This window comes from Heterodontus francisci, chromosome 31 (assembly GCF_036365525.1).
Source record: "Heterodontus francisci isolate sHetFra1 chromosome 31, sHetFra1.hap1, whole genome shotgun sequence".
In the NCBI taxonomy this organism is placed as follows: domain Eukaryota; kingdom Metazoa; phylum Chordata; class Chondrichthyes; order Heterodontiformes; family Heterodontidae; genus Heterodontus; species Heterodontus francisci.
Window position 1 is genome coordinate 51,864,190 of NC_090401.1, and position 267,241 is coordinate 52,131,430.

General features: G+C 41.3%; 2 protein-coding genes across 11 annotated transcripts; one reads left to right on the forward strand and one right to left on the reverse strand.

Moving 5' to 3' along the window:
• The first annotated feature begins 21,609 nt into the window (after window positions 1–21,609).
• epb41a (erythrocyte membrane protein band 4.1a) lies at window positions 21,610–207,040 on the forward strand. Of its 7 annotated transcripts, none has more exons than XM_068011576.1 (22): window positions 21,610–21,952; window positions 105,386–105,863; window positions 108,590–108,805; window positions 110,488–110,592; window positions 115,234–115,276; window positions 119,930–120,005; window positions 130,937–131,155; window positions 133,649–133,736; window positions 147,744–147,896; window positions 155,353–155,447; window positions 158,606–158,778; window positions 160,504–160,593; window positions 168,515–168,729; window positions 169,862–169,921; window positions 170,030–170,077; window positions 170,381–170,443; window positions 173,364–173,543; window positions 196,957–197,376; window positions 199,275–199,400; window positions 205,345–205,446; window positions 206,111–206,191; window positions 206,933–207,040. In XM_068011576.1, the coding sequence occupies exons 1-22, from the start codon at window positions 21,930–21,932 to the stop codon at window positions 207,032–207,034; spliced, it is 3,156 nt and encodes a 1,051-aa protein (XP_067867677.1). In that variant the 5' UTR covers window positions 21,610–21,929; the 3' UTR covers window positions 207,035–207,040. The 7 variants fall into 7 exon arrangements, with proteins under 7 accessions (XP_067867677.1, XP_067867676.1, XP_067867681.1 ...); XM_068011575.1 differs by having other exon boundaries at window positions 21,612–21,952; window positions 169,859–169,921; XM_068011579.1 differs by lacking the exon at window positions 21,610–21,952 and adding an exon at window positions 47,409–47,538 and having other exon boundaries at window positions 169,859–169,921.
• A 38,913-nt stretch (window positions 207,041–245,953) lies between these two features.
• On the reverse strand, window positions 245,954–262,965 carry LOC137347002 (transmembrane protein 200A-like). Of its 4 annotated transcripts, none has more exons than XM_068010995.1 (3): window positions 262,501–262,965; window positions 249,919–250,009; window positions 245,954–248,777 (listed from the first exon to the last, which is right to left on the reverse strand). In XM_068010995.1, the coding sequence occupies exon 3, from the start codon at window positions 248,756–248,758 to the stop codon at window positions 247,418–247,420; it is 1,341 nt and encodes a 446-aa protein (XP_067867096.1). In that variant the 5' UTR covers window positions 248,759–248,777; window positions 249,919–250,009; window positions 262,501–262,965; the 3' UTR covers window positions 245,954–247,417. The 4 variants fall into 4 exon arrangements, with proteins under 4 accessions (XP_067867096.1, XP_067867093.1, XP_067867094.1 ...); XM_068010992.1 differs by lacking the exon at window positions 249,919–250,009 and adding an exon at window positions 250,861–250,999; XM_068010993.1 differs by lacking the exon at window positions 249,919–250,009.
• Window positions 262,966–267,241: the final 4,276 nt, after the last annotated feature.

Consider the following 267,241-nt stretch of genomic DNA (forward strand, 5'->3'; position numbering starts at 1 on the left):
CTGGTGCCTCGATGTCCGATTAAAAATGACACCAAGATCCCCGGCTCGCCTCTTCTCCAGAAGGCCCACTGAATCTAATGTCAATCAGGTGGACAGCAGCAGGCCTTCCACAGGATCAAGGACCCCCATTGCCACATGTCCCGACCTTGGCGAGCTGCTGGCCAATCAGAGGCAGTAAGGGCAGGGGGGTGGCTCTCAGTGGGCCCCACCCCCCCACTGCCCAAGGCCGGATCCCTCATTCAGGCACTAAGTGCCTTTGAGCGAGGGCCCTTCCCCCGCAGAGCCAGGAAGCAGCCCACAAGGTTGTCCATGCTGTGCTTCCTGGGCAACAGGGCCACCCGCCACATGGCTAATTGCGGCTGCGGCGGGAAGAGGCCCTCAATTGGGGGTTCATTGACCAGTTAAGGGCCTCAATTGGCAGTGGGGCGGGAAGACTGCTCACAGGCCTTCCCAACCCAGACTAAATGTTGGCAGAGGTGGGATGGTGGCGGGACCACCATCCCCCTCCCACCCCCCCACCCTGGCCACCAGCCCACCCAATTCTATGCTCTCCCCGCCTCCAACCTCATCGCGGGGAAGAGCATAAAATTCCTTCCACAGTTTTGAATTCCCTCCCTAAGCTGCTGACATTTTCTGAAGCCGGTTCCATGCATCCTGGCTGATACCCTGGCCCCTGTGTAAATCAGTGTGAGTGATGTCAACTTGCCATTTGACAGTAATGAGATCACAACAGACCCCAATCCTATTCTCACTGACATCTACATAAGTTCATTTTTCAAGAAGTGTGACTGGACAGTGTTTATGGGCAGGAATGCAATCTGATTTTTGCCCTCTTCCAACCCTGAGGTCAATCGCTGCATCCCAAATGTGGCATTTGCTGAGGTTTTGTTTATGTGATATTATCATGCCTGATATTACTATCTTTATAAAAAAAAGTATTATAGAATCATACAGCACAGAAGAAGGCCACCTAGCACATCATGCATGTGCCAGCACTTTGGTAGAGCTGCCCAATTAATCCCACTCCCCTGCTCTTTCCCCATAGTCCTGCAAATTTTTCCCTTCAAGTATGTATCCAATTTTGTTTTGAATGTTCCTATTGAATCTGCTTCCACTAGCCTTTCAGATGGTGCATTCCAGATCACACAACTCGCTGTGTTAAAAAGATGTCTCTAGTTTTTTTGCCAAATACTTTAAATCTCTGTCCTCTGTCTCTGTCCCTTCTCCCGGGGGAAACAGTTTCTCCTTATTTACTCTATCAAAACCACTGAAAAGTTGGTGGCGAACCCGCCTCTGCCTGGCCTGGGAATCCGGCCCGCATTTTACGGTCCCCAGGCATTTAATTGGTCTGAGGCAGAACTCCACCTCATTGAGGCAGGAAGTCCCGCCTAATGGAGTTGCCGGCCAATCAGCGGGCCGGCAGCTCTCTGTCCCAGCAGCGCCACCGGGAGCGGTGGCCACTGCTGGGACTGCAAGCCAGCCATCAGAAGGACGAAGGACGGCCCTGGGAAAAGGTACATTTTTGGGCCCTCGCCGGGGGTGATCAGCCAGGCCCGGCGAGGCAAGGGTGGTCGATTGGGGGTACGAGGGAGCCTGCTGGGTGTTGGGGGTGGTTGGGGCATCGGGGACGGCTCTCCGTTGGGCACAAGGTGCCTGATCATGAGTGCCCCACCCCCACTCCCACTCCCCAAGCAATCAGAAAGCCACCTGCTTTAGTCAGGCGGCTTTTCTCGGGCCTGGGCTGCCCAACCGGCCAAGGGTAAAATCCCCGTGGCGGCGGGCGGTGGCCCCTAAGTGGCCGTTAACTGGCCACTTAAGGGTCTTGATTAGCCTGGGGTGGGCCGTTTTTCGCCACAGCTGCCCTGTGTAAAGTGGCGGCAGAGGTGGGAGTGGGTCGGGAATGGCCCACCGAGCCTCCCATCCCATTTTCCCCCACCCCCCACCCCACCCTGCCATCTCCCTCTCTTTGGGGGGCGGTGGAATTCGGCCCTACGAATTTGTTTTTGCTGATGTTAATTTACATCTTTCCTACAGTGCATTTAATAGTTCCAAGCTATTTCCACCACTAATGTCATCACAAATCACTGTTTTAGGCAAAGATATTCAAAATATGAACAAAAATATAACAAAGGATGTTAAATTCTTTTCAACTGTTTGGCTTTCAGAAGAGGAACTGATGGCGCAAGTGTTTCTTTAATTTGGAAATCAAGACATACATGGTGGGTTAGTGGATTTGTGTCCTGGCATGAAGTAGCATTTGCAGGGAGCACTGGCTGGGTAACTGCAAGACTGCAGGGCTTGATTTTCGATCCATTAATTTCCCTGGTCAGCGCTCCCTACGAATGTTACTTGCACTGGGAGGAACCAAAACACAATCAGTCCTTTAGCTCCTAAATTAAAAATGATATTATTTCAAAAATTAAGGCCTTTAAGTTGCAAGATGATTCTAAACTTCCCAATGTGAGGATGCGCCAGGCATTCTTCATCCTCCATTATTGATCATGTCTCAGTTCATCTACCCCATGAAAAATGCCATAAAAAGATGTCTCAACTCTCCAGTGCATAGTGCAGACAGAACAAATCACTGGGTGATGCCATGTGCCCTTTAACTATGGAGTTATTTTGGACACAATTGCATTAAATTCTACGAGATTTTTGTAAGGGCAACTTAACATTTTAATTTATAATTTAGATCTTTGGTACAAATTGAATTAAGCCCCTGACTGAGCCCAGACCCAGACTGATAAAGTTATGAGGGCAGAAGGGAGGGAGAGGTGGCCACTGATCATTAATTAGGCTATCAGTGCTCCTCTTGCCCTAATAATTACCACCACCCCAATTCTGGCATAACCTGGGGGCAGCAGGGAAATCGGCTTGTTCCCCGTCCCCTTCACCTGCCATCATTTAAAGTGGGTGGGGCAGTCAAGGGCTGGAGCACCTTAATCTCTGCTGGGAAAGGAGGAGAAAATGCGATGCGGCATTCTTAGGGCATGGATCTGGCAGTAGGTCTCTCCATCCATTTTCCCTGCTCTTATACCAATATCAGGCAGTATTGTGGATAGTCTAGCCCAATGGGTGCCATCTCCCTGTTCAGGTGGTTGTACAAGATCTGTAGCACTGATCTCCCAGTGTCCCGACCAACATTCATCCCTCAAACTGCACCACCAAAACAGATCACAGTGAGTGATGAGACAGGGAGAACTTTGCACCTTCACTAGAATCCTCTTTTTGCCCTGACAAATGGCTTATTAGAGTTAGTGTGCTTGGGCGGGTGACAGGAGGGGAGGTGCCAGGCTGTTGGGCCAGGATTAGGTCAGGTCCAAGAAATTAAATAAAGGTTTGCAGCATGTTCATTGTGATTGGCTTAAGCTAGGGAGAAACAACAATAATGTATTTATATAGCGTCTTTAACTGTTAGTGGGTTGTGTAGTCTTCTGCTCCTTAACATTCGTCAGTGCTAAAATATCAGTCACAGCATTGAATCACAATTGCAAGGTTATCCATTCCCACAAATTGCGTCATTCTATCATCAGCAATTTTTTTACACTTTATAACACAAACTTATATATGTTCATGTGAAGCCTGGAGGTGAATGCTGTATATTGTAGCAAATATTTATGTATTCACATTTTTGGGATATTTAAATTTTAATTTACATAGTGTGGTTTTCTTTCCTGTGCTGCACATGAAAGGAATGGAATGTACATGAGTTGTCTCTTTCATCCCATTTAATAGATTGGTTTTACAAAATCTTTTTTGTCTATTAAACATTAATGGCGCCAAATTGCCAACCATGCACAATTTTGAGACAAGTTGTACCGAATACCATAATGATGAGGGCATTAATGCACGCAGTGAATGGTTGCCTAAAGTATGCATAGCAAGCAGATCATGACATCAATCAGTGTGCGATGCCGATTTGATGTCAGCTGTACCATTTTTGAGCTTAATGCTCCAACTAACGCCCTCTCTCAGGTCTCGCGCGGCTAACAGATTGGCTGCTGGTTGATTTCTTTTGGCTGCTACTTTGATTCCACAAGTGTTCGGTGCTTTGTATTTTTTAAAGTAGCAAACGTGTACAGGGAGTGATGTGGTAGGTGCTCAAGGAGTTTTAACTGACTTCAAGGCTTCTGCACAAACCAGTTCCTCTCACACATGGGTGCACTAGGAGGCATTCCCCTTGGGATACGGCATGACTTGGAGAATGAACAGAGGCCACACAAAGCAGGAAAAGCTGCCGGAAGATGGAGCAGGAGAAGGAGGGGAATAAGGGCTCTCAGCAGGAGGCCAACTAAGCCTCAGTGAGGAAAAATTTGTAACACACTTGTGCTTCAGTAAGGATGTCCTCACTGAAATCTGCCAACTGTTGCAGCCACAACTCCAACCTCAGAGCAATGCTAGGATTGCATTGCTAGTGATTGTGAAGTTGACCCTGGTGATGAACTGTTATGCGCCTGGCTTCTTCCAGGCTGGAGTGGGAGATATTTTCAACATCCACTGTTGCGTAAGGGAGGTCACTGACACTCTCTATTCCTTGAGAGTTAACAACATTTCATTCTTTCTTGAGAGAGAGAGAAGCAGGTGGAGTGAACACAAGGCTTCACTAGGATTGCAGACTGTCACTGACTGCACACACATTGCTTTGTGGGCACCAGTTATCAGCTCTGTCCTATACTGGAAATGAAAGGGATTCCACTTCCTCAACATCCAGCTGGTGTGTGACCATAGGCAGAGAATCATTTAGGTCAATGCCCGGTTTCCTGGCAGTAGTCATGATGGCTTCATTTTGCGGCAGTCCGATGTGCCAGCTGCATTTGAGCCACCGCAGCAAACCAAAGGGTAGCTACTCGGCAACAAGGGCTATCTACTGACCACATGGTTGATGATTCCGACGTGTAACCCACGCGCATGCGTGCAGAATGCATATAATGAAAGCCATGTTGCCATATAAACTGTAATAGAGCTGACCATTGGTGGGCTGAAACAATGTGTCCACTGCCGGATCGCTCTGGAGGAACCCTGCAGTACTCGGCAGAACAGGTGTCAAGATTTGTGGTGGTCAGCTGTATGCTGCACAACCTCACCACCTTGAGGGGGCAGCTCCTGGCACCAGCTATACGGCAAGCAGCTCAGGAGCAGGAGCATGAGGAGGAAATGGAAGAGAGGAGGCAACCTGGACATCCCCCTTCTAGCTATCCATAAAGAACTCATCAAGTATGATACCAGCAATTGCAACCCCAATTTCCCACTCACCAACAGTTGTACACTTTACCGTTCCTCTGTCATTGACTATCACAGCATCCGTTTGGCCACAATGCAAAAATAAATGGCACCACAAAATAAATATTCCAAATCAAATTTATAAATGAAATCATTCCATTTACAAAAGGCAATGAATCAGCCTTGTGAATTCTCTTCGTGCCTGTCTTCCATGTACCATTGCCTGTCCAGGTGCTCCTAAACAGTACTACCACAGTGGCTGCTCATGGTCAGTGGAAGGCTGCTGACCTTCAGTGGAGGAGACTATAGATGGTCATGGAGAATGACTTTGAGCAGCTCTGGGCCTAGAAGGCCCGGTTGCCGACTGCACCATCTCGGTGTGGGGGGCAGCAATCTGGGCTGGCTAGTTGACAAGCAACAGCAAGGGCACTGGTGAACTGGCAGGGGTAGGAGGATGAATGCTGTCTTCCTGAGAGAGGACAGCAGGTTGATGCTTACTAGAGCCACTGTCATTCCCCTGGGGCAGTGCCTCAGCAATCCTACTAATCTGTTGGAGGACAGATTGCTGGACTGCTGTGACACCCTGCAAGTCCTTTGCACACTGTAATCCACAGACATGATGGCAGCAGGCTGGACTTGCATGGCAGCAGTCTAAGTTTCCACTGCAGCACTCAGGCTTGTGGTGCAAGCTGCTTGTGCTGCAATGGAAGTGGATAATTCAGCCATCAGATGCTACATCATGGTTGGCTGATGGAGTTGGCCACCACGTCTATGCTGGAAAGCATTGACCTCCACAGCTATCTGGTCCCACTGGCTTTTGAGCATGTGTTTGGAAGGCGTCCTAGCCCCCTACGGATACAGGACATCTCTCCTACTTCCCAACTTCTCCACCATGGCCTCCAGTGCAGTGTTTGAAAAGCTCTGAGCAAAGTCCTGTGCCAAGTTGGTGCTGGACTCTTCCATGCTCCTTGACATTGACAGCAGGCATTCTGGCAACCTTGCCAATTTACCAAGCACTTTGTTGTGCATAACCCAGCATTTTTCTTCTGAGTCCTCCGCAGCTGCCCTCTGATAAACTTATACTTGTGCTATCTTTGTCTCCTACCCTGGCTGCAGGCCACTTGTGCCTGGTATCTCACCATGTGTAGATTCCACCTCTATGTTATCCTCTAAATTACGTGCGGTATCAATATCTGAGCTGGTGCCTGCCAGTGTGAAATCAAGTGATGGTGCGTCCTCATCACTTTCCTCCACTGCCTGACCAGATTGCACTTCTTGGGTAGCTGAAAGGAGAAAGACACAAAGGTAAGATTGTAGTGGGGAAGGGGAGAATGTAAATGGTGCATACTGATACCATCTGCAGCTTGTAAATCAGAAAAGACTAAGGGATAAGTGGGAGAAGGAGGATTAGGCATGGGGATACTGTCATCTTTGATGTTTTCATTCCCTCCACTGGCCATGACCTCAGCAATGGACATTCCAATAATGGCCAGCACCATCTCCTCCATAGGGTTCAGGACATGCAGGCATGCCTGTCCCCCTCCAGTTTGCTCCTGGTTATAGGCCACCTTGTCCTGCAAGAGAGGGAAGCGTGTCAGTGAGTGTCGTGCAATCTGTTTGGCTGATGTGGCTGTCATTGTTGAATGGCTGGCCATGTGTGCAAGCTGTGAGATATGCGTGTGAGGCTTGCAACAGTGCTAAGTGTGTAAAGGTGCAGTGGAGTTTATGAATGTCAGCTATGAGTCCTGATTAATAGAGATTGTTGGTTGGTAAATGATGAGAGTGGGGTGAATTGAGGAGTGTCTGAGGCATTTGAAGATGCATTCACTGACCTTGATCATTTGTGTGAGATCATTGAACTTCTTGCAGCATTGCATCAAGTCCTCAGGGCTTGACTCCTGGCATTGAAGGATATCTGCTCCCACTGCCTTCATGTGTCTGGAGAGCATCCTGGCCCACTGTGGATACTCTCCTATTTTCCATCTCCTCCATCGAGGCCTCCAGTGCAGCATATGAAAACCTTGGAGCCTGCTCTTTCCCACGTCGTGCCATCATCCAATGTTTCCCAGGTTAGATTCACTTCTTTCACAACTTCCAGCACCTGCTGCAGCCACAATGCACCTCTCCTTTAAGCAGTGCAGGCTAGCATTAACTGGCGCTAGCCTCTCACGATATTGGCATCCGCTCAGGCATCCAACCAATCAACAGTGCGGTTAGCGCCGGCTGGATGTTGAAATAATTTAAAGCAGCAGGCAGCAGGAAGTTGGCATGCTGCCTACATTGCTGTCAATGGGCGCAGTTTAATCGCGCATCACTATCCCTGCGCCGTTTTGGGGCTAAAGAATTTAGTTCCTAAGCGTTTTAATTGTCTTCTACCCTCCCTCCAAGTGGTTTCTACTTTTGCAACAATATCAAGCCTACTTTAGAAAGGTGTTGTCATGCTGTTGTTCAGATGTGATATTAAATCGAGATCCCATCTCCTTAATCAACTGGATGTAAAAACTCCAATGACATTATTCTCGTGTGCATTGATTTAAGGGTTAAATTTCATAGCTGTGCATGGCTCACAAAACCCCACCATGTGCCCTGGTAGGCCAACTAGGAGACCACAGTTATAATCATGTCTGGAGGTGACAAAGACATATATGAGAATTTCAGCAGTGGCTTGGCTGAGGTGAGGGCTAAGGCAGATGATATTACTGAGACAGGAATCCCTTTTTGTAATGGACAGCAAATGAGGTCAGATGATAAGCTTGGGTTTGAACAGGATGTCAAGGTTGCAAACAGTCTGCTTCAACCTGAGGTAGTGGCAAAGCAGGGTTCGGAGTTTATGGCGAGTGTATAGAGCTTGTAGCAGGAAAACATGACTTTGACCTTCCCATGGTTTAGCTTGGTGATATTAAAACTCAACCAGAATAGAATGTTGACATTCTGACAGCACAGAGCCAGGGATTAAGAAAGTCTTTTTTGGCAAAGCCAACATTTATTGCCAATCCCTAGTTGCCCTTGAGAAGGTGGTGGTGAGCTACCTTCTTGACAACTGAGTTGCTTGCTAGGCCACTTTAGAGGGCAGTCAAGAGTCAACAACATTGCTCTGGGTCTGGAGTCATGCATAGGTCAGACAGGGTAAGAATGGCAGATTGTCAATCTTAAAGGGCATTAGTGAACCAAATGGGTTTTATTACAATCCAGTAGTTACATGGTTACCAATACTAGCTTTTTGTTCCAGACTTATTTAATTAACAGAATTTAAATTCCACAGCTACCGTGGTGAGGTTTGAACTTATGGCTCCCAATCATACGTCCAGGTCTCCAGATTACCAATCCAGTAAGAAACCACTATGCTACCATTGGTAAAATGTTGCAGTTGATGTCATACAAAAGACGCTGTCTATTTTCATAATGAGTTAGTTCTGATAACTGTTGAGAATAGTTTTAGTTATTTATATAGTGATGGCTCTGGTTCAAATCAAAGATACAGTAATAGTGAAATAAGTGAGTATTTTTACATATAGAAAGTTGGACTGTATACTCTTTGCATCAAATGTTCAAAGGATAACAAAAACTCATTACTTTCAGCTGTGGGATTTCAGTGCTATGAGCTATTTAGAGCTCTGTTATTTTCTTAATTTTGATTTTCTGCAGAATTAAATTGGCAGAATTTTTCTTGTCATTGTGCAGTGTTGCCTGCTTTGATCTTAAACTCAATTTTTTTTATTTACAAACAAGAAATTATGACCACAAATAAAACAACAGATTTAGGAAAACTAAAATCTACACATTTCTTATATTGTAGAAATTAGTTTTAAAGAGGTAGAAACATAGAAACATAGAAAATAGGAGCAGGAGTAAGCCATTCAGCCCTGCTCCACCATTCAAAAAAGATCATGGCTGATCGTCTAATTCAGTACCCTGTTCTCGCTTTCTCCCCATATCCCTTGATCCCTTTAGCATTAAGAAATATATCTATCTCCTTCTTGAATATATTTAATGACTTGGCCTCCACTGCCTTCTGCGGTAGAGAATTCCACAGGTTCACCACCCTCTGAGTGAATAAATTTCTCTTCATCTCGGTTCTAAATGGCATACCCTGTATCCTGAGACTATGACCCCTGGTTCTGGACATCGGGAAGATGCTGTGGTTGCCTCATCATTCCCTCTTCCTCTCAGTACTGCCTTTCAAGTAATTTTTATAATAAATATTGTGTAACTTAGTACAAATGTATTTCTTATCTTGATTTTGGATGGAGATTACAACAAGTAAGACATGTAGAAAGAGAACAGGATAGATAACATTGAGTTTCTAAAACAAATCTATAAAGTGTATGCTTCATTTGCATCTTGTAAATTGTTTTTATAATTGAAACTTAATTTAAAAAACATTTTGAATACAAATAAATCTATTCTTTTTCAATATCTTTACTTATAAAATGGGTTGGTTTTTCAAATGATTGATCCTATTTAGTTTTTGCTTGTATTTATTTGTACTTTATTAGTCTTACTCTCAGATGATGAATGAAGAAAACAAGTCAGGAACCGGTAATAACAAAATGCAGAATGGTTGGTTATATATTGAACAATACCAGGTAAGTATTGTATAATTAAACAGGCAAGCTGAAGTTAGTACAACACAGTAAAGCATGGAGAGGTTGAGATGATGTCATGAACCACAAGACCAAGTCTGAGTAGTTTGTTCAATGTCATCTCAACCCTCAGGCACTTTATTGCTTTGGAACACAGAACAACCTTTATTACTGTATATATAGTTGCAGTTTGCATGGCTGTGTTGGAGGGAGAGGTGTTATTGTTGACAGATGCAGGTATCATGTTACACAACAACCAGACAGCAGAGCTTTCCACTGCCCAAAGGTTTGAATTGAAGCTGCATTGCACTGTACAACAACAACTTGTATCTATATAGCAACTTTAACATAATAAAGCATCCCAAGGCGCTTCACAGGAGCATTGGAAAACCAAAAATGACACTGAATCAAATGAAATATTCGGTCAGATGACCATAAGCTTGGTCAAAGAGGTAGATTTTAAGGCGTATCTAAAAGGAGGAAAGCCTGGTAGAGAGTCAGAGAGGGGAATGGGACTTGGTGCGAGTTATGACACGGCAGCAGAGTTTTGGATAATCTCGAGTATGATTTGAAATGCACAGTGAAATCTTCTTCCTCTCGCTCTGTCCAAAACAACATCATTGCACTGCTGAAGACCCCCTGCTGTCGCTCAACCTAACTTCGGAGTCAATGACAGGGGAGGAGGGGGCGGGGTTACACTGGGGCGTTCCCTGAGGTTTGAGTGATGTAGGAGTTGACCCATAGCAGTGGCGATGTTGCCTGTCAATCAACCGCAGCTGTGGGCAGGCTGCCAATCAGCAGCGGGGGGAGGCGGGAGTTGTGTTGTTATCAGGGTTGGTTGTGAAGAGGCTGGTTAGGCCGGGAGAAGCGGGAGAGAGAAAAATAAATTAGTGCAGCATCCGACCGACTTCAGGTAAGACTTTTTCTTGCACCGGTCGACATCTTAGAGGCGCTCGGTAGTGTTGTCATGGCGATTTTACTGGGGTTTGAAGTGGTAACCAGGGGCCGGTATTGGTTGCCAGGACTTGTTTTCTCTGCCTACCTGCACCGGCCCAGGTGAGGAGGTAAGGGATGGGGATGAGGAGGCAGGGGATGGGGATGAGGAGGTATGGGATGGGGAAGGGGTATTATTTAATTCCCCCTTTATTTATAAATATTTTTCGACCTTCCACCATTTAATGGGAGCTTTTGAATCTGTCTGAGATGGAGAAGGGAATGAGATAAGGAAACAGCAGCAGCACTGCGGAATTTGCACCTCGGTCCCTCCTCCAGGCACAGGGAACGGGGTTGGGAAGATCCCAGCCATAATTCTGAGGAACACCAATTTCCTTCTGACAGTCAGCAATTCTGCATTTGTAATCCACCCCACCCATCCAGCCAACTATCTTTAAAAAGACAATATTATAAATCGGAAACTGCTGCAATGCCCATTAACTGTACTTGCAAAATTGACAAACCGGAAGGGATAAACTAGCAAGATTAGGTACAACGTTTTTGTGCTGAACAATTCCCCTCTCTTTTCGTAATTTTGCAAAAATCTAGCCTCCTCATTACTGCAGTGCTGACATGTTTGCCATATTTTAGATTTTTCTTGCTGTGGCAATTACCTCAAGAAACGAAAACATTTAATTCTGAAAGGACATTTCTGTAAGCGGAATCCTTTTACAAAAACAGCTGCTTCGTTCAGTTTTTCTTATAACTTGCATTGAACTCTGAATGCAAGCTCAGATGTTTACGTGTGTCTTCTTGGGAAGCACCTTTTAAACAACTGTAAAGGTTGAAAGCGTTGGTCAAATGTATAAGAGTAAAAGTGGTATTTGATTCTTATTGAACAAGTTAGCGTTAGATTTTTGTTCTTGTGCCAGCTAAATACATTTCTCCACAACATTTTTTGAGCAGCATTAGTGGAGTTCTAATACACTGCCGTCTGCTGTTCGGAGATAACTGGCTGTATTGATTTTGTGGTTTTACGCCTGAGATCTCCTAAATAAGTTTCGTCTTTTGGATGTTTTTAGTTTGAGTGGTTATGCTTTTTTGTTCAGTTATTGAAAGCGTTTTAATTTGACACAAATGCATACCAGCATTATTTAAATTGAGTTGTTGAGGCTTTATTGGTTTACAGTGCAACAGTGTGACGAAGTTTGTTGAACAAGGTTTTGGGAAAACCACCTTTGTTTTGTTCACATCCAGATGACACAATGACTTAACTCCTATAGTATACCATCACTCTGTTCACTTATGATGGCCATAACGTTTGCCCATTCTCCCTCCAGAAGTTGAAGCAAGATTGACCCAATCAATCACTTTCTTTTAGTGAGAATAATGTACATTGTTGAAATGATCATTGATATTAATTCAAATCTGAAGTGAATCTCTTAAGGCAGTTTCCTCCAATGTCTTCAGTACTTGAAGTGTTAATTTAAAACTGAGTTAGGAAAAAAATATGCAATTATTGCATGAAGTTGACCTAAAATGACTTAAAGACACCCCTTTTCATAAGCAAGGACCTTATTTGAAAAGATATAAAGGCAGAAGCCTAAACATTAGCAGTTAAAATTAAGCTTATTCTGAAAACTTTCAAATATAGTCTAGGGATAATTAAAAGATTAAAAAACATTAATCCCCTTTTGAAAATTGTTTTTCTGTCTGCTGTCTGCAGATAATATAGAGACTTAGCTCAAAAGCACACTATAAAGCAGAGAAACAAACTATTATTTAGTAAATAAAAGACCTTGAAGTTAATTCAAGATAGAACTATACTTGTGGTTCATGCTTGTGTACATTTTAATATATCTGAACTCTTGTGGGAATTATAGCTAGTGGTTATGTTACTGGACTAGTAATCTAGAGGTTTGGAATAATCCCGAGACATGAGTCCAAATCCTATGATGGCAGCTGGGGAATTTAAATTCAGATATTTAAATTAATCTGGAATAAAGAGCTAATATCAGTAGTGGTGACCATGTAACTACTGGATTGTCATAAAAACCCATCTGGGTCACTAATGCCCTTCAGGGAAGGAAATTTGCTGGCTAGTATGTGACTTCAGACCCACAGCAATGTGGTTGACTCTGAAATGACCTAATAAGCCACTCCGTTATCAAGAAGGTGGCTTACCACCATCTTCTCAAGGGTAATTTGGGATGGGCAATAAATGCCATCTTTGGCAGTCACACCTGCATCCTGTGAATGAATAAGGACTGTAGACTAGTTCTGTAAATTGGTCTATAATCTCTGTTAAAATTGAAGTGTCTATCAAATTGATAAAACTGCATTGCCAAATGCCAGATTTGGTCTTGATTCTCTTCAAAGTATTTCTCTCACATTTATTGTCTGCTAGTTTATACATTTAATATGGTAGCCAGGGCTATAATTATTTCACTGTAGTTGATAGAACATGGATCTGAATTGCCAGATTTTCTTTTAAAAAGTAAGGATACTGCACAATTCCTATACTAGTTGGCTCAATAAACATATTAAGTAGATAGTTTAAAATTGGCAGTACCTCTGAATGTTTTTGTATGTCTTTTTTAGATTATCATAGTTAATTGCATTATCCAAAGTTATAATTTAAAGACTTCAAGGTATTTTAATAAGTGATCCAAAATGTATGATAAACAGCATTTTCAAATTGGGAGTTAATGAAAAATTACAATTAAATACTAGTTTGTTTAACTTGCACTATTTGTTTCAAGTAACCAGTCAAGTGAAGTGTTTTAAGTATCCAACTTTCAGACTTTAGAAACATAAATGAACACAACCTTTGTTAATAACTGAATACAGTAATCTATTTAACTAGCCACTATAACTTTAATTGATAATCACTGCTATTTAAGTTGGATAGTTTGTCATTTTGAGACGATGAGCCAGCATAGTTTACTCTATTGCTTGTGTTTTGAGTAAGTGGTCAGTGCTGTGTCTAATAGCTATAGTAGAACAGATAAGCCTGCAACATACTTTTGAAATTTTGCTTGATATTTTAGGAAGTGGGGGAATATCACACTGGAATCCAGGGGGTTAAAATTATAGTTGGAGTCTGAATTGTTGACATAGGTGGTTGAGAAAGATTAAAGCTTGTAGCTGTCAAGATTCCACAGACTGAGCATTGAAGCCTTGTTTCTTTACCAACACTACAGTGCTTTGGAGCCTCATTACAATCTACAAATAGAATTGGTTTAAGCAAAAATACAATGGGATCTAATAATAGTGTGATCACCATAAATGGTGATCATTCTATTTGCAAACATTAATATTGATTTTGCAAAACGGCCCATTAAATAATATTGATTTGAATTGTTCTTGGTTATCACTTTGCCAGTACTTCCTCATTGCTAATGCTAGTTGCCTCAATTGTTAATATGCAAGAGTTAGCAAATGAATGGATCCTGTCAGTAATCCCGTGACCACATTGTTAGCGTATGAATGAGTAATATGTTATCCAGAACTTTCTGAAGGTGGCTCAATAATTGTCCAGCTGAGCAGTACTGAAGGGGGTCATTTGGTCCGTTGCACCAGTACTAGCTTTTCATCTGGAACTAGTTACTGTTTTCTGGGGCTAAACAGTTTCATCAGAAGTGTGGAGGATTGTGGTAAGGTTCAAAATTAGCACTAAAATAAAAACAGAAACTGCTTGAAATACTCAGCAGGCAGCTTCTGTGGAGAGTGAAACAGAGTTAATGTTTCAGGTTGTTGATCTTTCTGTTTTTATTTCAGATTTCCAGCATCTTCATTATTTTGCTTTTGCTTTTGCCAAAACTGGCACTGACCTTCCAGACTGAGACTTGTACAGCTCCACAGTGTACTGGTGGGAACACCCTCACACTCCATTTTCATAGTGCTTGGACACCTGGCAATTTTTTCTCATTGGTCCAGTAACTCAAACTTTTAGAGACAATGGTCTACTGGTGCCACCGAAATGGATCTCAATGATGTGAATCCTATGTTCCAAAGCTGTATAGCTAGTGGGCACCAAACTTCTAACATTTGTAATACTGATTTGGCTAGAATTTTTGCAGCAAATCAGTTCCTGGTACTGCGGACTTTAATTTCAAATACAGAATATATGGGACATCAAGTGACTATCAGTGAGATACAAGGAAGTGCCAGTAATTGAATCAAGGTGGTCTGCATGTATTTATTAGCAACTTTTATTTGCACTGCATACTAGATCTGGCTCCAAATTTCCGCTAGTGTAGTTTTAGTCCTTGGGAACTAAATACATAACTGCTGGGATAATGGATAACAACAGATGTAATTGTATAGTGTTTTCTGACTGGAAGCATAGACTTGTAGCATAGTAATTTTTTTTTAAAAGCAGAGTAATGAGGCAATAGTGTTACAGCACTGAACACTCAGATCTCTGCACAAATATAGAATGAAGGGTTAATATTCAGAGATAACTGGGTTGGTGGTATATCACATTGGGATGTGGTATAAACCAATGTGTGAAATGCTCTGAGGAGCAGTGTTGACTGGTTGTTGATCCCACGATCTACACCATCTATTATTTAGATTGAGATCAGAAAATGCTCAGATTATAATTTTATTATTTTGTTAAAGTTGTGAACATTATTTTGTGATCAAGATTAACTGACCACTTTTATGAAAAGTTAATTTAAACCAAAGAAGAATAGAAACAGAAAAAGGGCAATAAAAAATTTAACACAGTAGTTCAGACTTTAAACTAGTGGCTCTGTTGTAATGTTGCCCACAGAATGTCAGCACATTAAGATTTTTGCTCAAGTACATTAGTGATGATGTGATTACTGGTATGGTGACCTGCAGAGTTTGGGTTTATGAAGCTCAGTCTAGTGGTAGAAGTGTGAAACTGAAGGATGACTGTGGGACAGGTAACTTTATCTTGGAAAATCTTACCAAGTTGTCACCTACAAGCATAGTAGAGTTGTGATGTTCAAGTGTGGGTTGTGTGGATACAGAGGAAATTTATCACTCCTCCCCATCTCTGTACCGTCCTCTCGCCCTACAACCCCTTAAAAACTCTGTTTCTTCAACTTTAGCTGTTTATGCATCCCATGCTCATTTTGCCCCATCATTGGTCATGCATTCAGCTGTCTCGGCCCTGAATTTTTGAATTTCGCTCTTAAACGTCTCCATCTCTTTCCCTGTCACAGTTTGTAATGCTGTCTTTACCATTGCCAGACTAGTGCTGTACTCAAATCTGAGTATTTTGATTCTCTAGTATCTGATCATGCAGCTGCTACTTTGTTGCCAGGGGAATATCCAAGTGGATTTGTCTGGTTTCTACCACATGCTGCTACGCTAAACAGTTAACCAGTTTAAGCCCCTATACATGTAGAAAAATGCAATCTCCATGCTTTCTCTGCATGTGTAGAAAAACTGTTTTTAGCGTTTATATAAATTGTATGTAAATAATCACACTGGCCACCATTAGTAAATACAACTTATATAAACTGTGATGGGAATAGCAAAACTTTTTTTTGAGGAGATGTTCCTGGCTGTAAATAATCCCAATATCAGGTTGAAGATTATCGATGGAAGCTGTTGATTGTAATGCAAGATCAGGAGGAGCTCTTCTAAAAAGCAGGCTGGTCATGATATCACCAGAAGTCTGATTCCTAAATCATTAATGTGCCTATATTACTAAGATTTCTTGGCTTTACAAGAGCAACAAATATGTACAGTTTCAATAACCACAAGTATGATTTTACATTATCGATTTGAACTCTGATTGCAGTAAAAAATAAAGATGCTTCCTTTGTATGACTGATTTGGCAAAGCATCAGAACATCACTTTATATAATTAGTTGGCAATGAGATTCAATCTAGCTAGTATATTTCTTACTAAAACTAATTTTATGACTATGAAGAATCGAGCTCTTTCTCTCCATGTGCATTCTGCTTTGATGATCACTTTCTTGTAAACCGTTTTTATTTTAAAGGAACAATCTACAAAAAATAAGGCAACCTGTGAATTTACTGACTCCTTCCGATCTAAATTATTGTCCAGGATTGTGACTGTGTAAGTACTAAGATAATCTACACTAAGTGACACTGGTAATCTTGTTACTGTATAATATAAAGAAAAAGCCTTTTCCAATTTGCATTATGAATAAAATGTTTTTTTTTTATAAAGGTGAACAACAAAATAGTGAAACAAATATTCCACAGTATAAATGCATTAAATAACCCGACCAAGAAGTATAATAGCAGCACAAAGTGGCGCAGTGGTTAGCACTGCAGCCTCACAGCTCCAGCGACCCGGGTTCAATTCTGGGTACTGCCTGTGTGGAGTTTGCAAGTTCTCCCTGTGTCTGCGTGGGTTTCCTCCGGGTGCTCCGGTTTCCTCCCACATGCCAAAGATTTGCAGGTTGATAGGTAAATTGGCCATTATAAATTGTCCCTAGTATAGGTAGGTGGTAGGGAAATATAGGGACAGGTGGGGATGTGGTAGGAATATGGAATTAGTGTAGGATTAGTATAAATGGGTGGTTGATGGTCGGCACAGACTCGGTGGGCCGAAGGGCCTGTTTCAGTGCTGTATCTCTAAACTAAAAAGTGTGTTACAAATGTTCCAGTAAAACTCAGAAGCATATTATCTTTGAAGTAATGAGCAGTAAAGAAACATATCTTTTTCTAGTTCTAATATTAAGGATGATATTTAATCCATTGTCTTTGCCCTCTAGCAGTGTTACAGTGCAACATATGAATCCAGTGACTTGTCATTTTAATCGGATGCAAAAGGTTATGACTCATCCTGCAGTTTCTCCCCTCGGACTCCATATCATATGTATTTAGAAGGATTATCAGCTCTCTTGACCAAGAGCTATACATATTATATATTTATATTTAATTTTCTGAATTTCTATGGTAGAAGTGTTATTTCCATTTCAAATATTACAGTATTTTTGGAATTGATAGTTTTTTAAAAACATATTTAGGCCTCAATGATCAAGTAGCATATTTGCAGTGCATTGTATCATTGTCTTTGCCCTCTAGCAGTGTTATCTGAAGCTAAGCTTCAGGTTGAAATTAATGTCTGTTCAGTGTAGATTTTGATGCTGCTTGGTTGCTGGATTGCACATCTGAAGTAATGTTTTCCCTTTGTTTTCCATTAAACATTATGGATGAAAATTGGCAATGTATGGATGGTGCATTATGATGATCAACATTTTTGGTGAGTATGGAAGCTATTGTTTCAAAGGAAGAGTACAAAAACAGAGAAAATATTGTAACTAGAAATACTTTTTTTGTTTGTTTTTATATAATGTATTCCTGACTTGCACTGATGCTATGATAAAGATTGGTTGTAGGGCTTGAATCATTCAATTATGATTAGATCAATACTGCTAGATAATCTATTGAATGTTGGATCTGAGCATTTTTGCTCTGTTGCATTTCAGTAATCTTCAACCAGTATTTCACCTGGTCTTCATTTTTGATTTGTCACCTAGTTCCCAGCCCTCTTTTTTTGCTTTTTGGCGTTCCCAAACCCAATTTTCTTTGCCATCTATTTGGTTTTAATTTCAATGCAATGTTGTGATCCCAATTCAATATCAACCTAAAATTTCTTGGTTCCTGCCCTATAATCAAGCAAGTTTATTTGAGATTATGTTGTGTTTATCATACTGATAAGTATGCGCTTTTAAATCCATCTGTGTAATTTATCCCACAATAGTTGTCATCTTTTGCTATGTGCTCCTTTTATTTTTATGGTGTCTTGTTTGAACTATGACTTATAGCCAAGTAGACTCCAAATCTGTAAATCATCTAAAACTGTAGCCAAAAATTTCAGGAAAATGTTTCTTTTGGATTTTCTTTGCCATGGTTCAATGAGTAAAAGCATAGAGAAAAAAGTCTGTACATTTAAATTTAATTGATATCTTGCTATATTTACTAATGGTGGCCAGTGTGATTATTTGCATGCAATTTTTATATAAACTAGTTCTGCTTATGATTGGTCTTTAATCAAACAACAAATAAGCAGTTGTAAGTTGTCATTTATTTTTCCCCCCCAAAATTACTTTACAATTTAGATTTGTAATTTGAACACTTAAAAAGTTCTGAATATTTGCATTCAAATTTAGATGTTATTTTCCATGACCTTTTAAAGAACAACCTGTACTTTTCATTTTTGTTGCCTATACTGAATTTACAATATTGTACATTTTTGTCGTCTAAAGTTGTACCGTGGCCAGGTAATGAAAGAATATACATTTTATATGAAAATGTATTTGATATATCTAAAGTTTATTAGGGCTCTACATATTTCAATTATTAATGCAGTTTGCAAATTACACTGTCATCATTTATTCAGTGGCTAGTTTTGACTGTAGTGCCACTTTCCTCTTACTGGTTCAAGTGGATCTGTTCATCCAAATTATGAGCACAGACAATTGTGTGGACTTGGTTGATGTGGGTGATATAGAACAATCTGCAATATCACTGGAATTTTAAATTCTAATCATGCTGTACATCCTCATACTATAAATCATTAATAAAGCAAACACTAGGTTCTGCAGTTACTGTATTATGTGACCTTTCACTCAAACTGGACCATGGCAAAGAATGTACAATAGAAACTTTTTAATAACTATGATACTAGAAACCGTTGGATTCATAATTTTCTACATAATTATATTTTGAGGTGTAAGTGTTGTACAATTACATTCTCATTCTTGCAGAATTGTGTACTTTTAAATTTCTTGCCATAATTTTGTAGTGAATTGTTAGAAGGCTGCTTATCAGTTGCAGGAATATTGATTAATTCTCTTTTTTTGAAGTATTTTCTTCAGGGACGCCACCATTTTTTTCCAGGTAAACAGTTATAGTGTGTGAATAATGGAGCATTCATCCTCCCCAGTTCCCGTTAAAAATATTCCCCAGTTGTTCAACTGAACAAGAAAATCCAGTTGCTATGAGGTTTTTGCCTGTAATACAAAACAGCGTGAGAACATATCTAGTTTAAATTGAATTTATACTGTTGAAGTATGGCTTTACCACTGTTAACTATGGAAATGTAGATGTATATTGTGAATTCAGGGAGATTTGGAATTAGGATTTTTAACTTGGTTAATTAAACAGAGTGCTATGACCAGTGAAATCCTGTCTCTTATACTCATGGCCAATAAATATAAGATACTGGGTAAAGTTGCTGCTTGTGGTTTCAGCCAGGGAATTGTACGTGTAAGGGATTTTTAAAAATCTTTTGAAAGTCAATGCTTTGCTCATTCCATAAAATGAAGTGCCTGAAGCTATAGGGATCTACCATCTGACTTGATCGTGTGGCAGTTCATGTCCTCTTATTTATTTATTTTGTTAGTTGTCCTCGCCTTGATTATCCACAGACCTTTTATTGTTATTGGATATAATCCAAGCATGTATTGCAGAAACCTTGTCTGTAATACATATCTTGGTCTGTTTCTTAATAACCTTCGCGCTCACTGCCATTAAACTTGTGTGGTTAATCTTTTCCAACTGACAAATGTTTCCTTTTTTTTCCCAGGGATACTGTATCAATTCATGTTTCAGTTCCATGTAACTCTTACATTATGTTACTGTTGTATAAAAATGTTGCAATTTAATATTTCCAGTACTTAACATCTCCTGATCAGTAGCACTTTCTCCTATAAAAGATAGTGAAAACACAACCTAAATAACATTTCAGGTGCTTCAGGTGTTTACAGTCACAAATATAGATGTTTTTCTGATGGACTGGAGAGCATATTTGTGAAGTAGTTGGACACAAGTAGTTATTCCATAGAAAGTCCACAGACTTACCAACTTGATGGATCTTCAGCTTTCCCTGATGCATAGCCAGAGGTTGGGCAACACCACTTTGGGATGCAATAGGATGAGGATGAGCTCCTTATTGCACAGTGTGTCATGAATGCACTGTGGTTAGTGTTGAATTTTTCAATACAGACCAGGAAGGTTCCTGGCTGGATCTTCAGTCTGTGCTGAGATAGCTGAAATGAGGAGAAAAATAAGCCAGGTTTCCTCCTACTACTGCTGTGTCCCTACTAGGATTGTATGTCTGGTGTCTGAGTATTGGGTGATGACAAATTCAGCAAATAGCTTACAGTGCTCATTGTCTGAGGCCACGCATGAAGAGTGGCTACTTTGCTGATGTACCACTACATTACTAAACTATACCAAGTGGTTAGTTGGAGCATTGAGGAAGGGGTATAATGTACATGCAATGAAAGGTGGGGTGGGGGGCAGGAAATAGAGATTGTCAAACCTAAATTACCATCTACTGGTAGAGATTCACTCTTAAATTTTGTTCTTGGATGTGGGTAACATGGACAAGGTCATGTTTATTGTGTTTTCCTTGAATTACTGAAGTTCTTATCATGCTGGTCCCATAATTGTGTTAGGTAGGAAATTCCAGGACTTAGAATGAGTGTGGATGGAAAAAATGGCCTTTATATACCCAAGTCAGGAATGTCCTCTGATTTTAGGTGAAATGGGAGGTGATGGTGTTCCCATAACCTTGCTGTTCTTGTCCTTCTCTGTAATAGAAGTTCAGTGCTGTTAAAGTAAGATTGGTGAGTTGCTGCAGTATATCTTGATTATAGTATGTGCTGGAACCACGGTATTGGAAAGAAGTACATTGAATTCAAGGGGTGGGGTGTCATCAAGCAGCCTGCTGTGTCTGGATTGTGTTGAGCTTTTCAAATGTTGTTGCAGCTGCACCCATCTAGGCAGATGGTGAGTATTCCACCACACTCCTGACTTGAGCCTTGTATATAGTGGAGAGGCAATGAGGAGTTATAAGGTGAGCCAGCTGTTTCAGCGAACCCAGACTCTGCCATGTTCCTATGGCCATAGCATTGACCATTGGCCCAGCAAAGTTTCTTGTCAACAGTGACCCCTGTGGACTTGTTGAAGGTTGGCAGGAGGTAGTTGCCCATTTGTTTATAGAGATGGTTGTTTTCTACCATTTATTTGGTGCAAATGTTCCCCACCAGTTATCAGCCCAAGCCTGGATGTGATCCAGGTTCTGCTGTCGGCTGGCATAGTCTGCTTCATTATAGAGAAATTTTGAAAAGAGTTTTCAGGCCATTGGTGAAGCTGCTGAAGATGGTTGAGCTGTGGACATTGCCCTGATGATCTCTGGCCTGCAATGATTGGCCTCTGACAACTATGTTCACCATCCCATATGTCAGGTATGACTCGTGCTACTGAATGATTTTTCTATTTACTTGACTTTACGACCTTGGTGCCATTCTTGGTCAAAGGCTTACTTGCTGTTGAGGGCAGTGACTCCCATCTTTCCTCTGACATTTAGTTCTTGTGTCCATGTGCATGTCAAGGTCATGATGAAGGCTGGAGCTGAATGGTTCTAACAGAACCTGAACTGAGCATTGGTGAGTCGGTGTTGCTTGATGGCACTATTTATGACTTTTGATCATTTTACTGATAGGCTGGTAGTTGAGCAGAGATAACTTTCCACATTGTTGGGTAGATGCGGTGTTATAACTACACTGAAATAAGTTGTGATGCATTATTTCTACTTGAAGTGGCCTCTCGATAGGGCAATACATGGACATTATTTTGTTGTAACTGATGGGCAAATGTGAAAGAGAAATGAAAGGCTAAAGGGTTTATTTTTTTACTCTTTTCGGTGCACCATTCTGTAATTTCAGTTCAACCTGGATCAATTAACAAAAGAAAAACGAGCAGTTGGACATGCATGAAAATTCTGATGTCATATTTTTGAATCAATGGAATAGGCACCTAACTGGTGTGGATAGTTAATAATTTATTTATCCAGTATTAGACAAAAGTCAGCTGAAATGGTGCAGTGAAAGTTTTCATGAACCCTGTGTTGCTGACTGGGGCATAAAGTTTCAGAAGAGCTCTATTTGGTAAGAGAAAGCATTTGGTTAAATTCATTTTGTTAAAATGAATAGTCAGGTGTTACTTGAAAATTTATCTAATTTAGAATCCTGTATATATTGTATGTACAGTTAAATATATGTCTTAGCCACGAGATGGCAGTACAATGAAAACATTTACTATGCTGTGTGAAAGTACTGGATGTCAAAGATGAAGTATTCTCATTGTGTAGATGCCTTTTTTTATTCAGTTTTCTCTGAGCCCTCCATTTCATGTTGAATCTTTGGGACATGGTTTCACAGGTATATGTTTACCTCTGGGACCTGGCCAAGTAACTGGTGTTCATGTATGAATCTTGATAGTGAATGTTGGTAGACGGCAACTCTGCTGAACCAGATAGTGTAAGCAAGCCTGCATTTCTGACAGGGATTGCTGGATGGAATGAGGAGAATGAACCTTGGCTAATTTTGATTTTTATTTCCCCCCCCCCCCCACCCCCACCAAAAAAAAACTCAGGACTACAGAGACCATTTAAAGAGCCCCTACTACCATCCTTGAAATCTAAATTTCAACCAAACTGGTATTTGTCCAAAATCTAAAAATGATCACCAGAAGAATGCAGAGGTATGTTTGAAGAAAGAAGGCATTCACTATATTTATGCCAGGAATTGTGGCCTTCTCACAGAGGCAGATGAGGTTAAAGGAGATTTTTATAAGGGTTTTCAAACAGTGCCTTTATAGAGTTAAACTAAAGCAGCCATTTAATTTTATCTTGATTTCTAAGTAATCTATATTTTAACAAAAATACTTTCAGATCAGCACCCTACAATTCAGCTTAATTCTTTTGCATTAAATTTATGCTACACTGAAAATGCTTAATATTAGCATCAAACACAATTTATTAAAGCAAGTTTTCACTTGCATTCTTTTTAAAAACTGGGTACAATTTTACATGCATGTTTCTGTTGGTAACATTTCTTTTCAAAAGCTCTGTATTCTTGTCCTGAGTGCATTTTGCATCAGTTTTATTTGTAGTTTGGTAAAGAAACCTACAAAACAGCAGCAAACCAAAACCATAAATCGAAACTTGTAACTAAGTTATTGTGATGTTTTAGCATTGTTCAGTTCCAAAAAATTCTATGTGTAAATGATTTTAAAGGAAAACAGAACTGAGAAGGTTTCTTCAGAGTCCGAGGAAATACACTTTCTTTGCACCTAGGATTTCAATGTTGTGTGCAATTTATTGCTTTGTCAAAAATCTCACTTGCTAGTAATACTTTGGGTTTTAATTTATTTTCATAAGAGTGTGATTCTGTGAATAGTGCATTTCTAGAGTTTTAAGTGGATTTTGTTATGAAGGTGCTTATAAAAAAAATTTTTTTTTTTTGAGGATTCGTGTGTTATAATTGTGGAGATGGATTCATTGGAGAACTGAAGTAATTCCATAGATGTTGGACTTTGTTTTTTAAAAGAGGTCACCAGAAGGACACTTGAAGTCTTGTTTGAAAACAGCCTTTACTGGAAGTCCTGTGCCTCAAGTTCCATAAACAGAAATCTTGGTGACTTGGGGGAGATGTTTACAGAGAAGTGACGTGTCACGATTTATGAGGGTCAGGTGGTTCTGACTTGCTGTTTGGTTTCGCTTCTGAGATATTGTTTTGGTTCAGTTGAGGTGTGGACTGTTTTTTGAAAGCAGTTGGAGATCAACCTGCCAAAAGAGAAGCACCCAGCTTGCCTCCTTCCTCTTGTCTTTCTGAAATGCCGCGTTTCTCCTGAGGAGCTCCTGGAAAGTTGAATAGTTTATTTCTCGACGCCGCCTGAAAAGGACTGCTCCAGAAAAGATCCCAGTGACCTGTTTGTGTACTCGGATGCCAGACTGTGTGCCATTTTGGGACACAAGATATTTCATTTGTTTTCTCGAAGAATTAACAAGTATTTGGCCAATGTTTTTTTTTGTAAAAGAGCTTTGCAGAGAAAATCTCTTTCTTTTTTAGTTAGCCTTTGTGTGTGTGCGTGCGCGCGTGTGTGCGTGTGCACGCGCAGCTACGGTAAAGGAATGTTCATATTTCAATCTGTTAATGGATAAGCAGTTGTTTGGTAGTGCAGAACTTGAGCATTGCTGAAAACAAAGACATTTTGTTGAAGCTTTTCATCTTGCACTCATCAGGACAATCGCAAGAATACTAATGTAAGGGAAAGCAGCAAATATATACTCTGAGAAGAGTGTGCTGATTGGTTGGCAAGTGGACTCTGGTGGAGGTGTTGCCATGAAGCATGCACCAGTTTACGGTGACTGACAGTCAACTGCCAAGCTTTGTTTGAAATTTAAACCAGGCAGCTTGACTCTGGTCAAAGCATTGCCCTGAAGAATGAACCAGCGAATGGCTGTCAGTTATTTTGCTTAATTGAAAAAGACGCAATATGTATACATGTTCTTTCTGTCTGCAAAGAACAGGGCCCTGTGTATTAATATATGTAACTTCTAGTCCGTGCAAATGTGTCACACTGAGCCCGACTGACAATCTTAAATTGGTTGTCAGCATAATTCTTGGCACACTGAGGATTATTTAGCAAATGTTGTCTAATCATGGAATCACATCTAATGTTGGACACTACTTGAGTTTTGCAATCACAGGCTGGTTGGGTATGGACTGTACCTTGCTTGTTGCGAACAGTGGAAGTGACATGTTTGATACAATCCGCCAGTCTTTGGGATGTACGATCTATGCCTAGTATCACACCAGCATTGCAAGTCATATATCACATGACTCATTTGTGTGATGGGCAGAACAACTTTTTGGCTTGACTGCAGCATCCTGTCAGTGCGAACACCACACATGTTGCTATTGCATAGTAGCAGCATGAAACAGCAGGCTTCACCTGTTGCTCAAATTTTTGGGATACATTACCCTTCCAGGGCAAGCTTGATGCTAAAATAGGGTGAATCAAAGGCATCCTGCATAACAATGGCTACCCTGATCAGATCATTTCTTGCTGTATATCGCACAAACGTATGAACGGGCTTAAGCCCATCATTTTCGGTCCTGTAAAGTGCCCAGTGTACCTCAGAAGATGGGTGATTTAGATCAGTTACCGCTTTTTAAGATGAGATGGCTTGAGGTTAATAGAAATATTCATACTGATTTTTTTTTTGTTTCAAAGGAGATGGAGACAAAACGTAGTGTTCTTAAAGCAGGAATCAACAGGTGGTGTGGGGTGCCTATGATAGAGTATTCATACGTGGGCTATGAATGGGGTGGGCTGATGGGTTAAATGATCTTTTCTCACTCTAGATTGTCTTGCGTTCATTAAAATAGGATGCCAACCAAACACCTATTTGTCTGTGTTTATTGAAGTGGTGAGGTTTTTTTTGTTTAAAACTGGTCTTTTTCCATGGTCTTTGTTTCTTGTTTTCCCAGTATTTTCTACAGTTGAGGAACACCCATTATGTAAATACCAATGTTTAAATTGTAATCTGTGAAACCCTGTAACAATTTACTGTCTGAATGCCATTTGTAGTTTAAGTAGAACTTGGTACGGAAAGTTAACTGCAACTTGCAATGGTACTTCAGGTGGCCCCCATGATGGGAGTAAGCGAATTGTACAACTTAGTCTTGTCTTCGATTACTTTGCTATTCTTTGGGAATGTGTTAGATATGGAAATAAAAGCAGTTAGTTACAACTGTACCAATATGACTGTTCACCATGGACATAACAGGGCCAAGAGCCCTCCTGAAAGATAAGTATTTTAGAATTGATGTAAAATGATTGTATGAAACCTCATTTCCTATGACAAATTGCAGCTTTTTAAATTTCATTAGATCAGGGCCCAGTTGATTGAAGGTCACCTGACAGACATAATTAGAACTTCTATTGCAGCAAACACTGTACGGCATCATGCTGCATCTACACTAATTCAGTGAGTCAAAGTCCTTCAGTTTCCTTTCTCCATCTTCGGTATTGAGTCAGAAATTAAACTGAGTCATAACATAAGTTTTACTTGTACGTAAAAGAATTCTTGAGGGTGACTTCTGTAGCTGAACTAGAACAATGGAATAAAAACAGAAAACACCTAGAATGCACAGCAGGTCTGTTAGCATCAATACTGACAGGCAACTTCAGTCTTGAGAAAAGATACCTGAACTTCAAAGTGTAGTAATAGCATTTCACAATACTTGCAACTAAGCATTAAAGATTTTGACCTGAAATATGCTACAACACCTACTTTCTGTTTTCTCTCATTGTACGGGTCTCATTATCAAATAGCATTTATACAGTTTTTTTTATATAATGTCAATCTGATCCAATTAAGCCAAGATGAACATTCGAATCAGTTTATCACATAACCACATGTATAATCAGGCAGTTTGTGTGTCCTTGTTTTTGTAAGTTCTGAAGTACGCTACAGAATACACTTTTAAAAAAAAAATGATATACCTTTACATTGTGACATTGCAAGTGTATATATTTGTTAAATGGAAGTACTGAAACTGCAAATGTGGATTTTTATTTTTGTTCAGTAACTAGAGCAATGGAGTCTGAACTGATCAGCTATATATTAACTAAAATTTGTTACGTTTTTGAAGTTGGTGTTCAAAAACTTGTATTTTGGCCTTGCATTATTTTTATTTAAATGCCTTGGTGTAAACTTTGCACAGTAGGTGTTTTGATTTTGGCTAGTAAGTGGAGGCCCAGAATATAGATTTTTAAATTCAGTATATCTCTTTTGGTGCCCATGTGGAACAGTTGGTCATAAGAATATAAGAACTAGGAGCAGGAGTAGGCAATTCAGCCCCTCAAGCCAGCTCCGCCATTCAATACGATCATGGCTGATCTCATCTCTGCCTCAACTCCACTTTCCTGCCCATTCGCCATAACCCTTCAAACCATTACTAAGTAAAAATCTGTCTATCTCCTCAAATTTACTCAATGTCCCGGCATCCACCGCACTCTGGGTAGTGAATTCCACAGATTCACGACCCTTTGACAGAATTTCCCCTCATCTCTGTTTTAAATCTGCCACCCCTTATCCTAAGACTATGACTTCTCGCTCTAGATTACCCCACCAGAGGAAACATCCTCTACGTCTACTTTGTCAATCCCCTTAATCATCTTATGTACCTCAATTAGATCTCCTCTCATTCTTCTAAACTCTAGAGAGTAAAGGCCTAAACTGCTCAATCTGTCTTCATAAGACAAACCCTTCATCTCTGGAATCAATCAATTGAACCTCCTCTGAACTGCCTCCAATGCAACTACATCCCTCCTCAAGTAAGGGGACCAAAACTGTACATAATACACCAGGTGTGGTCTCATTAATGCCTTGTACAGTTGCAGCAACACTTCCCTACTTTTATACTCTATTCCTTTAGCAATAAATGCCAAAACTCCATTTGCCTTCCTTATTACCTGCTGCATCTGCATACTAGTTTTCTGCGATTCATGCACGAGGACACCCAGATCCCTCTGAAGTTTTTCTCCGTTTAGATAATTTGCCTTTCTATTCTTCTGACCAAAATGGATAGCCTCACACTTCTCCACATTAAACTCCATCTGCCAAATTTTGGCCCATTCACCTAACCTATCCATATCCATTTGTAAATTTCTTATTTCTTTATTGCAGCTTACTATTCCACTTATTTTAGTGTCATCTGCAAATTCGGCTATAGTACCTTCTATCCCTGCATGCAAGTCATTTAATATAGATTATAAATAGTGGGGGCCCAAGGATCAAACCCATTGGCACCCCACTAGTTACATCTTGGATTGCATTTTGACTTTCTAAAGATCCTGTTGTTACTTCCTTAATAATGGATTCTAACAATTACCCAATGACAGATGTTAAACTAACTGGTCTATGATTTCCTACTTTCTGCCTCCCTCCCTTTTTGAATAGGGGCATTATATTAGCATTTTTCCAATCCACTGGAACCTTCCCCACATTCAGGGAATTTTGGAATGTCATAACCAATGGATCCACTATCTCCACTGCCACTTCCTTTTAAGACCCTAGGATGTAGGCCATCAGGCCCTGGGGACTTGTCTGCCTTCAATCGCAATAGTTTGCACAGTACTTTTTCCTTAGTGGTGGTGATTGTTCTAAGTTACTCCCTTTCTATAACCTCTGCATTACCTGTTACTATTGGGATGGCACTGGTGTCCTCCACTGTGAAAACTAAGGCAAAATACTGATTTAGTGTCTCTGCCATTTCTGTGTTCCCCACTATTAACTCCCCAGTCACATCCTCCAAGGGACCAACGTTCACTTTAGCTACTCTCTTCCCTTTTATATACTTAAAGAAGCTTTTGCTATCCATTTTTATATCTTGTGCTAGTTTTCTTTCATAATTTACCTTTGCTCTTTTTATTACTTTTTTAGTAATCCTTTATTGATCTTTCAAAGTTGCCCAATCTTCCAGCCTGCCACTGGCCTTTGCAACATAGTATGCCTTAGTTTTTGTCTTTATGTTATCCATGGCTAAGCAAGGAAGTTAAGGATGTTTTTTCCCCCTCTTACAATCTTTCTTCCTCTCTGGAATATATTTTAGTTGGGAGGAATTGAATATCCCCTGAAACATCTGCCACTGTTCATCAGCTGTCCTACCTTTTAGTCTTCCTGCCCAGTCCACTAGGGCCAAATCTGTCCTCATGCCTATGTAATTACCTTTGTTTAACTCCAGAACGCTAATGTGGGACTTCAGTTTCTTGCCCTCAAACTGAATTTGAAATTCTAGCATGCTATGATCACTCTTCCCGAGAGGATCCTTAACTATGAGATCATTAATTAATCCCACCTCATTACATAATACCAAATCTAGAATAGCCTGCTCCCTGGTTGGTTCCACAACATGTTGCTCCAAAAAACAATCTCTAATACATTCAATGAACTCTCCCTCGAGGCTACCCTTGCCAATTTGATTAATCCAGTCTACTTGCATATTAAAATCACCCATAATTATTGCTGTACCTTTCTTACAAGCCCCCAGTATTTCCTGGTTTATACTGTGCCCCACTGTGGAACTACTGTTTGGGGACCTATAGATTACTCCCACCAGGGACTTCTTTCCCTTCATATTTCTTATTTTTACCCAGACTGATTCTACGTCTTGATATCCAGTGCCTATATCATTTCTCACTACAGCACTGATCTCTTCCTTTACTAACAAAGCTACAGCACCTCCTTTTCCTTCCTGCCTATCCTTCCGAACTACTGAGTACCCTTGGATATTCAATTCCCAAACCTGGTTTCCCTGCAACTACGTCTCAGTAATCAGCACCAAGTCATAGCCATTCATCTCTATTTGCGCTGTTAACTCTTTAATTTTATTCTGAATGCTTCGTGCATTCAGATACAAAGCCTTTAAGTTTGTTCTATTATCAAATTTCCCTACTCTTGTATGATTCCTTGGTGCAATATGACGTTCATACGTTCTGTCCCTACCTTTTATTTTCTGGTAACAATCAGCCTCATCACTAACCTGCATTCCTACCTTCTCCTTTTAACTTTGACTTCCTAACTTTCCATGCAACTGAACCCTCCACCCCCTCCCCCCCCCCCCCCCCCCCCCCAACTATTTAGTTTAAAGCCTAACTACAGCCCTTGTTATGCGATTCACCAGGAATCTGGTCCCAGCATGATTCAGGTAGAGCCCGTCCCATTGGAACAGCTCCCTCCTTCCCCAATACTGGTGCCAATGCCCCATGAATTTGAACCCATTTCTCCCACACCAATCTTTGAGCCACGCATTTATCTCTTTAATCTTTTTGACCCTGTGCCAATTAGCTCGTGGCTCAGGTAGTGATTCAGAGATTATTACCTTTTTGGTTCTGCTTTTTAATTTAGCCCCTAGCTGCTCATATTCCCTCAACAGAACCTATATCGTTGGTACCTAAGTGGACCACGATAACTGGGTCTTTCCCCTCCCATTCCAAGTTCCTCTGCAGCCCAGATGAGATATCCTGAACCCTGGCACCAGGTAGGCAACATAGCCTTCGAGACTCTCGATCCTGGCCACAGAGAACAGTGTCAATGCCCCTAACTATACTATCCCCGATTACGACTACATTTCTCTTTTCTCCCCCCACTTGAATGGCTCCCTGTATCATGGTGCTATGGTCAGTTTGCTCATCCTCCCTACAGTCCCTGCTCTCATCCATACAGGGAGCAAGAATCTCGAACCTGTTGGACAAGGGCAAGGGCTGAGGCTCCTGCAACACTACCTCCTGGATCCCTCTACCTGCCTCACTCATAGTCACACCTTCCTGTCGCTGACCACTGGCCGAATTCAAGGTAGTCAATCTAAGGGGTGTGACTGTGTCCTGAAATGCAGCATCCAGGTAACTCTCCCCCTCCCTGATGTGTCGCAGTGTCCGAAGCTCAGATTCCAGCTCGTCAACTCTGTGCCGGAGTTGAGCAAAGGCATTCTAAGTGCTTTTGCTGTGGAGTTTATTTGGGATGTATGCATCTGTATGTATATTGGTGGATTTATATTCATCTTGTAGTGCAGTTAGAATAACCTGTCCACTTGAGACTTGCAGTTGAGTGTGTTAGCTCATGCAGCTGTGTACCACTATATGCCAGTGGTGGGTGGCAAATGTCTGCCTTTTCAATTTAACGCTTGAGTGAATATCATTGACATTATTGTACCAAGTACAGGCCAGCTGCTTCCCACTGATATCCATAGCCAAATACCATGCTGCACAGCCTTAATTTGCAGAGGCCACATTCCTGATGCCCAACTTGTGGTCCTGGATGCTCAACGCACAGCTCCAGGCAGACACCAATCAGGGGCCCAGTTGCAAATGTGGTTAACACAAGGCCTTGAGCCTTCACCTCCAGCAATCTTTCGACCTATAGCTCCCACTGCATCCGCTGATTGAACAGGTGTTTTTCTTTATTATTGCCTGATAGCTCATTGCCCATCTATCTGCGCAGTGGGCGACACAGTGGCGCAGTGGCTAGCACCGCACCCTCACAGCTCCAGCAACCCAGGTTCAATTCTGGGTACTGCCTGTGTGGAGTTTGCAAGTTCTTCCTGTGTCTGCGTGGGTTTTTGCCGGGTACTCCGGTTTCCTCCCACCACCAAAAGACTTGCAGGTTGATAGGTAAATTGGCCATTATAAACTGCCCCTAGTGTAGGTAGGTGGTAGGAGAATATCGGGACCGGTGGGGATGTGGTAGAAATATGGGATTAGTGTAGGATTAGTATAAATGGGTGGTTGATGGTCGGCACAGACTCAGTGGGCCGAAGGACCTGTTTCAGTGCTGTATCTCTAAATAAATAAATCTGGAAGCCTGCTTACTGTTGTCCTGGAAGTGTGGGGTTTTTTTTCTGTTTAAGACAGTGTTCCTTTAAAAACTAAGGGGGCACAGTGTGCCAGCCGCACCTGTTTCCTAGGCCACAGCAGGAGAGAGAGAGAGAGGTCACCTGGTGTACTGTAACTTTTAACTGTGTAAACACTGGCTAAAACCAGTTTGAACTGAATACAAACGAAGTGTGCTGTACACTGAAAAGAAGCTGTCTATTTCTCAGCAGAGAAAATCTACATTGAGCTCAGACTGTTTTTGCCTAAAGAGGAATAAACCCCTGAAAAAGAACAATTTGCATTGTTGAAGGTAGTAAAATTCTATTTTACTTCGAAACTGTTACAGAAATGACTCTCCCTATTGCCTATTTGTGTTTGCTGGAATTCTCAGTAAAGTTTTTACCAAAAGACTGCCAATTTTAAAATCCAAGTAGACCTATTGCTGTGCTTCTTGTTGAAAGGACTGTGTGACGACTGCTGCAGCTGAAATGCTTTACCTATCTATTAAAGACTGTTTCGGCGAATTCACCTGGAGACTTCGAGTGGCATCTGATTATTCTGGGATACGTCATCAACCGGGAACATAACTCACCAGGACTTAAAACCCAGTTGCTTATTTTATTCCTAAGAAACACCATTTTTAAAACCAGTTAACCATTGTTGGTTTTTGAATGTATGTGTGTATGTGCATGGGGGTGCTTGGGTTAAATAAGAAGTTATTAGATCATTAGACACAAATTTATCTTAAGTGTTGAGATTTAGTTGATTAAGAAATAGTTAATTAGTTGTTGTCTAAAGATACCTGGTTTAGTGTATTTTATTGGGATTAATAAAGTGTTTAATTTGGCTGATTTCCGGTTAGGTGGGAAAACTTTAATAATATGCTGCGACCTGTGGAGTATTGGGACTGAATTGACAGTACATAGCTCCCACCTCAGTTGTAAAACTATATATTGGGTATTTTATTGTTGAAGTGCTGTGTGGAATTTATACAGTAGCTTAATTGATCCTTTGCTATTCCCCGCCCCTTTAGTGGCTATGGACAAGTAATCAAAGGCAGTTACAGAGCTGTAGTTTAATGACTAAGAACAGTATATTTCTTGTATCAGAAAAGTAGTGCTACTTAGGGTGGGGCCACCTCTATAATTCTCAATTAAGAATTAAGATATAATGGTGCATGCATTCCTTGCAGAGGTGATTTGATCAAAGTTTTCAAGATCGCAAGGGGAACAGATAGGGTAGATAGTGAGAAAGTATTTCTGCTGGTTGGGAAGTCTAGGACTAGAAGGCATATTCTAAAAATTAGAGTCAAACCTTTTAAGGAGTAAAATTAGGAAACACTCCACACACAAAGGGCTGAACTTCAGGCGTCCATTGGCAGGGAAGAGAGCCAGGGTAATAATTATTTCTGTATCAGATTTTGATGAGAAGTGGGCAATTATTTCTTGTATCATATTGATGCTGTCACTTTTTTTAAACTCTGTCCCGTTCTTCTATTTCCTTAAGCTGTAACCAGCACTGTCTGTAATGTTTACCACCCTGCACAGCCCCATCAAGTGACTCTGGAACTGGCGCAGTCTACAGTTTACCTCTGAGGGGAAAGACCCTTGTGTACGCTAGTAAACTGATGAGAGCCTGCACCTGTCTGTGTTTTCTCCTTTTCTCTGCTTGGTTTCAATGGAACAGTGTCAATGCATTAAAAGCATATCCCCGCTCAGGGGGTGGTGGGGGATGGGAGACGTTTCAGGAGCTTAGGCTTCACAATAAACCACCTGAACGGAGCTGAGACTCAAATCAATAGAAGTGAATGAAGATGAGCAAAAGAAGCTGGTGGCTGGCCATTGTAAATTGATTTAATTGAATAATGAAGAATTTTTAAAAAATCACAAATCAATTTTAAAAACAATTATCCTGAATATTCATTTTAAAATCACTCGGTTTTTGGGTTGGAATTATTGAGCTTTACTTGAAAGAAAAGATACGTTATGGGTAGAAATTGTCCATGATTTTCATTCATTTACAGTGTAAGCCCTTTATAACAAGTTTGTACATAGGTTATATGCTACTTATGAGCAACCGTCTGATAAATTGTCAGGAGGATGGTGAGTCGAACAGTAGACAAAACAGGCAAATTAATGTTTGCTTTACCTCATGGTTGGCGGTGCAAGTCTCCAATGTAACCCTAGTTATTACAGTAACCAGCTGATGCTACATTCCACACGTACTTTCCACACAGGAGGAGTCACTGAACAGTGATCAGAAAGCATGAACCTCATGGAAGCATATAACCATGTCCAACCTTATAATCAAGTTCTTCAACATGAGTACCATTTTTGTTGTAATGAAGTGCACTCCATGTTAAGTACCTTGCTCTTTTAACATGGGAGAAATTGTAAGCCAAGGTCCAGCAAAGTAAGCCTCGCTGAGGATAAAAATCATCTTCATGCTTGTGCAATCTTAAAAAAAAAAAATTATTTGGAAGAGATCATTATTTCACATATTCAGAGCTTTAATTTGGATGTTTACAGATAATAAAGGTACTGTCTGACTGAATCATGGGTAATTTTATTCCCCAAAACGGGTGGGTTTGGATGATGTGGGAAGTAAAATTGTTAAATTTTAAACATGAACCAAAACCACCTCGAACTCACCCACTTCCTGTTTTAATGGAGATGGAATGAAGGCTGGGCGACCAATCTGCTCTTGGCAGGCGGGGTGGTCATTGAAACCTTTTGTTAAAATGGAGGCACATAGCCTACTTAACAAGGTTTCTATTTTTTTAACCTTTTTTGTGGCCTGGTTTCCCTGGCCTTCAGGAACCTGGCAGTTAAAAGGAAGGGAGAAGAGCTGGAATCATGATAGATGCCTCTATAGCACTGCTTATGGACCAGGAGCAGGATTGCTTCTTCCATGTCCAACAAACTAACTCTAAACACCCTGATCTGTCAAACAGCACCTCCTCCCACACTCTCCCGCTCCCCACCCCATTACGAAACCTACTGGCGCAGCCTGGCGCAGGCAAACTGACACTTCAGGGTTTCCCAACCATAGTTCCTCTCCCAACCCCTGCTCCAGAAGTTTACCCCAGTAATTATCAGGGCCATAGAGACTAGATGATCCCAGTATCAGTTCTCAGTCTTTGCTATGTTAGTTAATGTTAGTCAGGGTGGTACATGGGGCTCTAAAATTAGCCACTAGGAAGCAACAACACTGCAGTTTTATTGCACCATCAAAGTAGTAAAACATGCTCCAGAGCTTGTGGAATGTAAGACTAACAATTGTCTGGGGTTCATGCTTTCTGATCACTGTTCAGTGACTCCTCCTGATAGAAAGTGTGGTTGTTGGCTGAAGACAAAATTGATGCCCCTCCCCACCTCCCCCCCCCCCCCCACCCCACCCCCAGCACCCCAAAGAAAATTTCACCTACATAGCCTGCCAGCACTTTGGAGGCTTGCAAATAAAGACTAGCAATTTGGATAAGATACAGGATATTGAAAGCTGAACTTTTTTTTTGAAAGAGAATCTTTTAAAGTAGCAGCTTGTTTCGTTTCCTATCTGAGCAGTTGCTGTGCCCTCAGGAACCATGTTGTTATCCTTCAGAAGTTTAACTTGGTCTTTTTAAAACTTTATTGAGAGAGCTCTGAAAAGCCTGCATTTTATTTGTAAAGTTGGATGTAAAACAACCTAATTAGTTTTAGAAAAAATGTTTTGGTTTCTCGGTCTTTTGCAAGTAGTGCTATAGAACTTGCATTTAATGGAGCCTTTGTTTACCATTCAGTATTTGATTAACCTTTGCTATTTGCAGTGAGAATTGCAAGCAAATGAGGATTAAAGAATAGAATGAAACACATTTTAACAATATAGTTTAAATGTTGCACTGGCAGACTTTCAGGCATGGAAGGGGAATACTTTTGCTGTCTAAACTTGCTCAACTTTTCCTCTTCTGTAAATGTGTAAATTATTTTTTTGAACCTGCACTGACTATTCAGTTAAACATAATGGCTTTGAATAGAGTATTTAAAAGTTAAACTTCCTAAACTGCCTCTGTAGTTTGGAGAAAGCTAACTTGTAGACTAAATGGGTAGCTGTACTAGCTAGTGTAAAATTGAACCAGACAGATTAGGGGCTGAATTTTCGGGTCCTACCGGGGCGGGAACAGAGGCGTGCCGGGGTTGAAAATACCAGCTCCCGGCATGGTGATTTCCCAATGCCGTTCCTAGCACCGGCAAGTTTCATCAGGGCAGGGGGAGGGTGGCCTTGAGATCCTGCCTGATCTATATAACCACAGTAATTAAGATTGTTAAAGAACTCATTGAGAGCCAATTAAAGAGTGTGTTCTGATTTTGACATGGGCTTCACGCACTGTCTGGGGCAGACCCGGAGAATGGAGGCTGACACACAGCAGGGAGCCAGTCATGGCCACCCCAGGGTATTAGGTGGGCCGCATGAAAGGATGAACGGCGCAGAGAGGGACTTGACAGCTGGCACAGCACTGGGTCAGCGCAGGTTGTGGGAGGAGTGGTCAGTAAGCACTCGGGCAGTGCAGGGAGTTGTCGCCCTTCTCGCACCGTGGGTCCATAAGAGGAGGGGAGGTAAGGCTTCCAAATACAATTGGGGGGCACCTGAGCACAAGGAAGTCAGCAGTTGACAATGGGGATATAACTCAGATTTTGGGTGCAGTGTTGATGAGGACCAACACCCTCCACAGGAAGGGCCAAAGACTTGCGGGTAGATAGGTAAATTGGCCATTGTAAAAATTGCCCCTAGTGTAGGTAGGTGGTAGGAGAATTGAGGGAAGGTGGGGATGTGAGAGGGAAAATGGGATTAAAGTAGGATTAGTATAAATGGGTGGTTGGTCGGTACGGACTTGTTGGGCCGAAGGGCCTGTTTCAGTGCTGTATCTCTCTGACTCTATAACTCTAAGGGCAGAGGAGAGGGATGAGGGGCAGGAAGGACACACAGGCCATACCCTCAGAATAGGATCTACCGGCGAAGATGAAGCTGCCTTGAGATGACAAAGAACCAGTGCCGCTGGAGACTGACTCTCCGGGCAGATAGTCAGACAGTCCTTGTCACTGAAGACCTCGCTCCTTGCAGCACTGCTGCCTGTGACCTGCCAGTAGCTATCAGTCACTGTGGCCTTGAACTACTTTGCTTTTAGCTCCTTCCAAGGATCAGCTGTGGACCTAGGCATCTCGCATACAACTGCACAGCATTGCTTCTCACAGGTCACTAATGCCCTATTTGTGAGAGCTGGACGCTACATTCAATTCCAGACAGATTCAGCTTTGCAGGCACAGAGGGCAGTGGGTTTCGCCTACACTGGATTTTTCCAGTTGCAGAGCATTATTGACTGCATCCATGAGGCCATCAAGGCACCTAGTGACTGGCCAATGAGATTCATCATTATGATGAGTTTCCATTCCCTCTACGTTCAACTGGTCTGTCGCCATCATAAGAGCATCCTCAATGTTCTGGCAGCTGCCATGACTCCTTCAGCCTCGGCCAGTCCAGGCTGCCATAGCTTTTCATACCACCACCCAAACTTCATGTATGGATCCCAGGCGACAAGGGATATTCCTTGATGGCTACTCACCCCTCTACAAGAACCCGAGACAGAGGCACTACAATGGAAGCCATCTGCTCACGAGGACAGCCATTGAGTACGCCATCGGGTTTCTGAAGATGTGGTTCTGGTGCCTGGACCTGTTTGGTGGTGCCCTGCAGTATACTCATGCAAGGGTCTCACTCATTGTGGTGGTCTGCTGTGCTGTCCATAATATGCCCCTCCGGAGAGGTGTGGCTCGTGAAGATGGTGAAGCACTGAATGGACACAGTTCATCAGAAGAAGAGGAGGAGGAAGATGCAGAGCACGGAGGTGCCCGGCTGCACAGGGACTGGGACCAGCACGGGGCTTGAGGGTCTTGTCAAGATGCCATTAATGTCAGGAAGAGAGATTGGGGAAACTGGGCCTGTATTCTCTAAAGTTTTGAAGAATGAGAGGTGATCTCATCTCATCTCATCTCATCGAAACCTACAAAATACTTAAAGGTATAGATAGGGTAGATGCAGGTAAGATGTTTGCCCTGGTTGGGGAGTCTAGAACCGGGGGACACCATTTCAAAATATGGGGGAAGCCACTTAGGACAGAGATGAGGAAAAATTTCTTCACTCAGAGGGCTGCGAATCTTTGAAATTCTCTCCCACAGAGGGCTGTGCAAGCTCAGTCATTGAGTATGTTTAAAGCAGAGATTAACAGGTTTCTAAATACCAATGACATAAAGGGATATCGTGATAGTGTGGGGAAAAGGCATTGAAGTGGATGATCAGCCATGATCGTATTGAATGGCAGAGCAGGCTTGATGGGCTGAATGGCCTACTCCTGCTCCTATGTTCCTCTGATCATCCGATTCAGGCTTGTTTCAGCTGAGTCTCTGACCCAGGAAAAATGGTATAGTACAGAACTCACTTTGAGCTGTCTGTGAGAATATTTTCATTGAAGATGCAGCCTGGAGCAGATCAACTCTTGTACCCCCAATGAAGGATGCATATCTGCCCAGAGGTTTCACCTGTCACCATTTCATCCCTCTTATGTTCTGCCAGTAAAAGGAGGCTCACATGTCTGACTTCTTGTTTCAATATTTACATGGTGATACAAAAGACAAAAAGCGAACATTTACAAATGAAAGAGACCCCAGTAACCAACTTGGTGCTTCGCCGTATGCAGTGACCTCCACTCTCGGCCACTTCAATGTGATGCTTCCCTTGTGGCCTCAGAAGAAGTTGAGACAACCTGTTCACATCTCAGCTGAAATGCATGTGGCGATTGTCCTCGCTGTGGAAGTTGCCGCACCGGTGTTATTGCAGGAGCAGCCTCCATCACAGGACCTTGCTGCACAGATGCTCCCTCAGGCAGAGGGGCCAAGGATGATGCCTCATCCTCCTCGATGACTGCCTAAGCCCTTGGCAGGCGCTCCAGACAGTTGGTGGGATGTCTTGTCACCTTTGGGATCTTTCAATGGCTTTACCACTTCTTTATTTTAACCTGTTTGCTTGTGAATATATTTATATAAATACTTCACATTTATTTTATTATTTCCTGCCTTGTTCTAATTTTCTAGGATTTAAATCTCTACCTTTTTATGAGCATTTAAAATGTTTTAAATGGTCTGAAGGAATGGAACGTTCCCTATTTTATGCACCCAGTTTCAACATCACGCTAGGGTTGCCAACTCTTAGACATATTCTTGGCGTGTTGATCATGTGACATCTGAACACGTGATACTTTCCAGCAGTTTGAAAATGTTATGCAAAGGTTGGGCCTCCTATAGTGTCTTTGCTTCTGGTTTTGTGTTAGCAGTTGTTATGTGAGAAGTTTTGAGAACTAGAAGGCTGTCCAAGAGCAGGTTAAGAAAGTTCACAAGTGCAAACCGTGGACTTGAAGCTCCAACGGAATGAGGTACTGGGAAAGAATTGAAGTTGGAAGTATGGAGACCAGGCTTGCTTTTAGAACTAGGAGGAAGAGCGCGTAGATGTATGTGTAATTCAGAACAAGAATGTTGACCTGACCATAACCATGCTGATTCAATTAGAAGACAGGAAACACAAATGGGAGGTTAATGATGAGACCGAGACCTTTCTGTTGGATCCAGTCTGTTAAAGGGCGCAGGTAGTATCGGGAACTGTTGAGAAAATAATTGTTTGGTATGAAGGGAGATGGCGAGTTCCAGTGGGGGGTGGGGAGGAGGCAGCTTCAGCAGATAACTTGAACGATGTGCAAGTGGTGGTTTGAGTTCTAGATCATTTAGAATTTGTCGTTGGGCAATGAGGGTGTTGGAGATGGTGTCTCCCCTGAATTTCAGTCAGAGAGATGTTTTGATCATGTTTTAACTGATCGTGTTCGGCCCACATCTGGTTGAATTCCCTCCAACTAGAGTTCCCTAGTCACAGACAAATTGAAAAGAAACAAATAGTGGTTATGGAGCTAGAGATAAGAATTCATAAAATCAGCGTAATTGCACACCCTCAGAATCCATCAGCCTGGAAATAGTGCCTTTTGAGTCAATGAGCAAATACTTTCAGCTGTGTATCGAACTGAAGGAGGATGTGGAGTTCCCTGCTTCCATGAATTTATACATTGTCACTGCTTATGAAAGTAGCCATTTTCTATGTTCCCTGTGCTTCTAAGATTGCAGCCAGAGCAAGCCAAACGGTCAACACTTTCTAGTACCAAAGACCGCAATGGTGGTGCCATACACTCACAATGCCTTGCACCACTGAACCCATTCTGTTCTGTGAGTAGAGTGACCACAGACACACACTCTGGCTATGAGAGTGGCTGTACTGCAGAAGGAACAAATTCTGGTCATTAAGCTAGCTTGGAATGTTTACTTCTGGGCTGCTCGCTGCAGAGCCTGGAGATCAATCCTCCATTCCAGGAGACTCTCCGACCTTCTAGCAGGGTAGGCAATCTTTCATCAAGGACTCTCGAATAGACAGTTATATGTGGAGAACAGCTCCCTCTGCTCTGTCCCAACCTGAAGAGAGCACCCACTACTGCACCAGTGTGACCTATTCCATTTCTTGTACCAACCAACTCTGGCCTCTGAGTGATTTAAGAATTTTGTGCTCCAAGTCCAATCCCCTTACAAATTGTGTTGGGACTGCCCAAACTTAGGTTTTATAGAACCTTTTACAGGCTGTAGACATGAGACTTCTGTTTCATCAGCTGGGCTGGGTTTTCAAGTGAAAGTTTAGTGTGTATTGCACTGCACCATTCAGTACCACCACCCCCCACCCCACCCTTCACCAGTTTCTCCATCTCCTTTGCCTTGTATTTATAAGCATGTTGGCCACCATGCTACTCATATCTTTATACATTAGAGAACAAATCCCTTTGCATGTATTCCCTGCATTATTTCAATAGATATCACATTGATTTTTTTTCTCCTGTTACTACTTCCTTCCTAGTTCTGTATTCTGAATAATATTTCGAAACATAATCCATTCTGTTTTTTCCCTTTGACAGTGCTATGTAGTCCAGTTTCCTGAGCTCTGCCTACATCCCCTCACAATCTTCCTATCTAAAGTTGAATGTTCCTATTGTATTCATTCTTTGTCATTAGCCTGGCCTTCAACTCCGTTATATTTTGGTCACTGTTGCCAACGTGTTCTCTGACTCTGATCTGCTCTAATATTTCCTGTCTTTTACTTAATATCAAATCCATTAGCACCCCTGCTCATGTGCGTTTCTTGACCAATTATTTCTTGTAATGATCCAATATTGTGCAAGGTTTATGTTATCACTCTATATGTCTTCTCTATCTATTTCCCAGTCTATCCCTGCTAAATTGAAATTAGCAATAGGAACTCTGTGTTCCTGTACACTCTTCCCTCGGATAACTACAAAGTTCTTGGTCAAGTCCAAAGATGAGCACTTGGCCAGTGGGGTGGTCTGCACCCCTGGTATCTAGCTACCACCTTGTGCTATGTTCCTGGGCCATGGGAGCCATCTCCACTTTGCCTATTTTCTATGCTTTGCTCCGCGTCTGCTAACAGTAGAATAGCATTCATACATCCACTGGACCCACATTTTGATTGTCCAGTTTCTCTTGTTATCGCCTTCTTTTGCCTTGCACCATCATTTGTTTCTGTTGTTTAATCACCTATTGCCCTCCACTCATAACAGACCACTCCTTTTGCGCTTGGAGGTCATCTGCCCTAATATCTCCTTACGTGGCTTGGTGTGAAGTTTTGCTTTATAAAGTTCCTGTGAAGCACATTGGGACATTTTATTGCATTGAAGTGCTTATATAAGTACTTGCTGGTCCTCCTCCTCCTCCTCCTCCTCCCGTAACTCCCCCCAACACCACCCGTTTCCTGCCTCTGTACCTGTTTATAATCTGCTCATCTGGAACATCTTCCAGTTCTGTTGAAACTTGTCAGGACTTGGTGGATGATGAGCTTGGGGAAGGGAGTGCAGATAGTCTCAGTCATCTCATAATCATAAAGGAGGAGGTGTTGGGTGTCTTGCAAAGCATTAAGGTAGATAAGTCCCCAGGGCCTGATGGGATCTACCCCAGAATACTGAGGGAGGCAAGGGAAGAAATTGCTGGGGCCTTGACAGAAATCTTTGCATCCTCATTGGCTACAGGTGAGGTCCCAGAGGACTGGAGAATAGCCAATGTTGTTCCTTTGTTTAAGAAGGGTAGCAAGGATAATCCAGGAAATTATAGGCTGGTGAACCTTACATCAGTGGTAGGGAAACTATTAGAGGATTATTCGGGACAGGATTTACTCCCATTTGAAAACAAATGAACTTATTAGCAAGAGACAGCATGGTTTTGTGAAGGGGAGGTCGTGTCTCACTAATTTGATTGAGTTTTTTGAGGAAGTGACGAAGATGATTGATTGAAGGAAGGGCAGTGGATGTTATCTATATGGACTTCAGTAAAGCCTTTGACAAGGTCCCTCATGGCAGACTGGTACAAAAGGTGAAGTCACACGGGATCAGAGGTGAGCTGGCAAGATGGATACAGAACTGGCTCACTCACAGAAGACAGAGGGTATCAGTGGATAGGTGTTTTTCTGAATGGAGGGATGTGACTAGTGGTGTTCCGCAGGGATCAGTGCTGGGACCTTTGCTCTTTGTAGTATATATAAATGATTTGGAGGAAAATGTAGCTGGTCTGATTAGTAAGTTTGCGGACGACACAAAGGTTGGTGGAGTTGCGGATAATGATGAGGATTGTCGGAGGATACAGCAGGATATAGATCGGTTGGAGACTTGGGCGGAGAACTGGCAGATGGAGTTTAATCCGGACAAATGTGAGGTAATGCATTTTGGAAGGTCTAATGCAGGTGGGAGGTATATAGTAAATGGCAGAACCCTTAGTAGTATTGACAGGCAGAGAGATCTGGGCGTACAGGTCCACAGGTCACTGAAAGTGGCAACGCAGGTGGATAAGGTAGTCAAGAAGGCATACGGCATGCTTGCCTTCATCGGTCGGGGCATAGAGTATAAAAATTGGCAAGTCATGTTGCAGCTGTACAGAACCTTAGTTAGGCCACACTTAGAATATTGCGTGCAATTCTGGTCACCACACTACCAGAAGGACGTGGAGGCTTTGGAGAGGGTCCAGAGGAGGTTTACCAGGATGTTGCCTGGTCTGGAGGGCATTAGCTATGAGGAGAGGTTGGGAAAACTCTGATTGTTTTCACTGGAACGACGGAGGTGGAGGGGCAATATGATAGAGGTTTACAAAGTTATGAGCGGCATGGACAGAGTGGATAGTCAGAAGCTTTTTCCCAGGGTGGAAGAGTCAGTTACTAGGGGACATAGATTTAAGGTGCGAAGGGCAAAGTTTAGAGGGGATGTGCGAGGCAAGTTTTTTACACAAAGGGTGGTGAGTGCCTGGAACTTGCTGCCAGGGGAGGTGGTGGAAGCAGATACGATAGCGACGTTTAAGAGACATCTTGACAGATCCATGAATAGGAAGGGAATAGAGGGATATGGGCCCCAGAAGTGCAGAAGGTTTTAGTTTAGGCAGGCATCAAGATCGGCGCAGGCTTGGAGGGCCGAATGGCCTGTTCCTGTGCTGTACTGTTCTTCTTGTTCTTTGAAAGGCCAATGACTGAAATGTTAACCCAATGCCGCCTGACCTGCTGAAATGTATCTGGCATTATTTTGTTTTTCTTCATGTTTTGGGGCCATGCTGCTGCAAGTGGCTAAATGTCCCACAAGAACCAAGCTCCAGTTATCAATGTGCTTACTGAATCCCATGAACGTGTAACTCCACCATTCTTCTTTCACTAATATATTCAGTATTTTAGTAAATCAATTAGCCATTAGTTCAAAGTAAGCAGGAACTTGCATTTTTGTTGCCACTTTCACAACTTTGGGACATTCCCAAAGTAATACTACTGAAGCGTAGTCACTTATTGTAATTTAGGGTAGAGCAAGGCTACCCAACCAGACCCGACGACAGGTGTTGGGGTCGGGTCAGGTCTCTCTTCCGGGTCCGGCATTCGGGCTCTGGTCGGGCCGGGCCGGGCCGGGTCAGACACAGCGCTGCCTTTTGGACAGGGAGGGGGAAAGCTTCAAAATTTGAACAGCCAGGACGTCAAGGTGGGAAACGTGCATCCAGGTTTCGCACTAGTCTGCAGTGAGCGATTTCATCCAAGGTAGAGCACAACCTCTTTGATATAATCAACTTCATTTCGGTAGTCGGGTCGAGTGTGGGGAAAAATCAAAGGACTTGGGCCGGGTCGGGCTCAGGTTGGACGTGGTTCTGTCGGGCTCGGGTCGGGTTTCAATTGCATCCCCGAGCAGGCCTTTAATTTAGGGAACTGCAGCAGTCAATTCTCACACAAGGTTCTGCAAACAACAGTGAGATAATGACCAGGTAACCTGCTAAGTGATATTGTTTGAGGGAAACTATTCATCAGGACACCTGGCACTAATCAAAGAGCGTCCAAGATTTTTTTAGGTCCACTTGCAAGGGCAGTTGGGACATCTGACAGAGTGCAGTGCTGCATTAAAATATTAAACCTAGATTTTGTGTCCAAGTCTCTGGAGTTGGACTTGAACGCTCAATCTTCAGACTCCGAAGCAGGAATGCTGCCAACTAAGGCAAGGCTGACACCATAGTGTGTTTTAGCATTTATGACTGAGTAATTAGTTAACACTCGAGACATGATCACTCATGCTGTATATTTGTGCCACTTCATTTGCATAAAATGTTCCATACTGGATCCTTTCCATGGCTCTAAATGAAATGTTGCTCTAGCATAGTACAATATTTCTATCAATAGTTGGCAGAGTATTCATTTTAAACATTTGAAATGAAAATTCGCATTTTGTTTTACTTGCAGAACTTTAGAATGAGGTCAGAGGGAAGGAGTCTGAAATAGATTGTTTTTAAGAAGGCAAATTGGAAGATTAAATACATGTTCTTTACTTTTGGGGAGCAATCTAATTCTTCTGCCTGTTGTTTAAACTATTCTTATGACTGGATAACTAAGGAAGGAAATTATGCATTCTTTGGAACATTGCATGTACACAGCAGAACACTGTGCTTAACCCCTTCCCTTCCAAGTATTTTGTTGGATTCTGTTGAAAAAAGCCAATTGGTGGTGGAAAGAAACAACCGTAGCATTTTGAGTGTTAAAGTTTGTGTCTGACTAATATATGTGTTTTAGACTGTTGAAAACTGCAGCTAATTCTGGCTGATGGTAAAAATTTTGTTGGGCACTTTAGATTCTTGTGGATCAACTTGAATGTCATTTTAATTTGATTGCTGTGAAAATCAAATATGTAGACTTTTGGCTAGACGTCAATAATGTCTTAAGACTTGTTAGTTTATGTATTTTGAGCCTCCAACTTGGCACAGGTATAGTAATATGGAGCTGCTTTTAGGTTTAGTAATGTACTGTCTTATTTTTCCCTTTATTGGTAGTGATCAATATCTGTTATAAACTTTTTCATAATCAGAAATTTTTCATCAATAGCCTAATTAATGAACAGCAAATTTTATTTGCAGTGCAGAACAAACTATTTGGATTATATCTTAGCAAACTACCCCACTCGGGAACTCCCTGAGAAACTGAATATTTGCATATTTTTTACATTTTACAGTTTCACTTGAATGCAAGGTTCAAGTGTTTAGCACCAAATTTTTTACTTACAGTTTTTGGTGACAGAATTTAAACTCTAAAGTCAGTGCCAGTTTAAAAAAAAAAGTAATTTAAACTATCATTATAGCTGAATAATTCATCTTGCAGTGGTAGGATTGTGAAAGTGGTGGCATCTCTCGTCCTTACAGGAATGCCGGTTTCACATTTCAATCCTGCCAGCTAGAGTTTTAAATGTGAATAACCTGCTTATAATGGAACCAATACTGTAGAGGTCTGAGCAATTTTTAGATTATTATACAAAATGCAAATTTTTTTTCCTCTCTGTCTCGTTTTGTCTGTTTTTCTTCCCTGCTCTTTTGAAGACACTGACCCATGCTGGAGTACATCTCCAAGGATGTAGTAGCCCTCTGGTAGCTCATACAAGACTTTATAGTGACTGTTAATAAACTATTTGACTGCTAGGGGCATCACAACTGAGCTAGAATCTATCTTCACCTGACATGAACATATGTTCTGTCCAGCAGAGGTCACTGGACAGCTCTAGCTGATTTATTTTTATATATACCCCTGTCCCTGTGCTCAAGGCTTCTAAGAATTATAACAACCCTATTGCTACCTTGTTTGAGGTCAGCTGACCACACAAACGAGAAAGCAAAAGAAAATTTAAACAGTGGTGGTACTGCTGTATCGAATATATAATCAAAATGTGATGATCTTTTCTCCAGTCTTTATGATTTTGTTATTATGAATACAGTCTTCACATCAGTTCTCAAGATTGGGGATTCATTTTATTGCCATCTTCGTTCTGCTGTGATCCTCATTGCTATGGTAACTGCTTGGTCTTCTAAAAGCAGATGCTATGTTTGCCTTTTCCTCTCCAGCCCTTGCTGCAGTATAACACAGCTGTTCAATTTTTGCATCATTGTCCTGCTGTCTCTTGCCCCTCCCCACTGGTTAACTCCATACACTCAAATTATTATTTTTTAAATGTTTTCTTTGGCTGAGAGCCATTTGTAAAGCCCTGGATATACTGGTATTTTAATCTGTTTCAATTTTTCATTGTTCTGCATTGGAGCTGATGTGAAACCGAGGTTGCATGCAATGTCCATTTCCAATATCTCGTTAAATATAGATATCCAAATATCAATAATGAACTAACCTGATCTATATAAGTACTTTGCATTTATATTAAGGGTGTGAGCCACTATGAGCCAAACCCCAAAATTAAAGCACATTGCATTTTTCATTGCTGCCTAAGTTTATTTGATTTTAAAAATGTGTGTTTGTGGAGGATGGGTGAAGATATTGATATGATCATCCCTGTTGTTGATTTGGCTTCCTGACGCTCATTCGCCAAGCTTAAACATAAAGAATCAGCATTTTTATGAGGTACTGGAGACTTACAGCGGTTGTTACCTTCAATACTGGAGGGGTAAGAAAGAAAAATATTAGTAAACGCGCGATTGTAGTAATATCTTCAATAAAAAAAATGTAGAGTTCCTTAATGTAAAACCTACTGTTTATGTTCAGGGTGGTTTTTAAAGGACGAACAAAAGGAGTAATTCAAACGTTGAGGTAACTATTTTGAGCCAAGCTTGGTAGGCATAGTGGAACCCGAGCAGTGACACCTGGTGTGGGAGATGCTGGAATATTATTGTCTACGTTTCTGAGCTGTTGGCAATGCTTTGATCCAGGCTGCTTGGGGTTGCACTGCTTGGTGTTGCTTTGGCATGCTCCACCGTGTTCGATATTTTGCTCAATGATTGGGTACAAGGTGAGTTAGCTTAATGTGATTGGTGCGTTTGAGTCACTAGCTCCTTGTTTTACATACTCTGACCCTCCCACAACAGAAACTGATACTTGCGATGAGTTTGGAGCTTACGTACGATATGTACATTGTATGAGTGAAACGTGATTTTTAGGATCGTTGGATGCTTTTCTTTTGAAACGGTGTTTCTTTCTGCAAATCAAGGTGAACTGCTATGAGTTTTGCTTTACATTCTGAGCATTTTTTCCTATTAATTCTGGTACTTTGTGATTTTTTTAAACAGACGCCATTTTGCACTGAGGTATTAATTGTGTAGAATTAGCCTTTAATGCAGCATCTTTTGAACATGTTCTGCTTAGTATAAGCTATTTATTAGATAGAATAATTTTTGTTTACAAAAAATTTCATTTGTGTGTTTTCTATTACAGAAGTATTGTATTAAGCCTTCCATGTTCTGGTGATTCACCTATGACTGCTGTAAACTTCTACCTGGTCTCTATAAATTTGTAATTTTAAACATTAATACGAAGGGACTTGTCACTATCAAATGCAGTAAGACCGCATACTGTCATTTAATGCTGTTCCATTGCATCTGTTACCCTTTGCTCTGGCTGTGAATCAGTATTTGTTTTTAACAATTGCATCCTTGGACAAACAATGAACTTTAGCTGTTGACATTGGGAAGGGCAAGGCGCTCTTCCTATGTACGTAAACTTTAAAAAAAATGTTTGTCTATTGTTTGGGAACGTGACGTGTCGGGGCTGGTCAGTGTGATCAGCACGGGGGTCCTCCTTTGTCTCGGTTCCTTTTGTGTTTGCAGCCTCTTGCTGTCTGCTGAGGAGGATGGGGGTGGGGTGGCTTAATTCTTAGGTGTTTGCCTTTTGAACTGCCGACTTAAACCACATCTTTCTTGTGGGATTTGTACTATTTTAATTTCCTGATTTCAGTAGTCTGTACTTGGAACGTCTGTCGGTGGTGCACTGTTATAATTTATCACTCTTCTAAAGTAAATTATCTTGAGGTTGATTTTCAAAGAGCAGTTGCATTGTGGCGAAGTCCGTCAATGGAGTATACATTTCCATTTAAAACATTTTTATGAACCTTTTACTGTATCTAAGAATAACAAGGTATTGAATTAATTTCACAGCCAAATTGAAGAAGTTTTCTAACTTTTGGGGTTTCCATTTATTGCAGCATGCATATTCTGCTCCCATCTGCACAAGAACCTTTTTTCTTTACCCAGCTACAACATTTTAATGTATGTTCATTTTACTGTATAAAATACTTCCAAATGTTGCTTAAAAATCTCGGGGGGGGGGGGAGGGGTGGTGAGGGGGGAGTTGTTTTGCCAGTAATATCAGTGCAATATGAGTGGAGTTGGCTGAACCAAAACAAAAGATTGGGGAATTTTAAGTGTAAGTGAGTTACACCCAAATTCAGTTATGGTTGTGTTTTCCACAATCTTTTACGCTGGTTCAAGATTCTGTTTGCCCAGTTAGGCCCCACCCACAATCCCATCACAATTGCTTAATTCCACCAATTGTACTGGTTTGGGAAGGGTCTTTTAAATTCATGCATTTTCTTAAGTGCACAGGCACTATAAAATGGAATCATAGAATGGTTACATAACAGAAGGAGGCCATTAGGTCCATCAAGTTTGTGCCAGTTTTTGCAAGAGCAGTCCAGTTAGTCCCATTCCCTGCCTTTTCCCCATAACCCTGCAAATGTTTCCCCTAAAGTATTTGCTTAATTCCCTATCGAAAGTCTCAATTGAAGTCTCCACCACCCTTTCAGGCAGTGCATTCCAGATCATAATCACTTGGGGTGTGTGTTTGTGTGTGTGTGTAAAACAAAAAAAAGTTTTTCCTTCCCTCGCCTTTTGGTTCTTTTGCCAATCACCTTAAATCTGTGCCCCAAGTTCTCTCCCCCAGAGCCAATGGGAATAGTTTCTCTCTATATCTGAGGGACGTGAGGGTGGAAATCGCAGAGGCACTGGCCGTAATTTTTCAGTCTTCCTTAGACTCGGGGGTGGTGCCAGAGGACTGGAAAATTGAAAATGTTTATTTATTTAGAGATACAGCACTGAAACAGGCCCTTCGGCCCACCGAGTCTGTGCCGACCAACAACCACCCATTTATACTAATCCTACATTAATTCCATATTCCCTCCCACCTTCCTACACTAGGGGCAATTTACAATGGCCAATTTACCTAACAACCTGCAAGTCTTTGGCTGTGGGAGGAAACCGGAGCACCCAGCGGAAACCCACGCGGTCACAGGGAGAACTTGCAAACTCCGCACAAGCAGTACCCAGAATCGAACCCGGGTCACTGGAGCTGTGAGGCTGCGGTGCTGACCACTGCGCCACTGTGCCGCCCTAAGGATGTTACATCCTTGTTCAAAAAGGGGTGTAAAGATCAGCACAGCAACTACAGGCTAGTCCGTTTACCTTCGGTGATGGGAAAACTTCCAGAAAAAACAATTAGTGACAAATCAATAGTCACATGGACAAATGTGAGTTAATTAAGGAAAGCCAACATGGATTTCTTAAGGGAAAGTCATGTTTAACTAACTTGCTGGAGATTTTTGAGGAGGTAACAGAGGGTTGATGAGGGCAATGCTGTTGATGTGGTGTTCATGGACTTTCCATAGACATTTGATACAGTGCCACACAACAGACCTGTGAGCAAACTTGTAGCTCATGGAATAAAAGGGACGGTAGCAAAATGGATACGAAATTAGCTGAGTGACAGGACACAAAGAGTAGTGGTTAATGGATGTTTTTTGGACTGGAGGAAGGTTTAGAGTCGTACAGCATAGAAACAGGCCCTTCGGCCCACCGCGTCCATGCTGACCATAATGCCTATCTATACTAATCCCACCTGCCTGCATTAATTCCATATCCCTCTATGCCTTGCTCATTCAAGTACCTGTCCTCTTAAATGTTGCTACTGTTCCTGCCTCCGCCACCTCCTCTGGCAGCTCATTCCAGATACCCACTATTCTTTGTGTGAAAAATTTACCCTTTTGATCCCCTTTAAACTTCCTCCCTCTCACCTTAAATCTATGCCCTCTAGTTTTAGTCACCCCTACCATGGGAAACAGACTCTGGCTATCTACCCTATCTATGCCTCTCATTATTTTATATACTTCTATCATGTCCCCTCTCAGCCTCCTTCGCTCCAGGGAAAAGAGACCCAGCCTATCCAATCTCTCTTTATAACTCAAGCCCTCCAAACCAGGCAACATCCTTGTGAATATTTTTTGCACCCTCTCTAGCTTAATCGCATCTTTCCTGTAGTGCGGCGACCAGAACTGCACACAGTACTCCGTGCGGCCTAACCAACGTTTGTAGTGAAGTTCCCCAGGGATCAGTGTTGGGACCTTTGCTTTCCTGATTATATATTAATGACCTAGACCTTGGTGTACTGGGCACAATTTCAAAGTTTGCAGATGATACCAGACTTGGAAGCATTGTGAATTGTAAAGAGGATAGTGTAGAACTTCTAAAGGACATAGACAAGTTGGTGGAGTGGGCAGACAGGTGGCAGATGAAATTCAATGCAGAGAAATGTGAAGTGATTGATTTTGGTAGGAAGAAGATGGGGAAACGATATAGAATAAAGAATACTATTATAAAGGCGGTGCAGGAGCAGAGGGACCTAGGTGTATATGTGCATAAGTTATTGAAGATGGCAGGACAAGTTGAGAGCTCAGTTAATAAAGCATGCAGTATCCCTGGGCTTTATTAACAGGGGCATAGAGTACAAGAGCAAGGAAGTTATTTTGAACTTGTATAAGATACTAGTTCGGCCTCAGCTGGAGTATTGTGTTCAATTCTGGGTGCCGCACTTGAGGAAAGATGTGAAGGCATTGGAGAGAGCACAGAAAAGATTCACGAGAATGGTTCCAGGGATGAGGAATTTCAGTTATGAAGATAACTCTGTTTTCCTTGGAGAAGAGAAGGCTGAGAGGTGATTTGATAGAGGTATTCAGAATCATAAGGGGTCTGGACAGAGTAGATAGAAACTGTTCCCACTTGTGAAAGGATCGAGAACGAGAGGGCACAGATTTAAAGTATTTGGTAAGAGAAGCAAAAGTGACATGAGGAAAAGCTTTTTCATGCAGCGAGTGGTTAAGGTTTGGAATGCATTGCCCGTGAAAATGGTGGAGGCAGGTTCATTCGAAGCATTCAAAAGGGAATTAGACAGTTATATGAAAAGGAAGAATGTGCAGGGTTATGGGGAGAAGGCAGGAGATTGGAACTGAGGGAGTTTCTCTTTTAGAAAGCCGGTGTGGACACGATGGGCTGAATGGCCTCCTGCTGCACTAACGATTCTGTGATCTACTCTGTCTAGACCATTCATGATTTTGAATACCTCTACCAAAAAAAACAATAGACCTGAGGATTGCGAGCAGTTGATAATTCAGCAAAAGAGGACCAAGGGATTGATTTAAGAAGAGGAAAATAGAGTACAAGAGCAAGCTTGTGGGGAACATAAAAACTGACTAAAAGTTTCTTTAGGTATGTGAAGAGAAAAAGATTGGTGAAGACAAATGTAGGTCCCTTACAGTCAGAAACAGGGGAATTTATTGTGGGGAACAAAGAAATGGCTGACCAACTAAATGTCTTCACAAAGGAAGACACAAATATCATACCAGAAATGTTGGGGAACATAGGGCTTAGTGAGAGAGGAACTGAAGGAAATCAGTATTAGTAGAGAAATGGTGTTGGGGAAATTGATCGGATTGAAGGCCAATAAATCCCCAGGGTTTGATGGTATGCATTCCCAGAGTACTTGAGGAAGTGGCCCTAGAAATGGAAGATGACCGCCAATGCATCCACTAAGATTCTATAGACTCTGGAACAGTTCCTACAGATTGGAGGGTAGCTAATGTCACCCCACTATTTAAAAAGGGAGGTAGAGCGAAAACAAGGAATTGTAGACCATTCAGCCTGACGGTGGGAACAATTCTACAGTCCCTTATCAAAGATTTTATAGCAGAGCACTTGGAGAACAGTGGTAGAATCGGGCAGAGTCAGCATGAATTTATGAAAGGAAAATCATGCTTGACAAATCTACTAGAATTCTTCGAGGTTGTAACTAGTAGAGTTGATGAGGGGGAGCCAGTGGATGTGGTTTATATGGACTTTCAGAAGGCTTTCGACAAAGTTCCACATAAGAGATTAGCGTGTAAAATTAAAGCACATGGGATTGGGGGTAGTGTATTGTGATGGATAGAAAATTGGTTGGCAGACAGGAAACAAAGAATAAGGATAAATGGGTCTTTTTCCGAATGGCAGGCAGTGACTAGTGGGGTACCGCAGGAATCGGTGCTAGGACCCCAGCTATTCACAATATATATTAATGATTTAGATGAGGGAACTAAATGTAATATCTCCAAGTTTGCAGAGGACACAAAACTAGGTGGGAGGACGAGTTGTGAGGAGGATGCAGAGAGGCGTCAGGGTGATTTGGATAAGTTGAGTGAGTGGGCTAATGCATGGCCGATGCAATATAATGTGGACAAATGTGAGGTTGTCCACTTTGGTAGCAAAAACAGAAAGGCAGATTATTATCTTAACGGCTATAAACTGAGAGATGGGAATATGCAACGAGACCTGGGTGTTTTCGTACACCAGTCGCTGAAGGTAAGCATGTAGGTGCAACAGGCGATTAAAAAAGGCAAATGGTATGTTCTCCTTCATAGTGAGAGGATTTGAGTACAGGAGCAGGGATGTCTTGCTGCAATTAGGGCCTTGGTGAGGCCACACCTGGAATATTGTGTGCAGTTTTAGTCTCCTTATCTGAGGAAGGATGCTCTTGCTATAGAGGGAGTGCAGTGAAGGTTTACCAGACTGATTCCTGGGATGGCGGGACTGACGTATGAGGAGAGATTGAGTCGGTTAGGATTATATTCGCTGGAGTTCCAGAAGAGTGAGGGGGGATCTCATAGAAACCTTTAAAAAACTAACAGGACTTGACAGGGTAGATGCAGGAAGGATGTTCCCGATGGTGGGGGAGTCCAGAACCGGGGTCATAGTCTCAGGATACGGGGTAAACCTTTCAGGACTGAGATGAGAAATTTCTTCACCCAGGGAGTGATGAGCCTGTGGAATTCCCTACCACACAAAGCAGTTGAGCACAAAACATTGTATGTTTCCAAGAAGGAGTTAGATATAGCTCATGGGTCTAAAGGGATCAAAGGGTATGGGGAGAAAGCGGGAATAGGTTACTGAGTTGGATGATCAGCCATGAACATAATGAATGGCGGAGCAGGCTGGAAGGGCCGAATGGCTTCCTCCTGCTCCTATTTTCTATGTTTCTATCAGATCTCCTCTCCACCTTCGCCGCTGTTTGGAGAAGCTGGGTTTGTTCTCCTATCTGTCCACATAACTGAAGTCTCTCATCCCTGGAGCCATACTAATAAATCTTTGTTTTGTACTCTCTCTCTTGGGCCTTCACGTCCTTCCTAAAGTGTGGTGCCCAGAATTGGACACAGTACTCCATCTGAAGCTGTGCTAGTGTCTTACAAAGGTTCATCATAACTTCCTTGCTTTTGTACTCTGCCCCTATTTATAAAGCCTAGGACCCTGTATAATTTTTTAACTGCTTTCTCAACTAGTAGAAATGTTTTAAGTTTTTCATGTCAGAAATTATTTAATTTACTAAGAAACCAGTAAAACTATTAAATTCACTTTTTATTTTTTTTACAAGCGAGGCGGGAGGAGTGCACTGTTTGTTCTAGTTTCACTTTTCTATGGGTCACAACATATATTTAATTTTTTCTCCCACTTCTCGATACGGTCAATCATTGACTCTACTTTTATCCCAGAATAAAACACACCAACCAGGTTACTTTTAATAAACAACAAAATTATCAGTTTGTTATAAAACAAGTCTTAACCAATAATGAAGTAAAGCATAAACACACAGATTGAAATATTAACTTTTCCCTTTTTTTTTTTTACCTCTCCTCCTACTCCTCCACACACACACAGTATACAACTGGAAAAATAAAGATTTTTTTTTTTTAGAGCTCTATCACAGCCAAAAAAAATCACTTGGGCTGAATACTTGCTCATGTTTGAAGAAATAGCAGATGAGATGTGTTATGTTCCCAAAACTGGCATACAGTCTGGCCTCCGAGTAAGCATAGACGGGTCACTGGGATCTTTTAGAACATTTCCTTTCAGGTGGTGTTGAGAATTAACTTAGCAGGCTTTTCTTCAAAGGCAGGACAAAAGACGATTTGACACAGTGGACTTCTCGGGGTCTTTTAGAGAGGTGCTGGAAAGCTGAGCTGGGTTGTGGTCTTCTCTCCTTGGACGTTCTCTTCCTTTTTATACAGTTCAACCTCGACTCCAAAACAATTCAAAAGCGAAACCGACAACAACCTTTTGACCTCCATCAGTCTTGACGTGTCATTTCTAAGTAAACAACTTCTCCAGGTGTCCAAAGTTCTCTGTTGAGCTAGAAGTCAGGTGGTTTCCCGGAAAGGCCTCTTGTTACTGGAAATCGGGTGGTTTCCTGGAAAGGCTTGTTTTCCTCACAAGACCTCTCTGTGCCTCTTTTTAAAACCATTTCCATGGACGGTTTTGCAAAGTCAAAGGACCTTTACATGACTCCTGTTTTGAAAACCCCAAATTTTAACATTTCTTCAATCTTTCAAAAATTGACCCTCAAAAAATACATTTAACAAAACACAGAGGTGCTTTCGTAACATTATTTTAAAGTAGGTTACTCTCCGGTGGAGAACTGGACACCCTTATTAAATATGCAGCAGGTTAACACTCTTGAAGACATCAAGGAACAGTTTCTAATGAAAAAAAAAGTTGTCCAATTGTGCTGGTTCATAGATGATTTGGCACTTTTTATAGCACAAATGAATTTTAAGTGGAAAGTTGAACCATAATCTATCCAGTGCAATTTCTCAATTATGCCCAAAGTAGAAATTCTACACCCTCTGATATTTTAGCATTTGGCAACTTTACATCTCATAAGCCTGTAATGCACCATATTGTTAATGTGTCTGTTGTACAGAAAGCAATATAGCTAAACTACATTCCCCTTAGATAATGCATGAAAACAGAGGATGCACTCAAGATTTGGTTTTCCTTTTCCCATACCATTTGTACTCCAGTGCTTATTTAGGGAGAAGTCACACTTCTGCCAGAATGTTTCAATATTGTTATTATACTCCTTCACAATTCTCTTCATTCATCACCTTGAATTCCTGTTACAATGTTGGCATTTATAATCTGTAATCATCAATACTTCATCCTAGTGTATAGAGCTCAAAGTAGAAGCATGAAAGCCTGGCTCGGGTATAAAGTTAAAACCCAACCTGAGCCCAACCCGACAACTGCCACCCCAAATCCAGCCCGGGCCCGAGTTCTTTAAATTTTTTTAAATGCCCGACCCAACCTGAACCCAACATGTAGTCAGGTTTGGTCGGGTAGCCAGGCATTACTGTCGAGTGTGGAGTCCGGACTGCACGTTTCCCGCCTTGACGTCCTGAATGTTCATTTGAAGATTACTTCCTGGAACAAGGTAGCACTGTCCAAGCCCAGCCCCACCCGACCCGAGCCCAAATGCTGGACCTGGAGGAGAGACCTGACCCGAACCCAACACATGTTGTCTGGTCTGGTCAGGTAGCCAGGCTTTAAGAAGCATTCCACGCAACTTCCTTTTCAGTAAAATCCTAGTGGCAGCACTGATTTAATGTATTCATCTTGTGCAGCAATAAAGATACCAAAAGAACCATGACATGTAATGGAGTTGATATACTATCGTTGTCTGTGTGTTTAAAGCCTAAGCACTGTTATATTAGCTATTTACAATATGCGAGAGATTGTCTCAAATAACTACTCGAACGGAAACAACATGTTTGCAATGTTGTCAAAAACACTTGATCTGGAAAATGTATATGTATTCATATTGGATTTGTTTCTATTAATGTACAAATCTGTGGTAACCTTCATGTTGATACCATATATGGGCAAAGCTTCTAGTTTTAAAATACAATTTTGAAGCTAACTGACTTAACTCAGAAGCTTTGAATACAGATGTCATTCCATTTCTTTTTAAAAATACAGTATATTTGTTAATCAGTTAGTCAATACAGATTTCGAAAGACATTTTGTGCTTGACCAGTCTTTGAGAACTCTGAAGAATTAACGAAAAGAAATGCAGTGGATTTTTTTTAATACAGATTTTCAATAAGTATTTGATATGGGAACACACAAAACATGGCAAAGATAATGATACATGGGGTAAAGGGCAATGTGGACAAATTATTAGAGATTTGGAGAATAGAATGTAAAATTCAGCTTCTTGAACTGGAAAGATGTGGTGAGCAGTGTTCTACAAGTGTCTAATGAAGCTGCTATTATTTACTATATAGCTAAATGATCTGGACTTGTGAATTAAGGGCAAATTATCTAATTTGCTGAAGGCACCAAATTGGGGTGTGGCATATTGTGAACACAAGAAATAGGAGTAGGAGTAGACCATATGGCCAATCGAGCCTGCTGCACCATTCAATACAATCATGGCTGATCTTAGGCTTCAATTCTGTCTGTCTATCCCAGACTTAAAAGTATTCTATGATGGAGTATTCACAATCCTCTGGGGTAGAGAATTCCTAAGATTCACAACCCTTTGAGTGAAGTAATTTCTCCATTTCAATCCTAAATGATTGGCCCCTTATCCGGAGGCTGTGCCCCCATGTTTTAGATTCCCCCCGACCAGTGGAAACAATCACTCAGTGTCTACCCTATCCAGCCCCTTCAGAATATTGCATGTTTCAATTAGACTGCTTCTCATTCTTCTTAACTCCAGAGAATATAGGCCAATTTACTCAGCCTCTTGTCATAGGACAACCCCCTCATCCCAGGGACCAATTTAGTGAACCTTTGCTGTACCGCCTCCAATGCAAGTATATCCTTTGTTAAAAGTGGATACCAAAACTACACACACTACACCAGAGGTGGTCTCCCCAAAACCCTGTACGATTGTATCAAGACTTCTTTATTCCTGTACTCCCAGTTCCCTTGCAGTAAAGGTCAACATGCCAGTTGCCTTCCTAATTGTTTGCTGTACCTGCATGCTAACTTTCTGCGTTCCTTGTAAAAGCACACCCAAGTCTCTTTGAATTGTGAATGACCGGAGGAGAACTTAAGCTACGTGGCTGGTGGAGTTGCATGGAGTGAAATGTGAAGCACTAGGGAAAGGAAATATATTTTTAAATGGAGTAGAGGCTGTGCAGATATACCAATGATTAAAGGTGGCAGCAAAGCAGATAAGGCTGTTTTTTTTTGTTAAATCCTTGGATTTGTGTCTAGATTTTTAAAAGTATTTGACTTCCTATTATAGGAAGCATTGGAAATGACGCAGTTCAGAGATAAGAGGTTACAGTTGTGAAGGGAACAATTGAGATTATTTTCATACGGGCTGAAGGATGTCTTGGTAGATGCCTTCAAGATTATTAAGTTATTATAAAGTGAGTATTGAAAGATTATTTCCCTTGGTGAGATGGTATTGAGGGCAGAAATTTAAGATAATCACAAAAGAATCTTTAGATATGCTGGTTAGAATGTGGTGTTCTGTCACAAATTCTTTGTCGAAGCAAAATTCTTGGGTTCTTTTAAGAGAATTCAATTACTTGCAAAAGAGAAATATTAAAATACATGGGAAGCAAGGAAGAGTGTGGGAATAGACTATGTGGCTCATTGAGGAAAAATAACAAATGGACTTTCTGTTGTGTAATATTCAGTGTTGCAATATATTTACTGTACTTGATGCATACTATTTAACTTTGATCTAATTTTTCATGTGCCTGTTCAGGAGAACATTGAAAATGATGCAGCAAAACTAAGATCTGTTAGTGCATTGAAACATAATTTCCAGAATTCAACTTCTAGTCTGAGGGGATATCTTGTACACAAAATAAATTAGCTCGTGGAACTTTTCTTCTTAAACAGGAGTCTGAAAATGCTTGATTTGTGTATTAATGCTACTGAGAGATTACAACGTAGATGTGCCCTTGGATCGCTTTACTTTATGGACTTTTTTCAGTAAATTTTATCTTCTGTATTAAATGGAGAGCCAAGGCCTTCTAGTATCTCGTGAGAGTTCAGATGGGAATCAGGTACCCAGTTACTGTCGTATTAATGATATATTAACACAAAAGTTAAATGGTTTTGCCACTTTCTCCCCTTTTCTGTGCCATTCACTGCCTGAGCATGTAGATAAACTTTCACCAGGCTTCTAGTCATGCCAGTATTTATACTTGCTGTTGAGACATGTGCTACAGGACCATGGAGTGATTTTTCTACTTGAAGTTCCCCCTTCTGTTATCTAGCCTTGGATTTGTGTTCCCTTGATATCCTGGCAACATTAACCACAGGGTTTATATGAACTTCAGACTTGTATGAATGTCAATGCAGTGTAGTAAAAAGATTTGGCCAACAAAGAGCTTTTACAAAGCAATTAACTAATTTTGTGATGGGATTGAGTATGAAGAGGTTCCACTTTGAAGTCAATTGTATAGTGTGTTTAAACCTCAAAGTACCAGTATGAAAATCACGCTGTGGCTCTGAACTTTGTAAAGTTATGAGAACGGTACGATGTAGTGTGAACAGCTGCCTCTTGTGCTACAGGAAATGTTTTGATTTCTGTGTCTGCAGGTAAGAAAGGATGACATTGTGGTAACTTGATATTGCAGTAGTGTCGCACTCCTGCATGCATTTCTTGAAAGTTGATGGCTAGTGACCGTGATTAATGGTTGTAAAATTTCCAAAGTAGGGCTAACAACTCTGAACTGCAGGTTGCTAACTTACAAGTAACTCTTAAGTATCCTTTACTAGGCAGAGAATTAGTTTTACAGAAATGTTAGTAAATTGTCCAAATACTATGCACTGATGCAGCCTAAATGCATCCGCTGTCAGTTCGTAATTGTAAGTACACTTGGCATAATGTAGGTTATAAATTTAGACATTCAGCAATCTGCTGAGATGCTCAGTCCTGACATGTGAAGGGCATTTTATCCTGCTACTGGTGAATTGGTATTTTCTGTGGGTCCATACCTTTTGGTAGAATTTAATCAACAACTAAAGGTTTTCTGTCTACTTCTGTTTTTGTAGGGTAATTAGCGAGCGCTCCTGCATCCTGTTTTTCAGTTCAATAGGATGGAAAGAATCTCAAACCTATAGCATCAGAGCAGAATTGTACCAAGGATGCATTTACACTACAACTGCAAAGTCTGCTCAGTGTGATTTCTCATTGTACTGGAACTGCAATTATAGTCTAAATGCAGCCTGTGTCTGGATTTGAGACCTGATCTGACACTCCAAGCATTCTACTTCATTTCTTTGGAGTCAGTTTGTGCCTTTATACCCAATTTACACTCCAGGATTAGTGCACTGAGAAATGGTTTTGATTGCACCAATGCTACACTTGTGGAGGGTGAATGCATTGATATGCACTTGTAACTGATTTATTATCACCTGAACATCAGAATAGAACTCAAATTTAGCTGCCTGTAATTTTGAAAACCTCTTATTGCTCATCCCCATACTATTGGATACAATTACTGTGTGCAAATGTCTGTGTATATGCCCATACTCACCAACATGTGGGATAGTAACAGGAAATGGAACACTATCCCATTTTGGTTATGTGATCAGAAAAGAGGAGCACAACCGTACCCCAACAATGTGCTTCAGAATCTCCTAATGCACTAATGTGATAGTTCCATGTCCTTGTAGTCTTTCTGGTTAGGATTTGCACTTGGTAAAGATTTAGGAATTCTTTTTGTGCTTTGGGTCACAGCAAGTAGGAATTCAGTTGAGAAGGAAAGGCTTTTTGTTACCATTGATTTGGGAAGGATTTTAAACCTTGATCTTGGAGCTCATTGCTCCAAATCCCTGCCACCATCCTTCCAATGTTCTAAATGCTGACACCTCTTGCATTGCTTGAGTACTGTGGTCCCTGCTCCCAGTGTTGCCAGACACCAGGACACCCTGACCAGACCTAGAACTGCATTCTTCATTCTTCCCAGAATTTTCACACTGCAAAGCCTCCAATCCAGACAGGCTGTTGCTCATGCTGCAACAGCCCAACACCCTGTTGGGACACTGGCATCATCTACAGTTCTGACATGCCCAAGGACCCCCTTTAGTGCTCTGGATCTCATCACCCTTTCCAGTACTGCACCTCCCTGGGACCCTTTGCCCTAATATTGAGTGCCCTATATTTCTTGGATCCACCATTGCACTGCTGCCAGACCCTGGAAGTCCCACTACCAGGAATTGTTCATTAAACTAAAGCCCACATTCAAACCACGATCCAATATTCTAGTCTCAAAAAGGAAATAGATAACAAATAAAAACATAAGTAAAATATAATCGAGACTAAAAGGTTTTCCAGTAAAAATGGACAGCATCATGGATTAATTATTTTAAAAGAAAATCACAGAATATATAACAAAAATGCCTCCTTAAGTCACCATAAATCAAGATTATAATCTATTGTGCATTACATGGCATAGAACATCTATAGCTATAGAACAGCTTATTCTTTGACTTCCTGTGAGGAAATTTAAATTAAATTTATGCAAATATAGATATGAAATCTAGGTTAAAGTGGTATTGATGCCATATATAGCCAATGCTTGTTGACAGTCAAAACTACTATCCCATTTTCCCTACTGCAATTAATCTCCAGTATCATTAAGATCAAGCAGATGTGCTGAAATGTACTTGATCTACCAGCAGCAGATTATTTCCGCAGCTTTGTTTTGATTGATCCACAACAGCTCAGTAAGACCTCTTTCACCCTTCTCCCAAGTAAAACGGTATTTATAGCCTGTGTTACTCTTTGAGCAGCTGTTATTTAGCTCGTGTAGAGAAATACATCTGCCAGCCCTTTGCTTTAGTAATTTTTCTAATAAACATAGGCTGTTTTTTATAAACACCCAATTGAGAGTGGTTGGCAGGTTTTCCATCTAAAATCAAGTACAGTAAATATTCTAAATTTCACCAGTTTCAAAATTAAATGGTTGAGTATGTTTTTGATGCACCAGGTGTTAAACTGTTATTGATAGTTCTGCGGTGTTACTACTTAGTGGCTAAGGCATTTTACTTGGGTTTCTGCAACTTTTTTAAAAGTTAAAACAAATGCTCAGGAGAACCCCATGGAAATTCACTTCAAAGCATCTTATATTTAATAACATTCATGGAATGCTTTACAAGCATAAGTATTCAAAATCCAAACCATAATTTGAATGATGAAAGCCTATTGAAAATTGGTTCATATGTCATTCAAAGTTTGACATATTTGTAAGCAAAGCAACCAGAATAAAGTGCTTGTTCATATGTTAAGTAGTTGCAGTTGATAAACTAAGCATTAGTTGTTGTTTGTTTCATTTTTAAAACTACATGTAGGTCCTACTCAAGTTGTAGGATACTAGCTGTGGATTTTATTGGATCACCTAGGTAATATAACCACCACCTCCTATAGATCCTTTTTTGGTGTGTTTAGACTAGATTTGTACAGTATTCATAACTATTTAAACCATTATGACCCACTGATACCGTGATTTAAATTCTGACTTTATTTCAGTTTATTTAGATTTGATGTATAATTATATTTTTGGTGACTCCTCAGTTTGAGGGACCACTGTGCAGTACCTTTCTGTTAGTGCCATTGGGGCAACCCAGCATCACTTCATCTATTGGTTTATTTAAAATAGGGTCACATGGTCATCCACCCTGCTGACACATCGGTGAGTTCACATGTGACCGCAGGAATTGGATTCTGATATTATTCCTATTAATCGCATCTAGGACTGAAACCATGTTCATTCTGGCACTTGGGGTTTATTTCTGCTGTTAATAACTCCTACAGCTGGGCTGGAGATTGATTTGATTTATTTGGCATATCAAAATATTAGTTTTATTTTAAAAAGAAGAAAGTGGCAATCTCAAAATATGACCAGTACATCAGCATTAGTTTTTCAGGCCTAAGTATCTTGCTTTGTTGGCAAAATTCCCATAATCTCAGTTGATCAATGTGAAAGTGTTGAAAATGAATAGTAGTTTTTTCTGAAGTTTGAGTGTTTGTTTTGTAGATATGTTTTATTTTTATTTAAGAATAAACTAAAATAGACAAATGTCATTAAGAAGGTACTTCCTCTTCCCCTGATGGGAGTACTTAAGACTGGAGTTTCTCATATCTTGAATGGGAATCTGCGTCTTCCATGGTATAGCATAGTAATAGCAACATCATATTGGTAACTGTTTTTTCCTATGTTTTTAGTGTTACTGTAGTGGAAGCTTTTAGACTTTTCTGTTTGGTACTCCCTTAAAACAAAAATCAGCACATACACAGGAGACCTAGTCCTAAATTCCAAAATTCAGTATCTGCTGCTCCGAGGAAAACAGCACTGTCATTGCAGAATTTAAAAAAAAAATTGTTGGTACACAGCAACAGACATAATTGTGCTAGTAAGTCAGTAAGTACAAAGCACAAACAAATCTGTTGACTGATGGGTAGAAATCTGAAGACCTCTACAGTCCTGTGGTCAGAACATTACACTGAATACCACATCTTGTTCTGGTTGCTGGGATAAAAGGGAGACAATGAAATGCTGCAAAAAGTGCAGCAAAGAGCCAGAAGGCTGATCCCCAGATTTAGAGATCTGGGTTAATAAAAACAAGAAATGCTGGAAATACTCAGCAGTTCTGGCAGCATCTGTCGAGAGAGAAGCAGAGTTAACATTTCAGGTCAGTGATCCTTCTTCAGAACTGACAAATATTAGAAATGTAAAAGATTTTAAGCAAGTAAAGCAGAGGGTGGGGCAAGAGATAATGAAAGAGGTGTTGATAGGACAAGGTCACAGAATAACTGACCTGAAGGTCATGGAACAAAGGCAAATGGTATGTTAATGGTGTGCTGAAACACAAAGCGTTAGTACAGAGAGGGTGTGAATAGAATGTAAAGCACTCCAAGCACAAACATAAAAAAATGTAAAAAAAACAAATGGTGGGTAGGCACAGTAGAAACAAACTAAACACACTAAAAAACCTAAAATAAAATAACCAAATAAAGAAAAAAAGAAAAAATAACTAAACATAAAAAGGGGGCCCCGTTATGCTCTGACATTATTGAATTCAATGTTCAGTCTGGCAGGCTATAGAGTGCCTAATCGGGTGCCAGATCTGCGTTAAAATTGGAATGATTGGAAAAACTTGCGCTCATCAACTTAGAAGGGAGTTGTCTGAGTATTGATCTTCTAGAGACATACAAGATAATTAAAGGTATGCAAAAAGTCAATACAGAATATTCTTTAAATAGCAAGTGTAGGACAAGGGGATACAGGTTTAAACAAGTACAAGGCAAATTTAGGACTGGCATCAGGAAATTATTCTTCACAGCAAGACTGATCATCAATGGCATAGACTCCCAGGTAAACTGGAGATGAAAATTCAGGAATTAATTAAGCAATTGGATACTACACTGGGAGAATGTTGGGTCCTGGATTGATGAATTAAGTTTGGACATAAAGCCTCCTGTATCTGTAATTATTTTCTGGAACTCCTGGTGCTTCACTCTTGTCTGGTGTGTATATTCCAAGTCAATCTTAAATCATAATTTTTCTCTTTTCAGAAGGCTAGAGGTATAGCTGCCAATGTTGTGGGGGAAAAGCATGCTTCAGGTTAATAGTACTGTAATGGTTGTTTTTGAGGTTCCAAGACAATCATCCTAAAATGAATGACTTCAATTTAAGATTTTCATTTTGTTTGAAAATATTCATTTACTAGATACAATAGTAATATTGTAGGAATTTGATTGATATAGGGGGTGGGTCACTTGTTTTTGTGGTCTCTGAATTCAGATTTATGGCATGAACGCCTTGTTTCTCTCTGGCACCTGTAAACTGGGCCAGCTCCTGAATTCTGTGATTTTACGGTCCCTTGACTTAGAGGGAGTTCTGGTGTCATGCTGTGTAAATCTTATCCCACCTCTGATTTGATTTTTTTCAATCTTGTTAAGTTGTTAGTTGCAGTTTGATCAATTTTTCAGGCCTATGGATTTTATGCTGCTCACTAATCACTTGTTATGGGTTTCTGGTTGCAGAGGACGCTGTATTTACTCAGTATAGGAGTGGGGAGTTCGAAAAGATTGTTGGAGGAAAAGGCAGCTGTTGGAGATCGTTGACGAAAGTGATACAATTGTAAAGTCTGTAGATCATTTTTAGTATCTAAAAACATCAGGAACAGCTGTTGAGTAATAGAGAAGGAGGAGTAACCAAGATAGAGAACAGTGCTGCAACAGATAGTAACCGAATCACAGGAGAGGTGCTGAAACTTCCTCTGTGTTGCAGGAAACACGGCTTTATGCTCTACTTTTCTGTTTTTGCAAATTTTAACTGAACTCCGCCCCAGGGAGAGTGACAAACACAGAAAAACCTAGAGAAATGGAAACCTAGAAAAAGGCACAACAGAAAACTAGTTGTTTCTATTGGCTTGTAAAATACAGAATTGTGGTACTGTCCCAACCATATTGTTGCCAGATCAATGGGTTAAGTTGTCCATGTTTGAATAGAATTAGGAACCCCTGACTTATCTGTTGTGTCAGACAGGCTGGAATGTTTTGCATAAATTTTTACATATTTAAAAGTGATATATCAACTTGGTGAATTCAGAATGATAGCCTCGTCCAATGCTTAACCAGCATAATCTTGTCTGGGCTGGGGGAGAGGGGCACAAAGTAACCGTTGCAGAAGGCTTTTGTGCCAGCCAGTATGCAAGAATTTTGAATGCAAGTTTTAGTGGTCTCAGGTTTATTTCTTAGAGGGCACGGGTCCACACCATAGAATTCAACATAGTGCACAGCAATTTACAAGTCATACTTGTAGATTTTGTAAAGATGACTTGTAGGAAATGGAAGCATTCATATTAGGAGTTCCTCTGTGTTCTCTGATCTTAGGGGAGACATTTTATTAATAAAGAATTGTTTCTGTGGAATTTGACTTGGTGAATAAATGTATAGCAACTCAAAGAAATTACAATGTAGACAAGCATAGGAAATGAAAAGTGAAGAAATTAGAGGTTGATCAATCGCATTGAATGGGGATAAGTATGTTTGTAAGTTCATTTTCTCTTTAGGAAGCCATGTGGAGAAGAGAGGAAAGGAAATATTTGAATTAATCTTGAAATGGGTTGAATTTTCACCTACAAAACCATATAGTACATTTAGCTTGTGACAAAAAATGCTTTGTATTTTGCTACCTCTAATAGAGATTGTGTATATGCACAAATATGGGCCTCATCAGTCATAGCAGCTGCTGTTAACTACACTGTGATATAAGTCTGTGGTTAATGGGAAGAATTTCTGTTGTACCTTTTTAACATCTCATTTAATTTACTGTGGGGTATCTGGTACTTGTAAGCCCATGCTGGTTTGTAATTAATTAGTGTTCTTTGACTCTTAAACCTAATTAAGTGTCATCTTCTACATGGGAGCAGTGAGCAGGTGGCATTGAAACATTTTATTTGAGAAGAATTGATGTAGTTTAATTGCTGCTTATCAGCTGCTCCCTCTATCCAAAGGAATTAGGGATGTTCAGTGACATCACCCTGTTCACTACCTTCTCCTCCCCCCATATCTAACACTAAAACCAAATGGTGACATTTTTATACATCAGTAATATCCTGTCACATGAAGCAACTATTCAACTGGAAGATAACCTAATACATGCAATGCCTTAACATGTGCAATATCAGATTGTGGTTACAAACCAGAGATAGAGATTTGGTTGAAAGGAATATTCTTGCAGCTTTTCAGGATTCTACTTAACTAACTGAGCTAGAGGTACAAAATGTTGTTCATGACCTGAGAGGGGGAGGTTTCTATGTGGAAAAAGTGGTGATTGCTACAGTTTGCCTTTCAACTAGGTTCTGTTTTTATTGTGAAAAATTAGTGGTTGTCTTTGAGATGTAGGACTGTATATGGGTGTCACAATATTGTGCTAATAGAGTCGTTTGCATGACCTCAAGATTAACTTGGCCCTTGGTGGCTGTTATCAGTCCTGGAATTTTTGCCCCCACCAAATCTGAAATATTTCTTTACGCCAGTAATTTCCTTGGCCAGGGAAGCCACCAAAGCCAGTTATCTATAAATTAATATTGTGGGAGAATTTCAAGTGGGACATTTTCAGACTGGACCTTTTTACTGAACAGTTTGAACATGTTGTGTTGGACGTTTTACTGTCTTCAAAGTGATCATCTGGGTAAGGTAGATGCATAGATATTTGAGATGCAGCTAAGTAGGTCTTGCAGACTTGGCACTTTTAATGTTAGAACAAAATGTTATTGCAGGATGTCATGTCATTTTTGGGGTCACTTTACTTTCAATAGTTCTCCCTCAAGCTTGTATAAAAATAAACATCTTTTAGATATCACTATAGCCAATCTCCTCAGCTTACTTACTGCCGCTATAATTTTATTTTTCTGAAGAGAATTTCAAATTTTGAGATCTGTAAGTGAATCCTTTTTTTTTTTTATTTGTTCGTGGATATCAGCGTCACTGGCAAGGCCAGTATTTGTTGCCATCCCTAAATGCCCTTGAGAAGGCAGTGATGAGCATTGAACTGCTACAGTTCATGTGCTGTAGGTATGTGGCTTGGAGGGCAACTTGGCAAATGGTGTCCCATGCGTCTGCTGCCCTTGGCCTTCTAGGTTGTGGGTTTGGAAGGTGCAGTTGTTGCAGTGCATCTTCTAGATGGTACACACTGCTGCCACTGCGTGCTTGTGGTGGAGGGAGTGAATGTTTAGGGTTGTGGATGGGGTGCCGATCAAGTGGTCTGACTTGTCCTGAATGGCGTCAAGCTTCTTGAGTGTTGGAGCTGCATTCGTCCAGGCAAGTGGAGAGTATTCCATCATGCTCCTGACTTGTGCCTTGTAGATGGTGAATATAAATAAGGAACAGGTGTAGATCATTTGGCCCCTCGAGCCTGCTCTGACGTTCCTTACAATCATAGCTGATCCACCTCCACTCCACTCTGCTTCTTGCTCCCCATATCTCTTGATTCCCTGAAAGATCTGTCATGCAGGCCCCCACCTGCCAAGCATGAGGCATATTAATTTCACCACATGGACATTAAATTGCAAACTCTTATTGAAGTGAAGAAAGGACTTGCTTTAAAAAATTGCCAGATCTTGTTTGGAAAGACATTTGCATATTAACACAGTGCCTGGAAAGAACAAAGGACCATTCCCTGACACATTCAACCCACAATGGACTTTTGATCACCAGACATTGAAGGTGGGGGAGCTCGTATTCCAGGTTGACTGCTAAGATGGCCGAATATACGAACTGACATGGTCAAACCAGCTAGTCACGTTCCGAAGAAGGGTCACTGACCCGAAACGTTAACTCTGCTTCTCTTTCCACAGATGCTGCCAGACCTGCTGAGTGAATCCGGCATTTCTTGTTTTTGTAGTCACATGACTAACCTGCTGAGCAACCTTTTTGAAGACAACCTGAATTTTTTGAATTTGTGCAAACAGTTTAGGCAGAAAGCAGAATGCTCCTGGCCTAAGAAGATCTCTCCTGGCTGGCTCGCCTCAGCCTCTCCTGTCTGCCTGTCTTTCTCACAGAACTCCAAATCCACTGAAGACATGTGAACCCCAAGGGAGAAAAGTCTCCTACAGCAAACAAGGTTTAAGAGTGATACTGAGCCCCAACGAAAAACAAGATCTACCTACAATAAAGGATACTACAGTGAGCTTGAAGAACCATAACACACAAAAACTCCTCAGATATTGCCTCAAACTTTCCACTTTTTCTTCTTTTCTATCTCTATTTGCATCTGTATCACGTATGCATGCTAGCGTGGGCGCGTCATGTATCCATAGGCGTCAACCAAATTAGAGTTCAAGTTTAATAAATTTCAACTTTTCTTCTTTAAACCTAAGAAAGCCTGTTTGTGCTGGTTTCTTTGCCTTCTAATTAGAAAGCGGCGAACAAGGAGGGGGAGCTAAAAACACTGTATGTTTAAAATTAAATCCTGTTATAGTAAGACCAGGTGAAGGCTGAAAAGGAACCTTAGACCTCTTTCTCACCTGGTCGTAACAGATCAAAAATCGATCGATCTTAGTCTTAAATATACATAACAATGGAGCATCCACAGCCCTCTGATGTAGACAATTCCAAAGATTCACAACCCTCTGAGTGAAGAAATCTTTCCTCATCTCTGTTCTAAATGATCAATCCCTTAACTTGAGGCTGTATCTCCATGTTCTAGATTCCCAAGCCAAGGAAAATGACTTCTGTGTCTATGCGGTCGAGCCCCTCCAGAATCCTGTATGCCTCAATGAGATCAACTCTCATTCTTCTAAACTCCAGAGAGTATAGGCCGAATTTACTCAGCCATTCATCATAGGATAGCCCTCTCATCCCAGGAACCAATCCCGAACCAGGCTTTGGAGAGTCAGGAGGTGAGTTACTCACCCCAGAACGGATGACGGATGCATCTACGACAGGTAGATTGGTGAGATTTCCAGCATCAGGAGAAAAGGTGCAACTGGGATTTCAAGTGGGCCTTTCAGGACGAATGTAGCATCAATTTCTCCATTTCTTACACTTGCATCTAAGAGCTTCTCAAAGACGTGGAAAAGTTGGCAGACTTTTTAAATAGCTGTAAAAGGCTGAGCTGGGGTGAATGCTCTCCTGGCTGGTTTTTAAAATTCCAGCTGACTGTCCAAAGCGAAAACAAATTCAATCTCAAGAGTCTCCTGACCCTTAGAAATCTTGACCTGTCACTTCTCTGTAAACATCTTCTCCAAGTCAAAAAGCCCCCTGCTGGGTATTTATCAGAAGATGGGTAACTTCCAGTACATGTTTGCAAACAAGAGCTCTCTGTCCTTTCAGTGACCCCAGTGAAAAAAAATCCATGGAATCTTTTTTAGTTTTCCTAAATAAAACGCAAGTCCTCAAAACTTAAGAAAAAAAGGAAGTACTTTCGTAACAACATTCTGTGCCCTCCATGCTTCTTACAAGTGGTCTTCATCGTGGAGGAGCACTGATGTATCTGCTGAGGCATGGTGGTAGGTAGTAGTCAGGAGATTTCCTTGTCTGTGTTCGACCTGATGCCATGAGACTTTATGGGGTCCGGAGTCAATGTTGAGGACTCCCAGGGCTGCTCCTTCCTGACTACACCATAACCAAGGATTGTGATGGAGGAGCCTGGGACATTGGCTGTAAGGCATGTTTAGGTGAGTATGACTGTCAGACTCTTGCTTGACTAGTCTGTGGGACAGCTCTTCCAATTTTGGCACAAGTCCCCAGATGTTAGTGAGGAGGGCTTTGCAGGGTGCCTGGGTTGTTGTTTCTGGTGCCTAGGTCAAGGCCAGGTGGTTTGTCCATTTTTAAAAATTCTTATTCAACTTTTCTGTAGCCAATTAATACAACTGAGTGGCTTGCTAGACCATTTCAGATGGCAGTTAAGAGTCAACCACATTGCTGTCAGTCTGGAGTCCTACGTAGGCCAGACCTGATAAGGATGGTAGATTTCCTTTCCTAAAGAACGTTAGTGAACGAAATGGGTTTTTATGACAAACTGGTAGTTTCATGGTCACTATTATTGAGACTAGCGTTTTATTCTGGATTTTTATTAATTAATTAAATTCCACCAGTTGCTGTGGTGGGATTTGAACTTGTGTCTTCAGAGCATTAGTCCAGGCCTGGATTGCTAGTCCAGTAACATAACCACTATGCTACCGTTCCCTTCCAGTTCTTTGGAAATTGCAATATAGTGGAACTGAATATACTGCTGTCCTGACTTCCTGAAACAACTCTGTAAGTTAGTACAATAATTATATAGCTTAAGTGCTAAGGAGCAAATCTCTTGATAAATTGAATGAAATGAGAGCTTAGAGAAAGAGTAAAATGCGTTGATCATGTTTCAGCTATTTGCATAACATTTTAAATATGTTAGTTGCCCTCTAAATATATGTTAGATGTTTGTGTTTGTATTAACTGCAGCATGGGTGTTGACAGTGAAGTAGAGAGCAATTAAACTTAATGGTGCTGGCAAAATTTGTCAATTCTGGTACAACTCAATGCTGACATCAGTGAAGATAAACTATGGATACATTGACAAATCTACACCAGCATAAATGTAACCGACTTCTCTGCTGAATGCGTATTAAAATAGTTTTACCTGAGGATTAAAAATATTGTTCAAACCTTTATAATAATTATGATAGAGCATTCACCTAGTCGCAGATTAGTCACAGATCACTGTTAATTCATTTATACATTGTTCATGATTGGGTAATTGATTTACAGTGACCCAAATGAGTTAAATTTTGTTTGTTACTACTTTTCGAAAGAATTTGTGATCCCATCTCCTTATGTTGGACCCATTAGATAATAGGGATTAGCTAAGTTAAATTCCATTTTATTACTCTTTTTGTTATGTTATTGGTTTGTAGGTGATGCTGATAAGTCCCTAAGAAGGTAATAAGTCTTCTTGAACATATTCAATCCCAGTGGTGATGGTGCTCCTCTGATGCTGTTGGGCGGAGAATTCCAAGATATTGATCCATGAATGACGAAGGGATTTATGAAGTTTCTGGCTTTGGGAATCATGATTGTACCTGTTATAAACAACAAATGGCAATTTTGGCATCAGTGTTGTAAAGTAAATGAGGTAGATTCATGTTTCTGGAGGTCCTGAAAGCCATGAAGCCTGCAGACTATAGCAAATGCAAACACTGGCACTGGTAGCTTGACCACCCACACAAGCAAAAGATTTAGTTTTTAAATTGCTAACCTTTACAAATTTTCTTAGCAATCAGAAAATATCTGATGGTCATAGACAAAGTTATGACTCACGACTTTGAAATACTAGTGCATGTAAAATTGTTTACTGTTGCTGCCATTCTTGTGGAGTCTATTGTGCAATCTAAATGGGCAGGTTCTGCACACCAATAGCCACTACATATTACAAAACTACTTTTACTTCAAGCAACAGTCTCACCAAGAAGATTTTTACAGGTAATAACTATTCATCTGCCCCTTTTTATGATAAACATTTACTCAGGTATAGTAGCTCAGCCAAGGTCAGCAATTCTGAATTACAATAGCTGGTACATGTTTTGTTTTGGTTAGATCTGTTGGTCGTTGGTGTTTTGGTGAAAAAATACAGTTTTGATGGTTTTTGCTTTGTGCAACAGACAGGTTAATTGCTGTTTAAAGATAAGCAGTCGAAATTGCTCTTGGCCATTAGGTCATAGGAAGTATGTTGAAAAAGGTGTGGTTATGATTTCCTAACATCAACTTGTGACAGCTGTGGCATAATTGTGTCATGCCTCCTCTTCAAAATATTGTGAATTCTAATCTTTACAGCAGAATGTTAGGGAGGCATATCATAGTAAACCTACGACAGTACATAAATGAAATATTTGCAGTGTGCCTTTGGAACAAATTTTAAGAACAAACTGCTACGATGAGTAGAAAGGAGAAATGCTCAGTTAATGTAGTTTTGCATTAATTAGTATTTTTAGTGTTCTGTTTGAAAGCTTAAATATATAAACTGTCTGACTGATCTGCGAAGATATCACTAGAGAATTGTCATATTTGGTAACCAAAAAGTTCAATATTGTTTCTTCAGAAAGAGGTAAAATTGTCCTCCTAGTTTGCTGCTTATACTGAACAGGAAAGGGTTCAAAAAAACTGGCTGTACTAGAGAGTATTTCATCATATTCTTATAAAACGACTTAACGGCTGTAGTTTTTAAAGGAAATTTTGAGCTCAGAATTTCCACACACCAATGATAGAATGGAAATATATCAGCCTTGAAAGGGACCCTGCTAAATTTGTGTGCTCTCCGTCAGCAGTCAGAGAAATAAATTTGTCTGCAGCTCTGAAAGATTTGAAGTATTGTAGTGACAGCAAGTATAATTGTCCCCATGTGTGCAAGATAATCTGCTACAAAGATTGTCAACTATTTTGTCATAATGCCCATGCAGAGTGAAATCTTGCTGGTTCATGTTATGTCACTGGTGAGCTTTGAAACTTAGCACCTGGGCTGCTGCTTCAATTACTCTTATGTGGAGATTTTTGAAAAGTCTTCTCAAATTTGCATCATTTAAATTTGTTTACAAATCATGTTTGCTTTTTTTTTTAAAAAAAAGTTCTGATTTCCTTTATAAATATAAAGTGCAATAATTTAATTCCCAGTCTCCTGCTCCCTGATTGTGTTCATGCAGCAACAGCAGCAAAGGGAATAGCCGGCCGACATTTAAATTCAAATTTTCCACTCTTTTGTTGGGTGGAGGGATGGCAGGGAAGAGGAGTTATGACCAGGTGAGAAAGTTATCTAGGGGTCTTTCTCAGCCTTCACCTGGACTTATTGTAACAGGGTTTTGTTTCAAACAGTGTTTTGAGCTCCCCCTTAGTGTTCACTGCTTTCCAATTATAAGGCAAAGAAATGAGCACAAACAGGCCGCCTTGGGTCTAAAGAAGAAAAGTGAAATTTATTAAAACTTAAACTCTAATTCGGTTAACGCCTACGGATACATGCTGTGCCCCAGGCTAGCATGCATATGCGATATGCGCATGCAAATAGAGACAGAACAGAGCAGAAGAAAAATAGTGGAAAGGTTTGAGGCAATCTCTGAAGAGGTTTTTTTTTACTGTGCTTCAAGCTCACTGTAGAGTCCTTTGATTGTAGGTAGTCTTGCTTTTCATTGGGGCCCAGTATTTTTTAATCATTCATGGGATGTGGGCGACGCTGTCTCGGCCAGCATTTATTGCCCATCCCTAATTGCCCTTGAGAAGGTGGTGGTGAGCTGCCTTCTTGAACCGCTGCAGTCCATTTGGGGTAGGTATACCCACAGTGCTGTTAGAAAGGGAGTTCCAGGATTTTGACCCAGCGACAGTGAAGGAACGGCGATATAGTTCCAAGTCAGGATGCTGTGTGACTTGGAGGGGAACTTGCAGGTGGTGGTGTTCCCATGTATTTGCTGCCCTTGTCCTTCTAGTTGGTAGAGGTCGTGGGTTTGGAAGGTGCTGTCTAAGGAGCCTTTGCATTGCTGCAGTGCATCTTGTAGATGGTACTGTGCTGCCACTGTGCGTCGGTGGTGGAGGGAGTGAATGTTTGTAGATGGGGTGCCAATCAAGCGGGCTGCTTTGTCCTGGATGGTGTCGAGCATCTTGAGTTGTTGGACCCATCCAGGCAAGTGGAGAGTATTCCATCACATTCCTGACTTGTGCCTTGTAGATGGCGGACAGGCATTTTAAAACTTAAACCTTGTTCACTGTAGGAGACTTTTCTCTCTTGGGGTTCATGTGTCTTCAGTGGTTTCCGAAGCTGGTGAGATCAGACAGGAGAGGGGTCTTTTCAGTCCAGGAGCAAACAGATTTCTGTCTCAGTTCAAAACTCTGTGGCCAGTTCAAATTCCTGCAACAGCCAGTTATGTGACTAAACTGGTCTGACCACATCTTCTGTGTATTGAGGGAGCAGGGTTCCAACATTGTCTGCTAGTATGCAAAAAATGTCTTTCCGGCAAGGGGCCTGGCAATGCCTTGTGCTGGCCCTCTTTTCTTCCCAGCAACTATTTTAAGTTTAATGCCCATGTGGTGAAATTACAGTGCCTCATGATTGGCAGGTGGGGGCCTGCATGACACTTTCAGATTCCTAAAAACCTGCTGTAAATTTTCAATTTTACATTTTTGTTTTTTTTCCCTTTATATAAAGCTATGGTGAAATCTCCCACAGTGGGTACAAGTGAAGGTGTAGTCACTGCTGAGGGTAATTGGATCTACCCTTCTCCTCCTTTTCTCTTTTTTATGCTGGTTCTTCGCTTGGTCTCAAAGGTGTCTGTAGCCCTCCTGGTGTAGCATCTTCAGGCATCACGATCTATGGCCTGCGCTTCCCGCTGGTGCGATGGTCAATGTGGTACACAGAGAGGGACATCTTCAAGGAATCCTTGAAACATTTGCATGGGGCCCCTCTGTTCCTTTTACCTGTGGTCAGCTCTCCATACAACACGATCTTGGGCAGGCGACAGTCGTCTATCCGGGCAACATGACCCGCCCAACGCAGTTGGCTTTGCAGGAGGATGGCCTTGATGCTGGTGATGTTGGCTGTTTCCAGGACTTCAGTGTTTGAGATGTGGTCCTGCCAGCAGATCTTGCGGAAGCAGCGCTGATGGAAGTACTCTAGAAGGCGTACATGACGGCGGTATAGGACCCATGACTTGGTGCCATATAGAAGGGTGGTGAGGACTATGGCTTTGTCCACTTTGAGTTTGGTCTGTGCTCTGAGGCTGTGGTTGCTCCACGCACCTTTTGTAGAGCCCGCTGAATGTACTCTTTGCTTTTGAGAGCCTATTGTCCACTTCCTTGTCTATGATGGCATCAAATGAGATGACGCTCCTCAAATAAGTAAATTGCTTGATGGCATTCAGCTCTGTTCCCTCGATGACTATGCTTGGTGGTCTATATTCTTCTTGGGGTGCAGGCTGATACAGGACTTCAGTTTTCTTTAAACTGATTTTTAGTCTGAAGAGTTGTGCCGCCTCAGAAAAATGTGTTATAAGTTGCAGGTCTGACTGACTGTGGGCCAGGAGAGCACAGTCATTGGCGAAAAGAAGTTCAAGGATGAGTTTTTCTTGTGTCTTTGTGTGAGCCTGAAGAAGCCTGAGGTTGAAAAGGCCTCCCTCAGTCGGGAAGCATACGTAAACTCCCTCCTTGAGGTCTTCTGTTGCCTGCTGCAGCATCATGGTGAATAGGGTCGGGGCCAGCACACATCCCTGCTTCACGCCATTGGAGATACGGCAGGGACTTGAGAGGTCGCTGTTTTGCTTGACTTGGTTCGTACTGATTTTGATGAAACTGCTTTACCATGGCCAGGAACCTGGGTGGGCATTAAAGTTTTTCAAGGATTTTCCAAAGTCCATCTCTGCTCACAGCATTGAATGCCTTGGTGAGGTCTACGAAAGTGACGTACAGGCCCTTGTTTTGCTCACAACGCTTTTCTTGCAATTGTCTGAGTGCAAGTACCATGTCTGTGGTGCCTCTGTTTGCTCTGAAACCACACTGGCTCTATGGGAGGTTTTCTTCCGCAATGGTAGGTACAAGCCTGTTCAGAAGTATTCCAGCCAGGATCTTCCCAGCAATAGAAAGAAGGGTGATCCCACAGTAGTTGGAGCAGTCTGATTTTTCTCCTTTGTTTTCGTACAAGGCGATGATAACGGCATCACGAAGATCCCGTGGAATCCTGCCCTGTTCCCAGCAGGCCGTGAAAAACTTAGAGCTTGGTGTATAGGGCAGGGCCACCATGCTTCAAGGCTTCGGGTGGAATTCCATCGGCTCTGGGGGCTTTGTTGTTCTTCATCTGGTTGATGGCGGTCACAGTTTGCTCCAGAGTTGGGCTCTCATTCAGTTCTTCTTTGACAGGCTGTTGTTGAATGCGATTGATGGCAGTGTCATGCACTGTGCATTGAAGAGAGTTTCAAAGCACTCCGACCAGCAATCCAGGACTGACTCCTAATTGGTGTGTCGGGTCTTGCCATCGGTGCTCCTCAAGGGGTTTTGGGTTTGATGTGCTGGTCCATAGACAGATTTTAGTGCTTCATAGAAACTTCTTATGTCGCCAGTATCAGCGTACAGTTGAGTTTTTTTTCTGCAAGTGCAATCCACCAGTCATTTTGGATGTTCCTCAGTTTACATTGAAGGGTGCTGCATGCTTGACGATAGGCTGTCTTTTTCTCTTGGCTGGCAGCTGAGCCAGGTGAACCTGATGAACTGACCTGTTTTATTTTTAGCAGAACTTGAATTTCCTTGTCATTTTCATCAAACCAATCCCTATTCTTCTTGGTGCTGGGTCCGCTGACCTTGTTGGAAGTATCCACTACTGCAGCTTTGATGTGTTCCCAGAGTTCTTCTGGAGTGGAATCAGCAGTGAGATCAGGATGTTCTAGTCTAGTCTGTAAGGTTGCTTGATATCTATCTCTGCAAGATGAGGTTTGCAAGTTGCTGACTCAAAATTTCTTTGATGTTCTTGGGCTTAGGCTTGAATTTTTTTTTCCAAAATATAGTTTATTCATAAAAATCCGTAAAAAGTACATTATAAAACAGTTCAAAACAGCACCAAGTCGACAATACAAAGAGTGCAGAGGAGATCAGTTTCCTTCAATGCAGGAGCGAGTTGCCTCACAATCCTTCCATTTCATTTTACATACCATGTACATTTTGCAGCAAACCCATGTTTTCTGGATACCGCCTGAGGGGTTTTCCATGGATCCAGCCTCTCAGTTCACCTTGCTGGGGGGACTTTACAGAGTGGTCTTTCCCCATTGAGCCTTTGCCGCGGCTGCCCCAAGCTTTAGTGCGTCTCTTAGCACGTAGTCCTGGACCTTGGAACGTGCCAGTCTGCAACACTCGATGGTGGACAACTCTTTGCGCTGGACGGCCAGCAAGTTTCGGGCAGACCAAAAAGCATCTTTCACTGAACTGATGGTCCTCCAGCAGCAGTTGATGTTTATCTCGGTGTGCGTCCCTGGGAACAGCCCGTAGAGCACAGACTCCTGTGTTACAGAGCTGCTTGGGATGAACCTTGACAAAAACCGCAGCATCTCTATCCACACCTGCTTTGCAAAGACACATGCCAGAAGGAAGTGGACAACAGTCTGTTCCCCACCAGAGCCACCTCGAGGGCATTGTGCGGAAGGGGGGTGAGACTCAGGGCGTGCAGGAAGGATCTGACTGGGAGAGCTCTTCTCGCCACCAGCCAAGCTACATCTTGCTGCTTGTTTGAAAGTTCTGGTGATGAGGCATTCCACCAAATGACTTTGGCAGTCAGCTCGGGGAACCATCCAACAGGATCCACAGTCTCCTTTTCCCGTAGGGCCTTGACATTCCGTGCAGACCACTGCCTGATGGATTGGTGGTCAAAGGTGTTTTTCCGCAGAAACTTACCACGAAGGATAGGTGTTACGGCACGGTCCAACTGGTTGGAGCGTTCCATGGCAATGTGACCAGGCCCATCCTTCACAACACCGGGGACAGGTAGGACCTCAGCACGTAGTGACACTTGGAGTTTGCGTACTGGGGCTCTACGCACCGCTTGATGCAGCCGCACACGAAGGTGGTCATCAGGATGAGGGTACATTTTTCCTGCCCTTATCCAGAGGTTTGAACACCATGTCCCTCCGGACTCGGTCCATTTTGGATCCCCAGATGAAGTGGAAAATGGCTCGGGAGACCGCCACGGCGCAGGAGTGGGGTATGGGCCAGACCTGCGCCACGTACAGCAACAACGTGAGTGCCTCGCACCTGATGACCAGGTTCTTATCCACAATGGAGAGAGAGCACTGCTCCCACATGCTCAGCTTATGGTATACCCTGGCTACTCACTCCCTTCAGGTTTTGGTGCACGCCCTAGCCCTTCCAAACCATATCCGCAGCACCTTCAGGTAGTCTGCCCTGACGATGAAGGGAACAAAGGATCGGTCAGCCCAGTTCCCAAAGAACATGGCCTCGCTCTTGCCGTGGTTAACTTTGGCTCCCAAGGCCAGTTCGAACTGGTTGCAGACACTCATCAGTCTGCGAATGGACAGCAGATCTGAGCAGAAGACTGTGACGTCTTCCATGCACAGGGAGGTTTTAACCTGATTGCCTCTGCTGCCTGGGATTGTCACCTCTCTTAAGCCCGCTTCCTTCCTAATAGACTCAGCAAAGGGTTCAATACAGCAAGCAAACAAACAAGACAGGGGAGAGAGGACAGCCCTGTCTGACTCCAGATTGGATCTGGAAACTTTGATTCCCACCCATTGATTGAGACTGCGCGACTGATTGTGTAGAGCAGTTTGATCCAATTGCAGATAAAGCACGTCCATCATGTAGGTGTGCGATATCCTGTCAAACGCCTTCTCTTGGTCCTGCCTGACGAGGCAGGTGTCCACCCTCCTGTCCCGTGCATAGGCGATCGTATCCCTGAGTAGCACGAGACTATCAGAGATCTTCCTGCCGGGTACACTGCAGGTCTGGTCAGGGTGAATCACCAACTCCAGAGCAGACTTGACTCTACTGGCGATGACTTTGGACAGAATCTTGTAGTCAACATTAAGCAGTGAGATGGGCCATCAATTTCTGATTTCTGCCCTCTTCCCCCTTCTGCTTGTAGATGAGGGCGATGATACCTTTCTTTGGGCTTAGGCTTAAAGTGGAAGTTCAGCTTTGAACGAACGAGCGGGTGGTCTGTATAACCATAAGCACTGGGCATGACTCTAGTATGCAGGATGTCCTTTAGGTCACAGTAGCGCACCAAGATGTAATCTATCAGGTGCCAGTGTTTAGAGCGGGGATGCATCCATGTGGTCTTGAAGCGATCTTTTTATTGAAAGAAGGTGTTGGTTATGGACAACTGCTTTTCTGCAGAGTTCCAAGAGTAAACGTCCATTTTCTTTACAGTTTCCAACTTCGTGGTTTCTGTTGGTTATGCTAAACGTATATAAAACACTAGTTCAGCCCCAGCTGGAGTATTGTATCCAATTCTGGGCACCATGTTTTAGGACGGATGTCGAAGGCTTTGCAGAGGGTACAGAAGAGATTTGCGAGAATGTTTCCAGGATGAGGGATTACAGTTGTGTGTATAGACTGGAGAAGCTGTGGTTGCTCTCTGCAGAGCGGAGAAGGCTAAGGGGAGATTTGTTGGAGGTGTTTAAAATTATGAAGGGTTTAGATAGGGAAACTGTTTTCAATGGCTGGAGGGTCAATAACCGGAGGGCACAGATTTAAGGTGATTGACAAAATAACCAGAAACAACATGAGGGAATTTTTTTTTTTTAAACATGTGTGTTTAGAATTTGGATTGCTCTGCCTGATAGGGTGATGGAAACAGATTCAGTAGTAGTTTTCAAAAGGAAATTGAATAAATATTTAAAGTAGAACCGATTTCAGGGATATGGGGAAAGAGTGGAGGAGTGGGACTAACTGGATTGCCCTTCAAAAGAGCAGGAGCAGACACCATGGGTCGACTGACCTCCCCTACTATATGATTCAATTGATTCTATTTGCAATTTGGCTCTGGCTGCTAAATTTGTAGAACGTCAAATTTTAAATGTTTTGTCGTTATTCCCTGTGGAATTGGTTGGTGCTCAGTGTAGTAGTTTTCTTTCAGTTTGTTCTGAATTTTAATACAGTCAATCTCGTTGAAGTGGCATTTAATCTTGTGCTTCATAAGACCCAAATAGAGCATGTTCAAATGAAATTCGTAGTGCTACTGCATGAAGCAATACTCTGTTGTTGTTGTTATTGACCATTGCTATAAATCCACAATTGGTGCACAATGTACTAATTGAAAATAGAGATTGGTGATTGTATTTGCTTTTTATTCTGACCTCAATGTAAATTGAGGATATAATAAATGTATTAAGAAGTGGTGATAAGAATCCATAAACTTTCTACATACAATAGTGTATGCACAAGCTCAATGATATACAAAATGGAGACATCATCAAACAAAAACAAGAAATGAGCAGTTGCATGACAGTAGTTATGTCTAAGTTATGAGTTATATAGCACAGAAGGAGGCTATTTGGCCCATTGTGCTGGCTCTGAAAGAGCTACCAATTCTTGGAAGAGCACTCCCCTGCTCTTTATCCAACCCTTGACCCCACCATCCTTGCAAACTGCTGCCCCTTCTTCAACTTTCCTTGCCTTTTGGGTCCATGCCAATCTTTTCCTGGAACTCGATGCTTAAAATCCCTCCAATCTGGTTTCGGTCCTTGTCACCGTACCAAAACAGCTCTGGTCAAAGTCTCCAAATGATACCCTATGTGACTACAACAAAAAGGTAAACTATGTCCTTCCTCACCCTTCTCGACCCATCTGCAGCCTCTGATACAGTTGACCTCATCATCCTCCTCCAATGCCTCTCCACTTTTGTCCAGCTGGGTGGAACTGCATTCACTTGGTTCTATTCTTGACTATCTCTAATTGTAACCTGAGGACCACCTGCCATGGCTTTTCTTCCCAATCCCGCACCGTTGCCTCTGTTGTCCTCCAAGGATCTGTCCTTGGTCGTCTCCTTTTTCTCATCTGCATACTCGGTGGCATCCTGGAAAACAAAGCATAATTTTTCACATACTCTGACAACATAACAGCTCCACCTCACCACCCACCACTCGTCTCCTCCAATGTCGCTAAATTATCAGACTTCTTGCTGACGTCCAGCACGGGATGAGCAGAGATTTCCTACAACTATATATTGGGAAGACTCAAGCCATTGTCTTCAGTCCTCACTACAAACTTAATTCCCTAGCCATAAACTCCATCTCTCTCTGCAACTGTCTGAGCCTGAACCAGACTTCACAGCCTTGGTGTCATATTTGACCTCGAGATGAGCTTCCAACCATATATCCACACAGTCACCAAGACTGCATATTTCCACCTCCATAAAATTGCTGACTGCGCCCCACCTCAGTTCATCATCTGCTATAACTTTCCTCCAGGCCTTTTAGTTTAGTTTAGAGATACAGCACTGAAACAGGCCCTTCGGCCCACCGAGTCTGTGCCGACCATCAACCATCCATTTATACTAATCCTACACTAATTCCATATTCCTACCATATCCCCACCTGTCCCTATATTCCCCTACCACCTACCTATACTAGGGGCAATTTATAATGGCCAATTTACCAATCAACCTGCAAGTTTTTGGCATGTGGGAGGAAACCGGAGCACCCGGAAGAAACCCACGCAGACACAGGGAGAACTTGCAAGCTCCACACAGGCAGTACCCAGAATTGAACCCGGGTCGCTGGAGCTGTGAGGCTGCGGTGCTAACCACTGCGCCACCGTGCCGCCCTTTGTTACCCCTTAACTTGACTATTACAATGCACTCCTGACTGACCTCCCACATTCTACCCTCTGTAAACATGAGGTCATCCAAAACTCTGCTGCCCATGTCCTTACTCGCACCAAGTCCTGTTCACCCATCATCCCTGTGTTTGCTGAATTACATTGTCTCCCGGTTAAGCAAAACCTCTGTTTTTTAAAAAAAAAAAAATTCTCATCCTGGTTTTCGAATCTCTCCATAGCCTCGCTTCTCCTGATCTGTCATCTCTTCCACCCAGAACCCTCCCTAGATATCTGCATTCTTTAAATTCTGGTCTCTTGAGCATCCCTGATTTTAATTGCTCCACCCTTGGTGGCTGTGCATTCAGCTGCCAAGGCCCTAAGCTCTGGAATATTCTTTTCCTTCCCGCCCCCCCACCAGCCGCTCACCACAATTAAACGTCTCTCTACTTCTATTTTTTTCCTCCTTTTTAAGACACTCCTTAAAACCAACCTCTTTCACCAAGCTTTCTTCCATCTGCCCTAATGCATACGAACATACGAATTAGGAGCAGGAGTAGGCGACTCGGCCCCTCAAGCCTGCTCCACCATTCAACAAGATCATGGCTGATCTAATTATAACCTCAACTCCACATTCCCACCATCCCCTACACCAATTGGATGAGCTTGACCCCGCTCTTTCTACCTCACCTCAGATCCCTGGATGGGGACTTGAAAGTGCGGGAGTGCTGGCCTCCGGCACCAATATCGCAGCGGAAAATAAGGCAGAGGCGGTAAGGTAAATTATTCGTTCATTTAAATTTATTTAAATATGTAAATTTTGATCCCATCACCAAGCAGCGTGGGGGCTGCCACGAGGCCTCACCTGCAATATCGGGCTGGGCATTCTCGGCATTGAGGCCTATGGTCAGCTTGTGGTCTCATCAGTGCCCTGTATAACTGAAGCATAATCTCCCTACTTTTGTATTCAATTCCCCTTGCAATCAATGATAACATTCCATTCTAATATCTCCTTGCATGCCTCAATGTTAAAGATTTTGTGTTAGAACGCTCTTTGAAACACTTTGGGATGTTTTATTATGTTAAAGGTGTTAAATTATTAGTAGTAGTTATTGTAGCAGTGCTGCATATATTTTCTTTTTCAAATATTTATCCAGTTCCCCTTTTTCAAAAGTTACCATTGAAAACTGCTTCTATCACCCGGTCAACAATGTATTCCAGATTATAGCAACAAAAATTGAATTCATTTTTTCAAACTGCCATGGTGTAATTTGAACTCACATTCTCCATTAATAGTCTAGGTCTATTACCAGTAAAATAACCACTATGCTACCATACCCTATAACTGAGCTATAGGATAGGACCCCCATTTATATAGTCAAGATACTTAAGTTTGGGTGTTGGAGCCATGCTGAGTGTCTTCAGGTATATTTAATGTGGAATGTATTCTCTGCCCACATTTTTATTTCCTTTCCTTTGCATGTTTCAGTCTTAATCCTTTTCTGTTGTTTTTGCTTTCAGTCGGCAGCTACTCATTATTCCGCCATTCTCACTTCCTCCGGATCCATCTTTTGTTTGTTTACCTGTCACATTAATACTCCTTTTTGGCTCTGCCCCACCAACTCTTTTTTGTCATTTAATGTCTCCCGTCTCCCGTCTCCTGCCCTATCACAGACCTTCCCTTTAGCATTTCCCCTCCCCATTTGACCTACTTAAAACCTATTACATTTCTAACTTTTTTCCCAATGCCGATGAAAGATCATCGTGCTGAAATGTTAACTCTGTTTATGTTTTAAAAAAACAGGTATAAGAATTGCTTCCATTAATGTGCGTAGCATTAAATCCACTACGCGATGTGTTTCAACCTTGGATTACCTCGCCAAGGTCAAAGCCGACCTACTGTTTCTGCAGCAGTGTGGAATACCACATCTCAGCACCTACAGGCAGTGGTCGCGATGGTGGTCCCACGGGCCATCGATCTGGTCAGGGGGTAATGATTCCCGTTCCTCCGGCCTGGGTATTCTGCTGCGGGGAGGTAACTTCACCATCTCCGAAGTTAAGGAGGTTGTGGGCGGTCGCCTCCTCGTAGCAGATGTAATGTACAACAACGCTCCGCTCCGGTTGATCAACTTGTATGCCCCGGTTCAATGCAGCGAGTGGCTGGCCGTCTTCCAGCAGCTCCCACTGCTACTGGCGACGTCCAGGCCGGTCATCCTAGGCGGTGCCTTCAACTGCATCATCAATGCAACTGCACGATCCGGCAGAGATGACAGCAAACTGGACGCTACGTCCAGATTCCTAATAGAAACAGTTAAAGATGCCAAACTCCACGACGTCTTCAGCAAACCTGCAGATGGAGCACAGCGTAGTACACATGGTCAAGATCGGACGGGTCTGCCCGTTCCAGGATTGACTTCCTGTTTGTGTCCCGCGCTGTCACGGTTGAATCCACCGACGTCAGGTGTTCTTCTCCAACCACTGCCTCTTACTGGCCGACTGTCACTTACAGGACGACCAGCGGGTTGGCAGGGGGACGTGGAAGCTCTGCTACACTGCTAACCCCAGAGAACGTTGAGGAACTCAAAAGGGATTACAAAGGTTGGAGGACCGTGAAACCCCTCTTTGAGTCTCCAGTTCACTGGTGGGAAGTGATCAAGGCGAACATCAAGAGGTTCTTCATCCTCAAAGGTGTTCAGAGGGCGAGAGAGAGACAGAGGGAAATGTCCCGACTCCAGAAAAGTATGCAAAATCTGCTCCGGCTAAAGTCAATGGGGGTCGAGGTCAAGGAGGACCTCCAAGAGGTGAAGAGCCAGCAGGCCTCGCTCTTTGCCATGGAGGCCTCCAAGATCATCTTCCGGTCCAGAGTCCGCTCCATTGAGCTGGATGAGACGTGCTCGCGTTACTTTTTCCAAAAGGTACACAGAGAGCTCTGTGATCAGCAGCCTGAAGGAAGAGGATGGCTCGGTAACGTCTTCGCAGTCCGACATACTAAGGATCAGCAAATCCTTTTATGCTGGGCTGTATGACGCGAAGAACACCGACAGCAGAGCCTTCCTGTCATCTATCACAGAGGTCTTAGATGACAGCACGAGGGAGAGACTAGACAAGCCACTAACTCTGGACGAGCTGACAAAGGCCGTCGAGTCCTTCGAGACGAGTAAAACTCCCAGAAGCGACGGCTTACCGGTTGAGTTGTACACGGCCCTGTGGGACTGGGTCGACCCGGACCTGCTGGAAGTGTACTAGAGTATGCTCCTGGCTGGCAGCATGTCAGAATCCATGAGGAAAGGCATCATCGCCCTCATCTACAAGCGGAAGGGGGAGAGGGCAGAAATCACAAATTGGCGGCCCATCTCACTGCTTAATGTTGACTACAAGATTCTGTCCAAAATCATAGCCAGTCGAGTCAAGTCTGCTCTGGAGTTGATGATCCACCCCGATTAGACCTGTACTGTACCCAGCAGGAAGATCTCCGATAGTCTCGCGCTACTCAGGGATACGATCGCCTATGTACGGGACAGGAGGGTGGGCTCCTGGGATGAAGGTATTGTCCTGTGAGGAGAGTTTGAGTAGACTAGACCTATATTTCCTGGAGTTTGGAAGAATGAGAAATGATCTCATTGAAACGTATAACATTCTTAAGGGGCTTACAGGATAGATGCTAGGAAGATGTTCCACTGGCTGGGGAGTCTAGAACTAGGGGTCACAGTTTCAAAATAAGGGATAGGGCATTTAGGACTGAGATGAGAAAATCCTTCATTCAGAAGATTTGGAATTTCCTACCGCAACAAGCAGTGGATGCTCGGTCATTGAGTATATTTAAATCAAATTTTTCAATGCTAAGGGAATCCAGGGATATGGGGATAGCACAGGAATGTGTAGCTGAGGTAGAAGATCAGCTGTGGTCTTATGAACGAATGGTGGAGCAGGCTCGAGGGGCTGAAAGACCTCCTGCATCTACTTCTTAAATTATGTTCTAGGGACTGAGATTTAGGAAAGAATTCCAGAGATTAGGGCCTAAATAGTTAAAGGCATAGCCAAAAGTGTTAGAGCAATTAAAATCCTGGAGAAGTGCAAAGATATCAGATGGTTGTAGGGGCCGAAGGAGGTTATAGATAAAGACAGGGCAAGGCCACGGTGTGATTTGAAAATTTTGTGGTGGCGCAGTGGTTAGTGGCGCAGTGGTTAGCACCGCAGCCTCACAGCTCCGGTGACCCGGGTTCGGTTCTGGGTACTGCCTGTGCGGAGTTTGCAAGTTCTCCCCGTCACTGCGTGGGTTTCCGCCGGGTGTTCCGGTTTCTTCCCACAGCCAAAGACTTGCAGGTTGATAGGTAAATTGGCCATTGTAAATTGCCCCTAGTGTAGGTAGGTGGGAGGAGAATGGTGGGGATGTGGTAGGGAATATGGGATTAATGTAGGATTAGTATAAATGGGTGGTTGTTGGTCGGCACAGACTCGGGCTGAAGGGCCTGTTTCAGTGCTGTATCTCTTTTAAAAAAAAAAAATGAGCACCAGCAACAAGTTCCACATTAAATAAGTAAAATAAAAATATACATGTTTAATTGTGTAACTAATCTTTATACAGAAAAATTACTGGTGTTGTGCTACATGGAATCTGTGGAAAAAGGTTGAGAACCCCTGCTACAGATGCAGTCATGGTACACATGTGCAGTGAGTGGATATTTAGGTTGGTAGTTGGGGTGCAGAGCAAGCAAACTGTTCTGTCCAGGTTGGTGGCAAAATTTGAGAGTTGTAGGAGCTGCATTCATTTGGGGATGGAGAGCATTCTGTCACACTCCTGATGTGCCTTGTGGGTGGTGGAGAGACTTTGCGGATTTGGGAAGTGTGGCATTAACGGTCGAATACCCAACTCTGACCGGCTTTAGTAGCCGCAGCATTTAATTAGCTAGTTCAGTGGCCATTCTGGTTAACTGTGTCTGTCAAGATGTTGATTGTGAGAGATTCAGCACAGTTACAATGTAATGAATGCCTCCTTCTGAGCTGTATCATTCTATGATCCTTTGATGACGAGGAGAAATGGTTAGGTCCTCACTTGTTGGAAATGGACATTGGCACTTGTGTGGAATATAGGAACAGGAGTAGACCATTCAGCCTCTCAAGCGCGTGCCATTCAAGTAGATCACGGCTGATCTTTGTCTTGATTACATTAACCCGCCTTAGTTCCATATCCCTCATTACCCTTGCCTGACAAAAGTCTATTGATCTCCATTTTGAAATTTCAAATTGACCCGTGTGATATGAATGTTACTGACCACTTACCAACCCAAACCTGAATGTTGTCCAAGTCTTGCTGTATGAAGAATTATGATTAGAACAGAATACTGTATTCTTCAGAAAACTACTCCAGTTCTGATCTTACGATGAAGAAAATGTTACTAACGCAGCTGAAGATAGTTGGGCCTAGGATGCTCGCTTGATATGCTCCTTCAGTGATATTCTGAGGCCGAGATGGTGCCAGGTATAGCTCCAGCCAATGGGGAACTTTCCATCTGATCCTCATTGACTCCAAATACTAGGGCTCCTTGGTGCCATGCTCAGCCCTGTGCCACGGTGTTAAGGGCGGTCACTCTCACCTGTCACTGGAACTCCAGTTTCCTGTCTGTGTTTGCTCAAGGCTGTAATGAGGTCTTGAGCTGAATTGGACTTGGGTGGAATCCAAACTGAGCATCGATGAGCAGGTTATTGGTGAGTAAGTGGTGCTTATAGCATTGTTTATCTATGCCATCACTTTGCTGATGATTGATTGGCCAAGGACTCAGTTGGATTTATCTTAGTTTTTGAGAGCAGGACATGGTTGGGCAAGTTTTCTCAATTGGGGTAGATACCAATATTGTAGCTGTATGGGCATATGGGCAAGACTCTGTTCTGGAATGCAAGTCTTAAGCACTATAACCAGGATGTTGGTACGACCCTTGGCCTTTACTGTGTACAGTGCACTCAGTTGCTTATTGATATCACATGGAGTAAATCAAATTAGCTGAAAACTAACATTTGTGTTGGTGGAGACCTAAGTAGGGGGCTGAGAGGGATCATCAACTCTGCACTTTTGATTTGGAGATGGTTGTGAACACTTCAGCCTTTCTTTTGCACTCACGTGTTGTGCTCTGTTCTCATTGAGGACAGGGATGTTCATGGAGCTGCCATAGTCTCTTCCTGTTCGTTGCTTAATTGACCACCATCATTCATGACAGGGTGTGGTAGGACTGCAGCATTTTGACCTGATCCATTGGTTATAGAATCGTTTAATTCTGTGAATGTCATGCTGCATTGTAGCTTCACTGGATGGGCATCATATTTTCAGGCATGCCTGGTGTTGGTCCCAGCTTTCTCTCCTGCATTCCTCATTAAACTAGGGTTGGTCATCTGGCTGAAGGAGGAATGGGAGATATGCTGAGCCATTAGGTTACAAATTGCGGTGAAATACAATTCTCTCCTGCTGATGGTATACAGTGCCTCATGGATGTCCAGTTTTGTTCTGTGTTCTTAACCTATCGCATTTAAGATGTTGGTTGTCCCACACTTGATTAATGTTCTCAGTGTGGACAGGCTGTGCAATAATCGCTCCTACTAATACTCTCATGGATAGTTTAATCTGAGAGGCAGTATTACAACAATCTAGGAGCTTTGTGGTTTCTTTTTATTGATATCAGCTCTTTATTGCAGACTTCTTTCTTTCAGAATTTTTAAATTTAAATTACTTTGAAGTTCTTTATTTAACTGAATTCGAATTCTCAAACAGCCATGGTGGATTTTGAACTCCTGCTCTCTGGCTTATTTGTTCAAGTCTCTGGCTTACTAGTCCAGTAACATAATCATTTCCCTACCATACCTAGCTGCTGCTCCACCACAGGACAATTGTAATCAGAAATTCACAGTGAAGAATTAAACTTCCATCACCTCATGTGAGTGTTGCTCATTTTCAGAACCTACAAAATGCTGAGAAATATTATGACCAGTTTTAAATTGCAGAGGTCCAGATAATCGTGGGTGACTGTTGAGTTTAATATGTGCAGTAGGAGCAAAAGTACCTATATAGAATCTTTACACTCAGATTCATTTTGTTGTCAGTAATTTCAAAACTAATTCACCCATTCTTAAAATGTTTGGCATTAAGTTGGTGCAAACTTTTGTGCATTTAGAAGTTTGTAAATGTTGGGGATATAATTTTTGTAAATACTCAAGATTAGCTTTTGCCAGTTGTAAACCATTGTGCATAAAACATGAATAGTCCAGAGGTCATACTTGTGAACTCATGTAGTGACGGCTTTGTTTTCCAAACTGAGCTTGATGTATTCAAGCGTGATACTTGTGAAGAATTAACTAACCTGACCTGACATTTTATAAAGTTGATTAATTTACTGTAATGATATGGTCAAAGTGTTTGAATTCTATTCCTGAACATTTTTAAAACTGCTAGAGAACAAAATGACTTTTGAATAAGGTACTTCTTTGAACAAAAATTCTTATTTTCCTGACCATTTCTGTTTCATAGAATAGTATGTTCTCAAGATTAAGAAGATGCAGGCATCTGATACTAATGGATGTTGTGAGTGAGGGAGGTTTTTTTAAAAAACTGTTGGCTGTCAGCCTCAACAGAGGTGGGTGGAGATTGTTGACAGTAGTGTGAATGCCACTCTTCTCTAGGATTTGGGGCTCCTCTTAAGTAGAATAAAAGCCTGAGTTGTGGTTCGTACCCACCAGCTTTGTGAATTTACTTTGAACTCAAAGATCCCTAGCATTTGTACACTGTAGAGTCGTAAAACAAATCTGGTGGGTGGTTTGTGCCCACTTGTTCTTGTGTGTAGAAAAGTGATGGTGAAGGCAGTGCTTAATTTATCCTGGGTGTCAGTGGGGTGAGGTGAATAAAATAATGTCTAGAAAGAGAAAAATTTAGGCTATCCAGCAATCATTTTTTATTTTTGCATTTTGAACCGTGTTTGACTAAATAGATTAGTGGCTGTAGTTCAGTTTCAAAGTAAACAATGGTAGCTACAGAGCTCGCAGAAAAGAGGATTTGGAATCTTTTCAGCTCATTGGGTATGGATGCTGACAGAGTAAGCCTTTGCTGTGTGTTATCAGTGGGCAGCTACAATTTGTAAAGAATTTGGCATCATGCAGATGTTGATGCATGCAGCAGTTTGTTTTAGCAGCTGAAAATAAGTCCAGTTTTTGCCAGAAAGAAGGGGGTTTGTCTTTTTTAATGGAGTGACAGTACTGCAATAGGCTTTGTTGTGTACAGTGCTAATTACTAAATGGTTTACAGTGTGTTTTGGAGTGCAGTAGAATAGTATAATAAAACAGTTCTGTAATTTTTTTGGCAGTGTTTCTATTGCACTTGGTATTTTGTTACATTTATAGGATACATGGTTTTGTATGAAAATTATAAAACTTTCAGGAAAGGTTTTTTTAAATATTATAAACTTATTCACTAGCTGTAACTTGGAACACATCTGCAAGAAAGTAGCTACTGTATATTTAAAACTGATTGCTTAGTGCATCATCCCATAGGCTAAAAACCAGTTTGAAAAAATATGAATTTGAATGTCATTGGTAAGCATTGGACTCGATGCTTCATTTTATTTTGGCATATAAAGTAATAAAGTACCAAATGTAATTTTCTCAAAATGCTAATCTTGTTAAAGTACTGATTACATTTGTTCTTATAACTGACTTTTGGGGCTTATAGAATCTATACTTTTTTTTGGTTAAATGTTCTTCTATTATGCATTGTCAGAGATTTGTCCTTCCATTTTTCCTTGAAGTCCAATTAGATCATAATCTAAAGTGATAAAATAATGTTGGAACAGCGAGCTAGAAATTGTAAACAGGCAGTTGTTCGCAGGAAATGTGGGATGTTGTGCTATTGTACTGAAAGGAAACTTGTTGCATTATAATACTAAAATACATGTTGAGACAGACCACTTGATGCATTAGAGTCTGATACATTTTCACGTGAATGTATTGGAAAAGGCACGTTAACCCTTGGTGGATCTTGGATATCCTAGATGTAGTTTGTTTATAGTGTGATTTTAAAAAAAATTAAGTTGCTTCTGTTTACTGAACTCTTTCTATTAGGAAATGCTCACAATTGGGATACTTTGAATAGGTTCATTTCAGGTAGTTAGTGTTCTTTATACTGGAATAATCCAACACTAACTTACATTTATACTGTACCTTTAACATAAAATTAAATCTCCAGACCCTTCACAGGGACATGGGGAAAACAAACATGGGAGCAACAGAGTTTAGGAGGAGTAACCAAAATTGCGGTCAAAGATCTCTATTTTAAAGTTCTTGGAGAGGCAGAGGAGTTTAGGGAGAGAATTCTAGAGAGTGAACCCAGGCAACTGAAGACACGGCCACCAGTGGTGAGATGAAGGGAGTTTGGATGCACGAGAGATTGGAGTCTCTTGATGGGCAACTATGGTAATGCAAGATACTATATATATTCTTGCACAATGCAATTATTTATGGATTTTTAAAGAAGTTTGTTACCACATTGAGGAGAAAAGATTTTTTTTTAGTTATATATAAACAGCTCAATGATTTTTCATGTAGATTAAGTTCCCTTGTATTTATTAAAGATGAGGAAAAGCTTGTCTGTTAACTTTGTAGTAATGAGATGTACTTCAGCTTTAGCCATTGACGATTCCCCACCATCTACCAACAAAAACTTTGCATCTTCGCAATAATGGCTTGTGTCAGCTGTGGCTCAGTTGGTAGCACTCTTGCCTCTGAATCAAAAGATTGTGGGTTCAAGTCCCACTCCAGGACTTCAGTACAAAAATCAAGTGCAGTACTGAGGGAGTGCTGCACTGTTGGAGGTGCCGTCTTTTGGATGTGATGTTAAATTGAGGCCTTGTCTAGCCTCTCAAGTAAACGTAAAAGATCCAATGGTGGAATTTTGAAGAAGAGCAGGAGAGTTAATTCCCGGTATCCTGGCCAACAGCTATTCCTCAATCAACATCACTAAAACAGATTATCTGATCATTACCGCTTGCTGTGTGCAAATTGGCTCCTGCATTTCCTATTACAACAGTGACTACACTTCAAAAGTACTCTGTTGGCTGTAAAGCACTTTGGGACATCCTATGGGGTGGAGAATTCCAAAAATTAACATCCCTGACTAAAGAAATTTCTCCTCATCTCGGTCCTACGTGGCAGCCCCCTTATTTTGAAATTGTTTTCCCCTGGTTCTAGACTCTCCAACCAGGGGAAACATCTTACCTGCGTCTACCCTGTCTATTCCTTTAAGTATTTTGTTGACTTCAATGAGATCCCCTCTCATTCTTCAAAACTCTAGAGAATACAGGCCCAGTTTCCCCAATCTCTCTTCATAGGGCAGTCCTGCCATCCTGGGAACAAGTCTGTTGAACCTTTGTTGCACTCCCTCTATGGCAATAATATCCTTCCTAAGGTAAGGGGACTAAAACTGCTCACAGTACTCCAGGTGTGGTTGAACCAAAGTTCTATACAATTGAAGCAAGACTTCGCTACTCCTGTACTCAAATCCTCTTGCGATAAAGGCTAACATACCATTAGCCTTCCTAATTGCTTGCTGCAACTGCATGTTAGCTTTCAGTGACTTATTGACGAGGACACCCAGGTCCCTTTGTACATCTCTTGCCATTGAAGAAATACTTTGCACATCTGTTCCTCCTATCAAAGTGGATAACCTCACATTTTTGCACATTTATATTCCATCTGCCATGTTCTTGCCCACTCGCTAAGTCTGTCCAAATCCCCTTGAAGCCGCTTTGTATCTTCCTCACAACACACATTCCCATTTAGTTTTGTGTCATCCGTGAACTTGGAAATATTACATTTGGTCCCCATGCCCAAATCATTGATATATATTGTGAACAGCTGGGGCCCAAGTACTGATCCTTGTGGTACCCCACTAAGTCACAGCCTGCCAACACAAGACTGACCTGTTTATTCCTACTCTCTGCTTTCTGCCTGTTAGCCAATCCTTAATCAATACCAGTATATTACCCCCTATCCCATGTGACTTAATTTTGCTAACCAACCTCCTGTGGGGGACTTTATCAAAAGCCTTCTGAAAATCCAAGTATACTATGTCCACTGACTCCCCTTTATCAATTCTGTTGGTAGCATCCTCAAAAAATCCAACAGGTTCGTCAAACATGATTTCCCATTCGTAAATCCATGTTGACTGTGCCCAATCAGATCATTATTATCCAAGTGTCCATTTATCACATCCTTTAGAATAGATTTTAGCCTTTTCCTTACTTCTGATGTAAGGCTAACAGGTCTGTAGTTCCCTGTTTTCTCTCTTCCTCCCTTCTTAAATAGTGGGGTGACATTTGCTACCTTCCAATCTGCAGGAACCACTCCAGACTCTATAGAATTTTGGAAGATGATCGCCAATGCACCCACTATCTGTAGCTACCTCTTTCAACACTCTGGGATGTAGGATATCAGGTCCTGGGGACTTATCAACCTTCAGCCTCAGTTCTCAACATATTGCCAATGAAAGACACCCTATCCACTTCTGGTCCCTATTTTTGTAACTAAATTTACATATTAAATTTAGGAAGTGCACAGAACCATGAAACCATTCCTAAATATAGTAGTCTCTGAAAATGAGGATTTTGTTCTATTCAAATTTTTTTGCAGTAAAAACGCATCAGTTCTCAGTGATGTGGTCTGTCACTTAAGAGGGAGTATTTATTCAATAGTGTGTAACAATATGATTATAAATAAGCCTGAAGTGCCCTCTCGCTGATTCTTGAACCACAGCATTGTGTTGCAGTAGGCTTAAAAAAACTGAGTTAATGTAGGGCATATAGGAGCAGTAGTAGGCCATTTAGCCACTTGAGTCTGTTCCACTATTCAGTGAGATCATGGGTGATCTGTGACCTAACTCTGTGTATATCTGCCTTTGCCCCATATCCCCTCATACCTTTGGATGATAAAACTATCAATCTCAAATTTAAAATTAACAGTGGATTTCAAAAGGAAATTGGATGGGCACATGAGGAAAATAAGCTTGCAGGGTTAGTGATAGAGCAGGGGAATGGGCCTGACTGGATTGCTCTACAAAGAGCTGGCATGGACTTGATGGTCCGAATGGCCGCCTTCTGCGCTATTATGACTCTGACTCTGAACCTACTGCTATTTGCAGAAGAGAGTTCTAAACTTCTACCACCCTTTGTGTGTAGAAGTGTTTCTTCTGATTGAAGGTAAATATGGTGATCATATGCGTCATATGTTTGTAATCTTTCACTTAGAGCAGTGTGGACATTACTGTGCAGGTACTTCCAATGGGACTTGACTGCTATCCATTTTGTTCTGGTTGGCTAGGTATCTGATACATAGAAATCCTTTGTCATGTTTGAGTCTCCTAGCCAAGCTACTGAATGCACATAATCTTGCTATATGGACATGCCCTCTTTGCTAGTATTGTATGAACTTGGGTGCAGGTTGGCAGATCCAAAAGTTCAAAATACTCAAGTATTTGCTGGGGGTGGGGGAATTACTGGAGTTTAACCAACAGTTTGCATTTAGATAGTGCCATTAATGTAGTAAAATGTCCCAGTGCATTTTGAGTGTCATCAATCAAAATTTGACACCAAGCCAGCCACTTAAGGAGATATTTGGCCAGATGATCAAAAGTGTGCTCAAAGAGAGAGGTTTTAAGGAGCATCTTAAAGGAAGAAAGTTTTATAGAGATTTAGTAATGGGATTCCAGAACTTAGAACCTTGGCAGCTGAAGTCATAAAGAAGGCTAATGGAATGCTATCTTTTATTATGAGAGGAATTGAAAATAAATTGAAAATAAAAGTAAGGATAGGATGTTTCAGTTATATAGGACATTGGTGAGACCACATCTCGAATACTGTGTGAAGTTTTGGTTTCCTTATTTAAGGAAGGATGTAAATGTGTTGGAGGTGGCTACCTGGAATGAGCGGGTTGTCTGATGAGGAAAGGTTGGACAGACTGGGCTTAGAAACATGAAAATAGGAGCAGGAGTAGGCCATTTGGCCCTTCGAGCCTGCTCCGCCATTCATTATGATCATGGCTGATCATCCAACTCAGTAACCTGTTCCCGCCTTCCCCCCTCATACCCTTTGATCAAGTTAGACCCAAGAGCTATATCTAACTCCTTCTTGAAAACATACAATGTTTTGGCCTCAACTGCTTTGTGTGGTAGCAAATTCCACAGGCTCACCACTCTCTGGGTGAAGAAATTTCTCCTCATCTCAGTCCTGAAAGGTTTACCCCATATCCTTAGACTATGACCCCTGGTTCTGGACTCCCCCACCATCGGGAACATCCTTCCTGCATCTACCCTGTCAAGTCCTGTTAGAATTTTAAAGGTTTCTATGAGATTCTCCCCTCACTCTTCTGAACTCCAGCGAATATAATCATAACCGACTCAATCTCTCCTCATACGTCAGTCCCGCCATCCCAGGAATCAGTCTGGTATATTTCGCTGCGCTCCCTCTATAGCAAGAACATCCTTCCTCAGATAAGGAGACCAAAACTGCGCACAATATTCCAGGTGTGGCCTCACCAAGGCCCTGCATAATTGCAGCAAGACATCCCTGCTCCTGTACTCTAATCCTCTCGCTATGAAGGACAACATACCATTTGCCTTTTTTACCATCTGCTGCACCTGCATGCTTACCTTCAGCGACTGGTGTACAAGAACACCCAGTTCTTGCTGCATATTCCCCTCTCAGTTTATAGCCATTCACATAATCTGCCTTCCTGTTTTTGCTACCAAAGTCAATAACCTCACATTTATCCACATTATACTGCATCTACCATGCATTAGCCTACTCATTCAACTTGTCCAAATCACCCTGAAGTGCATCCCCCTCACAACTCCCCCTCCCACCCAGTTTTGTGTCATCTGCAAATTTGGAGATATTTTCACTGGAGTTTAGAAGAGTGAGGGGAGACATGATTGAAGTATATAAGATCCTGAATGGTCTTGACAAGGTAGATGTGGAGAGGATGTTTCCTCTTGTGGATGAGTCTAGAACTAGGGGGCACTGTTTTAAAATTAGGGGTCACCCTTTTAGGACCGAGATGAGGAGAAATTTTTTTTGAGGGTTGTGCGACTTTGGAATTCTGTGCCTCAGAAGGTGGTGGAGACGGGGCCATTGAATTTTTTTAAGCCCAAGGTAGATAGATTCTTGTTGGGCAAGGGAATCAAAGGTTATCGAGGGTAGATGGGAGTGTGGAATTCGGGACACAAACAGATCAGCCATGATATTGAATGGTGGAGCAGGCTTGACTGGCCAAATGGCCTACTCCTAATTTGTATGTTTGTATCAGCATATGTGTGGAAACTGACGCTGTCTTTTCAGGTGATGTCGCTGAGGGGCAGCATGTAGATGAGAAATAGAAGGTGCCCAAGGATGGATACCTGGATACCAGAGTAACGGTGTGGGAATGGGGAAAAAACAGCTAAAACCATGAACATTATCAGCTCACCACAATAAGCATCCCAGTGCTTTTGTAGGCACAGCCACCTTACACATTAGGACATTGACTTGCAGAGTTAGTTGTAGCTAATTGGGAAGGATCACAGCCTCCAACAACATTCTACCCCTCTAGGTTCCATTAATGAGCTAAGTTGGCTGTTCAGTCATTAACAGTATCCTGTTGGGATTGGATTTTAGGCAATTGAATCTCTCACAGAATGTTGACTTTGTTCCGAACTTTGGTGACTTGGCATTTCAGCTGGGAACCACTTCAACCCTGTAGAGATTCCACTTTTTTCCCCTGCACAACTACCCTTGAAGATAGCCATTAATTAGTCATTAGATAGCTGATGCTGCAAGTTTGAATCCTTGCTACTCAGGCAACAGGTATCTGGAGCTCCTTTATAAACAGTGTCTAAATGCATTGCCATCACAATCTTATTACAGCATAGGCACGCCTTGTAGCACTGGATTTCAGGTCAGTGTAGATCAGCACCATCCCTCCCTTGTAACGGTTTTCCCTTTTTACCACAAATCCACGTAAAAGCCTTCTATACATTTTTCATTGGTCAGAACTCCTAGTCATGCAATGGAGAAATGTTAGGACACCTTTTATAATGCTATAAGCTTAATACACATTGGGATATTTTTTGTCATTGAAAGAAGTGAAGAAAGACAAAAGTACCTTTCACCCTCTTTAGCATGGTCCAAAAGGACTGTGTCCAGGTTGAAGTTGGCACCCACCAGAATTTCTAGCTTCCATTATGAAGCAGCAAGTGAGGCAGATGTTCTTCAATCAGATCCATTCTAGATCTGTGCAAAACCATAATGCTGCACTTTGAGACATTCACTACCATGTCCCACTATTCAGCCCAGTGTTCAAGGTGGGGATTAAAGCACACTAGGTTCCCAAGCTGAGTTTGTGAAGGCCATACCATCTTTGGAGGTATGTCCATAGGCATATTCCACCCACCCTGTTACCCTTCTGCTGTTAGACACAGTGTACAAATTAATATATTCTTGGGAAGGTCTTATGTTCCCTGAAAAAAAAAGTTGCTGCCTTTTAAGTTGGGATCAAAGATCAAATGATTTTTTTTTTTTAGGGGGTGGGGTACAGTGCAGGCAGATCATATTGCTACATGGGGAATATCCTGCTTTGTCATGTGAGCTTGCAGCAACATTAATTCTATGCCAAACAAAAACAAGAAATGCTGGAATCACTCAGCAGGTCTGGCAGCATCTGTGGAAAGAGAAGCAGAGTTAACGTTTCGGGTCAGTGACCCTTCTTCGGAACTGACAAATATTAGAAAAGTCACAGATTATAAGCAAGTGAGGTGGGGGTGGGGCCAGAGATAACAAAGGAGAAGGTGCAGATTGGACCAGGCCACATAGCTGACCAAAAGGTCACGGAGCAAAGGCAAACAATATGTTAATGGTGTGTTGAAAGACAAAGCATTAGTACAGATTAGGTGTGAATACACTGAATATTGAACAGCAACAAGTGCAAACCTGAAAAAAAACCTGAAAAAAACAGTGGGTAAGCAAACTGAACAAACTAAGATGAAATGAAATGCGCTATGGGTACCCGCATGGGTCCTAGTTATGCCTGTCTTTTTGTGGGATATGTCGAGCATTCTTTGTTCCAGTCCTACTCAGGCCCCCTCCCCCAAACTCTTTTTCCGGTACATTGATGACTGTATCGGTGCCGTTTCCTGCTCCCGCCCCGAACTAGAAAACTTTATCAACTTTGCTTCCAATTTCCACCCTTCTCTCACCTTTACTTGGTCCATCTCTGACACTTCCCTTCCCTTCCTCGACTTCTCTGTCTCCATCTCTGGGGATAGGTTGTCTACCAATATCCATTATAAGCCCACCGACTCCCACAGCTACCTCGACTACACTTCTTCACACCCTACCTCCTGTAAGGACTCCATTCCATTCTCCCAGTTTCCCCGTCTCCGACGCATCTGCTCTGATGATGCTACCTTCCATGACGGTGCTTCTGATATGACCTCCTTTTTCCTCAACCGAGGATTTCCCCCCACTGTGGTTGACAGGGCCCTCAACCGTGTCCGACCCATTCCCCGCACCTCTACCCTCACCCCTTCCCCGCCCTCCCAGAACCGTGACAGGGTTCCCCTTGTCCTCACTTTTCATCCCACCAGCCTCCATATCCAAAGGATCATCCTCCGCCATTTTCGCCACCTCCAGCGTGATGCCACTACCAGTCGCATCTTCCCCTCCCTTCCCCTGTCAGCATTCCGAAGGGATCGTTCCCTCCGCGACACCCTGGTCCACTCCTCCATTACCCCCACCACCTCGTCCCCGTCCCAGGGCACCTTCCCCTGCAATCGCAGTTGGTGTAATACTTGCCCATTTACCTCCTCTCTCCTCACTATCCCAGGCCCCAAACACTCCTTTCAGGTGAAGCAGCGATTTACTTGTACTTCTTTCAATGTAGTATACTGTATTCGCTGCTCACAGTGTGGTCTCCTCTACATTGGGGAGACCAAGCGTAGACTGGATGACCGCTTTGCGGAACATCTCCGCTCAGTCCGCAAGCAGGACCCTGAGCTTCCGGTTGCTTGCCATTTCAACACTCCCCCCTGCTCTCATGCTCACATCTCTGTCCTGGGATTGCTGCAGTGTTCCAGTGAACATCAACGCAAGCTCGAGGAACAGCATCTCATCTACCGATTAGGCACACTATAGCCTGCCGGACTGAACATTGAGTTCAATAATTTCAGAGCATGACAGCCCCCCATTTTACTTTCATTTTTAGTTATTTTTTCTTCCTTTTTTTAAACATTTTTTACAATCTTTTTTTGCATTTATTTCATTTCATCTTAGTTTGTTCAGTTTGCTTACCCACTGTTTTTTTCAGGTTTGCACTTGCTGCTGTTCAATATTCAGTGTATTCACACCTAATCTGTACTAATGCTTTGTCTTTCAACACACCATTAACATATTGTTTGCCTTTGCTCCGTGACCTTTTGGTCAGCTATGTGGCCTGGTCCAATCTGCACCTTCTCCTTTGTTATCTCTGGCCCCACCCCCACCTCACTTGCTTATAATCTGTGACTTTTCTAATATTTGTCAGTTCCGAAGAAGGGTCACTGACCCGAAACGTTAACTCTGCTTCTCTTTCCACAGATGCTGCCAGACCTGCTGAGTGATTCCAGCATTTCTTGTTTTTGTTTCAGATTTCCAGCATCCGCAGTATTTTGCTTTTATTAATTCTGTGCCACTTGGTCTGAAAGGCTGTTATAGAAATGAGATGGCCATGGTTGCTCCTTAGGGCAGTCCCTTTTAATCATGCTTTGTTTTGCCACATAGGCCAGATGTATTCACAAAATGTTCTGCAAGTGTTTGCAGTTTAATTCACGGTGAATTGGGAAATGAAGTTTATGCATCTTTTTTTTAACATTTTTTTTGTGCACTAAATGATCTCAACATATGCTGGTTAACGCCTGCATTACTCAGTGTTTCCCTTCTGGACCGGTCCTAACAAATCAAACTTGGCCAATTAAGTTTATACCATCTGTGTTCTTTTTAAATTAACACTTTCAGTAAGTACAGAAGATCACAATAAAACCAATATTGTACACCTGCTTGCAATGCCAAATTAACCTCTCGTACTAAAAAGGTTGTAGTAATGGGTATAAATCCTGTTTGTCAATAAACTGCTGCACTGTATCCCCCATTGATTGTGAAGTTCTGGCTATTGATGTCTATTGTATAATATAATTAAACATGATGACAAGTTTTGGTTGTGGAGAGCTGATTGAATGAGGTACCTGTTCTCTATAAGCTTGTGTCATCTGCCAGTGCCACGATCCAAAAGCAGAAAACACTTAGAACTGTGGTCTGCATCAGGCCTCTGACCACTTATAGCCAGTCTGGGTGGCTGAATAATGTTACTGATTATGACAGGAATATCTTTACTTTTTCCCTGAAAAATAGCACTCATTTGTCATTTTTGAGTCTATTCACTAAAGCTGGTTACCAAAGGGTAGCTGTCTCAGGTCCCAAAACTACAGAGGAATACTATTGATTCAGTAGCTCTTTTCTGGTTCTTTGGGTTGATGCGGCATACACATTGCATGCTTTGAAGTAAGTATCACTTCTTGACGTAATATTAGAGTTAAGCATGCGTTTTATTTCGAGAGCTTTTATATCTATTGTTTAGTTTAAGTTTAGAGATGCAGCACTGAAACAGGCCCTTCGGCCCACCGAGTCTGTGCCGACCATCAACCACCCATTTATACTAATCCTACAGTAATCCCATATCCCTACCACATCCCCACCTGTCCCTATATTTCCCTACCAATACTAGGGACAATTTATAATGGCCAATTAACCTAGCAACCTGCAAGTCTTTGGCATGTGGGAGGAAACCGAAGCACCCGGAGGAAACCCATGCAGACACAGGGAGAACTTGCAAACTCCACATAGGCAGTACCCAGAATTGAACCCGGGTCACTGGAGCTGTGAGGCTGCGGTGCTAGCCACTGTGCCGCCCCATTTTCCTAAGCACTTTGCTGCAAATTACTTTCACAAATGAACAAACAAGATAAAAATCCTGTTTCTTTTAAAGAGTATTTATTGTGTTTCTAAGCTGATCTGAATGTACATTTTTCATAACTTGCAAAAATCACCATCAGCATTGGCTCAGTGGTACCACTGGCCTGTGAGTCAGAAGCTCCTGGATTCAAGCCCCGTTCCAAAGAGCAAATAATCTAGGCTGATATTTCAATGCAATACTGAGGAAGTGCCATAGTGTCTAAGGTGCTGTCTTTCAGACTAGAAATTAAACTGAGGCCTATCTTTCCTTTTTGGTAGACATCCATGGCACTATTCAAATAAGAGTTGGGGAGTTCTCTGTGTCCTGGCTAATATTTATCCCCCAACCTAATCACAAGAACACAAGAGATAGGAGCAGAAGTAGACCATTGGGCCCAACAAGCCTGGTCTGCCATTCATTACGATCCTGGCTGATCTTGGGTTTCAATTCCACTTTCTTGCCCCCTCCCCATATCCCTTGATTCCCTGCGAGACCAAAAATCTATCCCAACCTTAAATGTATTCAACGATGGAGCATCCACAACCCTCTGGGGTAGAGAATTCCAAAGATTCACAACCCTTTGAGTGAAGTAATTTCTCCTCATCTCAGTCCTGAATGATCGGCCCCTTATCCTGAGACTCTGCCCCGTGTTCTAGATTCCCCGACCAACGGAAACAATCTGTCAGCTTCTACCCTTTCAAGACCTTTCAGAATCTTGTATGTCTCAATTAGTTTGCCTCTCATTCTTTTAGACTCCAGAGAGTATAAGCCCAATTTACTCAGCTAAATTACTGAGTAATCGGCTGACTTACTAAATTGATTATTTTTGTTTTTTTATTGCTTTGCTGTTTTTGGTTATATATCTCATTACTGTTTGTAGGGCCTTACTGTGCACATGTTGAGTCAGTCATTTACAGCATAGAAGTAGGCCATTCGGCCCATTGAGTCCATGCTGGCTCTCCGCAAAGCAATCCAGTCAGTCCCAATCCCCTGCTTGATTCCCGTAGCCCTGCATATTTATTTTCTTCAAGTGCTCATCCAATTTCCTTTGGAAATCATTGATTGTTTCCGCTTCCACCACCTTCATGGGTAGTGAGTTCCAGGCCATTACCGCTCACTGAATAAGAATGTTCATCCTCCCTTTTCCCCTGCATCTCTTGTCCAAAACCTTCAATTTGTGTCCCCTGGTCCTTGTACCATGAGTTAATGGAACAGTTTTTTTCCTTGTCTAACATATAACCTGTTATAATCTTGTACACCTCTATCAAATCTCCCCTTAATCTCCTTTGCTCCAGGGAGAACAACCCCAACTTTTCTAACCTAACCTTTTGCAACTAAAATCCCCCATCCGTGAAACCAGTCTGGTAAATCTCCTCTGCACCGTCTCAAGGACCCTCGCATCCTTCTTGAAGTGTGGTGAACAGAACTGGATGCAAAACTCCAGTTGGGGCCTAACCAGAGCTTTATAACGGTTCAGCATAACTTCCCTACTTTTATACTCTATGCCTCTATATATGAAGCCCAAGATCCCATTTGCTTTGCTAACAACTCTCTCAATATGTCCCAGCACCTTCAAAGATTGATGCACAAGCACCCCAGTTCCCTCTGTTCCTGCACACTCGTACAACTGCGTCTATATTGCCTTACCATCTCCCTTCTGCCAGAATGTATCACCTCACACCTGTCTGTGTTAATTTCCATCTGTCACTTTTCTGTGCATTCTGCTGGCCTATCTGTGTCCTGTTGCAGGCACTTCATATCATCCTTACTGTTAGCCACTCCTTCAAGTTTGGTAATTTTGAAATTCTGCTCTGTATTCCAAGTCATTTTATATATAGTTTTTTTAAAAAAAAAAGCAGTGGTCCCCTAGCACTGACCCTTGGGAACGCCACTGTCCAGTCTGAAAAACAACCATTTACCATGACTCGCTGTTTTCTATCCTTAAGCCAATTTTGTTTATCCAATTGGACACTGACCCTTCTATTCCATGAGCCTCAATTTTGTTAACCAGCCTTTTATGTGGTACTTTATCAAAGGCTTTCTTAAAATCTATATAGACAATATCCGCTACATTCCCTTCTGTTACTTCATCAAAAAATTCAATTAGATTACTTGAGCATTATCTTCCTTTTACAAATCCATGCTGGCTATCCTTAATTAACTCAAACCTTTCTAAGTGTCTGTTGATTTTTTTTTTTCTCCCCTGATTATTGTTTCTATCACTAACCCTTACTGATAACCTAACTGGCCTGTAGTTTCCAGGACTGTCCTTGCACCCTTTCTTGAATACGGGTGTCACATTTGCCACTCTCTAATCCTCTGGCACCTCTCGCATAACTAGGGAAGATTGGAAGATTATGGTAAGCCCTTCCACTATCTTCACCCCTACTTCCTTTAGCAACCTGGGATGCATCAAGACTGCCACGTTTCTCTATATTGCAACAATGTCTAGGTTCATTTGGCTTTGTGATATCCTGAGGTTGTGAAAGGTATAATATAAATGCAAGTAGTTTTTTCTTAGTGACCTACATAGTAATTAGAAAGGAACAGGCTAGATTGTACTCTTGTGAGGAGTGTGCAGGCCATTTTGCAGATTTAAACAAGATTGTAGAGTCTTGTAAGGCCCAGAGGAAACCATTTTCATTACTTACGGTGATTTGCATGAGGCTTTAAACTCCGTGCCTCATGCAACCCGATGGAGAAGCTGTGGGAGAAAATTGCTAAAGATCCAGAAAAAGGCACTTAACTTTTTTTTCCCACCAGTTTTCACAAGACTTTCAATCTGATACCCCATGTGGCCTGATGAAGGAAGCTATGGCAGAAAATGGCCAAATTCTGGTTCTTTATCTCAAACATGTACTCTAGTTCTTAAGATCTGTGTAAGACTATTTGGGATGCTCTGCGAAACTGTTCCTCTTAAGATTGAAGCAAGTTTGTCCACCATCAGCTATCTAAGTCCTCCTTCAATGTTGTGTTGTGAGACACTTTTTTTGAGGGGAGCCTTGAAGTCTCTTCTGGACAATGCATGAAAGTATTGTAGCACACCTTGCTGTATATGATGGTGGTGTTGGCCGATTCAGTTTTAGTGTGGGCTACATGATCGACCAAACCTTGCTGGAAGTATAACGGTGCACAGCATTATTAATGTGCAAATTGAGCATTAAGTTCAGGGGCTTAAAGCATGAGTTGCAAATCTCCAGAAGTTGATGGTCGACTTAACGCTGCTCCGCTGTTGCTTTGCACAAGCAGCATCTAGCCGTTAGCCACCCTGTACTTTTTAACTTGCTGGATTTGTAGATTAATTACCCATTAAACACATGGCAGACAGTTATGGTTGTTACTCAAGAGTATGAGTACCCTTTTAATGACTTGATTAGTCATTTGGTAGTATAGAACTTGAGTATTGCTGAAAATAGACACGTTGTCTAAGCTTTTCGTCTTGCACTCATCAGGACAATCCACAAGAATACTAATGTAAGGGGAAAAAACTTTATACTGTATGAGAAGAGAGTGCTGATTGGTTGGCAAGTGAGCAAACTACATAGGGTCGTCTTCTTTGCAGATAGGAAGAACATGTACAAACATTGCGTCTGTTTTAACTAAACAAAATAAGTGACAGCCATTCGCTGGTTCATTGGTTAAGGCATTGCCCTGAGTAATCAGTCAAGCTTCCTGGTTTAAATTTAAGCAAAGTTTGGCAGTTAACTGTCAGTCACCGTAAACTGGTGCATTCTCCATGGCAAGACCTCTACCAATCAGAGTCCACTTGCCAACCAATATGCACTCTCTTCTCATACAGTATAAAGTTGTTGGTTTTCCCTTACATTTGGTATTCTTGCAGATTGTCCTGATGAGTGCAAAACAAAAAGCTTCGACAACATGCCTCTATTTTCAGCAAGACCTGATAATTGTTAGTGCAGTGCCATTCAACCCCTCTGGCCCACACAGGGAACAAGTTAAGCTGTTTAGTCTCATTCCTACATGTAAGTTCCTATTACATTTTTTAAAAGAAAATTATTTCTTTTCCATCTTCCTCTTTTCTATCTGATATTTGACTCTCTCATTTTCTCTCTCTAAGGCTTAGCTCTAATTCACCCTCCTCTGCCATTCCTGTTTATTTCTCAATCCTTAAATTGTATTGGTCTGTTGGTCCAGTTGCTCTTGCCATGCCATTATCAGTAGGTACTTCTAGCAAGTTATGGCGCAAACAAATTTCAAGTTGAAAGTTGCAGGGAAAAGTCCAACTGTGTGCGTTGAGATGCCCCACTCCACAAGATTTGTCCCACTATGTTGAATAGTGGGCCAAATAGTGAGATGTGGTGCCCCCAAGTGGGGTAGTGTGGTTTTTGCATCACTCTCAAAACTATTGTTTCAACATTGCATGGGGGGAATTGTAGTTGTTGATTCATTGGTACTTGGGTAAATAATCCATAAAATATTTCTGAATTTATTGGAGTGCAATATACAAGTCAGTGACAGATGTACAATTATTTTTGACAGTTTGGGGAGGTCTTTCAAGGGAGTTCCCTTCTGTTGTGCAGAAGATGACTGACCAGATGTGGTCCCCTGTGGAAATGATGAGGTTTTGTTTGGTGCTGGTTTCCATAGAGTTGGGGTGTAACTACATTGGTTTAAAAGTGCGCATCTTAAAAGTTATTTTCTCTTGATTATGTCTCAGCTCTGTACTGCAAAAACAAAATTACAGTGGAATTCTTGGATAGTTTCTCTCAGCTTGGCCGCACATTTGTTTTTAACAAATACAAATTATACTTGTTGCTTTCCAATTAGTTTGTCAGACTTGCCTTTTGACTAATCCTCATCATACAATCACAAATTATTACTACAGCTTTGTAGTATGTGTAGTTCATTAGAAAAATATACTCACAACTGTATGTTTTGTTTTCTGGAGCAGTCATGTTACTTTGAATTATATACTATGTTGCTTGTGCTGAATCCATTCCTTTTTAAGTTCAGCAGCTCAAACAGTTCAGAGGATTATGCTAAAATAAATTTATCAGGAACTGCTGAATTGAGACTGAGAGCCATAATATGCTGTAATTTAACTGTAACCATTCAAAGCAAGGATTTGTATCTTATGGTGCTTTTTAACTTTTTTTAAAATGTAGATTCATCATGACCACAGAAATTAGCTTGAGCGCCGCAATAGGAAATCCCCATCAGCAGCAGCCAGCTTTTGAGCAACAAGAGCCTCCCAACTTTGACGAAGCAGAAACCCAGCCAAAGGAGAATCAGCAGTCATCAGAAGTGGTGGACAAGCAAATACCAACAACACCAGTCAACGGTGGTCCAGCTCACAAAGAGGAGGCAGAGAAGGAGCAGTCTTCAGGCAGCAAAGGATTGTCACGCTTCTTGCCTGGCTGGTTCAAGAGACCCAAGTCTCAGATTTCAGACGAAGAGAGTGGAAAGGAGATTGTGGTAGCTTCTGCAGAGGACAACACTGTACCACTGCAACAACCATTGAATTCAGTAGAGCAAATAGAAGAAAGGGAACAAGGGGCACCTATTGCTGATCAGGAGTTGGACGATAATATTGAAGAAGAAGCAACTTTAGATTTACATTCCCTAAGCAGCGCTGAGACGCAGGTAATTAATGTTTCTATTGTTGAACCTGTTGATGGGTAACCATTCAGATGGTGGAAAATGGTATTAGATTGTTTTAAGTTTGCTGTCATTTGCAATTGGCATCTTTTGTTGCCAAAAGCAGTTCTATGTCCTCCAAAAGTGTTAACCACTCTACAATAAATATATATAGCTGGGAAGAAATGTGCATTAATCTGAAGGGTGTTCCTAGGTCTGGAGGAAATCCTCTATTTGGGTTTTATAAATTTTTAGCTAAAGCTAATGCTGAAATAAACACCAGTGATATCAAAGTAGCTTTTATTGCATAATATTTATCCAAAACACTAACATAAGTACTTGAAATATAACTTTAAAAATTGGGCTGCACTGTTATCCCTTTCTGCTGTTCTTTTTTTCTCTCTGTTTGCTATTTAACTATTTTACTTTTTCTTCCCTAATTAATTTATCTACTGTACATAACTATAAAAAAATTCCACTGGTTTCTATCATCCAATTTGGAGGTGTGAGCAACTTTTACGAAGTTGGCTTTCAAGGCTTATTTTGACCCCCTCTATATCAGAAACCCGAAATGTAATGAAAAAAAAACACAAAATGCCGGAAGCTCTGCACATCAGGCAGCATCTGTGGAAAGAGGAGGGTAGGGTTAATGTTTCATGTCTTTTGACTCTTCATTAGAACCCTGTATTGCAAGGATTGCACTATTTATAATTGTGTGGCCAAGTCAACCTTTAATATATTTTTTAAGTGTCAAGCATTGCAAATGAGTTCACTTATTGGTGGGCGTTGGATCCCAACAAAGTTCAATATAAATAAATTCAGCCATGTAACAGGAAGGATTAATGCATAGGTTGCAATCAGCACATATTTGCTTTGATGACGTAGTATTTTACTTTTGCATTTTAAGAAAAGATACAGTAAAATATTTTTTTCCCCGGCCATTTCCCAGAATGTGATTGAGTTTGTATTTGTTTCTAAAATTTTATGCTGTGGATGAGTTTGAGTTTCACTGGTACATATAAGAAGTTGCCTGAAGTTTGGAAAACAGTCATCTTTTTAAAATAGTCATTATTGGACTTGCATTTGACCTGATTATAGCAAGGGTGTCCAGAATGTAGCCTTAGAGTCTTGGCAAATCAACCCCTGAAGCCCAAGACTCAATCTTACTTGTTTGAATTTTGTCAGCAGAGGTTAGGAAACAACTGTTGTGTTGCCTCACTGATGGTTAACTCTTAAATCCGAACACCATATGTTGGTGGTTGCTGTTTGAAATGTATTGACTTTTAAACTTTATTCTTAGCCAGCAAGGCTCCATAGTATGTGGCCATCTGGGCTGAAGAGTCCTGACATTTACACTGTAATTTTCAGCAGTGGTTTGTACTTTAGTACAGTGTTTAATCCATTTGGTAAACAGATGTCAGTACCATAAGAGTATAATTAAATCATAGTCCTACTAAAATTTATGTTAAAAGACCAAGTTGCATACAGGTGATCCTAAATCTCTCTCTCAGATGACTGAACATAATTGCAATATTAAGGACCTATCCATTAATTAGTTGGGAAATTGGCAAGTGAATTCGCGAAAATAATTCAATCTTAACACGTTTGCACTTGTAATCTGTTAGTGTTACACAAATGTTTGATAACTCAAATGAATACATTTCCCTTTTATATTTGCTATTAAAAAATGTTTTATTTGGCAGCAGTTCAATAAATCATTAGAGCAAGGTGCAGTATTGAGGGGCTTCCTTAGTATGCTGGATGCCAGTAGTGTAAATTTAAACCTACTATCTGAGAAAAGCAATTTCTATCAAATCTAGAATCTCAAGCTTGCTCACTCTCGCTACTCACATGAGAAGCAGGTGTTGGAGTTTTGCAGTAAGTAAATAACTGGTATATTGCCAAATCCTGTTGCTCCACAGCCTAAGATGGTGTATGAATGATACGAGACAGTTTAAACCACTCTTACTACATAACAAACAACTTTTGCAACCAGATAGATGCCGCAACAGTAAGATATTCTCTGGGATTTTAAAATTTGCTGCATGAAAGATTTAATTTTGTAAAATCTGCATTATATATCGTATTAAGTCTTTTAAGGGTATGTTGAGAGTAAAAGATGGATATTTGGTCATGTGTGTAATGACACAAATCAGTCTTAAGGTATCCAAATAAATTAACTAATTCAGTTTTATTGGGATAAGAACAGTGCTTATTCTATACATAGAATGTAATATGTTAAAAACAAATCAAATTATTGGATTATAATTTGGGCTTGGTTCAAAAAACTGACGGATCTATGTTCAACATAGTCACACGTATAAGTCACACAAAGTAATTTGAAGTCAATAAAATATACAGAATAAAGATTTAGCATAGGGCACATGCTTCCTGAACACAAACTTTGTTTCCCATTGCCAGAATTTTGGTGATGCTTTCTGTCAACATTTATCCTAATAATTCCTTATGTCATCAACATTTCCCATTCAATTTTTTAGGTAGTTGACAACAAAGTGACCCTGTGTAGTGAGGTTTTTGAAGTCTCTTTCCCAACTAGTTGCCACCTTGTTCATACAAGATACCTGTATATTCATCAATTAACCATGAGTGATGCCAGAAGCAATTTGTTTCAAAATACATTTGAATGCAAGGTTAGTTATGATGTCTTCAGCGTGAATCAGGAAAAGACATCTTTGCTGATTGGATATATGCATTTGATTTTGACATTGCAGCCAGCACAAGAAGAAAAAGAAGATCTTGTTCCAGAAAAGGATCCAGAGGTTAAGGATGAAGTAAAGCTAGAAACCCCCAAGGAGATACAAGGTGAAAGTAAAGAGCTAAAAGCCAGTAAGGATTTGAAACCACCTCCTAAAATTACCAAAAATTCCAAAACCATGCGCTGCAAGGTGACTCTGTTGGATGAAACTGAATTTCAGTGTGATGTTGAGGTAAGAATGATGCACTCTTACTGGCATTGCATATTTTCTGTGTAGCCTTCAACTGTTGACTAAGATTTTAGGAGTCAACTTAGCAGAGGAAACTCATTACAAGTTCTCAAAAACTTTAACCAAAAGATGCCTGCCCAGGAATTTGCAAGTCTATATGAAAATAAATCACTAAGCAATAATATTTTACTTTTTTTTAATCAATAATATATATATAAAAGTGTAAATCAAGTGTTTTGTGTTTTCCCGCCTCCTCTTTGGTCCTCATGCACCATTTCCTTACTGAGAGGATGGGAAGGGAACCTGCCTCCAGGTATTTGTCTGTTGCACCATTTAATCAGCCACTAGGTGTGCAAGAATGCTCTGGGGTGATCCCTTCTGACTTTTTCCCCTTTATCCTTTGCACAAAAAGCTTCTGAACTTTTGTTTGCCACTTCCCAGTGGTAATCTTAACAAATAGTAACTGACATAGGTGGGGTTGCAGTTGTGAGCTTCTCTCTCTGATGCAGTGCACTGGAAGTCCCAGTCTGGGACAGCAACCTGCTATGTCAGTAGCCCAACTAAATGCTTCTTATTGGGAAGCACAAGTGAACTGCAAGGTCCATACTGTAGAATACCACCAAAGTTTTTGTTTACAATTATGGGAGCGGACTAACTATAAAGACAGGAGTGATGAAGTAATTCCAAGCTTGAGTTTTAAAAGCCTATTGGTTGAAAGAGGAAGGGGAAACTGATTTTGGCAAGATTCTCTATAGCTTTGAGATCCTTAGAATGGGTTAAGTGTCGGATTAAGTAGTACAGTAATTTGTTTCAAAAATAATTTTGCAGTGTTACACACTTGTTTAGTATTTTGCACCAAATACAGGTAAGCACCTTTTAAAATCACCAGAATTAATTTGCAGTATGCAGGATAGAGTAATGTGGTTTATTAGATCATTATTAGTTTTGCTGTATTATATGGTTTCATGAATCTATCAGACTCCTGAAATTAAACTTCCTTTAGTTCCCGGTAGATGCAAGACCCCAGAGCTGAACTGCCCACACAGTGCAAAATAGATGCTTGAAGTGATCCTGGCATGGCCTAACAGTGGGTCCTATCTAACTGTTGATAGCCAGGAGGTGCATTGATTCTGCCAGTTGATGGGAGCCAGTGTTTATATGCAACTGCTTAATGTCAATGCAAAATAAAAATTCTGAAAAAACAAAATAAATTTCCACACTTAATGGGAAGATGTCTTCATTAGTAGTCTACATTTTTGTGAGAGATTAGCATCAATCAGTGCTGTCACTAGGTTTATTTGGTACTAATACATAGCATAGAAAAAAACTGTTAACTGATAAGGGCCTGTTTCTATGCTGTACGACTCTATGACTGATTACAGTACCTCTAAATACTCCATCAGGGCTTTACTCCAGTATTGTTTAACTCAAAATACTGCTGTTAAACATTTGAAAGGACAAAATCTGTGGCATTGAATAAAACATTTATTTTTTAAAAACTTATGCTTTACTGAATCCTAGTGACAACATTCATTATTATACTGTAGCAATGCATGTGCAGTACTTAGCGACATGGCTCTTGTGAGCTTTAATGTTGAGCAATAAAATTATTCAATAAGTCAAAACAGCATACCAAAAACCGACTATTTTAGAAAATAATATATCCATAATGTTGTTGATTACAGAGACATTCTAAGGGACATGAGCTATTTACCAAAGTATGTCAACACCTTAATCTTCTGGAGAAGGACTACTTTGGTCTGGCCATTTGGGATTCCACAAACCAGAGAGTAAGCTATTTTATTTTATTTGCAAATGTGAAATGAGGGGGAAAAAAATCACAGTTTATTTTTATAAGGTTATGGCCCTGCTATACTACATGCCCCAAAGTATTTAAAGACCTGGATCACACCTTTGTCGCAAGTTTAGCTCTGCAAATCTCACTACCAGCCATAGTACCTGGAATTGTGCTCATTGCTCTCTCAAACCTTTAGAGCATATTACCATCTATTCAAAGGTACAGTAGCCATTCAATTGCATTCAAAATCAAATTTTCCTTTTTCACTGCTTTCTCACTGGGGCATTCAGAATTTGATTAATGGTTCATCTTAATTAACATATATCATTAGTTTGTGCGCAGTATTCAGCTTTGAATTAAGATCTAGAGAACACCATGGAGCACTGGATTGTGGGAAATGAGTGTTGTGGGGCTACATCATTCTTGATTACAGATGTAAGGCAGGAGGTATGTTCAAGGTACCGGAAGTGACTATTTCTAGGAAACTATTCCTTCCCTACGTTTCACGGAATTATAGAACAGTACAGCACAGAAGAAAGCCTTTCGGTCCATTGTCCCTGTGCTGGCTTTTTTGAAAGACTTATCCAATCACCTGCTCTTTCCCCATAGTCCAGAAAATTTTTCCAATTCCCTTTTGAAAGCTATTATATCTGCTTCCATCACCCTTTCAGGTGATGCATTTCAGATCCTCATCATTTGCTGCATAAAAAAGAAATGAAAAATTCTTAACTCATCTCTGGTTCTTTTGCCAACTATCTTAAATCTGTGCCCTCTGATTACTGATCCTTCTCATGCTGGCAACGGTTTCTGCTTTATTTAATCCATCAAAACCCTTTGTGATTTTGAACATCTCTCTTAAAATCTCCTCTTAACCTGCTCTGCTCTAATCTGCTCGACTCGCTCCACATAATTGACGTTTTGCATCCTTGGTACCATTCTAGTAAATCTCCTCTGCATCCTCTCTTAGAGACCCTGATATCCTTCCTATAGTGTGGTGCCCAGAATTGAACACAATACTCCAGCTGGGGCCTGGCCAGTGATTTCTAAAGGTTTAGAATAATTGCCCTGCTTATTTCATATAATTACCTCAAACTCTGTTATAAATTGTTTGAAATAGAAGAATTATTGATCGTTTTAGCGTGAAACTGTTGGTGAAAAGCAAATGAAATATGAAGTACATCTCAAGAGGACTTGATTATAAGGACTTACAATGTCACAGCCAACAGAATTACAGAATTTAATCCTGAAAACACCAGTAAATTTTTATAATCCCAAGTGATGAAATGAAATTTAACTTGATTCAGTTGCCACAAAGCAGTAGTCAAAACAAGTCCTGCAACTTTGTATGGTTCACAGGTGAGACCACATTTGAAATGCTGTGTGCAGTTTTGGCTACTGTACCTTTGAATAGATGGTAATATGCTCTAAAGATTTTAGAGAGCAATAAGCACAATTCCGGGTACTATGGCTGGTAGTGAGATTTGCAGAGCTAAACTTGCGACAAAGGTGTGATCCAGGTCTTTAAATACTTTGGGGCATGTATAATGTAGGAACAAACAATCTATTTGACTTATAATATGAGTGCATAGCTAGATTGCACAAGTTTAAAATTATGTGAAACTTGAGATTAAAAGTAGAGACACAGGGGTACTATGCATATACTCATGCACACACACAAAAAAGCCAAAGTTAATTATCCAGCTCCTTTATTGAAGGGGTTAAATAATCTGTTTGGTAATAAAAGGCGTGAGTGATTTGAGATGATTAAATATTGTATTGGGCATGCGAGCTCCTGCGCTGATCGGGCAGAGAGGTAGCTGCCTGTGAAAAGCAGTGTTAAATAGTGGAGATGTTAAAGTGAGTGAATATTGTAGAGATTTACTTGATAACCTTTTGAGGGCAAAGTATTTATGGAGAACTTTCCTTAAGGAGAGTAAATAGGTGGAGTAGACTCCATGATATGTTAGGCTGTTTATCCTCAATGGAAGAAGTGGGATCATTGGTCCAGTTGTTTTTTTCCTCATTCAGTGCTTCTCTATAATTAAGGATTTATAAGTTTGGTTTTTTTTAGAACAAAAAGCTCAATTTTTCTGATGGTTTAAAGCGCTGTTTCTCAAGGTTCCATGATCAGTTTAATCTATTTTCTCTGTTCTATTGTCTTATGGGAAACCGTGTAAAGAGAAAGCTCCTTAAAGATCTAAAATACAGTCATTGGTGTCAGAGACCCATTAAACACTATTGGTCCTGTTAGGTGAGATAATGATATTGAATACACTTCAGGCAGAAATGTGTAAAGGGCAATATACTGATTGACTGGCGGCCTGATAAGTTTAATTTTTTTTTTGTTTCCACACCAGTTTTCTCACCCTCTTCCCCACTGGCCATTATTCATGGCTGATTCTTTACAGCGAGTATTGGCAGATTATTTTACTGGGCATGTATAGCAGCTGAGCCAACATACATATGTATGTGCACTCGCAGCAGGGTTCACTGAATAGCAATTGCATATAAATAGCAAAGGCAGATGGTACCTGGTTGTAAAACGGCCCTAAAAAAAACGTTGCATTTTTGTTTTAAATAGCAGTTATCACATTAGCTTTATGTAGTAGTCTTCAAAATGTAAAGGTAAACCTTACATTTGTTTCTCCTGAAACTTAACTGATAACTACTAAATGTTAACTTTAAAAAAGAAAATCACTTTCCAGCTAGTCTTTCTCCATTGTCACAAACAATATTTAGAAACTTGCATTTAGAGGCACACGTATTGCATACAAACATTCTGGTATCCTACCAGTATATTCACTCTACAGTTTCTTAATATTGTGATAGTGTTCCTAGATAAGTACTTGTATATGTTTGCAAAGCCATGCAAGCTACAGACTATAGTGGACTGATGATTGCATAGATTTGCAACTAAATGCTTTCGCATTATGCAGAGATCATAAATACTGAGCATATGGTGCGGAGATCATATTTGGGACTTTAAAATTTGCATACAGTTTTTTAAAAGGCTAATTTCTTTAAGGAGAATATTCACTTATAGATTGCCAAGAGTTTATATATCCAGTGTATCAGACTGTGTAGTATACTGTGTAGATTAGAAATCATTTGAAGTCTATAAACAAAATTAAACTTTGCATGGGTATAATTTCCTACTCTTTAAGTGGGTTTGTTGTGTTCAAAAATTGCTACTGAACAGACCTCAAATTCGTTCATCCAGCCTAGGTAGCAGGACCCCTTATTTTTCTGATATAGTTTAAAGGGCTTTCACTGAAAAGATTAAACTATGCTGTGCAGAGCCTTAATGTGCATTTTTCCCCACTGTACTGAAACACTGACTAAAACAAGAGTGAACAATTCAGAAGTGATTTAGTTTAGATTTCTGGTTACAACAGACTGAAAGGCTGAGTTGTGTCTTTGGTTCATTAGATGGGTAAGGGTAAAAGAGCAATTCATTACTAAACACTTCACATTGTTTCTAGGATTAGAGAGCAGAACGTGATCTGAATAGCTGAGCACATAATCAATCTTTAGTCAAGGCTGCCACAGGACATTGTCATAACTAAAATGTTACTGTTGATGAATGTTGTGTTACCTGATCTAACTTGTTCTATATTCATTAATTCCCTTTATTGAACAAAGCTTAAAAGAAACACTTTTCCATGATGGAAAATCAGGTGCTGTGTGTTCACAATATCCTCATCAAGTTCAGCTTCTCGCCAGAACTATCCAAATGGGGAATTGATCTAAAGGTTTATCCATACCTTAGAACATTCATCTGATATCCTGATAGGAAGGTGCAAGATTACAAACTAAAAGTAAACCATAATTAAGCCAAGTACTGTGCAGTCAAATCCACATACAGGCAGTCCTGATTTATAGGCAAATTTCTGGTGGCATGAATCTTTAAATTTTGATGTTGACATTTTGTATTGTCCTATTGTGAATATGCCTGATGGATAAAACATTTTTCTTTGTCCATACCAGCATATTTCACGTATAAGACAATTAAAGCAGTACGTATTTACAGAACCAAAAGGGCAAATATTTGTGAGGAAGGAAATTGCTTTATATTTGGAACAGAAATAGAAATGGATATACATTTTAAAAAGTATATTTCTTCTGTAAATAGGTTTTGGATTTTAATTTGCTTAACGAAAGACCTTGCAATTATGTAGTGTTTTTCACATTCTTGGGACATTATAAAGCTCTTCATAGCCAATGAATTACTTTTGAAGTTTAGTCACTGTTGTAGGTAAAGATGGCAATCAATTTATGCACAGTAAGGTTCCACAAACAACAATTGGATAAATAACCAGATAATCTGTTTTAGTGTTATTGATTGTGAATTCTAAGAGCAACCCTGTGCTTTTTTTTTTCAAATAATGCCTTGGGATCTTGAGGGCAGATGGGATTCTTAGTTTAAAACAATACTTTTAACCCTCAGTACTACTATTAAAGGAGAAAAATTGCTTTTGTGTGTTTTTGATGAGAATACTGAAGAGGTTTGCTTTGTGATTATTGTTGTGGACTTTCCACTAATATGTTTCTCTTCTGTTCAGAGGTTCATTCAGTATGATGTACATTTTTATTTTTGTTTGACAAGTATTTAATGTAACTTTTATTATTTCAGAGTTGGTTAGATCTCACCAAAGAGATTAAAAAGCAGTTACAAGGTAAGAATCTTTCTATGTGCAATAAATCTAATTCGTCCAATACTATGGAGTTAGATTACTCAACCGAGCAAAAACCCCCTACAGGATTCTTTTGTCTGATGTATTCTGAATTCAGAAAATTGTAAGTTTGTCTATGCAAAATGGATCTTGGATGTTGCGGTTTGACATAGTTTGGTACAAAAGTATTGCCTACAACTACTTGTTTACATACATTTCAGAGAAATAAGGTACCAAAATCCTACACAAGACAAAAGCTGACCATGTAAATAATGTAACATCAGCACATGAAGTAACTCCACATTTTGTATGCATTTAGTGCACTGAGGGATTTTCATGATGACTTCAGTTTCTATCTTGTTCTGTCTTTGGACGAATTCTTTCAGGATGTGTTGTCCCCTTTTCGTGTCCGATTTCTTAAAATGGGATGTTTCCTAACTGGAAACTTGTGTGCCCTTTAATTCCAACCCTATTTTGGCTGTTTGTATGTGGGGGTTCTCTTCATTCTGTCAATCACCACAAAGGATTACATCAGTTATCCACAATCAGTATATTTAATGGTTGGTGGTTAACATTAGAAGAACCCTAAATAATCTATAGAGAGAAACAATGAACTTGCATTTATACAGTCCAAAAATGGGATCTCCCCATCCCCTAACTTTGGGGAGTGGGAAAGAAGAAGAGTAGTCAATAGTAATAAAGTGAACAGAGGCATATGAACATTTATAGCATTCCTAACATGAAAATGCTTCCATAAGAGTGGTTTGAACAGAGGACAAAGTGCAGACTACAGAAACTGGATCCCCTTGCGCATTATTTTAGGCAAAAACAAATCTATCTTTCTGGTGAAAATCTTTACATTTCAGTGTTGTATTTGGTTTATAATAGATTCAGTGTCATCAACTGCTTAAAAAGAATTATAATAAAGAAAAAACTTACATTTATATGCCCTCTTTTATGTCCTCGGGTTGTCCCAAAGCACTTCACAGCCTGAAATACTATTGGTGTGTAGCTGCTGTTGTAATGTAGGGAAATGTAGTGCCATATCTGTGCGCAGCTAGGGTCCATAAACATCAGTGAGATAAATGACTAGATAACCTGTTTTGTTTTGGTGGTGTTTCAAGGTTAAATGTTTAGAAATCCCACCCAAGTCAGTCAGTAACTTTCAAGGCTACAGAGAAGTAGCAAATAAAAGTCTAGAAACTTTTTGGAGGAATAAAGGGAAATGTCTGAGGGGATCACCCCAGAGCATTCCTGCATGCCTTGTGGCATAGAACCTGCCTGTTCTTCAAATAATTATCAGTAACATCAATTTCAGCAACAGTGCAGAGATTTTAGTTTTACATTTTCAGAGTGCAATACAGGCTAAGAAGCATTCTTCATATGTGACTTTTTGTATTTCTTTTCCTCATTACAGTCTGTAATAGAATTGTTCTTGCAACACAGTCTCATTTAAAGGGAGAGGGGAATGAGTGAGGGAGAAGAGTTTTAGTAAACTTGGTACGGTGCACAACGTATCCAAACATTGCATAGCAGCGGTTTTTCAAAGCCAATGTGCAGCTAAATGTTATACCCAGAACAGTAAAGTACAAATCTGAGGAAATATTTAAACTGTACAATACTCTGGTCAGCCCACCTCTTGGATTACTGAGAGCAGTGTTTCTTCTAAGCTGCAGAGGTGCATTGAATGCGCAGCAATCAGGAATGTGCAGCAAAGGGAACAAATAGGCTGTGCACAAGTAACGTTCCATTTTAAGATGTGGAACAAATAGGCTGTGCATCAACCTTAAATGGACTGGGCAGTGCAACAAGCTGGCCGCATGCAGCAAGCAAAACATTGACTGCGACCCTCTGGAGATAATGTAGAGAAGATTGATAATAATGGCGTCAGAGGACTGCGTGAAGAGAAAAGACTGGAGAACCTTGGGATTATCAGTGTTGAAAGGAAGCGATTTTATCAAGATACAAACTTGCATTTATATAGTGCCTTATCACATCTGCAATGACTCATTTGATAGATGGCACTCCAACAATGTAGTAATTGGAGTGTTAACCTAAATGTGTTCAAATTCTAGAGTGGGCAATTGAACAAGGACAAAGTTACCAAAAAGGTTTATTAAAAATCTAACTGCCTTTTAGTATACAACAATTCGAATTTATATTGTCCCTTTAACAGAGGAAAACAATCCAAGATACGTCATAGAAGCGCAATTAGACAAAAATACAGTCAAAGAGGAAAAGAACTGTAAAATTTTACTTTCCTCATCAGGCGTTGGTTCAAACCACACGAGCATCAAGTAACCTTGCTTACACATCATTGCAGTATTAAGTGAGTGCTGCAATTTGTCAGAGATGGCATCTTTTGGATAAGACATTGGGCTGGATTTGGTGCTGGAGGCGGGGCTCCCGGCACTGGGCTGAAAAGGTGGGGGAAACCCCGCCTCTGTTTCTTCATGCACCCTCCCCGCCACCCCGGAGCAATTCTCCGGTATTTTTGATTCAGCGTTTAGGCGGGATCCCCATCCCTTTAAAGGGATGGGGATCCTGCCTCCAAGAGCTGCCAGCCAATCAGAGGGCTGGAAGCTCAGCAGTCTCAGCAGCGCCACCAGGAGCAGCGGCCACTGCCGGTACTGCAGAGGACTCCGATCAAGGCCCAGCGGTGGAACCCCGGAACAGAGGTCGGTGAGGCAGGATCACCTGGGCCAGTCCGGAAGGCCATGGCGAGGTGGGGTCAGTGTGGTGGTCGTTCAGTCCAGGGGAGGGGGACCCAGTGGGGGTCCTCTGTGGGCTCATGAAGGAGGGACCCACCCCCCCAGACCTCCACCATCGATAAGATCCCAACAGCGGCAGGAAGAGGCCCTCAATTGGCTATTAAAAGGCTATTTAAGAGCCTTTGGGCTGGAAGGCTGTCTGCCCTATTCCGCCCCCAGGAAGATTGCTGAGCAACCAAGAGGAGACTGGTCCCTCCACCACCCCCCGCCATCGCGTTGTGATACCCATTCCCCCCCTCCCCTGTCTCGGGGTGGGGTGGGCAGGGGCCATAAAATCCAGGCCATTAAGTCAGTGGTCCGCCTGCTCTGGTAGTGGGAAAAGGTCCTATGATATGATATGATATATGCTGGGGTGGTGCTCCTGCTATTCTTCAAATAGAGTCATTGACTGAATTTTACCAGCCCCTTGATGTCGGGGATCGTGGCGGAGGGAGCCTGTAAAATACTTGCGGGAGTGGCCCACCACGACCCCCAACCCCGCCGCATTTTACCAGCGGCGACAAGGCCTTGGTGTGGTCCCTTCATTTAAATATTAAAATTAATTAAGATATGATGCAAATCAACTTACCTTGTCCCAGCGGCTGTCCAATGCTGATTTTCCGGCCGCCAGCCACAACTCGTGCCTTCGGAACTCCATACAGAGTTCTGAGGCGAGATACTGGTGGGGAGGGGGGAGGACAGAAATTATCAGGGCAGGAGTGGGGGAAGCCTTTTTTATTGGCTGTGGGATGGTGGGAAGGGGTTGAAGGCCAAATGTGACTAGGTTGGTGCGGGGGGGGTGGAAGGTTCGGGTAGGCAATAAATAATAAATTCATTGTCATGTTGGCCTATAAAACAACCACGGGGGGCGGGTGGTTGGGAAAGGACCTCCAGCTTAGTTAATTTTTTTTGTTAAAAATTATCAAATCATTTCTGTTTAAAAATTCCAATTTTTGCTAAGGGCTTGAAGCCCTTTAAAAATGGTGCAGGCGCCTGTGCAGTGGTGCCAGATGCCATTGCCAGGGACGGAGCGGCCGCCCCCTCTACGTTATCAGGGATGGCCGCTCCGCCTGCTCCATTTAAATGAGCACCCGTGTGATATATCGTGGGGGCTGAGCAGCGGCACTTCCATTTCTGAAGGCCGCTGACTTCAAAGCGCGCCGCCGCGAAGTACGGCCACTAATAAAATTCAGTCCTATGACTTTATTCGAAGAATAGCAGGAGCGTTGCCCCAGTGTCCTGGCCTATTTGTATCCATCATTACCAAAAAAGTAACTTGTCATTTATCTCACTGCTGTTTGTGGCACCTTGCTGTGTATGATTTGGCTACTGATTTTTGCCTTCATGACAGTAACTTTGCTTCAGAAGTAATTATTTGGCTGTGAACAATTTGGGACATCCTGATGTTGTACAAATGCAAGTTTGTTCTTTTCTCCTTCTGAAGGTTGTTAATTCCTTGTGCCTTGATGGAATATAGCTCCATTCACACTTTTGTCTTCTGGATTTCATCCAAGTGGCAATTGATGTGTGAGCTTCAATTAGCTATTCCGCTACAGCAGATATCACAGCTAAACCCAATTCTGTTTTCGCTCAACAAATGCACAAAAAAGTCCCAAAAATCACTATAACAATCACAATCCGGTATTCTTGGTATTCCTTTGCCCCATCTCCCTCTATCAACCACCGCCCCCCATCCATTTCCCTGGGCCAAATGTTCTTTGTGCAATCATGCAAAGGCCACTTGACCCATCTAGCATGCCCTGGCCAGATTTATCAAATAAATGGTTGTTTTTAACCACAAATGTTGCTGTATTTTTTTTTTGCAAAAAAAGCCCATGATTTCGTTTTATCTTACAGCACAGTGAAAAGCATTTGGTGGAAGGTGTAATAATTATCTGTCTTTCAGGTGGACCTTGGGATTTTACGTTCAATGTAAAGTTTTACCCACCTGATCCTGCACAGCTGACCGAAGATATAACAAGGTAAAAGGGCGATTTCTATTAAAATTTTTAACAGGATCATGTTTAGTGGGAAACAAACCTCTAGCTAATGCATTATTTTTTGGCTGAAGTTGGAGGTACTTAGACTCAAGAAGCCAACAGATTACAGTACCACTGATTAACTGCATGAAAATAAACTATCAGTTGATTTGTCCCAAGTGAATAAGCTCTTATCTAAAATTCACATTTTGCTGTAACATGTGTAATTCACAACCATTCAAGAATTCTCCGAGCTCCTTCATAAAATAAAATGAATTGCTTAACCATATGTAGTGTAGAGCTCATTTTTAGGCACAGAATTCACCAAGACCTGAAAAAGTGCATATTCATTAGAGTTATTTTATATTACTGTTTGGCCGGGGAGGGAACATGACCTCCATATGGTGTTAACATAAGAAATAGGAGCAGGAGCAGACCACACAGCCCCTTGAGTCTGCTGTGCCATTCAATAAGATCATGGCTGATCATCTACGCCAACTGCACTTTGCTGCCCTATCTCCCCAGATTCTTTGATAAATTATTGTACTATGGGAATCAATCACAATTTGTAATATACTCATTGACTTAGCATCTGCAGCCCTCTGGCGTAGAAAATTCTAAAGATTCACTGGGAGTCATAATCTCAGGACATGGGGTTGGCCTGAAATGAGAAATTTCTTTGCACAATGGGTTGTGAATCTTTTGGAATTCTGTACCACAGATTTTATAGAATGGCAGAGATGGCTCAAACAGCCTGGTCCTGCTCCTATTTCTTATGTTAATACCGTAAGGAGGTCACACTCCAGATCCTACACACTCGAAGTATTTGGGATCCTGGACATTATAAGTGGAGGCATAGAGTAGAAAAGCCAGGAAGTTATACTAAGGCTAGGTAAAACACAAGTTCAACCCCAGCTGTCCAATTCTGGGCTACACACTTTAGGAAGGATATAAAGGCTTTGGAGAGAGTACAGAAGAGATTTACTTGAGTGGTACCAGAGATGAGTGACTTCAGTTACGTGGGTAGACTAGAGAAGTTGTGATTGTTCTGCTTAGAGCATAGAAGTCATAGAAAGTCACAGAAGTTGGCCATTTGGTACTGGTGAGGCCACACCTGGAGTACTGTGTGCAGTTTTGGTCTCCTTACTTGAGAAAGGATGTACTGGCACAGGAGAGGGTGCAGAGGAGGTTCACTAGGTTGATTCCGGAGTTGAGGGGGTTGGCTTATGAGGAGAGACTGAGTAGATTGGGATTATATTCATTGGAATTCAGAAGAATGAGGGGGGATCTTATAGAAACATATAAAATCATGAAGGGAATAGATAAGATACAAGTAGAGAGTATGTTTCACTGGCAGGTGAAGCTAGGACAAAAGGGCATAGCCTCAAGATTAGGGGGAGCAGATTTAGGACTGAATTAAGAAGGAACTTCTTCACCCAGAGGGTTGTTAATCTATGGAATTCCTTGCCCAGTGAAGTAGTTGACGCTTCTTCAGTAAACGTTTTTAAAGCTAAGGTAGATATCTTTTTGAATAATAAAGGAATTAAGGGATACGGTGAGAACGCGGGTAAGTGGATCTGAGTCCACGAAAAGATCAGCCATGATCTTATTGAATGGCGGAGCGGGCTCGAGGGGCCAGACGGCCTACTCCTGCTCCTACTTCTTTTTAAAAAAAAAAAAAAAAAAATTTGGCTCATCTTGCCTGTGCTGGTCAACGAAGAGCTCCCAGCCGAATCCCATCTTCCTGCGGTAGGTCTGTAGCCCTTCAGGCCTCAGCACTTCAAGTAGACATGCAAGTACTTTTTAAATGTGATGAGAGTTTCTGCCTGTACCACCCTTTCAGGCAGTGAGTTTCAGGTCCCTGTCACCCTCTGGATGAAAAATGTTTCCTCATCTCCCTTCTAATCCTTGTACGAATTACTTTAAATCTTTTGTCCTTGGTTTTTGACCCCTCTGCTAAGGTAAATAGGTCATCCCTATTTACTCTGTCTAGGGCCCTCATAATTTTATACATCTCAATTCAGTCACCCCTCAGTCTCCTCTGTTCAAAGGAAATAAACCCCAGCCTATCCAATTTTTTCTCATAGCTAAAATTTTCCAGTTCTGGCAAGATCCTTATAAATCTCCTCTTCTCCCTCTCCAGTTCAATCACCATCTTTTCCTGTAATGTGGTGACCAGAACTGTACGTAGTACTCAAACTTTGATCTAACTAGTGTTTTATACAGTTCTAGCATAACCGCCCTGCTATTCTGTGTCTCAGCTAATAAAGCAAAGCATGTCATTTGCCTTCTTGACCACCTTATCGATCTGTCCTGCTATCTTTAATGATCTGTGGACATACACTGGAAGGTCCCTCTGTTCCTCTACACTAATCAGTATCTTCCCATTTATTGTGTATTTCCTTGCCTTGTTGCACCTCCCAAAATGCATTACCTCACACTTCTCTGGATTGAATTCCATTTTCCAGTTTTCTGCCCAATTGACCAGAGCATCTATATCTTAAGCTTTCCTCCTCACTGTCAACCACATGACCAAATTTTGTATCATCTGCAAACTTCTTTATCATGTGCCCTACATTTGAATTTAAGTCATTAATATAAATGACAAAAAGCATGGGGCCAAGTACTCAGCCCTGCAGAAACCCATTGGTAACCGCATTTAAGTCGCAAAACACCTGTCAACCATTATCCTTTGCTTCCTGCCACTAAACCTATTTTGGATCCAATTTGCCACTCTCTCTCTCGAATCCCAAAGGCTTTTATGTTTCTTTTACCAGCCTGACAAGTGGAACCTTGTCAAAAACCTTGCTAAAATGGCTATAATTACTTGAATTCTCCCTTCCTCCCTTTTTAAGCAATGGTGCAAATTTGGGAGTCCTCTAATCCTCTAGCACCAATCCTTTAGCCAGGGAGGATAGAAGTATGATGGCCAGAGCCTACACAATTTTCTCCCTTGCTTCTTTTAACAACCTGGGATATATTTTATCTGGGTGTGGTGATTTATCTCCTTTCAAAGACGTCAAACCCTTTAATACTGCCTCTCTCAATGTTATTTTTATATTCGTTCATGGGATGTGGGTGTCACTGGCTAGGCCAGCATTTACTGTCAGTCCATAATTGTCCTTGAGAAGGTGGTGGTGAGCCGCCATCTTGAACCGCTGCAATCCATGTACACCCACAGTGCTGTTAGGAAGGGAGTTCCAGGATTTTGACCCAGCGATAGTGAAGGAACGGCGATATAGTTCCAAGTCAGGATAGTGTGTGGCTTGAAGCAGATCTTGCAGGTGTCGGTGTTCCCATGCATCTGCTGCCCTTGGCCTTCTAGGTGGTAGAGGTCGTGGGTTTGGAAGGTGTTGTCTAAGGAGCCTTGGTGTGTTGCTGCAGTGCATCTAGTAGATGGTATACGCTGCTGTCACTGTGTGCTAGTGGTGGAGGGAGTGAATGTTTGTGGATGGGTTGTCAATCAAGTGGGCTGCTTTGTCGTGGATAGTGTCGAGCTTCTTCAGTGTTGGAGCTGCACCCATCCAGGCAAGTGGAAAGTATTCTATCACAATTCTGACTTGTGCCTTGTAGATAGTAAACAAGCTTTGGGGAGTCAGGAGGTGAGTTACTCGCCGCAGGATTCCTAGCCTCTGACCTGCTCTTGTAGCCATGGTATTTATATGGCTACTCCACTTCAGTTTCTGGTCAGTGGTAAGCCCCAGAATGTTGATAGTGGGGGGTTCAGCAATGGTAATGCCATTGAATGTCATAGGGAGATGATTAAATTCTCTCTTGAGATGGTCATTGCCTGGCACGTGTGGCGCGAATGTTACTTGCCACTTCTCAGCCCAAGCCTGGATATTGTCCAGAACTTGTTGCATTTCTACACAGACTACTTCTGTATCTGAGGAGTCACAAATGGTGCTGAATAGGGTGCAACCATCAGCGAACATCCCCACTTGTGACCTAATGATTGAAGGAAGGTCATTGATGAAGCAGCTGAAGATGGTTGGGCCTAGGACACTACCCTGAGGAACTCCTGCGGTGATGTCCTGGAGCTGAGATGATTGACCTCCAATAACCGTAACCATCTTCCTTTGCGCTAGGTACGACTCCAACCAGCGGAGAGTTCTCCCATTGACTCCAGTTTTGCTTGGGCTTCTTGATGCCATACTTGGTCAAATGCTGCCTTGATGTCAAGGGCAATCACTCTCACCTCACCTCTTGAGTTCTGCTCTTTTATGCATGTTTGATCCAAGGCTGTAATAAGGTCAGGAGCTGAGTGGCCCTGGTGGAATCCAAACTGAGTGTCACTGAGCAGGTTATTGCTAAGCAAGTGCCGCTTGATAGTACTGTTGATGACCCCTTCCATCACTTTGCTGATGATTGAGAGTAGGCTGATGGGGCGGTAATTCGTCAGGTTGGATTTGTCCTGCTTTTTGTGTACAGAACATACCTGGGCAATTTTCCACATTGCTGAGTAGATGCCAGTGTTGTAGCTGTACAGGGACAGCTTGGCTAGGGGTGCGGCAAGTTCTGGTGCACAGGTCTTCAGTACTATTGCTGGAATGCTGTCAGTGCCTTCAGTCGTTTCTTGATATCAGGTGGAGTGAATCGAATTGGCTGACGACTGGCATCTGTGATGCTGGGGACTTCAGGAGGAGGCTGAGATGGATCATCCACTCGGCATTTCTGACTGATTGTTGCGAATGCTTCAGCCTTATCTTTTGCGCTGATGTGCCGGGCGCCCCCATCATTGAGGATGGGGATGTTTGTGGAGCCACCTCCTCCAGTTAGTTGATTCATTGTCCACCACCATTCATGACTAGATGTGACTGCAGAGCTTGGATCTGATCCGTTGCTTTTGGGATCGCTTAGCTGTTTCTATCGCATGCTGCTTACGCTGTTTGGCATGCAAGTAGTCCTGGGTTGTAGCTTCATCAGGTTGACACCTCATTTTTAGGTATGCCTGGTGCTGCTTTTGGCATGCCCACTTCATTGAACCAGGGTTGATCCCTCGGCTTGATGGTAATGGTAGAGTAGGGGATATGCCGGGCCATGAGGTTACAGATTGTGGTTGAATACAATTCTGCTGCTCCTGATGGCCCACAGTGCCTCATGGATGCCCAGTTTTGCACTGCTAACTCTGTTCGAAATCTATCCCATTTAGCACAGTGGTAGTACCACACAACACGATGGAGGGTAGCCACAAAGTGGAGACAGGACTTCGTCTCCACAAGGACTGTGCAGTGGTCACTCCTATCAATAGTATCATGTACAGATGCATCTGCGGCAGGCAGATTGGGGAGGACGAGGTCAAGTATGTTTTTCCCTCTTGTTGATTCCCTCACCACCTGCCGCAGATACAGTCTAGCAGCTGTGTCCTTTAGGATTCTGCCAGCTCGGTCAGTACGAACATACGAATTAGGAGCAGGAGTAGGCCACTCGGCCCTTCGAGCCTGCTCCACCATTCAATAAGTTCATGGCTGAACTGATTACTCCACAATCATGGCTGATCTGATTGTAACCTCAACTCCACATTACCACCTACCCCCGATAACCTTCCACCCCCTTGCTTATCAAGAATCTATCTACTGCCTTAAAAATATTCAAAGACTCTGCTTCCACTGCCTTTTGAGGAAGAGAATTCCAAAGACTGTCGACCCTCTGAGAATAAATTTCTCCTCATCTCTGTCTTAAATGGGCAACCCCTTATTTTTACACAGTGACCCTTATTTCTAGATTCTCCCACAAGGGGAAACATCCTTTCCACATCCACCCTGTTGAGACTCCTCAGAATCTTGTATATTTCAATCAAGTCGCCTCTTACTCTTCTAAATTCCAGCAGTTACAAGCCCAGCCTGTCCAATCTTTCCTTGTAAGACAGCCCGCCCATTCCAGGTATTAGTCTAATAAACCATCTCTATACTGCCTCCAAAACATTTACATCCTTCTTTAAATAAGGAGACCAGTACCCTACACACTACTCCAGATGTGGTCTCACTGATAGCCTGTGTAGCTGAAGCATAACCTTTTGTGTTCAATTCCTCTCACGATTAACAATAACATTCTATTAGCTTTCCTAATTACATGCTGTCCCTGCATTCTAACCTTTTGCAATTCATGCACTAGGACACCCACATCCCTCTAAAGCTCAGAGCTCTGCAATCTCTCACCATTTCTATCATATGCTTTTTTATTCTTCCTGCCAAAGTGGACAATTTCCCACTTTCCCACGTTATACTCTATTTGCTAGGTCTTTGCACACTCATTTAACCTATCTATATCCCTCTGTAGCCCCCTTATGTCCTCTTCACAAGTTACTTTACTGCCTATCATTGTGTCATCAGCAAATTTAGCAGCCATACCTTCTGTCCCTTCTTCCATGTCATTTATATAAATTGTAAAAAGTTGAGGCCCCAGCACAGATCCCTGTGGCACACCACTCATTACATCTTGCCAACCAGAAAATGACCCATTTATGCCTACTCTCTGTTTCCTGTTAGCTAGCCAGTCTTCTATCCATGCCGATATGTTACCATGAGCTTTTATTTTCTGCAGTAACCTTTGTTGTGGCACCTTATCAAATGCCTTTTGGAAATCTAAGTACAGTACATCCACCGGTTCCCCTCTGTCCACAGCACATGTAACTCCCTCAAAGAACTCCCAATAAATTGGTGAAACATGATTTCCCTTTCACAAAACCAAGTTGACTCTGCCTGATTACCTTTAATTTTTCTAAATGCCCTGCTATACCATTTTTAATAATAGCTTCTAACACTTTCCCTCAGACAGATGTTAAGCTAACTGACCTGTAGTTTCCTGCTTTCTGTCTCCCTCCCTTTTTGAATAAAAGAATTACATTTGCTATTTTCCAATCGAATGGAACCTTCCCCGATTCTAAGGAATTTTGGAAAATTAAAACCAGCGCATCAACTATCTCACTAGCCACTTCTTTTAACACCCTAGGATGAAGTCCATCAGGACCCGGGGACTTTTCAGCCTGCAGCTCCAACAATTTGTTTAGTCCCATTTCCCTGGTGATTGTAATTTTCTTGAGTTCCTCCCTCCCTTCCATTTCTTGACTTACAGCTAATACTGTGATGTTACTTGTATCCTCAGTAGTGAAAACGGATACAAAATATCTGTCCAATTCATCTGCCATCTCATTATCCATTATTAATTCCCCAGACTCACTTTCTATAGGACTAATGCTCACTCTGTTAACTCTTCTTTTTTAAATATCTATAGAAACTCTTACTATCTGTCTTTATATTTCTAGCTAGCTTTCTCTTGTACTCTAATTTTACCTTCCTTATCAATCTTTTAGTCATTCTTTGCTGTTTTTTATATTCTGTCCAATCTTCTGACCTGCCTCCCATCTTTGCACAATTATAGGCTTTTTCTTTAAGTTTGAAACTATCTTTAACTGTTTTAGTTAACCACGGATGGCGGGTCCCACCCTTGGAATTTTTCTTTCTCGTTGAAATGTATCTGTGTATTCTGAAATATCCCCTTAAGTGTCTGCCACTGCATTTCTATTGACCTATCCCATAACCTGATTTGCCAGTTCACTTTAGCTAGCTCTGCTTTCATGCCCTCATAATTGTCATAGTCATACAGCAGAGAAACAGACCCTTCGGCCCACCGTGTCCATGCCGACCATAATGCCGATCTATACTAATCCCATCTGCCTGCATTAATTACATATCCCTCTATGCCTTCCTCATTCAAGTACCTGTCCAGATGCCTCTTAAATGTCGCTACTGTTCTTGCCTCCGCCACCTCCTCAGGCAGCTCATTCCAGATACCCACTATTCTTTGTGTGAAAAATTTACCCCTTTGATCCCCTTTAAACCTCCTCCCTCTCACCTTAAATCCATGCCCTCTAGTTTTAGTCACCCCTACCATGGGAAACAGACTGTGGCTATCTACCCTATCTATGACTCTCATAATTTTATATACTTCTATCATGTCCCCTCTCAGCCTCGTTCACTCCAGGGAAAACCGACCCAGCCTATCCACTTGTCCTTGTTTAAGTTTAAAATACTAGCCTTGGGCCCTCTCTTCTCTCCCCCAAACTGAATGTAAAATTCATATGATTGCTGCTACCTAGGGGCGCCTTAACTATGTGGTTATTAATTAATATTTCATTGCCCAATACCAGGTCTTGTGTACCTGCTCTCTGGATGGCTCCAGAACGTATTGTTCCAAGAAATTATCCCGAAAACTTTCTATGTACTCCTCATCTAGGCTACCCCTGCCCATCTGATTTTTCCAGTCTATATGTAGGTTAAAATCTCCCATAATTATTGCTGTACCTTTCTGACAAGCTGCCATTATTTCTTCCTTTTATATCCCGTCCTACAGTGTGGTTAATGTTAGTAGTGGTGCTACCGAGCCACTCTTGGTGATGGACATTGAAGACCCCACCCAGAGTACATTCTGCACCTTTGCCACCCTCAGTGCTTCCCCTAAGTGGTGGTCTACATGGAGGAGTACTGTTTCATCAGCTGAGTGGTAGGTGGTAATCAGGAGGTTTCCTGATGCCATGAGACTTCATGGGGTCCGGAGTCGATGTTGACACCCACGGCAACTCCCTCCCGACTGTATACCACTATGCCACCACCTCTGCTGGGTCTGTCCTGCCGGTGGGACAGGACATACCTGGGGATGGTGATGGCGGTGTCTGGGACATTGTCTGTAAGGCATGATGGTGAGTATGACTATATCAGGCTATTGCTTGATTAGTCTATGGGACGGCTCTCCCAACCTTGGCCACAAGCCCCCAGATGTTAATAGGGAGGACTTTGCGGGGATGACGGGGTTAGGTTTGCCGTTGTCATTTCCAGTGCCTAGGTTGATGCCAGGTAGTCCGTCCCATTTCATTCCTTATTGACTTTGTAACTGTTTGGCACAACTGAGTGGCTTGCTAGGCCATTTCAGAGGGCAGTGCTGTGGGTCTGGAGTCGCATGTAGGCTAGACCAGGTAAGGACAGCAGATTTCCTTCCCTTAAGGACATTAGTGAACCAGATGGATTTTACGACAATCAACAATGGTTTCATGCCATCATTAGACTAGCTTTTAATTCCAGATTTATTAATTGAATTCAGATTCTACTTTCTGCTGTGGTGGGATTCAAACCCAGGACCCCAGAGCCATACCTTGGGTTACTAGTCCAGTGGTAATACCACTACCCCACCACCTCCCCTAAATGTTTATCCTACCAGTATTTTGCACTCTGTTACAATCCCATTGGGACTGTTAACCTTTTAGAAAAAGTGAAAGTCGAATTCCCAGTTATTATTGAAAGAATTATGCCATAAGATTTCACATTTTAACAAAAAAACTTTACAAGAGTTAAAGAAAGCAAAACATTACTAACAACGCTACCATTTGAAATCACTCACACTTCAAACTTAAAATCTTAACAAAACAGGAAGACGCATACTCTTAACTCTAAATCCCAACATAACACCCCTGTTTGACTTTTACTTCCACCCCAAAGGTTTCCCTATATGTTACAGGATCTTGGCAGTTTGTCTGTTTTTCTCTCTGTGACCAATCCAAAGTGTACCACAGCTCATAGGAATTCACTTCAATTTTCCCTAATCTCTCAGCTGTCTTCTGAGGTTTGAGATCTCCTGAGAATTCTCCCTCCAGCATCTGTTCAGCAATCCTCCACTTCTCTTCCACACCACCCGAATCTGGACTTCCCAGCTTGAGCACAGGCCTTACTCAAAATGGAAACATCCCTTGTTCCCCTTGATGTCTTGGCTGCTCCAAAACCCAACTGCTTTCTCTGTGACCAACAACCTGTCTGAAACCAACAGCTTTCCAAAAGCCAACTCTGTCTCTGTCAGAAAGCACCCAAATCAAAACACCAACAGATACCCCCTACATCGTCTATCTCCACAGCAATATGGTACATGTGGGATGTCAGAGATAGCAATTTAAGCTAATTACCTCCAACTCCAAAAATATCTCTGATTCCTTCTTGCTCTCATGAATAATTGATATTGCTAACAATGACTGAGCAAACTCTTCCAGACTTTCTGGTTCCAATGGCCCTACTAAATGAGCCCACCTGCTGTTTATGGCGCTCTCCTCTCTAAATCTGTGTCTGTAAGCATTCATGGAGAGATGTTTGAACTTTAAATCTTGGGTGGTCTGCAACCTTTTGAAATTCTTACAGCTACACATTTAATACCCCAAAACTAAAAGTGACCTCTTAAAAAATATTAATACAAACCATGAGCCAGGTGACCGTAGCATCTCTTCCTCCTTAACTATGATGTCATCATCGGCCCCCTCTTTTGTGGATAGCCACAAAGTATTCATTGAGAATCTTACCCACGTCCTCAGCCTCCACCCAAGGCTAAGAGCAGATTTGATAGAGGTGTTTAAAATCATGAAGTGGTTATATAGAGTAAATAACGAAAAGCTGTTTCCAGTGGCTGAAGGACCAATAATGAGAGGGTACAAATTTAAGGTGTTTGACAAAAGAAACAGAGGCAATATGAGGAAAAGTTATTTTACATAACGCGTGGTTAGGATTTGGAATGCTCTGTTTGATAGGGTGGTGGAAGCAGATTCAGTAGTAACCTTCCAAAGGGCATTGGATAAATGCTTGAAGGAGAAAAAATTGCAGGTATATGGCAAAGGAGTGGGACCAACTGGATTGCTCTTTGAAAAAGCTGGCGTGGATTTGAATGGCCAAATGGCTTCCTTCTGTGCTGTACCATTCTATGATTCATCACCAGTTGTTCTGCAAACTCTGTACCATAAACTGAGAGGATCCTGTTACTCTTTCACCCATTATATGGTTGATTAAAACTTTGAAGTCAAAGTATTGGTTATGAGGGATATGCTTGCTAGACTTTGTGTTTAAAGTTAGTGTTTCCAAGCACTTATTGATGTACAATTGGTTACAAATTTGTGTTCTTTCCAGGTACTACTTGTGTCTTCAGCTGCGTCAGGACATAATTACTGGATGTTTGCCATGTTCATTTGTTACCCTTGCCCTTTTGGGATCATACACTGTCCAGTCAGAGCTGGGTGAATATGATCCAGAGTTGCATGGAACAGATTATCTTAGTGAGTTCAAATTGGCCCCAAATCAAACAAAAGAACTGGAAGAGAAAATTATGGAGCTTCATAAAACTCACAGGTATGTTTAATTTTAAAAAAAAAAGTAACTTGAACATTATATCACTCGCATGTCAGAATGCTCAGGTATCAATAATTCCAGTTATTATGGAAAAGTAACCGCCCTATCCTATCTTGGAAACTAGTATTGTTTTCTAATGTAGGATTATATCTATTTATCAGTGTATATGTTCCATTTTGACAGTTAATCGTATCTGCAATATCAAATCTTGTAATATTAAAACAGTATCATTTTTCTTGTGCTAATGAGCCACCAATAGTGCATGCCATGTTTTTGTGTAATACTAGAATGTTGTAATGCATACTAGTAAGAAAGTGAAGGCAAATGTCTGAACTGGATTGAAAAATAATGAGTGAAGTTGCACTTAACCCGTATGATGCTTGGTTTATGTAATATGTAAAAGAAAAAGAAAGAACTTTCATTTATATAGTGTCTTTCAAGACCTCAGGACATCCCAAGGCACTTCACAGCTAATGAGGTACTTTAAAAAGGTAGTCACTGTTGTAATATAGGAAACACAGCAGCCAATTTGTGCACAACTAGATTCCATAGACAGCAATGAGATATTGACCAGATAACCTTTTTTCATAATGTTGATTAAGGGATCAATATTGGCAAAGACACCAACAGAACTCCCCTGCTCTTCTTCCTATCATTCCATAGGATCTATTATGTTCACCTGTAAAGGCAGATGGGAACTTGGTTTGTTACCTCGTCTGAAAGACGACACATTCTACAGTTCAGAACTTTCTCAGTACTGCATTGAAGTGTTGGCCTAGATTGTGGGCTCAAGTCTTTGAAGTGGCACTTGCATCCGAGTCCAATGGTTGTGAATTTGAGTATGCTACCACTGATGCTAACTTTTTCTCTTTGTTAGTGGCCATTATTTTAAAACCATGAATAATTTTTTCTAGTTTCCAAAAAAATTCAGATCAGCTATCCAGTCAGGAAATCATAGAATGGTGCACTTTAAAGAAATCTTTTACATTTTCTAAGACACACGACCTCTCCCTGGTACTGCATGTACATCTGATTTGGCCTGCATTCTGTTTTCAGTTTTTCTTCCCATGGTTCGCAGCATTTATAACTGCTAGTAACTAATTTTTTTTTTGTAGCTTGACCCAGTTCCTAGCCAATTTGACTTTAGCTTATTAAATGGTCAAATCTAAAATGGAGAGCTGCACACTTCATATGCAGATTCTGTGCTTATTGAATACATTTACATTATGAGCATTTGGTTTATTAACATTGTTTAAACTTTCTAGTTCTTTTATAGAAGAATGTAAAGCCTGTTTGTATAGGTGAAGTTTTGTTTGCCCCTAAACAGTGTCATGAATTTATTTCCTCATTTGCATTTAGAATTTTTCAGAATGCTTCCTCCCCAAAAGAACAGTTATGCTAATTCCCATCACTAATGATGATATGACTTAACGCACATCCCTCTCCCATTAGCTTCTTAACTCACGACAGTCAGATGCAGACTGCCACACATTATCGCATTCAGCTACAGCTTAACACTGTAATCACAGACGTGTTTTGATCCTTTGTGGTCAAAAGAAAAAGAAAGCGCTTAAATGCCTTGATATCATGCAGCTTTTTTCCCCCCTTTGTCTTTTCAGCAATTCTCTCCCTTATCATCTTGAATGTCCTCACTATTTGCTGATCACCTTCTGGTACTTCATCTGAGTGGCGATTCTTGATGTGCGAGCCTAGACTATCAGCATTGTTGTGAATGCACAGTTTCTGGACATTGACCAGGAGCCAGAACTGTGGTCAATCTTGTTTTCGCTAACACCAAGATCAATTGTAGCACCCCTACCATCACCCTTGCTGAGATCAACCAGCTTAGCACAGACCATGGGTGGTATTAGGTATCTTCCTGTTCTGTAGTTATTCACTGCTTAACCAAATCATCAGGGGAACTGATTATATAATATCCTTGCTACTCCTACTGGATAGTAATTGGAGGTGATTCTTCATTTTTTGCCATAATGTTGCTGTCAATACCTGTTTTAGCCAATTGTTTGAATTTAAAACTTCAAACACATTACTGTTCCGTATCCTCAGAGTACTTCACTTCAATGACTTCCCGCAGTGAGGGCGGCACAGTGGCACCACAGCCTCACAGTTCCAGTGACCCGGGTTCGATTCTGGGTACTGCCTGTGCGGGGTTTGCAAGTTCTCCCTGTGACCGCGTGGGTTTCCGCCGGGTGCTCCAGTTTCCTCCCACAGCCAAAGACTTGCAGGTTGATAGGTAAATTGGCCATTGTAAATTGCCCCTAGTGTAGGTAGGTGGTAGGAGAATGGTGGGGATGTGGTAGGGAATATGGGATTAATGTGGGATTGGTATAAATGGGTGGTTGTTGGTCGGCACAGACACGGTGGGCCGACGGGCCTGTTTCACTGCTGTATCTCTAAATACGAATGAATGTGAGAACAATGTGCGTTAAATCAGAGATTTTCAAAAGTTGCTTTAACAATATTTCTTCCCAGGGCTATGACTCCAGCACAAGCAGATCTGCAGTTCTTGGAGAATGCTAAGAAGCTTTCAATGTATGGTGTGGACTTCCATCCTGCTAAGGTACAAAGTCTGTTCCATTTTAATTTTTCAACCAATTGTTTAAAAAATAAATCACGCCTATTTTTGCAGAAAACTCTATCAGTCAAAATATTGGGATAAAACTTACTGTATAGCAACTAGTTTAAAATAGCTAGTTTCATAACATCTACCTTTGACTTTTTGCCTGCTGAATATAAATATATGGAGCTAGCTGCATAATTAATGTAAATCAGTCTTGTTAGGAGTTACTGTTTGTTTCAGCTCTCAACTTTATGCTGCTTCCTTCTTGAGACTTTAACTACAGTTATCAGAGAATACAGCTGACAGCAGGAATGCACTATTCAATGTTGGTGGATTTCACTAGTTTTTAAGCATATTGAGACTCAGAAACCTATATTACAATGTTCCAGTTGCAGATATTTAGTTTAACAACTGTGAAATGGTTAGTCTAGTAATCAAAATGTATTTTTATGTGCAACACAAAATATTTTCTCATGTCTGAGACTGTATAGAATGAATATTCAATTAGGATTTGTAAGTATCAGACTCTATTGAATCCTTTGAGGTCTGAGAGTGGACCTACATCTGCCATTTGGGTTTTCATTTAGAATTTGTAGATGTACACTATCAATAAAAAGATTTGTAATGTTTAACTATATTTGTTGTGGCCAATGGTTGCAGGATTTTTACCAGTTATGTGTATTGTTGTCACCTTACTCTGTACAGTTTTAATTATGGTGCAGTAATGATAAAAGACAGTTCAGGTAAAAAGAAATGACAGCACAACATGTACAAGCAAAATATTCTTACAAAAAAGGAATAAAAATTAAACCTGAAAATAACATATCAACACAGCAATTTACATATTCCACTCACTGATTTTGAGTCATAGTTCAAGAGATGCTCCTATCTGATTGACTAGAGTGTTTAGTGCACTGTTTCAGGAGGGAAAGACTGACTCACTTCCTCACCTTGGCCAAAAAGAACTCAGTTGGTGGGTTCTGAATGTTGTGACCCATGGCTACTTAAATTTGATTTGACTTCTAAAGACCTCATCTATTCTCCTAAGTGTTTAAAAATTGTATAACAAGATAAGATCAGTAAGACGCTTCCTTCTAAATGTGTTTATGTTTTAGAGGAAATTGGATTTTATTTAAGGAGCTTACTTGGAGTAGAGCCACATTTGCTCAAGGCGGAGGTGCTACACAAGATTTATTTTTAATCCAGCAGATGATGTTGATTCTTCTGTATTGGACTCCTGGCCAGTTCTCCTCTTAAAAAACAAAATCATTATCCACTTGTTTAAGTGCTTGTTTGTCTTTCCTGAGAGGGAGCTTTGTATGTCCAACTCACTAACCACTTCCCCTCCCCTTGCCTCATTATTGGTTACAGTGCAGTTTGCCACACTGGCCCTACTCTCTAGAACTCCCTCCCTAAATTCTTCCATCTCTCAATATCCATATACACTTTTTAAAAAGAAAACATTCATACCTAACTTTTTAGCCAAATTTTGAGTTACGCCTCCTAATCTCTTCCTCCATTGCTCCACTTCTATTTCTGCAACACCTTGGAATTTTTTTTTTCATTAAAGGTGCTTTATAAATGAGCTTTGGTCTTTCTCTGTAAATCTTGTCTATCCCATTTTTTTGTTGGAAATGAAAGGTGGCTGTTTAAGGGAAAACTTACATGCTGTAGCTGTTTTTGTTGTAGTATATCTTTAAGTGGGTATGTCCATAATCTGTATACATCAAACAGGATATGATGTCATCTGCCAAGTGACACAGTAGTTGGAATGTGTTAGTTGACCAAGCAAAACATACCAGTAAGAGCTTTCCAATATGTATATACTACTGTAATCTTCGAATAAAGAACTCCGTTTAGTTTACCAGTCCTACCTGAGTGATTGGTAAGTTTGTGTGTGAAGGATAGAAGGGAACACAATATGGTGGTAGCGAATGAGAGTTTGAAGATTTTGAGCTTTTAAGGCACATCAGGAGAGCATCAGATTCAGCTTGGGAACACCTCAGCAGTCTGTGAGGGAAACAGAAGCTACGAACAGAGCTCAGAGAGATGAAGCACTATCAGTAGGCAGTACTCCGTTGAGAACAGTGCATAACTGTACAAAGGGGCCGTGATTTGAATCGGACTGGTGCAGGTTGATTCAAAGGCAGGCTTGAACAAAAAAGGTTGGGGGAAAAAAGCCATCGCAGCCATCATAGTTATTTGGGACGTTGTGGTGCTGTTCATGCCAAAATCCGCTTCATGGGCGGGGCCTGAAAAAGCACTTGGAGGGGAGCAACAGCACCACAGACCTGCAGTGCCGTAGAGTTCAGAAACAGGGCGTGGCAAGTAAAAGTACTGCCGGCAGCTAGATCTGCAACACATTGAAGCCTTTCTGTGGAGGAAAGCAGGAAAGCTTCTTCTAGGAAATCACAGAAAATCCCGGGAATGTCAGCAAGATGTCAGTAAAATTCCCAGGTATGAATTGGAAAGCAGCGGATAGTCTTTCCAAATTCAAACTTTTCAAATGAATGGTAGAGCTGTGGTTTCTTGATTTTGCTGTATCAGAACCAATTAAACAAGCAGTCAAAACTAAGATAGCAATCAGAAACAGAGGGCTTCATAGGCTGAATACCTCAGGCATATTGGAAGATGATCAGAAAGACCCCAAGAAAATGTGGACCACACTAGAAGACCAACTACATATGAAAGTCAATTTCAGAATACATCTGTTGGAATCTATATCATACAGGCAGCAACCAAAAGAGTCAATCGACCAATCTGTTCAGTTGCTGCAGGGACAAAGGTAGGGACTGTGACTTTTCTGAAGCTGAGTTATCTGAAAGAATTGCAGAGCTGATAATGTCGACATCCATTGAAGCTTTTCAAAAGGACCTCCTAGAAAAGCTAAAGGTCTTGACATTGAAGCTTTATTAAAAGACGGGTGTAAACACGAAGCTGTTCTTGCAGGCTGACGGAGTTTGCAAGTACTAGATGTGGCTTCAACTATTTATATGGTAGCCAAGATGGCGAAACCGAACAAGCTGTGTGGAAAATGTGGACTTCTTCATCCACCAAGAACTTGTCCAGCATACCAGGATCATTGTAAGCATGTGGTGTTAAAGAGCATTGGGCATGCCAGTGTAAGAAACCCTGTTCAGAAGCTGTGGCAAGAGGTCACCCCAAGCCACAACCAAGTAGAAAACATATGCAGCACACTGGCAGCAAAACAGAGCATACCAGGCATGGAGGCGAGTGCATATATGAAGTCACCAGCACAGCAGACAGCATGGAAAACAACAATGTCTAAGTTCTTATAAAGGGGAGTGAGCAAGCGTTCCATGTTTCATCTATGGACCTGGTAATGTTGACTCACATCACTGGAAGCATTTTTAACCATTAATATTGTGTGTCCTAGGAAGATTGGAAAGTGCACACTGAGGGCCAAAATTGACACCGGGGTGAGCGCCAATATCCTTCCCCTAAGCATACTGAAGGATATGTACTTCCAACATTTGGAGAGTGATGATACAACCAACTACAGCTAATTTAACTGCATATAATGGATTGATGATTCATTGCATTGGTACAGTAACACTGAAGTGCAGCTACAATCAATTGGCATGGTCATCACAAATCTTTTATGCCATTGATACACAAAATCCAGCTATAGTAGGCCTACCAGCATCCAGATACCTTAAGCTCGTTATTACTCATAGGATCAACAAGGTACCAGTAGGGATATTGGATACCCAGAACAACCCCATTGAGTCAGTCCTCGACTTGACTTGAAATCTAAATACCCAGACCAATCCAATCAGTAGTTTTAAAGGGGATGCAGTCATACACCGACAAGAAGATGCAATTCTGTTAATAAACCCATCAAGAAAATGCAGATTTCATATCCAAGGAAAATTAGAAGTTGAACTGGATGAATTGGAGCAAGACAGTATTATCCGTAAAGTTCAACAGCACGCGGACTGGTGCAGTTTGATTACATGCGTGGTAAAGAAGGACGGAACCATTATGGTTTGTCTAGACTCGAGACATCTTAACCAGGCATTGAAAAGATGTCCATGCAAGATTTCAACGTTGGAAGAATTGAATCCAAAGTGTGCCCATGCGAAAATCTTCAAGTTGGATGCTAAAAGGTTACTGGTCTTTCCATCTAGCGGAAGGCTGACGAGAGTTGACAACATTTCGGACACTGTTCAGATGGTACTGTTTTCAAAGATTGCCTTTTGTTTATCAGTCAGCCAGGACTTGTTCCAATGGCACATGGACCGAATCACTGGAGAGGTGTCGGAATGCGTTTACATCGCCAATCATATTGATGTGGTTGGCAAGAGGAAGGATAAACACTATCTCAATTTATACCTTTTAACGGAGGCAGCACGTTGTGAAGGCCTTGTCTTCAATAGTTGAAAAAATGCAGGGTGAATGTGTGTCACATTACTACTTTTGATCTGTATCTTCAAGCGACTGCATCTGTCTGGATTTAAGCAAATTGGAGGACTTTGCACCATGCCTTCTCCACAGGGCAGGGAGGATCTACAGCATTGTCTGGAATTATTTAACTTCCTCACACCGTACATTCCTAGCTTTGCTCAGAAGGCATCATTGCTTATGGAGCTATTGAGGAAGTACCATTCATACGGCAGGAGGACCATCAGCACATGTTTGAGGCGTTAAAGTCACTCTCAGAAGAAATGGCTTCAATCCAGTTTTATGACCCCAGGAAAGAAACCACCTTGAAGCATTGCAGATGGGGCTTTGAGTTTGCATTCTGCAGGATGGAGAACCCAATGTGTTCAGATCAAAGATCTTGTCTCCCGCTCTGCATTTGAATAGTTCCCTTGTGTTGGAGATGCTTGCTCTAGTATTTGGCATAATATAGGAATATAGGAACAGGAGTAGGCCATTCAGCCCGTCGAGCCTGCTCCGCCATTCAATACAATCATGGCTGATCATCCACTTCAGTGCCTTTTTTCCCATATCCCTTTATGTCATTGGTATTTAGAAATCTGTTAGTCTCTACTTTAAACGTACTCAATGACTGAGCTTCCACAGCCCTCTGGAGTAGAGAATTCCAAAGATTCACAACCCTCTGAGTGGGTAAAGAAATTTCTCCTCATCTCGGTCCAAAGTGGCTTTCCCCCGTATTTTGAAATTATGTCCCCTGGTTTTAGACTCCCCAACCTGGGGAAACATCTTAGCTGCACCCTGTCTATCCCTTTAAGTATTTTGTTGACTTCAATGAGATCACCTCTCATTCTTTGAAACTCTAGAGAATATAGGCCCAGTTTCTCCAATCTCTCCATGGGACAGTCCCGCCGTCCCAGGTACAAGTTTGGTGAACTTTCGTTGCACTCCCTCTATGGAAATAATATCCTTCCTGAGGTAAGGGGACCAAAACTGCACACCGTACTCCAGGTGCGGTCTTAACCCAAGGTTCTATACAATTGAAGCAAGACTTCACTATTCCTGTACTCTCATCCTCTTGCAATAAAGGCTAACATACCATTGGCCTTCTTAATTGCTTGCTGCACCTGCATGTTAGCTTTCAGTGATTTATTGACGAGGACACCCAGGTCCCTTTGTACGTCTACACTTTCTAATCTCTTACCATTTAAGAAATGCTCTGCACATCTGTTCCTCCTACCAAAATGGATAACCTCACATTTTTTCACATATCCCATCTGCCATGTTCTTGCCCACTCACTAAGTCTGTCCAAATCCCCTTGAAGCCGCTTTGCATCTTCTTCACAACACACATTTCCACCTAGTTTTGTGTCACCTGTGAACTTGGAAATATTGTATTTGGTCCCCAGATCCAAATCATTGATATATATTGTGAACAGCTGGGTCCCAAGTACTGATCCTTGTGGTACCCCACTAGTCACAGCATGCCAATGCAACAAGCACCCGTTTATTCCTACTCTCGTAAATGATTTCATACGTATCTTTATGGAAGACATTGTCGAAAGGGGCCACAAACCCCTTGAAATGATATGGTGAAAACCTTTGACGATGCACTGCCTAGGTTGCAAGGATTGTTGATTAAAAATAAGCATACGATTGCGATGTTAACTACAAGCCAGGCAACATGATGGTTACGTCACATACCTTGAGAAAGTTGCCCACTCCGGTAAAGAATGCGGATGTTTCGTTGGATCTGCAGGTTGATTCACTAGACACAGAAGTTGAAGATGTGTTCCAGGTAGATTTGTTGAACTTTGGGCAACACAAATGTCAACAATTGCAAGAAGAGACATGCAAAGACCAAGTATTCCAGGCACTATGGAAACCATAATTGAAGGTTGACCTGATGCACTACAAGAAGTCCAGGAAACCTTAAGACCATTTTGGGCCTACCGAGATGAATTAGGAATATCAGGAGGTGTTATATTCAAGGATGGACAGGTTCTAATATATGAGTCGCTCCAGCCAGACATTCTAACACAATGACACTGTGTTTACATCGGTATTGAGCGCACTAGACGTCTGGCGAGAGAAACCATATACTGGCTAGGGATCAGCAGTGATCTAGAGAAGACTAAGAGTATATGTGAGGCATGTCAGGCACACCAGCCAAGCCAGCACATTGATACCTCCCGAGATTTCATCAAACTCGTGGACCAGGATTGCGACAGACCTATTTAGTGTTCATAGTGCCGATTTTCTTCTAGTGACAGACATTCCAAATTTCCGACAATTCAACAGTTGCACAATACATCGAGTGCAGCTGTTGCCAGTACACTGAGTGCCATTTTCAGTTTGTTTGGGACACCACAAGAAATTGTCTCAGACAACGGTCCTCAGTACATGGGCAAGCCATTTCGAGACACGTGGTGACAATGCAATGTGATCAATGCCCCACTTCTCACACATTATCCTCCATCAAATGGCCTGGTGCAGCGAGTGGTCTGTACTGTTAAGTCCTTGATTATTTAAATGCTGGGAAATGAAGCAGGATTTCCAGATCACAATGCTACATCTAAGTCAACACCATTGAGTGCACGTTTACCCTCACCTACTGAACTCCTGTTTAGGAGGTGTGTTCGAATGGCTCTCACGAGGCAAGTTTACAGTCGTACAAGACGAGTTACTGGAAAAACCGGGTGGATGAAAGATATGCATGACTGGCATGCAGGTAAAGAATTGTCAAATTTGACCATAGGACAAAAAATTTGATTCTACATTTGACAGAAGGAACTTGGTTTCCAGCTGAAATAGCTAAGGTTTGTCGAGAGCCAAGATCGTATGAAGCAGTGACACCAAATGGAGCGACATTACGCAGAAATTGATGTCAACTCTGGGAGACACCCAATTATGCAACACCCAGCAATCCTATCGCAAATAGAATCTTGAAATTGTGTACAGACTTGGTCATCTGTACATCTGCATAGGATGTGAGCCAAACAGGAAGGTTCTTCCATTTATGAAGATCCTGGTGCTAACTTTACCCACATTATGTATCTCTGGGATACATATCCAGGGCAGTTGCAAATGCTGGTATCCAGATTATACTGTGGGGCAGCTAATTGCTGTTCACTTAACTTATGTCATCATGTCATTGAAAAAAAATATCCAAACCAGCAGATTTCCACAGGGCAGAGTAAGGACTAAGAAACTGCTTTAAATGAACATTTTCTATTTGGTGATTTCTCTTACGTTTATGAATGTAGATGAATAACTACTTGATACTACAGATACTTCCACCATTTGTTAACATTTTAATAGGACCTTTAACATTTAGCAGTATAACCTCATAGTTGTTCACCAAGAAGCAGTTATAATTGTTACATTTTTTTTTTTTGTTTCTGTCAGTAGTGCTACACAATCTGCGTTTTAGCCCTGTTTTATTTAGAGGGAATCAATTGTACAATTCTTCTCCGTCCACCAGTGATGTATGCATCCAGTTACACATTTTCAGTTTAGGATCAAAGAATTCCGAAATTATGATGCACATTGTTTGCTGGTGTTGCAGTGTGACTGCTTGGAGCTTCAGGTAATTTATAGTGCCTGTAACCACATCGGAAGCTTTTATCCATTGAATCCCTGTGGCATTAATTTATAAATACATTGTTTTTCCATTCTGGAAATAAGTAATGTGCAGTTTTTTTTGTTGCATACTACCATTAATAGGATTGAAACCAGTCAAATTAATCAGAACAAGATAAATATGGCAAAGGTCAGCTGGAGAACTATTTATATCTTCTGGGAAATTTGTGTAATAGATGCTAATTGACCATATATTAGTGGACAGAGTTGTGTTTCACAGCTGAAATTTCTACATTGCCCCTAATTGTTTAGTGGCTTGTTACCCTTCAAATTTGTAACTTTTTTTCTCCCAACCCATTTAAAATGGGTTTACTGCTCATGTTCCACTCCAACGATAGAGATACAGCTCTCTGCTTTCAATGTCCTCAACATTGTCCTATCTTCCCCTCCCTCCCATCCCCACCCACCATAATAAAGTGCGCTGAGGTGTTTGGTCACTAGATTTAATAACAAGCTTCAATATGTGAAAATGTTTAAACAAATATATACTCTTTTTTTCTCAGTATTACTGATAGTTATTCAAATCAACTAGCTCTGTTAACTGAGCGACATTTAAATAATTTAATAGTTCAAATCATTGAGTTTGTTGGAACCTTCTGTGAAAGGTACATTGGACGAATTAGCTCCTGAAGTTAGAAACCGCCACAAAAAGATAACAGACTTCCTTATCTACATTAGAACTCAGCATATCAATTGTGACCTTGTGTATCTATTATATTGCTGTTTATCTTTTGCTCTGTAAAATTTTCTTGGTTCCAAATTAAATCTGATGATGTGAGGCACAGGATAGATCTAGTTGCTAAAGTAATTTACAAAAATATGGCTGTTTCTTTGTATTTTGGTATATATATTTTCCTGTATAAAACGTTTGTGACTTAAGCAATAAAACCATGTCATCATGTTTCATTGTTTCTAATCTGAGAATTATTTTCAAATTTTAAACCATATATATATATATATATATATATATATATATATATGTGAAAGTTTAAAAACTACTTTGTATGGCATGATGCGATGATATTAGTCACCATTTCCTAATTGAGAATGGCTATAAGCTTAGTTTCTGTGATTTGTCCATGAACACCAGCAGCTGTTTTGATCAAGTCTAGTTTTTCAAAGTTTTAAGTTTTTACTAAATTGATTTTTACTAAATGTATAAACATCCTTTTCCATTTCATAGAAAAAATGTATTTGCAAATTGCTCTTAAATAAAAGAAGCCAGTGCATAAACTCATTGACAGCAAACTTGTCATTACGCGCCACCACAATCAAAAATTGTTACAATCTTTAATCATTTTTAAAGCTCTGCAAAAATAGCAGCATGTTGTCACTAGGATTTTCACAAAATGGGTGTGTAGAATCTTCGTGTTAAGCCCACAACTACCATTAAAAACAATTATAGATTTTGTCCTCCCAACCTTGGAGTGTGTATATAAAGCATGTTTATAAGCAACAACAACTTGCATTTTGCATTTCTATAACACCTTTAACATAGTAAAATATCGCTAGGCATTTCACAGGAGCGTTTTCAAACAAAATTTGGCACTGAGCCATATAGAGAGATATTAGGACAGATGTCCAAAAGCTTGGTCAAAGAGGTAGATTTTAAGGAGCATCCTAAAGGAGGAGAGAGAGGCAGAGAGGTTTAGGGAGGAAATTCCAGAGCTTAGGGCCTAGATAGCTGAAGCCGGCAATGGTAGAACAATTAAAATCGGGGATGTGCAAGAGGTCGGAATTGGAGGAGTGCACAGATCTCTAAGGCTTGTACGGCTGGAGGGGGGTCACAGACATAGACAAGGCCATGGAGGGATCTGAAAACAAGGGTGAGAATTTTAAAATTGAGGTGTTGCCGGACTGGGAGCCAATGTAGGTCAGAGAGCACGACTAATGGATGAACAGGACTTGGTGCAAGTCAAGAGAAAGGCAACAGAGTTTAGATGAGCTCGAGTTTATGTAGGATAGAAGATGGGAATCCAGCCAGGAGACCATTAGAATAATCAAGTTTGGAGATAACAAAGGCATGGATGAGGGTTTCAGCAGCAGATAAGCTGAGGCAGGAGCAGAATCTGGCGATGTTACGGAGGTGGAAATAGGTGGTCTTGGTGATTGAGCCGATATGTGGTCAGAAGCTCATCTCTGGGTTAACCACAATACCCAAGGTTGAAAGGGAGAGGGATGGAGTCGGTGGTTAGGGAATGGAGTTTGTGGCGGGAATGAAGATAATGGCTTCACTCTTCCAAATATTTTATTGAAATTTCTGCTCATTGGTATTGGATGTCAGACAAGGAATTTTCAGTTCTAAAACACTGGGGTGAAGAACTGGTACATGACTGTTACTATCTGTGGTGAGAGCAACCCTGGGATGGTGCAAGATTTTTTTTATTCTTTCATGCGATGTGGATGTCGCTAACAAGGCCAGCATTTCTTGCCCACCCCATTTGTCCTTGCTGCCTCCCTGAACTGCTGCATCTGGTGAGGGTACACCCACAGTGCTGTTAGGGAGGGAATTCCAGGATTTTCAGCTGGCGACTGTGAAAGAATGGCAATATATTTCCAAGTCAGGGTGGTGTGGAACTTGCAGGTGGTGGTGTTCCCATGCATCTGCTGTCCTCCTCCTAGGTGGAGGAGGTTGTGGGTTTGGAAGGTGCTGTTGAAAGAGGCGTGGTGAGTTGTTGCAGTGTATCTTGTAGATGGTACACACTGCTGCCACTGTGCATCTGTGGTGGAGGGAGTGAATGTTTTTAAGATGGTGGATGGGGTGCCGATCAAGTGGGCTGCTTTGTCCTGGATGATGTCGAGCTTCCTGAGTGTTGTTGGAACTGCAGTCATCCAGGCAAGTGGACAGTATTCTGTCACACTCCTGAGTTGTGCCTTGTAGATGGTGGACAGGCTTTGGGGAGTCAGGAGGTGAGTTACTCGCTGCAGAATTCCCAGCCTCTGACCTGCACTTGTAGCCACGGTATTTATGGCTGGTCCAGTTCAGTTTCTGGTCAATGGTAACCCCCAGGATGTTGATAGTCAGGGACTCAGCGATGGTAATGCCACTAAATGTCAAGAGAGATGGTTAGATTGTATCTTATTGGAGATCGTCATGTCCTGGCATTTATGTGGCATGAATGTTACTGACCACTTATCAGCCCAAGCCTGGATGTTGTCCAGGTCTTGCTGCATATGGACACAGACTGCTTCTGTATCTGAAGAGTTGCAAATGGTACTAAACATCATAAAATCATAAGCGAACATCCCACTTCTGACCTTATAATGGAGGGAAGGTCATTGATGAAGCAGTTGAAGATGGTTGGGCCTAGGACACTGCCCTGAGGAACTCCTGCAGCAATGTTCTGGAGCTGAGGTGATTGGCCTCCAATAACCATAACCATCTTCCTTTTATGTTTGGTATGACTCCAACCAGTGGAGAGTTTCCCCCTTGATTCCCATTAACTTCAATTTAACTAGGGCTCCTTGATGCCACACTCTGTCAAATGCTGCCTTGATATCAAGGGCAATCACACTCGCCTCCCCCCTTGAGTTCAGCTCTTTTGTCCATGTTTGGACCAAGTTAATGAGGTCAGGAGCCAAGTGGTCCTGGCGGAACCAAACTGAACATCGGTGAGCAGGTTATTGCTGTTGATCGAGAGTAGACTGATAGGGCAGTAATTGGCTGTATTGGATTTGTCCTGTTTTTTGTGGACAGGACATACCTGGACAATTTTCCACATTGTCTGGTAGATGCCAGTGTTGTAGCTGTACTGGAACGGCTTGGCTAGGGGTGCGGCCAGGTCTTCAGTACTACAGCCGGAATGTTGTCAAGATCCATTGCCTTTGCATTATTCAGTGCCTTCAGCTATTTCTTGATGTCGCTTGGAATGAATCGAATTGGCTGAAGACTGTAATCTGTGATGCTGGGAAGCTCAGCAGGAGGCCGTGATGGATCATCCACTTGGCACTTCTGGCTGAAGATGGTTGTGAATGCTTCAGCCCTTTCTTTTGCACTGATGGGCTGGGCTCTCCCATCATTGAGGATGGGGAAATTTGTGGCGCTTCCTGCTCCTGTTATCTGTTTAATTGTCGTCCACCATTCACGAATGGATGTGGCAGGACTGCAGAGCTTAGATCTGATCCATTCATTGTGGGATTGCTTAGTTCTGTCTATTGCATGCTGCTTCCACTGACATGCAAGTAGTTCTGTGTAGACACCTCATTTTTAGGTATGCCTGGTGCTGCTCCTGGCATGCCCTCCTGCACTCCTCATTGAACCAGGCTTGTTGGTAATGATGGACTGAGGGATATGCCAGGCCATGAGGTTACAGATTGTGGTTGAATGCAATTCTGCTGCTGCTGATGGTCCACAGCGCCTCATGGATGCCCAGTTTTGAGCTGCCAGATCTGTTCTGAATCTACCCCATTTAGTCCAGTGGGAGTGCGGTAACACAGTGGAGGGTATCTTCAGTGTAAAGACGGGACTTCATTTTCTCAAGGAATGTGCCACGATCACTCCTACCAATACTGTCATGGATGCATTTGCAACAGGTAGATTGGTGAGGACAAGGTCTAGCAGGTTCTTCCCTCTTGTTGGTTCCCTTATCGTCTGCCACAGGCCCAATCTGGCAGACGCATCTTTCAGGATTCAGCTCACTCAGTCAAACGTGGTACTACCGAGCTACTCTTGGCGATGGACATTGAAGTCCCCCACCCAGAGTACTTTCTGTGCCCTTGTCACCCTTGGTGCTTCTTCCAAGTGGTGCTCAACATGGAGTACTGATTCATCAGCTGAGGGAGGACAGTGGGTGGCAATCAGCAGGAGGTTTCCTTTCCTCTGTTTGAACTGATGCTGTGAGACTGAGTTCCGGAGTCGATGTTGAGGACTCCAAGGGCAACTTCCTCTAATGTATACCACTGTGCTGCCACTTCTGGTGGGTTTGTCTTGCCAGTGGAACAAGACATACCCAGGAATGGTGATGGTGTCTGGGACATCGGATGTAAGGATTGTTTCTGAGAGTATGATTGTCAGGCTGTTGCTTGACTAGTCTGTGGGGCAGATCTCCCACTTTAGGCACAAGTCCTCCGATGTTAGTAAGGACGACTTTGCAGGGTCAACAGGGTTGGGTTTGCCTTTGTCATTTCCGGTGCCTAGGTCAATGCTGGGTGTTTCATCCAGTTTTATTCCTTTTCAACTTTTGTGTAGCGGTTTTGTACAACTGAATGGATGGTTTGGTTTGCTAGACCATTTCAGAGGGCAGTTAAGAGCCAACCACATCGCTGTGGGTCTGGAGTCATGTAGACCAGACCAAGTAAGGTGGTATCTCATAAGAATCATATTGGCACAGCATTAAAGCATAGTTGAAGTGAGTGATGTTTTTCCCCCTGACTTGTAGATACTAAAATACTGTCTAGTGACAATACTAGATAGTCCACAGTCCTGAGATTGAAACTTAGTTGAGTGCATTCCTTATATGCTATAATTTCAAAGATCTTGGCATTAAGCAACTTTATGACCACTTACTAATGAAGTCAGAATATCAATTTTAAAACACAGTATTATTTCCACTATTACATTTTCTGGACTTTTGAAAAATTTCAGATTAACTTTTGTTAGCTACCCACTTGAATTCTGAAGTATTGCAGTACTTTTCTTTATCTTTTTTTTTAAATGGAGCTGTGCAGTTAATTAGAAAATGTATTTTGTAGCATTTTAAAGGCAGTAAAAGTTTGAGTGGGAAAAAAGAGTTTGAATATGTTGTTCTTGCATCTCTCAAACAGATTTTATTTACCATGTTAGTCTTACAATGGGGTGCCAAGTTTCTAAATTATAAAACTATTTTTTACACCTTTTAAGCAGCTCAGATACCCAAATATTGTGCCTTGGTGGTAATTAATACGGGAAACAAACTAGAGATTTCCTTCCGATTAGACATCTGTAGCCCTTAGTTTTCACTAATCTTTAATTGCCTTGCCTTTTAGGATTTAGAAGGAGTGGACATCATGCTTGGAGTATGTTCAGGTGGCCTTCTTGTGTACAAAGACAGGCTCAGAATTAATCGATTTGCCTGGCCTAAAGTTCTCAAGATCTCGTACAAACGCAGCAGTTTTTTCATTAAAATTCGTCCAGGAGAGGTATGTACGTCCTGAAGTTCAACAGGAGGAAGTTTGGGAAGTGAAGTTATTCATATCTAAATGTATTTTTAACATAAAAATAACTCATTCGCCCATATATTTACTGGGAGTTTAAGTGCTTTGTGACTGGTGCTTCCAATGAGCAGGCATGTTAACAGTGTCATCTTGATGGAAAATTGTTTTTATTGTACAGAAATTTCACTCTATTTGCGGGCATTGCTGGCAAGGACAGCATTTAATGCCCATCCATAGCTGCCCTGAGAAGGTGGTGGTGGGCCATCTTCTTGAACTGCTGATAGTTTGATGCAACTGAGTGACTTGCTAGGCCATTTCAAAGGACAGTTAAGCGTCAACCATGTTTTTTTGTCAGACTTCAGTTACATATAAACCAGACTAGGTAAGGAAACCAGATTTCGTTCCCTAAGGAATAGTAGTGAACCAGTTCAGTTTTTACAATAATCACAACCATTTCTTGGTCACTTTTATTGATGTTAGCTTTTTATTTCCAGATTTTAGAAACTGAATTTAGCTCTCAAACTAGCATGGTGGTTTTGGATTCTCATTCTCCGGATTATTAGTTCAGACTTCTAGATTGCCAATAAAATAGTTGTGACGCTACTATATTCAAATTAACAAATGTTAAAATGTTCTTCCATTCTTCGATGCAAGCTCATTATCTACAGGTGTTGTGATAAGATAGTACATTGGATGCTTGCTATTAAAAATAAGGGTGACTGAATAGAGTTGAATGTGACAGTATGGATGAGAGTTGGTGAAAAGACAGAAAGTGGATAATGACTTTATTTTGGTCTCTTTCTTTCTCTCATGTGCTCTCTCTCTCCCAGCCACTACAGAGGCATAGTATCTTCAGAAACTATTTTTTCCTATTTTGGTGGTGATGTTTATTGTGGGTTTCTGCTCAATCTTTGTAAACATCCTAAGTGCAGCTTCCCTTTTTTACTGAGTTACCTATGAAAAAAGTTTACTCACAAGCACTGCAGCATACCTTGTACTTTCCTTTTATAGATTCTTGACTGCACATTTTGACTCAAAAGTCTTATTCCAGTGGGATCTTGTCACTGCAACATAAATAAGTGCCAGTGATGGTGGAGAATTTAAAAAGTACACCAGCTGACAATATGCCCATGAAAGTACAACAACAACTTGTACTTCTATTGTGCCTTTAAACATAATTAAAAAGTCCCAAGGCACTTCAAAGGAGTGTTTTCAAACAAAAATTTGACCCCAAGCTACAAAGAAATGTTAGGACAGATGACCAAAAGCTTGGTCAAAGAGATAGGCTTTAAGAAGCGGCTTAAAGGAGGAAAGAGAGGAAGAAAAGCAGAGAGGTTTCGGGAGGGAATTCCAGAGCTTACAGCCTTGGTAGCTAAAGGCACAGCTGCAAGTAGTGGACTGATTAAAACTGGGGATATGCAAGAGGCCAGAATTGGAGGAGCACAGATATCTGAGGTTTCTCGTCTGGAGGAGATTACAAAAATAGGGAGGGGCAAGGCCATGGAGGAATTTGAAAACCAGGATGAAAACTATAAAATTGAGGCCTCGCTTAACCAGCGGCCAATGTAGGTCAGCAAGCATAGGGTAGATGGATGAATGGGACATCGTACGAGTTAGGACACAGACAGCAGAATTTTGGATAACCTCAAGTTTATGGAGGGTGGAATGAGGGAGGCCGGTCTGGACTGTATTGGAATAGTCAAGTCTAGGGGTACCAAAAGCATGAATCAGTTTCTGTAGCAAATGAGCTGAGGTGGCGGCAGAGTTGAGCAATGTTAAGGTGATGGTGCAGACATGTGGTCGGGAGCTCATCTCTGGGTGGAATATGACACCAAGGTTCCAAACGCGCTGACTGAGCCTCAGACAGTTGCAAAAGGCTTTGACTTCCCAATATTTAGTTGGATACTGAATTCATCTTTCGTAGATGGAAGGATGTCAACACTGGATGCAAATATGTAAACGGGTTCCAGTAACTTTTTGTTTTATTTGATGGGAAGAGAGGGAAAAACAGAGGAGCTTGGGCAAGTAAATTTCTATCAGAAATATCATTGCTACTCGTTACTTTTTAATTATCCACTGCCAGATGAGGTTCTTGTACAATCAAACTAATTGTTTCAGTGCTTGTGTTAATTGCAATGTATATTTGAAAGAATGAATTTGTGGGCTTTTCACCTCCAGACATCTCCAAGTACCTAAAACAGTCAATTAAGTACTTTTGAAATGTAGTCAATGTTGTGTTGTAAGGAAAATCAGTAGAAAATCCCACATTTGAGATATACGACCAAATAATCTATTCTAGTGATCTTGTCATAATATTCTGCCTATTCCACATTACACTGTGTGGATCATATTGTTTATATATTGGAATTTATCTTGTGTTGTGAGACTGTGTATGTGGCGCCATCTACCCTTGGGTGGTGGTAAAACACAGACGCACAAGACAACTTTTGAAGGTTTTAGAACAGGAGTCTGCACCATGCGGCTCTTTAACATCACATGTGGCTCCCAATATCATGGAAAAAAGCCTAAAAAAATTAAGTCAGGAAAAGTGAGCCATGTTTTTATTGTGCGGATTAAAGGCTAATCATTGTGCTGCACGTTACGGTTTCAAATGATTAATTTAAAGAGACACATCATGCTCTAAATAAACCTAGATACTGCATTTGGTTCGAGGAGCAGGTTTTAATGGTTGCGACCATTATTGTTTCTAATATAGTTGAGATAAATTATTCCGAATGTGCAATTAGAGACTTTTTAAAATTTTAATCATGAGAATCAATAGCTGCAAAAATTCTTAATTCTAAGCATCTTAAGTTGAAGTTTATTTTATTCAGTTTTATATGCAAGTTTCTTATTACTTTTTTTCCCAAAGTGGAAATGTCCTGTTTTTCCATTAAATTAACAAACTGACTCCTGACAATGCAGCAGCCCACTGACATCATCAGAGCGCTCCAAGCTGTGCACATGCGCAAACGGTCTCCTGTGCTCAGCTGCTGTGCATGCACAGCCTACATCTTGCTTGCCAGCATTAACTGGCACATGCGCAGGAAAACACACTCCCAGCAACCCCCCAGCAGCCCCTCACTCCAGGCCGCTCGCTCCTCTCTTCCACCCTCGCCCCCCCAACCCTCCGGCTGCTCGCTCCTCGCTTCCCCACCCTCCTGCTCTCTGGCCTTTCACCCCCCCCCCCCCCCCCCCCCCCACATCCCTCAAGAGAAGGGAAGCGACGTGGCCTGCGGCCTAGAGCTGGTGTCTGGAGGGATGGGGGGGAAAGCGGGGAGCGAGTGGCTGGAGTGCAGGGTGGGGGTTGGGTGGAGTGAGCGCGGCCTGAGAGTGGGATGGCACTGAAACCTCACAGAATTACGGAGGGTGTGCAGCATTATCAGAGGTGCTGTCCTTCTGATGAGACTTCAACCAGCACAACGTTCTCAGAGTATCAAACATGTCCCTTGCGTGCTGCCATGAGTTGAAGATTTTGTTCTGTGATAAATTGAGCAGCACCATCTTTAATCCTGGCAGCTGCCTGAGATGTCGCAGACAGTGACGTTTCAGTCGATGAGGCTGCAATTGTGCATGTGCTAGTACAGCGTCACCTAGTGGTTGCATTGTCGGCAAACACAGCCTTAAATTAATACGGTTCACCATTTCTTTTCAAACATACTTATATATAATTCATACAAATATGCTGATAAGACATGAATATGCATATACTTGAGATATGAAGAAAAAAATCAAGTCAAAATAACACTATAATTCTGAGTTAAGTCTATTTTAATTTTTTTTCCCATTGATAAATTTAATCTATTTTATTTATTATATATGCAAATTATACATTCTACCAAAGACACTTGGCAATTTGCCATGTATTTGATTCAGAAATACCAAATTTTCATCTTGCGGCTCACAATAGTTTTTTATTTTAGGCAGCTTTTTAAAAAAAGGCTCTTGCTGATTTCAGAAAAAAGGTTGCCCACTCCAGCTTTAGAAAATAGATATATGGCGCCATCTGCCTGTGAAAAGAATAAATTGCAGTTGTCGGGTCCCATTTTATAAAGATTACATTTTGTTTTTTCCTTTCTAATTTTCCCTATCATTCTTTGCTCATGAAAACAGTGAGCATAAAAATTGGCAGCACGGGTCGTGTGCCGCCACACTGCTGTGATGTTGAGCCTGGTAGCTCATTACCATATGCAGGGCAGCCACCCCCACCAAACACCCCCCCCCCAAAATCACATGGCAGGGTGGCCTTGACGGTGCTATAAATGCCGCCAACTGTCTCTGTGCAGGTGCCCCCCCCCAGCCCCCACTACACTACAAGTGCTGAGTACCCACCTTCCCCACCTCGGTGGTGCCAGCTTTCCCTGGATGGGAAAGTGAAGGCGTGCGAGTGACGCCCATCACGCTGGAGATCCAGAACTGAAGGTAAGATCGCAGGGAATTCCGTTTAAATGAATGCAGAAAGATAATTTAAATATTTAAACCAGGGTCCCATTGCAGAGCGATGGAGGGGCCGCCACAGAGCTTCCCTGCCACTGAGATGATCGGGCCAGGCAATACCGGCATCAGGTTCTGTGGAGGGTTGCTGCCACTCCAATCTTCCGTTCCCGCCATGGAGCCTGCAGCGGGAGCAGAGCAAAGTTCAGTCCAGTAATTTATTCTGGCATATAGTGCAACTGGTGCTGACTCCTTTTTAATCCTTCCTTTCTCAGGTGATCCTTGTTTATCATGTTATAGATAGTTTGTTTGGGGGTTATTTACCCACAATATACAGTCATGCTTAGTGCTGCCTTTCATCGGTGTCCATTTCACAATTGCAGCAGGAGTGAATGGGTAGAAATTAAGAATGGGACCTTTGGTCTTATTTTATTGTTGAGCTCTTTGCAATCACCACCCCCCACCCCTGCTGCATAGAGCTGTTGAGGCCAGTTATTTTATTGTAATTGCTGACTTGGCTGAGATCCACTTGCTTATCACGGATCATAGATCAAATCTGCGACCATGTGGCTCGGTACCATAACTACAAGCAAAATACTGCAGATGCTAGAAATCTGAAATCAAAACAGAAAATGCTAGAACTACTCAGCAGGTCTGGCAGTATCTGTGTTGAGAGAAAGTGTTAACCTTTCAGGTCTGTGACCTTCCATGAAAGGAAACTGACCTGAAACATTAACTCTGTTTTTCCCTGCATAGCTGCTGCCAGACCTGCTGAATATTTCCAGCATTTTCTGTTTTTATTTGGCTCAGTACCACATGTGGTGCATCTACAAGGTCAATTTTTTAATTTGTGATCTATAATTGGATTTTACTTGGATCCTACAGTTTAAATTATGACCTGTTTTATTCCCAACCCTATATTTTCTGCCTTTTCCACACAAGACACTTAGAAATGGAACCACATGCAATTGCAGGCAATTTTTTGACACAGGTAGGGAATTGGTTAGGAGGTAGGAGACAGTAAGAATAATGTGCATGTATTCCAAGTAACAGGATCTGCCCAATGGTGTTCGCCAGGAACTGGGGTCTCGACTCTAGTAGGTGAAAGTTACAAAGTGATAATAGATTAAGCAAGCGGGCAAAACTGTGGCAGATGGAGTTCAACTTTGAATGTGTTTGGCCATCCATTTTGGACCCAAGAAAGATGATAGCATTTTCTAAATGGTGAGAAGCTAGGAACTGTGGAGGAGCAGATAAATTTATGGATCAGTGTACAGAAATCACAAAGTTAGTGGACCGGTATGAAAAATATAATAGCCTTCATCTCAAGGGGCCTGGAATACAAAGGGGTGGAAGTTACGCACATTTGTATGAAACTGTGCTTAGACCAATCTGGAGTATTGGTCACTGCACCTCAGGAAGGATATGTTGGCCTTGGAGTGGGTATAGTGCAGTTTCTCTACAGTGATCTGGAACTAAAGAGGTTAAATTAGGAGATCAGATTGCATAGACTATGTTTTTATTCCCTTAAGTATAGAAGGTTAGAAGGTTGAAGGGTAATCTAATTGAGGTGTTTAAGATAATTAAAGGATTTGATAGTATAGATAGAGAGAAACTATTTATTTCCTTGAATGAGTGAAGTCCAGAACAAAGAGGCATAACCTTAACATTAGAGTCATGCCATTCAGGGGTGATGTCAGGAAGTACTTCTTCCTCATGTTATTCAATGGTTTAACAATTGCTAAGTTCCCCAGCATCAACCTCCTGGGGGTTAGCATTGACCAGAAACTTAACTGGACCAGCCATACAAGTACTGTGACAGCAAGAGCAGGTCAGAGGCTGGGGATTCTGCAGTGAATAACTCGCCTGACTCCCAAAAGCCTAGCTACCATCTACAGGGCACGAGTCAGGAGCGCGTTGGAATACTCCCCACTTACCTGGATGAGTGCAGCTCCAACAACGCTCAAGGAGCTCAACACCATCCTGAACAAAGCAGTTGCTTGATTGGAAGCCCATCTGCCACCTTCAACATTCACTCCCTCGATAACTGGCACACAGTGGGAGCAGTGCAGTGTGTACCATCTACAAGATGCACTGCAGCAACTCACCAAGGTACCGTCAGCAGCATCTTCCAGACCTGTGACCTCTACCATCCAGAAGAACAAAGGCAGCAGGTGCATGGGAACACCACCATCTGCAAGTTCTCCAAATCGCACACCTCTTGACTTGGAACTGTATCGCTGTTCCTTCACTGTCGCTAGGTCAAAATCCTGGAACTTTTTCCCTAACAACTTCGTAGATGTACCTACACCATATTGACTGGAAGGGTTCAAGAAGGCAGCTCACGGCAATTAGGCATGGTCAATAAATGTTAGCCTTGTCGGCGACACTTACATCCCATGAGCAAAAAAACCACGAAGAGTAGTTGAAATCTGGGACATGCTCCCTCAAAAAAAAACTGTTGATGCTAGGTCAAATTCAAAATGTCAAAACTGAGATTAATAGAACTTTGTTAGGCAGGGTAATTAAGGGATATAGAGCCAAGGCAGGTAAATGGAGTTAAGATACTGATCAGTAATGATTTAATTGAATGGCAGAGGCTTAATGGCCTTTTCCCATCCACACGTTATTAAAAGGGTATTGCATAATTTTAAATGAATTTATTTCCAACGGGCCTGACACTAATCCATTTTGCCACAGCTCCACCTGAATGGTTAAAGTTATTTGTGATTCATATGCAATTCTTTCATATAATCCTCAAAGCATATTAAGTTTCTGCAATACCAGCAAAAATGCTTCTGCTAATACAAGAAATGTATCAAAAGACAGAAGACGGGAAATTTTCCCAATACTTTGCCCAAGGACAGTACTTTAAAAACTTTGAACTTTTTTGATTTGCAGTATTTTCAAATATGTGTGCACCTCGTGCGTGACATTTTTAGAGGAGTATTCATACCTGTACCAGCTATTCAGAGTATTGTTAATGTGTTCTGTACTCATTTTTCAGGATCAATGTGAAAGCACTATTGGGTTCAAGCTGCCCAATTACCGTGCTGCTAAAAAGTTGTGGAAGGTATGCGTAGAAAATCATACTTTTTTCAGGTACGTGTACAGCACATGATACCAAGAAAATCAGGAAACTTGTGAAGAAAGTAAATTTGCTATTCCATTAAGTTAAAAGTTACATTTAAAATCTTAAGATATCATCCTTCCCATTTGTAAATCTCCTTTATAAGTACAGTCCTGAGTCAGCCATTCAACCACAGAAGCTGTGAAAGTGTACCACTAGAGTCTTGCTTGGAATACCCCAGTATAATGCTTGCAGTATCATACTTCCTCTAACAATATGTGTTTATAAAGAGATTGCGATATTTCACTACCATGTTCATTCTTTGTACTGCTTGGAAAACTCAATAATTTGTTTTAATTTTGTTATCTCTCTATTAAAATTGAATTCTCTAAATGCAGCACAAAATTAAAGATTTTTTTGACAAGGTGTCACATTTTCTGTCTCAAAAGTGGTCAGTTTCAGTATTTCTCAAGTCTGTTTTTCCTCTTGAGTGTCTGTTTGAGAACACTGCCATCGTTACGATGCTTTCCAACTCCAGTAGGCTTTAGCACTGAGGAACTGTATTGTGTGTCCCTCCAACTTAAATTTTTTTGAAGAAGTAACAAGGAAGGTAGATGAGGGTAGTGCAGTTGATGTAGTCTGCATGGATTTTAGCAAGGCTTTTGACAAGGTCCCATATGGCAGACTGGTTAAAAAAAATCCCATAGGATCCAGGAAAATGCAGCAAGGTGGATGCAAAATTGCTAGGTGGCAGGAAACAAAGGGTCATTGTTGACGGGTGTTTTTGTGACTGGATGGATGTTTCTAGGGGCTTTCTGCAGGGCTCAGTGCTGGTTCCCCTGCATTTTGTGGTATATAATAACGGTTTTGGACATAAATGTAGGGGGTATGATCAAGAAGTTTGCGGACGATACTAAGATTGGCCATGTGGTAGATAGCGAGGAGGATTGCTGTAGGCTGCAGGAAGATATTGATGGTCAGATGGGCAGAAAAGTGGCAAATGGAATTCAACTCTGAGAAGTGTGTGAGGTGAAGCATTTGGGGAGGTCAAACAAATCCACACAACAAATGGGAAAACACTGAAGTGTAGAGGAAGTGGGGGACCTTGGAGTGAATGTCTACAGATCCTTGAAGGTAGCAGGACAGGTTGATAAGGTGGTTAAGAAGGCATATGGAATCCCTTCTTTTATTAGCCGAGGTATAGAATATAAAGGCAGAGAGGTTATGCTGGAATAAAAACAAGAAATGCTGGAATCACTCAGCAGGTCTGGCAGCATCTGTGGAAAGAGAAGCAGAGTTAACGTTTCGGGTCAGTGACCCGTCCGAAGAAGGGTCACTGACCCGAAACGTTAACTCTGCTTCTCTTTCCACAGATGCTGCCAGACCTGCTGAGTGATTCCAGCATTTCTTGTTTTTATTTCAGATTTCCAGCATCTGCAGTATTTTGCTTTTATTTTAGAGGTTATGCTGGAACTTGAGTAGTGTGTGCAGTTCTGGTCGCTTCATTACAGAAAGGATGTAATTGCACTAGAGGAGGGTACAGAGGAGATTTAGAAGGATGTTGTCAGGACTGGAAAAATGCAGCTTTGAGGAAAGATTTGATAGGCTGGGGTTGTTCTCCTTGGATCCGAGAAGGCTGAAGGGAGATCTGATTGAAATGTACAAAATTGTGAGGGGCTTGGATAGAGTGGAGGTGAAGGGCCTATTCACCTTAGCAGCGAGGTCAGTGACTAGGGGGCATAGATTTAAAGTGATTGGTAGAAAAATTAGAGTGGAGATGAGGAAAAATCTTTTCATCCAGAGGGTGGTGGGGGCCTGGAACTCGCTGCCTGAAAGGGTAGTTGAGGCAGAAGCCCTCAACTCGTTCAAAAGAAGTCTGGATATGCACCTTAGGTGCCGTAATCTGCAGGGCCACGGACCAAATGCTGGAAGGTGGGATTAGAATGGGTGGATCATTTTTCGGCCGGCACAGACGATGGGCCAAGTGGCCTCTTTCTGTGCCTTAAACTTTTTATGATTCTAACTTGTCAAGGCTTCTTTGAGAGCATCTCCCAAACCCTCAACTTCTGCTGCCTAGGAAGGCGAAAGTAGCAGGCACGTGGAAACGCCACCACTTCGAAGTATCCCTTCAGGTCACACACCATCCTGCCTTGCAAATATATCACCATTATCATGGGTCAAAATCCTGGAACTCTCCCTAACGCCACTGCGCGAGTACCTTCACGACATGGACCACAGCGATTCAAGAAGGCAGCTCACCACCACTTTCTCATGGACAATTGGGTATGGGCAATAAATGCTGCTCTTGCCAGCGATGCCCACATTCTGTCAAAGAAGAAATTTTAAAAACTTGCTTCCCCTAAGTAGTTTTCATAATGTCATTCTTAATCTATAATATATATTTTTTAAATTACAGGTTAATAAGCAGGAATAATTCATAATTGTGAAGATTTCAAATGCGCTGGGTGGACAAGAAATAGTTTTCTAATGGGATTAATTTTCATCAGGGACAAGAAGTACCTTTTATGGAAATAACAATTACGGACTGCCCAATAATTTTTAATTGGAGTACCTTTGCATTACAGTAAATATTAATTTTACTGTAACTTCATAGTTTAAATTGGAGTCCAAATAAGCAGTACTTTGTGTTTAGAATCTTTCCTATAAGTAAAAGTTATTACTAGAATTCCTAGATAGTACTATACTGGGGAGTGCCTTTACTAAAACTATGTCATACAGACCAGAAGGTCCCAGGTTTGATTCCTGTTTTATGCTGAGTTAGCTGACCTCAGCTGGTCTTCAGCTGTTTAGTTCCATTTTGCCTCAACACTATGAATAAGGAGGGGGAATATTAGCCAGTGTTTACACTCCTAATTGTTATCAGTCACTCCTGCTGGAAAGCTTGTATAGGTGGAGCTCTAGTGAGTATAGGATTGGGGTCAGATTTGATCCCCTCCGTGGTCAGATAACCTGCCAACATTTGCTGTCTAGCCTCACGAATGATATTTGACTACTTGGTGAGATTCCACCAAGCTGCAGGAACCATACAGCAGTGAGAGTCATCACCTTTAAGAGAAAAGGCAAGAGATTGGGAGACAAATAGATGAATAATATTTGCATATCAGTTGGAAGAGTATTTTTGGAGGCTTTGCTTAGGATATTTAAGTTGACTTTTTTTTCCCCTTGATAGGCTAACAACACCAGAATCCACAGCGAAGAGCAAATTCCTGTCCCTAGGTTCCAAATTTCGTTACAGTGGTCGAACACAGGCTCAGACCAGGGAAGCAAGTGCTCTGATTGACAGACCTGCACCTCGTTTTGAGCGTACTGCTAGCAAACGGGCATCCAGAAGCCTTGATGGAGGTAAAATTATTTGAGATTGCAAATCCTGCATTATTTCATTAAACTACAGGATAATGTCATTTAGTTGTAAATGTAAGATCACTTATCAATATTCTGTGCAGTGTGTGTGTGTGTGTTGAACCTGCTCAGGACAGTTATAGCAAATAGATAGACTTTTAAAACTTAAAACTATACAGCTTTAAAAAGTGGTTGCATGATCCATCCATTTCTGCAGTTTGACTTCAGGTTCACTAGGACGGAGATGGCCATCTGACTTTTTCAAACACATACAGAGTCATCCATTTAAGCACCAATGATCTGGAATATTACAATTCGTTAAAATCCAGAGAGGGGAAGGCAAGAACTTTATAATGTAAAATTCTGCAAAAGAAAGTATAGTTTTATTAAGTTTGGAAGTTCTTCTTTTTGATTTGATGGTCTTGCTCTTCCCTCTTGTCTGTTAAAACGAGGCAAGCTTTGTAGGATATTATAATAGAAAGGAATAGTTAAAATCAGATTTCTCTTCACCAAAGTTTGTGAAGATTTGTTTTTTCAAGTACCTTGTATTTTTAAAGCTGCGAAGAGCATGTAATCGAGTAATTGAAATAGAGCTTATTTAAAAAGTGGACCTAGGAAAGGAATTGCGGAATTGGCAAAAAAAAGTCTTGAACTTTCTTTAGAGGGTGTGTAAATTTCATGTGCTAACTTTGACCTCATTCATAGAATACATGTTGAAGTGACAGTGGGTCGCTGACCATTTCATCCAGTATTTTCATAGCACACAAAGTATGGTATACTATGCAGACGATTAATTGAACTGTGATTTGATTTGCTGCATTTAGTGGTAAGGGTTTAAACTTTTGAAACAAGTTACTACTCACTTTGAATTTCACATCTGAAGTTCCTTAATTTTCGAGAGACAAATGAAATAATTTTCTTTCTACTGATTTTTTTGTGCTCCATTTTAAAATGCTACATCTACCTTTCAGGAAGTACATCATTATAAATGTATACCCATAATAGTTTATAGCTAAATCAATACATTTACTAACCAAATATTTAGCTTATCATTTTGTTTGTTCTACCACGCTTTAATCTACAAGCGCTGATTCAGTGCATAATACCAGTACAGAAGTGATTTGATCAAAACTGTTAACAAATACGAAATAAAAGATTGGCTGAGAATGGGAAAGTTGTATTTGCTACTGAACTGAGTACAAAATTAAGTCTGGATTTGAAATGAAGAAACCTTTTAAAACACTTTTAGATGAGTTTGGATTTTATGAATCATCATAGTTCCTATTGAAGAAATATTAAGTATTTGTTGTACTTTCTGACAATTAAAAATGTAATGTTTTAGGGCCAAGAGTACAATTTTCCAGCATCAGTTATTTTTGGTATTCATTCTAATGGGCCAGACCATAACTACTTTAATTTTTTTAACAACATTTAATGGCATGGAAAAATTAACTTTAGAAAGCATTCTTGAATTCCTTTTTGTAGCAAAACCGAATTTGATATTCAGAATTCCAAAATTGATGCATCGCTTACCTTTATTGCTATGTTCATACCTCCTGAGGGAATTTTGTAACACCTCCAATGTGATGATTCAAAGTTTAAAACAAATTATTTTCTGTATTTTCTCTCAATAAACATTTAATAGGATAGAAAATTTCATGAATTTCAAATTACTTAAACCACAAATTTTGTAATTGTGCTAACCACAAGTGTACACATTCTCTCCAGCTAAACGTAAATTTCCAAAAACTTCTATTGAATTACCAGTGGATGAGGACCTTGAGCCCAGACGCATTGAAGCACCCAGAGAGCAGCCAGGTACCAGTTTGTTGGCTTAAAGCTCTGCGGTGCTCCTGATTCTTCACTCTATCCTTTTTGCAAGCTCCCTTTGACTTGTTGCATTGACCACTTGAAATTTTTCTGTTCCTCCTGTGTTTAATCTGCTAAGCATGATGATTTAAGATTAAAAATCTCACCTGGAGCCAGATCCAACTGGTCTTTACAACTAATCCATATTCTGTAACTCTTGCACTTAGTTGGTAGTCGGAATGTTTTGTGTAATCAAATGAAATCATGTGCTTTCTGAAACCATTTTCTATAAGAAACTGGCTTCTGGAACTTGAGACTACTTTTGCAATCATTTTTAACAATTCGCCAAAGCAAAACTAGATGAAGAAAGATTTGGACTTTTTAATGTATAATTTGGGCATAAACACACTCCAATTTAAATCACTATGATGTTGAATAGCAAGCTGCATGCCATACTTCTGGTGCATTCACTTAAAAACCCTGAAAACTGGCACAGACTTGGTGGGCCGAAGGGCCTGTTTCAGTGCTGTATCGCTCTATGACTCTATAACTGCAGAACTTTGACCAGTTTCATATTTATAAAGTGCTAGTGGTTCCTGCTTCGCTTGAAAGAATAGAAACCACCTGCATTTAGAGAGATCTTTTGATTTGTCATTTCTGTCGTCCATTACAATAGTAGTAGTAATTTAATCATTCTTTTTTAGTGGTGTTCTTTGTTTCTAACATAGTAAAGGAAATTTTTATCTAGTTTGAGATTTGCGCATTAGAAAACCCGATTTGCAAATATGTTATAGCAAGAGTTTTGGTAGGGAGACAACCTTAAATCTCCATAACTAAAAAGCACTGGATTAATTTCCTGTTGGCTGAGTTGGTCAGGAGGCATCTTATAAGCCAAAGAAACTAGTCGGATAATACTGAAGTGGTTTAAATTGTGTACTTTTATGAAAACTCTTTAAGGCAACTTTCTGAATGCAAAATCTTGACATTCGTACCTATATCCTTGCAATTTTATCAAAATTCATTTGGCTTTTTTTGGAAGAAAGCCTGATTAGATGCAACTGGCAAATCTGTTTAGAGTGCTAAATTTATTATAAAAAAAGAAGGAATTGGTGGTTAAGAAAATGAAGCAGAACTTTTAGATTTATGTAAATCTTTATGGCTGATCTTCATTTGCTCTAGATAATTATACTTGTATAAATCTTCATTCATATCAGTATATCTTGAAGTGCTTCACACAGTTTTTTATTCAAAGTTGGGTGGCTGTTAATGTAAGCACCAGCAATGTCATAAACAGCCATTTTTGAATGAATGTTGTAGTCACCATTTTTGGAAGGGGAAATGTTGGTAGGGTCACAGGTACACTAATGCAAATTTTAATAAGCAATGCTTCAGATTCAAATATAGTTTTGTAAGAGTTATTTTGGGATTGTTCTGCATTTTATGAAGCTTATAAAAAAAAAACTGTAAACAGAAATGCCAAAAGTGTATTTTTTGTGATGTTCAAAACTTGAATTTGTGTATGTTATGGGCTAGTTGTAATTTTCTCATTCTTTATTCTTTTCTTTCTCTTCCCACCACTCCCCAGGTTGAAGTTTCTTCTAACCAAACTTAAATGTTCAGGTTCTCTATGCACATCAACTAGTGCAGTGTTTGCTGGACATGGTTCTAATCTATTATTCCAGAACTCGTGTCTTCTTAGTACTGGTTCCCAATTACTGAATGACTTGTTTTTATATTGTCTAATAGCCCAAAATAACTTTTTTTTTTTAGTCTGTATCTCTGAGCATAGATTTTGATAGCTAAATAATTTATTTTGAATGTTAATGAAGTGCAGGTGATAATTTGTTCCTTAGACTTTCAATCTTAAGTGATCCACAGACTCCTATGATAGGTATAACCCAAAGTTGGATTCTTGCAAAGGTGAAAATGTTATCTACTTTTAAAGATTTCACAGCCAGTCAGCAACTATTGCTCTTTAAACTGAAAGAGTAGTATTACATTTTGTGAGAACTATTAACTTTCCCAGGGTCTCAGACTTGCTTTTGAAGAATATATTTTTTCACAGATGGAAATCAAGTTGTACGTTATCAAGGCAACCAAAGGAAAAGCATCTTTTGCATTGTATCTTATGTCATTTTGTGATTTTCATAAGATATTTGATAAGGTGCCACAAGAGAGATTGTTACAGAAGATTAGGGCTCCTGGGATTGGGGGTAACATATTCAAAGTGACTTCTGACAATGCAGCGGCTCGCTGATGTCATCACAGCACTCCAAGCTACGCTCTGAGATGCTGCGCATGTGCAGCCTACGTCTTGCCAGGACTAACTGGCGCATGTGCAGGAAAATGCTCTCCTCCTCCTCCTCCCCCCCCCCCCCCCCCCCCCAAACTCTCCGGCTGCTCGTTCCCCGCATTCTCCCCCCATCCCTCCAGATGCTAGCTCTAGGCCACGGGCTGCTTCCCTCCTCTCGGCCACTCACTCCATCCAAAGAAGCAAGGTGGGCCGCGAGGGATGACGGGGCAATGTAGGAGTGAGTGGCTGAGAGGAGGGAAGCGGCGCGGCCCGCGGCCTAGAGCTAGCATTTGGGGGTGGGGGGGGGGGGGGGGGCGCAAAATGCAGGGAGCAGGCCGAGCGGCCGGAGAGCGGGATGGTGCAGGCGGATGTGGGGAGTGAGCAGCCGGAGAGCGGGATAGGGGGTGAGGGGGAGTGAGCGGCTGGAGAGCAGGTTATTTGGGGTGGTGGGGAGGGGTGGGGTGTCAAGCGGGGAGTGAGTGGGATGCGGGATGTGGTGGGGGTGGGGGAGGGGTGAAGGTGAGTGGCTGGAGAGCGGGATGGCACTGAAACCTCACAGAATTACGGAGGATGTGCAGCACTGTCAGAGGTGCTGTCCTTCTGATGAGACTTTAAACAGTGCAATGTTCTCCGAGTATCAAACCTGTCCATTGTGTGCTGCCATGGGTTGAAGTTGTTTTTCTGTGATAAATTGAGCAGCGCCATCTTTAATCCTGGCAGCTGCCTGACTCTCTCAGACAGTGACGTTTCAGTCGATGGGGCTGCATTTGTGCATGTGCTAGTGCAGCGCCACCTAGTGGTTGTGTCATCAGCAAATGCTGCCTAACATATTAACATAGATTGAGGATTTGTTAATGGACAGAAAACAGAGTAGTGATAAATGGGTCATTTTCGGATGGGAAGATGTGACTAGTGCACTTTTGCAAGGATCAGTGCCTGGGTCTCAGCTATTTACAATCCATATCAATGACTTAGATGAGGGCACTGAGTGTAATGTATCCAAGTTTGCTGACTGTACAAAGGTAGGTGGGAAAGTAAACTGTGAGGAGGGTGCAAAGCAGTTGCAAAAGGATATAGGCCAGTTAAGTGGCTGGGCAAGAAAGTGGCAGATGGAGTATAATGAGGGGAATTGTAAAATTATCTACTTGGAGGGGAAGAATAGAAAAGCAAAATAGTTTTTATAAAGATTTGAAACTAATAAATGTTGGAATTCAGAGGGATTTGGGGGGTTCTTGTGCATGAATCAAAAATAAACATGCACTTTAGTAAACAATTAGGAAAGCAAATGGTATATTGGCCTTTATTGCAAGGGGGTTGGAGTATGAGTAAGGAAAACATACTGCTATTACATGGGGTTTTGGTGAGAACACACCTTGGGTACTGTGCGCAGTTTTGGTCTCCTCACCTAAGGAAGGATATACCTACCTTGAAGTGGGCATGACGTTCACTAGATTAATTCCTGGATGAGAGGATTGTCATAGAGTTATACAACACAGAAACTGGCCCTTCAGCCCATCGTGTCTGTGCCAGCCAGCACCTATCTATTCTAATCCCATTTTCCAGCACTCGGCCCGTAGCCTTGTATGCTGTGGCGTTTCAAGTGCTCATCTGAATGTTGTGAGGGTTCCTGTGTCTATCACCCCTTCAGGTAGTGTGTTCCAGATTCCAACCACCTTCTGAGTGAAAGATTTTTCCTCAAATCCTCTCTAAACCTCCTGCCCTTTACCTTAAATCTATGCCCCCTGATTATTAATACCTCCGCTAAGGAAAAATGCTTCTTCCTATCTATCCTATCAGTGCCCCTCAATATTTTGTATACCTCAATCAGGTCCCCCCTCAGCCGACTCTGTTCTAAGGAAAACAACCCAAGCCTATCCAGTCTATCTTCATAGCTGAAATGCTCCAGCCCAGGCAACATCCTGGTGAATCTCCTCTGCACCCTCTCCAGTGTAATCACATCCTTCCTATAATGTGGTAACCAGAACTGTGCACAGTACTCCAGCTGTGGCCTAACTAGCATTTCACATAGCTCCATCATAACCTCCCTGCTCTTATATTCTGTGCCTCAGCTAATAAAGGCAAGTATCCCATATGCTTTCCTAACCACCTTACCTGCCTGTGCAGCTGCCTTCAGTGATCTATGGACAAGTACACCAAGGTCCCTCTGACCCTCTGTACTTCCTAGGGTCCTACCATCCATTGCATACTCCCTTGCCTTGTTAGTCCTCCCAAAATGCATCACCTCACACTTCTCAGGATTAAATTCCATTTGTCACTGCTCCGCCCATCTTACCAGCCCATCTATATCGTCCTGTAATCTATGGCGTTGCTCCTCACTACAACACCACCAATTTTTGTGTCATCTGCGAACTTACTGATCATACCTCCTGTATTCACGTCTAAATCACTAATGTACACGACAAACAGCAAGGGTCCCAACACCGATCCCTGTGGTGCACCACTGGTCACTGGCTTCCATTCGTAAAAACAACCCTCGACCATCACCCTCTGCCTCCTGCCACTAAGCCAATTTTGGATCCAATATGCCAAATTGTCCTGGATCCCATGGGCCCTTACCTTCTTAACCAATCTCCCATACAGGACCTTATCAAAAGCCTTACTGAAGTCCATGTATACTACATCAACTGCCTTACCCTCATCTACACATCTAATCACCTCCTCAAAATTCAATCAAGTTAATTAGACACGATCTCCCCCTGACAAAGCCATGCTGACTATCCCTGATTAATCTGTGCCTCTCCAAGTGAAGATTAATCCTGTCCCTCAGAATTTTTTCCAATAGTTTCCCTGCCACTGATGTTAGACTCACTGGCCTGTAACTACCTGGTTTATCCCTGCTACCCTTCTTGAATGATGGTACCACATTTGCTGTCCTCCAATCCTCTGGTACCTCTCCTGTGGCCAGAGAGGATTTGTGTCAGAGCCCCTGTTATCTCCTCCCTTGCCTCACATAACAGCCTGGGATACATCTCATCTGGGCTTGAGGACTTATCCACTTTTAAGCCCACTGAAACAGCTAATACTTCCTCCCTTTCAATGCTAATTTGTTCAAGTATATCACAATCCCCCTCCCTGATCTCTACACCTACATTGTTCTTCTCCATAGTGAACACAGATGAACAGTAATCATTTAAAACCTCCCCTATGTCCTCCGACTCCACACACAGATTGCCACTTTGGTCCCTAATTCAACCCTACTCTTTCCCTGGTTATCCTCTTGCCCTTAATATGCTTATAAAACGCCTTGGGATTTTCCTTTATCTTGCCCACCAGTGTTTCTTCATGTCCCCTCTTCGCCCTCCTAGTTACTTTTTTAAGTACCCTTCTACACTTTCTATACTCCTTTAGGGCCTCTGCTGTTTTCAACGCTTTGAATCTGCCATAAGCTTCCTTTTTTTTCCTTATCCAATCCTCTGTATCCCTTGACATCCAGGGTTCTCTGGACTTGTTGGTCCTACCCTTCACCTTTACGGAAACATGTTGGCTCTGAACTCTCACTTTTTCCTTTCTGAATGACTCCCACTGGTCTGATGTAGACTTTCCTACAAGTAGCTTCTCCAGTCCACTTTGGCCAGATCCTGTTTTATCATATTGAAATCGGCCTTCCCCCAATTCAGTACTTTTATTTCCGGTCCCTCTTTGTCCTTTTCCATAACCTTAAATCTTAGAGTTTGAGTTGAATGGGCCTATATTCTCTAGGGTTTAGAAGAATGGGAGATAATCTCATTGAAATGTATAAAATTCTTAGAGTAGGGAGTTCCAGGATATTTGCCCAGCGACAATGAAGAAATGGCATATATTTCTAAGTCAAGTTGGTGTGTGACTTGGAAGGGAACCTGCAGGCATTGGGGTTCCCATGCACCTGCTACCCTCCTCTTTCTAGGCATTGGAGATTGCGGGTTTGCAAGATGCAGTTGTAGAGGACTTGGTGAGTTGATGTAGCGCATCTTGTAGATTGTACACAGTCAATGAATATATTCAAAACTGAGAGCAATAGACTTTTGGACACTAAGGCTCAAAGGACTGTAGGACCTATCCTGCTCTTATTTCTTATGTTCTTGTGAGATGCGCACTTGCATTGCTTCACAAAACAGCATGCAGCTGCTTAACAAAGTGCATGTGAAGAGTAAAACATTGGTACCATGTAAAAATTGAGCCTCAAAAGTGACGTTAGACATTTTCAAAATATATTGCTCTCCTTGCTGTGGTGAGTCGAGCTGCTAAAGATTAATCTGCTGCAATAGGTGAGTTATTGTAGAACGGTTAAATAAACTATCTTCTGTCTAGGTGGTCTTTGCATTTGTAACCTGTTTCAGTGTCTCATTGTACCTCTGGGCTAACTGAAGATATGCTCTCATTTCTCTTTTCACCTTGCTTAATTAGAAACTTTACACCAAGCAATTTCTTTTTTGCTTGAGAAGTGGACTTTTCAATAAGGTGGCAAATATTGGATCATTTTAATTAATCCCTTATTTCTTAAATTTGATAATGTTGAGAGGTATGGAGTACTTGAGTTTGTAAATCCAGATTTCAGCCCTACATTCTACTGATAATTGAAAGTACCATTTTTAAAATTAATTTGAATTATTCAGTACTTTGAATTAAGCAGCGTAGGAAACATCAATAACTTGTATTTATATAGCACCTTTAACATAATAAAATGTCCTAAGGCACTTCACAGGAGTGTTATAGAGTAAAATTTGATGCTGAGCCATATAGTGATATTAGGGCAGGTGGTCAAAGCTTGATCAAAGAGGTAGGTTTTAAAGAGCATCTTAAAGGAAGAAAGAGAAGTAGAGAGACAGAGGTTTAGGGAGGGAATTCCAAAGCTTAGGCCAAGGCAGTTGAAGGCATGGCCCCCAATAGTGGAGCAATTAAAGTCAGGGATGCTCGAGGTCAGAATTAGAGGAGCGCGTGTGTTTTGGAGGATTGTGGTGCAGTAGGAATCTATGACTGAAAAGCATTTATTGTATTTTGAATTAAGGGTAGACTATCTTTTTTGTACCTTACTATGCACTGGATTTAAAGGGGATTAGGGGGGGTGGGGGGATTAAGGGAAGCACCTCAGTCAAACTAAACTGGAGGGGTGTGGTGTTTCACTTTGCACTGGTGTCATGCTTATCGTTCAAATTCAGCCTAAATTGGAATTCTGGAACTGTCCTGGCATTAAAGAATGGAGTGCTGCCCCCTGCAGGAGGGAGCCTCAATCCATCTTACTCAGGAATGAAGTTGTGCCTCAATTCTGGTTTGCACTACTGCAAGCTTAATGGCACTTTACACTGCTTATTTAGATCAGACTTTTATCTTCTGATACAATCCATAATTTGGAAAATTCACTAATAGCAAGATGAAAGATTGTCAGCAACTTTTAAGAATTGCTTTGAAACCTGTATGCAGAAACAATAATTAGCAACAGATTTTGTGTTTAAAATAACTTGTTTATACCCAGCTGGCATTCACATTCCTGGAGATATTAATTGCTTACTCAGAATCTCGTGCATTTTTATTGCCTATATTTGCAATTTCCTGCATTTAAGATAGAATGATAAATACCAAATAAGTATGAAACTGTTTGTATAATACCAGTGAGTGAGCTTTTGATGCATTTCATTATAGCTGCAGTAGCTGGGACTCCAGACAAAAGCCCAAGGGCTGTTACTACCTCTGCACCAACCATATCTCAAAGTCATTCAGTGGACGCCAGTAGCCCACCCACAGTCGAGACAACAGGAGTGACTGAATCAAAAGTAGCTAAAGAGGAAGTGAAGGTGGAGGTAAAACAAGAAGAACGTCTAGTTGACAAAAGATCAGAACCAGTCCAGGAAGTTAAGGTGCATTCTTTGCTTGTTTTAACTTACTTTAAATGCATTTTACAAAGTGTGTGGTGAATAGATCTGTAGCTCAAAACTCTTGATGTTCAGTTTCCGTCCCAGTCAGTTACTAGTTTAATTTTAAAATAAGCCTATACTGAAATGATGACCATCTTAAAAGTACAATAAATTAATATCCCTCTTAAGGGTTTAGCGAAGGAGGAAGGGAGCAAACTCATTTGGGGGTCAGATAATGCTCCCCAAAATAACTATCCTGGCAGAGCAATTTCTCTAAAGACAGTTGGCCCTGTGATAGTTTTACTTCAGAGCTTTGGTGTTGGTATTATTTGTTGCTCCATTCTATTCCTGCAGTACTGCGAGATTTAAATGGCAGCTTTCCCTCTTGGCTTCATTGCAGGCTCTTGCTGCCGATTTAAAAATCAAACAACTCAGTGAAATAGATGCTGTGAGATGAAATTTGAAATAATTACTGGAGGCAGGAGTGAAGATGCAAATGTTTTCATTTTAAATATGTGACTGCAAGAGGAACAGAGAAACAGCTGATAACAAAAACAAAGTACTGGAAATACTCAGCAAGTCAGTCAACATCTGTGGAGAGAGAGAGACAGAGTTAATATTTTGGGTCGATGATCTTTCATCAGAACAGCTGATAATGCACTGGAAGATCTCCATTTTTAACAAAAGTGTTCACACTACTTCATCAGTTGTTAAAATGCCTAAACTTGACCTCACTGCCAAGGTCTTACTGCAGTGAGTCTACAGAAATACAAGGGGAAACACTAGAACTGAACTTTTTTTTCATATTTACAAATGGCTAAGTGTATTGATATTTGCTGCAGTTTTGTGCATCAGGATTTACAAAGCAAGTCCATGGTGCAGCTTGGATTACAGAAGTAACTCACATTAAACACCGAAATTCAAAAATAATTTTTTTTTAAACTGGAAATGGAATACAAGTCTATTAACCTGTTAACAAGTGAATGCTGTAGAAGTAGAATGCTTGGAAATGTAAAATGGCATTTCTCAGCCTGGTTTTGAAAAATCTTTTACAAGTTAATGTGTAAAATTGTATACTTGAGATTAATACTTATCGTAAACCTATACTCATTTATTTCTGACAACAACACAGCAGGACATCACACAGCAGACTGAAATCACTCTAATTCCTACCACAGCAAATGAAAAATCACAGGTTTGTCTCCAAGTTGGAATGAAAATAGTTCAAATGTATAAGGTTTTTTTGAAAACTTTTAAAGTTGCATGGATTACTAAACTTCAACTTTTTGCAACATTTAAACAGCAAAAGCCTGATGGAGAGGGAGAGGAAGAGGTTGTCCGAATGCGCAAGGTTAGCATTTTCTAATATTTTAATTAGATGGGTGTTTGGGAATCTTTGTCCTTGTATACCCAGCATCATTTCCCTTGTTTAATTGCATTATGTTCCCTCATCAATGGTGAATTGCTCATTCTGCTTTTTCTTTTGGTGATCAAATCTGGGTGTGTTCTTGTGGCTCCATGATCATCCTGTGTGGATTCTGCTGCGCTAATGGAACTTTTTTTTTTGAACACTTTTTATTTGCTACTTTGCAATGCCACAAGAACAACATTTTAATTTTTGTGCTTTTCTTTTTTCCCTTCTTTCATTTTGCAGAAGAGATCAAAGAAAGTTGAGGGTGAAAACATTTATGTCAGGCATAGCAATTTAATGTTGGAGGTTTGTATGAACTGAAAGCTTGTTACTCATCAAGTTGTCTTTAGTCCAGAGTTCTGCATTCATTCTTTGGCTGCATTCACACAATGTTGCATGTGCTGCATGTGACCAAAACGCAAACATTATTGTGTTTTTGTTTTTTTAAAGTGCTATCTCTTTATAAGCGAGCATTGGCATGTTTTATGTTTATTATTCTGTAAGCTGCTTGAAAGTATGGTTGGGAAGGTGGTCCTACAAGATGATCCATTATGAAAATCTGCAGTGAGGCCATGAGAACATTAGAACTGTAAATTATTGGTTGCCTTTTTTGTCATGAATATAAAGGTGTTCTCATGTTTGCACACAGAAGTACATTACTGTGAATATAAAAAGCATTTTTTTTTTAAAATGCACTCTTCACAATATGACTATTCTTGAACCACAGTGGCACTTTATGGCTTAAAAAAGACTGTTGCCTTTGGTTAATTTGCTTAAAATACTGTTACACCAAAAGGTAAAATTGAATGTCATGCTTGTCCCCTTTGGCAACTTGATGGGTTAGAAACATCTTTTGTTAATCCGACATACAATTCAATGGGTCAACAGAAGAATGATCACTTTTTGAGTTTGACATGTGTATCATCTTGAATACTTCTTGATTTTGATATTGTTCTCTTGTCCTCCTACGTCAGAGAGTAGAGGCACTTTGAAGATTCATAACAAATTCAAGAAGTTGAAGACAGGTCTAAAGTTGCACCCAAGATCCAACAACTCCCAAAATGCCCTTGCCTGTTGCATTGTCAATCATGGCAAGACACTGGGCTGCCTGTATGAATATGGTAGATGTGCAATGACACTGATCTGGTTTGCACTTGAAAGTAGATTTAAAGAATAGGAACTTCAAATGAAGCAAAATCAAGAGGCCAAGAATTAAACAAAGAAAATTGAAAAGGTGTGAGCATATTCGTAAGAGGCTTAGTGTAAAGATCCAGGGTGAAAAGACCAAAAGAACTGAAAAAAAAAAGTAGTTAATGTGAGATGGAGATAAAGTGTGAAAAAATAGGAAAGGAAATATGCAGAAGAAAAGCCTCATTCAGGCACCAAATTAGACTCATCAGGTGTGTGTAGCTTGAATTGGGGTAACTTCACATCACCAGTACCACACAAACTTCTCCCCCTTTTACCTCTGGTCTCCTGAATGTGCTATCTGATGCTTAGTTATTTTTCCTTGGGCAGTCCTCTGGGAAATTAATGTTACTTTATTGTGAGAGGCTGGCTACTGAGCTGTGGAAGTCATCGCAGCTGAGTCCAGTCCATTCCTCATCCAGTGTTCACATGGGCACATTCCAGGAGAGGTCACCAGGTAGTGATGCAGAATTGTGGACCTTGACATTGACGCTGATTGCAACCACTATATTGGCTGAGATTTGCTAAGTCAGTGCAAACTTGAAATTGAACCTGAGACTTTTTTGTGTGAGTTAGTACCGCATCAAACACTACTTTTCACACTAAGTCATCGGGATCGGTGATCCCTTTTTAACTTTTTTTAAAAAAAGTGTTTATTGATTGTGCTGCTTTTTAATCTGCTGACGCACAGTATATGGTCATTTGAGACAGAGGCCAGCTTCCTTACTACAGTCTGGTCTGACAAGGATCAGCTGATTCATCTTGGTTTATTGCATTGAAAAGTTAATGCACTAAATTTTCTATTCTCATCAGCTGTTCTGCACCACCATAGAATGGAGGTTGAATTTGGATCTTTGTGCATAACGTTGCGTTTCCCCCTTTTAGATACATTTTAAATGTGGACATGTGCATAAGGATCATCTACTTTCAGATCAGGTTTTATTTTAGAATTTCAATTTCTCATATACCTAAATAGCTGCAGAAATTAGAAATCTTACAAAAGATACAGCAAAGTAATACTTACAAGTCCAAAAATATTGTTGAGGAAAGTTCTGAGGACCCTGATGGTAAATATCTGGGCATGTCAAACACAAACTTTATGCTCATTCTTCTTCACTCTCTCTTTACATTGCAATGTACTGTCTTACCAACTTCCTAGCCATAAGCTTATAAAGAGAATGGAAAGATTTTATGTCGCTTTTGGTCTTGTGTGTGTGTTCCATTTCATCTGACTGTTCAAACATCATGGTAAATTAACAGATCAGCTCACTGGAAGAAAATAGTATTTGTAGTGATGCTGCAAGTGACCAGACTGCACAATTTGGAAGTTTTGTTTCTTTCTGGTTTCCATATTGATTGATTTTCAGAGTGTTCACTACTGAACTGTTCACTTGAAGACTTTGATGTTTTTACAGAGGTATACACTAAAATGGTCAGTCAAATCTATTATCATTTTGCTTTTTTGGCAGAGGGGAAAGAGTTGAAATTCCTTTAAATGTGGTTTCCTGAGCTAGGGAAGAACTCAGCCAGTGATCCCTACTGGAAAGTGCGGGCATTGGCTGATAACATTAGACATGGTTGTGATACCCGCACTGGCGAATTGTCTGTCAACAGTCACTGCTGAAACCTGTACAAGAGGAACAGTCATTTGGGCAAGGTGCTGAAGGGCTTCCAGTGCCCATGAGACTGTACCCCAAGAAGAGACCGCACTTTCAGGGGACAAGGGAAGAAATAGTTTTTTTTTTAAATGCTTTTTTTGCTTTTTATTATAACATAGTACAACAGATGAATATAAAAGTCTAACTTAAGCAAGAAAGCTATAAACGCAAGATCGTTTTAGATTTAAAAAAAAAACTATTTTAGAAGTAAAATAAAATTCAACGATTCTGTATTTTGTTAATTTTCTGTCAAAACATCAGCTACCTAATTAACCTGATTAGTGGTCCCTTTTAAAAGTAGGGACCTTTCCGTTCAATTCGTTTCACTATTTCTGAAATTGAAAATCTTTCTCCCCTTTTGCTTAATTGTTTTTTAATAGGATCTAGACAAAACCCAGGATGAGATAATGAAACATCATGCTAGTATTAGCGAACTGAAGCGCAGCTTTATGGAGTCTGTACCTGAACCACGTCCCAGTGAATGGGATAAACGGCTCTCTGCGCACTCACCTTTTAGAACGTTGAATATCAACGGGCAAGTTCAATCTGGTACAGAAGGAGTAAGTTTGATTTTTTTTTTTCTGCTTAAAAAATTTGCATTCTGATAACCGTTTACCAGAGAATGATCTCTTTAAAAAAAAAACTGTTTAAAATGATTCAATAGATAGGATGCAGTGAAACTATTTCCTCTGGTTGAGAATCTTAAAATTAGAGCTAGGCCATTCAGGAGAGAGATCAGGGGTCACATTTTTACTTGATGGGCAGTGAAAATGTAGAATTGTCTCCACCAGAAAGCTGTGGATGCTGGGAGTCAATTGAGATAGACTTATTTATTCGGTAAGGGTATCATTGAATGTGGATCAAAGGCAGATAAATGGAGTTGAGGTACAGGTCAGCCGTAATCTAATTAAATGGCAGAATAGACTCTAGCGGCTAAGTGGCCTACTCCTGTTTCTATTAGGAAGACACTTTTTTTTGGCAGAGGTTTGGAAGCAAGTTAGTTGTGGAGCAAAGCATGAGATAGAGTGAACTTGGAAAGATGATTGTAGGAATCTAGAAATGGAAATCATTCTTTTATAATTTATAGCTGTTTGTAAACATTCTTTTTTTAAAATGGCTGTTATCGGAACTATATTGTATTAAATCAGGCCAAGGATAGTATTCAGTTTTATTCTTAGACCAGTTAATGTATTTATGATTAAAGCACATATTTCCATAGGCTTATTAATAGCTCTCTTTCATTTCATTGAATCTTTCTTGGTGGATGTTGTTACCAAGTTATTTTAATCTGAAGACTTTAAAAAGATTAAATCCCAAAAGAAATGAAGTTCAAGTTTTGTAAACCACTTAACTAACTTGTAAGATTTATTCTAGCACATGAGCCATGGCACAAGTGGACAAATATTCTAATAGAATAAAACACTTCAGGATGTAGTTTATTATTTTCATCAGTGTTATCACTCATTTTCGTGGCCATATAATTCAGATTTCGATTGTTGGCTGATGAATTTGTAAATTATGATTTTTTTTTTTCCTTTTTTATCATTCCAATCCACATTCTGGAAAACAAATTGACGAATCACATCCTTTGCTGTCAAACATGTCATTATATCTTTGACTAGTAAGAAATATAACTTAAAATTTGCTTTATAATGCCCTCAAATATTACTGGTAGATCTGCAAAGAAAGTGAAATTCTGTTCTTTAGGAAGGTTTGTTTGGTTGATAAACTGGATAAATTAGGTGGAGCTCTGTTTCAATAACATTCAAAAGGTGGATCAATCGTGCACAGGCAATAAAGTAATGTTAGAAAATTTATCTGCAGTAGTGGAAACAGGAATCCATTCTTGTGGATTGCTCTGATCCCTTGATGATTAAAAAGTAAAATATATTTGATTTACAGACTAAAATTCCTTCATCCCGATGAAGGAAGAAGTAGGAGGTGTCTCAGTAAAACAGACGACGCAGGCATTATGAGAGGGTTTTGATTTTAAAATGTACCTATCTTGGTGAAGGATGTCATTGCTGCAAAATTAAAGATTTTTGTACCCTATCTGCATCAAGAAAGCCCATTTGTGTGTATTCTACAGGTCAGATGCTTTCTTGGAAAAGCTTCCTTTACGTTGCCGAATAACATACCTCGGACTCCAAATTTAAAAGACCCCATTCGTCCTCTCATCTACACCAGTATCGCATTTGCATATCTTGTAATATTTCACATTTTGACTTCTTGAATGAGAGTCAGTGTAGTAGCAATTAACGTTAAGTAGATACAAATCTATTCCGACAACATTGAGACATTACATAGGACATCAATCAGAACCAAATTTGAACCTAGCTGTAGGAAGAATGAACAGTATTTTAAACTAATGCTGTCTAGGGTCCTGACACTGTCTTGTTGAAAATATTTGCCTTCTGCTAAATTGCTTTTTTGTGCAGCCTGTTTAGCATTCAAGTCTAAAGTTCTTTACATGTTTATGGTTGTGTTTTACAAGGTCAACAGAGGACAAATTTCTTTAAATATAAACCTTACTTTATTTGATGGTATTGTTTCCTACTTTCAATCATTGAAACTGCAATCATGTTAGGATTTGATGGATGCATCACCTAGTTAGAAACTAGCCCTAAAAAGTGCTAGTACATATGTCAAGCTGGGGTAACTATGGTTGCCAAGCATATATTGAACCATAAGAACATACAAATTAGGAGCAGGAGTAGAAGATTCAACCCTTCAAGCTGCTCTGACACTTGATAGGATCATGGCTGATCAGATTGTGGCTTCAACTCTACTTTCTTGTCTACCTCCTATACCCTTTGACTCCCTCGTCAATCAAGAATTTATCTAACTCAACCTTAAAAATATTCAATGACCCTGTCTCCACTGCTTTCTGGGGAAGGGAATTCCACAGCCTCACGACTCTCTGAAAGGAAAAGAATTTTCTTCATTTCTGTCTTAAATGGGAGACTCCTTATTTTTAAACTGTCCCCTGGTTCTGGTGTCTCCCTTAAGGGGAAGCATCCTGTAAGCATCCACCCTGTTAATTCCCCTCAAGATCTTATATATTTCAATAAGATCATCTCTCATTCTTCTAAACTCCATGGATACAGGCCCAACCTGTCCAACCTTGCCTCATAAGATAACCCCTTCATCCCAGGAATCAGTCGAATGAACTTTCTCTGAACTGCTTCTAATGCAATTATATCCTTTCTTAAGGAAGCCAAAACTGTATGCAGTACTCCAGGTGTGGTCTCACTCTCGCCCTGTACAACTGCAGCAAAACTTCCTTACTTTTATATTCCATTTCCCTTGCAATAAATGACGGCATTCCATTTGCGTCCCCGTCACTTGCTGTACCTGCATACTAACCTTTTGAGATTCGTGTACCAGGACACCCAGATACCTCAGTACAGAAAGTCCTGAATCTCTCCATTTATATAATATACTGCTTTTCTATTCCTACCAAAGTGGACAAGTTCACATTTTCCCACATAATGCTCCGTCTGCCAAATTTTTGCCCACTCACCTTAACCTATCCAAATCCCTTTTGCAGACTCCTTATATCCTCCTCACAACTTACTCTCCTTTGTGTCATCAGCAAATTTAGCAACCATACATTCTGTCCCTTCATCCAAGTCATTTATATAGATCGTAAGTAGTTGAGGCCCCAGCACTGATCCCTGTGGCACTCCACTAGTTAAAGCTTGCCAGCCCAATAATAACCCATTTATCCCTACTCTCTGCTTCTTGTTAACTAACTAATCCTCTATCCAATCTAATATTTTACCCCCTACACTGTGAGCTGTTACTTTGTGTGGTAACCTTTGATGCAGCACCTTATAAAACGCCTTTTGGAAATCCAAGTACACCACACCTACAGATTCCCTTTTATCCATGTCGCTTGTTACTTCCTCAAAGAACTCTAACAAATTAGTCAAACATGATTTCCCTTTCACAAATCATGTTGACTTTGCCTGATTGCGTTAAGATTTTCTAAGTTCACTGCTATAACCTCCTTAATAATAGATGCTAGCATTTTGCCTATGACAGAAATTCGGTTAACTGGTCTGTGGTTTCTTGCCTTTGGTCTCCCTCCCTTCTTGAATAGAGGAGTTACATTCACTATTTTCCAATCTGATGGGACCTTTCCAGAATCTAGGGAATTTTGGAAAATTACAACCAATGCATCTACTATCTCTGCAGCCTCTTCTTTTAAGACCCTAGGATTAAGTCCTGGGGACTTGTCAGCCTTTAGTTCTAATAGTTTTCTCAGTACCCTTTCTCTGGGTTGTTGTTTGTGTTTTCTGCAGTGAAGACAAACACAAACTATCTGTTCAACGCTTCTGCCACTTCCTTATTTTCCATTATTAATTGCTAAAAATTTTTAAACGGTACCTAATGTCTAAACTCTTATCTCTGAGACTAGTTTCTTTCAGCTTAGCAACTGTCAAAGTTTCATCCTAGTCCTCTGTGACTTGTTTGCAATTAACCAAGCACAGAGGTAAAGAATTTTTATATAAAAGATACACCATGTAGTTCTCAAGTTCTTCATTATAAATGTTAGCCAACATAAAATATACATATTCGCCAAATTGGAAATGCGAAGTGTGCTTTGATCTCCAATCCAAACTTCTGACATTTGAAGTAGGAATTTTGTAACGTATCAACAGCTCTTACTTTCCCATTTAAAGTTAAATCCTTCAAATCCATTTTGAATGATGCAATTGTGCATTTTCCACAAAGGCTAATGATATGAAAGTGAAAAATCCTTTTGAGGGCATGTCTTTTGAGAATGCAATATGGTGCCCCAAGCTGATCTTTATTCTTTTGACTTCAGGCTAATATATTCTGCTCCTTAGAGAGAAAATTATTTGGCCTGTTGAAATTAGTGCCCATAAGTTGACAAGCTCCCCGCGCCCCCCCCCCCACCCCCCCCCCCCCCCCCCTTTGTTATTTGGTCTTGAAAATTTGTCAAACTTACACCAGATCCTCATTTTTACAATTTGCATAAGTTCAACAGTGTTGTTCTGTCAGGGTACCATGACTGGCATCTTCTAATCCCACAACTTTACCCACATTCTAAGTGTTCAAGAGAAAGGGCTCAATGCTGTGGGTGAGATGGAAACCAGCACGAAGGGATTCAGACAGAGTGTGATGGCAAAGGTGAGTGCGGAACTGGAAGATGGCATGATTATTGAAGAAGAAAGGTAGATGCAAGATGGGGCGTTGAGTGCAAGATTTTTGAGGGGAGGGTGATGATGCTAGTTTTGAAGGACAGAGGAACAAAGTCTGAGGGAAGAGAACTATTGGTAATGTTACTGAGCATTAGGCGAAAGAAAAATAGTTGTGTGGTCAGATTTGGGTTGAAAATGGGTCAAAGTTGGAGGAGGTGGGTGTTGAGATGAGTTTGAGGGCTGGAGGCACATAAATGAGAAGCTACCTAGTGATGGAGAGCTATAAAAATTGGGGGTGGGTGGCACAGGAGGCAGTTGAATGGATAGTCTGGAGGAGCAGAGGAAGGTGGTCAGGGGAGGCAGTTTCTTGTTGAAATTTGGAATTGTCCTTGTCCCCCAGGAGAATCCTGGAGTAATGAGAACATTTGGTTGCAGGGAGTGTAATGTGCTGATTCTTAATGTTGCCTATCCATATCTGGTTTGTGGATGATCAGGTCATTTATGCATCATGTGCATTCATGGTTGCAATCCTATGGCTTGAAGAGGCAGAGGTGTACCAGGTGAACGGTGGGGAGAGAGACCGTGAGGAACTTGAGTGAGATTGTTTAAAGCAAAAACTTGTCTAGAAAGTTAAAGGTAGCAGCAGTGCTGTGGTCGGACAAGTGCAAGAGAGAGGGAAGTTGGGAGTATTCTGCAGGGAACGGGTGAGAGGGGAGTTTTTCCTCCCAGGGATAAAGAATGAAAATAACAGAACCTGAAGGAAATGAAAGATGAGGAGCCGGATTTTATTAGTGCGCCATGCTGCGTGGCAGCGGACTGCGAGCGGCAGCCTTCCGACATGGAAGTGCCGACGCACATCCCCTGCGATATTGTGCGCGGGGGCTGATTTAAATAGAGGGGGTGGAGTGGCCGCCCCTGATGTAGAGGAAGTAGCCTTGTCCCTAGCAACAGCATCCGGCACCACCACGCAGGCGCCGGCGCCATTTTTAAAGGGCTTCAAGCCCTTCAGTTACATTTTAAAATTTAAGGATTCCGAACTCCGGGAAATAAAAATAAAATGTTATTTCATCTGTAAATCATGTCTCCCACGCCTCCTCCCCAAATGGGTATTGTATACATTAATTGCCCTTTCCCCACCATAATAAACTTTTATTAGTGTCCCCCCCCCCCCCCCCCGAAATTTGTTCTTTGACCCTCAACCCCTTGCCACCATCCCCACAGCCGATAAAAATTGTTTTCCCTGTTCCCCCACCCCTCCCACCCTTAAAAAAATTTTTTATTTCTCCTGACCCCACCGCCCACCAGGTTTCCGCCTCGGAACTCCATGTGAAGAGAAGGGCCAGAAGAAATTTGGGTGAGTGTTGAAATTGCCAAGAATGAGCCATTGCACCGCGCATAAGCAGAGTAGGGAGATTCTGGCAAGGAAATTGCCATTGGGTTTTAGGAGGGCAGTAGATAATTAATACATTGAAGGAAAGGTTCCAGAGGTGTGATAAACTAAGGAGTAGCAATTGCTTGGGGAAGAAGACTGAGCTGGGACCTGGAGATGAGAGCCACGATAGTATGGGCAACGAATGTGTAGCCAAGATGGTTTGCCTCATTGAGGAGGAAAGGGCCACTCTGCTAGGCTGTTGAAGGACTTAACCAGGCTATAATTGTGGTTGAGGGAATTGTTCACAATGGAGTGGGTGTATTGCTGAGTAGATGGATAGCAGGAGACCTACTGGAGTGAAAAGAGTGATGACAAGGAACTTGGAGAGGTTTGCTCCCAGGTGGTGAGGCAGATAGAAAATGAAACGTTGTGCTTTACTGCTACTGCTTTGGTTGGTCCAACAGCGAGTGCCGAGAGTGGAGCAATGTGAATACATGGAGCTGGCCAGCAGAGGAGTAGCAGAATGCAGTTAAGTGCATCAAGATGGAGAACTGGGAAGTACAATGCAGGAGCAGAACAGGACAGTGGGCCATAGAAAGAGAGTGAACTATTTGACAGTTGACAGAAGAAAAGGAGCCCTGGTCCAGAGCAACAGCCAACGCACACATACTTCAGATAGACAAAGAAGTGGCCTTGTGTTACAAATGCAAATGTTAGTTAGGATTGGAGCCAGTTGACCTCTAAGTAAGACCACTGATGTACAGTTTTCATGAAGAATGGCAGAATGTGATCCACAATGCACTGGTTAAAAACCCCAGAATCGCAAATAATAACAGAATTTAACTTAAACACGATTCCATAAAACTCCAGTTAAAATACCAAAACTTAACTTAATAAAGATAGAATTTGGCTTAACTTCATTTCACTATTTCATGATCTGTTTAGAATTTGTCAGGTACACTTAAGAAAAATGCTAAATAGTTTAGAGGCCAATTTCCATTCTTGATCCAGATTGAGGTTTCTCGGCCAAGTAAACTAGTACTGAGATAAAAGCAAAATACTGCAGATGCTGGAAATTTGAAATTAAAAACAAGAAATGCTGGAAATACTCAGCAGGTCTGGCAGCATCTGTGGAGAGAGAAGTAGAGTTAACGTTTCAGGTCAGTGACCCTTCATCAGAATATATTAAACTAGTACTGAGACTGGAACTAGGCCAGCAGTTTTAACACTAATTTCTAGATACCTGTTGACACAAGATATGCTTAGCCAATTGTGTAGCTTTGCAGCCATTATCTATGTCATATTCGGGGGACAATAATGAGCTGAACAGTGTTCACCTTGTTTAGGTGATGCTGTCATTCTGCCAGTAAAATTCTGTAAATACCAACTTTCAGATCTTTCCTCTAGACTTTGATTTCGAGTGAAAAACACTTTGATTTACATCACAGGATAAAAGTATGAAATAATAGAACACCATTTTTCTTAATTAGTAGAAGTTCTTCTTTTTAAAAAAAATTAATCCATTTGAAAAATAAAACAAAACCTCTAAGGACAATTAATATGTTTCACTAGATGTCAGCTGTAAGGTAGAAGTCACATGATAGTCTAACTTTTTAAGGAAAATGAAATAACCTCCCTCACTGGTATTCAATGACTTCAGATCATTATCCACATGGTATATGATAGAGATGTTTTAATGAATTAGGAATTCTATATATGTGACAAGTAATCCATCTCTCTCTTGCCATTAAAATAAGAGTACATATAATAAATATGTATTTGAAGTATCTAAAATTACTAACTTTATGTACGTACAGGCCATGGTGATTTCAGGTTTACGCCCTGAAAAGAAGCTTGGTGGGCCAGAGGTAAAGTTGCTACAATTGTGCTGTGAATGCTAATATATTATTTGCTGAAGCAGATCTCATCAGTGCTAAACTGTGTTTTAGTTGCTAGACAACAGACATCAGTTTTTCTACTCTTACAGTTCCCAAAACTAACAGTGAAGACTTCCACTGCTGCAGCTTTAAGAATGCCTACTAAACAGTGCATGGCTGATTAAAGGTTGCATGAAGAAATGGCCATACATTTTCAAAAAAAGCTACCAAAGTGCAAGTGAACCCTGTTCTGTTACAATATTTTTACATTTTATTCTTTTTTTCCTTTCCTCCTTGTTCCTGAAAATACATATCACTCTTGCTATCATTCCCTTTTAAATTTTGAAGTTCAAAGTTATAAATCCACATAGGAAGATCCCTCAAACCCAAATCTTCACTACATTTTTTTAATTTTTTTCCTTCCTCTGGCACATTGTTCCCTTTTCTTTTTGCACACTTTTTTCTTTCAAACTTAATTTTCCATCTTGCATTTGTTCATCTCTCTCTCTCTTGGTCTTCTGTCATAAAAGCAGACAAAGAAAATGCCTCTGTTAGTACAGGAAGAAGATAAGATAAAAGGAAAGCAGGAAGCAACAGGGACTGAACTTGCACAAGAAAGCAAAGAAGAAAACTTCCAAAAGGTTTCCATTCAGATTCCTGATGACAAACCTAAAACAAAACCTTGTCACTTCTATTCTTTTGCACTTCAGCGCCCTCGCATTCCTTTCGTAATGTCATTCCTTATAATGTTTGTTCTGACAGTTTGGTGGCTTGTCTTTGTTTGAACACAAATGGGGCTTTCATTTGAAGCTGTAACCTAAACCAGTCAGGCCTCATTCTTTTTTTAAGCTGATTTTTTTGATTCTACATTGTACTGATAAATTCCTTTTTTTAAAATGAATACCTTGTCTAACTTATATTTCCTACTTGTTACTTACAAAACTCTGTGCTCTCTGTTATTTATTTTAATTCTGTTACTTTGAGTACAATGCAATCTTTCAAATGATTTTCCTCTTTTGTAAAGACAACTACCTGTATTTACGCTGTGCCATTTGTATTTAGATTCAGTACAGTATTGATGACCATTCTAACTGTTGCCAAAACTGCTTCATATTTCTCATACTGTAGACCACGTGGTTTAAAGGGCATTTATCTAACTGCTGTCTCTCAAAAGGTTTAAAAGATAGCGATTGCACTCTTTGTGTCAAATTTATGGTATTTAAGGCATATTGATGCTGCAAACCCCTTTTCAATATGTGTATGTATTTATCCTGGTTTTTAAATGAATACTTTAATTTTATATACTATATATTTATTTTAAAATGGTGCTATGCTGTAAGCAGTCATATTTTAAACATTACTGATAGCAAAGTCTAACAGTAAGAAGGCATTTTGTTCAGCTTTAGTTGATTGGGAAGGGCAGGTAAACAGCTAAGTATTTGAATAACCCTTATTAGGTTTGTTCCATCTGTATTTAATCTACGGAATAGATCCTTTGTATTGCTGCTTTGGAATGTTAGTTGTCTTGAAATTATTATTGATATATTGCTGTATCAGTATTATAGCATACCAATATTTCAAGATGATACTGTTTACATATAGAAAAAAATGAGGTGTCAAGACATGCATTCAGACTGTTTGCAACCTTGGTGTCGTATTTGACCCTGCGATGAGCTTCTGACCACATCTGTGGATTCACTAAGACCAGTTACTTCCACCTCTGTAACATTTGCCTAACTCCACCCCCGCCTCAGTTTATCTGCTGCTGGAACCCTCATCCTTGTCTTTGTTGCCTCTAGATTTATCTATTCCAATACTCATCTGGCTGGCCTCCCATCTTCCACCCTGCGTAAACTTGAGCTCATCCAAAACCCTACTTGCACCAAGTTCTGTTCACCCATCACCCCTATGCTCACTGATCTACATTGATTTCCAGTCCAACGATGCCACAATTTTAAAAATTTTATCCTTGTTTTCAAATCCCTTCATGGCCTTGCCCCTCCCTATCTCAAAAGCATCCTCCATCCTGACAACCCTCCAAGATCTCTGCACTCTTCCAATTCTGGCCTGTTGCACATCTGCTGTTTTAAATGTGGCATTGGTGGCTATGCTTTCAGATGCCTGGGCCCTAAACTCTGGAATTCCTTCCCTAAATCTCCCTCTACCTCTCTCTCTGCTTTTAAGGCACTCCTTAAAAGCTACATTGACCAAATCGTTGCTCATTGTCCTAATATGTGGCTCATTGTCCTAATATGTGGCTCTGTGTCAAATTTTATTTGATGATGCTCCTAAGAAGGACATGTGACGCTTTATCACATTAAAGACGTTCTCTAACTGCAGGTTATGTCTGGGGGCGGGTTGGATGGTGGTTACGTGCGAGGGTGGGTTGGATGGTGGTTACGTGCGAGGGTGGGTTGGATGGTGGTTACGTGCGAGGGTGGGTTGGATGGTGGTTACGTGCGAGGGTGGCTTGGATGGTGGTTATGTGGAGGATGGCTTGGATGGTAGTTATGTGGAGGATGGCTTGGATGGTAGTTATGTAACCTTCACTTTCCTGAATATTGTTACTTTGTTGCATTGATGATGGGCTTTACGAGATGGTGAACTAGAATTTTGCATCTGATAAATAGCATTTTTTTCTTCAGCTCTTTATATAATAAAGTGCAAACAAATTGACATTCAAATAATTTTAGGAACGCGACAAGAATTCAAGTTCTGTCCAAACCTAGGGCTGAACTTTATTCTCCCGGCAGTGGGCGAAAAAAATAGTGGCTCACGCGGCAGCTCATTATAATACACAGGGCAGGCCCCCCCCCCCCCATCACTGTTTCTGTGCAGCCGCTGGCGCTATTTTTTAAAGGCTGCCAGGCCTGTGTTGACAGATGAAAGTTGACTCCGTCCCCCTCCCAACTACACCAGGAAAGCCCTAATTACCCCTTTCCCATCCCAAATGCACGAAGTGCAGAATGCCCCAACTGACCCAAGTGCAGAGTTTTAAAAATTCGTATGAGGGCTGTGAGCGTCGCTGGCTAGGCCATTTATTGCACATCTCTAATTGCGCTTGGGAAGGTGGTAGTCAGCTGCCTTGAACCACTGCAGTCCTTGGGGTGTATGTGCACCAACAGTGCTGTTAGGAAGGGTGTTCCAGGATTTTGACCCAGCGACAATGAAAGAACGATGATTATATTTCCAAGTCATGATGGTGTGTGGCTTGGAGGGGAACTTGCAGGTGGTGGTGTTCCCATGCATCTGATGCCCTTGTCCTTCTGGGTGGTAGAGATCGCAGGTTTGGAAGGTGCTGTCAAAGGAGCCCTGGTGGGTGCTGCAGTGCATCTTGTAGATGGTATACAGTGCTGCCACTGTGCGTCGGTGATGGAGGGAGTGAATGTTGAAGGTGCTGGATGGGGCACCAATCAAGGGGCTGCTTTGTCCTGGATGCTGTCGAGCTTCTTGAGTGTTGTTGGAGCTGCACCATCCAGGCAAGTGGAGAGTATTCCATCACCCTGCTGACTTGTAGATGGTGGACAGGCATTGGGGAGACAGGAGATGAGTTACTCACCGCAGAATTCCCAGCCTCTGACCTGTTATTGTTGCCACAGCACTTATGTGGCTTATCCAGTTCAGTTTCTGGTCAATGGTGACCCCCAGGATATTGACAGTAGGGGATTCAGCAATGGTAAGGCCATTAAACGTCATGGGGACATTGTTAGATTCTCTTTTGTTTGAGATGGTCATTGCCTGACACTTGTGTGATGCGAATGTTACTTGCCACTTATCAGCCCAAGCCCGAATGTTGTCCAGGTCTTGCTGCATAAGGACATGGGCTGCTTCAGTATCTGAGGAGTCGTGAATAGTACTGAACATTGTGCAATCATAAGCGAACATCCCCAGTTCTGACTTTATGATGGAGGGAAGGTCAACTCTTCCCCCGCACCACCCCCTAACCCCACTAAACTGATAATGCAGAGTTGCCCCCTCCCCCACTTCACTACAAATGCAGAGTTTCCCCCTTTTCCCACTCGGTGGCACCAGCATTTCTTGGACGGGAACGTGAAGGCGCAGGAGTGCCGCACGTTGCTCGGAAGATCCGGAACTGCCGGTAAGATTACTCTGGCTTCCATTTAAATGTATTATCAAGCCCGGCATTCCTGACATCAGGCTCCATGGTGGGCCGCTGCCACTCCGATCTTCCGTCCCTCCCCCCACCACCAGCCTGACGCCAGGAGCTCAACAAAATCCAGCCCTAGTCTACAAACCTAAGTGAAAAATGAGGTTTAAATATATGATTTAATGGTGTTTCACTATAATGCTGTGGATTGAATATGACCACTATTTTAGATTATTTGCTCCTTAGTTAAGCTGTATTGAATGTACTTTCAACACAATCCCCAGAAAAATCGCTGTGTAGTTGTACTTGGTGTATAAGTATACATAGTGTTGACAGGTATGGATTTAAGCAAGTAATTTAACCTCCTCAGTTTTATCTCAACTTGGCCCAAAGTTTTGCCCAAACTTGAGTGTGGATTTTAATGAAAAGTGATCTTAGCAGAATGCAGTTCAATTGTGTGCCCTGGAATGTGTGCTGTCTGTGGTGGTGCCCAATGATGTAGACAGTTGGCCGTTACAGAGGAATAGAGCAGGCTGTGGGTGGAATGCAGGATTTAGAATAAATAGAGGCTGATTTATGTAAAATGAACAGTTGATTAAAGTGGATTTGAGAAAATGATTGGGGAAATTGCATTTTGTTCATAAAGGAAAAATGGTTATACATTGTTTTTGGTTACAATTTTTAGCTTGTTCAGTCATTCCTTATGCAGAATACTTCAAAATACAACCTGTGACTGTGTCCTGTGAATCAAACTATGCTTCACATTGCCTTGCAAACGGCAAAAAAATGCTCTTTTGGTGAACTTATGAAAACCTTGCTTTGGTTTGGCTCCAGCTTTCCCTAACTTGTTCTGCTATTGGGTTTGCCAGCTTTTATTCTCTTGTTTTTAAGTATAAATAAGCGTAATTTTGAGGAATGGCTAATGAATGGAGTTGCAGAAAAATGTTGTAGACCTTGCTGCTAAGTGCATATGTGGGTAAACCAGAAGAAAATCATTTTATTCCACAGCTGTTGTATTTGGAAAAGCTGTTGCAATATGTTGGTGTTTTTTGTATCGAAATTTGTTCACTTAGAATGGTTGTGCTTCAGATTACTTACCCAGTAAGTTACCTTACAGTTCAAAAAGTGATTTGGAATTCAACTGTGCAGGGGTTGAGGATAGTGTTGCTGAGGCAGTATCAAATCAGATATCAGGATGCTGTATACAAACATGTTGTTCATTTCTTACTACAAAAGTATCTATCAAAATGTGCTTAATGTTGGAAGTATTTTGTACAAGACAGTGAATCCGAATTTGGCATTTGTTACTTGAGACAGTCGGATGGTCAATTAAATAACACATGTGAGAAAGGAATAGAGTTGCCAAACTTGAGATATTTGTGATGAATTTATAGCTTCAAGGAGTGAATTTCCTCATTAGCTTGCTGAAAATAAACTAGTATGTAGTATCTACAAGAATATTCAAGCAATTGTTAAGGCTGAATAAGTTGTTGTAAAAGTAGCCCAGCTGATGTGTCTGCATCAATATCTGTGGGAATATTGTCAAATATCAGAATATAATTAGCCAACTCATTACTGTAATAGTGAAAGGAAGAGAAAATAGCTGTGACTGTCATTAGGTTCATATTCTAGAGAATTCAAGAAAAGATGCTGCAAGAGTCTTGGTGTAAGGCTGTGTTATGTCTTAAGTATGTTCTATTCAGTTGAGTCTACAAGCTTATCACTGGAGGGGACATCTGCACCAGTTTGCATAAATGTTCTTTCTAAGTGTTTTATTCTACTAGTCTTCCACACTGGTGTATGATATTCACTGGATTGTGGAATCTGTAATGTAGATTGCAGTAAGGATGTTTGAGAGAGGGCAAGAAGTGGAGGGCAGGAGGCAGATGCATAATGGTGATATTAGAAGTTTTACTAAGCAGAAAAATGTTAGGGCACTGGGGTGGAAGAGAGAAAAATGAGTTTATGTGAAGAAGTCACATTGGAAGGCAATAAAAGTGAGTTAGACAGTCAAAAATTATTACATTTTTAAAATATTGTGAGTGGAGATTAGTACCCTTGGTTGTTATAGTCTGCAGTGGTGTGATGAATGGCCAGCTGTTGAGTTTGTATTGTATTTGAAATATAAAAGAAGGTTCTTGGAAAAGAAAGACTAAAATAGAGACTATAGCCATTGTGTAACTGGTAATGGAAATAGTAATTTATTTCTTGATAGAAGTTTAACGATTTAGTTATGTTTTTATGCATTTGCCTTGAACTTTAAATATTTAGTCTGATGCTGATAGCTAAAAATGGATTGTTTGAGTTTGAGGTCAAGATGCTTACTCACAAGGCTGGATTTTATTCCGGCAACAGAATTCCCAGCGGCGGGCTGGAAGGCAGGGGTGGAACCCTCCTCGACCCTCCGTCGGACCCCTGTTGCAATTTAACTGCCAATTATCTGCCCACTGTTGGGGACTCGGTCCCTTTTAAGGGACGAGCTCCCGCCTCCAGAGCTGCCGGCCAGTCAGAAGGCTGGAGCTATGCAGTAATGGCAGCACCACCGGGGGCAGTGGCCAATGCCGGTACTATGAGGTCCTGCAGTACCGAAGAGAGAAGACGATCTTGGGAGAGGTAAGTGGGGTTGTTGACCCTTGTGACAGGGTGGGAGGAGATTTGGTGAGGGTGGAGGGGTGGCGACTGCCCCCAAAGGAGAGATCCGACCCCGCTAAGAGGCCACCGGGCTTTAGCTGGTGGCATGTCCTTCTACAAAATTGAGGTGGAGGTGGGAGGAGGCCCCTAAGTGGCCACTTAAGGGCTTCAATTGACTTGGGGTAGGAAGGCCATCCTGAGCCTTCCCCACTCCAGACAAAATGGCAGGGGGCTCGGGCAATATCGGGAACGCAACCCCTGCCAGTTTCACCCCTCCAAAGCTCCATGCTCGCCTCCAACAGCAGCACAAAATTCTGCTCACAAAGTTTGAGGGAAAAACGTCTGAGACTGGATAGCGGCATTGTAAAATAATCTGCCATTAGGACACTAAAAACTCCTATTTTCTCAAAGTTTATTTTTCTCTGCAAATAATCTTCTTTGGCAAATCAGTTTATGACTTTATTGTAGTTTGCATAGTTTGGTTTTATATTCCTGTTGAATCCAGGTGATAAATACATAAATAATTTGCAAAGAAATTGGGTCATGATTTATAGGCAAATGATTGGGAATGGTACAGTGGAATTCTCATATCAAGTATTTCAGGTAAACAATTTTCCAGACTCTCTCTCAGTAATTTCGAACACATTTGCAATATGTTTTATCTCTCAGAATAAGAACAATATATAAATAAACCCTTTCAGTGGAATTTTGTATATTCCTGGATTTCTTTTCTCTTGTACATATGTAAGAAAAATAAACACTACATCATGAAAACCATATCTGCAGGCTTATTGTTTTCCTTTGAACTGTGCTGATAAAGCAACATATTGCTTAAGATATGTCGGTTTACATAGTTGCATGTTAACCTGGTCAGCATCTTGTGATCATACGATGTTCCAGTAATTTATGAAAATTAAGTGAAATCAATATATTGACACAGTAAGTTATAAGGGTATAAACTAATCAGTTGGTTCAAATGACCTAAACCTTAAGAGAAAACTTGTTTATACAAATAATCCAAATAAATTTTCCAGGATTAAATAATGTGTAACTACTGTATGTAACATCCTTAATTGGAAAGAAGGGGATGGTAAGATTGGAGTTTTCTTTCGCCCATTGGCATTTTAGTTCATATGGTTATCGTTTAATCCTGGGAAATTTAATTGGATCATTTGTATATACAGGTTTTCTCTGAAGGTTTAGGAGGTTATTTGAATCACCTGATTAGTCTGGTGCAAATTCACAGTACATCACATGAAAATTGAGTATAAAATATTGTGATCTAGCTTAGATGTAAAGCTATAAAGGGACTGTAAAGTTTAGATAAAGTTAAATAGTTTTGTTCGTTCTTTGCTGAATCATTTATCGTAGGGATTTTCTATATTAACTTTAGTTCTTTTGGTTGTAATTTATTATTAAGCTGGGAGAAGGACAGGAAGGTGGCATCCTACACATTTGACGAGGCGTTTGCACTGGGACGGGGGTAGTGAGCTTATTCAAACCATGGAATCAACTTGTTGATTAGACTGAAGTGTACACTGTAGTGGATATCTCATTGAGAAAGGACATTCTGTAGAAATGTGTATTGTCTTTTTGAAATGGAAATTTCATTTGCAAGTGACCAGAGTTTGATCAGAATATCCAAACCATATGTTACATTAATAAATTCTAGATACATAGAAAACCTACTAAGTTGAATGACTTTGGATGCTGAAACTGGACATCAAACTGGAAGAAAATATGCACGCTTCCACCAGTTGAACAGTCTGTAAATGGTCATCTTTGCTAGACTCATACTTAACCCGATTTTTTTCTGCAGCTCCAAACTATTGTAAAGTTAATGTCCTGAGATGAAAGTACAGAAAAAGTTCTATTCTCTCATGCCACTACCTGTTTTTGATAGAGAAGGGGAGGTTGCTGTAGATTAGCAAAGTGACACAAAACTGGTGATAGCTGCAGTGCAGAGAATAGAGGGAATATAAGGATGCATGAGTGCATGGTTTAGAACTTTAAAAAAAATGTTTTTGTTGTGTTGCCTGCACAATATGCTGAATTATTGTATTTGGCTACATTTAATATAGTTTTAATGCTTATTTTTGAGGATTGAAAGCTAGACTTTAGCTAATTAGGGTTAGAATGTTGGATAGCCTTCATTTGCATTAAATGAGATGGTCTCTTTGTTATGAAAAATACCCACTAAACAACTTAAAGCTTGATTGTTCATTCTGGCAATGATTTTATTAAAGTCAACTGTAGTTTGTTCACTTGGAATAAATGGAACCATTCTCCACAGCAAGCACTACCTAGACTTTAAATCTTCAAAGTTTTATTTTATGGGTGTGTGATTGCATTCTCTAAAGATGATTTTGGTAATACCAGTAATCCAGAGCCAGAAAGTTTGTTTCTTCCAGTGTTACTAAAGATGCCAAGCCTAATTTCACAGCAATCTGTATAATTCTGTAGGCAATGAGCCTTTTAGGGATGAGCATCAGCTCTGCAAAATTCTGATGTATTACTAAAATTTAAGTTGAGATATCCATGCGTGTTCATGTGCATATAAAATCAAAACAGTGTGCTTCAATTCAGGTCAGATCTGCCATACGCTGATTTTGCCACTGTCTGTGTAGCTGATTGGAGCATTTTAAGTATCAAACACGTGTGTGTGTCTGCATGGTAAGGACTTGCCCTGTACAATCCCTGTTTACTTTGCATTGAGAGGCATTGAAATATACTTTTTTTCAGTCAGCTGCAGAAGTGCTAAGTAGACTTACAACAAAAACTTTTTGATTTTTGCAGATTACACACCTGCAATTTGTAGGATATGCTTAAAAAGCCATTATGAAACTTAATATATTCTGTCATCCTTAAACTAACCTAAAATGATGATGTCTGCAATCCAAGATAGAATCAAAACTTGCCAGTAATTGAGATGGTCATCAAAATCACGTGATATTTGTTAATGTATGGTTGCCGCTTAATAAGTTGTATACTAAAAGTTGACAGTGAAGGAAGTTTTATCCCCACACCTTAAAGACGCTTAAAGTTTCTAAAATAGGCAAAGTAAATTTCATTTATTTACTTTTACACAGTTTAGCTTTCTGTTCATTCCAAAATTGCCCTTATAATGTATGAAATGCATGCATTGTCCATATTTTCTGAAAGTATTTTGCAGTGAAACAGTACCTGAAGCATGTATAAGTTTTTTGTAGCGGTAATTGCATTTGTTTCCCTGGGCCGATGATTTCACACCATCATTGTACATCATTACCGATGTTCTCTCTTCCCATACATTTGGCCATTGTTTGCAAAGTATGAAAAATGCCTTTTGCGTGTTATATAAAATGATGGACACACCATGAATAGCCAGTATTTGTATTTGAGCTTGTAGACTGGTTTCCAACAGACTTTGGACCAGGGCTGTAATTCACCTCAACTGTCCACTAATCAATATATCATATATATTGATATATAAGTCCCCTCAAATGGCATAATTGAAGAGTTATAGAATCACATCAAAACAAGCCAGTTATTTTTATAGGATTTTGTAACCACCTGCTTCTGCTTATGATCGTATTTTCTACTACAAACGGGCAATTTGACCAATGAACTGCATTCCTCTTGAGATTTCAAATGAAAAACTGAAGTGAGAATAATATCCTGTATGTATTGTCTTAAGCATGAAATGTTTGGATTAAATTACCATTGTGAATGGGGGTCTTCATTCATACAAAAGGTAACAAACTGCTGCTGTATATATGCTTTCTAACTAAGCACTTTGCTATAGCATTCCTTCTGTGTACCTTTACTATGTTGAATACCCAGCAGTTGAAACTACAGTTGTTACTGGTGAGTGCTTCTAAGTGCTATATACAATGCAGTTTTATATTTCATTTTTATGGCTTTGTAGCTGACACCTTGGCTGTATCTGATATAAATAAGCAATGATTTGTTTTTGCTTGGAATGGAGGTGATTAGACACAGTATCCTTATCTTGACCTACTTAGGCAGCTGTTCAAGATATTTAAATTAAACTTGTATTTGGAACATTTTATACATAAACCTTGTGCAGAGTTATTAAGCAGAGAGGTTTTCTTTCGGCACACTAGATTTATGTACAAGTATATTTTAAATATGCTGCATTTTTAACAGTAATTTATATTGTGGTTTGTTGCCGTCTTTTAAATGATTTTGTTTAGGGGGCGTCTTGGCAGAATTGTATCTTTAGTATAACTGAAGCAATCTTAACTTGACCTGTTACTGCAAGGCATCAGGTTTTGGGTCAGATACCCTGAGCAGGAGGACTTGTCATAACTTTAATTTTCTTCTACCTTCATAATTAAATGGGGCTAGGATTTGTAATTGTTGCTTACTTTGCAAAACTGCAGTCTACGTAGGTCAAGGAAGAGCCTCTAATTTGCTTTGATAAGTTTGTTTTCCTTTTCCACTGAATCTTAATTAATGGCAGAGTTTTGCCAAGTGGCATCATATTTAGCTTGCTTTCTGTTGGCCAAGTAACCATTGCATCTCTTAATCCTGTTTTGAGGCCTTTACTTTGGTTGAAGCTTATTTAATTATTAAAAGTAGCAAGATTGTTGAAGTGTTTCAAGTTGGCACCTTTTTCCAAGAGGGGTTAAAATACTTGTGGAAAATGCATGGTGTCCATCTGAATGATGAGTTTTTAAGATGTGGATGTAAACAAGTGTTGCTGTTTGATCAAATTTTTGAAGCGTTTATACAAGTTTGTGTCAAGCCATTTTTGCCCCATGTATGTGTTTTCTGTTGCACTGAACACTAAAATTCTGAGTATGGCATGCATATCGTAAAACTGAGTTTCTTTTGTAGGCAGGCAAAGTTATTGGTAACAGATGGTCCTTTTTACTTTGTTGCTTTGAACATGAAATATGCAGTTGATTTAGTCAGTTGCAGTCTGTTTTAATTACATCTCATCAGCAACATTTGTCAGAGGAACAAGATTGGCCCAGCTAACGACACTTATTTGTTCCCCTCTTCAGTGTGAGATTTCCATATTATATTTCATCCTCTATTAATGGCATAATGTTATAAAATATAAAACTTAAATTTTGTAGTATTGAAAAATTACCATCACAGTCAACTTAAATGAAACTGTGTGCCAAAAAGATTCAGGTCATTTTAGCCCAAACAAGTTAAACATTGCTGTAATATATGATTTGACTTGATTCTACTCTGGAACAGCAAACTTCAAACAGATTTAAAATGCCATCTATCACATGGTGCTTTAATCAGCTATTTATTGTATTAGTGCAGACTTTAAGCATTACTTGTAGAATCTGCTGCAACAACATCAGAGAATCCTTTTAAATATCCACTAAGTTTTATGTTGCATTCCTTTTTGCGTATAGAATATTTCAGTACTTTAATTCATCATGTCTGATCATTCCTGGTTCATTCATTTCTAAAATTATCATTTGTGATCAATTTGAAGTCAAAAACATTCTCTTTCCTACTGATTTTGTTGATATGACATTAAATATAATTTTTTTTTTAATCCTGTAGGTTAAATATCAGCTGGGCACTTAATGTGCCTTATTTTGTAGGTTATACTCCAGTTTTTTTTGTTTCCAAATGATAATTTCAGGATCCTGCCTAAATATCATCTCTTGTGTAATGCTTCTCATAACACTTGTAATTGTGGTAATTCTAGAAAATAGGCTAGGTTGCTACTTGTTCCTTTTGCAGTTGTGATTTTTTTTAATTTTTAAACTTGGAGGGTGTGTGTGAGATTTTGAAATAGAGTCCAGTAAATATCAACGTTTAATATTTTACTGTCTGCACTGTGATCAATGGAGTCTTGAGATGTTTACCTTTCTGGGTCTCCCAAAATAAATTTGATGGGCACCCAAGTATTTTAAACCCTATTATTATGGTGTATGTTTACCCAATATAACACACAGATCTGCTGTTTATGTTGCTTTCTGCAGCGGGTTTGTAATTTGGCTCATGTTTCACAGCATGCCTGCTTGTTATGTGAATGTTCCTTAAAGCTACAGCATCCCTTTGTCAGCAAATGTTAGCTCTGTATCTCAAATGTTTACAATCAACAAAATACTTTCAACAAGCTAATTTAGAAATGGCACCTTCAGTAAATGGGTTAGTTCAGCAATGTACATGAATTAAACTGCAAGATGTCAAATAAGTCTGAAAATTTAGAGAGGGGATACTGAAGCTTCAAAAATTCTGTCCGGTTCATCCTTCTGTTTATAACCCTTAAAGAAGTTGTGCTTTGGGGAAGGGTTAGATTAAAGGACTTTCCAGGGAGCATGGTCTTAAATGGCTGTTAATTCGCTTAAGACCAAACGTTACGCATTTCAGTTTTGTAATTATTCTGTAGCATTTCTGCATTTGGAGAAAAATCTGTTGTCCCGTATGATATATATTTAAACTGTAGAATCTGCTCAGTTATGCTAATGAAATAACATTTAGATTCCACTGCCTATTTTGTGATCTGTTATCAAGTAAGTTGCATGAAGCAACCAAACATTTTCAAAAGAAGGAAAGCAAGTCAAAAGCACGTCTTGTTTAAGTATTGCTGTCATTTTAGCCTGTTAAATCACAGTAACACCTCTGAAATATCTGCACTCTGCTAATTCTGGCCTCTTGAGCATCCCCAATTAGTTATCACTGCACCATTGATGGCTGTGCCTTCAGCTGCCGAAGCCCTAAGCTCTGGAAATCCTAAACCTCTCCACGATTGGCATCTCTTTCCTCCTTTGAAGTTGCTCCTTAAAACCCATCTCTTTGACCAAGCTTTTGATCTTACCCAATATCTCCTTATATGGCTTGGTGTCACATTTTGTTTGATATCACTCCTGTGAAGTGCCTTGGGGTTTTTACTAGATTGAAGGCAGTATATAAACACAAGTTGTTGTTGTAAAATGACTCTTTCTGGTGTCTATAACTGAGCTTATTACTTTTTCTTTTTCCCTTCCTTTTTTTCCCCCTCTTTCCTGCTGACTGCCTAGAAATTAATAGAAGGCCTATATGGACATTTGCGCACCAATGAAAAACCAACAATATTCCAGGCAGCCTGCTTCCCATATGCAACACCCGAGAAGACCATCCGTGAAGGACAGAAGCAGACTCCAAATAAATCTGCTTTGCTTTGCTCTGTTTCACACCCTCAGGTGCTTTGTGTTTTACTCTTCCAGTATCTTTCTCTTCAGTGCCTCTTGCTTTCACACATTCTGCAGTAGCTTACTTGACCTTTTATCAGTACCATTCTTTTATTTTTAGACAAAAGGCACAGTTCCCGTGAGTGAGGCATTTCAGTGCCTGAACTCTTTTTCTCCCCGCCTTATAAACGTGTGGGAGGGTATGCAAGACTCCTCTCTCCCCAGAAGAAAGTGAAAGGTCTTCTACCTAGAAACCCTAACTGAAAATGAGTGAAATTCATCAAATTTAAGTATCTATTAATCATGGAATTTTTAACTTGTAGTTTGTAACATTAATGTGTATAACTATTATTATGCTGCTTAAGTTTTTACTTGTAAAGTAGATGTGGGCAAGCTTACTTCCCAGGGTCAGTCTTTTTTTTGGCTGCATGTCCTATTATATATTGCCCTCCGTATCGAGTGTTGTATTACCCCTGAGTAGAAATGACCCCCAAGTTTTCAGAAATGTAATTTGCTTTACAGTGTAATTTTCAAAATGTACTACTGCTGCTTCCTATAGTGAGCCATAAAACGGGAAGTTCTAATCTGTTAATTCCCTGTTGTGTATTTCCTGGCAAGGCTTGCACTTAATGCTACTTTGAAATTGTCTCCTCAAATATGGTTTGGTATAGATTGAATCCTCTTGTTTGATGCTGATAGGTTAAGTTTATTTGGGCACAGCTTGGGAAGAGGAAAGTGGGCCAGAGGAGGAGAACTACAAACCACAGTATAGATATGAATAAATTGTGCTGTTTGAGTTAATGCTGGTAGATGTTGGCATGGTTTTACAAGTTCTTTTCATTACAAAAGCATGATGTTTCTATTGCAGGAGGTAACTTTTTCCATTAGTAGTTTATCTGTAAAGTGTATTTTAATGTTGGTCCACACTACTTATAAAATTGTCAGAATTGGAATCTCTCATTAGAAAAAGATGGGATAATAGAACAAGTTTTTTATCAGAGGACATAGGGTTAAATGTAAAAAAGCAGATAAAGCTGTAAAGAATATTACTCTATTTTCCTTTGAAAGTTCCAGATGAAGTTGTTGCATTTCACTTTTCAAAAACATTAATTTGCTGAGAATCCATGAGTTTTTGTGATGCTTTAACACAGAGTCATAGAGAGATACAGCACTGAAACAGGCCGTTCTGTGCCGACCATCAACCACCCATTTATACTAATCCCATATGCCCTACCACATCCCCACCTTCCCTCAATTCTCCTACTACCTAACTACACTAGGGGCAATTTACTATGGCCAATTTACCTATCAACCTGCAAGTCTTTGGCTGTGGGAGGAAACCGGACCACCCGGCTGAAACCCATGCGATCACAGGGAGAACTTGCAAACTCCGCACAGGCAGTACCCAGAACCAAACCCGGGTCGCTGGAGCTGTGAGGCTGCGGTGCTAACCAGTGCACCACTGTGCCGCCCTGAGGGTTCAGTCACTATCATAGCTGGAGTTCAAATTAAAATCAATCCTTTATTCAGCGCAATAAGTCTTCTCAATATAGCACAAAACACGAAAAATGGCAAGAAGTTTCTGTCTTGATACCTTGACTCAACTACAGTTGTGTTTGACATTATTTTTGTTTAGGCCTTACGTCTACCCATTTTCTTGTAGAATGTGGATGACAGTCTGAAATCAGAACTGGAAGAGCAGTCAGAGTGTGTAAAAGTTGATCACAAGGCAGAAATAGAGGGACTGAAGCTGGAAAATGGCTTCAGAATAAGTCAAGTGGTCGACCCAACGGAGCCTCCACAGGGATGGGATTCTATCCCTTTCTCTGGGAGTAGCAACGAGGAGGAGGAAGAATTGTACCTCCTTCAGAACAAGGAGCTGAAGTGGCAAAACAGGTCAGAAATAGGCCTGGATATGCAGGCTGAGGCTTCAGAGGAGATTACAGCAAAGGCCCCCTCGAGCTCTGCTGCTCCTCAACTTAACTACCATCTGAAGGAAGGGGAGCAGAGAGAACAACATTTAAAGATAAATGGCGATGTGTCTCATTACCATGAACCTCCTCAGCTAATCCGCTGCTTTCAGGTAACGTTGAATCTAGGAGACTGCAAGGTCCTTTTAATTCCCGTCATATTGATCTATTTTCCACCATAAAAGCCACGACACTGGAGCATGTTGGTTTAACATTAACTCCCAAGAAAAACTGACTTTTAGATATGTAATACGATTTATATACTGCATCTGTTATATAAAAAAGCAAAGGTTGTTTGTTTGCTTGCTTCAGTGTCAATGGTTACTAAACACTGGGAAATTTTGGTGAAGTGCTTTTCAAATGACTTGCAATCAAATTTAGAAACCATGATAAATATTGCCTTTGCCTAATCTATTTTGTGTTTCAACTCTGACCTGCTCCTTTTGTACTAATGTTGCCTTTTGCATGGTGATCAATTAACAATGGGCATAAAAGGTGGTGGTAAAAATGCTTAAAACTTTATTGCATCTATGTATAAGAAAAATAGACATCAAAGAATGATCCTCACCTTTTGACTGTCAGTGGGCAGCATTTTCTGACACAACTTGTTTATGGGTCATGAATTATAAGTGTTTTCTTCAATTCCTTCTGTTAAACTATACTACCATTATTGGCTTTGAGCAGAGTCGCTGAAAAATTGGCAGATTGTTCCCGCATGTTATACAATATAGTGGTTTCTCTATTTCCTAGCAGTTCCATATAGTAAATTGAAGAAAAACAAATTTGGGAGTTAGATTTATCTCCGGTTTTATTTCCTCACTGGCTTTGCACATTTTTATAAGTGCCATCAGCAACAACTCCTGCTTTTAAATTTAATGGGTTTGTATGTGAAATTTACTCATGATCTAAATCTTTTACAATGTCTGCAGTTGTCAGTATTCCTAGTTCATCCCTAGCATTGCAGTTGAAGAATGCTGCATCTTCAAACAAGACAATTTGATAGTCATTTTCAATGATTAGCTGCTTCCTGCAGCTGGGAATAACAGATGGGTCTATAAAATCCAACTTGACAATTCTCTCTTATGGTCTATATCATTCTATAGGGCAAGAAACAACCACTGCTACAAACTGAATTCCAAATTTCCATTGATTTCCCTTCGCTGCCCCCCACCCACAGTTTTTACATTTTTCATTTGCCACGATCACATATTGAAAAATATTAAATGTAGGAAAAGGTCTTTTTGGTGCTGGGTAACTGGACATCACTGATTTCCACATTTACTAAACTGTTAGAATCCAGAGGAAGAAAAAGACTTGCGCCTCATTTATTAATTGCTGTAAGGTCATGTGTTAAAAGCGGGAAAAGTCTCAATGGTACTTTTTTCACTAATTAACACTGTTTCTAAGCTTCCCGTCAAAGTTGTTAAATTCCTGGAGCCAGCAATAATATTGGGTAATCTTTTTAGAATCTTTTCAAATCAGGCCTGTTAAATCTGTTATTTATAAAGGATGCTACTAAAAATGGGCATTCATCATCTCTGCAGGATCTTTTTTTTTAAAAAAAAACCATATGGAAAGGTAAGCACAGATAACCAATGATATTCATGACAAAATAAGTGATCAGTGTCAGAAATGCTCCTTAGTCATAAATATTCCAGTTTTGTATTCAGTGAGTACCAGTATGAAGCCTGAATTGACCTCAATGGCAAAATAAAAAGGTACAGGTTGCTACACTAGGGCAATTCAGATCCGGTTGCAGCACTGATTTTCTGCTGCTTGACATTACCTCTGTGCGATTCAATATTCCTAAGGTAATTTGGGATAGGTCGTAAAAAGGTACTGAAGAGATTTTGCTACTGTGCTGTTGTGGTCTACAATAATATATTGTAACCACATGGTATTTGTTTTGCCATTGTCAAATGTAACTAACATTCAATGCTGTTGCCATGTATAAAAGCTTGGTTAAAAAAACTTCCAGTAAATATGATTACTGTTATTTCCTTTTGAATAGCCGCCACTTGTAAAGACTCAAACTGTGACCATCTCTGACATGCCCCATTCTGAAAATGAAATTGCAACAAATGAGGTTCCTGTTGTTCACACTGAAACAAAGACCATCACCTATGAAGCAGCACAGGTTCGAAATTACTGAGGTCAACTTGTCTCAATTGTAGCTTGAGGATTCAATTTATCTTTGTTTGGCATCTTTTTTATTTTGAAGGTGGATGGGGGTTTGCATAACAACCTTGAATTCTACTGCCCAGCAATTTTATTTTGAAAAATGAATGGATTTACTTTAACATATTAATTGAAGCTTTGACAGCGTTTTAATGTTAGTTATGTTACCTATTCATTATCCTTTCTCTCATGATGGTTTTTAGAGCATATTAGTCTGTCTGTTGGCTCTATAATAATAATGTTCTACCGAATTAACTATTTTAATGCTCTGTTATCTGACCTCCCATATTCTACAATCCATTACCTTGAGCTCTTCCAAGCCTCCGCTGCCATATCTCAACCCACACCAAATCCCATTCGTCCATCATCCCTGTGCTCACTGACCTCCAGGTCCACCAATGTCTTAATTTTTAAATTCTTATCCCCGTGTTCAAAACCCTTCATGATCATGGATCTCCCTACCTCTGCAACTTTCTCCAGCACTACAATCCTCCAAGAACTCTGTGTTCCTCCAATTCTGGCCTATTGTTTATTACCCGCACCCTTTGCCATCAGATTGGCAACCTTGTCTTCAGCCATGTAGGCCCAAAGCTCTGGAATTCCCTCCCTAAACACCTCTGCCTCTCCATTGCTCTCTCTTTAAGATTTCCTTCTTTGGCTCGGTGTTAAATTTTTGTCTGATTACACTACTGTGCAGCACCTTTGAATATTTTACTACTGTCATGCTAAGCCCCCACCTGCCAAGAATGAGGCACGTTAATTTTGTCATGAACATTGATTTTAAACTGTTACTGGAGTGAAGAAAGGACTTGTTAAACAAATCAGCCATGTCTGGAAAAGACATCTGCATGTTAATAGATGGTGCTTGGAAGGACAAAAGACCATTCCCTGACATATTCAAACCACAATGGACCTTGATCACCAGGTATTGTGTGTAAGAGGAGCATTCCAGAGACTGCTAAGGTGATGCAATCCAAGGTGTGGTCAGACCAGTTAGTCACATGACTAACCTGCTTGGCAACCTGGGTTTTTCTGAATTGTACAGATAGTTTGAACTGGGAGAATGTCTGTTTGCTCCTGGACTGAAGATCACTCCTGTCTGCTCCCATCTCTTTCTCTCAAGCCTCTGAAGCCACATGAACCCCAAGAGAGAAACGTCTGCTACAGTGAACAAGATTTAAGAAGAATACTGGGCCCCAACGAAAAGCAAGATCTACTGACAATCAAGGTCTCTACAGTGAGCTCAAAGAACCGGAACACAAACTTTTCAGATATTGCCTCAGACTCCTCCATTTGATTTTACTTCTCTTTTCTGTCTCTATGTGTATCAGGTATGCATGCTAGCGTGGGCGCGACGTGTGTGTATCACGTATGCATGCTAGCGTGGGCGCGACGTGTATCCGTAGACGTTAACCGGATTGGAGTTTGTTTAATAAATGTAAACTTTTCTTCTTTAAACCTAAGAAAGCCTGTTTGTGCTGGTTTCTTTGCCTTATAATTGGAAATCGGTGAACAAGGATTCACCAAGGGGGAGCTAAAACACAGTGTGTTTAAAATTAAACCCTGTTATGGTAAGACCAGGTGAAGGCTGAGAGGGACCCCTGGACACCTATCTCACCTGGTCGTAAGAGATTTGAGGGTTCGTCCGGGATTGACCCACAGATATAGGAGAAATTGGAAGTGGGAAGCTAAATTGTTCCCAATCAAAAAAGAGCAAGATTTCTGTACGGGTTTTCTTGTGGTTATGTGTGTTGAATACTAACATGTCTGCAACTGAAGCTAGTTGTTCACCAAGCCAGGGTGAATTAACTTGGGATAAGTTAAAAGCACTGTCTATGGAGGAGCTGAGAAAAATGGCTGAGCAGTGTGGGATCACTGTACGTGGCAAAGTTAGGAAGTCTGAACTCCTAAGACTGGTGTCCAAGCATTTTTCCCTTGAATCTGAAGAAGCAGAAGCAGACTCAGACAGGGTATTGTTAGCGAAGATACAATTGGAACAGACAAATCTTGAATTAGGAGAGGGAGAAAGAAAGAGCCTTCCAGAAGGAACGTGAAGAAAGTGAAAGGCAGAAGAAAGAATATTCCGGAAGGAATGCGAAGAAAGGGAGTTAAGGCGGCTTGTGTTTTAACTAGGGGGTGACAGAGTAAACCCAGTGAAAGCATAGCCAATATGGAGGAGTGTAATTCAGGGCTAAACTAGCTCAACTAATTCCAAAATTGAATGAGGAGGATGTAGAAGCATTTTTTGTGTCCTTTGAGAAACTGGCAAGGCAGCTAAAATGGCCAACTGCGACCTGGCCTCTTTTCCTACAAAGCAAGCTAACTGGAAAAGTCCATGAGGTTTATTCCCTTTTTCCAGATGAGAGTTCATCAAATTATGAACTGACAAAAATTGCTATCCTCGGGGCATATGAATTAGTACCCGAAGCCTATTGCCAAAAGTTTAGAACCCTCAAGAAGCAAGCTAATCAAACTTATCTGGATTTGAAAGAAGTAAGCAGCTGGCTTTTGACCAGTGACTGAAGGCTCTTAAAGTACAGCTCAGTTATGAGAATTTCAGAGAAGTAATTCTGTTAGAGGAACACTCTCTCCCACTCTCCATAAAGACTCATGTAGAGGAGCAGTGGGTTCAGAGAGCCCGGCAAACGGCTATTCTAGCTGATGAGTTTGCTTTAATTTATAAATCCGACTCCCAGGGGAGAACCTTTCCTAGTTACCCCCACAAATCCGAAAAGGACAAAGGGTGGGAAAGTGATAGGAGCCCAAGCAGTCCTGGGAAAGAAAGAAATGCAGGAGACACAGGGGGCCCTCCTTGAGCGAAAGAAGAAGGTGCTGTGACCAGTAAGAGCGAGATCCGGAGACCTGTATGCTTCCATTGTAATAAAGCAGGGAATTTAAAAGCTCACTGCTGGAAACTAAAGGGAAAACCTGTAGGGTTAATCAGGGCGTACCTGCTCAGTGACAAAGTGAAACTGATGGAAAGCACAGCAGAACAAGCTGTGGCTTTGACTGCAGTTAGAGTGAAACCCAGGAAGCTTACGGCTGCAAGTGCAGGAAAAGCTAATGGGATTCCTGAAGGTTATCGGGTTTTGTGTTTGAAATGAAAGTAACCCCATACCCCTCAAGTGGGGCAAGCAAGTCCATAATAATTCTCAGACCTCTAGATCCCTTTTACTGGGAAAAGGCCTGACCTTTTCCCCTAGAGAGTGCACTGAACACCAGAATGGTATTGGAGGGCAGTGTTGGAGTATTGGAGTGCCTGTTGGAATAGACCGGGTGCACCCGGTGTGCGACCTGGTTTCGGGACCGGTGACCATAGGGATTGTCCCTAGTTTGCCTGTGGATGGGGTTGACCTGCTCCTAGGTAATGATGTGGCGGGGGTGAAGGTGGTAGCCCCCAGTAGTGAAAGAAAGACTGCAAGAGGTCAGAGAGACAGGGCAGTGGCAGGAGACTGGGAAACTGCAGTTTCCCTGAATGAGTAGTGGATCAGGCCATGATCAAACCAGCTTCCCCCAGAGGAGACTGAATTGGTACTGCAGGCAGATGACCAAGTTTGTCTGTCTGTCTGAGACTTTCTTTGGAAAGTTAGGAGACCCAGGGAATGAATTAAATGGATTTTCCCTAGGTGAGGCTCAACGAGCCCACCCAGTATTGCAAGAGTTAGCACAGGCTGCCCAGTCTGAAAGTGAAACAGAGGGAGTCCCTGATTGCTACTATTTAAAGAACGAGGTACAGATGAGGAAATGGAGTTCTCCTCACAGACCTGAGAGCAAGGAGTGGACAGTAGTTCACCAGTTAGTGGTGCCGCAGAGGTACCGGGGAGAAATATTAAGGGCCCACGAGACTACAGTGGCTATACATGCCAGTATACGAAAGACCAAAGCCCACATAAGACAGCAGTTTGACTGGCCAAAACTCCACAAAGATGTGGTGGAGTACTGCAGGAGTTGCCACATGTGCCAGGTTGAGGGGAAACCCCAACCTACAGTGAAACCTGCACCCCTAAGTCTTGTACCAGTGTTAGGAGGACCTTACAGCAGAGGGCTGGTGAACTGTAAGGGACCCCCACCGAGAACAAAAGGGAACAACAGGCACAAGGTTGGCAAAAGTTTAGAAAGAGTAGGGGAAAAAGTGACCAAGAGGGCAGGTTAAAGGAAGTCCGGGTGGAATCCTGGATGAAAACCCATACTGTCCGGTCAACCAACCCCGAAAAATGTGAAAAGTTAGACCCCGCATCGTCCTATGTAAATTCAGACACTATAAGCACCCAACCAGAGTTGCTAACAGCATTTACAGGAACCTGCAGAGACAAAGAAAGACCTTTAGGGGGCAGAGAAACCATGAGGGTGATGCCTCACCTAGTCGAAGTGCCACAGGCGAGTGCAGTAGAGTCTGCACAAATACCTGCATGCAGGAATGTCCTATGGGACAAAGAGGAGATAGCAAAGACTCCTCCCCCACAGTCAGAACCAAAGAGAACCACCCATCCCCCAAAGTCAAAAGCCTTTGCATGACTCAGCAAAGCACAGAGATTTCAGGATAGACCCACCTACTACGGTCTACCTTGAAAAAAAAAAATTACCTCAGCAGGAACAACGACCCTAGGCAGCCATGGAAATGGGCAAATGGAAGAGAAACTTCCCCAAAAAAGAACCACATGTTTATTGGGATGCCAAAAAAGGGGCGAGTTTAATAAGTTTTCAGACTTGTGAATGAATGGGAGAAATGCATGGGTTTTTTTCTGTATCTGTTATATTTTCTCTTGACTCTTTTAATGAAATGCGCCTTTTCTCAAATCGCACTTCATTCCGCTGGGTGTGGAGGTGTCATGCCAGGCCCCACCTGCCAAGAATGATGGACATTAATTTTGTCACGAGCATTGATTTTAAACTGTTACTGGAGTGAAGAAAGGACTTGTTAAACAGAGCAGCCGTGGCTGGAAAAGACATTTGCATATTAAAAGACGGTGCTTGGAAGGACAAAAGACCATTCCCTGACACATTCAAACCACAGTGGACCTTGATCACCTGGTATTGTGTGTAAGAGGAGCATTCCAGAGACTGCTAAAGTGATGCAATCCAAGGCGTGGTCAGACCAGTTAGTCATATGACTAACCTGCTTGGCAATCTGGGTTTTTCTGAATTGTACAAACAGTTTGAACTGAGAGTGTCTGTTTGCTCCTGGACTGAGAAGATCTCCCTCCTGTCTGCTCCCATCTCTTTCTCACAAGCCTCTGAATGCACTGAAGACACATGAACCCCAAGAGAGAAAAGTTTGCTACAACGAACAAGGTTTAAGAATAATACTGGGCCCCTAACAAAAAGCAAGATCTATCTACAATCAAGGACTCTACAGTGAGCTCAAAGAACCGTAACAAAAACTCTTCAGATATTGCCTCAAACTTCTCCACTTTAGTTTTGTTCTGTTCTTTTCTATCTCTATTTGCATGTGTGTATCGCTTATGCATGCTAGCGTGGGCCTGTCATGTATCCATAGGCGTTAACCAAATTAGAGTTTAAGTTGAATAAATTTCAGCTTTTCTTCTTTAAACCTAAGAAAGCCTGTTTGTGCTGGTTTCTTTGGCTTATAATTGGAAAGCGGTGAACAAGGATTCACTAAGGGGGAGCTAAAACATGGTGTGTTTTAAAATTAAATCTGTTACGGTAAGACCAGATGAAGGTTGAGAGAACCCCTACACACCTTTCTCACCTGGTCATAACACTACATTAAAAGTTCCATATGAATGCAAGTTTTTTTTTAAAAAGATGCTATTTCATGGGTATCGTAGACACTATTTCATTTTTCTGCATGTCTTTCTTGGGATGTGGATGTCACTGGGAATATATAACCGCCACACTACTGTACAAACCTCTCAATACTGGTATGTTGCAATTTGTTGCAGACGGATGATGGTAATGGTGATTGTGAACCTGGGGTTTTGATGAGTGCTCAGACTATCACATCTGAGACCGTCTCCACCACTACAACCACTCAGATCACAAAGGTAAGGAAAAATTTAATCGAGGGTTTCCAGTGAATGTTTGTTGGTACTGCATGACTAAAATGGCCAGTATACATTTTCTAATGGGCGGCGCAGTGGTTAGCACCGCAGCCTCACAGCTCCAGGGACCCCGGTTCGATTCCGGGTACTGCCTGTGTGGAGTTTGCAAGTTCTCCCTGTGTCTGCGTGGGTTTTCTCCGGGTGCTCCGGTTTCCTCCCACAAGCCAAAAGACTTGCAGGTTGATAGGTAAATTGGCCATTATAAATTGTCACTAGTATAGGTAGGTGGTAGGGAAATATAGGGACAGGTGGGGATGTTTGGTAGGAATATGGGATTAGTGTAGGATTAGTATAAATGGGTGGTTGATGTTCGGCACAGACTCGGTGGGCCGAAGGGCCTGTTTCAGTGCTGTATCTCTAATCTAATCTAATCTAATGTAGTACATTTATAAGGAGTATGAATTTAGATTGGAAGGAATTTTTAAATTAAGGAAATGTGCAGTTAAGTTCACCACTGCTGTTCCCCAGCCAGCCATCAGGAGGTCTACAAGAGTAAGGCCAGTATGGCTCAACATCCCAATTTAATCTTCTGAAAAAATAGAAATGTATATACCAAAACAAATACCTAAATACAGTAGAATTTATGCTGCGTTTTCACATTTTTCAGACTATTAAAGGAGGAATTTCAGAAACCAGAATTGAGAAACGAATTGTAATCACAGGAGATACCGATGTTGACCACGATCAGGTGAAAATGTTTTTTTTTTACTGTGCAGGGAGTTTCTAGATTTCATTTATAAAATATGGTCTTAGTCAGGATATTAATCCTCACACCAACAAATACCCTTATTCATAATTTTAAAAACTGGGCTTAAATGACATTATTTATCAGTTACTTCTGGAGAATTTCCCCCAATTTTAAATTTTTTTTCTTGGATTTCCTCACAACCTAAGCCATGGCCTGGCCAAGACAAAGTGACCAACTTTGTGGCCTCCAGCAATATCAGTGCTCATCCTGCTGCCAGAAGGTGTGCAAAAATGACCATGGGAGTTATCCAACCACGCCCCATCTTTCCTTTAGCCCTGAATTGGTCACGGTCAGAAGATTTCTAAGTATAGAATTGCAGTCCTTCAACCCTGTGGTGCAGTGTGTTGTGGCACAGTGTGCTGCACCTGTGCAATGCACCCTTACTTTTATTTAAACCTGCTTCAGGCTGAAATTACCTGTTTTATTCGAGCTTTGTTTTAATGTTTTTCTCTCCATGTTGTTCAATTCAAGGTACAGCATTTTAATAGGTGAACATTTTGCATTGGTCTTTTTTCTTTTATAAAAAAAAAGGTTGTATTTGTACACTCTGAATAGAAAACAAAAACCACACCAATAAGCAATCAACACATTGCAGCAGCATACAAGAGTAATGGCATGATTTGGCAAATACATGAATATTTAGAAATATATTAATCTTTTAACATTCTTGCATTTTGACAGGCTTTGGCACAAGCCATCAAAGAAGCCAAAGAGCAGCATCCAGATATGTCAGTGACCAAGGTAGTGGTGCATCAAGAGACAGAGGTCGCTGAAGAGGAATAAGGCCAGGTAAAGCTTTTAAATTTTGATTTTGATATTAGTATTTATATTAAAAGGCAACATATTTTTTCTAACAAATAATTAAATTAAAAGAATTGTGACAAGATATTATATGATGATCCAAATTCAGTATACATCCAGTGATTTAACAGCAGCTCAAAACTAAGCTGATATTACAGTATCTTGCTCTGTAACAAGGAATGTCATTTAAAGGTGACATCGGTGGGAATTTTAAGCTCTCCCCTGTGGCAGGTTTGGAGGTGGGGAGAGCATAAAATCTGGGATGGTAGAGGGCCCACCCGCCACCATCCCACCTCCACCAAACTTTAGTCCAGGGCGGAAAGGCCTGTGATCAGCCTTTTTGCCCTTCTGTCAATTGAGGCCCCTAACCGGGCAATTAAGGGTCTTATCCTGCCGCCGCTGCAATTAGCCATGTGGCGGGAGCCCTGTCACTGCACAGGGAGCACGGCACAAAAAAACGTGGGCTGCTTTCCGGGGTGGGGGTGGTGGCGGGGTCCCTCGTTAAAAGGCACAGTGCCTGAACAAGGGACCCAGCATCAGGAAGGGTGGGGGGCCCGCTGAGAGCCACCCCCCTGCCCTTGCTAGCGACCCCCCTTAACCCTCCCTCCCCCCATGACCCCCACTCCATGACCCCTCCCGCCTTGACCTACCTGTGGTCTGGGTCCAGCGACACTCCTGGGCCTCTGTTGGGTGCTCCTCCGGCAGCAGTCATTGCTGCGGTGGTGCTGCAGCTCCCAGCATCTGATGGGCTGGCAGCTCTCCAACGGCAGGACTTCTGGCGGCGGGGCCCTTGATCCTGTGGAAGGCCCGCTGCTTTCCACTTAAGTGCCTGATTGGCACTAGATTCGGCGGGATTTCTGTGTTGCCTTTTCCAGCCATCGAGACCTCCGTCGCCAGAATAAAATCCCGGCCATCAAGTCACAGACCCATCAGTAGTATTGCACAGCAGGCAGAAAATCAATGCGGATCTACATCTGTGATATGACATAACCTTGGTTTGGATATTTTCATCTGTAACTTTAGTAGGATGACGCGCACCTTCACTCCCCGCTGAACAATTTGTGCTTTCAACTTTTCTTTTTCTACAGAGCAGCTGTAGATAGATAAGACAGTGGTATAGCGCCTTGGTGTTCCAGAGTGGCTAGATGCTGCTCTGGATGCGCAACCTACACAGCAGTTGGAGATGCTGAGTTGAGACCATGGGGAGTGAAAAATCAGGAGATCCTGTACACCACTCATATCAGCTGTGCATTAGCATTGACCTTGCTTTGGAAGGAGATAAACCACCTGCCTCCTGTTTGTGGAGATTGCTGTGACTTAGACAAGAGAGAGGTGTATTTAAAAGGGCGGCGCAGTGGTGAGCACCGCAGCCTCACAGCTCCAGGGACCCGGGTTTGATTCCGGTACTGCCTGTGTGGAGTTTGCAAGTTCTCCCTGTGTCTGCGTGGGTTTTCTCCGGGTGCTCCGGTTTCCTCCCACAAGCCAAAAGACTTGCAGGTTGATAGGTAAATTGGCCATTATAAATTGTCACTAGTATAGGTAGGTGGTAGGGAAATATAGGGACAGGTGGGGATGTTTGGTAGGAATATGGGATTAGTGTAGGATTAGTATAAATGGGTGGTTGATGTTCGGCACAGACTCGGTGGGCCGAAGGGCCTGTTTCAGTGCTGTATCTCTAATCTAATCTGAAAAACCTTCTAATTAGGATACAAAGCTGAAAAAGTAGCTACAGAAATTTTGGGTTGAATTTTATTCGTGCACCGCACTTTGCAGCGGCACCGCTTGAACTCGGCAGGATGCTCGCATTCAGCGGCCGTCGAGGAGCCCCAGTGATATTTCACGCGGGTGCTAATCTAAATAGTGGGGGACCTCCGCATCCCAGCAACGGTGTACTGCGCCGGCCTCATTTTTAAAGGACATTAAGCCCCCAGAATTACTTGAAATTTTTGAACGGGCAGCAGAATCAAATTTTTATTAAAAGTACAAAATATGTGGATGGCCCTTCCCTGCCCCCCTCCAATGGTCATTTCAATGCCCGAAATGGTCAACACATTCCTTTTTCCCTACCCAAACTTTACCCCCTAAACTTATAACATTTGGCCTTTTTAACCCCTTCCCACCATCCCCATATCCCCTTCCCACCATCCCCATATCCAATAAAAATTGATTTCCCCACTCCTTCACCCCTCCCGCCCTGAAATTTTTATTACTCACCCTCCTCACTAGGTTCTCGTGTCGGAACTCCGTGCGGATAAGTTCACTTGAATGTAATTAATGTCAATTTAAATATGCAGATGAAGTCCCACCGCCAGGTGGCTAGGGGGCCGCACCAAAGTCCCCCCGCTACCGGTAAAAAAGCGGGCCCTTCTTGACGTTGCAGGTTGAGGTGGGCCTCTCCCTGCAACATTTTACCAGCCCCCACGCCGCGACCATGGCGTTGAGGGGCCAGTAAAATTCATCCCTATGAGTGTTAAATTGCTTAGCTTACAATTTGACTTTTCTACGTTTGGTGATTTTGTTCAGGTTACTGTGTGATAATAGCTTCCTCATATCTTGTTTTACAGAAGAAAGTGGTGTGAGCAACTTCTTTCCAAGTCTTACTGCCTGACTATTCAATGGAATATTTTTATACCTTTTTAGGATCTGACTACTGCCATTTGCGTTTATTTAGCAAACCTTCAATAGTCACCAAGTCTTATAAACAGAACCAAGTACACAAAGGACATTTGACAAGATGAGAAGAGTTATAAGCCAATGTGTAAACTTGGACTTTTTTTTTTAATTATTTGGAAACATTCTATTTGATACAGTTTTAGATCCATAGATTTTTACATATTTCAGTACATAAGAACACAGGTTGAGAAAACTGCTTCGCTTTTGGGTTTTCCCCAATGGCTGTTATAGTGCTCAAAACATCGGATTAAGTTTCAGTATTTAGGCTGAGAAGTTGAGTAGTTTGTGAAGGGTGGAGATATAAAATTCCAGCATTGTTTAATCATGAAACATTTTATACTGTGAATTAAAGGAGCTGTGAACAGTTGTGAACTTTTGACACTTCAATTTCTCATTTTAGCAAAATGAATCCACATTTTTACTTGACAGTAGCCTTCTACTTTTATTTTACATTTGAAAGCTGTTGTATCCTTTTTCAAATAGACTGTTAAAGTTTCTCAAGATTCAGCACCAGCTAGTTAGCAATTCTGTTAGTTTGGTCGATTTTGGTGGGTTTATGATAGACAACTATCAAAACTCAAAAGTTTACCAAAAGAAAACTCTGTTTAAAGTAAGTGGGGGGGAAACAACTTTTAAATTTTTATTCTATTTTTAAAGATAAACCTGTAAAGGACTTTGGGGAAAAGGATACAACCGCTTTGATATCAGGAAGTTTTGCAGAGCTTCAAAATACCCAACCAAGAAAAGCTCTCACATTAAGTAGGATTGTGATCATCAAGTGCTTAAATTAAAGTAATATGGAATAAATTATTTCGAGTAAGTTTTTTTTTTTACTTATGCTCTTTTACTTAAGTTTCAGATTTTTTTTTTTAACAAATTCTCAAAACATACATTGGCTTGGCTGGATAATTCAACCCTTAATATATTCTAGTGTTATTGATTAGCTATATTCTGCTATGTTATATTTCTGCATAAAGTTTTTTGTTTTTTTGTCAGCAGAGATTATCCAACCCAGGATGTTGCTGGCAAGATTTCAGTGCCTCATTAAAACAAGTATCATGCTTGCAGATTAAACATTTGAGAAATATTGAGGCCCTGAAGTACCTTTTAGGTAGTTCTATAATCTAAAGCAGAAGAAAATCTTAATTTCTTGTGCATATTGATATATACTGTTCGCAACCACTTGTGTGCAGTATTACAAATTAATATACATCCAAGAAGCTTATGATCCCAATCCTACTGTGAAAAGCAACTCAGTACTTTGAATTCCGTTCTTTTTAGATGTGACCCCTACTGATTTGAAGGATTTTTGTAAAGTTCTTTTAATTATATAATTGTATAGAATTAGCAATTTACAATCTTTACTCTATTAGATTTTAATATTAGGATACCTTTTGATGGAAAATCAAAAAAAAACTGCGGAGTCTTTGTAGATATTAATTAGTGGGAATTATCTCAGTTTTGTGGGACTTCCATCACACCATGATCATGCTAATGATGTAATAGGAAAGTTCAGTAGTTGCATTTGGTAGCTGGAAGTATTGACTGAATTCTTACTTCTATGGCTTTTTGAATACAGTTTTAAAGAAATAAAATTTTTTGATCAGAAACTGAGTTGCAAAACTTTTGAATCCATTGTGACTGTGTGGCCTTAATTATCCCCCTGTTTTTCCGAGAACTTATGTTCTGTTCAAAATCCAATCCATTGCTGTTGTATATCTCCGAAACCAGGAGGTGACATTCCGGACTATGAATTGCCATCTTAACTATAGAAATGCTGAGAATCCAACCTTATGAAAAAAACACAGAAGTTGAACTCCAGTACGTTAAAAAAAAAAAATCAAAATAATATTTAGTTTTCAGTATGTCAGCCTTCATGTACTTGTGAATGTGATTTAATTATATACAAAGCCTTTAAGTACCTAGCTCTATCTAATACCTGGCCTATCATGTTTTAAGTAACAATGGACTAAGAATATTACCAGTTGTAAAGTTTACACATATTGTAATTTAAATATGCAGTGTCAGAAATTGAGTCTTCCAATCATGTTAAGATTTTTGCAAATGTTCAATGTATGTTTTAGAAGATATGGTAAGTTTACACAGAAATCAGACTGCTCGTGACCTATTCATGGAAGGATATTAAGAAAGCAGCAGTCAGCCGACCTTATTTGCAGAGAGATTTCTTGAATACAGTAATCTTTATAATAAATTTGACTTGTTCATGCTGATTTGGAAGTTGACAAAAAACTGCATTATAAGATGTTGATACTCCAGTTGTGCTATTTCATTTCATAATTATATTTGGTTGGCTAGCCTTTGAACCCTGTGCGTTCTGGCTTTCGTCAATGGAAATTGTGACTAGCCAATAATAAATATGCTGACTGCACACAGATGAATGTGTATTAAATCTTTGTGCTCTATCCCCAGAGCATATGATGAGTTCAAGTTGAGTGTTGAAATCCAGATGTTTATATTGCACATTTGAAATATTAATGCTAGGTACAACCTATCTTCAAAATGAAAACACCTGATGAGAGTATTTATCCTGTCCTAGTGCTGGTAAGCTAGGTGTAACCAATTTCTTATTTTGGCAGCTGATCTGCAATGCAAGTAGTAGTAGTACTTATAGCTTAGGGACTTGGTGTAGTAGGTTAACACTTTTGTCTTGGAAACCTGGATTGTAGTCTTTCTGCCCACTATAACAATCCTGGGGGGCAGTGAATTTGGGCCAATTTCAGTTCGGATATTAGTGGATCCAATAGTCTGCAGTACAGCACTGCTCAAAATGAAGAATAATTGGTAGTTTCATTGCGACCACAAGGGCAGCTGACACAGGACAATGGAAGCATCACACTAATGTTGGTGTTCTCTTCTGGTAGTATTAAGAAACATTTATGTTATGCAGATAGTGCTTTATTCTGTAAATGCATGAGGGTGCTGTTGAGAGATGCTGATGCTGTATCATGACCCTCTAAATCTGAAATATCTGTATATCTGCCGCCTTCTAAGCTTCAACCTGTACACCCTGATTCCAGTGCATTACCAGGGTTCAATTTGTTGTATTGTCTTTCATTGGAGAAAAGACTGTTCTGGGGGCCAAGCATTGGGCTTTTATAATGTTAAAAAAATTAATATGTAAGCAACTTAAAAGTTTTTCCAAAACTAAGGAGGGCTTTTACAAAGTGAACAAGTTTCAAGAGAACCAAAGGTACCTATAAAGAATTATAGGAATATAGAACAAGCTCAATCCATTGACCGAACCGATCTCAGCCAGGGTAGCACAAGGGGAGCTGTAATTGGCTTCAATTACTCTGATTTCGGAAGGAGAACAAATTGGCTAGTGTTCCCCTCTGCTAACTCCTATCCAGTGAACCCTTCTGCCTGCAGGATGTGTACATTTGTTGGAGTTTTCTGACTCCAGGGTGTGCACATTTGTTGGAGTTTGCTGAGTACAGATTTGGGTTGCGCTATAATGCCCCTCATAGTCAAATAGCCTTTCAATGCTCAGGGTAAACCTTGTATTTAAATAATGGTCACTTGAGCAAGCAGCCATTGATGTCAATGTAACTAGATCCCAGCAAGGAATTAATGCCTTGAGAGCAAGAGAAGGGGAAACATGCTTTTTAAAAATGTTTCTCCGCCCCCACCCATACCACTACCATTGCATGAGAGTAGCAGATTTATTGAATAGAATCTAATCAAAAGTGGTTAATGCTGTGTCAATATTCCTTTGAAAAGCAATTGTTCAGCAGTCTATATTTACTCTGTACCCCATCCATGGTTTCTGTGCTGCTATGGAAATGTCATCTGCACAATACAACTGATAAGAGTTGAATAGTAGTACAGCTTGCAATCATCGTCTGGTGTAAACTTCTTGCTAAATTATCTTTGTGGTTTGAAGAAAAAAAATTGTAGAATTTTAATGTTTAATCTATGGTTGAATTAACTTCCTTGTGGGATAAAAGGGTTGAAAATATTGTGACAATATTAGCAAATGAATGCTCAAGACATTCATGTAACTATCTTGTCTATCGGTTTAGTTTGAAAATCAATAAAAATCTTAAATTGCCGCATGCTAGATCTGCATAAGATGGAACAAATTGTGCAGACCTTACGGCTGGCTGACTTGGACTGCAGACCTTCTAAGCTTGATCCTGCCTTGCATGTCATGTCCATACATGGACACATCAAACAAGGATCATCAGATGGTAATCAGGAGCAGGCACCCCAGCCAACTTTCCCCTCTGTAACCTAAGGGCACTGAGCCTGCTGTCCCAGCTGACTCTGGTTAGACCAGGCATTGAACCTGGGATCTTACTGCTCTATCTGATTAGTCAATCACTACCTTTACCAGTTTGGGTATCAGGGAGGCCTTCACTACACTTTGAAAAGTAATTTTTATGTCATTAGTTAAATTAACTTAAGTGATTAAACTAAAAATATAAAATTCGAAGACACATTCAATAACTAGTGGAGCATTAAAGTTGGGAGAAAATAAGAAAATTCAGCAAGATCTGTCTGACGTAAAATTGTGATTTTAAAAAAAATCACAGTTCAGACACTTATGCAACACATCATGTACTTTGTATTAATAATGCAATTTACTGGCAACATTAATATTAGAGACAAGCTCCTGCAGCGATACAATAAAGATTTCAGTACTCTACGCAGAACCTCATCTGTTTAACATTAAGTCATTGCAACTGAACAAGATTGCAGAATTAAAGGGGGACTGCATAAGATGTTAATGGATTTGCATACAAGTTAGCCAGCCATTAAATCTGCACGTCTTCCAGCCTCAGATGTTACATAATTTGTGACAATTTAACATCTTTTGTTAAGCATTCAGTTTGCATGAGATAGGCAAAGGTATATTTGAGCTATGTTCTAGGCTTTGTCTTTTTCCGCCATGCTGTAAATAGAACCTTTTGGATTCCTTGGGTTTAATCATAGAAACATAGAAAATAGGAGCAGGAGTAGGCCATTCGGTCCTTCGAGCCTGCTCCGCCATTCATTATGATCGTGGCTGATCATCCAACTCAGTAACCTGTTCCCACTTTCCCCCCATATCGTTTGATCCCTTTCTCACCAAGAGCTATATCTAACTCCTTCTTGAAAACGTACAATGTTTTGGCCTCAACTGTTTTCTGTGGTAGCGAGTTCCACAGGCTCACCACTCTCTGGGTGAAGAAATTTCTCCTCATCTCAGTCCTGAAAGGTTTACCCTGTATCCTTAGACTATCACCCCTGGTTCTGGACTCCCCTACCATTGGGAACATCCTTCCTGCATCTACCCTGTCAAGTCCTGTTAGAATTTTATAGGTTTCTATGAGATCCCCCCTCACTCTTCTGAACTCCAGTGAATATAAATCCTAACCGACTCAATCTCTCCTCATACGTCAGTCCCGCCATCCCAGGAATGGTAAACCTTCACTGCACTCCCTCTATAGCAAGAACATCCTTCCTCAGATAAGGAGAACAAAACTGCACACAATATTCCAGGTGTGGCCTCACCAAGGCCCTGTATAATTGCAGCAAGACATCCCTGCTCCTGTACTCTAATCCTCTCGCTGTGAAGGCCAACATACCATTTGCCCTTTTTAATGCCTGTTGCACCTGCATGCTTACCTTCAGAGACTAATGTACGAGAACACCCAGGTCTCATTGCATATACCCCTTTCTGTTTATAGCCATTCAGATAATAATTTGCCTTCCTGTTTTTGCTACCAAAGTGGATAACCTCACATTTATCCACATTATACTGTATCTGCCATGCATTTGCCCACTCACTCAACTTGTCCAAATCACCCTGAAGCCTCTCTGCATCCTCCTCACAACTCCCCCTCCCACCCAGATTTGTGTCCTCTGCAAATTTGGAGATATTACATTTAGTTCCCTCGTCTAAATCATTAATATATATTGTGAATAGCTGAGGTCCTAGCACCGATCCCTGCGGTACCCCACTTGTCACTCCCTGCCATTCGGAAAAAGACCCGTTTATTCCTACTCTTTGTTTCCTGTCTGCCAACCAATTTTCTATCCATCACAATGCACTACCCCCAATCCCATGCACTTTAATTTTACACGCTAACCTCTTATGTGGGACTTTGTCGAAAGCCTTCTGAAAGTCCAAATAAACCACATCCACTGGCTCCCCCTCATCAACTCTACTAGTTACATCCTCGAAGAATTCTAGTAGATTTGTCAAGCATGATTTCCCTTTCGTAAATCCATGCTGACTCTGTCCGATTCTACCACTGTTCTCCAAGTGCTCTGCTATAAAATCTTTTATAATGGACTCTGGAATTTTTCCCACTACCGACGTCAGGCTGACTGGTCTATAATTCATTGTTTTCTCTCTACCTCCCTTTTTAAATAATGGGGTTACATTAGCTACCCTCCAATCTGTAGGAACTGTTCCAGAGTCTATACAATCTTGAAAGATGACCACCAATGCATCCACTATTTTTAGGGCCATTTCCTTAAATACTCTGGCATGTAGATTATCAGGCCCTGGGGATTTATTGGCCTTCAATCCCATCAATTTCCCCAACACCATTTCTCTACTAATACTGATTTCCTTCCGTTCCTCCCTCTCACTAAACCCTGTGTTCCCCAGCATTTCTGGTGTGATATTTGTGTCCTCCTTTGTGAAGACAGAATCAAAGTATGCATTTAGTTGGTCATCCATTTCTTTGTTCCCCATAATAAATTGCCCTGTTTCTGACTGTAAGAGACCTACATTTGTCTTCAATCTTTTTCTCTTCACCTACCTATAGAAACTTTTACAGTCAGTTGTTATGTTTCCCGCAAGCCTACTCGCATACTCTATTTTCCCCTTCTTAATCAATCCCTTGGTCCTCCGTTGCTGAATCATAAACTGCTCCCAATCCTCAGGTCTGTTTTTTCTGGTGAATTTGTATGCCTCTTCCTTGGATCTAATGCTATCTCTAATTTCCCTTGTAAGCCATGGTTTGACTACCTTTCCCGTTTTACTTTTGTGCCAGACAGGAATAAACAATTGTTGCAGTTCATCCATGCGCTCTTTGAATACTTGTCATTGCCTATCCACTGTCATCCCTTTAAGTAACGTTTCCCAATCCATCATAGCCAACTCACGCCTCATATCTTCGTAGTTTCCTTTATTAAGATTCAGGACCCTAGTCTCAGAATCAGCTACGTCACTCTCTATCTTGATGAAGAATTCTATCATATTATGGTTGCTCATCCCCAAGGGGTCTCGCACAACTAGATTGTCAATTATTCCTCTCTCATTACATAATACCCAGTCTAGGATGGCCTGTTCTCTTGTTGGTTCCTCAACATATTGGTCCAGAAAACCATCCCGTATGCATTCCATGAGCCGTATGGTATTGTGACTAATTTGATGTGCCCAATCTATATGCAGATGAAAGTCACCCATAATTACAGGTGCTCCTTTATCGCATGCGTCTCTAATTTCCTGTTTAATGCCATTCCCAACACCACCACTACAGTTTTTATATACAGTCCCCACTAGCGTTTTTTGCCCCTTAGTGTTTCTCAGCTCTACCCATACAGATTCCACATCATCAGAGCTAATCAGGTCACACTGTAAACAGTGAACTGCTCTGTTCAGCAAGCTTTGAATTTTCATATGTCCATGTGTTTTTTTTTGTTGGAATACTTAAAACGCATCCTCAAACCCCAACTATTTACTTAGTACAAACAAAAACTGATGAATTATTCTGTAACTAGCAAATGATCTGAAAAAAATTTCAAAAGTATGGTTTAGCATGTTGGATGAAAATGGGGCTTGTTTCATGATGGAATCTTCAACTTTCTACTTGAGGTTTTTTAATGCCCCCTCTCACACACCTTTCTGTGCATAAGAACGCAAGAATTAGAGCAGGAGTAGTCCATATGACCCCTCGCGCCTGGTCTGCCATTCAGATCATAGCTGATTTTCGACCTCAATTCCACTTTCCTGCCCGCTCCCCATTTCCCATAAGGTACTGATTCATTCAGTAGCGTAGTGGAACAGAGTTTGGCTGCCTTTCTGCACCTTGGCTATTCTTCATGAGGCTGGGCATACAATGTCAGCAGACTGTTCAACCAGGGCATCTCAGCTGTGTCAGATCTACACACTGGGTTGAATTTTTAAAGCTTCAAAACTGGCGTGGCACATGCGCAAGATGTGCACCACTGAGCTGCTGCAATATTTAGCGTGGCAGCTTATTTATATGGAGGGGGCGGAATGACTGCCCCCTCTACTTCTTCAGGGGTCGGCACGTCGTCCCTGGCAATGCCGTCCGGTGCCACCGCGCAGGTGCCGGCACCATTTTTAAAGGGTTTCAACCCCTTCCGATTCATTTTAATTTTTACAGGTAGATGTGGGAAAAAAATTAAATTAAAACTTTATCAGTTTAAATCCCCTCTCTTTCCCCCCCCCCCCCCCCCCCCACCATGAGTATTTAATAGCTAAATAGCCCATTCCAGCCAAAAAAAATTTTGATTCCGACCTTCCCTCCCACCACCCCCCACCACCACCACCGGCGATCTTTCTCCACTTTACCCTTCTTCAACCCCTTCCCACCATCACCTCCCACCAATCACGTAAGTTTTTGCCATCCTCCCCCCGCCCTAAAAACTTCACTACTCCCACCCTTCCCCACCAGTGTTCTGCCTCGGATTGCCGAATGGAGATCTGACTTCCGGCAATCAGCCAGAATTTCGGCGTGGGACAGCTGTCACGACGAGGTAAGTAATTATGCTTTCATTAACATTTATTTAAGTAGGGCGGCACAGTGGCGCAGTGGTTAGCACCGCAGCCTCACAGCTCCAGGGACCAGGGTTCGATTCCGGGTACTGCCTGTGTGGAGTTTGCAAGTTCTCCCTGTGTCTGCGTGGGTTTTCTCCGGGTGCTCCGGTTTCCTCCCACAAGCCAGAAGACTTGCAGGTTGATGGGCAAATTGGCCATTATAAATTGTCACTAGTATAGGTAGGTGGTAGGGAAATATAGGGACAGGTGGGGATGTTTGGTAGGAATGTGGGATTAGTATAAATGGGTGGTTGATGTTCGGCACAGACTCGGTGGGCCGAAGGGCCTGTTTCAGTGCTGTATCTCTAATCTAATCTAAAGTTTCCCTCACCGAGCGGCTGGGGGGCTGCTGCTGTCACGAGGTCTTGCCGCTGCCAGTAAAATGCAGCGGGCCCTTCCCGGTGTTGAGGCCTGTGGCGGGCCTCTCTGAGGTAGTTTCCGGGACCAACCCTCCCCACCCCCCCCCCCCCCCCCACCATGACCCCCGACATTGGAGGGGCTGGTAAAATCCAGCCCAAGCTGGTTTTTTTTATCCTGGTTGATTTGACTATTTTCCTCCCGGCTAAGTTTTCAGAAATTTGAAAATTGTAACTTTTATCATTCAGATAAACTCCGGCAAGCTTTTCTCTGGAAAAATTTCTACTCAAAGTCCAAAATACTGATTCAAAATATTTCACGAGGTAATCAGAGGTGGATTATGTTTAATGCAGTGACCTGTGCTGAAGTAAAAGCTGCAAAATTATGACCAACCCCAACTCCTTACCATTTCCTATAGGGAAAATTGGTTAGATATTGGTTTGAACAATTTGTTCATGTTAATGAACAGCTAGCAGCTCACGATTGAGCTATGACTCAGGTAATGTCCATGGCAGACTTCCATATGGAAGTAAGTGTGTTGGAACTTATCATTGCAGTTGGTTCCGCCTTTCAAAATAACCACTCAGGCCAGCAGAAGAAAACAAGCCCAACCAATAATCAGCAGCTCCAACTGGGCACATCATGGCACAGAAAAAGCAGCATCCAACCATGTTGCAGATGGAGAGCAGGGGCAGGTCTGGCACATTTGTGCTAGCCATCATTCACAGAAATCACTGATGAAATCAAAGTACTGCTGGCCAAAAACTTAGAAGTTGCACTAACATGTCCTGTGTCTGATGAGTTTATGCCAGAATTCCAGATTTTTGGTGAGAAGAAACTGCAACGGTTTGCACTAAATGGTTATAGATATTTGCTCAGTAAATATGCATTATATGAAGTACATTTGTCCATATTGTATGTCGGGCATTTGCTACAAATTTTAGTGCATGTGACTGAACTGGTTGCCATAGCCACACCTGTGGCCAGTGAACAATTTCAATTAGACCACACTGTTCATTTAAAAACATTAGCTGGTCAGCAGGAATAGGACAAGATGTGGTTTCAGTGGTGACAGCAAACACTGAGGGAATCTGTCTGCATGTCTAACTTCGCCAAATATAATCTATGGTCAGTTTTGAGGTTTTTATTCCCCTCTTTGCACTGCCTATATCAAGTGAAGTGGCTAAGAGGATTTCTAGATCAGTTATCTCCTATGTATTATCCTTCAGAGACTCAGTCAAAGGCTTCTTAAAAGAACTAAAGGAATTGTAACATTGTATGTTTTGAAAACAGTTTATGTATTGCTTTAGTCACATTGTATGTTTTGGTTTATTTGTCTTTCTGCATTTGTGTGCTTATCTTGCAAATAAATCTGACTATTAGTTTTAGCCTGAATACAGCAGTCTAATGGTGTGTATTTACAGCCTTTCTGATAGATGGGCAATATGGTGAGCAGGCCACATGGTGTCCAGTGCATTTTACAGTAATCAAGCAGTAATTGTTAGTCCATTGGCACACTATCCCACACAGGCATTTATGAAGGATACAGGTTTCAGTTCATAAGCAACTCTATCAGCTTATGAAAACTGCTGTTTTGCAATAGACAAAAGTGTTGGAAGAAAGCCCACATCATTACTGGCTGCTACAACAGTTTTGGGTTCTTATTGGAATCAGATGGGAAAATGGGTTCAGGCATTTTCTGATCTTGGCCTGCACTTGAATTTAATCTAGAGGATACTTACAAAGACTCTCTCAATCCTTTTCTAAACCGTGTGCAATATTTGATGACTGCCCAACTCCAATTACACAACTGGTATCATTTCTGGATTTTACAATTTCATTTTATGCTTTTTGCATTAGTTTTACTCCTGATTTTCTGTATTTTTAAATCACAAAAGTCTCTTAATCCTTCCATCACTTGTTTTTATGATAAATGACTTCAAGCTATTTAAATGCTTTTGTTAATTTCCACCAATTTCCTTGCTAGAGTATGGTTACAGGGCACCAGGCAATCTGTTACTTCATCATGCTGAAACCTAGACCATGAATGCTATTCAACTGCAGGGGCATTATAACTGAGCTGTATCCCATTCCTGTTTAACACCCACTTGTATACTTCCACAGCAAGGTACTCTGCAGTCAGGAGTAGTAACCCTAGAGTATCCTTCCCTAACTGGCACTAAAGCATATTATTAGCTGGATCAGCTAACTCTCTGCACAGACCATGTACTCAAATGGACATTTCCTGGTTACCAAGACTCAGCAACTCAGTGTCTTAGCAAGATGAGCAATCAAGGGAGAGGCTTTGTGTAGATTTTTGTTGGCAAAACCTACAGCAAAAAGAGGAATTCAGTGTTCTATATGACTTTACTACCAATATGTCCCTCCAAACTAATTCATAAATTAACTCTTACGTTTGTGGTAATACCAAGCTATTTGCATGTAAAGAAACAAATTCTACATAACTTTTGTAATTGTTATAGAGATTAAGATGAACGGCAAAGAATTTTAGCAATTTGGCTGGGTTATCCAGAAAAGAAATAGCCAAAGAAATGGCATGGATCAAATACCACTACAAGTAACATCTGCAGTGGGTTAAGAGAATTTGGCAAAACTGGAAGAAATGTGCTACCAAAGCTGAAGCATCACAGAGCACTGGAGCAACGACAGCTGGAATGGGGAATCATTAAAATGTTTTATTTTAAAATGTTTAACTTAATGGGCACCAGGATGAAACATTACAGAAGAAAAACAAGGTTCACAAAGGACTGGGAGAGGTAAATAGCACTAAAATAAATGCACAGAGCATGTTAAATAAGGTTGATGAGGTGCAGGCACAAGTTAGCACCAAGTACCCTCAATTTTTTTTTTGTAGTGTGCGGGCTGTTTAAAAAAAATTTTTGTGCTGCGATGCACACATGGTAACAAAGGTTGACGTGTGCATGGCCTGCGCAAGAACTTTTGAGTTACTGCACAGCCACGCAGCTTAGAGGAAAGGTTTGTTGCCACTTGGCCTATGATATTGTAGCCATAACACAGAGCTGGCTCAAAGAAAAGGAAGATTGGGAACTGAACATTCCTGGCTACAAGACATTAAAGAAAGATAGGGAATGAAAAAATGGAGGAGGGTTGGCAGTATTGATCAAAGAAACTCTTAAAACACTGGAAAGTGATGATGTCGTTGAAGGGACAAGGACAGAGTCTAATTGGTTAGATTTAAGGAACAATAGAGGGTGACTGGGTGTATACTTATAGGTCACCAAATAGTGGAAAGGGGATGGAGGAGCAAATTTTCAGGCGAATTGAAGAAAGATGTAAGAATTACAGAATAGTGATAATGGTGGACTTCAATTATCCGAATACAGACGGAGATAATATACAGGGCAAAGAGAGGAAGGAATTGCTGAAATGTGTACGAGAACTTTTTTGATTAGTATGTTTTGAGCTGAACAAGGAAGGAAGCAGTGCTGGGTCTAGTTCTGGGGAATGAAGTGGGGCAAGTAGAGCTTTTCTCAGTTGTAAAGCTTATAGGAACCGTGATCAGAATATCAGCAGGTTTAGAAGACTAATGAAAATGGACAAGGTACAATCAAGTGTAAAAATACTTAACTGGAAGAGGGCTAATTTCAGTGAGTTGAAAAGGCATCTGACTAAAGATATAAAGGGTAGATGGAACAGAAAAAGGATTATGACAATTACAAGGTTCACAAGACAGTTGAGAACCAAGCTTAATACAGAAAGTACAGAGGAGACTGAAAAATGAAATGAGGGGCAAAGGGAGAATTAGGGAATAGATTAATAGCTATCATAAAGGGTATAACAAATAGTAAAAGAGTAATCAAAGGAAGGGTGGAGCTAATTAGGAACCAAAAATTAGATCATTTTGCAGAGGCAGAGAGTAGTTTGCATCTGTCTTGACCAGAGAACCTGCTCAGTGATGCTCAGTTTGGGTTCCGCCAGGGCCACTCAGCTCCTGACCTCATTACAGCCTTGGTTCAAACATGGACAAAAGAGCTGAACTCAAGAGGTGAGGTGAGAGTGACTGCCCTTGACATAAAGGCAACATTTGACCGAGTATGGCGTCAAGGAGCCCAAGCAAATCGGAGGTCAATGGGAATCGGGGAAAACCTTCCGCTGGATGGAGTCATACCTAGTGCAAAGGAAGATAGTTGTGGTTGTTGGAGGTCAATCATCTGAGCTCCAGGATTTCACTGCAGGAGTTCCTCAGGGTAGTGTCCTAGGCCCAACCATCTTCAGCTGCTTCATCAATGACCTTCCTTCACTCATAAGGTCAGAAGTGGGGATGTTCGCTGATGATTCCACAATGTTCAGCACCATTCGTGACTCCTCAGATATTGAAGCAGTCTGTGCAGAAATACAGCAAGACTTGGACAATATCCATGCTTGGGCTGATAAGTGGCAAGTAACATTTGCCCCACACAAGGGTCAGGCAATGACCATCTCCAACAAGACAGAATCTAGCCATCTCCCTTTGACGTTCAACAGAATTACCCTCGCTGAATCCCCCACTATCAACATCCTAGGGGCTACTATTGACCAGAAACTGAACTGGAGTAGCCGTACAAATACCGTGGCTATAAGAGCAGGTCAGAGGCTAGGAATCCTGAGGCGAGTAACTCACCTCCTAACTCCCCAAAGCCTGTCCACCATCTACAAGGCACAAGTCAAGAGTGTGATGGAATAACTCTCCACTTGCCTGGATGGGTGCAGCTCCAACAACACTCGAAGCTCGACACCATCCAGGACAAAGCAGTCCGCTTGATTGGCAACCCATCTACAAACATTCACTCCCTCCACCACTGACGCACAGTGGCAGCAGTGTGTACCATCTACAAGATGCACTGCAGCGATGCACCAAGGCTCCTTAGACAGCAGCTTCCAAACCCGCAACCTCTAACGAGAAGGATAAGGGCAGTAAATACATGGGAACACCACCACCTGCAAGTTCCCCTCCAAGTCACACACCATCCTGATTTGGAACTATATCGCCGTTCCTTCACGGTCACTGGGTCAAAATCCTGGAACTCTCTTCCTAACAGCACTGTGGGTGTACCTACCCCAAATGGACTGCAGCGGTTCAAGAAGGCAGCTCAAGGGCAATTAGGGATGGGCAATAAATGCTGGCCTGGCCAGTGACGCCCACATCCCATGAATGAATTTTTTTAAAAGATACCAATATAGCAGGAAAAGAGGTAGTAGCAATATTGGATAGGATAAAAATAGAGGTGGAACTTAAAAGGTTGGCAGCCCTAAAATAGAAAAGTCAGCCAGTTCGGTTGTGATACATCGTAGGATATTGAGAGAAGTAAGAGCGGAAATTGTGGAGCCTCTGGCCACAATCTTCTAATCCTCATTGGATATGGGAGTGGTGCCAGAAGACTGCAGGATTGCAAATTTTTACACCCCTGTTCATAAAAGGAAGAAGGATAAACTTGGCAACGAGAGGCTTGTCAGACTAATGTGAGTGATGGGAAAACTTTTAGAGAAATTAATTCTGGACAAAATTAATTGGCATTTGGAAAAGTATGGGCTAATAAATGAAAGCCAGCATGGAATGCTTAAAGGCAAATTGTTTTCTTTGATGAAGTAACAGAGAGAGTTGATGAGTAGTACGTTTGATGTTGTGGACTTTCAAAAGGTGTTTGACAAAGTAGTGCATATTATTAGACTTGCCAGCAAAACTAAAGCCCATAGGATTAAAGAGACAGTAGCTGCAAGGATACAAAATTAGCTAAGGGATAAAAACAAGAGTATAGTAGTAAATAGTTGCTTTTCATATTAGAGGGGAGCATACAGTGGTTTTCCCGGGGATCAGTTGTAGGACCACTGCTCTTTTTGATGTATATTAATGGCCTGAACTTTGATATACAGGCCATACTTTCAAAGTTTGCAGATGATAGAAACTCGGGGCTGAATTTTAACAGCCCATCGACGGCACAGGATCTGGTAAAATTCTGCAGGGAGAAGCCCGCCTCACTCTGTGACCTGAAAATTACTGGAGGCGGTGGGACCTCGGTGCGGCCCCCCCCCCGAATTAGAATATGTTAAACGGTACTTATCTCTGCAGATTATGCAGCCCGCTGCGTCTCCATGGGTACTTCCTGATTTTACTTTGAACAGGCAGCCGTCACGTGCCGTCCCAATCATGATTAGAAAAGCCGGTGGGTCCTCAGAGGCAGAAGGTTTTGTGACAGAAGGTAAGTTCCTTTTTCAGGGGTCTCACTCTGAATACTGGAAGGGACGAGCAATGGGGGGATACTCGGGGGTCTCACTCTGAATACTGGAAGGGAGGAGCAATGGGGGGATACTCGGGGGTCTCACTCTGAATACTGGAAGGGAGGAGCAATGGGGGGATACTCGAGGGTCTCACTGAATACTGGAAGGGAGGGGGATACTCCTGGGGTCTCACTCTGCATACTAGGAGGGAGGGGGGATACTCTGGTCTTACTCTGCATACTGGAAGGGAGGTACCGTGTACTCTCCCTCCATACATGGTGTACCCTTTGCATTTGTTTGTGCTTGTGCACGAGAAACAGCACTTTAGTCACACAGTGTTTGGGGAGGGTGCCAGAAAGGGTAGGAGCGTTAAGGTTATAAGGATGTTGCAGGCAATCAATGCAGCTGGTAGGACCATGATGTGGTCATGCTGTGCCTCGGTGTTGGCCAAGATGGGCAATGCCATGCCACGCACATAGTTGATCCATGTTAGCACCTGATGTATCCGTCAACACCAATCCCTGCCCTGTTAGGAACCTTTGCATTAATGAAGGATACAACTTCATTTATCACATGGAAATGGGTCTGGCTCATCCTACAGCGTGCAATCTGCTTCCCCTGAGGATCCGTATGTGCCGGAGGCAAAATCAACAAGCAGGTGAGGTCCGCGTAGAGGCCCCCAGTCGTGAGCTCCAGCCCCCAAGGGGAACTCGCCAAGACGGTCGCCGTGCAGCTACAGGCCACACATGACATGCCATCGGATGTCAGAGCACCAGTTTCAGAGGCAATTACACATGTAGGAAGGGTGGTGACATGTCTCTTTGCCCTGGTTGACGGCGACTTGCAACCCATGGGCTTCGGTGGACATCCTATGTCTGCGGTCCTCGTAGTGGCATCGGCTCTTAAGCTTGACACCTATGCAGCATTTCAGGGGCCTACCAGAGATCTTTGTGGGGTCGCATAGTCCGCAGTGCACCGCTGCATGAGGGAGGACACCGTTGCCCTGTATCAGAGGGCCAGTGAGTATGTCCGCTTCAGGACCGACCCTCACAGCCTGGCCCAGACGGCCATCGATCTCGGCATCATTGCCAGAGAACCATAGATCTCAATGTTCATAGACTACACCCATGTGGCCATCAGGCCTCCCGCCAGGCTACCACCTGCAGACGTTGCAATTATAGGAATCCTCTCAATTTAAGTGCAGCTGGTATGTGATCACCAGAGATTCTTCATGCGGCACAGTGGCGCAGTGGTTAGCATCGCAGCCTCACAGCTCCAGGGACCCAGGTTCGATTCTGGGTACTGCCTGTGCGGAGTTTGCAAGTTCTCCGTGTCTACGTGGGTTTTCGCTGGGTACTCCGGTTTCCTCCCACAGCCAAAGACACAGGTGATAAGTAAATTGGCTGTTGTAAATTGCCCCTAGTGTCGGTAGGTAATATGGGATTACTGTAGGGTTAGTATAAATGGGTGGTTGTTGGTCGGCACAGACTCGGTGGGCCGAAGGGCCTGTTTCAGTGCTGTATCTCTAAATAAAAAAATAAAATAAAAATAAATCTGTGACCACTTGTCAGGCAACTGCCATGACACCTGGGTCCTCCACCAGTTCCAGCTGCCACTGCTGTTCGCCGAACTGGCTCAGATGGAGGGGTGGCTTCTTGGAGATCAGGGCTATCCCTTGCAGACATAGCTCCCGATACCAGTGGGAGACCCGACCACTGCTGCAGAGGAGAGAAAAAAAACGCCATCCACTGAGCTGAAAGATCTGCCATTGAGCAGGTGATCTGCATGTTCTAAATGCACTCCCGATTTCTGGATATGTGTCTACTCTGTACCCAAACTAACTCCTCTTTGAAGGCCTCCCATTATTCGATTATTGTTTTCCCCATCAACAGTTGATTCCAATGTCCCGATGGGCCAAAAAGGGCATGACCTTTCTTTCCTGTTCGCAATGGTCTGCACAAATACACACCCAATAGTGGGCACACCTGGAATTATGAGGAGAGACATCAACTGCATTCATCCATGAGGACAATGTGGATCTATAATAGGAAGGTGCATGGGAGGGCAGATGCCACCCAGGCTCTGCATGCAGGGCTAGCAGGGATCTAGTGATGAATGGCAGTGCCTGAGCAGACAAAGGCTCTCTGCTCCATGAGCCAACATGACTTCTGGAAGCCACTCATCAGCCGCATTCATCTGCTGCACATCAGTGTAAGCCATTACAACCAGCAGCTGACTGAGCTAATTTCCATGTCAATACATCCGTTGAGAGGCTCATGGAGTTATGGTGGCATGGCAATGAGTTGATTGCATACATTAGCATTCCTGGAAGGCCAGCGGAGCAAGAGATGCAACATTGGCACACATTATGCACACAGGAAAACAGGACACACATGTTGGTGAATAAGATTTAGAATAACGGTTATTTACATTGCTGTGACACCCGTGCAACCCTTGGTGTTACAAAGGTGCTTCCATTTTTTTGTTAAACTTTTTCCAGAACTCCAATTTAAATTGTGGAAATGGATTCGATTTTGGAAGGCTAAAGATTTCATAGATGCTGGACTTTGTTTTGTTGTTGACAGTTCACTGAAAGAACACTGAGATGTTGTGTTTTAAAACAACCTTTACTGGATGTCGCATGCCTTACGATAAATAAACAGAAACCTTGGTGACTTGGGGAAGATGTTTACAGTGAAGTAACATGTCAATATTTATGAGGGTCAGGAGGTTCTGACCGGCTGTTTCTGGTTTCAGTTCTGAGATATTATTTTGGCTCAATTGGGGTGTGGACTGTGTTTGAAAAGCAGTTGAAGATCAACCTGCCAAGGAATAAACTACCAGCCTATCTTTCCTGCACCTCTCTAAGAGAACCCAAGAGGTCCAGTGTGTCAGTTCCTCTTTCCTCCTGTTGCTCAGAAACCCCGCGTATTCAGTGTGATAACCGAAACCCCTGGTGCCACATTTCTTCTGAAAAGCCCACCAGATTAATTCTCAACATCTCCAGAATGAACTGCCCCAGCAAAGATCCCTGTAACCAGTCATCGTATACCTGGACAGCAGACCAAAAGGGACAACTGACATCCTTCCAAATCGTGTGGGGTATTATAAAAAGGAACTTTCATATTTAAATCTGTGCGTTAATGCTTTGTTTCATTACTGAATAAGTCTTGTTCGATAATAAACTGATTTTATTGTTTATTAAAGAAACTTGGTTGGTGTATTTTATTCTGGGATAAAGAATAAAGTATATGATTGACTGCATCGATAACTGAGTAAACATTTAAATATATGTTGTGACCTGTGGAGAAGTGGAACTAGAAAAGACAGTGCACTCCTCCCACTTCAGTCGTAACATCGGGAATGTAGTAAACAATGAGGAAGTTAACAACAGACTCCAGGAGAACTCAGACTAGTAAAATTGGCAGACGTGTGCAGATGAAATTTAAGGCAGAGAAATGTGAAATGATGCATTTTGGTAGGAAGAATGAGGAAAGGCAATATGAACTAAATGGTACAAAGACATGGGAGTTCATATACGCGCATCTTTGAAGGTGGCAAGACGGTTGAGAAAGCTGTTTAAAAAAGCATATGGAATCCTTGGTTTTATTCATACAGGCATAGAGTACAAATGCAAGGAAGTTATGCTAAACCTATATAAAACTGTTTAGGACACAGCTGAAGTACTGTGTTTGATTCTGGGCACCACATTTTTTAAGAAAGATGTTAAGCTCTTGGACGGGGTGCAGAAGAGATTTACTGGAATGGTACCAGGAATGAGGGACTTCAGTACTTTGAGGCACTGGAGAAGCTGGGTTTTTTTTTCCTTAGAAGAGTAAGAAATTTGGTAGAGGTGTTCAAGATCATGAATGGTTAAATAAGGAGAAACTGTTTCCAGTGGCAGAAGGATTGGTAACCAGAGGGGGCAGATTTAAGATAACTGGCTAAAATGAGGAAACATTTTTTTGTACACAGCGAGTTGTTGTGATCTGCAATGCACTGCCTGAAAGAGTGATGGAAGCAGGTACAATAGTAACATTCAAAAGAGAGTTGGATAAATACTCAAAGAAACAAATTACAGGTTATGGGGATTTGTTGTATTGCTCTGCCAAGGAGAAAGCACTGACACAATGAGCCAAGCAGCCTCCTTCTGTGCTTTATCATAATCCGATTCTGTGATTCCTAAATCCTGTAGGCCTATGGTCAGGCATATATCTAGGAGCCCAAAATGACTCATGTGATCATCAGAACCTTTTGAATAATTGCAGAATGAATGCTATCTGGGCCTCAAGAACATACCAGAGTTTCATTTTTAAAATTGAACTCTTTTCATTAGTAGAATGCAGATTAGGAGGTGCTCAGTGTTTAAAATTATTAAAGGATGGGACTGGATAGCTAGAAGCAGATGTCAATGAGTGGCCTAATGCTTGGTGAAGGACCACTGTGTAAAACCTGTTCTCCGTGAGGATTCTTCCCATGCCCCCCTCCCCATCATAGTAACTTGAATTTTAATTTTTTAAATTAAATTTTCTGTGGAGTCCAGAGGAGCAGGATGCGCTTTGCTTGAACTCCACAGTCCTGCCAATCATCTCCAGTACAACCCTCCCTCCCAGAACATTGATGAAGGCTGCTGCCTGCAGCCCGAAGCTGATTTCTCTTCTGGACAAGCTGCCTGTGGAGGGGTGACCAGCACTGAAGGTGTAGATGAGGCCCAGTTTTGGGACAGCCTCTCAGATTGGGTGTGTGCTGTAATAGTACAAAGATATTTAGGAGCTATGGTAGTGTAGTTATGTGACTGGACTTGTAATCCAGAGGCCTGAATTAATAATCTCAGAGTGAGAATTCAAATCCCACCATGATAGTTTGAGACTTTGAATTTAATTTTAAAAAGCAGATACCCAGTAAAAGTGACCATGGAGCTATCAGGAATGTCCTGTTGTATGATTTTAAAACTTCCACTGTCACTGCATGATTTGGCTAGTAATTCACCATCACCGCCAAGATTTGCCACGCTTGTATTTATTCTCTGATGCTATCATTTCACCATTCAGGTTAGTGTCATGACTGGACTGGACTTGTACAACAAGACCATTATTTACAGTGCAAATAGTCACTAGGTAGTACCGAACTTGAGTATTGTTGAAAAAAGAGACATACTGTCGAAGCTTTTCATCTTGCACTCATCAGGACAGATGCAAGAATGCCTAATTTCAAAGGGAGCAACAATTTCTACTACATGAGAAAAGGGTGCTGATTGGTTGATAAGTCAACTGCTGACATCAGTCATAGGAAAATGCTAGAATCTATTATAAAGGATGTGATAACTGGCCGCTTAGAAAATAATGGTAGGATTGGGCAGAGTCAACATGGATTTATGAAAAGGAAATCATGTTTAACAACCCTGTTGAGAGTTTTTTGAGGATGTAACTAGCAGAATAGACAAGGGGGAACCAGTGGATGTGATGTATTTGGATTTTCAGAAGGCTTTCGATAAGGTCTCACACAGGAGGTTAGTGAGCAAAGTTAGAGCACATGAGATTGGGCCATAATATACTGCAATGGATTGAGAATTGGTTAAAGGACAGAAAACAGAGTAGGAATAAATGGGTCATTCTGAAGTTGGCAAGCTGTGACTAATGGGGTATCGCAAGGATCAGTGCTTGGGCCCCAGCTATTCACAACCTATATCAATGATCTGGATGAACCAGGGAAAGGGTTGGCCCTCTCAAGGACAGAGAAGGGAATCTAAGTGTGGAGCCACAGGAAATAGGCGAGGTACTAAATGAGTACTTTGCATCAGTATTCACCAAGGAGAAGGACTTGGTGGATGATGAGCCTAAGGAAGGGAGTGCAGATAGTCTCAGTCATCTCATAATCAAAAAGGAGGAGGTGTTGGGTGTCTTGCAAAGCATTAAGGTAGATAAGTCCCCAGGGCCTGATGGGATCTACCCCAGAATACTGAGGGAGGCAAGGGAAGAAATTGCTGGGGCCTTGACAGAAATCTTTGCATCCTCATTGGCTACAGGTGAGGTCCCAGAGGACTGGAGAATAGCCAATGTTGTTCCTTTGTTTAAGAAGGGTAGCAAGGATAATCCAGGAAATTATAGGCTGGTGAACCTTACGTCAGTGGTAGGGAAATTATTAGAGAGGATTCTTCGAGACAGGATTTACTCCCATTTGGAAACAAACCAACTTATTAGCGAGAGACAGCATGGTTGTGTGAAGGGGAGGTTGCGTCTCACTAATTTGATTGAGTTTTTTGAGGAAGTGACGAAGATGATTGATGAAGGAAGGGCAGTGGATGTTATCTATATGGACTTCAGTAAAGCCTTTGACAAGGTCCCTCATGGCAGACTGGTACAAAAGATGAAGTCACACGGGATCAGAGGTGAGCTGGCAAGATGGATACAGAACTGGCTCGGTCATAGAAGACAGAGGGTATCAGTGGAAGGGTGCTTTTCTGAATGGAGGGATGTGACTAGTGGTGTTCCGCAGGGATCAGTGCTGGGACCTTTGCTGTTTGTAGTATATATAAATGATTTGGAGGAAAATGTAGCTGGTCTGATTAGTAAGTTTGCGGACGACACAAAGGTAGGTGGAGTTGCGGATAGTAATGAGGTTTGTCAGAGGATACAGCAGGATATCGATCGGTTGGAGACTTGGGCGGAGAAATGGCAGATGGAGTTTAATCTGGACAAATGTGAGGTAATGCATTTTGGAAGATCTAATGCAGGTGGGAAGTATACAGTAAATGGCAGAATCCTTGACCGGCAGAGAGATCTGGGCGTACAGGTCCACAGGTCACTGAAAGTGGCAACACAGGTGGATAAGGTAGTCAAGAAGGCATACAGCATGCTTGCCTTCATCGGTCGGGGCATAGAGTATAAAAATTGGCAAGTCATGCTGCAGCTGTACAGAACTTTAGTTAGGCCACACTTAGAATATTGCGTGCAATTCTGGTCGCCACACTACCAGAAGGACGTGGAGGCTTTGGAGAGGGTACAGAAGAGGTTTACCAGGATGTTGCCTGGCCTGGAGGGCATTAGCTATGAGGAGAGGTTGGATAAACTCGGATTGTTTTCACTGGAATGACGGCGGTGGAGGGGCGACATGATAGAGGTTTACAAAGTTATGAGCGGCATGGACAGAGTGGATAGTCAGAAGCTTTTTCCCCAGGGTGGAATAGTCAGTTACTAGGGGACATAGGTTTAACGTGAGAGGGGCAAAGTTTAGAGGGGATGTGCGAGGCAAGTTCTTTACACAGAGGGTGGTGAGTGCCTGGAACTTGCTGCCGGGGGAGGTGGTGGAAGCAGGTGCAATAGCGACATTTAAGAGGCATCTTGACAACTACATGAATAGGATGGGAATAGAGGGATACGGTCCCCGGAAGTGCAGACGGTTTTAGTTTAGGCAGGCATCAAGATCGGCGCAGGCTTGGAGGGCCGAATGGCCAGTTCCTGTGCTGTACTGTTCTTTGAAGTTCTGATGAAGGGATTAACTCTGCTTCTCTCTCCACAGAAGCTGCCGGACTTGCTAAGTATTTCCAGCATTTCTTGTTTTTATTTTATATTATATCAATGATCTGGATGTGGGAACCAAATGTAATATTTCTAAGTTTGCCAATCATACAAAACTAGGTGAGAATGTGAGTTGTGAGGAGGATGCACAGAGGATTCAAGGGGATTTGGACCGGCTAAATGAGTGGGCAAGAATATGGCAGATGGCATATAACGTGGAAAATGTGAAATTATTCACTTTGGTAGGAAAACAGAAATACAGAGTATTTCTTAAATGGTGAGAGATTGGGAAGTGTTGATGTCCAAAGGGACCTGTGTGTCCCTGTTCATAAGTTACTGAAAGTTAACATGCAGGTGCAGAAGGAAATTTAGGAAGGCAAATGGTATATTGGCCTTTATAACAAGGGGATTTGAGTACAGGAATGAAGATGTCTTGCTGCAGTTGTACAGAGTCTTGGTGAGACTTTACTTGGCATATTGTATAGTGTTTTGGTCTCCTTACTTAAGGAAGGATATTCTTGCCATAGAGGCAGTGCAACAAAGGCTTACCAGACTGATACCTGGGATGGCAGGATTGTCCTATGAGGAAAGAATGAGGATCCTGGGCCTACATTCTCTAGAGTTTAGAAGAATAAGAGGTGATCTCATTAAAGCATACAAAATACTTACAGGGCTCGACAGGGTAGATGCAGGAAGGATGTTTCTTCTGGCCGGGGGGCAGGTTCAGAACCGGGGGCACAGTCTCAGAATAACAGGTAGGACATTTAGGACTGAGATGAGGAGGAATCTCTTCTCTCAAAGGGTGGTGAATCTTTGGAATTCTCTACCCCAGAGGGCTATGGAGATTCAGTCATTGAGTATGTTCAAGACAGAGATTGATAGATTTCTAGATACCAAGGGATATGGGGAATAGTGCGGGAAAATGGCATTGAGGTAGAAGATCAGCCATGATCTAATTGAATGATGGAGCAGGCTCAAGGGCTGAATGGCCTACTCCTGCTCCTATTTCCTATATTCCTATGATTAGTCAAAGTATTGCCATGGAGAATGAAGCAGGGAACTATTGTCCCCCACGCTTCTGTTTATTCAAAAAAGACGCAAAGCCGGGACATGTTCCTTTTGCCTGCAGAGGACAGGTCCCTGCATATGAATATATGTAGCTTCTAGCAAGTATAAGTGAGCCATATTATGAGCTGCGCCTGACGATCTTAAAGTGGTTGTTAGTGTAATTCTTAGCAGACTTGAGATTGTTTATTTGCAGTGTTATCAGATTTTTCTACATCTTGTGATACATAAAATAATTGGTTTGGTGGCACTAGTGAACTGTTTGTAGGTTGATTTCAGACCTGTACATTCATGAAATGTTGTAGGTTTGGATGAAGCCACAGTTAGAGTTCCTAACTCAGTTTCTCATTTCTTTCCCCTCTTCTCTTTAAGGCAGTGACGGATTCTTGAATGTAGCCCTGCGAGTGCTGTCAGCCCTACAATACTTTGCTCAAATGGCCATTTCTTTAAATGTGTGATCATAGACGGCGAGTGTTCTCAGACTGTTTGTTTCATATAGACATTACAGCCAGGCCTGATTTCATACTCACCCAATGTGCATCCATATGTACAATCCAGCTCAATAGTGCTTAAAAGTGGAGACTCTGGCTGTTTGTTTTTCCTCCCTTGGGTGAGGTACTTTTGAAGCTAATGGTAGCATCTCAACTATTTCCCAGTCTAAGCAACTGAAATCAGCACAGATCTGACAGCAGAATTGGGAACTTCATGCTCAATACCAAGTGATGGGATGCATTTACCAATTGAGCATCAAACAAACATCAGAACAAAATTCGAATGCAATTTCCATGTGAGCCTTTAGGTTCTGCTAGAATTGACTCAATTTATTGTTGAAAAGCAATTCTAGAAATTGAGTTATTACACTTCTTAGACTTAAAAAGGGTATCGGATATATCCTTAAGAAAGAAAATGGTTGCAGGGCTATTGAGAAAGAGCAGGGGAGCAGCACTAGTGGGATAATTCTTTCAAGAACCAACACAGGCATGATTGGCTAAATGGCCTCCTTCTATGCTGCATGATTCTATGTTCTGAGTTGAGTCAAGTGCCAAGAGAACATGTTATACTGAATGAGGACTTTTTAATCCATCGGTTGGAAATGTGCATTAATCTTTTAAAAACAAGAGACAAAAAGAAACTGATAAAAGTCACTGCTAAAGAGCTAAAAATGGCCACCAGCATTTGCATCTGAATATTTTCTACATCAAGGTAGCAAAGGAGAAATAAATTCTCAGCTAGCCACCACTAGAACAATACCTCATGAACTTGGCATCAGCTAACTGTTTCAGTTCTAATGGCAAAACATTTAAAGCCATATTGAAACAATGAGACCCAAGAGAGATTGAGAATTCCTAGACTTGAATCTAATTAAATTGCAGATGAGGATACTGGACAATCATGTGACCGCCTCCCCATCTGTGGAAAAACTAGCAGCCTTTTGCTACAAAGGGACGAGCTGCTGAGACTCTCTCCAGGTGAAGTTGGGGCATTCGCAGCTTGCCTGCTGGCTGGAAAAGATCCAAGACAAAGAACCCCCACCTGCTCCACTGTCTCCAAGAACATCTACCAATCATGGAATTTAGAATCACAACCTCAGCTGGAAGACAGATGAATTAACAGACGGCACAGACTGTATACTGTTTTTATTTGTTTTGGACTCTAATCCAACCCAAACTATTCCTCATCACTCTGTAATCTATTTGTCTGTGTGTGATTCTCGTGTGTGTATGTGTGTGTGGGTGGGGGGGGGGGGGGGGGGGCGGTGGATTGCGTAGTCTAGTTTATTATTTGATTTAGATCAGGTTTTTGGTTAAGTACAATAAACTCACCTCTTTCTTGTTTAAGCTCAAGAAAACCTGTCCAATTGGTTCTTTTATGATCACAACAAAGGTGAAAGATAAACACTCACTGAACTGGTAAGCACATCCACTGTTTAAAAAGGAATAAACCCTGTTGCCATCAAAGAAGGAGACAGACAAGAAGAAACCCTTGAGACCCCTCCTCACCTGATCGTAACACACGTCACAGTTAACTGCTGCCAATCTTTCTATCTGAAGCCTTTAAAGTTCATGTAAAAAAGCTTATGTCCATATATTACTTCGCAACCTAAAACATCTCCAGCTGGTTGCTTCAAAAATGCCTGAAGCTGAGCATATCTATAAATAGCTACTGATATGGAAATTTAAATCTGTATGACTTGAGACATAGGTTGGACAGAATTGGGTGTCAAGATGGGTAACAACTTTTGCTGTGTTAAGATTCTTTTGTATTCCCAAGGAGATAAAAAGGGAAAAAAAACCCTGCAAATTCTTGAAGTTTGAAATAGAAGCAGAAACTGCTTGAAATACACAGCGGGTCCTGGATAGAGAGGAGTCTGGTTAACACTTCATGGGTACAGCCAAAAAGTTAACTTCCAATTGAAATACTGCCCCACCAGGGACAGAGTGCTTCTTTAAGATGAGTAGGAGCGGGAAAATTACTTGCCGTCTCCTCCCATTGTAGACCTTCTAGTTTTTTTTTAAAAATAGCAAAAGTCTTTTTGTTAATTCACTTACTGTGTTCCAAGGTTTGAATTATAAACTCATTCCAAACCCTGCCCAACATTCCCTTCTGCAACAAGATTTTGCAACACAGAGGTGACTGTTCCCAATCAAACTCTGTCCTGCTGATTACATTTTAATTCCTTGTTACTTGTGGAAATTTCACACTCCCAAGTTTTCTGGCATGTCCCTTATCCCTGAACGTAATGTGATGTGAGTAAATTACTGATAGGGCAGAAAAATGTTATTTTGTGCATTTTGGTGTATCCAATCACTGGCTGGTATAAGCTTCAAAAGTTGTTGGCTCGGCTAATTATTTAAAAAAATGTTCCAGTTTCCCCCAACATCTTTGTTTCAGCAGCAACGAGTTGAAAACTTGAAAGTTTATTACAGTAATGAAGTTAGATGTCAGATGTAGCTTTTAACCTTGTGCTGTAAACATAATTTTAACTCTTTCTGTACCACGGAGCTGTTGTGTCCTGCAGTTTCTCCTACTTCACTGTGAAAATTCACAATGCCCTTCCTATCAGCACTGTGGGTGTACCTGCACCAGATGGACTGCAGTGGTTCAAGAAGGTGGCTCACCACCACCTTCTCGAGGGAAATTGGGGATGGACAACAAATGCTGGCCTAGTCAGCAACGTTCACATCTCATGAAAGAATGAAAAAAAAAGCCAGCCTTTAGATTTCTGGCACTTGATGCACAGTTAGTTGTCAGTGAGTCAAAGGCACTTTTTTCTTTTAACAGAAAGTTGGACTCTCCCACGACATTTCTGGTTTGAATTCATAGTGAAAGGACAACTTCTATCATCAGAGCAAATCTTCTGTGAGTTGAAATCTGTATCTTTACGTGCGCTGTGAAAGGGTTAATATACCCAAGATTAACCATTTCCCAGAGTTGTACTGATTGGAGATAATTGATTTATACATCATTTGGGAATTCATTGAACACCTGGAACATCCTGAGCATCCTGTATTTTAATCGCTCCACCCTTGGTGGCTGCGCCTTCAGTTGCCTTGGCTCCAAGCTCTGGAAGTCCCTCTCTACACCTCTCTGCCTCACTTTCCTCCTTTAAGACACTCCATAAAGCCTACCTCTTTGACCAGGCTTTTGATCATCTGACCTCATATCTCCTTAAATGGCTCAGTGTTCTGTTTTATAATGCTCCAGTGAAGCGTCTTGGGACGTTTTACTACGTTAAAGGTGCTTTATAAATATAAGGTGTTGTTGGAACAAAGCCTCTCTTGACTAATGTCCAAATCAATGAATTTAAGCTAGTCTTTGCAGGTGGACATAAATGATCCCACATCACATACATCATACAGCACTAATCAAAGAAGAGCAGGAGAGAGCATTGATGACCTAGCTGGTGTTTGTCCCTCAACCAGCATCACTGAGAACAGATTATCTGCTCATTTATTTCATTGCTGGTTTTAGGAGCTTGCTGTGTGCAAGTTGGTTGTTGTATTTTCTTCATTATGACGGAGTACATTTAAGAAGTGCTTCATTGGCTATGAAACACTTTGGGATGCCCTAAGGTCACGAAAGACACTGGATAAATGCAAGTCCTTTTTCTTTTATGTGACCTTTTTTCATTTATCCTGCTGAATTTCTTTTTTGGTTTGTTTAAAACCAAGCTTACTGCAAGGCGTGAAGAAAATTTTGCCATTCCCTCCCCCACAAAAATGCAGAATCTGTATGAATAAAGAATGTAAAATATTGTTAAATTCCTATAGTGTAACAGCAACAAAAAAAATCCAAAGCTTTTCCCTCCTAGAGGATATTTCCACAGAGCTCTCCGTGACTATTCCAAGTGCAAAGGCCAGAAAACGGCATCATGTGTTTATCTGAATATTTTGTACGTATTTTGAAGCCTTACTACGGCACAAAATGATGCCTTCAAGAAAGGGAGAAAATCAGGGTGGGGGGGGGGGTTGGAATTAACAATTTTAACTAGCAGCTAAATAATTCTGCAGACAATCGGAAAATAGTAGCAAACTCCGGTAGTAACAGGACAGAAGAAATTTTTTTTTAGAGGCACAAATATTTGGGAAATGCAGTTAATAGAAAAGTCTGTATTTCATTAGAAGAAATTCAGGGGAACATCTGCCATCATTGTTTTTCTGTAATAACTCTGTATTTGGCAAAATTCCCTAAGTTTAATGCAAGATACCTGAGCTGTTACATTGAAATGCCCTTTTCCAGCACGTTTCACTCTTTTAAGTGTCTCGTTTCTGCAATCACAACAGCAGCAGCTTGCTTGCAGTTGTAAAGTGTGGAAGAAGGTTCACTGAGCAAGAGAGGGGCAAAAAATTAAAGGGAGTGGCAACTGAACAATTGATTAGAGTTAGTTTTTAAAAGCTTTGTGAAGGAAGAGATAGCTCTGACAAAACAGCATGAGAAACTATTTTGTAGGCCGTGCACTTTTAAATTCATTCACTTCAAGCACTATCTTTTTTTTAACGACTAGTGCAATTGGTTCCTAAATGGTGAGAAACAGGTACAAGCTCACCTGAAGTGAAGAATGCTGTTTGCACATAATTTTCCTTGTTCACATTATCTTTTGCTTGAAATGCAAATTTGTATGTTTGCAGTAGTGGTGGAGGTAAAAATTAAAGAGATGCAGACAACCAAAGGCAGATGTCAGAATAAAAGCCAAAAACTTAGTATCAGCCTTTGCCAATGCTAAAAAGGGAGAGGATTATGAAGAGAGACCTCTTGCAATGTGCAAGCACAAATTTACAGGCAAATATTGGAGCAGCACTGCACCCAACTCCACTTGGCTGTTAAAGTGGAGATGGTGCTCCACGAGGTAGTTGCAAGGAGAGAAGCTATATTTACCATTCCAGGGATCCATCCCCATCCACAACCATACATCATTCCTGGAGGGAGGTGAAGGTAATTTTGGTACTACAGGTGACCGGTGGATGGCTGGATACGCCAGCCCTTGAATGTATTGAGAAAAGTCACCAGATAATTCTTTACTTGGTAATGTTTGAGGGAGGAATGTTGCCCAAGAGACTAGGATGAACACCTTGCTCTTCTAATAATGCTGTGGGATCTCCCAATGCCCATCTGAACCAGCAGAACAGGCTGACAGGATCTGAAGGATACTACCTTCAACATAAAGCACTTCCTCCTTACTGCACTGGAGTGTCAATAATTAAGAGTTTACACATTACAATTTGTCAGAAAAAAAAACAAACTTTATAGCAGGAACCCAATGCTCTCCCTATTTCTGACTGTGTCCAGGTAACATGGGTTCCTGAACCAAGACATCAATCACACTAACTATAATTCTCACACACAATTACGAGCTCAATACTTGCTGTTTTACATGCAGTGAGTTCCACAGAGTGTGATGAGGGATGATGAGCAGTCTTTGATAAAGTTGACATTTTTTTTTCCCTGATGAAATCAGGAAGGTTTGCCTCTTTAAGTAAACCATGAAAACCGCACCCCATTATAAACTGACAGCCTACAATGCACACACAGTTATAGTAGTTGGCACACCATATATCTGCACAATTATGTAAAGATGTAATATAAACACCAGATGTGTAGCTGTTCCTGATACATCCCTTTTCCTGTTCTTTGCACATTTTCAAATTCTGTCAGTTTATAAATCTAATCATCTCTGGTCACCTTTTTTTCTTAAATTCAGCAGTAAATCTGTTACTGTAATAAAATGCAAAAAACTTAATTGAAAACCAGAGTAATGGAAATAATTCAGATGAAAAATGAAGCACATTGTTCAAATGAATGTGTTTTTTGTGTCCTTTCTATTAAAGGCAATCTGGTTGCTGTGCCCTGAACTCGATAATCAGCCCAGTGGAACAGAGTGACGGTGTGGCAAAGTGTTGAGCTGTAGCATAAAGCAGAAGCCCCCGACTTGCACTGGTGAACAAACCCTTTACATATTCACATGAAATTTCATTGCTCACCACATTAACAAGAACCCATTAACTTTTAAGCCTTAAAAGGCTTCAGCAAAAATTGCATGCAAAGGAATTTCATTCAAATATGTTACAAGGTATTAGACTAGGTTAAAGTAGCCTAGTGCTTATGGCACTGGACTGGCAATACCGGGACAACTAGGGAAGGGGTAATAAATAATTGTTGTGCTGTTATACAACTCACCATGAGCAGCAACACAGGAAATCAGAAACTCTCAGCACATTTAAAAGATACTTGGACGTCTACTTGAAGAACTGTGACCTGCAGGTCTATAGACCGCCTAAGTCAAGGTGCCTTGGAAAATCAGAATAGGGAGTCCTACAGGAGCAATTCGACAATTGTTTTAAATTTTTATCCTGCATCCTCCCCTTTTACACATCGAAACAGTGCAGCAGCAAGAGAAAAATCATCCCCTGTATAAGTATGTCATTTTGAATTGCTTCTGGTGGTATTGCTCAGATGTTGAGTTGCACAACACATCATTGAACATGTTGCACTACAGAGATTTTGCAGATTGGTCATTTTTTTTTTTGTGTAGTTTTATAGAACTCCTGATCAAACATAAACATTTCTTGGCAAACTTGTAGTGCATTTGTCATCTCTTGATTGTACTAACAACGATATGGAATTAATAAACTGACATGTTTGCCATTATTTGTTTTCATGATTAGCTGATCTTTGATTAATATTGGCATATCCTGCCCATTATGCTGTGCCCAAGAGATTCATTGTCTGTAAACTGGTGAACAATGTCAGTGACATCCTTTGAAGAACTTTACAGTTACGTAACAAATTTATTGTAATTTATGGAAGTGTTAAATTTTCTGCACAGCAGGAATGGAAAAAAAGCAATGGAATAAATAATCTATTTTTGCTGGTGTTTGTTAATGGATGGACACTGGAAGAACTCTCTTCAAATAGTGCCATGTGATCTTTAACATCCACCTGAACCACCAGAAGAGATGGAGCCTTGGTTTGATGCTTTATCTGAAGGATGGCACCTCTGGCAATGCAGCATTCTCCAGTAGTGTACCAGAGTGTCAGCCTAGATTCTGTTTTCAGCTAAAATCAATACCCAAACTCTTGAGCAGTGCACAAGCTGGCACTCAACAGGCACCTTGACATTGATCTCTTCACTTGGGCAAGCTGTCGACTGAGGCGTGACCAGCTCCAGCAGAATGTTGATGAGGTCTGTGGTCTAATTTCCATTGATTCTTGGGCCCTGGTTCCAGGGCACGCTTGTGGTAGGGCCCAGACTAAAATCTACCCAAACATAGCAGCTGGTGCCATTCAAAAGTCTCCTTTGCAATAATGGGATTCAAGGACAGATAAAAAACAATGCGCTTTATTGTTAATTCTAGCTGAGGAGCAAGGCCCCGCCTAAGTTGAAGACAGGAAAAAGAAAGAGGTGATAAATCAAGAAATAGTCAGAGAGTCGTAAAGCATAGAAACAGGCCCTTCAGCCCACTGCGTCCATGCCGACCATGCCTAGCTATACGAATCCCACCTGCCTGCATTAATTCCATATCCCTCTATGCCTTGCTCATTCAAGTACCTGTCCAGATATCTCTTAATTGTCGCTACTGTTCCTGCCTCCACCACCTCCTCAGGCAGCTCATTCCAGATACCCACTATTCCTTGTGTGAAAAATTTACCCCTTTGATCCCCTTTAAACCTCCTCCCTCTCACCTTAAATCTATGCCCTCTAGTTTTAGTCACCCCTACCATGGGAAACAGACTCTGGCTATCTACCCTATCTATGCCTCTCATAATTTTATATACCTCTATCATGTCCCCTCTCAGCCTCCTTCCGCTCCAGGGAAAACAGACCCTGCCTATCCAATCTCTCTTTATAACTCAAGCCTTCCAAACCAGGCAACATCCTTGTGAATCTTTTCTGCACCCTCTCGAGCTTAATCACATCTTTCCTGTAATGCAGCGACCAGAACTGCACACAGTACTCCAAATGCAGCCTAACCAATGTTATGTACAACTGTAACATGACATCCCAACTCTTGTACTCAATGCCTCGGCCGATGAAGGCAAGTATGCCATACGCCTTCTTCACCACTCTGTCTACCTGTTTTGCCACTTTCAGGGAACTATGTACTTGCACCCCAAGGTGTCTCTGCTCAAGAACACTCCCCAGGGCCCTGCCATTCGCTGTATATGTCCTGCCCTGGTTTAACTTCCCAAAATGCATCACTTCACACTTGTCTGCATTAAATTCCATTTGCCACTCCCTTGCCCACTTTCCCAGTTGATCTATATCCTGCTGTAACCTTAGACAACTTTCTTCACTGTCCACTATACCACCAATTTTGGTGTCATCTGCAAACTTACTAATCATGCCCCTTACATTCACATCCAAGTCATTAACATATATGACAAACAACAGCGGCACATCACTGGTCACCAGCCTCCAATCTGAAAAACAACCCTCCACTACCACCCTCTGCCTCCTATCACCAAGCCAATTTTGTATCCAATTGGCTGGATCCCATGTGTTTGAATCGTCTGGACCAGCCTACCATGCGGGACCTTGTCAAAGGCCTTGCTAAAGTCCATGTAGACAACGTCCATCGCCCTGCCCTCGCCAATCCTCTTGGTCACCTCCTCGAAAAACTCAATCAAATTCATGAGACATGATTTCCCACGCACAAAGCCATGCCCTAATCAGACCATGCCTTTCCAGATGCATATAAATCCTGTCTCTCAGAATCCCTTCCAATAACTTTCCCACCACTGATGTAAGGCTCACCGGCCTGTAGTTCCCTGGCTTAACCCTGCTGCCCTTCTTAAATAAAGGCACTTAAATAGTGGTTAGGTGATGTTATCCTTTAGTTTTTAAAGCCTATAGCTGGTAAGAGGATGGGAAGGCTGAAGTGCTAAGGAACTCCACAGTATTTAGAAAGAGGAGTTGGAGTCGGAGATGATACGATTAGCACTGACCTCATCACTGTGAGGGTACAAGAGTTGGAAGTGTGTGTTGCGTGCTGTATTTGGATCCTGGGAGGAACAAGAAAAGAGAATTCAGAGGAGTAATGAGCACGCTAGCAATCAATAAAATAACAAGTGACAGGAAAGATTGTAAAAAAAAACTGTCAGCTGAGCCCTCCTGCTTGAGATTTTTTTTAAAAGACAGATTATTACCTCAAAGACATTCAAAAAATTTGAACCACAGGATATAATTAGAAATGAGTGAAAATTAATTTAAAACAGATATCAGTAAGTACTATTGTACTCAGGAATAAATTCCTGTAGGTTATATCAAAGTAGAGGAAACAAATATATTTTTAAAAATACATTTGGATGTAATAATGAGAGCATGCGGGGGAGGGGGATAATAGAGAGGCTAGTTTTGATGGGCAAATGGTCTTTTCAAACCCCCCATCAGTGACCTTTCTTAAAAAATTGTTTGTGGTTTCTGTTTCTAACCCTCTATTCCACCATGTTCCATTTTACAAGCCAAGGAGACTGCTAAAAGTAACTCGCTCTCTGGGCTTTGCTACTCCACATTCACACACTTGCAGATACATGCAAATAGCTGTGTTGATTCACCTCAACTTTTTCTCCCAAGTTGAAGAGTCTCTGGGCCTTTGCTGGGTCCTTTTTCTTTACAGGGTTGGTTGACAATTCTGGCTGGATGAGCTAGTCCGTGATTCCTGTATTTTAAGCTGGACTGTAGAGTTTGCATTGCTACATTAACAATAATAACAGTGATGTATCATTTTGGCCAGATTCCAAAAAGAACTCCTGTGGGTTCAACTATGCATCATCCCAAATAGCTTAAGTCAGCCTTGCTGAGTCAGAAATTCCTACAGAGCTGAGTACCGTTTCATCAAAACTGCTACGCATAACTGGGCAAATTAGAGTGCCACAGCTTTTCAGCCGCAACCATCAAAAATTAAATCATGCGCCTGAAACTCCACGGGACCACTCTTCCAGCATAAGTGCGGGGGGAATGGCCATCAGGAACTTTAGCTGAAGTATCTGGGGTTGGGGAGCGTGGAAGGAGGGAGATCTCTAATTAACATTATCAGTAGTGGGGGAGTTCATACTAATGTATGTGTCTTGGGTACTAAGAGGAACAGAAAATATGACACCGGCCAAATGCTAAGTGATTCCAATGCCAACAGCTTGAAAAAAAAGTTATTTATCTGGCCTCTTCTGCACTCCATTCAGCAGATTTACAGTGAGAATACAGCCAAAAACCCTACAGATTTTCCGGACTTTTATATTTAAAGCAAGTGATTTGGAATTGCGCCATATCCCACAAGAAGTTTCTACATTTAATGGATACAGTACAATTTTGCTAAGTATCACTATTTTGAATCAAAAGTCCCAAAGGGAGTGAAAATGTTGACCGAGTCTTAGGATAATAAATCAGCTGGTGCAATACATCTTTTGCTTCTAGTTTTATTAGGTACTCTAGAATAAAAGTAGTTTTTCTAAATAAAAACAGGTTACAAATATTTGGGCCTGCTACCTACTGTCAGCTTTTCTATTGAGTATCAAATGATATTAGGATACTGAAAAGCTAACAGAAGGTTGGAGTGATGCACATCTGTAACAACTTTAATCATTTCTCATACTCAATATTGAAGTTCTCTCGTTCAAATACAGTAGCTGAAAACATAAACTTAAAGCATACATTTCCTGTCCTTTAACTCTCAGTACCTAGTAATCTGGGCCCAAACTATATTCAATCTGGCAATAATTCGAAGCATATGATGGGCTCACTTCTATCAGATGTTGTGTAAAACTGCTGGAATTTGTTTTCAAGGTGGATGTTTTTTGAACTGTGCCCAAATTACAATAAATAACCAAGAAATTGAGTAGAGATAGTTTACCTGATTGGATACAGGATCAAGGTCATTTTCCAGTACGTTACAGAAGGATATTGTGTATTGTTTTAAATTTTAGACTTGTGATTGGTTGAAAATTGTCATCAATTTTCATTTGAGTAACTGGCTCTATGGCATCACAGCAATCAGTTTGCTCAACGATAAGCTGACGATCATAAGGCTATATAAAAAGGCCAATATTTAATGAAGGAGCACTGGAAAGATGTGGAATTAAAATATGCAAGTTTTCAAGGTGTGCTCAAAAATTAATGGCAACTTACAACTGAACAGAGACTTGCAACAATTTTGCAAGTGTGTCCACAAATATAACCGCAAGTCCGTGAGTAAAAATGTACTTCCCTTTTAGCTGAAGAGCTTCTTATGGTTAAAGTTTTTTTTGCAGAATGCACCCGTATGGATGCTGGATTTGTACTTGAGTCATGGTACCATGTCTCAGTACAAGTGGACTTTAGACTTCGCCTTAGACACATTCTACTTTTATTTAGAGATACAGCACTGAAACAGGCCCTTTGGCCCACCGAGTCTGTACCGACCAACAACCACCCGTTTATACTAATCCTACATTAATCCCATATTCCCTACCACATCCCCACCATTCTCCTACCACCTACCTACACTAGGGGCAATTTACAATGGCCAATTTACCGATCAACCTGCAAGTCTTTGGCTGTGGGAGGAAACCGGAGTACCCAGCGGAAACCCACGCGGTCACAGGGAGAACGTGCAAACTCCGCACAGGCCGTACCCAGAACTGAACCCAGGTTGCTGGAGCTGTGAGGCTGCAGTGCTAACCACTGCGCCACTGTGACATTTTGAACAGGACTTTTATGACAAACATTCTACTACAATTGGGAGCTCCCCCCACCCCCCACCCCACCCCACCCCCAACAAAACCATCTCTAGATAAAACATAAACTTAGCTGTCTCCATTGAATTAACTACCCAAAACTAAACAAGCTGCAAATAGCATTGATTCCAAGGGGCCACTGAGCACCCTGTGGTCTATTTGCCAATTCACCCATCCAGCTGAAGGAACTACCCGAAATGACATAACAAGGAAACAGGAAACAAATGAATGAGTTTTCATTAGTGATATAGCAATAATCAGGCACTTTTGCTCCTGTAACAAAATTTTGTATTTATCTAATGCCTTCAAAGTGGTAAAATACCCCAACTAGGGTAGGTTTTGAAGTGATGTTAGAAAGATGGCGAGGAAGAGGTGTTTAGGAACCGTTTCCAGAGTACGACACCTAGATAGCAGAAGGATCTGCAAAAGGTGGAGTGAAAGGAGGGGCTGCTCAGGAAGCCAGTGTTAGAAGAGCAAACAGCAGTGGCAAAGACATAATGCTGCAGGACGTTACAGATTTTGGGAGGGGCAGATTACTTTGTAAATGAGGATGACTATTTAAAATTCAATGTGTTGGGAAAATGAGGAACCAATACATGTTAATTGTACAGTAACTGAGTAATTAATTATATTCAGATGGTAGGTATTCACTGGAGATTCACGGGCTCCTATAGGAGCATACAGAAACTACAGTTGTTGAGTTAGGAGGTCTATGTTTGTAATACTTATCTCTGTAAATAAATGCTTCTACGTGTATAAAGGTTAGGCTCCAGTTCTATCCTTCACTGCCTGGCTGTCTGAACTAAAACAATGGATGTTGGTAAGAAAGGGGTGAGAGAGAAGTCAGAAATGGTGTGAGAAAGGATGTGGATGTAATGTTGGTCTACCTGAGGCCTTTGTGGAGGCCATTGAGCAGAGTGTTGAACAAGATTGGATATGACAGGCAGAAACTAGACTCAGTGTTGATCGAGGTGAGGCAAGGGCAGAATGAGACAATATAGTAGAGGTGGAAATAATTGATTTGAGTAGTGAATAGAAATTGAGGTTGAAGGACAGTTTGGAGTCAAATCCACTGGAAGAGAGATTCAAACTACAACGGGACAAGTATTAGGTGTAAGAAACCCATTATTCGGTTGAGAAATAGGCAGTAGAGTTATTTTCCTAGAAAACCTTAAAGAATCATTTAAATCCCTCCACCAGGTTAGAAATGGACAAAAGTTTTGGCTGTCTGAGGGATTAATCCTGCCTGCTACAATTGCTTACCTGAACCCCAAAGTCTCTGGAGATAAACAGCCAGCTTATAGTCAACCAAATATAAGGTGGCCTAATTACCACAACAACCCAAACAGGGGCATTATTCTTGTAAATAACTTCCTGTCAGCCAGCAATATTTTTAATTTAATTGTCCCCAGCCAATGGTTTTACAAAAAAATGGCTACCTTGATAAAATATTTTATAACCACATTACATTTCTAATCTTCCAATTTACAACCATTTTCTTTCCTTTCATTCCTTTGGGGTGTTATGCTCCTGAATGTTCTGTTCTTCACTTGCATACTCGCGTTCAATCTGTTCAAGTAATCTGTCCACAGAGTCTTCTCTGTTTTCCAGTTTCAGATACTTTTTTATATAACTGCAATCCAACCGTGGCCAGCTCCTGTGCTTTCGCTCTCCTTTTTGCGCACTGAGCTTACTTGCATCCTTCCCAAGGTCAAATGACTTGGAGTAACCACATGTCGTGTGAAGTTGCATGTCTGAACCGTACACTTTCCTGACAATGCCTGGAGACAGCAACTTTCCAATAAACCTGGTGGAAAATGATTTACTAGGCAAGGAATAGTCCATGTCCACAACCCTAGTAGCATCATCAGCACTGCGAATGCTGCTAGACCGGATATACCCATAGTTCTGGAGCTGGCTTAAGTCTTCAGTGGAAACCATGACCACATTCTGATCCAGTTCAATGTCTTCCACCATAGCAGTAATATCAGGAGTATCAATGATGCAGTTGTTGAGTTTAATAACAGGTAATATTACTGACAAGGCAACTGAGGAATCAGTGCCACAGTTCAAGGGGACATTTAGGTTTCTTTCACTGGAGTTGCAAGAGTCTGACTGTACACTATGAAGAGAGATGGATGGGGAAGGCCTTTTGTGATGCAGCAGTTGGGCAGTCATTTTATGTTTAACAGACCTATGACAATCTGCCCATATATCTGTACTTTGAGGGCTTGAGTTACCATGTGTTGCCCTGCAGGCTTTTTCTGTAGCACAGCACTGTTCTGAACATCTAAAATTGGTATCTGTGGAGGTAGGACAGGGACCATGTTGAATATGTTTTGGTTCTTTATTCTCTCCGTTACAAGCCTGACCAGCCATAGAATAAATATTTCTCTGTGCTAAAAGTTTTGTTTCTCTGTCCCGGTTTTCATACAAGACTGTGTTTGCACAGATGAATATGAACAATCCAAACCCCATAATCACTGGTCCAATCAACTTCAACTTCTCATGCTTCAACATGGGTTGGGATTGAAGCTTTACTCTTAAATGCCGAGTCCCAACACTCGATTGACTAGAGTTTGCTCCTTGGTGATTCACTGATACCTGAGAATTATGCTTATGTGGCCAGTAGCCAACAACTGCTATAGCGATCCCCACCATGACAATAAACAGCCCTAATATAATAAAAAGCCCAGAAGGAGAGCGCATCTTGATTTTTCCTTTTGCACCTTTATTATCTCTGGATCTGTACTTTGGCCGTGGTGCTTTAGGAGGCGAAGGAATACCTGGTTGGCAATTGAAGCTTTCGTGGCTCTTTATAGTTGGGTCTTCTACTGTGGTCGTCATGTTGGTAGTTTTAGTTTCACTTAAAATAAAAGGGGGAAAAGTTACTTTAAAACAGAGAAACTTGTCCACCTAGAGAGCAAGCACGCACATTTACAAAGTAAAACATTACTTTCCCATGCGTAACTTTTGCTTTTAAGATGGAAGCAGGATCATTCTTCCTTATACATTGCAGTGTTTACAATCTTAAATGACTTGTGCCAACCACAAACTAGGAACAAATTTTGTAACACAATGGTAGATAAGAAGCATCATGCACGGAGAAACAAGATGAAAAGATCTTAAAAGCAAAATAATTCTCAAATGTGACTTTTAGTGAAAGGAAATGGAGGGAACGAAACAGAAAAATTAAGATATATTGGATGAATAATATAAATACAGAATGAAAATGATCTGATGGACTAAGTTCATCTCTAATATTTTAGTAAAATTTGGAAAATGTCAAAGAAACATTTTACTCCAACAACTTGAATTTAACACAGTAAAACATCCCAAAGCACTTCACACGAGCATTATCAATCAAAATTTGACACCAAGCCACATAAGAAGGTATTAGGACAGGGATGACCAAAGCTTGATCAAGGTAAGTTTTACAGAGCTTCTTAAAGGAACAGCGGGAGGCAGAGAGGTTTGTTGGAGGGAATTCTAGAGCTTGGGACCGAGGCTGCTGAAGGCATGGCTACCAATGAAGATTCAATGAAAATTGGGTATGTGCAAGAGGCCAGAATTGGAGGAGCAGAGATCTTGGAGGGTTGTAGGTGTGGGGGAGGCTACAGAGACCAAGAGTAATGTATCCAAGTTTGCTGAGGATACAAAGCGAGGTGGGAACGTAAGCTGTGAGGAGGGCACAAAGAGATAATATGGTAGGTTAAACGAGTGGGCAACAAGGTGGCAGATGGAATATAATGCGGGTAAGTGTGTGATTATTCACTTTGGTAATAAGAATAGAAAAGCGGAATATTTTTTACAAGGTGTGAAACTTTTAAATGTTGTTATTCAGAGAGACTTGGCTGTACTCATACAAGGAACACAGAAGCTTAGCATGCAGATAGAGCAAACAATTAGAAAGGCAAATGGTATGTTGGCCTTTATTGCAAGAGGACTTGGAGTATAAGAATAAAGACATCTTACTACAATTGTATAGGGCTTTGGTGAGACCACACCTGGAGTACTGTACGCAGTTTTGATCTCCATGTCTAATGAAGGAGAGACTTGCCTTGGAGGTGGTACATCAAAGCTTCATTAGGTTGGTTCCTGGGATGACAGAGTTGTCCTATGATGAGAGACCGAATAATCGGGCCTATACTCTCTGCCTCTCATTCTTCTAAACTCCAATCTCATTGAAATGTACAAAATCTGAAGGGGTTTAACAAGGTAGATACTGAGAGGTTGTTTCCCCTGGCTGGGAAATCTAGAAGACAGGGGCACAGCCTCAGGATAAGGGGTCAACCGTTTAGGACTGAGGTAAGGGGAAATTTCTTCACTCAGAGGGTTGTTGTGAATCTTTAGAATTCTCTACCTCAGAGGACTGTGGTTGCTCCATCATTGAGTATATTCAAGACTGGGATAGAAAGATTTTTGATCTTTCAGGGAATCTAGGGATTTGGGGAGCAGGTGGGAAAGTGAATTCAGGCAGAGGATGAGCTATGATTGTATTGAATGGTGGAGTAGGCTCAAGGGGTCGTATGGTCTGCACCTGCTCCTATTCTTATGTTCTTATGAGATAGGGAGGCCATGTAGAGATTTTAAAACAATGATGAGAATTTTAAAATTGAGGCATTGCCGGCCTGGGAGCCAATACAGGTCAGCGAACACAGCGGGTGATGGGTAAACAGGACTTGATACGAGCAGCAGAGTTTTGGATGAGCTCAAGTTTACAGAGAATGTAAAGTGGGAGACTAGCCAGGAGAACAACTCCAGTGACTTCGTAACTAGTTAGTAATCAACCTTGAGCTGATGCCTTTCAGATGTAACAAAATACACAGCATTTTTTCATTCCTACATGTGTACAAACACTGTATCCTTTTAGGAGCCTGTACATCAAAAACACATGAACTGATCATTATTAGGCTTTATTTAGATATTTTATAAACTTGAAAATATACCAACAGCTTTGGGTGAGATTTTCAAAACGCTTTCCGGAAATGGTTGTTCCGTGATTTGGAAAAATGCACAGTGTTTTAAAATTCACAATATGTTCGACAGTTGCACTGTTCTGTCTGATCATTGAAGGAGACTTCCTTGCTGCAGGGAGGAAATGACTTTATCATGATCAAAAAGTTAAAGAACAGTCTTCATAACAATAGTGCAGCCAAAATAATCATTAATAATGACTGCAATTAGTTTCTGTGGGGGGAAAATGATTGCAGATGTGTTTGGGAGTCCAGTGATTACAGATGTGTTTGGGAGTCCAATGATTACAGATGTGCTTGGGAGTCCAATGATTACAGATGTGTTTGGGAGTCCAATGGCAGAGCTTTGTGCCCATGGAAAAGTCCTTGCAATAAAAAGTTACTCTTGTTTCTAATTTAGGAACAATGGCTTTAGAGGTTGCTGGGTAAATTTTTCGCTTCTGCTCTGCCCGTACATTGTGGGAGCTTTCTTTTTTCTTTGTCTTTGTCTTTGTGGGAGCATAACCTACGGAACTCTGCATTTCATCTATGGATGGAAAGATTGTGGGCTGGTGGTACACAATTTCATACAGTGGGTTCCCAGAGTGAGCCAGAGGTAGAAGCAGAACTTCTACCTCCTCAGCTGCTTCTCCAAGGAAAGAAAGAAATTGCATTTATGCATCGTGTCTCATTATGTCTCTCAGTAAAGTCCCAAAACGCTTTACATACTTGAAGCTCTGTTTTAGGTGAACGTGGCAGCCATTTTGAGCAAAGCAGTGCTCCACAAATGACAATGAGCTGACTGTCTGGTTAACCTTGGTCAAGCCTATAAGCATAAAAATGGATTCTTTCAAAGCTGCTCCTTTATCGATTAATTTCAAAGGCACAAATAAAGGCCGCTACCAGAGATGGGCAGTGTCCGTAATTGTACACCAATAAGAAATCATCCTCTTGTGACAAAAGGAGAGGAAGGAATTTAGGGGAAAATAGGATGGGAAAAATAAAATTCACAGGAGCTAAAAGAGTGAGTTATAAAAGGGCAAAAGTGAAGAAAGAAGCACAACACCTATTCTGAAAGGACATGCCTATTCTGTAACAATATCCAAACATATTTTGATAATGACCTGCACCTAATTTCTACATGAGGCAAAGTGATGGAAACCATTCTATGGAGTAAGTCAGAGCAACACCTGCACAGCAACCTCATAAGGGCAAGATCAATTCTGACAAGACTTTTTGACTGTTTTGATTATGTTAGAAAAGGTAAATCCAGATTATGATTCTAGAATAATCTAGGCTAATAGAACCAAAGATCATAAATTAACATAGAAACATAAAAAAATAGGGCTGGAGTAGGCCATTCGGCTCTTTGAGCCTGCTCCGCCATTCAATACAATCATGGCTGATCATCCAAACTCAGTACCCTGTTCCCGCTTTCTCCCCGTATCCTTTGATTCCATTAGCCCTAAGAACTACATCTAACTCTTTCTTTAATATATTTAATGATTTGGCCTCAACTGCTTTCCATGGTAGAGAATTCCACAGGTTCACCACTCTCTGGGTGAAGAAATTTCTCCTCATCTCAGTCTTAAATGGCTCACCCCTTATCCTTAGACGTGGTCCTGGGCTCCCCCGCCATCGGGAACATCCTTCCTGCATCTAGTTTGTCCAGTCCTGTTAGAATTTTATAGGTTTCTATGAGATCCCCTCTCATTCTTCTAAACTCTAGCGAATACAAGCCTAATCGACCCAATCTTCCCATATGTCAGTCCTGCCATCCCAGCAATCAATCGGGTGAACCTTCGCTGCACTCCCTCTATAGCAAAAACATCCTTCCTCAGATAAGGAGACCAAAACTGCACACAATACTCCAGATGTGGTCTCACCAAAGCCTTGTGTAACTGCAGCAAGACATCCTTGCTGCTGTACGCGAATCCTCTCGCTATGAAGGCCAACATATTATTTGCCTTCTTAACTGCCTGCTGCATCTGCATGCTTACTTTCAGCGACTGGTGCACAAGAACACCCAGGTCTCGCTGCACCTCCCCATTTCCCAATCTATCAAAACAAAAACAAAAATCTAACAAAAAGTAAAGTTTAATTCAGATAAAAACTCACATTTACATAATGCTGCATCACATCTTAGAATTGTCCCAAAGCACTAAAGTGAATCAGAAGTACAGCTGTTGTAAAAGCAGGAGGGGAGGAGACATTAGAAGGATCTTCTTCACAAAAGGCTGATAAACAGTTTGCTATCAGAGGAGTAGAGACACGAACCCTGAAAATTCCAATCCTTCTTGGGAAAGAATTAAGGAACTGGGACAGTGGTAATGACCAAATCCCACGGGTTTGGAACAGGGTTTTAGTGAGGCCAAAGCTATAGGCAGAAATTCCACCCTGCCTTACTTCCTATGGGACAGGATGCTTTTCATATTTTTGCCCCATTGGTTTTACAGGGCATTCAAATCAATTAGATGCTACACAGGGAGAGGTGAGATGCCAGAGGGATGAACTTGAAAACCAAGTGGCCTTTCCTCATCCTTGACTTTTAGTTTAGTTTAGTTTAGAGATACAGCACTGAAACAGGCCCTTCGGCCCACCGAGTCTGTGCCGACCATCAACCACCCATATATACTAATCCTACACTAATCCCATATTCCTATCACATCCCCACCTGTCCCTATATTTCCCTACCACCTACCTATACAAGGGGCAATTTATAATGGCCAATTTACCTACCAGCCTGCAAGTCTTTTGGCTTGTGGGAGGAAACCGGAGCACCCGGAGAAAACCCATGCAGACACAGGGAGAACTTGCAAACTCCACACAGGCAGTACCCAGAATTGAACCCGGGTCGCTGGAGCTGTGAGGCTGCGGTTGTTACAGATAAAATAAATTAGACAATTCCACAAAAGGTTAGAGAGGCACTTATTGACCCAATGAATCTTTCAATTATTTTTTTAAGTTATATCAGGAGGCAGCCTGATATGAGACCTCATTCTGAGTGCCAATGGAATCAACATAGCAATGAAGTAACCCTGCTTCAACATCAGTTAGTTATTCAATGAATCCATGTTTTCCTGAAAGTGTTTTCAAATCCTAATCTTTCAGATATTAAACTGGTCAATATTTCTCAATTTGCAAAAGAGCACAGGAATTAGTTATATTAATACTGAGTAAATATCACAGTGATGCTTTGTAACCTAAGACAGCTGGACCCACTGTGATAGAAATATAGAACAGAAAAGGACGAACATTGTCTATTGGATTAAAGTGCTTCACCGAAAGTTACAGCTTTACAAAGCTGGAAGTTCATTACGCAGAGGTCGCCAGATGGGGGGATACCAGGTGCTATTTGCCAGCCAGTCAACATAAAAGCAAAACATTTTCATTTAAATATTAATAATGGTCTTCATTTCATGGCAGATGGATTTTCTCTACCACGAATGTAGTCAAAGGATATTCCTTTTAACGGTGGAAATCTACATGCCTCCTTCTAAAGAATTTATAGTCGATTACAAGTATCACAGCTGTTTACACCAATGTCCATGTAGAAGAGAAATAAATATTCAATCATTTTGTTTTGTGTTCCCTTCATAACCTGAGTTATGCTGAGGGGAGTATTAACCAGTCGTTTAACAAAAGTTTTGGCACATGATGGGGAAAAAACGTTAAGTTAATAATCGGAAAGGAAAATACTGCAAATTTTTGTTGCTTTAAAATTTCATGAACTGAAACTTGTGCTGACTCAGATATTCTGATGTATAATAGAACCGCATTTTTAAACATTTCATCTAGATTAAAAAGTATTCTGAAAGCTCTGATTCTAACTTCATGTGCATTCCCCATCCCTTCACTTCACCATTGACACCAGTACCTTCAGTCGACTAGGATATAATCTCTGGAATTCCCCAGCTGCCCCACCATTTCTCCCTCCTGCTTTGAAAACCTCCCCCTGGCCTCCCACATTCCACCCTCTGTAGACTTGAGTCATTCAAAACTCTGCTGCTCATGTCCTAACCCGCACCAAGTCCCGTTCACCTATCACCTCTGTGCTCATTTACCTAGATTGGCTCCCAGTTAAGCAATGCCTCGGTTTTAAAATTCTCATCCTTGTTTTCAAATCACTCCATGGCCTTGCCCCTTCCTAACTCTGTAATCCCCTCCAGCCCCACAGCCCTCCGAGATATCTGCACTTCTCTAATTCCGGCCTCTTGAAAATCCCGGATTTTAATCGCTCCACCATTGGTGGCCGTGTCTTCTGCTGCCATGGTCCTCACTTCTGGAATTCCCTCTCAATCTCTCCACGTCTTTTGCTCTCTACCTCTCTTTAAGACTCTTTAACCTTCTGGCATCTGCCTTAATATTCCCTTATATGGGTCAGTGACAAATTCTGTTTTATAATGCTCCTGTGAAGTGCCTTGGGATGTTTTATTATAGTAAAGGTATTATAATAAATACAAGTTATTATTCAAATCTATCTCTTTGACTATGTTTTTGATCACCTCCTAATCTCTCCTGACTGTTTCCCATAAATCTTTTGTGCAATGCCTGGGAACTTTAAAAAAAAATGGTAGTTGTCATTACTGCTGTTGATGAGAACCAGTGTAGGAATATCTGTGAAACCACAGAGAGAAAATATTTCTATGAGCACCTTAAATTGTAGTACCAGTAATTGCACCTTAAAAGCAGTCCCATTTTAAACATAATGAAAAATCATATTTACACTTTAATGTCGTGCCAAACACTTCTTGAGTGATACTATTATTTTATCAGCTCAAAATTGTTCCCACCACTAGTAACAGATCTGTAATTATCAATACCTCAGCCTAGTTCGAAATAATTCTGAAGATACAATCCAAATTTGGAAAAGCAAAATCTATAGTTGTGTTGCTGAGTGTTTTTCAAACTTTAAATGGCTAGAATATTAAAATTTGAGACCTGTCAAACCATTATCCATTACTGCATTCCTGGAAACACACTCAACAGTTTAAGTAAAATTAGCCAGCAGTGGCTATCAATCTGACATATGTTTAAAATCTTCTGCATGCACTATCAACTTTTTCCCTTATAAATATCCACATTTATAATGGAACCTATGTAAACCCGTCACGCTGTAATTAGACTCTCCTTTCAGTGGAGATACTGCAGTGTTACTAGTGGCAAAAGGATATCATTATACAAGGACAAGTTGTTTAGGAGTTTCCAATTAAAATGTGTACATAGAAGTTTATAATGGAAATAAAAACAAGGTCTGAATGTATGATTTTAAATTGGGTCCAATTATCTTCTCCCACTAACCCAACTTCAGCTGAATACATATATTCTTGATTCCCCAACTGCAACATCATGGCAGATCAATTCATAAAGATTTACATTTATATAGCACCTTTCCCGACCACCAGATGTCCTAGAGCACTTTACAGCCAATTAAGTACTTTTGAAGTGTAGTCACTGTTGTAATGTAGAAAATGTGGGAGCCAATTTGCGCACAGCAAGATCCCGCATACAGCAATGTGATAATAGCCAGATAGTCTGTATTTCATGATATTGATTGAGGGATGAATATTAGCCAGGACACCAACGATAAGTTACCTGCTCTTCAAAATAGTGTCATGGGATCTTTTATATCCAATTTGAGAGGGCAGTTGGTTAAACATCTCATCCGAAAGACGGATAAGTATAATATACATTTTTGCGCATTTTACTGCAGCAATTTAATAGCCATATTAGATTTCAGGATCATAGACGTGTTTTTCATATGACATAAGGATTTGTTACACAGGCACGTACTAACCGTGTAACCAGTAAAATAACATTGAGAAAAGGAATCTCTGTGGTTCATAAAGCTTTTGCTGCTTCTATCTATCAAGTCATCCCAATATCTACCATGTGTTTCACTTGCACAATGTTAACTAAAACTATCTTGGAACTTGTGCAAGTTGGTGGAACTGCCTCACAGTATGCCAGTGGCAACAATATGTAAAATGTTGTTTACAGAGGGTGTGGTGTCCCACAGACTCGCTTTCATGCAAGCAAGCAGGAAGCTGAACTATTTTTGTTTTGATTCCTGCCGAGTCAGGCATATGCTGAAAATCCTCCTGCACATTCCACAAGGTGTTATCACTGCAGTTGCTCTTGCTGCAAAAAGTGCATGTTGATAAGTAGTTAACAATATAAAATTAATAATTCCATTTCCTCTTTTGCTTATTAAAAATATCACCATCCTTTCTTGACCCTAATTTCATTTATAGTCAGAGTACAGGCTGGGAGGAAAAAGAGGAAGAGAAATATATTAGAATCCTTTGTGACTCCAGGTTAAGCTACATGGGGACAGTACTTGAAGATGCCATCAAAGAATGATCAATGCCAGATCAACTGCAATCTATTTTGAACTAAGCCCTCTGATAAGAGACATTATCGAGCAGGCTGCTCAGCTTGAAGCCTTCCACAGATATGAAAAACAATTTGATTTTATTTACTTTTTGAAGGGTAAAAGTAAGATCATTGAAATGTTTATTTCTAAATTTTATGGCAGTGATAGAGAATTAAATATTTTCCACGTTTTGCATACTTCACTCGCACACTGCCTGTGTGGAGCTTGCAAGTTCTCCCTGTGTCTGCGTGGGTTTTCTCCGGGTGCTCCGGTTTCCTCCCACAAGCCAAAAGACTTGCAGGTTGATAGGTAAATTGGCCATTATAAATTGTCACTAGTATAGGTAGGTGGTAGGGAAATATAGGGACAGGTGGGGATGTTTGGTAGGAATATGGGATTAGTGTAGGATTAGTATAAATGGGTGGTTGATGTTCGGCACAGACTCGGTGGGCCGAAGGGCCTGTTTCAGTGCTGTATCTCTAATCATAATCTAATCAACTTATGTGCAGAACAGGTTAGAACCTTCTGCTCTGCCCTGACTTCAGAACAGCAGCTCCTCCTGCGCTAGTGTGAATGTTCTACACAGCAACTATCTTCGGGATCTTTCTGAGAAATATTAACTAGCAGACACCCGGAAAACATTTGCGGTGCAATTAGTTTCTTTATTGCAACAGTACTTCTTTAACTCCCCATCCCATCATCATTTCATTCCTCCTATGCCATCTTATCGCCATCCCATCCCTCCCTGACCACCTCCTCACCACCACCACAATGCCGTCTCATTTCACCCTCCCTCCCCAATCCCTCCAGCCAGGGTAACTTTGTTGTTGGGCTCTCCTTACCTTCTGCTGTTTATTTCCTCCACCCACAAACACCCACCCCACTCCGCCTTGCCACCAGCAACCGTCGACAGCTGCTCATGCCTGACACGCTCCAGTCGACACCACATCAGAACAACTACGCCTCAAAGCAGCAACCACTAACTACAGCTCGCAGAAAAGTAAGGCTTCCTTTCGAGGCGGGGTGTCAGGAAGCATGTGGACAGACACAGCTTCGAGCCCTGCTCCTCACATTTCTCGGCCTACATTCATCACAGGAAGTTGAAATGTCTCCCATCTGTGCTGGAGGGGTAGTGGAGGGAGGAGGAAAGGGGACAGGGAGAGGGGAAAATCAAATGGGAGGCAGGCTCGAGCCTTTCCTGGCTACAGGAACTTTGGGAGTATCTGGGGATCTGGGGAGCCAGCTTTGAGAGCGGTCAGCCAAAAAAAGTGACAATAAATTTATTTGAAACAAATAAAAATATAACAATGGGGCTGTTTCACGATGTCTGAATTGAGCATATTATTATTATTAAAGATTTAGGACAAATTATGGACTGTTTGTTAGCCAAGGGTGACTTGTCCTAATATCTCCTTTTATGGCTCAGTGTCAAATTTTGTTTGATGATTGGTACTGTGAAGCACCTTAGGACATTTTATTGTGATAAAGGCACAGCATAAATGCATGTTGTTGTTCAGTGTTGTGGAATTGGATACAGATTGCCCAAGCTCACTTCACTTAAGACTATATGCCAACAGAGCAAGGAGAATGTTATTCCATCCGTCTTATCCAAATTATAATGATATGTCTGTACTGCACCCACCAGATTTACAGTGGTGCCAAGTTTGCAGTATTGAATTATACTTCCAGCTCTATACCGGTCTCAAATTGGATTAGCCAAGAATTGCCTGTGTGTCTGTTTCACTGGTATTAGTGGTAAACAATGCTAGAAAAGCTTCAATAGGACAAGTCTGATGATGAAACTTTAAAGTTAATGTGATAGATCATCCAAGAGCTTTTTAACTTTTACTTTTATAAAAGTTGCCTTGGCAACAATGTGCAGCCTGGTCTCACATTTGACACCAATTCTTGAACTCTCACAACATCAGTTGGAGTAACATAACACATTATATATTGGTAGCAAATCAATTCCAGCTTCACATTGATGGACAACGTGCAGTCTGAATGATTTATAACACAATTGCTTGATATGAAAAGATGTCAATCCACTATGCCATTTCAGTTTGTTTCAGATATTTTCACTGTCCATTATGTATTGCATTTGGGGCATCAATTGTAGGTGAGGCTAACCTGAACAGAATGATATACAATTTGAGATCCTGGGATGTAAGGATTGTCGTATGAGGAAAAATTAAGTAGAATGGGCTTATTTATTTTGAGATACAGCACAGAAACAGGCCCTTCAGCCCACCGAGTCTGTGCCGACCAACAACCACCCATTTATACTAATCCTACATTAACCCCATATTCTCTACCACATCCCCACTATTCTCCTACCTACACTCGGGGCAATTTACAACAGCCAATTTACCTATCAACCTGCAAGTCTTTGGCTGCGTGAGGAAACCGGAGCACCCAGCAGAAACCCACGCAGACACAGGGAGAACTTGCAAACTCCGCACAGGCAGTACCCAGAACTGAACCCGGGTCGCTGGAGCTGTGAGGCTGCGGTGCTAACCACTGTGCCGCACAATAAATAGCAACATTTATTTATTTAACTTAGAGATACAGCACTGAAACAGACCCTTCGGCCCACCGAGTCTATGCCGACCATCAACCACCCATTTATACTAACCCTACATTAATCCCATATTCCTACCACATCCCCTCAATTCCCCTACCACCTACCATGACGAGGGGCAATTTACAATAGCCAATTTACCTATCAACCTGCAAGTCTTTGGCTGTGGGAGAAAACCAGAGCACCCGGCGGAAACCCACGCGGTCACAGGGAGAACTTGCAAACTCTGCACAGGCAGTACCCAGAATCAAACCCGGGTCACTGGAGCTGTGAGGCTGCGGTGCTAACCACTGCACCACCTATGTTCGCTAGAATTTAGAAGAATGAGAGGTGATCTCATTGAAACATATAAAATTATAAAGGAGCTTGACCGAGTAGATGCTGGGAGGATGCTTCCCCTGGCTGGAGAATCTAGAACTAGGGTCACAGTCTCATGATAAGGGGTTAGCCATTTAGTACTGATAAGAAGAAAATTCTTCACTGAGAGAGTTGTGAATTTTTGTAATTCCCTAGCCCACATGGCTGTGGATGCTTAATTGTTGAGATCGATAGATTTTTGGACACTAAGGGAATCATAGGATATAGGGATAGGGCAAGAAAGTGGAGTTGAGGCAGAAGATCAGCCACGATTTTATTGAATGGCAGAGCAGGCTCGAGTGACACGTGTGGTCCTGCTTCCTACGATCAACTAAATACAGAAAATTTAACGAATTGAGTTATTTTATTTTTGTATGAAACTACACAAACAGTTCAGAATTTGAAAAATACACATCAATTTTGTGCAATTTTTTAAGATTAAGAAATATAAGTAAGGGGCCAAAGCCCATAGTTTAGGGCATAGGAACAGGGGTAGGCCATTCAGCCCCTCAACCCTGTTCTGGCAATCAATTTGATAATGGCTAATCTGTACCTCAACACCATTTACCTGCCCTTTGTTCCATATCCCTTGGCCCTTAATCAACAACAATCGCTCTCAGGCTTGAAAATTTCAACTGACCCCAGCATGAGGAGCCATTTGGGGGAGATTTCCACTGCACTTTGTATGAAAACGTGCTTCCTGATTTGACTCCTAATTGGCCTAACTCTAATTTCAAGGTTATGCCCTCTAGTTTTGGATTTCCCCACTACATGAAATAGTTTATCTGTACCCAGTCTACCAAATCCCTTTATCATTTTAAACACTTTGATTAGATCACCTTCAACCTTCTAAACAAGGGGAATCCAAGCCACTTTTATGCAACCTGTACTCAATTTAGCCATTTAAGCTCCTATCATTCTGGTGAATCTCACTGTACCCCCACCAAAACCAATATATATTTCCTGAGGCTTGGCACCCAAAATTGAATATAGTACTCCAGATGGAGTCTGGCCTCTCCAATTCACCATGCTAGTGACCTCCTCAAAAAACCCAAATAGACTAATCAGACATTACTCTCCTTCACATTCCATGCTGACCATGGTCAATTAATACTTGTCCAAATGCTCAGTCACTCTGTCACTCATGATCAATTTCAGTAACTTCTGCACAATTGACATTAAACTGGCAGGTCTGTGGTTACTTGGTCCCTCCCTCCCTTTTTAAATAATGGAGTGGCATTTTCAATTTTCCAATCAGAGTGCACAATACTGGAATCTAGAGTGCTTCGGAAAATTATTAGTAAAGCATCTGCAATTTTCACCTATTTTAATATCCAGAGGTGGAAACCATCAGGTTCTGGAGATTTGTCTATCTTATGCCCATTATGTTCCTCTTTATCGTTTTTTTGAAACTTCTATCAAATCCACAAAGTTCCTCCCCATTTTTACGCTCCCTTGTGCCATTGCTATTTAAGGGCTCTCATTCCCCTCTACACTTTCTCTTAATTTATAAACAAAAGGACAGCATCAAAGCTGAACAGAGTAGAAAGCAGATTGGATAAATCACAAATAGTTGTTAAGTGACACCAAGATTAGATTTCAGATCCCTCAGATTGTAGGGGAAGAAAACTGATGGAGTCAAGGAATTCCACTGTTTCGGCATCTTGATAAAGAATGAGTTAATAGTAGGAGGTGGTTGTAATGAGTCTTCATTCCAGTGCATTGAAGATGTGGGAGGCGGAAGAGCGTTTAAGATGGTATATTTGGAGCTTCCAAGGGGATAAGTTCAGACATTGTTAATCACAGCAAAATTGATTAAAGACAAGCAAGGTTAGGATAAAATGAACTTGAAGTCTTAAGATGAAAGAACCAGGCCACAAATTGACCCAGCATGAGATAAAGCAATAAAAACGCTTGTACTAGGAATTGCTTTAAGATGAAACGAAAGGAGTTTAGGTTCAATAGGGAATAATGAACATTTTTCATTCAAATTCGACTTTGAATTTAAGTAAATGAGGCTGGCGATCTGTGACTTTACAGTGAAAACGGGAGTTAAACAATTCAAGTCTAAATTACTGATGCAGGTTTTCAGGATTTGGTTCCCGTTCTCTAACCTTGGTTAAGTTGTTCTGAACGAAAATTGCAATCTTAAACTTTTTGCCGGCAGCGATGGCCAGTAATAAGGAGCGCGCTCATTGTGTTTTCGAGAGCTCAAAGCACCGGTTATTTTTCAGCAGCTTCATTTGAACTTCGGTTTCGCTGTGCGGGGTGTCACTTTATTCATATCAACGCCAAAGAAAATTGGATGGGAAACTCTTACCTCCTCTTGATGAATTTTAGCCTCTCATTTCTCCTCTGATCGATGCTGATTCCGGCTGAGCATTTCGCTGGCAATCGTTTTTACATGGAGCTTCCCACCTCCCCATGTTGCGGCTGGGAACATTGACAAGTTATTCCTCGTGCTTTTCATACGCACATCCGAGGCTTTACAGTAATATTCTTCGAACACTGCTACACAAAAGAAATTGACATGGGTCTCTGGCGAGGGAAACTGACTAGACAGGAAATTGAAACACTGGCGTACTGTCAATCACAAAGTGGGCGCAACGAAAGAGGACAATGAGAGGTCCTGGGGGGGCTGTAACTGCCACTAGTCCATTAATTTCGCTCTGGACCATCTCTTTCTATATCCCACATGCACGTTTTAACAATTGAACCTTTCAGCTGGGCGTCGACACGTCGTAAGTTTCCTTCTCCGCGTTTGTCAGTAGCGCCGTCACTAATGAAATTATCCATTTGCAATACATTTCCTTCCTCTCTCTTCAGTACTCTATGTTATATATTCTTTTGCCGAATCTTTTTTTATTTCCAAAATATACTTTATTCCTAAAATCTGTAAAAAAAAATACATTACAGAACAGTTCCAAAAAGCACAAAGTCAAAATATAAAAAAAGGGCAAAGGAGATCAGTTTCCTTCAATACAGGAGTGAGTTGCTTCACAACCCTTCCATTTCATTTTACATGCCATGTACATTTTACAGCAAACAAATAATTTCTGGCGACAGTTCGAGGGGTTTTCAACCAGGGAGCACATTTTTTTTTAATTTCCAAAATATTCTTTATTCATAAAATCTGTAAAACCGAATATCTTTGGTGTACTTCTGTTTTGCAAATTAAGTCAGGGTCCCCCCCACCCACCCCAGTTGGGATCGGTGAATACACATTCTGTTGATGCTGTACGTATTGTGTAATTTTATTTCCTGCATTTTTGTAAGAACTGTTTTTAAAACTTAATTGCAATGTTTCTTTTTTTAATACTGGTGAATCTCCCATGGCATTGCTCCGCTCTGGGGCGAGGTTTTGTGTGCGTGATATTCAGCTGCTTTGTCATATTGGCTGTTGTATTTGCCCGCAAAAGCAGTGGACCACACAACAAAGGCAATTCCATTGGCTGTGAATGTCCTGAGGGCCTGGAAGTTGGGATATAAATGCAAGTGTTGATCTGTAGCAAAGCCTGGCACGTGGAGTGTGATGGACATATGGTAGATGCAAGAATTTAATGTGTAGATTAGCCAATTTCCTGCGGCATTGCTGACAGTGAGTCAAAGGATGCTTTATTTTCCAGCAATAGGGATTGTTACCAACACAACGCAATGGGTTTTTCTAAGAGGAAGCAAGGGTGACTTAAAAAAATAAAAACAAGAAACGCTGGAAATACTCAGCAGGTCTGGCAGCATCTGTGGAGAGAGAAGCAGAGTTAACGTTTCAGTTCAGTGACCCTTCATCAGAACTGACAAATATTAGAAATGTTAAAGGTTTTAAGCAAGTAAAGCAGGGGTGGGGCAAGAGATAACAAAAGAGAAGGTGTTGATAGGACAAGGTCACAGAATAGCTGACCAGAAGGTCATGGAGCAAAGGTAAACAATATGTTAATGGTGTGTTGAAAGACAAAGCTTTAGTACAGATAGGGTGTTAATAGACTTAAAAATGAACAGCCTTGACCCCTAAGCACAAACATGAAAAAAGTGGGTAGGCACAGTGGAAACAAACTAAAATAAAACAAACATATAAAAAAGAAAAAATAACTAAAAATAAAAAGGGGGGCCCGTCATGCTCTGAAATTATTGAACTCAATGTTCAGTCCAGCAGGCTGTAGGCTGCCTAATCAGTAAATGAGGTGACATTGAGAACTGTCGTTAATGATGAACATTTGGCTGATTTAGGAATTAACTAAAAAAAATTCAGATTATCTCAATTGAAACTGTGTAAAAATGTATAAAGAGTGAGAACATTGTCTGTTCACCTCGGAGATCTGGGTTTGAATCCAGAGCAGGCTGATGAGGGATAGACTTCTTTCTCTCCTGGCTAAATGGTTCCTACATGAAGTGCCTAATTCCTACTGAACTTGACACTTCAGCACAATACCATCCTAATTTGGCACTAAATTACCAATCTCACTGAGATCATAACAAATGTGGATGTGCAAAGTCAGTGTCACATTGGTGCAATAGAGGCTGGTCTACAGAGGTTGCCTCTAAGGTACATTGTAGGGAATAGCAAGGAGAATTTATTTTGAAGCTAGCAATGCTGGAGTGAGCCTGGAGATGTTTGAATCTGTTGCTGACTGGCATAAATGTTCTGCTCCCCAGCACTAACATCCCTGATATTGATGAGAGTAAAGTTTATCCAATTTGAAATATATATACAAAACATTGACATATGGTGTGCAATAATGACATAGACAACCCTCCTGAACTGAAGTAGGAGCAATGTATTGCTGAAAATAGAAACATGTCGAAGCTTTTCGTCTTACACTCATCAGGACAATCCGCAAGAATACCATTGTAAGGGAAAACAACAACTTTATACTGTATGAGAAGAGAGTGCTGATTAGTTGGCAAGTGAACTCTGATTGGTGGAGGTGTTGCCATGGAGAATGCACCAGTTTAAGGTGACTGACAGTTAACTGCCAAGCTTTGTTTGAAATTTAAACCAGGCAGCTTGACTCTGATTGGGCAAGGCATTGCCTTGAGGAATGAACCAGCGAATGGCTGTCACTTATTTTGTTTAGCTAAAATAGGCACAATGTTTGTACATGTTCTTTCTGTCTGCAAAGAACAAGGCCCTGTGTATTAATATATGCAGCTTCCAGTACATGCAAATACGCCACACTACGAGCCCTACTGACAATCTTAAATTGGTTGTCAGTGTAATTCTTAGCACATTGAGGATTATTTAGCAAATGTTGTCTAATCACAGAATCACATCTAATGTTGGACACTGTGTTTTGAGTTTTGCAAGCACGGGCTGGTTGGGTACAGCCTGTACCTTGCCCGTTGCGAACACTGTTTACATTAAAACAACTTCCAATTCTAACAATATCGGGCTAAATTTTACCAGCCCTCTGGGGATGGGCTAAGAGGCAGGGGGGAGGCCATAAAATGGTGAGGGAAGGGAGGGGTGGCTTGCCCAATGTCCACCCACCACCGCCTGCCATCTTGTCAGGGGCAAGGAAGGTGATGGACGGCTCTCCTGCCCAGAGGCCAATTGAGCCACTTAAGTGGCCAAGCTCCCAGTAGTGCTGCTGAGCTGCCGGCCCTCTGATCGACCGCTGACAAGATGCGGCCCGGTGTCTGCCAGACGGGCGAAGCTGGGTCACCCCCCACCTTCAGGCTCATTGGCAGGACCTCTATTGCGAATACAAAATCCAGCCCAATTATTTTGCTTACTAAAAAAGCTTTTAATACTGTAGATATATGCCATAAAACATAATTATTAATTTGATAGCATTAAGGCAACTTTTAGTACAGTAACTATTTTAGGAAATTAAAAATTCTTTGCCAACATCATCCAAGCTTGCAACCTCTACTGCCGAGAAGATGGAGGCACATGGGAACACTACCACATGCAAGTTCCCCTCCAAATCACACTCCATCATGACTTGGAAGTATATTACTCTTCCTTCATCGTAGCAGAGCCAAAATTTTGAAACTCTCCACCTAACATCACTGTGGGTGTGCCTATAGCACAAGGGCTGCAGCAGTTCAAGAAGGCAGCTCACCACCACCTTTTCAAGAGCCATTAGGAATGGGCAATAAATAGTGGCCTCACCAATGACATCCACATCCTATGAATGAATAAAAAAAATTAGCATCCATTTTATAATTCTTTCTGAAAAAGCAATTTCCCTTATGTTTTTCTGTTCTACACAGCATTCCCTGGCAACTTTTGTTTGTGTACTAGATTCCTGCCAATTTTGCTTCTCAGTTGACTGATAAGAGGTCATGGGATAGCCCGAGGTGGTTTATTTTCTCTTTTCATTAGGTGCATTTGCTTTTCACACAAAGTCCAAGTCCACAGTGAGCTACATATGGTACTCTACTTCTTTAAGACATGAGTTGGTACAAGTTCTCAGTGTAGACTGTCTCTAAAAACATGAGGTCGCTGCCCTGTGCCAGCACTATGAACTTTTCAACATTGCAGATATGCAAACCGTCATTACTGTGTCATTACAGGCTAGTGCACAAAGCAATGTGGGAGCTTGGATGACTGGCAACAGATAAGGCCCAGGAAAAAGCAGATCTGGGAAAAAAAGTGATTGGTAAGTTATCTTTGTTGATACTGTTGAATACATGAGTCTTGCATGTCAGGAGCTGATGGTACTACAGTGTGTAGAAACGTTGTTAATTTATCGCTTTGTGCCCTATTCTCCCCAAGCTGCTGTCCGTTGGGGATGTCAGAAGCACAATCTTGATGCCTCGGCCTCATCCAAATGGCCATTCTTCATAGGTGAGCTCAGAGAATGCTGATTGACTGTCCATCCACCACCAGAAACATCCACCAGCGGCGCATCGTGGCTGCAGTGTGCGCAGCATCAAATCACCAAGGCTTTTTCAACAGCAAATTCCAAAACCCACAGCCTCTACCACTTAAAAAGATGAGGGCAGCAGGCGCATGGGAACATCATCCCATGTTGCACCCTAACTTGGATGTATATTGGCCAACCCTTCATTGTCGCTGGTCAAAATCCTGGAATTCCCTCCCTCACAGAACTTTGGGA

What these genes read in the sequence shown, in the direction of transcription:
- epb41a (XM_068011575.1), top strand. Translation starts at nt 21,930, where the DNA reads ATGTTCACCATCCCATATGTCAG. An exon ending in GAGCTTCATAAAACTCACAG is followed by an intron (nt 131,156 to 133,648) that starts GTATGTTTAATT and finishes ATTTCTTCCCAG; the next exon opens with GGCTATGACTCCAGCACAAG. An exon ending in CCGATGTTGACCACGATCAG is followed by an intron (nt 206,192 to 206,932) that starts GTGAAAATGTTT and finishes GCATTTTGACAG; the next exon opens with GCTTTGGCACAAGCCATCAA.
- LOC137347002 (XM_068010992.1), bottom strand. Translation starts at nt 250,982, where the DNA reads ATGATCAGACAGAACAGTGCAACTGTCGAACATATTGTGAATTTTAAA. An exon ending in AATCTCACCCAAAGCTGTTG is followed by an intron (nt 248,778 to 250,860) that starts GTATATTTTCAA and finishes TTTTATTTTAAG; the next exon opens with TGAAACTAAAACTACCAACA.